The sequence below is a fragment of the Ischnura elegans genome, chromosome 9 (assembly GCF_921293095.1).
Source record: "Ischnura elegans chromosome 9, ioIscEleg1.1, whole genome shotgun sequence".
NCBI lineage: Eukaryota > Metazoa > Arthropoda > Insecta > Odonata > Coenagrionidae > Ischnura > Ischnura elegans.
Window position 1 is genome coordinate 17,787,025 of NC_060254.1, and position 246,702 is coordinate 18,033,726.

Sequence of the window (246,702 nt, forward strand, 5' to 3'; positions counted from 1 at the left end):
TATGCCTAAGGAAGACCTCTAATTAAGGTTTTTATGTGTCGAAATACACAAACACCTCCTTACAACTTTAATATCCATGATTATACGCTGTTCAATCATTGCCTTTGATGCACCGGCTTACGGATAACATTACAATGTAAAGCAGAAATAAACAGAAAAATGAACGTAAACAAAATTAAAACGTTATCGCCATCACAAATAATAAAAACAAAATCATTTATACTAACCTATCTTTTATGTAAGGCCTGTTTAAAAATCTTTAAAGTGATGAAATGGTTGTGAAGTGGATGTGAAGGTTGGGTCAGACCAACCTACGCTGGCGAGGAGTCCTTCACCAGCAAAGTGCGCTGAAGAAGACCTTCGGACGTCTCTCGAACTGAAATCTATCCTTTAGGAGCCGAGGAAGATGAAGGATGGCTAAAGAAGCGACTGACGATACGGGCCTAAGTCTCTCTAGAGCAGTCTCAGAGATTTTGCTCCAGTGTACAGGTACCTTGATAGCGATCAATTCATTCACCACAACTCACTTTATACATCACTTAGCCTAATTCTTATATAACATAGTAATTTCAAATAGGAATGAAAAAGCCCATTTCAGAAATAGAAAATAAAATGGCCTATATCAGTGCTACATGAAGCACAATGAGCCCAATATATTTTTACATTAGCTCTACAGATATTGATTTACAGAAGTGGGAATCCATTTAAACCCCAACAAAAAGATGAATTAAAAATGCAAAATACTTTCATATATTTTATATAAAATACAATGGAATGATTAATTTGTATCAAAATACAAAATCTGATATAATCTTGTCTTAAGACTACAAAATGGGTGAAAAATGGAACATGAAATAGAAAACTGCCATGTCAAGTCTTTAAAATATTCTCATCCTTAACTGCTATTAAAGTGAAACACAAAATTTCAAAAATAATAGCACCAATCATCACAATCCCAACCCACAGACCACGTCTTACGACCACAAACCACTTATGGAACATCAGGAACACCCATTACAATCAACATGGCTAACTAGCACAAGAACTGAGATTCTAACGAATCAAAACATAAATTCATACCAAACAATAAATGAATGAATGAAAAAAGAACTCATTCACAAGTGAATGAATTAAATGATTAAGTAACTCAAGGCAGATTGAAAAGTCATAAAATCATCTTCAACGAACTTAACATATATTCTCTTTCACTATGAATCACTCATAGCCAATAATCAAAACAAAGAAACACTAAATAGATGACATGTACGTTTTGAACAAGTTAACACAAGTAGATAAGATGATGTATTGGCATCATCTCTCCATCCACACACAAATGCAAATGTCTTCCCTCACCACTTAGAGGAAGTACAGACGATCGGCCAGCTCCACTCGAGGTGCGCGATGCAGGGATTGACCGACTAGGAATGCCAGCTTGTGAGCATACTGACACGGTGCAGGAACACGCACAGTTCCCTGCAAAGCAACAACACAACAATAAGAGACCTACTGCTACACCCTCACAACGCAACAACATATGCACCATAATATCTTAAAAATATGATTCAGATTTTGTTATCAAGGTTCTGAAAACTAAAATGTCTAATTAGTCAGCATTACACCATAATAATTTGCCTTTAGTACACCAATTAAGGTCACTTAATGTTATAATGGTTTCTAGGCTGTCTTGCTAACATTTATGAGGTAATTGCAGAGTTAACAATTAAAAATCATTCAGGGATTTATAACTCCCAGGGCTGAGTGGCCTCAACCCTATTTTGTTACACGCCTAATATGACAGGTTTTCCCCCCAAATGATCTACCCTTCACACAAACTTCCCTCACCTTCTACTCTTATACCTCCACCCTCAAAGACCCATTACGTTGAGTTTGTATTTCCTGTATGTACACCAGATGATGTCATCCTGTGACAAAACTGCTCGTGTGTAAGTTAGTTTTATATTGGTTAAAGTGCTTCATATAAATTGAAGGAGGTAAATTTTAACAAAATTTAATGAACAATTTCACCAAGTAACATATATATGCACATTTATTAGAGAACACATTGATGAGTGCAATGGACTTGCAAGACTTTCCCCATGCAATAGCTAACCTTGCACCAACAAACATGTGAGTGAATTGAAAATCAATTAGGAGTATCCTGCTCCTACAACACAACTCAATAACATGTCCAACTTCACCAAGATGCCTGGAATGCTACACCCCAGGACACATAACCATTATGCACGAAGGATACAAAATAGAGCAGAAAATTGATACTTACACTCCAATTGAAATACAAGTGCGTCATCTTGTATGTAAGTCTTTGCAGCCTGTCTGGAGCTAGCTCAACATTGTCCCAAACAACGTTGTACGAGGTAGGCGTCACTGTTCCTTGCATTACAGACTGAGAAATCAGGAAAAAGTCGTACCTGGAAAACAAATGCTTTCTATGTAAGAGGAAAATTCACTACCATAAAATTTATGCACAATAATTGAGTATAAAATACCATCATTAACATTTTTAAAACCTTTACTTCACAAATATTTGTTGTTGAGCTGCTTGGTTGCACCATTAGCGATGCTTTCATGAGTTGCCCAAATCATCGTATAGCAAATGAAATTGTAATTCACCAATACACGTCTTAGTGTCAGTAGTGAATCCAGGATAGGGACAACAGGGGGCTAAGGGAGAGTAATCTCCAAGCAGTAGTGGGGGTCTGAAGAAAATTACAATTCTACCTAGCGTAAATTGGATACCCAAAGGAGGGGCTAGTCCCCCCCTAGATCCACCACTGTTTAATGTTAGCATTCCCCATGTGCATGGAGCAAAGTAAATATATACATTACTTATTTCTTACTTAAAATACAAACTCTGAGTTGAGCAAGTTGCATGACAACCATATTGATATTAATTGTCGAGATAGTCTGATTGGTAGCATTTTACACTACAAACAAAGAAATACGAGTTCAACTTTCACTGATCCCTATATGTTTAAATTATTATTTTCCTCAGTTTTGGGAAAATAATTGCGCAAGAGGTGGATTACATGTAAATACAGTAAAACTAGTTAAGGGCGTTTCTGAAGGGACCACAAAAAATGAACGTTAGCAATCCGGGTAATTGCACTCCGTGGAAAAATCTCTATAGTTACAATTACTATCGGAAGTTCTCGTACCTTTACCTTCCTGAACTCGTTTCACATTGAAAATCAAGAAAATGAGCACTGCATTGCAGGAACAATTCCATGTGAATGAAAATCACCATATTTCATACATTTCCCTGAGACATAATTAGATATGCACATACAGATAGACAGACACATGAAGAGATATACAAATGGCATAATTCTCCTGTGATTTTACATGTATATGTTTTAAGAGGACAGATTAAGTTAAGTAATTTCTTCTTTCTCACAGCAAACTCAGAGAAAATGACGATAACTCTGGCCGACTTAAAAACGATAATAATTACTAACGTGTTTTAGACAGGAGTTTTTTGATTCTGTTTCAAATAACATTATTTACTAGAAAATTGGTTCATGGTAATGAACAAAATTAAATATAAGATTTAGAAAAGTTAAGCAGTTAATTAAAAAAGAAGCTAAGTAATAAAAATGGCATTGAACATTTTATGAATATTTGATTTAATGCAGTCTTCCAGACTGCACATCACTGGTTGTATAAAACAAAAATTGCACGTTGCTGATTAAGGGTTAAGACCAAACAAGTAGCAATACGGAAGAACTGCTACATAGTTCATATTTAACTTTTTTTAAATTTTCAAGTTTTTCAAGAAGTTAACCTTTTCTCTTAGCATAATTAGGGTTTGTTGAAACCACATGTGAAGAAACAACGCAGAAACCAACCTGGTATCATCACATTTTCAGTGGGTGCGTCTCTTGAAGAACCGTTATTTTGGTCATGTCCAAATGACAAATATCTTGTAAAAAATAACATGGCATTAAGAAGTGAACTCCATAAAAGAAATTGATATGGCTAAGAAAGGGCTCAATTCAATTTCAATATCTCATGCACAGCAATTTGCTGTTACAGTTCTGCTTCCAGTCCACATCAATTTTTTCTATGAATGCCTTAAAGCTATGGGACTAATTTTTTCGATTATTCTAATTAATACACACTGCTAATTTTTAATATAAACTGGCCTTAATTTGGATTTAAGGAAAATGAAGTCCCAACTCGATTGTTTATCATAAACTCATAGCCAGTCGTGACAGACACCACAGCATCACACAAAATAACTCATCAACTGGCACAAAATAGGAATAAATAATAACAATCATCATTTTCCCTGTCTATACCTCCACTGCATAAATGCTCAACAATCGCAATCGCCCACTGGATCAAATCCGCTAATCTAGATAGCCCTTATATAGTACTAGATGAGGGGATTTGGTTCAGTGGGTGATTGTTGAGAGTTTATGCAGCGGAGATATCGATGTACTTGACTTACCTTTCTGGCAAAGTGACAACGTCATCAACAACTGTTCCTGGACCTGGATTTCTATCTCCTAGGAAAAACCTTGTATTGATTCTCTTTGTTACAATAACGAAGGCCATGCGATAGTTATCCCCTCCATAGACCTTCTTAAGGCTTTCCTAAATAAAAAAAAATAATAAATGAGCTTTCTCTATAAAATAACAAGAGCAAGATAGGAAGGTTTAACTCAATGCATTGACATAAAAAAATAATAAATACATCTATTTAACTGCTGCCTTTCATAGACTACAATTCTACAGCTTTAAGGGTTTTCAATCAAGCAGCTTACAATTATATGGACCAGACATTCACCAAAAATTGGGGAAACTTATTCTTAACCCAGAGTAAAAGGAACAATTACAAAGGCTGCTCTAGATGAACAGCAAGGTCCTACTGAAGTATGACATATTTTTCAGACAATTTGAAGGCATGATACATAATTTTAATGTTAGGCTGAGAGTGGCATGATACAGCACTTTCAAAGTAAATTCTGCCCAAACCCTTTCCTTAGCCAACTTATTCTAGAGGTTGTAACTGTTGAAAAACCAAGCTTACACTACAGCTAGAGCCAGAATTTTTATCGAGTGCTGACCACCAGACACCATACAAGAAAAACACCTAAAAACCCCCGAAAACGCACCAAAAAAAAATTTGCTGATAAGTCCCCTTTTCGGGTAAACACTTGGGTCACAATTCCCCCACTTTTCACGACCTCCTATGCACTACTCATTTTTTTCCTGGAAGTGGTTTGCTTTTTATATTATTACTCTCGAAATATGGATGTCATAGGGCTAACTTCTGTTATTTATGATAGTAAATGGATGTGACCACATAATATCAATATCTTTAAAGTGGGTTTTGACGTCTATATTTGCAGAAATACTGTCTGAAAATGTATTTCATGGAAAAAATTTAATTTTTTGCCATACTTTATGCTGCCATCAGTGTATTTTTATGAGTAGCAAAACAAAAATGATTATTATATATGCTCATAACATGTTCTACAAAATATAGGTAATGGTTTTCTTTCATCCTCCTTGGTTACTCAGAAAAAAATTAAAATATTGCCAAAATCACCAAAAATTACAATCTCCAAATGATTAACACAAGATTTCATCAATTTTTATCCGATCGATTTCTTTGAAACTTTATACATACAGCTATGCATTATGCTTAAGAAAATGTAAAAGTTTAAAAAATGTTCCAATTGATATACAAGAGAAAAAATAAAATGGTGGACAAATAATTTTTTCCTGGGGAGAGGTTTACTTTTTATTTTATTACTCTCAAAATATGGGTGTCATAGGGATAACTTGTCTTAGTTATGATAGTGAATGGATGTGACCACATAATATTGTTATCTTTAAACCCCCTGAAACCCCCCAAAAAATTAAAATTCGCATACAAGTCGCCTTTCCTGGTACTTTTCGTCACAATTCCACCGATGATCTCTACCCCCACAACTCATCCCAACTGAATTCATGTGAACGACTGGTGAACGCTAGCAGTACAAACATTAAACCCTGGAACCCCCCAAAAATGTAAAATGAGCCATTAAGTCTCCTTTTTGGGAACTTCTCAACCACATTATGCCAATTGCCTGTCCCCTCAGAGCTCCACAAAATTAGACGGCAAAGTCGGACGTGGGGATTCTAAGGGGCCTTAGCGAGCTTGCAGAGCGCAGCGAGTTTGGCATATAAAACTAAAAATCTTAAAATTTTCAGACACTGTTCATCACTGTGATGAAGTAAAAACTGGATAATAAATAAAGGTAAGTATGAGCATGTGAGACCAATTGTTGCAGCAAGAATCAATCATACCTTAATCGTCTCCACTTCATGTTCCACAACATAATTAACTTGCCCTTCACCAACACCATCACGGTAAATGACAATTTTCGACGGCAACTTCTTATTTACTTCGCTGTACTTCCGCAGCGCTTTGACCAAATTAGCCCCAATGTCATTGCTCAATTCTTCACCAGTAGTATGCTCAGAAACTGCAGAAAAGTAGCGTGTCAAGCCATCATCCAGGGATGCCACTAGAGCACCATATGATTTTGACCGATTGGTTGTGTCATGGCACACATCAAAGCCCACAACCATCAGTCCCTGGAAGAAAATTAAAAATTGTTATGAAGGCGAACATGAAAAAATGCATGAAATGCTCTCAAATAAATCTTAAAAATTGTAAATATTAGGTATAGTACTGAGCAATGTCTTAGTAAAAAGGAGCAAAATCTATGGGTTACAAAAAATTATACACCAATGCCTTGCTTAGCTCAATTTCGATATAGCACAAATTCATTCCTTGGGAAAACTTCCCAATGCTGCTTAGCCTAATCAAATAACCTTAACATTTTCTTGAGAAAACACGAATTTGCGCTAAGTGTACACAAAATAACTCATATTATGCATTTAAATAGTATTGCTTGCATCAAATCTTATTCTTTGTTTATACATTTGTCGAAATCCATTGCCACACAAATGGCGAAAAAGATTACTTACTCGTCATGCGATCTGAGTAGCCGACCTACGGAAGTAATTTATCTCGTCTCATTTACTGAATCATATTAATTAATTTAGATCATTAATTAAGTTTGGAGCTAATGGAAATGAGTTTTTTTTTAAACAATACAGTTTGAGATGTATTTTTTGCCATCCTAGGTCTCAGGCAAATTGACTTCCATGTAAAGGGTTCATAAAGGGTTCCAGCATAAAGCCTTCAAGGTCATAGGTATTCACGGGGTAGAAATGCTGCGGGGGCCACAGTGGAGGCACAGGCCGTGCAACTGTTGACAGCGTGCGACACCAGCGGCTTGGCGAGTGTACACCTGAACTAAAGCTATGATTTCATGAGATAGTTTTGATTAATAAAAGTTATTGCATAAAAAATTATTTCATAACTTGTATAATGTCACTCAGTTGGTATCTTTAATGATAAATAGGAAATATGAGTGCTTCCTCTGTCTCACCCATTGACCAATCATGGATCGGCCAATGAAATTTCGTCTCCTCATTTCGAAAGTTTTGATCATTATGAAAACATCTACGAACTGTGGACCAGTTAGATCTTGTGCTCTCACAATGTATGGTTTTAAGAGTTGTTTGTACATGGTTGTTGATTCTAATCTAGTTTAATTCTCTCTACATCAAGTTTTTAAGCTTGCATGTGGTGTGTGCAGTGGTTGACAACGTTATATTTTCAAAAAAGTAGTCACGTATATTCAGCCCATTAACGCTCGTATCTTGATTTTGCTTATGAATTTGTGTTTCAACAATCAATAATCTCAAATTCAGTGCAGTGAAGTGGCCACTGGTAAAAGAATTTTCTTTGTGGTGTTCTTATCCCGTAATTTGTGATGACACTGAGGAATGGGGAAGTTGCATGAAATTTTTTTCATCGAAATAATATATGATTCTTATAGCAATTTTCACCAGGAATCCATTTTCACCAATCAAACTTCTCGTAAACCATTGATTTTATCATGAAATTCATTTAAAACAGTGAAATGCGTCTGCAAACGCGAAGTTAGCTCTGATTGTTGGTGACGTCATTTCTCCCTACGACGTTTTCGTTTTGCACGTACGGCCGCAGAAGCTACAATGCAGCAGTCGTTGAGTAAGTGAATATTTCGGTATTTTTTTAATCCGTGTTTTCTCTCAGACATTTTATGACGTTATTTAGTCACGTCAAGTATATTTTATCCATTTTCTGTATTCGTAGAAGAAGAATATATCGAATATATGCGAAATGGAAGACGATTTCGTGAAAAGGCTGTTGCGATAATCTCTCTGAGGTGAATTCCATAATGATGGAATTGTATTTTAAAAGTAACCCAGACTTTTTGGTTGCAGAATTTAGAGAAGTGAAGGCTTCGCGCTAAGTTTTTCTGGTTTATTATGGCATTACTGGACCAGCTTTTACGAATACAGTAGTAGCTACTCGGCCTCCGTTGAAAATTTCTGCATGAAATGTTGATGCATCTAGTTAGTGCAAATATAGTTTATATGGTACAAGTTATGATTTTTTGCTTTCTGTATGATATCAGCTTTTTGATTCAGTATGTTGTGAAATCTTTCTGTGCACAGATTTAAGGTAATTTTTCTGTACACATTATGCACATCATACTATGTACAGTTTTAAGGTGTGTTCTGTATGCATACTGTCTGAAGTGTGTACAGGTTTTGACAGGTTATGAACTTTTGTAGCCGCTTTTATAGTGGCTGCTTAACGATAGGCATAAGCATAAGATAATACAGCTTTTAATGTTAGCCATGAAACTTCTATTAGAAGCCTACAAAATCATTATAAGCTATTTAGCAAACGTATGACAAAATTCAATCATTTATGTTAAATAGTATTAGGTGCGCAACTAATCTCTCGCTGTTTTTTAAATTAAAAATACATCTTTATTTAAAAAAAGGTTATAAATGAATCATTCAAAGTATTTTCCGTCGCTTCCTAAAAATTTCCCCATCATTGAGGCCGAGCCCGAATATCGTTATGGTAGAAGTGATTGTCTTTTAAAGCTATCCTCTAATCCTGCTTTTTTGCACCAAACGGTTGTCAATGCAGGAATGAAGGACAAGCAACTTGTATTCCCTGACCTTTCTTATTATTCTCACCATATGGGTCCTAAAGCTTTCTATTTGCTTAGTTAGCTTAACTACATCTCGAGAGCTCTCTACATTCTTGGAAACTCTTGTTGGTCTAATTAACTCTCAAATTTTACCACTGAATGAGTGAACAGATAGTTTGAACGAACGATCTACTTTTACCCCACAGCCTTTAAGAATTTGCTCAAGAAATCCAGTTTATGCGAATGACACTATCTATTGCCCGGCCACCATTACCCCTCGAAATTAAATTTTCTATAGAAGAATCATATGATTTATTTTTTTGATTGAGTTTAGATAGAAATATTTGAGCTATAATTTATTGATTTTATAGTAATGTTAAAAATGATTCCTTTTGAAATAATTGCGTTTGAAAAAACATTATTTCTATTTTTCTTCACAATCAGCAGTATAATGCACTGATTAGTACTGTAAAAAAACGGATTTAGAGTTTCCTTCGCCATTCACTTTTTTACTTTATACCTATCGCAGCGTAATAAACTAAGCGCAATTTGTTATACTGATCGCAGTAAAAAGAAATGATCCATACAATAGAAAATGTCACTCACTGCAGTGAGTACTGATCTATTTTTTATGCTCCAATTCAGGTTAAACTTTGCCAAATTGGGTTACCTGGCTTTTCTATTTCTAAACAATCAATAGTTGACTCTATATGTGAAGGCGAGCAGGGAAGGGAATTGGCATATTAAGCAACATCTTATTTTTGTCAACCCAAAAAACTAGATTTTTCAAAAGACTAGCCACCGGAATAATGGAAGCAGAGAAATATCGTGCCGCTGTCGAGGGTGAGACATTGAGATCTTCTAGGCTAAAATATTGAAGGATTTGTTGAGTCTAATTTTCCTGAACATAGCAATAACAGGTAACCCAGTCTTTCCTGATAGCATATCGACAGTAAAATAATTTTCACAATCTACTCTTAAATGCAATGCTGCCTTTTTTCCAAGAAAAACACAATATACTTGACCCTTTGGCTACATATCTCCCTGTCTGATTTTATGTCAGTCACTTATCATATTCATAGGAGAAGTAGCAACATTGGCGGAAACAGGTTTCTTTTCTGAACACAAACAATTTTTGATTCTGGTTTCAATTGGCATGACTTTTCCTGACCTCGACTTTCTAACACTTCCTCAGGTTGTATTTACTCCTATGGCTCCGTCAGTTGATTTGAGGAGGTAGTGATTATGCATCAGTGAGTTTCTTACAAATTATACACAGCTAGGTAGCAAATATGGTTTCGAGGGAGATCAGTTGGAATACCATGCATGTGAATCAATTGATTTCGGAGAGAGGGAGGGTAGCCTACTGTATGTACCGTTTAAGTATTCTTATCATGATTAATCATTGACAAATTCAAAACATACAATAATTATAAGACATCGGGTACCGTCAACCTACGATAACTCAGTAAAAACAGCATGCAAGCGACAGGCGGGTACTGCGCGAACAGGGCAACTGCACGTCCTCCACACCACACGCTCAAGTCATTTCTCAGCATAATTCTGTCGTAATTACTTAAGGTAAAGATATCTTCACGAACAAATCCCGTCGTTTTCGTCGACAGATCGTTCTTACTCTTCATCGCCTTAACCCACTTATTTCTTCTCGCTTTATTATTCGACATGATGACGAATATTTTATTAGAATTTCGAGATGTATTTGGACGCATAGGCACCACGCAATATTTATTATTCGATATTATAAACAGCACTTCACGTAGGTAAACATACCGTCTTCCTGGCGTACGTATACCGCAACAATCTCGAAGCTCCACGCCTCGGACGTTAGCAACTCTGTGTGGGGAGAAATGACGTCACTCCTCTTGGACACACTACTTTCGTTCGCACCCCCCACTCCTCCACTTTGACCTTTAATATCTTGAAAACTAACGCTTGCATTGAAATTACCCCCGGTAGATATTCTTTCCTAGAGGTTTACTACATTTTGACATAGTTTTCAAAAAATGTTAAAATTCCCCATTGTAGTTCACTGTGTGTGTGGGTGCGAGGACATATGCGTACACAAGTGAGGCATGGAGAGATGCTAGCCAGGCTTTCGCCATCCTGTGTTTAGTGCTTATTTATTTACTAATTCAAATGATTGTACTTGGCAGCTGAGTGACTTTTTTATGTTAACTTTTATAAAATAAATTGGCATTTGCTTTGCACATTTTGTGATTTTATTTCAATGATATCCCGCGTAGTATCCCAACAGCATGCAACACGCAAAGCAAGAATAAAAGTGGAATGGGGACTGAAGGGGAAGGGATACAGTTGGGGAGGGTGCTAGTTTATAGCAAACTTCCGCTGAATGCTCTGCAGTGGCCCCAGCCACGTCGTCCGCTACACTATCTACAGTTTTTAACATTGAATGTCATATCTATGACGGGGGCCAAGTTGCGGATGACTTGCATCAACACGTAAAAGGGTCCGAAAGAGATTCTCAAACACAATGGCTACTTTCCCTTCCAGCAATCGAAGGTGATTTTGATAAAGCCATGCGGAGTAAAAACGAAGTGAACAATGACAAAAAAAATAGGACTGCAGATAGGAAAATAAAGGAGTTATCCTGAGTGTCAAAGCAATATTGCATGTAAGTCTAAGCTCACAACGTCGACAGTCCACACAATTTTTCTGAATAGAGAGGAAGTGATCTTTAAAGATATTTAAACTAGAGATGGGTCGAATAGCATATTTCTCAAACTCTAATATCGAATGCGAATATTCAATCATAGCTCGAATATTCGAATACCTCGAATAGTAGAATTGCGCAAAGCATATTAAATGTACTTTTCTTCTATTTCACTTGATGAATTTAAAAATAAAACCTTATGCATTGGAACCTCGATCTATCGTTTTTCAAGGGTATGGACGGAAAAAAAAACTATGAATGCAGGAATGTTGGACTAGGTTGCCTATGCAGCAGGAAACCCAAGATTTTGGCGAGTAACTATGATTTACACAGCTACGATGGATTTCTGTCTAATGCATGCATTCTTATCTACCAAACGCCATTTCAGCAGCACGCCCATCTGATACTCTGCTTCATCCAACTTCTTTTTTTTTTTACAGGTAGCTCACTTCACCTCCACTCCTACCTCATAAGGTTAGCCCTCAGAAATTTTTACTGAATTTAGATTGAAGCACTTAGATATAGGGAATAAATCAATACTGCTAAGCCCCTTTTTTGCAATAAACTGATTAATATAGTATTCAAGGTTACATTGACGAAGTTTAAAGTTTATCAAAAGAATTTTATGGTGGGTGAGAATGATCAACACATTTTGAGAGTATGCAACCCACATGGCACCCAAAGTGTTGCTTGGGGTGGCGCGCACTCACTCTCGGTGGGATATCCCGAGAACCAATGGGCAGAAATGAAAGATATTTGAGGTGATACAATATGTCTAACGAGTCATTGTGAAAACAGAAAAGTGATAGAATAATCCGAGAGTGACATTATCTTAAGTTATGTCCGAGAAACACCCAAAAAACACAAAATTACTAAACTGCGAGTGCGATGCAGCACGTTTTCACGGCATCCGATTGCAAAAATAATTTACACGATTTATTTTCTCACCAAATGGAACAAAACTGGGGGTGTCCCAAAAGAAATCCGAAAACTTTAAAAATAAGGACCACCCTAATGTACATACTCCATCTAATGACATACATACATTCTTACCCACATGAGTAAAGATTTTGATGCTTACATGATTTGATAATGTATGCTCTTGCATGAAGGAATACGTATATGCAGTGTGGTAATATATAGTGTAATATATACATAAAATGTTACTACAGAATATCACTCAGATTCTGTGGATGCTTGTTTTATGAACTATGTACATACTCCATCTCATAACATGCATACATTCTTGCCCATATGAGTAAAGATTTTGATGCATGTACCATTTGACAATGTATGCTCTCGCAGGAAGGAATACGTATATGCAGTGGGGTAATATATATTGTATTATATAAACATAAAATGTTACTACAAAATATCACTCAGTTCAGTGTATATATTAAAAGTAGGGCATGTGTGTGCACTGTGGCGTAAAATTATCGTGAGGTAGTGCTAAATCTACCTCACCATACTGAAGCATTTAAAGGTGAAACACAAGCCTGTATGCAATGAGAAGGTGACAAAATTCAGGGGGAAACGTGCGTGAGGAAAATTTGAATTCAGTTGATGTCAGTGGGGTAGCCAGGAATTTTGTCAAGGGAAGGTTCAAAACCAGGGGGGGGGAAATTTTTATAAAACAGGGTAAAGTAGAGGGCTTCAAACTAATTTAAACACCCTTCATAATTGAAAAAAAAAAAAAAAACTTCATTTTTCAAAGAAATCTACTGTAAATTCACGATTTTTCAATATTTTGTTTCTTTTATTAAGAAAAGTAATTGTGTTTATTTATTTCGGGGGGTCCGGACCCCCTGAGCTTCCCCCTCTCGCTATGCCACTGGTCAGTGGTTTATCCAAAGATTTTCCCTATTTCCAAACTCAAGCGTAACAGTTTGGGTCCTCAGCATGTAAAGATGTTTTTAAAAAACTTGAAAGCCTATAAAAATGATTTTTAATTTATAAAAATATTAAATTGTGCATGAAAAATCTAATAAGCATTCCTTCGATTGTATCTACACAGACTTGAATAATTACTTCATTTAATAGCAGGAATTTGAAAATACATTGGGATTTGAAAATATCAGATCCGAAAGATGTCTCCGAAAATCAAGAATCCAATACGAATCTGGATACGAAAAAAATCCTGGATCCATCCATCCCTAATAAAAAGATACATTTATACAAAAACATAAAAGGATTCTTTTACCCCTTATGTTGGTTGGAGCCGACGACCATTTTCATGCAAAGAAAACCTAATGCCTGGTATAGGGGGCGTGGATTTTGCAATGCAAAACACCAGACGTCGCCCATGGCTGTCGCAGGGGAAGTGACCACTGAAATAGCAAAGGTCTGCAATATTTAGGCCCTGCCTGAGACCCAGCTCAGTGAGATCCTAGTGCCATCCCTTGGCAATTGAGCTTGACCCTTCCACTCACTTATAGTCCTCCTCATAGCAGGAATCCATGGTCAACTGATTGAATCGGCAATGATACTTTCGAAGAAAAATTCGCTGCAAATGCCAAATCTTTTTCTTGCGCGTAATCAATTTTTAAACAAAATTTAGCATTATTAGTAACTGAAAAATTTTAAACAAAATATTAGTACAAAATTTGAGTACCAAATCGGAGGGACGAAAACACCCTCCCCAAAAGAGCTCCGTTGAGAGGTTTGAAATATTTTTATGCTACTCTTTGCACGAAAAACATTTCTCCTCTCTTACGTGCCCTGTGGAAAGGGTTAACATGTACATGTGACTGTCAGCACGAATGATTTCGGTTGACTGTAACAAAACATGCATGACCTCGGGCACTTCAGTGGCTTTCATAGCCCGCAAATGTATAAGAAATCCTATGTCCTCGACAAAGCTTCATTACTTTCGGGAAACATTTGTTCACCCAGAAAATCTCAAATTAGCAAAGCTTCCTATCACCCACCCCTTCTTCCAATAAACTAGCTAGTTTCATCAACTTTCTCATGAAATTGGCTTATGAGATCTGAAGACTTATTTGCCCCTGCTTAGAAGACATTACTTGAATGAAGTCCTTCATTCAGTTCCATAATGGTGAGGGAAGACAGGATTCACTTACTGAGAGAGGCATGTCCACTCTCCAAGGGGCTCCACCAGTCTTACAGTTGATCTGGATGGCAACTTTTGTTGCTATCGACATTAGACCCTTAGGGTTCCTGAGCACACGTTCACTAACCACCTGTGTAGGCACTGCAAATGAAAATTAGAAATGCAATCAAAATTAAGGTCAAGGGAGGGGAAGAAAATTAACAAAAAATATTGAAATACTAACCTGCCCTGTCAATGCAACACCTCTTTTTGATGGCATTGTATCTATCAGCCCTGGTAGTAGTCACAAGACACATAATTAAGTCTGGAACACGCTGTGAGAGTATTTGGTCCAATGTTTGCATGTAAGAATTTGGACGGTCGTCATTCATTTGTATACTGCATGATAAAAGAAAGAAATGTTATTCAACAGAGTATTGAAATCAAACAACATTATACCTGACATTATTTAAGGTAGATAAAACTTTTTTTTAATCAGTAAAACCATGTTCAACAAAGGCGTATGTTACAGTGGCTAAAAATCAATACTTATGCTTTGATATTTAAATTGGCTATTCAACAAGAAATACAAACAATAATAAAATAACAATGAAAAAGTATCGTAGTAGCAAAAGACATACCGGACAAAAAATAACCAGACCATTTTTTTTTAATTTCAAAATTTAATTTTATCTGTTACCAATGCTAGTCACCTTCAAAGGATGCAGAGCGGGACCACCTACGATTCCATTATCACCTCCGTATTGTGATGAAAATATTTCCCTATCATCACCATTTTCATCCGTGGGGAACAAAAGGAAATCGCAAAGTGCAAGATTACTAAGTAGGGTGGGTGAGAAAGCAGTGTCATGCAATTTTTCACAAAACCGGGGATGAATTTTGCCGTGATTCGACTCATTTGCTAATTTTCAACTTAAATTCATTGCAATGAACGCAAAGACCAGGTTGCTTGGCGAGTTGGTAAATGTTACTCCCATCATCCTCGTACACAAGGGCACAATTTTTCCCCCACATTTTCATCAGTTCTTGACCTGGAAGGCCCGCAGGGGCATTGAATGTCTTCAATTGACATGTTGCAGTGTTTGATTACAGAATACCACTGGTGCACTTCACTTCTTTTTGAGACGTGGTCTTTATAAATTGTAGACAAAAGATTAACAGTGTCCGGCTTAATTTTACTGAGCAGATAACAAATCTTCAAGGCTGCATGCTGCTCTTGTACATCAACCATTGAAAAAAGTATGACTATCTTTTCTGGATCACCTTGGAAGCCAAAAATTTGGTATGGGAGGATTTTTAAAGACTCATTTCGCTGTGGCGATGGAAAACATAGCGTTGGCAAAATTCTAGAAAAACTTCTGTTAGGGATAGATATTCCTAGTTCATAATTCTGGAATAACGACCATCTACTGTAATTACAATAAATATGCTATAAACAGCGTCAATCAATAAGTCGAATATTAAACGAAAGGTGATAATGTTAACATCTCCAGTGGTCATGTCTTAATCAAAAGTAGTTACGCATATACGGAGATTACCATATGCTTTAGGTTTCGATATCCTTCTACGGCAAGTGTGAACTAAGAGTGATATTCGCGTTCGTAAAGGAGCCTGAAATATTACTGAGAGGGCACAGGGGGATGCAGGAAGCAATCATTACATTCGCGATGTTTCTAGTTCCGTGTTCAACAGCACGACATCATTTCAACCGTATCTGTATTTATTTTTGCAACTCAATAACCTAACTTCATATTGCTCCAGTCGAGATTTTCAAAACAAGTCGAAAGACAACTGCGTAAAATCAAGATTAGCGGTCTCTTTGGGGCTGGGGTTATGCTGTGCAATAACAAAAAAACTGTAAAATCAAGAAAAGATGTAAAATTGAAGTTTCACCATTGCAATTCTCTATGCTTTCCTGCCGGACTTGAGTGTCACTGCATAAAAACAAGACAATGTAAAATCAAAGTGTGTAAAATCGAAGTTTTACTGTATAATAAATCACTAGGCCAAATACTAGCCTGTTTTCGCAGTAAATAGTGATAAATATAGCATTCAAGGTTATATTGACTAAGTTTAAAGTTTATCTAAAGAATTTTGTGGTTTTAAGATTATTATTAGAGATGGGTCGAATAGCAGATTTCTCGAACTCTAATATCAAATTCGAATATTAAATCATTGCTCTAATATTCCAATACCTCAAAATACTAGAGTTGTGCAAAGTACATCAAACGTATGTTTCTCCATCTATTTCCCTTGATATTTGCATAAATAAAAAGGTATCCAGTGGAACCACGATCCAACGTTTTTAAAGGGATGGACGAGGGGGGGAAAAAACGAAAGCGGGAATGCTAGACTAGGTTGCCTATGCAGCAGAAAACTCGGGATTTTGGCAAGTGATTGTGATTTCCTTTAAAGGATTCAAACAAAAAGGAATTCAGCTGATTAATGGAATATTTTAATTTTATGGAAACCATTTGGGCTTATAGTTGATTCAACTAACATCTCTTTCAAATATCCTAAGGGGACACACCACCTCACGAAAAAATGATTGCATGCCATCTCGGCTTTTACACTGCTACGATGGATTTCTGTCTAATGTATATATTCTTATCTACCAAACTCCATTTCTGCGGCATGCCGATCTGATACTCGGCTTCATCCAACTTCTTATTTTCAACAGGTAGCTCGCTTTACCCTCACTCCTACTGTCAAGTGCTAGCGGATAATCCGAGGCGTTTTGAAAAATACACGCGCTTCTCCACCGGATTTCTTCAATTATTTTCAGTCCATCTTTGGAAGTTCTCATGAGATAAGAAGATGAATTCGAATTGCTATCAGGGAGAAACCAAATATTCTGAGAAAATATCCCTTCGTCTGTGACTGTAACAATAGAGATTTATAGCACAACTCATAAATTGCAACTTGATATATGTTTTTGGAAAAAAATACCGCAACTTCCGAGATGCTCAGCTACGAGGGTATTGAGTTTCGCCAGAATGCTAAGTCTCCGTCATATTTTGACCTTTATTTCCTTGCGTAAAATGCTTAATTAAAGTCAGAAATACGTCGTGTTTGGCCTTATTTTTTGAATTACGCACAATTACTACTATTTCAATCAAATAAACGTGTAATATCAATTGCCGAAAGTCATTGTTAGACACCTTTTGGGCTATTAGATGAATCATGCAGCAGTTGACCTCCAGCAATGGGGAACTTCGAAGCAGGTAGGCAGGAAAAGGTCGGAGGGGGAGAAAGAAGGATGAAACATGATTCTATTATTCTGCTGTAACTTGATATTTTCTTTTGAAGCTTTTGACTTTTGATCTTCGTAATACGAACCCTGCCTGAGCAGGGGCTTTTTGTTTGATTTCGGAGAGGAAAGCATCGGAGGAGGAGCCGAGGGCTGATGAATGGAGGGGGTAGCAGATTTTGGGAATTGTGCTACATACAGTAAACTCTCGATTATACGAAGCAGTATTTTATGAAGTTTTCGATTATACAAAGTGATAATGCGGTCCCGGCGAAAAGCCTATACTAAATACATGGCACTATTCGATTACACGAAGTTTCAATCATACGAAATTTTTTGAAATTACGAACCTCGGCCCCCAGGAGCAAATGGCATTTGTTTATACGAACTACGGCGAAATATTTGTCAACAAAACTAGTTACGCCGGCGTAGTTAGCTAAAAAAATCAGCGCTTCCGACTATGGTCCATCAAAAGTGTGAAATCGTAAATGATAGTGCAACTTTGGAGAGAAAGAGTTCACCTAAAACCTCACAGTGGGAATTTAGGGGAAGTAGGAGTTCAGTAAAAATATCGCGACTGACATAATGGCCCTATTTACGTGCCTATTGGTAAACATCGCATCGACAATACATCGTAGATTAACATGTCAGGAAGGTCGCACGAGGTATTTCGTACACTCCTACTTAACCCTTTGCACTGCTGTGAACATACTTCGAAGACTACTTTACTACTTTTCGCCGAAGCACTTCAAAGGGTCCCTAATCTGGGACCCTTTCCTCGACGAGCTCACCCTCGCTGGCCCCTCTCCTCGACCCTCCGAGCAGGAGCCTCCCTCCCCAAAAGTGACCTCTCTGACTGCATTTAATCTATTAATCAATGCCATCATCATGATTGTTTGCATCGCACTCCTGCCAATCAGGCAATCAAGTACATCTCTGAACCGTATTTCAGTGATGAGAAATAACGATTTTGTTAACTATGCTAAAATGGCCAAGTTAATAAAATTGTTATTTTTCATCGCAAAAACACTGATCAAAGACGTACTTGATTTCCTCCACTACAATCGCAAATTGCTGGAAATCGGCCGGATCCCCTTTGATAGCACATCATGAGGATGTTCTCGAGGTTGGTAATTGATACAACGAGCCTACTAGTAATTCTACCGCTATAATATCATGGCTATGGTTGATTCGTTACGTCATACCTTCAGGAAGCTGCAGTGGATGAAAACGCGGAGGAGATTAGAGGCTTAAAAGATGATTTTGAAAAATACTTGGACAAAGCAGGATGAGCACAGCGTGACACATTAAACGATTATATTGCCCTAGACGATGATCTCCAGGCTTGCGACTATGCGACGCCGGTACCTACGTCGGATGAAGCAGCGGCCGGGACTAGTCATAATAGCAGTGACGACGAAGATGAAAGTGAGGAAGTAATTTCACCAAATAAAAAAGAAGTATACGCTGCCCTCCAAACATTAAGATATTTTGATCTAGCTAACGATTTAGATCCCCAATTTAATTCCCATTTATGCAAGTGAGAAACCATAGTTGAAGCGGCGATGGAGAAGGGCAATATCTTTTCGTGAATATATTAGCCTTCCTGAATAAACAACTTAAATATCTTAAGTATTGGGCTGAATTTACCACCAACTTATTTTTCAGGCTACTCATAATGAAGATGCACTTCTAACTCTAACCATGAACTTTCTTCACGCACGCCTCCCCGTTCTCCCATACGGAGAGATCTTTCTTTCCAAAGTCTTTGTTTACTCCCTCCTGCGGCCTTCTGCTGATCTTGCTGACACCCACCTTACGCATCCCAAACCCCTCCTTCCCCAGCATTTCCCATTCACTCCCTTCCTAAGGTGACTGAGCTTGAGTGCGTCGTAAAAAAATACACCCCCAAACGTAGACTGAGGCAGAGCTGAAGGCCCTTTCCCCACCCTTCTTTCTCCTGCCCCTTCACCCCTCGTTCTGCTGACCACACTTCTTTCCTCATTCCACTCTAATTCAACCCCCCCACTGGGAACCTTCTCCGACTGTGGAGAAGGGCATGGTTCATATTTACCTGCAACGGGTGTAAGTTTTTAACCGGAGAGAGAGGCTGAAGAAGTATCTTCCACTATTGGGGAAATGGTGCCATGATTATAATTGTCTCTTTTCTTCTCTGCTGACCTTTCAATTTAAATTATTTTCTTTGCTCTTTCCACACTATATTTATTTACGATTATGGCAAGACTATTTTTTAGTGCTAAAACTAAGAAAATCTTTTCTCTATGTCAATGATCCTTTGCATAACTCTCAATACGGCGGAGAAAGGAACACGAAAACTAAATGAGGTGAAGGTACAGGTTTTTGCGTGTCATTTTTAGGAATTCACGAAAGTGAACCAATACTTCACACACGTTGAGAAATGATGAAACGTCTCTTGTAGGAAAACAATCAATGTGGATAATAAGGTTTCTCTCTTTACTTCTCCGATAATGGAAGATGTTTCTCCTGTCGTTTTCCGGTTGGAACCTTGCTCCTGTCGGCATAAAAGAAGAGAGACATACTATATGAACATAGCACTTCACACCCGGTATGAAGAATATGGTCCTGATGAAGAATTAAGTCTGTCATAGCAACTTCTGCAAAGATGATGGATCACAGTAGCTGGACGGAGAACTCAAACAGAATTTACTTCAAATATTCGCCAGAAGATAATCATATCCAACGTAATTTATGATCGTAACTGAATCTCAATGAAAATAACTAATTGAAAAGATAGCACATTCAGCTGAAAATACGGAGTAACTCGAAATATTAACTTACGAAGGTTATTTTGGAAACGGGTTAAGGCCCTTGTTATTCTTTTTTTCTCGTCACTGAGCGATAGAGGGCGACATAAATGGCGGTTAGGCCCTTAGAGTATGGTTAGGCCAGCTGCCGCTAATATTTCCGTGGGTACTGGAAACAAATATCTATCTTACGCTTACTTAATAGTTTCTATTCGCTCCTAACCACAAATTTATAACATTAAATTCTTATAATAAACTTTTCGATTCATTATTTGATTATGTTTTCTAAACTGGTCGGGAATTTCTAGAGGGATCGTTGATATTGAAGTATGTACAAGAAGTGGGAAATTAATGGTGGTATAATTATTTAACGATCTTTCACAGCATAAATCGATAACAAAAAGCCTTTTCTACAAATTATACTGTGAATAACCACCTAAAACATTTAAATAAGGCCACTAAATACAAACAAGGGCGAAAGAAACAAAAGCGAACATTTTTTCGTGACTTATGAAAAAGGTTTGAAATTACGAAACTCGACTTTACGAAGTGCCAATTTCTCAGTCCCACTGACTTCGTATAATTGAGAGTTTACTGTAGTTACTATCCCACAGCACAGAGGTTCTCCTGGTTGGGGAAACCGGGGATTTTCGGATTTTTTTCACCCGATCATTTTCATTTCCCCACCTCGAACTCTTTTCACCGCTCTAATACGCAAATTTGATTTAGTTTGTCAACTTGCCTAAAATGGCACTGCATGCACTAAACGACTAGAGTTCTCTACATTTTTCCAAGTCAACTACCAACGACGTGTGTGCCACAGTGCATGGCGCGAAATTCAAAGTATTCGAGATTTTGCCTTTAGCATAATTATTCGAGATCTCGAATATCGAATACTTCCTAGTATTCTAGGTATTCGATAATTTGTGGATACAAATCACACATCTCTAATTATTATATACAAGTATATACATTCAAGTTTTAATAATCGTGCCATGTTTAAGTTCTTCTCGTGTACTATGCCCAAGAGCATCAACTATGGTTCCTTATTCAGTTTATTTGCAACATCATATAATGAGCTAAAAATATTTTTTCGACAATTCCTAAAAGAAACATACATAAGATCTTCATTATTACAAACCTCTAGTTTTGCAGTCCCGTGAACCTCATAATAACGAGTCTACTGTATTGACACAGTTTAAACTTTATCTAAAGAATATTATGGTTTTAAGATTGGTAAGAATGATTAACAAAAATTACGCATATGCAACCCACGTGCCACCCAAAATGTCAGTCAAGGGTGGAGCACGCTCACTCTTGGGGCCTTATCCCGGGAACCACCAGTCACAATTGCAAATTATTTTGGGAGCAGCATGTCAAATGGCTAATGTATCACTCCCAGCCTCAACTGGAAGTGATAATTCAGTTGCATTCAGTCATGAATTCTGATAAATTTTACAAGTCTAACAATAGATTATTAACTTTAATTGGTATAGCATTTTAGCAGCCAAATACCACTTCCAGTCTGAACCAGAAGTACCTTATGGAAATGGGCTGTTTTAAGAATTTATCAATTTAAGCCTGTGAAACATACATGCCCAGGAGCTGAAGGGACGTTCTTCTTTGAGCAGTAGCGGCATATAATTATCTTTAAATGATAATGCTGAAACTTTACCACAAAAAACTTATAACTAAGATAACCGACATTAAATTTCTTCCTTTAGACCACTCACAATAAATTCCCAGATGCTAAGATTTGCTAGGGACCGAGCATGCTCATTAGATACAAAAATTTTCTGCCAGCCAATATGTTGACATTCCAATTGCTCAGCTTCTTGCTGTTAGCTTACTTTGGGAATCAAATCAACAATTATTACTACACAAAAACTGCACTACTGTCAATACAGAGAACTTCCATCCCACATGGATCACGCAACGGCATTAGAAAAAAAGGACAAGCACAAAAATGTTGAATTTATAGGAAAAGAAAAAAGATGACTTACTATTCTGGGTCATGCACAGACATGCCCATTCCCCCTCCAGCTCTCTGGATAGACTCAACCCATTTGCCAACATCACGCTCCATTTGACGGGGAAATATGATCACCCAATCATTCATTACACCAAGGGACACCATTCGGCACGCTTCAAAGAAGAAAGACATTGACCCTCATCAAGCACAGGAAATATATTTGTTAACATGACATACGAGTACATAAATAACTAATTCTCAAGTGAATGGGTGACACTAAGATAGCCTTGAAGCCTGGAAAACACCAGACGACATTATTAAAACAAAAAAAGGAGATTCAAAGGAATCAAATTGATCACTCTTAATCCAGAAACCATTAATCCAAAAACGGCCATCATTGCTTAATGCAGGAAAACCCTGATATGAAGAACCTACAAGCAGTGAATTCTCATGAAAACCTCTGAGTCACAGCCACGGTAACAACCACTACCTATAATGAATTGCATGGAGAAAAACCACCCCCTATATAATTGAAAACCTTGTAACTAAGGCTCACATTCAGAGTCCACCATACATATCACTCCCTTCTTAACAAGAGGCCCCTACACGTGTTTCTCAGTCCACCCTACATAAGTGGTGGGGGTGATTCTATTACCTAGTTCTGTGTGTAGTTAGAGATGAAGTAGGTCATGATGTAGAAGGTAGTGCAGGGGCAGTTTTCCACTCTTGGTGCGTAATGGGCCCTTACTATGAAACTGACAAAATACATTCGATAATTTTTGGCTGGATTATTAGGACAATGACTGAAGGTAAATAAAGGAATAAACAATGTTTGTCGTCTGCCAGGTTGTGCTGGTACATAAATTATCGCTACAAATACTATCATATTGAGCCAAGAGTAGAACCATATTATACTTCATAGTCATTTAATTACTCCTAAAGCTGTCTGTACAAGTGTGCGACAAATATGATCATGGACGTGTGAACTTTCTTTGTATCATCAAGATTCGTCAATCACTTTTACTTCCAGCAAATAAGTTTATTAATTGGCAAATAGCAGCATGAAAATTAATTTTCTATAGTTATGCATAAACGAGATTTGGCCACAACTTACATTTATTACAAAACATCATAACATTTCGTTACGCTAAATCTTATCCTTTTGCATAAATGCTTAGAGAAATAGTTAAGTACAACAAATCACTTAAAATCACATCTTAACATCAACGCTACAATTAGACATTGCAGTTTGAAATCACACTAAATTGAAAGAATTCCAGATGTACACAATTCAAGCACATAACCTGCATATGAAGGTTGTCCAGAAGGAGTTTTTACCCTGGCAAAATAAAGTAAACATAACTTCACTTACATCTCATGCCCTTGGTCCAATTGGCCAATGTATTTTCCAATGGTTGACGGCTATTGCCATACACGTTTTCTGGGGGCAACTGGCGGCCAGGGAGGTTCACCAGGTTCTGACTAAGATTCAGATTCCAATCCTTGAAATCTTGCACAATCTACAATGGAAGAGTAATTATTAGGAAGAGAGAAAGTCTGTGGCTCACGCTGTCCATTCGATTAGATGCTTTACACTAGAAAATAAATGGGAGGTCAGTTTTACACATTTTACTGGGAGGTACTAAGATATCCACACAATGGAAAGATTTTTGCCATATATGATTTTGGGATTGTTTTTATCCTGTTAAGTTTACTAGTAATTACTACCAATTAACATACTCCATTCATTATCATCAGGATAGTCCCATTTGGATCAACTGGAACATTAACAGATTTTAGCAAGAGAAATTTTTGGAGTTTCTACACCTTTAAAGTTAACTTCATGAACAACAGTACTGGATAATTGAACCAACATTTTCCACAGTAGAGCATTCCTTTTACTGAAATACAACAAAAACGACAAAACATTAGTGCACTCTGAAAGATCGAATATTTGAAACTTTAAATGTGCTATATTTTCCCAAAATTAACTGTAAAGCAATCTGAGGGCAGTTAACAGCAAGCAATTGATACTTAACACTCAATAATAATCTCAATTCTAGCAGATCAAAAGCAATTACAGGGACTGAGGACTAGTGTTGAATGTTTTCCGGAGATTGAAACTCTTGCAATGACAGGTGCCAACTCCATAAGAGCCTTGTATTAAACATGGTTTATTATTGAAACAAACACCAAGAATCTTGTACCTGATGATGGCTGTGAGCTGAAATCCATCGTGCCCATTAAAATAATTATGGAAAAGTGCAAGTACCTTTTTTCATTATGCTGAATTTCCACTATGTCACGCCTGAATCCGTTGAACTTATTCCAACTTTTGTACATGCTAATCATGGGCCAAATCACGGTACCTCTGACATCTCTCATTTTGGCACTAGTCTCGCAATGCACAATATTTATTATAACATAGTGCTACAGCACTAACAAAAATTTGCTGGCAGTATTTTTGGAGAAAATTATCAGGGGACATTGTCAAAGATTAGGGCAAAGTTTTCATCTCTCGACTGTGGAGCCACTTTTTCGTTCACATTATTTCACAGTCACTGACAAAAGCAGGGAAAAGTGATTATGACTGGAATGACTGCAAAAGTAATGGCAGAAAATCATAATGTACGAGGAGAATAAAACTAAGTGTGGGAATCATAATGAAAACTACTACGAATACAAACATATTGTCCATATATTTGTGAACGCGATGCTTAAAGTAGAATTACTCGCGAGCATTTATTGGCCCACAGCACTTTTTGCCTGGGCTGCAAAAGCTAATACATTGGCTCACCGCACTAAAAGGGGTTAATTGCAGCCAAATTCTTCCCAGAATACAATTTCATGATGGAAGATACAAATCTATAATGATTTTACCACATAATTGCCACTCATAACATAACGTTTAAGGCCTTTGGGGAAAAAGTAGAGCCAGTAAATTGTTATTATTTTACCTGATTAAACTACTGAATTTAAGACTAATAAGAGGAGCTACTGTAATTGAAAGGTCTTTTGCTTGCTAATTTTCCGTAACTTTCTGCCAACTCCCATTTTGTTTCTTGTGTCACTCAAATGGTTACGATGCACCACCCTCCATGGTCTCTTTGGTGGTCTAGCATAAATGGCAAACCTTTTAAAATTTCAGAAGGGTAAATATGGGGATCACAATATTGTGGAGATATGTAAATAATCGGGATTTGATGAAAATGTAACAAATTGCAGGAAAATGTTAATTACAGGTGCGTTAAAGCAATGTTTTACCGAATTCAATTATTATAAAAGATTTGCTATGATTGAGGAAGTGCTGTAATTAATGACATTCACCCGGTTTCTTCTATAGATAAGCACATTAGTTTGATTTCGTTTTTTTTAAATATTTGCACGTCAATTAATTGTGAACATCATGGACATGAATCCGAAGGTATTGCGCAGTACAACTCTCAGTACAGAAATGAACCTCCGGTTCTTCAATCCCATTAACTTTGTAGTAACTAGTCTACTGTATTCGAATTCCTAAAACTCAGTAGAGACAGCAACACAGAACGGGACAATCATACACTTAAATTCCAGATGTCTTACATTTTCTGTGGCCAGCATTCTGTCTTTGAAGGCCTTAAGCTTCCCAATACGTCCACGAGGATCAACCCTTGTGTATTGGCTCAAAGCTGCCATTAGCTTATTATTGTTCCTATGAAATAAAAAAAGGAGAATATGAGTACAGTAATTTTAGCAACATTGATGAATCTACAAATGTAAGTGAACATTCCTACCTCATCTCTTCCGTCAGCCCTGTCAGACGGCATAATTCTGGAATCAGGTAGATATGTTCAGGAGCACCAGCACGCCTATCCCGAGCTTTTGTCCTCGTAAGCAGCAAGGGCTGCTTTGGGTCGTGTATTTTTATGCCATACCGCTGTAAAGTAATTAAAAAAAATAAAAAAATCACAACTTCTGAGCCAAAAAATCATCAAATGTTAACAGTATTAAACGTGTATACTGGTGACAATGCATATATCAGTAATGGCACAAATTAGTTATCTGACACCCATTAGAAGGATAGATGTTAATGGTATCCTTAACGTTGGTGCTAGAGAATTTAACAGACTCCCAACCTGATACCACTATCTTATTTTCAACTTACATACCTGATTGGTACAGGGGATTAGAGTAAGCTACACTTATTTACCTATAACAGGATTCCCACTCAAACTAATATATGCAATTTATCGTTTTTTCCAGGTTTTCACGGCCTGCATGTCGTCAAATTCATGGTCAGTTGATAAGCCATTTAAGGCAGAATTGTTGAACATGTAACAATCACCAACCGCACATTAACTAAAAATTTAACAAAGGCAACAGACGCTGTGAATGCAAATGCAGCAATGAAAATGGACTAACGTCACCTATCGTGTGCAAAATTCAGCTCCAGCTGAAGGTTGTGAGTGGGAAAATGGAGGGACCAGGATGCCAGGGAAGTTAAGAAGTGTCGGAATTTTCGCCTGTGTTAATGAACACTTAGGTTACCGGCTTTGATACAGGCCCAAGGTCAATGTGTCGTCATGGCACAAGGATTAATAATTGCGCTTCGAATATATGTGTGAAGGTAAATGCGTGGACAGTGTCTGCGTGTGACCTTGAAATATGATTGACGTGTCCATTTTTTTTTGATCCGTCAATTGTAGCAACAAAATCAATTTTGGAAGATTTTAAAGGTTTTATGATGATATTCACAGCTTTTTCCATGTTTTTTCATGACAAACAAAATTCACGGCTTATTCACGGTTTTAAGGTTTTCATGGTTGAGTGGGAACCCTGTATTAGGCTTAACCAGTATTTCCAGATCCGATAAATCAGCTTTTTATAATATTACTTGATTATTGTGGCCATATTCTGAAGTATTATTTGTATTAAGGATGGGTCGTTTCCCATTCCAGTCGAGTTCTAAGCATCAGGCATTTGTTCCAGTTTAATTTCCAATGTTCCAGTTAAATTTAGGACCAAGGGGAGTGCATAGAGGAGGCCCAATTCCATCCCATAATAGACTGAATTTAGTTGCTGCTTCTGCCCTATTCAGCTTTCATTAATGTCCACAGAGCAGTGATGAATGCAATTCTATCCATTATTGTCCAACATTTTGCAGCATAATGTTTGAAATTGCAAGGAATAACATTGAAAGGTTATGAATTTGAAAAATCACATCATGTATGCGAATCATGGTTAACAACCCCAATTATACCTTATTTCCCCATGAAACTCTGATCAATTTGTCTGTCAGTAACGCGAGTGGAGACCTCTCGAGGATCCCCTTTTGTAATACAGCAGACTCATGATTTTCACTCTCGCTCAATTTTTTCCGCAAACATTATTATGAAAAAAAAAATCCTACGAAAAATCATCGGAATCACAGCATTAATTCTAAGACACACCGGGCATATTATTTCCGTTAGAATCCCCTTCATAAACGTAAGCGATCACTTGCTAGCTACATTCACAGGAGCACCGTGTTCCTGTTTTCCAAGCCTCGCAGTGCGCGACCACACTTCATGATAACGGATACACGTCGCGAAGCAGTTTTAACCCAGGCAACTTGTGCGAGACACGACAACGTGGCGTGGTGCCTGAAAGTGTAGTTTCCGACGTCAACCAGTGGTTATGAAGGATTCGAGCAAATCTTTTTTTCTGTATCCGTGATCACACAGCCACGGATGTGTGGTTTTCAAAGCCAGGCCTTACATGGAGCATTAATAATACGAGTACAACCATGTCATCGCTGCAAAAAAGATTGCGAACTGGCGAATAAAGCACTCAACGAGTCCGGGAAGAACTAAAATAACAATAACTGCATAAATAATAATATTTTGTTTGTTTTAGGTAAAATATGAACAATTTATGACATTTGTGTGAAAGTTTGGGTTATCTGTGTTTTCTGATTATTCGTGCCGTCTCTCCCCATCATTAGCTCAGATAATCGGGAGTGTACTGTATTAGTTTTTAGAACTGTAATACCTAAATTCTCAGCAGTGCAAGACCTTACAGTCAGATTGGTACACATATCAAGGGATTTAATTGATAGGATTAGAAAGAAATTAATTTTTTGAGAAAGTTTTCCTCTCTGAGAAATTTTCTTTTTCTATCACTGCGAACATAGCGAGACAATCAGTCAATCGCCAACAGCAGTTATTGTGCCAGCCCTAAAATCAGAATCTAATACCAAAACAATCCCTCAAATAGATTAACAAATCCCTCCCTCAAATCCCTCAAACATTTTGGTGCAGGATGGTCAGTAACCTTGATTTGTTTACTGTAAGAGTAGGAAACAAAAAGCATATAGGGACTGAGGACGGAATTCTTACTGCTGCCAAAATGGTGAGTTATGGTCCCTTACTAGAGTCAATAACCTACATTTAGTGAAACTACCCTAATAGCAACTTTACTCGATAATATAATTAGAGATGGGCCGAATAGCAGATTTTTCGAACCCTAATACGAGTATCTCAAATTTCGAATACCTTGAATAGAGAATTGCACAAAGGTAGTAAATATTAGTCTTCTATTACACTTGATGATTGTATAAATAAAAAGGAATATATCACATACATTTTTAAAATCAGCTTTTTTATTCTGAACCAATTCTCCACATTGATTGTTGCTCTACATCAGCTATGCACTCGGTTGCACTTGTCTGAAGGTTTTTGTTGGGTGACATTGCTTAGACACTCTTCATCTTTAAAGCAAATTAATTTTTTATCATCTCAACTTTATTTGAATCTTAAAATACGCTGATTTTGAATTGTGGCTCAAGAATTGTATCAAAAGTGAATAATTGTTCATTTTCCAGAAATTCACACCAACTTTTAATGGAAAACAAAAATCATCGACAAAACCTTGTAGATGACTATGTGATAACTTCCTAGTTTTTAGGCAACTAATAATTCTATTTATAAGGGGGAAAACTTAAAAAAAACTGTGACTGCACTTCCACTTGCAAGAAATGTTGCTCCTTCAAAAACATCCACAACATTAATCGATTGCTTGATAGCATCCCACTGTGGTGGAGTTATATCTACATTAAAACTCAGGTTAGAGACGTCTAATGCTATTTCATGCTTCTGTTCCAGAAGATGCATCATCATTTCCAAAGCAAGTTCCATATTGTGGGTTCAGCCTGAATGGGCTTAGATTCAAAAGTAGTGAAAATAATTTTTTTGAATGCTGGTGTAATGATGGTATGCATTCAGCCAGGGGCCCACGGTAAGGTCTTCGAAGTCACTGACGAGACCCACCATTTTTTACTGTTATTTTAACCAAAATTTTGATCACATCATCTTCAAAATCAACGACCAATCAGAGCCCACCTGAATTTCCAACCAATCAGAATCAACCTCTGATCCCAAAGGTATTATATAAGATGGCCAAATTTTATGCATCGCTACTTCTGACCTGAAGACACCAACAGGATGGCTGGAGAAACTGTCGTCACCTATGGACATCTAAACGTGGACGAACGCCCGGAAGCCAAGACTCATATCAAAATTTTGATCCTTTTTCAACTTTGACACATCATTGCAGAGACATCATTTGACATAGAGGAACAAAACTGATGTCAGCAGAAGCCCAGATCCTTGTAATATTAGAATCTGTGATCTTTCGGATGAGTGGAATAGTTTGGGAGCAATAACAATGCGTGACATAAGGTATCCCAAGAGTCAATTTTTTTTCTCGCCATTTTCAATTATTTTGAGGGGTTTGAAGGGGGAAATCCAGGGTTTTCAGTTTTCCCCCAATCATTTTCAGTCCCCTATGTCGAGCGATATCTATCTATTCACCTATCTAGTTTCACATGGATGCAGACGGTCTGTGCCATGTGCCCGGATAAGGTTCCACTGACATTAATGGAAGCTTACACATGTGTGCGGACTGTCCGCACACGGACGAGCCATCTGCCAGGTCCCTCCGTCGCACGGATCATCCGCACACGTACTGGCCACAGACAGGTTTGCGCGGATGGCTGATGCGGACCAAGTAGATTTGTCAGTAGAATTAGAGTGAGCTTGGAGATAACAGTGCATCTTTTTGCTATGGATAGTCTTATTGACACTGGGAAAATAATTGAAAAAATTATATTCATCCCTGAAAAACAATAGATCGAGGTTCCAGTGTACTCGAATACCTTGGATACTAGAAAGTATTTGATATCTCTAATATCTATGCTATTATACTTCCTTGAACATAATAAAATGTGCTCCATCTCATCACACAGCGTACAAAAATTAATTATAAAACATAATAGCCTTTAAACACTAAGGCACAGCAATGAATTCTCTCAATAGTGGGTCTTTGTCTAATGCCACATTTCTCCCATGAATTCTTCTGAAAAATGCCAATTAGTGCACTTACCTCTTGATAGTACTTCATGTAGGTAATATTTTCTCCACCCTTGGAAAAGGTAGACATAGGCGTCTCATTGAAAGCAACTTCATCCACACGGTAGGTTTTGTTGTTGTATTCAGTCATCACAATACAACCAAGTATCTTTTGGTTGCACATATCCTGAAACAAAAAAGTAATAAAAATATGGTAAGAATGAAAACATGGGTAGATATTAGGGATGATCGGATTGGATACCTCGGATCCAAATATCCGTGGATATTGCCCTTCATCGGATACTTGCCAGCAATTGCAGAGATTCGGGACTCTTGGTGTAGGTTTTCCTACAATACTCTCGCTATGGCGAGTACCATCACCAAAATGGCCTTATAAAAATATATTTTTACATGATAATCATAGGGTCAATTGACAGTGATTCGGCTATCTCTCATAATGTCATGCAATGGCCCGTACTCGCTTTAACTCTGTTCCACCGTACCAGTGCATTAATATATCATGAAACACACTATGGAAGGATACAGCATTAGAGCAAAAGAAATAACAAAGAAAAATGAAATTCCTCAAGAGCATTTGTTTTCATGGCAAAATAGTACAGTAAATTCCGGTTATTACGCGCCTCACTTTACCGCGGTTTCGGATATACCGCGGGTCTCACCATGTCCCCCGAGATGATTACATTGACCTTTTTTTTGAGGTAGGTAACTTTGTGGCGAATTTTATCTCGGCGTGACTACCGACGCGTCGCAACTTCAAGCGACTGTATTAACGCGGTTGGCGACGTATTCCATACATTGTTTCGTAGCCATAAAAAAAACCGGGTAATGCCTGATCGGTCATTGTGTCTTGTGAACTCGAGCTGAAAAGTGTGTTGCACGGCTATAATAATTTTCGAGATTCTGGGAGATTGAGATAATTCTCATTCGTACGTTCGCACCGCGGCGCTCAAACCAAGGTAGGTACTCAATGCCCACAGGCTTCGAGCATTTAATGATGAATAGGCTGTTTTACCTTTGTCTTAGGCTTAATATGAATATGAAAATTACTTTTTTACGAAAATTTTCATCGATTTTAGGGTTAAAACGATGTCTGCCAAAGGAAAACTTACACAATTAAAGAAAAGTTGGGCATAATCGACAGAGTAAAACGCGGTGAATCAAAATCAAGTTTATTCAGGGAGTTTGGTGTTCCTGAAGGAACTATTCGTGGTTGGATGAAAGAAGAAGATAAATTACGATCATTTGTTGATCAAGTGGATGACGAAATAGGACTTGATAGAAAAAAGGCTAGATTGAGTGCTGCTGGTGATGTGGATGAATGTTTGTTTACGTGGTTTGTTCAGAAGCGCAGTGAAGGTGTTCCATTATCCGGTCCACTTTTACAAGCACAGGCAATTAAATTGAATAAACAAATTGGTGGTGCTCATGATTTTGTTGCTTCTGCTGGCTGGCTATCGAGGTGGAAAATTCGCCACGGGATAGCGCAAGTTAACATGCAAGGAGAATCTCGTTCCAGGGACAGTGAAGCAGCTAGAGAATTCTGTGGGACTTTACGCAAGATGATTGATGAGGGTGAGTACACTGAAGAGCAATTGTATAACTGCGATGAAACCACTCTCTACTACAGATTGCTTCCAACAAAATCACTTGATATTAAGAAGGCGGCAAATAAATCCGGAATAAAAATGAGCAAAGAAAGAGTGACTTTATTACTGTGCGCGAACAAATCAGGAAGTCACAAGTTAAAACCTCTGTGTATTGGTAAAAATCGAAGTCCTCGGTGCTTCAAGCACGTTAATATGACAGCACTACCCATAAATTACAAAAACAGTCAGAATGCCTGGATGACTCGAGACATTTTTTTAAATCTTGGTTTAATGAAGATTTTGTTCCATCGGTTAAGAGCCACTTAAGATCAAAAAAGTTAGAAGAGAAGGCACTACTTCTGTTAGATAACTGTCCGGCCCATCCGTCTTCTGAGCTCTTGATATCGAGGGATGGCAAAATAGTGGTTTCGTTTTTACCAAAAAATACGACAGCTCTTATTCAGCCCATGGATCAAGGGATAATCAGAGCATTTAAAGCCCATTATCGGCGGGAATTGCTCACTAGTGTCATAAATTCAGAACTGCAGGTACAAGAATATCTGAAACAGTCACCCTGAAGAATATGGCTTATAATATTGGATTGGCATGGAAGAAAATAACTTCAGCTACAATCCTAAATTGCTGGCCAAAGTGCGAGTATACAGCGGGCGATAGCATGGAAGACGAAGACGAGTTTTTGGGTTTCACGGAAGAGGACGCACGTGAAGCTTCAGATGTTCTTTCTAATAAACTATTTGTGAGTGATCTCGAGGCCTGGGTTCGCGAAGACGAGGAAACTCCTGTATCTGCTTATAAGAGTGACGAAGAAATTGTGGCTGCAGTCCAGAGCCGCGCAAAAACAGCTGCATCATCGGAAGATGAGAGCGAGAATGAAGAAGACGAATGTGAGGTGGAGATGCCAAAAATTGGCCATTTATTACATAATATTAGTGAATTGATGAATTGGTTGGAGGGACAAAGTGATTGCGATAGTATTCATCTGTTGCACTTGCAAAGCATAAAAAATTACGTGACAAAGAAACGCCATCAACTATCGCGGAAAAAGAAAATATCCGAGTATTTTAGTAACTCCCGTTAAAGTAGAGCATCGAAATCATAAAATAAATATTTTAATAATGTATTACGCAAATATATTGGCTATAAAAATTACCTTTAAGGGTTTTTTTATTGCTTCCCACGTATTTTCCCGTTATAACGCGGTTGTCCGATAATGCGGGTGTAAACTATGTCCCCCTAGACCCGCGTTATAACCGAATTTTACTGTACTTCTAACTAATATGTGAAAGTTGAGTTTTTACCTATTTGAGGGCCTTAAGAAATTAAATCACAGGGCTAGCATTTTCAAAAAATAACAAGTAAAAAGTAATTGCTTTGATATATACCTGAAAATTCCCTCGCATGTTGGTGAACTCCGACATTAGGTGCAGAACACTGTCCTTGCGCATCACCTTGTGCGAGATCTCAGCACACATAAGAAGATTATTCTCATGCTGTCTAATAGATGTCAAGTAGCTGGAAAAATATATAAATTTTGGTCAAGTTAACTTTCTGAGGGCTATCCCAAAAATATCCAACTGCTGCATCTGATACAAATACAAACTCACCCAGGCCACAGTTCCAAACGATATTCTGGAATGGCAATCCTGGCCTTGGCATCGAAGAAATTCCTGCCAACAAGCTGAAGGTCCATGTGACCAAAACACTTCCTCACAAGGATGTTGAAAAACTGTATGTAGTGATAATCCCCCACAGCCAGGTCACCCACAAGCTTTATAGTAATACGAATTTGAGCTTCATCTGAATTTCTGGTAGAATACAGTTCCATGACCTAAGTAGAGAAGTAAGTATTCATAAACAAGGGAGACATACAAAAAGAACATGTAAAAAGATTGTCAATGGAGATCCATGCAGCATCTCCTTTTGAAGCAAGTATGGATTGTTCCATATAGCAGCCATTTTCATTACTGAACAGACTCCCAAAATAAAAAGAATGAAATACAATTCACCAACTCCCTGGCTCCATTCCAAAGCTATTCATCGCAACTTCACCAATTGCTTGGAAAGTGGCACTCAATTATATCTTGTTGATGACTCCACAATAGATTTGATTCAGTGGGCGATTATTGAGCGTTTGTGCAGTGGAGGTATCGTTGTAGCCTCTACTTTTTTTTTGGGCAGTGACATTCAGTAATATCGAGATTGGTAAATGACTGATCCTAATAGAAGTTGGGCACTAATTAAGATCATTTTGTTATCTTTTTATAGACTCACTTTGTCATTTGCCATCTTATCCTGGTTCTTGCAACTCAACTTTAACCTGTGGATGAATTCTTCACGGGATTCCCACCAGGTAAGAGCTGTTCAGTCAGGGAATGTTTCAATGGCTATCTCTGCCATTGTCCTCAGGGCATAGATTCACAGATTGAAACATCGACTCCGACCAAACAGCTCACCTCGTGGAAATCCCATGAACTATTCATCCACATCGTGCACCAGTAAAACATCAAGTCTTATACAACTTCTTTCAGATTAGCAATCACGCTGAAATTTTCAGGATCAGGGGCCTAAGTCTGTAACTTGAAATCTCCTTTCTCTGGAGAAACTTTTCTACCGTAGTTTTCTCCAGACTGAAATCTGCAACTTCGCGGAGAAAACATCAGTTCTTGGCCGTAACCAGAGAAAAAACTAATTCTCAGTATCAAATAGGTATAAAAAATATTGAATTTGAAGCCGGCAATAGCGTGAAGAACCAATAAAAATGCTTAGTTTCATATAAAAAATGAGTGGGAAATCAAACTATTTTCACTTGCAATACGGGCTATTCATTCATCACTATAGTAAAACTTTCAAATAAATGAAGTTGATGCATCGATACACATTTACTACATTGCAAATACCTACGTGCGAGCAATTAGTAAAATCTGTTTGCAACTCCCAAAATGTTATAGTTAAGAAAACACAACAACCTGCCTCGCTACGTTTAAAATTTTCAAATATTGACAGCGTAGAAGTGCAGAAAGATAGGGAAAATAGTTTACTAGAGGTATTTATACATAAAAAACAAAGTAAAATTACCCTTACTCGTACATATTTATAACTCACCGTATCACACATAGCACTACAATGCACACATTTCATGAGCTGTCTTTTTGATACTTAAAAATCAGTATATTCCAAATCAACAGTTTCAATGAAAAACTTGGCTCACAATAAATTTAAAGCACTATTATGTAACACTAAAAAAACATGATACAGTGAGTCCTCGTTTAACGTCACTTACCGTTCCTGAAAAATATGACGATAAACGAAATGACGTTAATCGAAGCACATTATCCCATAAGAAACAATGTAAAAAGTGAATATCGGCTCCTAGACCTCACAATTCCTACGCGAAATAATTTTAGCGTATCATATTTGGGCCATTTTTTACGATGGGAATGCCAAACTATGGCATAAATACGAGTCCCTGTCTTCATCGACGGCAATACCAGCAGCGACGTACATCCTTCTCCATTTTTGTATCTTCCCGCATTTGTTTTTTCGGCTTCGCTATGGTGGTCAACCGTTCGAGCGTCGCCTGGGCATCATCATCGCTGAAACATCGTCGCAGTTACAGGAACCAAGATTATTGAGAACACGGCGAAAAAGTGACGACAAATACTCCGAGTTCTACACGGAAAAATTCCTAGAAATCACTTTTCAGGTTCCAGAAAACCGTTATGTCAAGTAAAATTTGCTAAAACTTTACTTGACATTTACGCACTTAACATTTGCGCACCTACCTAAGAATTCATTTTGCAGAAAATTAGCTATAAACGTAATCGAAATTGACAATAAACACCGTTTTACACTTCGTTTAGACTGACTGTATTACCGCCAACAAAACGAACAACCTGCAACGCCCACCGCTTCGCATTTTTTCTCGTGCGAAATTTAAAAGACCTGACGTTATCGCGAAGCAAAGGTGCGATAAACGAATAACGGTCTCAAAATTTTCGTGACGTTATCGCGAAATGACGTTAAACGGGGTGACGTAGAACGAGGACTCACTGTAATTGGTTTTCCAATCACTCTGCACACACTAAAAGAATTTGCATTCTTTGAAGTTCGAAAGGATTCTTCACACCTCACTTCCCACTCACCACTAATGACTTAGAATCAGATTATGTTATTTCACATTAACATTACGAAGACAATGAAATGAATAGGCTGAAACAAATTGCTAAACCAGATATTGTAACATCAAAAAACTTTGGATTTCACTTTCACTCTTGCCGTAACCAAAATATGACCAAAACAAAAACAACAGCGCAACTAAATGCCTGAAATGTAAACACTGGCGGAAGCTCACAATGAAATGGCAATAGGTAATAAAATCAAACAACTTAGAAGCGAACATACGAATGAAAATTAATACGCATTCAATATATCCTGAAAATACAATTAGTTCAAATATGAAACATATCCTCTTCGCTTAAGTTAGATACCTTTGATCGAAATGTACACTATTGATTAAACCAGCATGGAAGAAATAAATAATTTTGTTAAAGATGTTACATTCACAACTCACTTCACTTGTCGCTTCACTATTTACTTTGTCTATATGCAACCAATTCACGTAGGGGTACACTAAAGGCAAAAATTGTGTTCACTTACAATAGAGGCACAATGAAAGTTCACTGCATGTAGTTTCCTTGCAAATGCAACTATACAAAACTTTCCACACCTGTCAACAATTACACTACGTATGTTGCCTGACTAACTTGAAGAATGGATTTTCGTGTTCTATTTTGGCACAAATACATAAAAAATATATACGAGTATACAAATAGAACCTCAGTTCGATCATCCACAATGGTCTGCCATTGCTATTTTTCTCGCTTTCTCCCAGGGAGAAAATTAGTCTGCGGGTCCCGGAAGGGTGACTCCGAAGAACCCGCCAGGGTGCATCAAGTTTCTCCAATCTTGTTACAGACTTGAGTTGGGAGAAACATTTTCTACAGGAGAAACATTTTCTCCGTTACTGGGAGAATGTTTTCTCTGTCACCGGGAGGAACGAGTTACAGACTTAGGGTTGGATGAAACGGTAGCTTCATGAGTCTATTTTTTCCCAACTCAGTTACAGACTTAGGCCCCAGATGAAGTCACAGCCATGCAATATTCTAACACTTTCAATGTGATTTTAACTGTCATTTAATTGTTATTCAGATATTAAAATTTACTGCACAAAATAAGGATTAAATAATGAGAACACATCAATGCCCAAGTAAATTCCTGATATAAATTTGAGCAGACTGGCTGGCAATAGCTTTCATTTTCAGCAGCATAGGTCTAGGTTGGAATTTCTCCAGTTATCTCATACTAAGAATTCTACCCCTCCCACCAAGACATTCTAAGCATCATACCACTACAGGTCACGGAAAACAAGTTATTATTTGCTAATTTCATCACATCCACGTCGATATGCATTACAGCAACGAAACCTCAAAAAAAAATTTGTTATTCATTATCAAATGGTTTATACCCAGGAAACATCCACATGCTAGCCTGCAAGGGGTGGCCCTATTAGACTAGTGGCTGCAGGACTACCAGCAAGACATTCACAGAAAATAATCGGCCAGATATAAATAGGCACCTGAAGATTCTCTCACACAACATCTGCTATGTCAGTGATCCATGTAAAAATTTAGAGAAGCATCAAAGTGAAGATAACAATGGATAAGGATACCTTGTTACATGTTACAAAATACAGCAGCAAGGGGGGTCTGGAAAAAGCATAAAATGTTTAAGGTTTCATACACTAACAGAAAAAAACTTACTTTATCAGGAAATTTATGGCTTGCAAACATCATGGTTCCATCAAAGATATAACCACCAAGTTGCTTCTTATGAACTCGCAGAAGAGACTTACGCACACCAGTGCGATCTTCTTCTGGAGAAAAGTCCACTCTGTACTGATACAAACACCAGTCAGTTTTTGATAATATTTGAAAATAATTTGCAGTCAGATTCACTGGTGTTCCATGTGTCCCTGAAAGTAAATATTTTTTGATAGATTAAATTTCAGTGCCTTTAAAATTGAATCCCAGAATCAGGGATTAGAGCAGCCCTCCCAAACAAATCTTCGACCCACAAATATTGTCATCACAACAGACATAAAATTACTTTTAACTATCAATGACAAAATTCTTTCTAGATAATAGCTACAGGAAATAAACAGCTCAATATGAACACAGGCTGGCAACTTGGCTGAGTATTTCAGTTTGTTCCCAGATCATTAATGGGTAGAGGTCCGTGAAAGTGATTTTATTTTTTTGCTAAAATTCATTATAAAGCCATGTGATTACGGTGTTATAGAAAACCAACGGTGTTATAGAAAATTGACGGAGTTATTATAATGCTAAAATTTTTCTAACGCTAAAGTTTATAGGCATTTATTTCATGGTACACGTTTCATGAATACTTATACTTTCATTAAGCATTTTACGTAATATTTAACATAATTTCAATTGGACAAAATTTCTGATAAAACTAAATGTAAGAAATGGTTCAAGTTACAGTGGAACCTCTATTTTACACTTTTGAATGGACCACTTACATAAAGTGCAAAATAGAGGAAATTGTAAAATAAGAGTATCATTTATTAAAGGTGGTATTGTTTAGGACCTGATAAAAAGTGTGCAAAATCAGGGAAAACGTAAAATGGGGGAATGTAAAATCGAAGTTTCACAGTATATTGATTCAAGGTATGTGAATGGTTAAAGAATGCAGTCTTGGCAAATATGATCGGCAAACCCCTGTGTGCTCACATGGTAACTGTCGTTTTGCGGGTCCCCTTTCTCTCGCACTTTTATGTGTGTATCGCAACTGATGTACTTTAACAGCATGTCACACCTCTCAAATTCAAACCTTTTAATGCAAACTTTGCATAGTAATACTTTGTCTTTCACATATTATTGCTTCCGAGCTGAATTCAGTTGCCATGGTAAGAACGGTATCACTAGTTTTTGGCATTATGAAATTCCTTTCCTTATTATTTCCTTATAATTATTCGTTCCATTCAATATTTGAAGCTGGAACCATGATAAAAAAGCCCAACAAAATCACAATGAAGACAGCAATATATACTTCCATCACAAAGCCCCGAACCCTGGCCCCCTGGGTGGGAGTCGCATACACTACCACTACCCCATCTGACCAGTCTGGTGAGGGGTGCGATATTTAGGAATTATATACGGCTTGTGAAAAATACCGCATAAAAATAAATTAATTACAGCCAAACTAAGGCCCATTCAACGGAACCACTTTCAGAGATGTATTCAACATTCCGAAGGCCATAATAAATACAGCATTGAAAAAGGTGGAGCAAGGTACGTGGTCTCCCCTTGTAAGTTGGTATATTCAGGAAGTCAACATGACAGAGGTGATTTAGGGACTGAATTTCCAAGGGCACACACCATGCCCACATTGGTCTCTCCCTGTTTATGTGTTCTTACCTCTTGCTGAAATTCTCTCTCAACCCCCTCAAATAATTGAAATCATGAATTTTAATGCATTCTTTAACTCTCATATCCAGTTATTTCCCACTACACATTCCAATAGTATAATGCATTATTTGTTTTCAAAATTTAAAGAGATTTAGCAATAGTTATTGCAATGCACCACATCCTCAAGTAATACCGTATAAGAGCATTTAAGAGACGCACACCTATTGTGAGCACTGGAGATTAAAGAAAAAAAAATTTGCGGCATCTTTAAATCCTATCGCATGGTGTTGCAGATGGATTTTCGACAGTTTAGACAAATTTCCACTTTCAAAACTAAAATTTACGCTTCAGCTAAATTTACACGATATGTATGGTGCTCTGAGATAAGCAGGCATTCCTTTATAGTCTTATCCTTATGATGCTTACTAGAGATTGTCACATCAGATACCTTGGATCGAAATATCCACGGATAATGCCCTTCACCTTAATGTACTTCGGATCCAAATTCGTCGAAGAAATTGAATCTGAATCAAAAATTTTCAATCAATGCTTTCATGAATGCAACCTCCCATAAGAGGGACTAGAAAGAGTTCCGATCCTCTCTACACATGCACCATTGCACTACGATGCCTGTCCAACTGTCGAACTATTTTGCTATCAGCTCTCATAGGAGTATTGAAATATAATTTCAGCAGTAGAAAATTTTAAGGCAAAACATGATAGACACAGTGTGAATCATACCAAGAGATTGAACAACGATCAGGGGAATCTCAGTGCCGTATCATAATAACCACGGCATAGATTTCTCTAACCACCCTCGGCCCTCCATCAGCCCAAGACATTTTTTTCTTTACCAAGACCTCACAGACCAAAAACCACCTGCCCCAAAGGAAAATATCTAGTTACACAGGAACAAAGGAAACTTGTTTCATCCCTACCCTATCTCAACAACTGACCTAGGTGAGTCACCTACTGAGCCCGAAGATTTCTTGATAGCTTTCAGCAATTGTACCACACGCACGGGGTTCAAAAAATATTGAGACCAAACCTGATGCATATCTGACAACATTCAATTTTTTTTAAGCTCTAATTGATTGACACAAATATCCACAGTTCCAACAAGGCAACTAATATTCAACGAAGTTCAAATAGCAAAATTTCGGAAGAAAAAGGGTACCATGAGCACATTCAAGCAATACCAGATGGACTAGAAACTTCAGGCAATGCAAACTGCATGCATTACATTGCTGCATCTTCGTCTTTGCTTTGAAGGCAACGATGTGACCTGCAAGATTGGATTTGTTCTCCTCTTGCTCCTTCGCTCCTAGCCTCGCTGCTTGAAAGATGGAGGGAGTGCACTCCTTCCCCTCTACCTCTTCTTTTGTGCTCTTCACTTCGAAGCATTTCCAATTTATTGTATCTACTAGTGATGGGTCGGCTCGATTCCTCGATTCTCGGCCAAGAATCGGAATCGAAAATGAGTACTTGTCAATGTGAAAAATCGATTCCGATTCCAGTAGTACTTCGAACCACAAATTTAAATATGACCGCGTTTCCAGCAGTCATTTGAATTTTCGTGCTGCGTTATCGTAACAACAAAAAACATTATCTTCTACGGATTTGCGAGTACTCGAAAGTTCGAGCAGAGTCGAGTAGTTGGTACTTTTATGCGCTTAAGTAGTTGGTACTCGACTCGAGCGCTTCGAGTAGCATTGTAAATGTCGAGTCGAGTAAGTTACGGTTACACGGCTTTCGAGGCTAGTAGGTCCAACAATCTGCCGACAGGAAGTGCTATCATGAAACTCATGTAGTAATATAGTTTTTAAAGCCGATAAGTCATTCCAATGTCTTGGCTTGGTAGTTTTAGCTTGCTGTACACTCTACAGTTGTCGACGTGGGCGACGAATACCTTTACGCCAGCCGCGGCGGCCGATCGTCTTCCGACCCGGCGCACATCGCGGTGCACCGGTCCGAAATCGGAAAAAGCTGGAATCAAGTCCAAAATCACCTTTTTGGGGATAGAGGCTTGAAACTTAGCGTAAACACTCATAAATCATTACCAGATATACACTTATATGCCATTTTACCTAAATATGACGCTTAAGTGATGATACAGTGGCCCAAACATGACCAACTTTTCAAAACCACGCGCGATCTCGTTAATCCTCGAAAATTTTTAAATTTATCCAGGTGGTGTTGAGTTGGTATGATTTTAATGGAATAAAAAATGCAATATTCCTTACACTTGGTGCTTTTTCTATACTTCTAATGACTTTTGAAGATTTTGGCTTTCATCTGTCTGGTTTTACAACGCGAAATGGTCGACCCGTTTTTCACTTGAAATTTGACATAAAGTAGAAACTATCTTTCGTTTGCGAAAAATAACTCGGAAAATTTGAACCACAATATATAGTAGAGATTTCTAAAAAGTACTAAGCAGAAATCTTGGAAAAACACTTTTGAGAAGAAGGAAAAAAGAGCGATTTTTTAATCGCGCGTCAAGGCTGAGCTACACGCCGCGGAACCCGGTAACTGAGGCCGATTTTTCAAGTTTTTTAAAACTTAAGTCTTGAAAATCGTCATTTAAAGCACGGACAATCGTCTTCATTGACTTAAAAAACTAAAATGAGGGTGTTAAAAAGGGTTATATATAGATCGACTTGACCATTTAACGCATTACTCGAGTGAAAATACTAAGGATTGGATATTTTTCGGGAACCATCCCACGCATAAGAAATATGGCTCGGGTATTGAAGTAAAGTGAAGAGATTAATTCGGCATGCTTAAGAGAGAGGAAAATGAACTGTTTCCTCGAAAGGCAACAGCCGATACCCTTTTTCCCCCTTCACCTTCGCAAAGGTGAGTCGCACGGAAAGCAGTTTTCACATCAGGCATCTTTTAGCCTTTTTTAATACTGCGTCCGTCCAATGTGATATTCATTTGCAGCGTTTAGTTTCTTTCTTGAACTTAAAAAAGCAAGAGTTTTAAGGCTGATTAAACTACGTGAGAAGTATAGGTATTTTTGGCTCTACAAAACTAAAGCTAAGTTCTTTAGTTCATTTGCTTAGGCAACTTGAGTTCCATGAGGTTTCAAGATCCACAAAGATCGATGATATACTTCAGGTTTCCGAAATCTTGCAATTTAGGGAGGAAAGTACTTTCCCAGTCACACAATTATGTAGCAAAAGGCAATTTTCTGCAGGCAGTAATACTGTGACATGGAGACATCAAAACCTGCTGGCTGAGCATGAGCATGTTGGTTTTTCTGCTTGAGAATTTGTAAGGGCCAAATATTACACGATTCATATAAGCAGTATTTAATCTTAATTATAACTGTGAATATGACTTTACTCAGGGCTCTCCCTTGTATTTATAAGTGGTCTTTTTCTTGGAGCCTATGTCGTCAGAATCGATGGAATCGGTATCGGTAGAATCGGAATCGAAATGTCAGAATCGGAATCGATAAAATTTTGGAATCGACCCATCACTAGTATCTACCATTTAGTCCAGCAATGTACACACTCGTTTGAATTTTTTAAACAGCAGGTTTTGACAACTGCACAATTTTCAATGGCAATTATCCTCATAACAGAGCCTGAAGATGATTTTTGAAAAATCTGACCCTTAGTGTAACTGAAATCACTTGACAAGACCAATGTTGACTATTAACCAGAAATCCTTCAAATTTAAAATTTTCTCTAATTTAGATATGAGACTGCTATTCGCAGTTTTAAATGCCAACGAATGCCCACTAGCACGCTAACCGGAGGGTTAATAAAAAAACCCAGGCAATCTTTTCCATGGTCACCACCGAGGTATCGACGAGATGGCACAATGCTTAAGAGTTAATTATTTATTTATTTATTTATCACAACCCCCGTAAACAGCACATAACGGCCTTTTACAACGAGGGATTTCAATATTAACAGAGTACAACACAAACATCCATGCCCTGGAGAGGGATCACCTACCCAGGCGGGATTCGAACCCGCGACCTACGGTTTGGCAGGCGAGGACTTTACCCCGCCGCCACCGAGGCCGGCGAAACCGGTTAAGAGTTATAACACAAACAGGAGCATTTTTAAAATGTCACCAAGGAAGAAACTCCCCCGCCTCCCGCTTGTTTGTGACCTTGGTTTTTATGTGACTGACTCACGCTAAAAACCAAGTCCACCCAGTTCCTCTTGGAGCAATGAATGGGGAAGGGGAGGGGTGGATAAGAAGTTCGTGTAAGAGATGCACCCCCACATTCAGCTGAAATTTCTGGGAAAAACAGGAGTGTCTCTTACACGTGCTTATACGGTACTCAGAAATACCTATGCTTGTTATTAGTCAATTTATTTTCTATGTGTCCTAAGTATCAAGACAGCCTAAAATTTTACTATAAATGCTAAATATCATGCAGAACCTTCAAATTCAACCCCTTAACATGTGTTTCAGCTGCCAATCACCATTTTTTATGCACATCACAAATCAAAATCAGTGTCAAGAACCGCAATGATGGCCCAGACCATCAATGGTGAATGAATATATTAGTTGGTCTAGGAGGACAAATTCAGCATCCTTCCTCCTCCTTACCTTTCTTACTGCCCTCCTTGTCCTTGGGGCGTGTTCGCAGCACTGTTTGCGGCAAAGGTCGACCACCACGCATTGCTCCTCGCCCACCAGCTGGAGCATCCCCAGCACCACCTACAACAATAACATATTTATTTGTGCATTACATATACTTATTAGTTTATTAAACTTTATTCATTACTATTTTATCTTGATTTTGCTTTAACTTTTACCCTGGACAAGCAATTTATTTGGGGTCATGGAAAAAATGTTATAATGCGGACAATAAAATCTTTTGCAGAAAAATTTTTACAGCCATAAATGTGGAAACTAAATAAGGATAAATTTTACATTGCTCTAATATGGAATGGATCGGTATCACAAAAACTAATCAATATGCAGTAAAAGTAAAATGCAACGACATTTAATCTAGATCTGACTGTATGCATAAATAATATAGATATATTTATGAGGGTATCTGAACATCTGGCAATCGGAGGGTCCGTGGTTCCATTTCTTGGTCGACGTAAAAGTTTTTCCACTTTTACAGTGGAACCTCGATCTGGCAGTTCCACATTGATCGTGTTCCCGCAATCATCGTTCCTATTCCCAAATGAAGTTCCATGCAGGCAATGTAATTTTTTCCCATATTATCAACACCCGAAGTATCGTTTTCCTGTACTGATCATTTGAAAATCACAGTACCAATGAATAACTTTCCCACATTCATCACTTGACGAAAATTACAATAAGTATTTACACTGCATCATTTACAGCCAATAACGACTTAGTTTGAATCTTCCCCAGGACATGGAACACATGGAGAAGCTTTCTGGAGGTCAACTGCTGCACGAGTCATCAATTAGCCCAATAGGTGTTTAACAATGACTTCCGGCAATTGGTATTACACCTTTATAGGATTGAAACACTAGTAACGTGGGCATAATAAAAAAATGAATGAGACCAAACAATAAATTTCAGAAATTATTTAAGCATTTTAAGCAAGGAAATAGTTGGAAAAATAGGACTGAGGCTTAGAATTCTGGTGAACCTTTACATCCTTGCAGCTGAGCTTCACTGGAGTTGATGTGGTGTTTTTTCCGAAAACTGATTAAGGAACGTTACAATTTACAAGTTATACTAAAAACCTCTCTTGTCACTGTCGAATGGATATCTTCTCTGGATATTTTGTTTCTCCCTACAAGCCAGCACCTCCACTGGAGTTATCCTTCAAAGCACCAAAAATCAGGTATGCAACAATTAGGGCGATACACATGGTCTTTTAAATACATAATGTGTGTACAAAGTGAGTAGACAAGTCAGAATATGCATATTAGGCTTTTTGTAAATGTGACTCCACAATTAACATGTGACTCAATCGCTCTACATTTGCAGAATTTTACTTCCGTACATATTTTCAGAATGCAGAGTGAAGCAACTCCAGGAATGCATAGTGTAGCAAAATACTCCCACCACAAGGCGATAAAATTAAAATTGTCATCACTCACCAATTGACATGGCTTGCATCTTGGCAGCAGCTTCTGCCATCCCCTGGTCTCCACGTGGAGCTTGTCCCCCCCTCTGAGATGCTCGTCCTGCAGCCGCCTGTGGTAAGAAATTTATACGCCATTTTTATTTTTCTCCACTCAGTTTTCACGAATATTTCTAGCTTATAATACAGGGCATTTTTTGGTATATAGTCCAAACATTTCAAAGGCTAAGTCCACCATCAACTCCAAGGGTAGAGTTTAAATCTCATTTCATACATTAGAGTGCCATTCAAGTGCATCTTAATTGATTGTATATTGATGTCGAACAGTCTAATACACCCAAGCCTCAGCGCAATTTCTATATACAGCATATTCATTCCTTGGGGAAACATTGCAATGCTGCTTGGCCTAATCAAATAATCTTAACACTCTTTTGATAAAATGTGAAATTGCACTAACAAGGAGACTTTGCCTAACTGATGTCAAGAAAGAAGATGAAATCTTTTTTATTTGAAAGTAGACACTTAGATAGGAATACTGTTGAAGGGTTTTGTCCAAATACGCCCGGGTTTGAGAGAAAAAAGCATGTAAAATTTTAAAAATATGGTTACCTAATATATAATGTTTTAATTTTCGCTCATTGTTTAAGGCCGATTTGGCCGAGTGGTAGCGAGTCGAATTTCTGTTTTGAAAGACCAGGGTTCGAAGCTCGGAGAGAGTAAAATTTTTTCCAGTCTGCCAACTCCTCCATTTTTTGTAATCTGTTCCATCTTCTTCATATTTGTTCATTTCAGATGTTTTACATTTTTTTACTTCACTTCTTATCGAGAAAACGCCCTAAACTGACATTTATGTCGCAAGCTAATCCTTGCTTCAAATTATTCTTTCCGTTGCCAAGGTTCATCCAAGCAGGAATCATAAAACTGTGGTGCTGGCACCGAAGTGCAGGGAACTCATTTCCAAAGCAAAAGATTTTAAACATACTGTCTTCGGAGAGTTTCCCAGGCTCCACACGGGAGAAAAATATAAAATCACGGGGAATGAAACTCGACAAACTTGAAATGATCGACAGATGGGTAAACGATCGCTTTGTGGTAGCCAGGAACAGGAATGAGCTGGTGATGACCCGGACTTTACAAGAATATGATATTTCAGCGTGATTTCAGAACATATCTCCAGGATTTGAATTCTCTGCCAGTGCTTCATGGGTTGTATCTTTCAAGAAGAGACACCAAATTGCGGGACCTAAAGTAACAAAATACGTGTCAACGAGCAAGCAGGCGTGTGCTGAAGAAATACTGCAATCAGCAATGACGTTTCAGAAGCAAGCACAAAGCCCAATCTCCAAATATAATAGATTTTGTAATTAATACAGATCAGACCGGGTGTCCGTAGAGGTGGATATAAAGAGAACGCTCTCCAAGAAAGGAGAGAATATTGTTCAGGTGGCTCTTGGGAGTGTGGTCGAAGTAACACACTCGTATACAGAGCAGGATGATGCCACGGCCTCAGGAAAGCTGCTTCCTAAAGTTTTTATTGTGCATGTCAGAACCTGGAGGTGATTTTGGTCCGCGAGTGTGTGAAGAAACAGGAGAGTGAATTTTTAAATGTTTCTGTTGTGTATCCTAACTCTGGAAAACGTACGACTGGTTTGTATTTCAAGTTTAAAAAAATGTTCTCCAGCAATGCGTTAAGAACAATACATTTTATTGCTTATTGATCCGTGGGGGACAAACAAATAGTGCCATTTATGATGAACTATATATCGACGAGGAAGGAGAACCGATATGCAGCGTAAAAACTAAACCCCCGAAGTGCACATCCGTAAGCCAATCGTGCGATGTATATTTTTACGGGAAAGTAAAGATGTTTAATTCACGAATCCACAACTGCACCTTCCTCCTTCAAGGGAAAAGAGAGATTTCCTCACGTGAGGATGGAATAAAAATCCATTCAATCGTGCATCATCAGTTGTCCCCACCAGCGTTCAATGATAAGCAGAGGTATTCATGGTATGCCTCGAAGTTAGTAGAGAATTGAATTGTTTTAAAAAAATTAAGGGAAATATGTTTCCCTGAAGACTTAAAGAAACGCAAGTGCGAATGCTCAGGTTACAGTTTTATAGAAAGAGCATGGTGATTTTCAATTATGTGATTTAATTGTTTTTATGACAATTACCATGCAAATTCCTGTAAAGGGGCGAAATAATAAATAAATAATGGAAAATTGGAGAAGGCAGTGCCAATTTCAGTATCATTCAATTTTATATTTTTGTGCCTTATATTATGGAGGTGTTTCTTCCAATTCATGGTTCTTCATGCGACAGCAATTTCTCGCGGGCAAAAGGTCTAATGAAAGCAAGAGAAAACTGAACAATATCGTGCTGCGGGAAAAGCAAAGGAAGTGAAGGTAAGTGGGAGTCTGGGGAGGCCATGGAAAAAGAAAAGGGAAGGGACGAGCCGACTATTCAAACTAAAAACAGTACGATCATATGGGCATTGACCTCAATCGTGGGGGGGGGGGGGGCATTTTGAACCAATTTTGAGGTGGCCGAGTAATATTCCAGGTAATTAAAAATTCACATGCATCGAAAATTCGTTCCCCAGCTTATACAGCTTGTTTGAAAGCTCTTTGCACCTGAATACGCAGGCTGAAAGTGGAGAGCAACAACTGTAAGAAGAGCAAAAGCGACGTTTAGCACTTGGAATACTCAAAATTGATCATATAGGTAGACGAGTAAAAATCTACTCACAGGAGGAACCTGGGAAACTCTCCGAAGACAGTATGTTTAAAATCTTTTGCTTTGGAAATGAGTTCCCTGCACTTCGGTGCCAGCACCACAGTTTTATGATTCCTGCTTGGATGAACCTTGGCAACGGAAAGAATAATTTGAAGCAAGGATTAGCTTGCGACATAAATGTCAGTTTAGGGCGTTTTCTCGATAAGAAGTGAAGTAAAAAAATGTAAAACATCTGAAATGAACAAATATGAAGAAGATGGAACAGATTACAAAAAATGGAGGAGTTGGCAGACTGGAAAAAATTTTACTCTCTCCGAGCTTCGAACCCTGGTCTTTCAAAACAGAAATTCGACTCGCTACCACTCGGCCAAATCGGCCTTAAACAATGAGCGAAAATTAAAACATTATATATTAGGTAACCATATTTTTAAAATTTTACATGCTTTTTTCTCTCAAACCCGGGCGTATTTGGACAAAACCCTTCAACAGTATTCCTATCTAAGTGTCTACTTTCAAATAAAAAAGATTTCATCTTCTTTCTTGACATCAGTTAGGCAAAGTCTCCTTGTAAGTACACACAAAATTACTCTCATTTTAGGGATATTAAGAGAATGCTTGACTCAAATCTTTTTCTTTGTTTATTAGGGATGGACGTATCCAGGATTTTTTCAGATCCAGATCCAATCCTTGATTTTCAGACATCTTTGTATATTTTTTGATCCAAATGAATTTTCAATCTCCTGCCAAAAAAACAAGGTAATTATTTCATCGGTGAACACAATCGAAGGAATACCTTTAAGATTTACATACACATTTTAATATTTTTCTTATTAAAAATCATTTTTTTAAGTTTTCACATTTTTTTAAATAAAAAAAAATCTGTACATGCGCAGTATCTAAACTGTTAAGCTTGCATTTGGAAATGAAAATTGGTTTTAATCTCCGGATAAACCATTGCCTGAATTTTAAAACTACTCATATAAGTTCCCAGAATTTCGTCACTTTCTCATCGTATACAGACAAAGTTGACTAGATGCCATCACACAGCTTTCAATTAAATTAATTAATAAAAGTGCTTCTATCTAACAGTGTTTTCCATTAGGGTGCTGTTTAATTCATGAACGACATTTACACCTTCAGCAACAATATTGCACATACCATCCGAAATCCATTTGTCTTTGGTCTTTTTGTGAATAACATGCGTAATATACGCAATCCCGAGTTACACTAAGTTAACTGAGGAAAACAAAGCGTAAAAATTTAAAGGTATCAAGATCAAGGGTTCAAAAAATTGCATCTTGTTATTTTTCAGAGTATGTTTTCTATTTAACAATGGCTATTATAAGTGGAATGTCAACTTCAACACAGAGAGGGAGTCTCACTTGGTACCTGCAGTGGAATTCTTGTTTTTTTATTTTTAACTTTTGTTTACATTTTCTGCACATTTTTGATAGACATTATGTAAGGTGAGAAATTTAATTAATTTATTATTAAAAATGAGTTAACAAAAATAAAATCTGTGCAGAAAATAAGGTTTTAGCAAATACATTTCACTCTTTTGGAAAGTAACCCCTGATTAGAATGTAACTCAATAGTAGACTTTAGTAGACATAGACTTTCGTACACATTTTCAGGAATGCATTGTGTGCGAAAGTCTACTATGTAAAGTATATATTTAAATTAAATTGCAACCACATAATCTGCAACAAAATTAACGATATTTAGAACAACATTAGAGTCACGTGTGAAAAGTTGCAGGAGCAGAACAAGATGACTGCCGAGGGCGAGAAAGGGGTGGGCAGCAGAAGCTCAGTATAGGTAGAGGGGAAGCGAAGATGCCATGGGCAAATAAAAAAATCTAATAGGAAGTCTACCATTAGTTTGTGTTGTCACTGACAGGTGCAGTAGTCAACTGGAGAAGCTAACATCTCTACGCCTCCACAGAGTAGGCCAAATACATTGCCCAAATACAAGAGACTGTACTCACGACGAAATTAAAATTTGTTTTCAGAATACTATTTATTTTTATTTTCCCCCTTTGATTTACTCTTATTTTTCACAAATGTTGAAAATTCTTTCCCTATTTTGAAAGCTTCTGTTATCATACTATCCACAAGAGTATAGCACTTTTCTTTAATAGGGCTTCGTAAAAGACATTCATTCAGCATAGCCCGAGGCTGTGAAAAATATATTTAACTAAATTGCTATAATTCTTAAAAATGATAATTTAACTAAACTCGCAGATTTATTAATGAAAGTAATGGTTTAATAAACTTAGGTTACATTATAAACATTCTTTAGTCTTCTTTCTACCATTTCAAAGTTTTTTATGCCCAAACACGAGAGAGTTCGCCTAGTTAGGGCAAAGTGCACAAGTCCCGATATGTCCCAATTAACCGGAATCTACTGTATTAGGACAAGTGTTGAGTAACAATAATGAAAATATTAACTGTTGGGCCATAAATTTTTACTCCTAGCAAAAGAAATTCAAATGGCTCTAGCTGCCTCGGATCCGCGTCGGAATTAATACAGTGGAACTTGGTTAGTACGTTCCTCCTTAGTACGGCGATTTCTCCCGGTCCCGGTACCATCCGAACAGGGAAAAGTATTTGGTTAGTACGTTTGAAAAAAATGCACATTCCTGGTTAGTACGCTCAATTGCTTGCCATGACGCAACCCGCAATTCGTTCACTAGTATCTTCTTAAGGATCGTAAACTTCCAAATTCATGATTAAGTATTTTATTATTAGCCATTGAAATTCTTGCATTCATTCCACATCTTTCTTCGACCGTGATTTATCCTGACGCATTTCTCAATTCTTGTGACGTGATGAGTAATAAAATGCGGCCATTTATCAGGAATGTCTGACTAACTAAACTGAAGCCAATGAGAAGCCCCGATTTTCCCCACCCCGAGCCCCCCACCTTCTATTGCCTCTGGAGTGCCCACTGCGTACAAATTTCGCGAGTGGGCAATTGCTGCTATTGCACGAGTTATTATGATGAAGAAATGAGTCTTATCCAATTCCCACTTTATCTAAAGCAGTACTGCACTTATTCCATAAACTCGACGTCAAGGCTATGGTGTATGTGCGTATTTACTTGACTACTGCTGCGGGAGCAGACGATGTTCTGGATCTCCACGCGAAGCTTAGCTTAAAAATTCTTGATCTCAGCACGAAAGCAGACGACATTAGACAAATTTTTAAAAGTAAATTTCAACTGTATAATATAAAATCGTCTTGTAATTACGTCGTAATCTAATAATCTTGCGTGTTATTAATCGATATATCGATCGATATGGTTTCATTCCAGAAGCGATTGTGTACGGCTGTAGACGTAATTTAAGGTTAATATAATTTTGTCCAATTTTTATGATATTTAAAAACAACCAGCTGTCATACTCCGACTAGGGTTGATGTTATATTCTCCGAGTACGCTTAGAGAAAGAAGAATTGACTTAAATTAACTTCTATTTCTGTAAATATATATAAATCATGGGAGATAGATTCAGTTTTCATGTAATTGTCCTCGGGAAATCTATGAAACATTGTGATTTTTAATCACATGGTATTGTTTTTCATTGTAGCGCACATTTTCTTGATAATAAAGGTAAAAAAAGTTCAGGAAGGCGATCCTACGAGAACTACAGATAGTAATTATGATGACTTTTCCACAGATTGCAATTACCCTGACTGCTATTATTTACTTTCCTCGTTAGCACGTTTTCCTGGTTAGTACGTTCATTTTTTGTGGTCCCTTCAGAAACGTACTAAACAAGTTCTACTGTAATGATAATTTACAAAGGCTTAGGTTACAATTTCAGCAATCTCTGGCTTCAGTCTTCTCCTTTTTTCCACCGAAGCTTATTGGAGCGCAGAATATCCAACGCTCCCTCCGCCAACAAGCAGCACCCCCTCTCCTCCTACCCTTTTTGTTCCTTCCCTCCCTTCCCTAAACTGCTAGTGCTTCTGGCCAGTGGCCATGTTGGACCACCAAATATCCAACAATCGGTGTGCAAATAAGTAACCTCCTCTTTTTCACAGCACAATTTTTTGAAATCCAAAGGTTCGTCTCCTCTGAAAGCGACTGCAATGTAGCATTGTCTGCGTTTCACACCGAAGACGGAACACCGCCGGATCAGATTGAAATGGGTGCCGTTGACGGCACTGGAGTGATTTGACTGGTTTGATGACAACCAAAGAAAACCTATGGTTATTTGGAAGCACGGCACCGTGCCATGGATAGTGGCCAGCAAAATGTCAGCTAGTCGGAAAACTTATCTCCACTCTTCCACAGCTGTGTCAATTTTCTTTCAGCGAATTACTGATTCAAAATATCTAATTCTTGCATTCCAGAGAAAGCATGTAACTCTGGATATTTTCCAAGAATTTTATTTAAGATTGATACATGTGAATCAAAGAGAGGCTGTGACAAAATTTAATGGGAAATTCCATAAGAGAAATGACTACAGTGAGCTATGTTATGCGAATGCAATTGAATTATGAATTGACATTTTAATCGTAATGAGATATACCAATGAACATTAGCAGCATTACACACTGGAGGCTTAGACTGTTATCAATAGGGTAGTTTCCTTCATCAAAGAAAATGAAAGGCATTGATTGCGATTCGTTACCCACCATTACTGTATTCATAATATACAAATTATTTCGTTTTAGAAATACCGGTTTAGACGAATGACTATGGTCCATTTTTATCCTCATTTGAAAAGGGCCAGATTGGCACCCATGCGATGCCACTCCATGTGACGTCACAGGGACCTAGTTTCTATAGGAGAGGATAGGAGTTATACATCGTCTGAGGCTACCAATGCATGCATGAGGCGCAGAGCTCAGGGAAACATGTCTTAATAATCACTTATTAAAACTGGCTAAGGTCGGAAAGTTTTCTTCATTTGATAAGGTATTAATAATACTTATTTAAGCCCAGCACTACCTACTAGCTAAAGTATCGGACTTACAAATATGAAGAAAAGACAGTACCTCATCAGATTAAAAAAAACTGAAGAAGTGATTTGTATTTCCTGGTTTCAGCTACATATAAATAAACGAATTTTTACCAAATATAAAAAAAAAACGATTGCACAAGTAAAAACAAATGGAATATTACAACAGATCTAATTTTATATAGAATGAGTCACTTCATTTTTAGAGTTCCACTTAGTACACCTTATTCACTATTGGTAACTAATGCTCCTGCTGGAGCCAGGTATGAAATGTGGGCTGATGGAACTGAAGAGCATCTGAAGGGGGCAAACTCAGTCGGCATGTTTCAGCAACGCATGCCTACACAAGTTGTGTACATACCACTTGGCTGGGTTGCTGCTGTGGGGGTGGCGCTGGCGCCTGTGGCCTGGGGCCCCATGCTGACACTGCTGGTGGTGGGGCTGCTGGAAGAGGCCCTGGCTGCCTCACTGGTTGACCCTGAGGTCGCTGGGACTCAGCAGCTCTGCCACGGCTACGACCCCTTGAACGTCCTCTGCCAGCGTCTGCCATATTTTCTAACCTGGAGTGCAAGGGATGAGCATAAAATTACTCAGACACTCGCATAGGGATAAACGACATATTTCCTCATTTTAATGCAGGCAGTCATTAGGTTTGGGGAGAACCTTTCCTTACAATCAGATGAAAAGATTTATAAATAACTTCACATACAAATATTACATGTTTTAGTTGGTAGCCACCTCTATGGGGATTTACTTACAAAATATTCACCACTTATTACATATTGTGGCTTTTTTTCCCATTTTGAACAGCAAATGAGAAATTCCCTTGGATATCATACACAGAAAAGCTTTTAGACAGCAGCTTATTCAATGAGATATATAAGTGAAAGATTCTCATGTTGATTATGATTATTAGGTAGCAGAGAAAATGACAAAATTGAATATTTCACAGCCAAAAAATAACATTTTAAATCTCAAACCAACAAATACAGCTCATATTGGCCATTGTATATAAGGGCATTCAACAAATTTTATAAGTAAACCTATACAAACAACCATGCCATTGACAGGGGAAACCTACCCAGATAGGACTCCAACCCGTGACCTCTTGTTTGGCAGGCGAGGACGTTACCCTGCTGCCACCGAGGCCAGCACTTATCTTATGAATAGATGATTCTCATCTTACAAGCATGGATTGAAAGTTCTGAATTGTATTCATTGAAGTATTGAATTGTATTGCTACAAGCACCTAAATTACTAGTACCAATATTGACCTAAGTCATTGATAAATTTACTGAAAAACTACCTCAATCTTAACTTTAATTGCTGCAAAATACTTCTCTTCCAACAAAAAGGGTCACCTCAAAGATGACTGATTTTATAAACAAACATACCACAACCTTTACCAATTAGAGTTATTCCCATTATTGATAGTAACTCCACGATTTAAATAATGCTGGTTAAAAACTGTTCCCACGATTGTTGTCCAGGGCACCCAATTTCAAGTGGATATGAGTACGAGAGTTACAGAGGGCACTAGTAATTTTTCAATGAATCTTTACCTTTAGGGTGAATGGATCATAAACTGGTTATGTATAAGCAGCAATGAAATTGGTCAATTGACATCCTTTCAATAGCGTGAGATCAAATAAACCTGATGTGATCCACGACAATACATATTTACGATGTTATATTTAGGTGATAATTTTACATGATCCATGTAAACTCATCACCTAAATATAATGTAAAGTTTCACCACTTTTTGTCATTATTTTTTTTCTCTCAACACACTCGTAAGCAAAATTCAACATTTTGATTAACATGCTGTACAGGGAAAGGAACAGGCCCCCATACCCTGAATAAGTTACATTCACACACCTGTGGCTAAGTTCTGTGCATGCACTAGCCTTACCTATTCAAAGCAACCTTCCGGTGGGATCAAAAGATAACAAACATTACCACACTAAGTCCTACAGTTTATTTGCTTAAAAGGTTGCTACACTAAGGCTCCAATGATGTTGAGGTAATAAAAATGACATCTATAAGCCAGTCTTGAAGAGATAATTCAAGTTTTCAGGAGTGTATTGGGCAAATTAATAAAAATAAAGCTTTTTTAGCCCACTGCGAGACCTCAACTTCTCACCCAATACATAGGAGAAAATAGAGTTTTCCTGAATGGGAAATTTTGGTGATTTGATGAAACCAAGCTCAACCACTGTGAGACTTCAACTTCTCATGTTTCACATGAAGAATATTGAAAATTGTTCCTCAAGGTGAATATTGAAAGCTTTCGCAGGATGAGTGTCACTAGACAACTTACACACTTAGACCCTAGTTTGAGAGCCTAATTAACCTCTAATTAAAGTTTTGTCCTTACATTTAATATCCATGATAATACATTAATAAATCTTCTTGTAAGTAGCGGATGACAACCTTTGATAAACAAGATATTACAAAAGTTTTGAATCTGGAGATGTTAAAAGCTAAATAACTGACGATAGTCACTCAATGGAATGTGATCTTCGTAATACAAACAATTGAAAATTAAATGCCTATAAATGCACTTATCTTTCGTATCCTAGTAGTCTGCTTTATTGACGCACCAGCTTACAGATAACATCACATACCAAAACAGAAATTAAAACAAAAATGAGCTTAAATTAAAACGTTCCCGCCATTAAAAATAATGAAAATAAAGTCATTTCTACCAACCTCCAAAGTAAGGTTTGTTTGAGAATATTTCAACTGCTATTGTGTATTGGTAAAAACAAAACAGGAACGACAATCAGTTCGATTAATTAAGATAATTAATTTCCAGCAAATCAAACAATAGTTTGATAATTGAGCAGATATTTTTACCTAACTCTTCCTTATAATCTACCAAATTATGAAATATCAGAACGTTCGATAAAATAAATCATGTGCTTAATTGTTTGCATCAAAGTTGAAGTATATTTAACAACACTACTCCCTATCACACCAGTTCGATAGTTTTTTATGAACTTTTTTCCGTGTACCTTTACATCAATTGAAAAACGACTTTTAACGGACGAAACTGTGATTATGACCTAAGAAAGGCTTTCCCAACGAAACGCATTCAAATAGTCGAGAAAATTTATATTAAATACATAGTCTGTAAAGCATTTAGGGATAACTCTCTACGTAAGCACATTCAGGAATTTAGCGGGCAGACATCCAAAATTGGTATTTGTTCAAGTATTTCTTCGGAAGTGCGATAAAAAATTAAAAGAAAGGTATCATTCTACCATGAGACCTCATTTGGAGTACATCGCTAGGAAATGGGAACCGTATGAAGAAGGAATGGTTTGGATCCGGACAAAACAGATGCGAGCAGCTTGTAAAAAATGTTATGATAAACATAATGGTTTAACTGATTTAATTAGAACAGTCGAACGGATCGAAAGGAAAATTTTTGATAAAATATTGAACGAGAGCCTACTCGTAATGGTAGAAACGATCACCAGGATAAAATTCGGGAAACAGACAGCAGAACTAAAATATTTAATTTGTTTTTTATCCACGTATAATAAGGGACCATAATATTAGCAATAGGTTAGGTTTAGGATAACTTGACTCGCACAAGATAAAAATAGGAATAGTATAAAGGGAAATTGGATAAATATAACTCATGCCTAACTTACTATGCTAAATTTTCGTTTTCCCGAAGCTAAATGGTAGTATCATATACAGGTCGCATGCTCTTGTCCTTCAGAGTCCCTTAGTTTCTGGTCTGACCGCGTGCTGTCACCCGGAGTGCCTTTGTCCAGCGAACGAGCTTGGTCCTGATAATGCTGAGAGGAGTGTCATATAGCTAGTGTGGCATCACCCCGTGCCACACACCCTCGTGGTAGCTGGCACGGAACCTCGTAAGTTACAATTGCGGAAACACATATTGGAGCCATTCACCCAGTTGACAACCCAAGAAATTTTCCCGCCACGTTGAATTACTACCACAAGATGAACGTTTTGAGGAACGATATCGACGAAGTCTAACTTGTGTTGTTAATAGCACCTTAGGGTTTGAAAGAAACAATAATAACAAAAATTTGATCCAGGATCCATTACTCGAGGCACACTTATGAATTGATACACGATGTTTACGCGCGAACATTCATGGCAAACTGAAGATGATGGTTTATGAGAAAACTACCCCATCAAATACCAAAATTTCCCATATTGTACCCACGTGGTCAAATTTGGCCAAAACAGACAGCCAAGAGAAACATTGAAATTCTAATTTTCAGTGCTTAGTTGTACCATGCAATTAACTAAAATTAAAATTAATTTTCCGAATGAATCAATTCATATAATACATTGAAGTGACCTTCTCGCATGACGGAACTGAAGAACGAAAGCGAGGGAAACTAGACTTACCTTACGATGAAAACAAACGGTTCAAATGTCTACACAATGCTTAAGGCAAATATTGTCGATAATTTTCACATGAGAACTTCGCCCATCCGTTCTTGAAACGTATGCACCCCCGATGACCCAAATTTCCCCACGGCCACCTTCTTCCACACCCGTCGATAGCCGCACTTCTTCCAACTAGCTTGCTTTCACTTGCTTTGACCAGCTTTGACAACCTCCCGCAACACTACGACACTACCGTTGCGTGGTTGCGTGATACCACCAGAGAGCAGCACCAGTTGAACGGATAAAGTGAGATAGAGCGATTTCGGCTGTGCGCACGTCAGCCACCACATGTGACGTTCATCATGGGATAACATGGTGGCTGTGGGTTGAAGAACTTCAACACACGCAGAATTCAATGTACACTATACAATCCACATTATATAGTACTAACGAGAAATGCTATATAGGAATAAATCATCATTTTTTAAATGAAATATACGGTATTTTTTTTACAGCTTTTGATGAAATCTATCTTTACTTTCCTTGTTTCCAATGTGGGCCATGTCGAGTTACAAGTGATCGTACTAGTCACGTGTCTCACGTTGGGTAGTGACCGCTTAGACATCACATTCATACCCCAAGCACACTCAGATAACTGTTGGGTTCATTGGAATTGTGACAAATTAGAAAGGATGTAATTTTATGTAATGGCCGCAGATAATGCAATTAATGTAATATTGCATTTAGGTGTAAATAATACATCTTCATGTCGATGGCATAGTTACATTATTAGCGATGAATACGAAAATATAAACTACTCAAAATATACACTCTGCACGTAGGAAACAAAAATAATATTTATTTGTGAATTTCCAACGGGTAACTACATTGTGAAACATTCTAACACTCATTGCTAAAGAGTCTCATTAAGTGCTCTTGTTATTACAATTATGCCATACATCTTCTTCCATGCATACATATCCCAGTCATCAAAACAATTATGGCTACAGGGTGGCCGAATTGTGGTTTTCCTGTGGCTACTATGGTTAACCAAGCTTGCCATATTATGGCCCGACTGTGGGTGTCATCTGACAAGCCATAGTCTGCCTTGCCAAATACTTTAGTAGCTACGGCCACACTATGGAAAGCCACAGGTGATAAGTTTGGTTACGGTTGCTATTGATGCAAGTTTGTTGATGAATTATCAGAATGAGAGTTGGTTGATTTTATTGATATAAAGAAAGTGAGCTAAGGGAAGAAGAATTTAAAGAGAAAAGGCTTCCACATCATTTATTGATTTCATCAATTTCGGCGTCTTTCCGTGAGCTTATTGCGATGTTGAAATGTGGGGAAGATTATATAGGCCATCGTGAGTGTTTTAATGGCTAAACATATGATTTTACATGACAGATTGGCCTAGCTAAAATATCGGGAGGTGGACGTTTACATCTACATAACACGTTCTTGTCTCAAGCCAAGGCAATATTGTGCTAGCCTATCAGCAATGTTTTTTTGTGATTAACCTAGAAGATAATCAATGATTATAATAATATTTATGGTCTATTTACTGCAATAGTAAAGTACTTACAAAAATACTTTTACTAAGTACTTTTCTTTGCATTTATCTTTCTGATACTCCGCATCGCAAAGTCCTACCTGAGGGTACGCGGTGCCAACCAGAGGGCATTTTACCCCACAGATATACACACAGAAGTAGAAGTATATATCTGTGTTTTACCCTATGTATTGTTTAAATTGTTGGTAAATAAATTTTTTAAATGTTTTATTAAAATTTATGGTTCACATCTAATTTTCCAAAACTCATTATTTTTGCATTGAATGGTGACCTTGATAGACAAAGCCAGGATTGAAGGAGGTATTATATTAATAGTACGAAGGAATTATGATATTAGTATTATAATTTGGGGTCGACTGAGTACAATTTATAGTAATTATATATTTTTTCAGGTATATCACTCAAAAGCCTTGCAGTTGAATCGGTAACACATCCGTTTTTTGTTATTTTTTCTTCATTCATATACCCATTACCTGCAATAATACATAAAATATAAAAACACCATGCTCCAACCGAACCTAAACCCACCTTGGCAAAATCAGGTAATTGCCATTTTTGTCCTTTCTTCGTGCGGGCGAAGGATCGCTAAGCGCGCGCAAGATTTCACAACAAAAATTAGTCCCGACTTGTGGTACGTAGGAACGGTAGGAACCGTGGTAATGAGTTTATTTGATATCTGATTTTGAAAAGAATTGTATCATTTTATTTTTAAAAAATTACAAACATGAGTATCCACATCACCACTTCATATTGAAATTTGCTTCCGTTTTTGGTTAATTTGCTGGCTTTACTACCAAAAAAGTTATCATTTTCGGATTTTTGCTGACAATTTCTGGGAATTTTTGAGATCGTGAAAAAGAAAATCGCAAAATACGCGTGTCAACATATTGCCGTAGTATCGTCTGCTTATGATATGGGCCAGTGGAGATAACCAGCTTGGAAATCTCCCTTAATTACAACTATCCGCTCAGCCAATGCCTTCTTAAGCTTACAAGTTAGCTTAAGCGAATAGCAAGTTATGTTGGTACAAAAATGTCATAATTATCTTGATTTGAACTCTAAAATTGCTTATCATAGTACATTCAAGGAATGAAATAACCTCATTCATTATACGTCGTTAGTTCACTCTTAGTTAGCCAGTCTCGGCTTGGTATCTCCAGTTTTAATTGTCGATGAATGGAATTACATTTTTGTTCCACTAGTCTTGAAATGAATCAAAACTTTCAATTGTTCGAGACCACTTATCCCATAAAATTCTTTCGACCAAGACGATTAGCACCTCCCTCGGTGACAGTGAAAAGCATGTGAAAAGATTGATGCAGTATAATCTCAGTAATTCTTCTAAAGGCCCGCACTTCGTAGGAGTTTCTCGATCCCTTCCTCCTCTGCTACGAACTCGTTATGCAAGTTAAGACTAGCTAAAGTACTCTCTAAGGGATTGTTTCCGGCATAGTATCACCAAAATTACACTCACGTTTTGAAAATTAGTAAATTTTGCATTACGTCAACAATACGAACGATAAACAAAATTGTTAGCAGGTTAATTTTCAGTTTTAATAAAAAATTCCAATTGTAACCAATTATAGAAGCAAGTATACCTATCGCTGAATAATTCTTATGCATTAAAAATTAAATCAAGAATATTTCGAATCTATCGTGTGAATATTACTTCATGTACGCGCATTACCTGAATTTAATGCCATAGACACATACCGATTAATTTGTGCAGTTTAAGATATATATAATATTTAATACCTGGACACCTTAATTTGTGGAGATCAACCGCCCACAAAGGTGGGACAAACATTCAGAGCTCCTCATGATTTCCGGTCGTCAGTGTGCCCACACATTTCTGATCCCCATGCAAGTGGTGCAGCACTTTAGAGACCATTTCTGTCACTGCCACTGGAACAGCAGAATTGAACTTACCTGATGAATTCTGTCCACTATATTGACAGTGAGTTTCCCTGTTACAAAAACTCATCTTTCTAGTACCCACAATCACATGTTAATATCCTGCCACAGAATACTCTTGCTTCTATAACCTCGCTAGAAAATAATCCAACAGGCTGCATATTAGTTTTAAATTGGTTCCAATTCAATCTTTTCAAATAGTAAATGAAATTTTGTCTGGTAACATGAATTTCATTTTTCAAAGGTCTTTCTTGCAGTACAGGAATGCTAGGAAATAAGTGAAAGAGAGCTTGCCAGTTTAACCTAAAAACTGTATTCACTCCACTACACTACGTGTTAAGATTCTTTAACATCATTTTTCAAGTCCGTTGACGCTCTTTCAGTAATTACCATTTATGCCAATGGCATTTGGAACGGGGTGCTATGACTATGGCATGAGGAGAGTAGTAGTGTTTGGACTACTGTAGTGCAATCCGATTACTCCAGTAGTTAATACAAGGAATGGGGATTTTTTCGATTCAGCTTCCAGGCAGGCAGTTAGTCTTTTCGAGCAGCCGGTTCTGGCTACTAGGGGGGTCTCCAAAATCCTGACATAGAACATTTGAGGTTGCCACGAGGGAAAGGGTTACAAATGATACCACAGGCATGCATCTACATCTAATCACTACCCCTTAACCCAGCTTGAAAGTCTATGGCCACCAACTGTTAGATATAAAAAAGAAGTGCATGTACGAAGTTCCGACCAAAATTTTACTAAATTCCTTTATTATATGGGGGGAAAAACTTCTTATACATATCGGTAAAAAAAAGTTTCCCTCTTGATTTACAGTTTCTGTCAGACCTGGAAATATAGTTGGGTTCTAGCATGATATTATCAGTGTCACTCTATTTTCAAATGCTGAAGCAACATAAGCCAACCGTGCAACAACCTAGTCTCTAGTGGCTCCCAGCCAAATTTGTTTAGCACCTGTGTAACATACGGGAGTTCTGTACACCCGTAGCAGTTTTAGACGAATCATGCAATATTATTTTGTATTTTATTAAGTTCATGGATTAAGCCTCTCTGCACTGGGATCCAAATATTCACTGGACATTCAATGTGGCAAGATGAGTGCGCAATAGCACCTCTCTTTCTTTTTCACTCGAAAATGTACCTGCAACACACTTGGCAAATCCCAGCTTCTTCAAAGCTCTGCGACAAATAATTCTTTTGTGTGTTCCTCACGATAGGTTAAACGTTATTGTTACTCCCAGATACTTCATTTCATCCATCGCCTTCACACCATCCACAACATATACATGGGAATAGACCTACACAAAAAATGTTCCGCCTTGTATTTGCTCAGATTAAGCTCCAGTCCCCACTCTTAGCTCAGCACATGGATGTTATTTAAATCTGATGATGGTATTTCAAAGTCAAGTTATCACTAATTTTGTGATAGAAGACAGTATTGTCAGCAGAATTTAAGCAGCCCAACTGATGACGTGTGCTATAGAATTTATGCAATGCAGGTCCTCAGAAAATTTAGAGCAAATACTAAAGGCATGGCCAATATTATTTTTTGCATGTATGCTGAGCTAAGAGTACCGAAGGAAGCAAGGCAAAGGGAGCTAAGCTATCAATATTGGATATAATACCAATATTCTACCAGAATCCTATTAATTGATCGAACTAACCACTAATTTTCAATTGAGCCACTGACTTCACAGTTAACAGAGGTTTGCGTTGTTCTTTAATTTAAGAAGTACATATAAATAATTTTTAATGAAAAAAGTTAGGAGTAGATCTACATTCCTCATACTGAAACTACAAGTTATGGAGAGAAAAATTATGGGAATACCAAGCCTTTAAAGTTGAACGTGATTTTTCTTGCAAAAAAGGGGTACTTTTTCAATTCAGTGCAAATAATACTATACTGCAGAGGATTTTTTCAAATATGATCTAATGTAGCAATAAACAGTCTCCACTATGTTTTTCATTGCATAAATATGGTTGCTTCGTTTGAACAATAGAAATCTCTATCTCAAGGGTTTTGCTTATTTTTATAGACAGTTCGCTATCACGCTCCCCACTTTTCTCAAACTTAAAAAAGGGGTGGCCTATTGAACAGTACTTGTTGAAAACATCTCTTGAAGCTACATTTTCTATTTATTTTAATGGTATGCCTTTGTTTTATTGTTCCAGAATAGCTCATGGTTCGGTTTCATATTTCTTATTAGATTTGCAGCTAAATCTGCTGTACAGATGGTCCAGTTTCTTGGGAACTTTTCTTGCTGGTGAGAAGGGCTTTGGCTTGGCACTTTTTGCAGAAAACATTGTAAATCCAATCAATACCAGTTTTGACAAATTTCCAGATGAATTTTTTTTGCTCCAGTCTGAACACAGGTGACAGTTTGGTAGCATATTTTTCAATGTAAGCATATCGGGACTAGACACAGTGATAACTTTACAGAGTCACCCGCAATGCACAAATAGCGCAAAAAATCCACAGAGAGAAAATCAACCTTGACCGGGATTCGAACCCTGATCACCCACTTTACGATCGAGTGCTTTAGCCAGTTGAGCTACCGAGGCATCACTCTCTCCTGTGGAATTTCGAGGACTATACCAGACAAAGTGGTATGGACTGCTGAGCATTCGATCCCACAAGCAGTCCAAATCGTGGGCAAACCACCACAGCCGGAGAGCAAAGCCGAACATTTGAACACAAAGAGGTGTTCGCTCTAAACTGGGTTTGAATCCCAGTCAAGGCAAATGATTTTTTCTCCTTGGATTTTCCGCACAAGCCGGAGAGCAAAGCTTGCGGTAATCTGGGGATCCAGGTTCGAATCCTGGTCTAGGCATTTTTTTCTCTGTGGATTTTTTCACAATTTGACAATGTAAGTAAATACGTGATTTTCTGCATTCCACCTGGCAAAAACTGCACTTTGTGATACGACTTTTGCTTGAAACCTATGTACTATCCTCTATATTGCTAGAACATCAAGAGATTGCCCTGAAACATATCACAGGCACAATGGCGGACATCTGCAATGGCGGACATCCACAATGGAAATTGCAGAAAGTGTAGCACACATCAATCTTGCTTTAGCAATCATAGGCTCTCTAGAATTATGCATTTAAAAATAGGATATTTATTAAAAGAAGTCGCAGCACAAGTACATTTGGTTCAAAGATGCCACCTTGTTCATAAACATTAAGGGTAAATGCGGTATCAGGGCTGTGGATTTACATCCTGAATGCGATGGCTTCAAAACAAGCTGGAGGGAGTGTTAAGCAAAGTCAAAAGTCGTCAAAAGTTGTAAATAGCCATAAACTTTAAATGTAGAATAAAAACTAAAATTACGCATAAAATCACAAAAATTTATGTAAACAGAAATGAAGTAGCCCTATCAGATGAGACATGTCAGAGTTCAGACAAGCATAGCTTTGGCAAAGAAGTGCTCCTGACTCAACACACATGCCTACCTTGCACAATAACCTGTCCAACCAACACAACATCATCCCACAGATAGTAACCAGATTATATAGACAAAAAATTCTCTTTTGAAACTTTATTCTTTCCAAAGAATAGCAATAATAATTTGGACCAGAGAATACCACTATTTAATCAATTTAACCAAATCATACTCATATGATTAATATAAATATTTAAACCAATTCACTTTACATTTACATCATATATGTTAATCATCTTAAAATAAGGGAAAGGCTTAAAACACACAAAAGACAAGAAAGAATTCAATCAAAGGCAAAGTAATGACAGGGAGATGAACTTGGATTGATGCACCAATGGTATCTCACCACATTGGAAGAGGCCCATTTGATTAGCATTGAAAATACTTTGACAACCCTAGCAACGTCAGTTTCCACACCACACAAAAAAACAGCATACAGTGGGATGATGTAGACTCAAAAGGGAATTTGGTTGGACATCTACCCTCCCATGACCAATCGCACAAATTCCTCATAGTGGACATTGCCCTGCGAGTCCTCCTGACCTGCCATCAACTGCTCCACCTCCTCGTCTGTGAGCTTCTCACCTGCAGTGAAAGAGAAAAACAAGAGCTCTCATTAACCTCCAGAGAAAAGAAAACACATCACATTAGACCAAGGAAAAATACCCATGCTGCTAAAAGTTGAAAAAAAGAACCAGTTAACTTCAAATTACTCTTGAAAATGCTATATATTTTAACGTTTTCACTGATGACTAAAATACATGACATTGAGAAGTACTGTTGATATAGAAGTTCAAGTTTATGCAGTCATGTTGTTGCATTGTACGTAACATTGTGAGTGCTGTCTCACTAAGTAAACAGATTTCATTTGAAAAAGATATTTGCTTCCCACCTAGATAAAAGCGGATATTCTTGTAAATTTGGCTCAAACAATTATCATTTCTCCAACAATGCAGGAATAATTATTCTCAGGCCTCCTGATGGGCACAATAATTTTTGAAGAAGTGTCACCAACAACTGGTATTTTTAACAGTCGCTATAAAAATGAAGCTTCAACCAATGAAAACACAAGGGTAGTTCAATATCCAAAAAAAATATAGACATTTGTGAGAAAAAGCCATTCAAAGTACACATATTCAAGCAGGTAGTGGATAGAATATGTTAAGTTCTCTCATTTAAAATATGGTGCCTGGCAATAATATTTTGTGTCAATTATTATTTATTTTACTTTTAACCCTTTAGGTCAGCACAAGAACTCGCAATATTGTGCACCCAATGTTACAATTGAAAATTGATAAATCAACACAGAAACTGAAACAATACATAGATTATCAAAATGATTTGAATGCTATCTTTCAAAATTTAAAATTTTATAATAACTGACTTCTACAATTTTTTTCTTCCTCAGAACAAAAAGAGTGAGTGTATTTTAACTCCAATGAAATTAAACCAATGCCATTTATGTAGCAGTACTTGAGGTAATATAGCAGTGATTGTACTTAATGAACTCAGAAATATATTGCTAATGCAATAAAATAAAAGAAAGATGTCAATATATTATTAAATCATGTTAAAATAAATCTTGGAGTGTAGGTCAATGTATGTTATGCAAAAAAAGTTTTAGCCAAAAAACTAAAACTTTTAAACATACATTAACCTACACTACAAGAACTATTTTAAAATGAATTAAATGAGGTCAAGACAAGGAAAAAAATTATTATATTATTATTATAAGCATTGACAATATAATAAGCAGGGAATACTAATTAAGGGTGCTGAGGATTCCAGAAAATTACTTTTTTCTGGCCTTTGGGAACATCATAGTCACGCTGGCATGCCTGCAGGCAATGCTTCAAACTTGAAGTGCTAGTTTTAGTATTTTTGAAATTACATTATGTAAACCATAAACTAGCACTTTTTGCAAGAGTATAAATGGATCTCCATTCACCTGTGATAATGGATTGCAGTCTAGACTAAGGCTTCATCTTACATCTTCTCATCAACATATCATCGTAGCCTCAGAATCGGCATGAAAGAATTCCACGAAGTCAATGTCAGCCAGCAGAAAGCATGTCAGGTTGCATCACTGTGCTGGTGATCTACATCTACATTCAACCCAGCAAGCTGCCTAAAAAGGCGTGTCTCCAGTGGCTCCCAGCCTAGTTCACTAACCATCTGCGTGACGCTATCTGTAAGCCTGTAGCAGTTTTTGATGAATTGCACAGCCTTCCTTTTATGATCCTACCCAAAAATCTTCCCACAACAAGCTTGACAGACCCCAACTTCTTCAGGGCTCTGCCACAAGTATTCCTTATACATATGTGTTCCCCACAATAGGTTCGAAGTTATCATAACTCCTACATACTTCACTTCATCTGTTGCTTCCCACACTCACTTCCCCCTCTTTCCTGACTTGCCTCTCTCTCCTCATGCAACTCAACCACTTGAGTCATTGGGAAAATCTTTTTTTTTCAGGATCAGTTTAAAGGGTATCCAGTTAATCAAAGCAGACAAAATCATGCATAATTCTAAGTTTTTCATGGAAATTTTTACAAAATTCCAGGTTAATATTACGAGTTTACTGTGATAGATATGAATTCTAAAGAACCCGGAATAACTTCAATACTTTTAAAAAAAATTATATTTAAAAATTATTTTACATTCCTAATTTAAAGACCCACACTTAGTAATACAAATTTTACACTTAATTTATGAATGCCAAACTTGGCACCTCAAGAAAGCCATCATAATAGGGTGGTTTCCTATTATTTTTTTATTGTCTAAATCGAAAGATTATTACTCCTGGAGTACGTATTTAACGCTTTTAGATTTTTTAAATGACGATATCCATTTTTCACGAGTAAATGAAAAGTGAAAATTTTCAAGCGCGCGAAAACGCGACGCGTAAGTATGAATGCCGGGAAATCTCTCCTTGTGACGTATTTCTGGTTCCCGCTGCCGCCCTGTGAGGTGACCTTGAGGTGAGTTGAGCGCTGATACGACACAGGCTGCTAGCGGGTAGCTGAGTACCCTGCTGGCTGGTAGCACTTGGCTTAAATAAGTATTATTAATACCTTATCAAATGAAGAAAACTTTCTGACCTTAGCCAGTTTTAAGAAGTGATTATTAAGACATGTTTCCCTGAGCTCAGCGCCTCATGCATGCATTGGTACCCTCAGACGATGTATAACTCCTATCTTCTCGAATAGAAACTAGGTCCCTGTGACGTCACGTGGAGTGGCATCACATGGGCACCAATCTGGCCCTTTTCAAATGAGGATAAAAATGAACCATTGCCATTCGTCTAAACCGGCATTTCAAAAACGAAATAATTTGTATATTATGAATATAGTAATGGTGGGTAACGAATCGCAATCAATGCCTTTCGTTTTCTTTGATGAAGGAAACTACCCTATTGAAAGAAAATGGATGTTGAATGGGTGCAACATTTTTTTGGAAATATAGTTGGGCAATGAGGGGCCTTTTGAGGTGAGGAAAAGATCCTTACATGCTGGTGGGCCATTCATTCCACTAGATGCTTATGGCCCTAAAATAGTTGGCCTAAAGTCACTTTTTTCGACTTTTTGCAATGAAGTTATGAATGGTATATTCAGATTCTATAGGAAATAGTCTACAAAATGAGGTAGTACTTAAGTATTCACATCGATCAGTGGTCACATAACCCTGCCAAACACAGAGCTTCTGAGTGAAAATGACAGTCACATGAAATCGGTCAATTTTGAAGAGGTTCACCTACAAGGAGATCAGACTTAGACGATAAATATGTGTGTACTATTAGAAAAAGCTGTGTTGAAACTAACTTGACCAATGTTTTAAAAATAGCATTGAAACCGAGTTAAAAATTGAAATACAGATTCAACAAAGTCACAGCACACCTGCGGGTAAAATTTGGAAATACATATGTATATAAACATTGGGGAAGCAAAGTGTATGTATGTCTCTCTTCCCCTTTGCCTTAGTGCCAGTCTGTCTTTGTAGCTGAGAAGAGAGGATTGATTTTTAACAGTGGGCTCAACCTCAAGGTTGATCCCTTGTATAAAGCATATATTGCTTTGACTAGCCTTGCCAAGATCTCCTATTCACTTCTCCCAATTACAATGAATTCAAACTTGTAAGAGCACCTTTGTCAGTAACAGAGCCTGATATTATGAATCACGATGAGCTTATAAGCAACTAAATTGACACAGGCCGACTAGGGTTGATACATATTAAATTAAATTTGAAATTCTCTTGAAGTACGATGCACTATTAGACAATAAATTAAAATATGTATGTAGTTGGAATATTTACAACAACAATTTAAAATTATTCACTCCACAATTAATATGTTTGAGGGAATTTTCAATTAGTAGGATACCGATTGAAGGATGCACATGACTTAATGAACCAACAATCATTGATAAGTAATGGTGACTTTATGGAGGTCTTTCACCATAGGAGGATACATAATACCACATTACTTGTTTCACATCTTGAAACAAGGAACACCATGAAATAATCACCCTACTATGAAACCATTGCCAGGGAAATGATGTCCAAAGAGTAAGGTATGAAAAAAGTTCATATTTTTTCTTGAGTTCAATAAATATAGGTCACTTGTTTGAAAAAAATATATACCAATGGAACAATATAAGTGTCACAGAGGATGAGTGAGTCAAGATTACAGTTAAAATCTTGGTAAGATCAAATATATGAAATTTATTTTGTAAAGCAATAAATGAGCAAGCTTAGAATAAGAATGAATTGAGAAGGGTAGAAAGAATAAGAGCGCAGTGACCGAAGGCAGCAGGAGCAGCAACTCACCAAGGGTCGTGAGCAGGTGTCTCAACTCAGCCGAAGAAATGTATCCATTCCCATCCTTATCAAAGTGGCGAAGGCCCTCAATGAAGTCATCTGCAGTGTCGTTGCTACGATTCTTCAGGATTGCTTGGTAGATAGGCAGGAACACTTCAAAGCTTATTCTCTCATCTGCAAAAGTAAAAAATGCAAACCAACATGCATGAAATACATTAAAACATGTACATTTTTGAGCTATAATAATTTTAGAACTAGAAGTCTGATTGATAGTAATAGGTATTTAGATTGAAAGGGCAACAAATTTAATTGTGTGCATCATCGTTTCATAGACTAAGTATTCATCGTTTCATAGACTAAGTATCTGCCACATTCTACCGATACAAACGTTTCTGCCGATACAAACGTTTCTGCCGGGAATGTTAAATGGAACTAAATCCATGCTTCTGCAACTGTATCGAGTGGAACAGGAGTGCTTTCCCCTAAACCTCTACATGGAATGAAGAGGAACCATTCCTTTTTCAGACGCTTCAATTGACCATGCTTTGAACTTAACTTATGAGACTCCCACGCAGATGGTATTTTTGAAATGCTGTGACATATACTACTTTAAGAGTATTATGAGCTAATCCTGTCTGACAGGATAGGTGATATTATACATTTGAACACAGTCAGAGAAGTAAAAGAATAACAGACTTACAACTCTGACTTTAAGATTGCATTTATACTGCGTCGTTCACTGCTACATGGAATGATCATTTGTACACAAATAAAATCAAGAATGACAAGATGTAGATACCTGGACTGCCATGAAAAAATCACAAAAGCAATTACCAATGTTAAATTGAGTTGCTGAGAGGTCAATACTAAATCTAAGAGCATGTAATGTCTATGCTTTTTGGTATCACTCAATCAATGGTGCTCCAAATTAATATTGATCCCAAAAAATAATCACATTATTCCATTCAACTGAATTCTCCCTCAAAGCACTCCCTTCCCAAGGATCAGATCATCTTATAGAGGGGGACATCCATACTGCCACTACCCTTAGTACATTATCGCCCTTTCCTTCTCTCATTTGAACTTGTTATCCTTTCAATCTTACAAGAATTATTAATTCCATAATCCTGAGGCTACAAGGTGCAAACAGTGAAAAGTAGATGTTTAGATACGTTGGACCTAATTCTTTTGTGAAGGAATGCTCACCAAAAGAAAATCTAGTAAAAAACACACCTGCAGGGTCCCCACCTACTCATTTTCACCAAAACATGGAATAACACTACTTACCTCGCTAATTCCAATCATTGTCAATAGGGCTGCAAAGAATGAGTCGCCCATTGGGAACAAAGTAAAACCTCTGTACAATGAACCCCATGCAGCAAAATCTTAAGGAAATCTCCCTATTTCCAAGTCATTGGCCCCGTTCTTGACGCTTCCAATGGACACAAGAAAATCTACCACAACAAACCTCTCTAAGTACAAAAAATCCAAACAATGAAATCTGCATTTGGGCCCAAAACATGAAAAGTGGAGAATAGGGTGGTTTCCTATTATTTTTTTATTGCCTAAATCGAAAGATTATTACTCCTGGAGTATGCATTTCACGCTCTTAGCTTTTCGAATGACGATATCTATTTTTCACGATTAAACGAAGAGTGAAAATTTTCAAGCGTGCGAAAACACAACGACTAAGTATGAATGCCGGGAAAAGCCCGTGTGATGTCATTCTGGTTCCCGCTGTCGCCGTGTGAGGTGACATTGGGGCAAGGATAAGTGCTCTACTGCAATGCAGGCTGCTAGCAGGTAGTGCTTGGCTTAAATAAGGATTATTAATACCTTATCAAAAGAAGGAAACTTTCCGACCATGGGCAGTTTTAATAGGTGATTATCAGAGATGTTTCCCTGAGCTCTGTGCCACATGCATGCATTGGTAATCTCAGACGATGTAAAACTCCTATCTACTCACATAGAAACTAGGTCCCTGTGACGTCACTTGGAGTGGCATCGAATGGGCGCCAATCTGGCCTTTTCAAGTGCGGTTCAAATTGACCATTGCCATTCGTTTAAACTGGGATTTCTATAACCAAATAATTTGTATATTATGAAAACGCTAATGGTGGGTAACGAATAGCTATCAATGCATTTCGTTTTCTTTGAAGAAGGAAACTACCCTATTCTGCCCCTCTAGAATGAATTATTTAAAAAAAAACGTAGTATTTGGCATTTACAGCTAATTTTTTTCATTGATATTAACAAAATAAGCAGAAAGTAGAACCACAGTGGAGGCTACTGCTTTTAAACTTTTCCACCCCGAGCTTTGAAGGGGATCACATTTGAGACCTACAGAATGGAAGACACAAAGGATACTAGACGCTTCGGCTCCACAAAGGCCATAGTCAACTCTAATAGTCAACAACTGCCTTAGTGGTTCAGAAGTAGAAATGGCTCAACAGAAAATCCACAGAGCAGCTCTTTTTTAATTAAATTTCAATAATACTCCATTGAACATTCCTAATGTGAGACCAATTTTCCTTTCTTCTGTCCTCTCACTATTCTGTGCACAAGTATAAATTAAATTTCAGGGTTGAAGTTTGCTTAAAGGTGGTGTCTGCGCTTAAAATCACCATGGTTCCTCATCCCCATTCCACTAACATTTTCACTTGATAATGTTAAAAGATTACCCTTCTGCATTGGGTTACATTTGCAAAGGTGCAGGTGGTCCGGTTGGAGCTCAATTTTCCTTTCTAATTTGTATCACATTACTTTCTGTATTGGTTTACATTACCAAAGGTATTGATGGAATAAAGGGAGCTTAATTTTTCCTTGAAATTGAGTGTCAAATTACTTTTCTGCATTGGGTTACATTGGAAGACTCTGGAAAGGAAGGAGCTCCATGTTTTCTTCAAAAATGGTTTCAAATTACCTTTAGGTATCCTGTTTCATTTTGAAAGAGGCAATTGAATGGATATTCTATTCCTTATGAGGGGGAGGCATTTGTAACTTCATTGGTAGGTGTTCAACCAATGAGCACTAATTTTTGTCTATTCTGTCCACATTCCATAGGAAATTCTGGAGTAGATTCTCCACCCCATCCAAGTACAAACATGTAAGACATTAAGTCACCGAAGAGGATATCCTGCAAGACATTCAGCGTCTTTGTGTTGCTTGGAATAGAGTAGTGAAAAGTGCGATCTCAAAGTGCTTCAGGAGGGCATGCTTCTCTGGAGAGATAGATACCCAAGACCATCCACAGCAAGACAAGAGGGAGGAATGGGGTGATGTCACTCAATAGGGTAGTTTCCTTCATCAAAGAAAACGAAAGGCATTGAATACGATTTGTTACCCACCATTAGTGTATTCATAATGTAAAAATTATTTGGTTTTAGAAATCCCAGTTTGAACGAATGGCAATGGTCAATTTGAACCACATTTGATAAAGGCCAGATTGGCGCCCATGCGATGCCACTCCAAGTGACGTCACAGGGACCTAGTTTCTATGTGAGTAGATAGAGAGTTTTACATCATCTGAGATTACCAATGCATGCATGTGGCACAGAGCTCAGGGAAACATCTCTGATAATCACCTATTAAAACTGCCCATGGTCGGAAAGTTTCCTTCTTTGGATTAGGTATTAATAATCCTTATTTAAGCCTAGCACTACCTGGTAGCAGGGTACTCTGCTACCTCCTAGCAGCCTTCATTGCAGCGGAGCACTTATCCTTGCCCCAAGGTCACCTTACACAGCGACAGCGGGAACCAGAATGACGTCATGTGGGCTTTTCCCAGCATTCATACTTAGCTGTTGCGTTTTTGCACCCTTGAAAGTTTTCACTTTTCATTTAATCGCAAAAAATAGATATGTATCGTCATTTAAAAATCTGAAAGTGTGAAATGCGTACTCCAGGAGTAATAATCATTCGATTTAGGCAATAAAAAAATAATAGGAAACCACCCTATTATTAAACAGTGAAGGTTATCTTTCAAAGAGTATGCAAAAATTGATATCGCAGTGTTTGCTGACCATGAGGATCCCGACATTTTGGGGGAGAGACAGGATGTGATCAAAGAAGAGCCCACCAATAGCGTAGTGCAATTGGGTTGGAAGAAAGTGGTGGATGCAATAGATGCTATGGAGTGAGTTCTTTAATGTCAGAAGATGGAAAAGAGAATTTGAAGATTCTGCGGCAGGTTGAGAAAGCAGCCACCAAACAAATTAGGAAAATAATGAGACGGATGACTTAAGAAAGCTATTTAAAATAGAATAATATGGAATAAAAATAACTTAGAAACAGCAATTACTTCTTTCTAGCTAATAAATATTTGGGAAGGGTTAGTTGGCAATGCACTCCTTCCTCTAACTTATTTCAGTACATGCGATAGGTTACATTTCTTGCTGTGTTCGACTCAAAACGTCTCCATTCCGAATTATTTGCTGCATCATTACCAGTGCAACTAGAGTTTTCAGAACAGCAATCTTCGTGTGTCTTCTGCTAGTGCAATAAGAGACGTGAAAAGGTTTGGGATCAGGTTTTCTTTAAATAAGTTTTCACTCTCTTAATTGCTTATAAAATACATATTTAAATCATGTGATTGGGCTTTAGTGAAATATTCTCCAGTTAAATAGTTTTAGCCTGCAAACTACGCAAAATTTTATAGTGTGAGATATTCTGCAAAAAAGGAAAACCAGACTTAAAATTATCATTAAGAGAACACCAAAGCCTCGTTCACCACAACTTGACTTGCAGAAACTATGTAGTAGAAAACTCAAAAAAGAGGTTGCTGGTTCACATCAACTTAAAGTGGTATAATGCGGCATTGTCAATCAATGTCATTAATTTAGAAAAGCTCAAATTTTATCCGGAGTTGACCATTGACAAAGGGGTTAGATTTTACTAAGAAAGAGACATTAAAAAATCAGAGGTGAGCAGTAAACCAAAATTTTAACTTACTTACAGACATTTCTTTAACGTAACTTCAACCAGGGCTAAAATTTTACTAATGGAATGTGGTTATAGTTGATATAAAAATTTCTGCCTCCTGCATACTATGAGCTTCCTGCTGTTTCCTATCATTTTCAGGCTCTCTAGCCGTTATAGTGGCCATAGGTCAACAGACACATTAACAAAGTTCCTGAACATTAGCATGTTGTGGAAACAGCTGACAAATTCACAGCACTGAAAGTGCATTTAATTTTTTGGTCTTCCGATTTGTAATGGGGAACTTGCATGAATTTTTTTTATTTTGTTGGCGGACAGAAAATTATTTTCTGAATTCAACAAAGAAAACAGCATGTTAATCTGAGATTTCCTTCGCGAGATATTCAATGATAAATGTAACGTATTTAAAAGCACGCCAAAAACTCCCTCACCTCCCAAGCCATTGTGATTGTTTGTAATAGTTGCCAGCAGTTATGAGAGCTTCATTTGTAAGCCGTGTTCATTATTTTCTATTTAAAGCAAAATATCCGACGATAGAGGCTCGGAATTTTGTATTATTAATAATATTAATATCTGAGTATGGGTATAAAATATAAAACTGGAGCAGTTAAACAAAAAATTGTTTAATACCTAAATACCATCGTTGTAGGAGCCTGAGCCATGGCCGTTGGAAGGGAGATACGTTACTTGTAAGTTGATGTTATCGACGGCATCTCATTCATTTAAGTATGAAATTAGAACAATTTTGATGTTTTTTTAATGTCCACTACGTTTTTATATAGGTACAATAATTTCATCCATTTATTCATAGGTACCGGAAAATTCTTCGTTTAGGACTGCCTGTGCTTGTATTATGAGGTGAATTCTAGTCAATACAACTTTTGCTCGCTGATTCGAGATTTCTATGAACATCTTTTGTGCCAAAAATAGTGTTATTTTCAACGTGTCAACTCCTGTTAAGCTACTGCTAATAATCACAGTGCCAGTGGTTGTAATGCATAAAGTTTGGCAAGGTTGAAAAATATCGGCCAACAATTGTAATTATCAGTGTTCCATCATGATTTAATTATAATAAGTGCTACTACGCTATCAATAAATGTCTAACAGTAATGTAAAAATTGTCAGTGGTGTGTTCACCTCCGTTGTTCACCGTAGATATGACATTTCACGATCAAGCTATCAAGATCAAAACTGTGTGTGAAGTTTGTTTTTCTATTATATCAACGAATAGTAGTGAGAAAAGTCACCTGTGTCACTTGCGTGGTCTAATTTAAGGCTTTAAATCTGAATAAATAGTTGTTTTCATCATAACAAGCTCTGTTATTGTAAGTTGTACGTGATGAATATAAGGATGGTAGTGACTTCCAGTTTTTGATAATTGTATTTGCCTATTTCTCACTATATTTTTATGGTATGTGCTAGTATATCGTTTATGGATTTACTTATATTATTGTATAGGTTGTAGCTTGTGTGTGTGTTGGCAGCGGAACCGATTCACGATCTTACTTGTGAATTGTGTGCAGACAGTTTTGCTGTGAATTCGTATTCGTGAAACCAATGAAATGGTGAAACTCTGTCACCTTATCATGAAATAAAAGTTTCTTTTAGCAATAAATGCATTTCTCATGTTTCTTTAACTGCTCATCGCTTTTCTTAGATAACTCCCTAAAAGTTATTTTTCATAATTAAAGGTGATTTTCTTGTGCTCCAATATTACAAGTTTCTTTTACATCTCGATTTTCCACCAAAATGTAGCAATAATTTGTCATAACAAATTCCATGAGGGTCGTGGCATCTTCATGTGTCCCCTGCATCACGCCTTTTAGGCGGCTTGCGGCGTATTATGTAGATGTAGATAAATTTCAGGTGTACAATTCGAACGAGTGGCAACATTATCATCCATTTTTCTGATAACTGAAACATACGAAGTGAAATGCTGGTACTTCATCATCCCGATGTCGCATTTATAGTATCCCAAGTAATAATCGTGGAGCAATAGCAATAGGAAAACTTATCAAGAATGACAGCACATACACAAGTGAGGATGAGTGGCTAAATCCTCCCTTAAAACAAGTTTACAGCATGCTAAATACACCAAAGGATGAAGTTCGCCATGAAAAAATATTTGACTCCCAACGGCAGTTTAGGCACCTATGGCGTCACGCTTTGCCTAGGTAGAGCTCGGGTGTCTTCCTGCAGTGGTCGGCTCAGAGAAATTTTTCTCGCTTTTAAAGTCAATTTTTTAATTTCTTTTGCTGATGAATGGAGAAACTTAAGGTATTTTTGTAAGCTAATGTATCCATTTTACCTGTTCAAAATAGTTTTAATAGCAATCGACGACCCATGCAAGTTTCCCATTCAATTTTTTAAATTCATTTAGAGTACATATTTAAATAATGTTTTGGTCTAAGATCTCTGGTGGTGTCTGTACTTTCCAAGTGTTTTTCATTACAACAATTAGAAAGGCACACACAATTCTTTGATTTTGCTTGAAGTGTATTTTTTTCTCTTTATCTAATTATTAAATTAGTACAATATTAAGTTTTAAGAGAATAACGATAACTCAGAACAAAAAGAAAATGAAAGAAAGTATGAACTAATAAATCACAATTAAAAAAATTAATTAACCATAATCAAATTTAACTATTATAACTTAAAAGTAAAGTTGACTGAAATTTTAAAATCCTTAACAGTACACCTCTAACAAAATACCTTAAATCCTCTTAAAATTGATTTCAAAGCTGAAGAAAGGATTTTTACTGTGATTGAAGGCATATGGTTTGCCTCACACTGAGTCAAGTTATGCCAAGTAAAGCTGTTGCGAACATACTCTTACCAGGCCTGTGTTGATGAGTGAATTTCTTGACATCTGACTCGGTTGGATTCTGGCCCAGAGCTCGCAGGGCATCACCGATTTGCGTCACTTGGATTTTCCCATCTCCCCTGTTGTCAAACAACTGGAATGCCTCCTGGAACTCTGCAAAGAAAGCCAATAACATAGTGAGAGAGAATCCACAACACAGGAGTGGAATAAACTGCAACAATTGAAGCTTTTTCCTCTTTATTCATCACTCAATGAAAAAAAATGAGACACCCCCCTTAAATATGATTCCACCCTGAACTTCTATTCTAGGGCCTAGAAGTTAGAAAAGAGCCAATGCCAAATAGAATCGGAGTCAAAATAATTCATGATAAGAGCAGTATTTTTGTCTTTTCCTAGAATTAAGTAACTTGGAGGACTATTTCAGTTCCCCACCAGGTTAATGATGACATGGCTACCAATGTTTCAGAAACTGATTGAGTTCCAATCTTCATCATTACTAAGACTGAAGACATTCAAAATTTGGTTACAGAGAGGGTGAAATACCCCAGATAGAAAGTTCAGTGACCTAGGACATAAGCTCAGCAACCAAACAGTAAAAATAGGAGAAAGAGGAGGACGAGGAAATGCTTGTCATGGTGGCTGAGGTGATGAAGCTTCTACGTAAGACATGGAGGATATAGGAAGTTTGGATAGAGCAAGACAGCCTCATGAATGTGGTAACACGGGATTTCAAAAAGGGTCAAGATGTTGTAAATACTACGGACAACCTGGGGGTCTATGCTCGAAACTGCTCGACTTATCCGAGCGCTCGGCAACGAAGCGAGTGGTGATGTCGAGTGGTATCCTGAGTCGAGCGGAGATCGGTATGCTTGAGACGAAGTCGGCCGAGTGCGACATAGGTCGCTCGAGTGACACGAAGGGTGAGTGGCAATGCCGCAGAAACGAGCGCTCACGAAGTAAACAACAGCTAATTTCAAATAGCAACAGCAAATTTCTGTGACAAATGAGACTCCGAAAATGCCATAGAATACTCGGCAGCCCGGGAAGAAGTTAAAAAGAGTTGATCACAGTTTTGTAAGATATTTACGATGTTTAATTACACTATTTCTTACTCCAGTGGGTGCAATGTGGTTCGTGTTTGGAGATTTTTCTGTTTTTCTATCGGATTTTTTCTAGCCTAAGTAAATAAGCGTTTATATTCAAGGGTTCAGCAGTCGTCGATGGAAGAATATCGCTAACTTTTGGTGCTCAATATATCGGAATTTTGGAGTATAACTGTCTTGAAGAGGATTTTGTGTGCTACGTACTTGTTTACGTAAGCCTATAATGATTATACTCTTGTGATTAGTAGTGACAAAATTACTTTTATTAGTATTGTAACAATGTACGTTCATCTTCAGCCACGCCTTGTTTACGTCGTTTGCCTCATTGTTCGCCGTAAGTCCACGACTTCCAAAAGGGTAATTATTTAATTAGGAAACCTTTTTGTCGCTTGAAATCACATTTTGGGCCATTTAAAGACATTCATTGACGAAAGCATAAATTACGTGGATGTCACAGAAGGAATCATCGCTAGTGTTGTGTTTGTGAACTCTTGTGACATACTTTATGGTTTGTAATATCAATTTCTTGTGCGATGTTCATGGAAGTGTTAATGTTTGCATTTTGTTACCATTTGCATATTACTTCAAACATCTTAGCATTGATATGACTCGGACTAAATATACTGGATCAGTGTAAATTTGTGATATACCGCTGAAGTAATGAAGATTTTCCCATGTTGAAATGAAATGTATGTAGTTTTATGACGAATAATTCATTAAACTTAACCTTGTTTCGAGCAATCATTCTGTTTATTGGCCCCTTTCTTCCGTTGGAATACACGGTACATACTCAATGGTCTTATGATTAATAAACCTATTTTTAGGTCCCGTAAGGTGTTTGGTTAGTATGGTGAAGTAAATTCAGCATTGCTTGAAACGAAATTCATGAGCACCGGTACCAGCGTCAATGAGTGTAAGGATCTTTGTGATGCCATTTGCATTCTTTTGAAATGTGGTAGCAAGATGCATTTTCAATAGTAGCGGTGCTTTTTGTGCCCATGAACGAATGCTCGCAAGGGTATTTACGAAGGTAGGAGAGTTACTTTCATCAGATTTTCTTTTTTCTGTTTCCTTGACCTCTTTTTACTTTCAATATAAATCCCATTCTCTGCTGTCTCGAAGGGTATTGAAGTCAAGTAGAAATGGATCAAAATGTCCACAAACATATTTCAACAACAGTGCATCAATCCCACTTAGCATCCCATTCGCTTTTGTTGAAAATTTAATTACCTATATTATAATTTGATTTCCAAAGAAAAAGATTATTAGAAATATATTAATAAAATTCAAGCTCCTCAATGTGCCTGTATCTAAAAGGTGACTAAATTTTAAATGCACTTTAAAGTTTATTTGAAGTGGGTCAGTACAGCTATGGAACTCAAATTTCAAGTTCTCCAGGAAGATTTACTTGGCTCTCATTATATCTATCAGAGTAAACCAGATACAGCTTGCACCACCTCCTTTTTAGATAAACACTTACAAGGGGAATATCACAAAAGTGGCTCTCAGATTTCAATCAAACTTTGTAGTGTTGTAGTCCATCGGGAATTGTCCACGAATCACTCCCCATATGGGGTTATATATCCAATAGTTTAAACAAAAAAATGCAGTTAAACATTTCCAGGTTCCTTACATTCCCTTTGACATGGAACACTATTAACTAGGAGCGATAGCCCCGTGGTTGCGGTAATTTACTTCCACGTGAAGGTCCTAAGCTCGATTCTAGGATAAGGCACTTTTTTTCATAATTTGTTTCCACATTTCATTTTACAAAAGCCTGCTGTTCATCATTATTTCCACAATTTTCAACGAAAATTTTATTTTTCTGCATCGAAACCTTTTTCTGAAATGTGGAAGTGCCAGATTTTTTCACACGGGAGCCAAGTTTCAATTACGTTATTTAGTTAATTACGTTACGCTATCAGCAAGGTAACACCAACGATTATTATTCACCAATCTATCACACTAAGTGAAGAGCACCACTGGGAAGAGGTATTAAAGAAATCAAGAGAAATCCTCATGAAGAGTGGCAGCGGAGGAGGAGAAATATGGATGACCACTTCCTGGAAATTACCGTGACCACCATGGCAAATGGAGGAAAAAAATATAAAAGGATATATGTACATATTTGGGCAGCAACAAACAAGATTGCTCTTCCTAAAATGATTCTCTCTCTTGGAAAACAAGGTGTAAGCATGCTTTGACACAGAAAGGGAAAGATTGAAATTTAAGCACATTTGAAGACTTGGAAAAATGAGGAATTGAAAGATGCTATTTCAGCTTCTCAAGCAAATACTTAAAAATTCTCCCTAAACTTAGCTGCACAAAATGTTTTTGCACGTGACAAGATGATAGGCAAGTGTTTAATTTTGAAGACATCGACACTTTTAACCCTTTTTTGGCAGTGGTGTTCTCGCCTTAGCATGACTGCTGTACCGAGCCCCAAGAGACTCTTCCGTCCCCTCCGTATGGAGCTTTTTTGGAGGACATTCGTTAAGGGTCAGGGTGTGTGGGGGTATGGAATACCCACCAGGATAAGCGGTAGGTGGGAGATTAATAAACTGCAGAATTTTAAGGTAAATGGTTCAAAATAGTGAGTTTATGGCTTTCTGAGGGATATTTTATTGACCCTTACACTATTATATTAGTAATATCAATTCAATTAAGTAAAATGGATTAAAATAAAAAATTTCTCTGAGCTCTGGGTGGGTTTTAACCCCCAAACCCCCCCCTCGCTGCGAAACTGTATAACCCTACCAGTGGCATTGGTTCGTGGTAAATTATGCTTCAATGTGGCTGCGTAATTTTTGGAATCATGCTTCGTTCATATGAATTAGCTATATATATATAATTGCTGCTTGCATGTAAATTGCAGACTTCAAATTAAATTCCTTGTTTTATTCTAAGAATTGTCAAATTTTGAACGAAGCTTTACCGTCGATATTAACACATTTAATGTAGCAACAATTTCCATATTGATGTTTACACTGAAATCGAGATAAAAATTAATATTTACTGTAGAATTTCGTTTAAAAATTGTAAACGCTGCTCAAAAGATAAAGAATTCAATTCTTAGTTTATAGTTTTTGAGAAAGGAACAAATGTTTATTTCGAAAACTGACTGAATGAACTATTGAATGACCTTACCACAAAGAGGGGTAATATAAGACAAGGCTCAAGAAACGTTCTGCCACATATTTTTGTCCTTCGTAGGGGAAGGGTTTAAATGATGTTGACTGCACAAGTAAGTTATGGTCGACACACATTTGACCTGTGCATTGTAAAAACAGCACAACCTATCCAAGAAAATTTGGATACACTGGAAGTATATCAGGAAAGATTCAGCCACCTCTACAAAAAGCACAAAAAAGTCTTCATGTAAATAAATTTTGAAGTAAACTGGTGCACAGTAGAATTCTGTAATAAGTCTACCCAGGAGAAAATGCATTGCTTGTTTTTCAAAGGTCAAGTTAGTTGTTCAATGTTCACCGTTGAGCACCTTCATGCCAATGTGAACAAACCAGAATACCTATAGAGGAGCATGTTCATTTAAAAAATGAATTTATCAAGCTTCGTAGAAATTTCTTCCTGAAGGAGAAATGTGAAGACAGTACATACTATTTAGGAACTGTTCCTGAACAAAGTTAAAACATTGGATCATGTCATCAAACCATTCAAGTTCGACAAAGGAAAGGGATTTGACAAAAAGATATAGATCAGAGGAATAGATCACTGAATTATTACAGCCTATTCACCACAGCAGGACAATAAGACTGCACTTTTACGTGGAATTCACTTCTTCTACTCTGAATGTAAGCAAGTTGCCAAAGGGAAGATGAGCAGAAGCATTCAATACTGGTCCAAATATCTTTTGAATGGGATTGGGAGGTCTTCCATTGAAAACAAACCTCCTCATTGACTGTGCTATAAACAAGCAGTCTGAAGAAACTGAGAAGACGGTTTGAAAATATTTCTGTGTAAGTTTGAAGCCACTACAGAAAACCAGTTGCTGAGAAATCGATTAAAGAAGGTAAATCAAACAAAGATGAGTTTGTTGCAGAAAATAGCAAAAACTTTTTTAAACTTATATTATAAATTTATGGAAAAGATATCTCTTACAACAATGTAGTATTTAGTATAGAAGAAATGGTATTACATTGGGTTAGTCTAATTTGCATTATCTTATGATTTGGCCAAGGAAGGTGAGGTTTATAGGATTGTTTAACGAATGAATCATTGATCATCTGGCAAAATTATGTGAAATAACATTTATCATATATGTAATAGGTTTTAGTTTTGTCTATGACTCTACTACTACACATATGATTCCAGAGATTACTTAGCGATCACTTTTACCGTTGAGGATATTAATATGTTTAGCCAAGTTAAGATGACTTACTGCTAAAGTGTCTAATATATTATTTCCTCTTATAGACTTGTCAACTACTTCGGCTAGTCAGAGATTTGAAAGTGCATTGATTAAGATATTGCTGACTTCTCCATTCCATGAATTCAGTTTCAGTTTGAAAGAATCCCAATTTAAAGGTGGGAGTTTAAAATATCTCTGAATAACAATTACACTTTTGCTGTCTCCTGAAGTAAATGAGGATATTTGATTTTCGATTATAAATATGATGTATCTTCAGAATTAGGAGGTCTGTATGAAGAGGAAACATGTTTCTTTTCTTTCCATTTCCTTTTGTTTCATAGTACCACAAACACACGCTATTTCATTGTTGCTTATTTTGAGAGAAGAGCCGCATAAATGTGACTTAACCACTAGAAAAACTCTGCCACTCATCCTATTGCATCGATTGCGTCCATAAATGTTTCATTGCTAGAACAACTACACAGTTACTTATATCCTCTGTAAGCCCACTCTGTTTCTATGACCATATCTGCAACATGAAATATATGCCCGAGCTCACCATGCTTGTTTCTTATAATAAGGCCATTAACTAAGAAAAAGTTTAAGTCAGATTTTGAACAATAAGAGTCGGTTGGATCTTTTCTGAATTTATGTATATTGCGCCATTGATCTTCCCCTGTAGTGCTAATTTATGATGCATTTGATGCTATGTCTTTCTCTAGAATATGTGTTTTGGAAATATAGTCTCTATTTTTCGTTGTAGCCTATCCCAAGATTACTTCAATATGAAGATTTCCGCAAAACTGATTTCGGTAAAATTTTACAAGAGGTACAATCCGGATTTTGCCATCATGTACGGGCTGGTCAACTAGAAAAAAATATCCCTCGAGCTGGTCCAGTTGGTAGGGTGGGAGGTAGGAATGAATGTCACCACGTTAATCAGGAGGCAAAAATACTATAGGAAAGTGAAGGTTTGAAGGCAAAATCCGGATTGTACCTCTTGTAAAGTAATACCCCGATTTCCTTGTATGCTACATTTAATAACTTCTTTTCAAATCCCACTATTGCACTGTTTTTTCAAACTATGAGCAAATAAGGAAACTAAGCTTTCGTAGTCCCACCAATTGACTCATTATTGCACTGTCATTTATGCCATCTAGGCCAATCTTGATCTGCCTGTTTCTACATTGTAAATGGTGTAATCTGTTGACTCAATAAATAAGTAAATTACACACTTCAATTACTTGAAAATGGAGGGTGTAACTTTGACAATGCAAAACGAAATTAGAATAATCAACTGGCAATGACGTTTCAATTTTTTAAAATAACCGACACTAGTTTCTAATGTTTTAGTGTATCTCATTAAATAGCGAGGAACCGTTGAAACCTGGGAGTCAACTCCTCTCCGAAATAGATCGGGTTAATATACACCGATGAAACCGCACAAAGATGTGATCATTATCATTAGATTTTGGGGTTAACTTTGGCGCCACAGAAGTAACAACGAAGAAAACAGTACATTGATAAGAGACGATAAGCATTTATTCCACCGACGGCAAAAAATCGATAACAGTAGAAAATCTCGAGATTAATTCCTAATTGGAACCTAAATTCATAATTTAGTCTTAGGTCGAAATGACAAAACTATTGAGGAAGAGGGGAATAACTAACAAGCAACAAAATACGTATTAAGTCATTGTATCCAACCGCCGAGCATAAATATTTACTTTCATTGTGATAGAATGGTATTACTTGCAAGTAAGTACGCGCACAATGTTTACAGCACCCGGATAATGAAATAATTGCTTAAATCACCCACTGCGACAGCATTAAAAAACACCACTACGAAACAAAGAAACTTACCCTCAACAGACGACATGATTTTATTCGGTGCTTCGTACATCCTTATGTAGTTACTGCTAATACTGTTATCAGAAGACGAGTATCTTCCCACTGAGGCTAACAACTACGAACAACAGAATCTACTGTGTCTGTTGGTAACGATACAAAAACGTCTTATTTGAGCTTTCAAACTATGACCAAATAAGGAAACTAAGCTTTCGTAGTCCCACCAATTGACTCATAACGAAAGGTCTGACCCCATTGTATGTAGACCAGATTTCTCCACACGATACTCACCGGCCAGCTGGTCATCTGAGTAGGAAGCCTGCCATAATAGAAAAACATTGTAAGAAGATATTCATCCACAGTTAAAATAAAGGAATAAACTATTATTTAGAAACAAAATTACCATTTCTCGGAGCAAGAACAAACGGCGTCAACGTTTACAACGAAGGCACAGAAGTACTCTGAGTGACGTAGGTGCGATATGAAAAATCGCACCGGACAATTGCTGAAACAGACAACGCCCACACCTTACAGCGATTCTAATTAGACTAATGAGTGGAATAGAATATTTTAAAAAATATATTGAAGTACTTAAATTAAATTAACTATTTTCCAGAAAATGTATTACACATCGATGATAATTAGCCTAGGACATAATGGAAACGCAGAACCATGGAGAGTAGATACGAGAGGTTTAAAATTCTCTCATTAAAGCTTGATTCGAATGGCCACTTTGGGCGCATTTCATTCAGATTTTCAAAATGTCCGCAGTCTGACGGTAAGTGCAGAGCGGTCCATTTATTTACAGTATTTGCGAATAGTATTTTCTTTTACTAGAAATAGCATTTAAAACTTATGAATTTGATTAAATATAAAATCATGAATGTTAATTTTGGTTTAAAACCCTGATAATAGCGTTTTTCTTTTGATAATAGCGGATCCCTTTGCTGCCAGCGACGCGAGTGGCGACTTAAGTAAAGCTATTTTAATGCGCGGAGCGTTACGGCTTATAGTTCCAGGCTGCAGGATCCTCTAGGACAACATTCGTGCTCGGAACTTGCAGAGCCGACTGCCATCTCGTGTCGATATCTCGATATACTTGATTTTACACTGCAGTCATTTGTCTTGAATGGCTTCTTGAGCGTTAAAGAGTTTGTAAACAGTGCCGGCGTTTCACTAAAAACAGTTTAGCCGAATACAATCAGAGAACTGTATAATTGTGAGTCGAAAAAAGCTCATAATCGTATCCACTGTCATAATGAGTGGATCAATGCTCTATGGAGGCGATGAAATTGGCGCCCTTGTTTTTGACGTTGGGCATTATTCTTTACGAGTCGGCTATGCCCAGGAAGATTCTCCCAAGGCAGAAATACCTGCTGTTGTTGGAGTTGTTGATGAAGCAGGCACGCCTACGACTTCTATTAGGTCGTCAGACTCAATGGACGTTGACGAAAAAAAGCCAGATCCATCGTCTACGAATTCTGCCAAGAAGTACTACATTGACACTACAACATTACATGTCCCCCGCAAAGGAATGGAAGTCGTAAGTTACATGAAAGATGGCATGATCGAAGATTGGGATTTATTTGAAAAGGTATGGCCGTAATAGATATTACCTTCACCTTTCCGGTACCATTGCATTTCTCTTCCATGACTTTCAGGTATCGGTATTTTGTTCTTTTTTAGGTTTTGGATTACACTTATTCGAAGTGCATTCAGTCAGAATCAGAATACCACCCTGTGCTAATGTCGGAAGCGCCATGGAACGTTCGGTCGAAGCGTGAGCGGCTAACTGAACTTATGTTCGAAAAATATAATGTGCCTGCATTTTTCCTTGCCAAGAACGCAGTTCTGGCCGCATTTGCCAATGGTCGTGCCACAGCACTAGTGGTTGATTCCGGAGCAACGCACACGTCGGCAGTTCCAGTCCAAGACGGTTATGTGTTAACTCAAGCCATTGTCAAATCACCTTTGGGTGGAGATTATATCAGTATGCAGTGTAAACAGCATTTGCAGGTACTTAAACAGTAGATTATTCATTTGTAATCACCAGTTTGTGTGTTAACAGCCCTCCTTGACTTGATAAGGTATTTTCATTTAAGGATAACGACATTGAGATTGTGCCATCATATCTTGTTGGCTCGAAGGAGGTTGTCAAGGAACGCGAGAAGGCGAGGTGGACCAAACGAAAGAACTTACCTGAAGTAACCACTAGTTGGCATTCCTATGAAGTGAAGCGGGTCGTCCAGGATTTTCAAGCTAGTGTACTTCAGGTTAGAAAGCCCTTTCCCAAGAAATATATTAACGCCAATAATAATGATAATGATCTTTTATTTGTCCAGCGAGTTGTTTATGCATGAAAATATAGGACAGACCAAGACAGTAATGTTTATGCATGTATATTGAGCTGCATGAATTCACGACAGATAAGAAAATATTCGATTTTAAGTATTAATCTGGTAAACATATAAGTAATTTTAGCATATTGATAGACTTACGGAAGAGGCAAGATATAAAGTATATAAAAAGTTAAAGTGGCATGGCACTTAAAATGTGCATGCCATATAAGTGAAACAACTCTATTGTGCATTTTAAATATGTCTCTGGCCTTGAGTGAGGAAATCCAGAGAAGAGCACTGTAGAAGTTCACAGGAATAACAATTATTTTTACTTGAGATTGATATGGTTAGGGTAATTCATATGTAAAATGTTGTCAACTTGACAGAAGGTAACAGATGTCTTTCACACATAGCACCAGAACTTACAGGGCAGAGAGATTTACTGAACTACTATAGAGAATAATAAATGACAATAAAACTTACGATATCTGCTATTGGAAACAGCAAGTTACATATTAATTTTGGAACACGTGTGCATGGTTATTATTTTAGCTGCTGTTGCTTATCAGTTTTTAACTGCAGGTACTAGAGACTCCATTTGATGAGAAGACAGCCAGTGCCATGCCAGCAGCACATTATGAGTTCCCGTCTGGCTACCATCAAGACTTTGGGGCCGAGAGGTTCCGGATCCCAGAGGCATTGTTTGACCCTGGTGTAGTCGCTGCTGGCAACACAATGCTCGGAGTGGGTCACATTGCCACCACAAGTGTGGGCATGTGCGACGTGGATGCACGTCCCGCTTTGTACGCATCAGTCGTTGTCACAGGTGGCAACTCATTCATTCAGGTAAGAAGAGGGAATACAAAAGGAACATTTTCCTTCATTATACAGTAGATTCCGGTTAATTGGGACATATCGGGACTTGTGATTTTTGCCCCAATTAAGCGGCTGCCCCAATTAGGCGAACTATCCTTAATATGGGCATAAACAAGCGTTAAAATGATAGAAAGAAGACTAAAGAATGTTTATAATGCAACACATAAGTTTATTAAAATATTAATTTGATTAATAAATCAGCGAGTTGAGTTAATTTATTATCATTTTAAAGAATTATAACATTTTTGTTAAAAATATTTTTCACGGCCTCGGGCGACGATGAATGAGTGTCTTTTACTAAGTCCTATTAAAGAAAATCCTTATCCTCTTGTGGATAATATAACAACAAGAGCTTTCAAAATAAGGCAAGAATAAGAACATTTGTGAAAAATAAGAGTAAATCAAAGGAGGAAAATATTAAAAAATAGTATTCTGAAAACAAAAAAAATTTAATTTCGTCATGAGTATAGAGTCTCTGTCGCCGACTCATGGCCCAATAAAGCGGCATGCTGTCCCAATTAAGCAGAGAATGCTCTGGGATATTCATCTATTGGGTTCTATTCTTCAAGATCTGCCCCAAGTAACCGGTGGACCCATTAAACGGAATCTACTGTACTTGATTGCATAGTTGCACCATTAGAGTTTTATGTTGGGGGAATAGCAATCCTGCCAGGGGTTTAGAGGCTAAGGAATATCCCCCAGTGAAATGGGGGGCTTTACTAGCAGAGAAGTAGTTCGCCTCCCCTTCCCCAAAACTCCACCCATGAGTTGCACCATGAAAATCACATTAAAAACTAATATTTTTGATGAAAAAGACCATTTTTCAACTGCTGGTAACAAAAAAGGACACCTTGTATAGGTCTGACAGTTTTTATGACATGAGGTAGCCTTCTTTTTGGGAATCAAAATCCCAAGCTGCTCCCATGACTGATAAGTGGCTCAATAATATATTTCATTGTTGCCTATAAATTGGCAGAAAATAATCAGCCATATTTTAGAGCTTCTTTCCAAGGTGTGTGGCATAGGTTTCTTCTCACACACCCGATAATATCAGTTCTGTCTCATTACTAATGATGAGATCCACTAATACAGTGGAACCTCGTTAAAGCGAGTACGGGCTATAGCGACACTCCCGATATAACGAGAGATAGCCGATGCACCGTCAATTGACCCTATAATAAGAGTGTTAAAAAATTCGTTTTTACGACACCATTTTGGTGCTGCCTCTCGCCATAGCGAGGGTTTCACCGCCGGAAGACTTTCATCAAGACTCCTTAACCTCTGTAATTTCTAGCGATCTGTTAGATATGAAGTTAATGGAGTGCTCAGTCTCAAATTTATGTGGTAATCTGTCGTTCGATAAATAATTAGTTAATTTTGGTGAAAATATTGTGGCATTAGCATTCGCGAATGCTTCATCTTCTTTTGTTCCACGGACAGCAGAAAGCAGTCGGCAGCATACCCGCACGTCCGTGAGTTGCGTGAATAGAAAGCATTTGATGGCAGTCACCATGGCCAAAAAAACACCTAACACGTCTAAGTGAGAAAATAAAAATAAAGGAGTAATATGAGAGTGTCGAAATTAATTTATCTTCCTATTCGCTCTGCAAAATAACAAAAACACAGAAGCGCCCAAGGAATGCAGACGATGAATAGTTATAAGGAGCTTTGTTCGGGTGGTTTTGCCCATTCCAATCTGCGGGAACTTCTGAGAAAGGGGCTACGCCCAAGCCTAAAGCGGAACATTTCAGGGATAGATTGCGAATCGAGAATTTTAAGAGTGCAGAAGGTTGATTATACTAATGCGAAGCACCAAAGCGTTATCTCCCCTCATAATTGCTGGTCATGCCTGCGGTGTAAACCCGAAGTCGTGGAAGAAAGGACTCCGATCGTAAGTATCTTTAGAAGTATTCCCCGCGTCATATAACATAGACGAAACGGAACTCTTTTACATACAACTCCTCGACAAAACCCTTGCAGTATGAGGTATTTCTTGCAATGATGCCTCTAAAGGTAGGTAGTGCGCCTTAGCGATGATGTAGGATGTACGCAATGATACTCAGCGTTAATTGCCCGGATGGGCGTATTTATTCTCCGTTGCGGATTTACAAGGGTGAACTATTCGCGTCAGTGGTCGGAGTCGTACTGGCGCTCTCTTTTGTCACGTGGGTAGCCGAGCATCCCCTGGTGGCCGCTGGAAGAACTCGCAGAACAACTAACTCTCGTTTGCAGTGCCGTGGTAAACTCGGTGTATTACTTCAAATACGTCGCGAGCGTAACACTCAAAAAGAAACTTTTTTTCAACAACGGAAATTTTAATCACATCATTTTTCAAGCTTAGCAAACTTTTTACCGTAGATTATGTAGGTATTACATTATTTGATAGAAAAAGTCTTCCAAGGCGGGAACATTATACAACCTTCCACCGTTTTCGCCTGTAGAAACAAATGTAATGCGTTATTTCACTTCACTGCCGCATAACGTACAGAAACAATAAACATACACCAATGGAAACATTTGAGGCATTAAATAACCGCGATACTGTTTTATCAATTAATTTTAGAATTTTCAGTGGAAAATACCAAAATAATAGAATGATCACGTAAATGAACTAATTAAGTGCATAGAAAAATGGCTTCGTCGGTTGTGCATTGGCATAACGATTGACGAAACAATGCTTTCCATGATTTTTATTCAGTGCGGCGCTTATAAATTGTTTGAATAGTTAGTCATTGTTTGAGTAAGGAAATTTAGTGATGCAAAAAAACATCGCCTTTCATCTGGATTTATGCTTACGTTTATCGGATAGATGTTTATCTGTCGCCGCACCACTCCTGTTCCTGTATATCTGTTCGCAACAGGTATATTGGCTACTATTTGCTCCACCTCCGGTAAAGCGACAATTCGCTATAGCGAGTGTTTATTAGTACACCGTGGGGTGTCGTTATATCGAGGTTGCACTGTATGTAATTTGAAAAGTCAGATTCTCTGGGAATCTAATGATAGGGTATTGACTTTTCCCTCCAATACTTAAACTGCTTCTCACTCCAAGACCTTGAGCTCATGTGGTTATTTTATTTTTTTCTCGGACCATCGAGTACAGCTCACATTGACCATATTATTATATCGGGGTATTCAACAAATTTTTAACAGTTGCATGTACACAAACAACCATGCCCTGGAGAGGGGAAATCTACACAGGCAGGACTCAAATGCACGACCCCTTGTTTGGCAGGCGAGGACGTTACCCCGCCGCTACCGAGGCCGGCAAAAAATAAAAAATAAAGTAAAACAATATGTGCGGACCCAAAATAGACCATATCCATCTCGGGCATTTTTAGGTCTAGGTAAATTTTACTGTTTTCCTGTAATGCCTTCTGACTAAGATACTCCAACATAACTGAAGAAAATGCAAATCATCCATCACATTGTGTTTTCCTAATGTAAACTTGTTTTCTGACTGCTATGAATTTCACAGTTTGAGTACAAAGCTAGTAAAATGACGCACTGTTTCTTTCCAGACATAATAAAAATATGACAATTGCTCATAGTGACCTTGGCTATTATGTTGTTGTTTCTCATCCTTAATATTTATTTCATACCATGAACTTCAATCCGTTAAGTCATTAGGATATGTTAGATGTTATTTATTTGAAAAAGATGCTGGTGACCAGTGGCGTAGCCAGGAATTTTGTTTGGGGGGGGGGGGGGGGAGAGGACTCCAAAACCAGGGGGAAAAATTTATGAAAAACAGGGAATGTATTAAGCAATGGGTTTTAAACTAATTTTAACACTTATCGTAATTGAAAACTTTATTTGTTAAAGACATATTTTGTAAATTCATGATTTTTCAATATTTTGTTTTCTTTTATGAAGGAAAATAATTGTGTTTTTATTTTGGGGGAAGGGTCCAGACTCCCTGGACTGGTTATGCAACAGGTTATGACATAAAAATGTTTGAAAGTGTGTAGCAATGACTTCATTTGCTCTGTATTGTCTTGGTACCATCAATTGGTTTTTTCAATTTAATGAATTGAATGCCTAAATAAGGGTTGTATACTGAAAATACATAATTCATATTTTTTAAATTTTCATCGCTACAACTGAAAAATATATATTTCCACTCCATATCACTGCTGTTGAGAAGTCAAGACATATATTATAATTCCTGATTTAGTCATTTCCCCTTGACCAGTTCCAAGAACCAAGGAAAATCAGGTCAACAGAAAAATTATTAAAGAATTTGTTTGTTGTTTTATAATATTATTTTAAGAAAATGTTTTATAAAATATTTTTGGCCATTTAAAAATTTTCCATTAATAATATGCATTTAATAATTCTTGCATACCTTTGATAGATATTATGAACTGTCATCAATAAAATCAATGCTGATTCACATGTTATTTTAGAATATTCTCTATCTTCTGTCGTGCAAAAATCTAAATTGAAAAAAGACCTCAGACTTTTTTCATAAATAAAAGCTGTGAATTGGGGAGGCCAGCATCCCCTAGCCATGCAGTTGATATTTAAGTATCCACAGACCAGGATTGTGAACCAAGTGGTGAATGTCAACTCCATCACATTTTAAGTATGTATAAGGTTCTCTGTTTGGAATTTTATCTGAAAGTTTACAGGATTTGATTAGTTTTCAAACTTCTCAACAAATTCATTTGTCATCATCAGAGCTATTAAGCTACCAAACATTAAAGCAGCATTAAAATAAGATGTAAAAATAATACATAATAAATTTGAACGTACAATTTTATCTTTTTTTTATGACATACATTTTTACAGTATTATAAAAATATACAGTGAGTCCTCGTTTAATGTCACTTACCGTTCCTGAAAAATGTGACGATAAACGAAATGACGTTAATCGAAGCACATTATCCCATAAGAAACAATGTAAAAAGTGAATATCGGGTCCTGGACCTCACAATTCCTACGTGAAAAAATTTTAGCGTATCATATTTGGGCCATTTTTTACGATGGGAATGCCAAACTATGGCATAAATACGAGTCCCTGTCTTCATCGACGGCAATACCATCAGCGACGTACATCCTTCTCCATTTTTGTATCTTCCCGCATTTGTTTTTTCGGCTTCGCTATGGTGGTCACCCGTTCGAGCGTCGCCTGGGCATCATCATCGTTGAAACATCGTCGCAGTTACAGGAACCAAGGTTATTGAGAACACGGTGAAAAAGTGACGACAAATACTCCGAGTTCTACACGGAAAAATTCCTAGAAATCACTTTTCAGGTTCCAGAAAACCGTTCCCAGTGAGAAATGGGTGGTGGAATCCACGTGGAACCCACGTGGAGAATTAACGTGGATACCACGTGTTTTTGGTCGTGGAATCAACGTGGAACCCACGTGGAAATTTGGTGGAAAAATTAAAACAGCAGTAGGTGCTGTCCTAAAACCATTAAAACCTCAACCACTCTATATCTAAACCTTCTATATATGTGTCTACGATTTTTCATGTGCTCTCATGGCTGCCTTTCCACGAATTATATAAAAATAGAATGTGCGATACATTTTCACATAACTAGCGTGGTTTCAGGATGATAAATGACGAAATGTCACCAGAGAGTTAAGTTTCACAAATTAGAAATTCTGTTTAACATTTTATGATAATCACCACAAATCCACTTGAAATCAACGTGGATTCCACGTGGGTCCAACCACTCAATATCCACCACCACCAAATATCCACCACTCAACGTGGATTCCACGTGGATTCCACCACCCATTTCTCACTGGGTTATGTCAAGTAAAATTTGCTAAAACTTTACTTGACATTTACGCACTTAACATTTCGCGCCTACCTAAGAATTCATTTTGCAGAAAATTAGCTATAAACGTAATCGAAATTGACAATAAACACACCGTTTTACACTTCGTTTAGGCTGACTGTATTACCGCCCACAAAACGAACAACCTGCAACGCCCGCCGCTTCGCCTTTTTTCTCGCGCGAAATTTAAAAGACCTGACCAGACCTGACGTTATCGCGAAGCGAAGGGACGATAAACGAATCACGGTCGTAAAATTTTCGTGACGTTATCGCGAAATGACGTTAAACGGGGTGACGTAGAACGAGGACTCACTGTACCTTTGAATTTCATTTGAAAAATCATGGATAATAATAGCAAGTACCTAATTAGTAATTCACCAATTACATAAAAACAGCATTGCAAAAAGCTAGAAAACTTATTTTACCAATACTATAAATAATTGCGAGCATCAATAGTTTTGTAATATATAAATAAATAAACTAAATTTTTAGGTTTATAACAGCCCTGAAGATAAAAGATAAATTGTTAAAACTTTGCCAAAGAATTCAAACTTAAATTGCCCAAAACTTAAACTAAAACAATTGCGTTGAATGGAAGTGTGGTGTTCAGTTCAGTTGCACTGTCAATTGTCTTGCAGGGATTTCCCGATCGCCTGGGACGGGACCTATCAGCTCGGGTGCCGGCATCTGTGCGCCTCAAGACGATGAGTGCAAATGGGTGTGCTGAGCGGCGCTTTGGTGCCTGGATTGGGGGCTCCATCCTTGCGTCCGTTGGCTCATTCCAGCAGATGTGGGTGTCGAGCCAAGAGTACGACGAGGGAGGCAAAGGGCAAATCGAGAGGAAGTGCCCCTGATCTGAAGTGCTGTTTTCATTTGCTAGAGCACACTTGCGCGTGGTGGAACAACAACCAACCGCTGTTTGATTTACAGACAATTTAAACTGGGATACTCTCCAGCTAGAATATTAAAAAAAAACTGCCAAGAATGTTCCTTCCTTGGCTGTTACTACTTTTTTCACTGCTTTGGCTGCTGCTGATATGGAAACGTGAGGATTTTTTTAATGAGAATGCAATCGATCAACTAAATTAATGAGTTTCTAGTAGCAATGTATCTTCTTCGTGGATTCCGTGCCAATCAGTTTATTCATAAAGAATTTGGTTATACATTATTGCTCCAAGTGAACCTGTATCTTATTTTAAATTTATAGTGTTCTTTTAAAATGGCGGCAATGCAGGATTGTTTCTATCCCTTATCACCAGTTGCATGGCAGAAATAACAATCATATGGAACCAGTACATTCTGGCAATTCCCCCATCAGCCATTATTAGTTGCTATCACTAAGAAAATTTTCATATTATGTGATCATGTAAGGATAGATGGAATGCAAATCCATTGGTTCTTTTCCTCGCGCTTTTTTGCCAGAATGCATTTGCATTAATGACAAAAAACAGTGATCAACAGCCATGAAGGATTTTTACATCAGGTTGATATTCTCTGGAAGACCCTTTTATGATCATGGTTAATATTTTAAGTAATGTATTCATGAACCTAAAACAACATGTCCATTGCCCACAATAACCTCGTCCTCGAGAGGGAAATAACTTATCCTGAAATAGCACACGTAAGTCTATTGCTGTGGCAATTGTTCACAGGACTCATCATGTGTACCATTGTTTCCATATGTACACAATGCCAGTGGATTCATGACATATTACAAAATTAGAGAGCATGGATAGCTATCATGACTGATTAGTATGAGTTATCAGCTGCATTACAAGGCAAGTAGTGAGGAGGGGAGGCTACCATCTAAGACGACAGCAAGTTGTCCCCAGAGCAGCTGTTTGAGATAAGTTAAAGGAAAATGTTCAATTATAGTTTCAGTCATTCCTTCTTCAGTAAGGAATAGCTGTGAATTCAAATAATCAACTTCTCAGACATACAGAGATCCTTTTATTGAAGAGTTCTTTTACAGTTCAGTGTATAAAAGTAATAAAGTACAAAGGGATATCTAATTTACATACAATTCTCTCTCTCCTCATCCATTTGAGCTTCTTCCAGGCACTTATCAGTGTCAGCTTCTTTTCTCTTCTTATATTTTCATTCTGGATTATTGATCTATTACTTGCATTCTCTTGGACAATGCCCCATTTCATTGAGGTTGGCCAACTATTGTACCAGGGCAAGCAGTAAGAAGCCTGGAGTCAACTTGGTGGTGCAATACTTCATATCTCGAATATTACTTACTGTGTGCTGCTGCATGCTATGTGAGCCTCAGAGTAACATTCTTCCTTTTCATTCATGCTCAGTGAGCCAGTCCAAACTTCATGAAAACCACGTGAGAGCTTATTGTCAGTTGGCAGTGAAGCTTTTGACAGCTGTTTCGGCAAGAGAAGCTTGATGGAAAAGAAAGAGTGGCCAGTGATGAATTCCTGGAAAGATTTAAAAGATGGTAATTTTTAAGTTGGGTCTCCAAGAAAGTTTTCCTTTCAACAGTTTAAAAATAATCGATGAATATCTAAAAGCCACTTGCCTACGTATCTCAGGCCTAAGGCACATTATTGCTGTGAGGTATTGCATGTGCAACATCGAGACTCAATTGAAAGTAATGAGATAACAAAATGACCTAAATCCACTTATATTGGTAGCCCCTCTGCTCACAGGTAAAAGGAACATCTCAGAGAGGAATGTTGCAATGGTCCATGAAAGACAGTCAATTATTATTTGCCCACACAAAATTGTTCAAAAATCAGACAAAAAAGGATAAGAGATTGCTGGGTCATTCCATGCCATTTTTAACACTCCATAGCACCCACCAACTTGTGTTTTGGCAAAACTTGGTACATTTCATCCCTACATCATGGTATGAAAAGAGCCCTAGTGTTTTTTGCCTTGATTCCCTTGTTGGACATCCTCTCAAACTTGAGGAGATATCCAACTACAAAGAATAAGGTTGCCATTCCTTCAATTGCCTCTTGATTTACTAGTTATATTTGTGATGAAATATAATACTTTTGATCCTAATTGGTGTTGGTTAAAATGAATAAGTTGAAGTATTAAAATCAAGGCAAAAAGCAACATTTATTCCAGTTTTAAATGGAATTAATTGTAGAAATGATGCAAAAGTAATGAACTTCAACAAGTTACTATTTAAGTAGGCATGATAAAATTAGCTTCTAATTCATTGCGTATTCAAGCCTTCTATTCAATTTTAGTTCCCTCCGACCACTTTTGACAAATATAAACTTTTAATTCAAAGTAGTAAATAGCTTCTTTTTCCAAATTACAGGGCATTGCCACATTCACAAAATTGTCAGAGAAGGATGAAACATGACTTACATTTGAAAGTCATCCATGAAGAAGAAATGGTAATTGATGAAAATTGATACTCAATGGTGTACAAATGTGCAATCTGCCATTGAATGTAACTTAACCTTAAAACGTTTGGATCCAATTTGAAGATGCCTAAATGTTTGTAAGATGTTAATTATCTTTCAAATTACTCAGGATACACAATAATTTTTATCATTGTTTTCTCTTATCTTATTTGTGAAATTTAGTTTGAATGACTCTCTTTAGACTCTTGAGAGCAGTTGGAAATTTTAAAAATTATTGATGGTCAGGACAGCAGTCTGTTAAATGAATATCTTTACCCATCCTTTTTCCCTATTCTGGTGTCTGTTTTAAAATATATATACTTCCTCCATTAGGTAACAATAATAAGATAAAAACATCATAATTTACGCCTGAAGATAATGATTACTCATCCAAACCTGGATCGCGTCATGTAAAAAACTATTGGTTTAATTAAAAGTGAAATATCCAACAAATCATATGATGGAACACCACACAGTTAAGAATCAGTTAAGGTGAGGTGGGGTAAGTGCGACCTCCCTTAAGGAAGATCATATTTCCGTTCTCGAAGCAGGTGGCGGCCGTGCAACATATTCCATACTCCATACATTGTAATGGAACCAGAGCCAATGACTTTGTAATACTTTTCCCTTAAGTTCTAGTTCCAAATGCTTAGGAAATATACCCGTCTGTTCATCTCGTAGTCTTAGTTGGTTGTAAGGAGAGGCTACACCGCAGTTCCCTCAGAATCAATGCATCGGAGGTGTTAGATAAGAACTTTGTATTGTTTTCTCTTCTTCATGGATTGGTTTTTCTTGCTATACTTTAAATTTTGGAACTTGGGTCATTATATTTAGTTTAGATGGGGGTCGCACTTTCCCCGTCATAAACATTCATTCCTACCTTCCGGGGTAAGTGCGACCCAGGTCGCACTTACTCCAGGCTATGAGGTTGTAGCATGGATTAAATTCTTAGTTTCTGTCTAACAGATCTTGCGTTAAACTTTTAGTTTCTGTCTGGCAGTTCTTGCGTTAACTTTCTTGTATAAATGTTGCAAAACGCCGAGGTTTATAAAACTAGGTCTTTTAATTCTCCTCCTCACATCGACTTTTATTTTGAAGGTTTATTAGATAAAGATAACTTAAGTTTGTTGATTGATTATGATAGGGCATTGGATATCAAATCTTCTGACGAGGAGGATGTAGATGACATGGTATTAATGCCTGAAACAAGATAGCATGAGTCAAAAAAGCTTAACAAATTTAGTGACTAACATTCAAAGTGGAGATTGGATTCTGGCTACATTCAGCAGCAAAAAGTCAGTTGCTCAATGTGTAGGGAAAATTCTGGAGATTAATGAATCAGGTGATCCTGTGGTTTGCTTTCTTTTCTTTCTGTTTTGGTACTGAAATAAGTTTCACCTATCCACAGAATGAAGATTCCAGCGAAATACCTAGGGAACATGTGGTGAAAATATTACCCAAGCCCTCTGTCGGCCGTCGAGGAAAGTTAACGTTTTGCCTATCCTTCTCGGGGCACAACTTAAAATACACAAATAAATATTCAATGTTCAATTCATTGGCGGAAGACCATGAGTTTTTCTTCATTTAGCTTTTTTATATTAATAACGTAAGTTACATTAGAGAAGCAATTCTTTCTTCATTACAATCTAGTTTGTATTCAGATTTGTTGTCATGTGCAGGATTTATACCATTTTTATTATTATTTATTCAGCTTTTATGCACACAAGCTATTTTTAATACACTTTTGAATTAATGTGTAACAGCTGAATACTGTTACTATCATTAAAAAACACATTTAACAACAATTCCATATTGTGTCATAATTATCAAAAAAATGAAAAACAATTTACTTACATTACCAAGATATAAAGATAAAAGTTGATTTCTCAAGAATGGTTTATCATAATTTGGTACTTCAAAAAGCAATGTACAGGTGAATGTCTGGGCTAATCGAACTTACCCCATGTGCCACGTAATGTGGAAATATATTGCACATCAGCCATGGGACGCACTTGCCCCATGTACTGGGTAAGTGCGATCCCTTGACAAGATTGTAAGAAAAAATTTATAAAAATTACCACTTTACAGAGAGAGGATTTTTAATCTGATTATCTTTTTCAGAGATACACATACATACCATACATTGAATCTCATGTTTTTAGCAAGCCTAGAAAATTTTCCTAAGCTATTTAAAATTCATATATGCTATTTAGGGGTCGCACTTACCCCACCTTACCTTAGTGAATTTTATTCTTACATTGGTTTTATTTCCAGAACTGAATGTTACGTTCTAAGAGAGGTTTAATAAATGGACAAGAAAGGAGCTGATATGTATATGAATATATCAAATCTTTTGCTGCCTAAATTGCTTCATTTATGACATACGGGACAATTTCTCTGAGTTGACAATAACTGGCTTAAGCCTCTATTCAATTCAGCTCCCTTACTTACCTGCCAAGTACTTTTTCAGATGTGTCAGACGACTCTTCCTCTGATCACAAAGCACTGTTGGCTTACACGAGCGGGCAACATGTATAAATTGAACTTCTCGTCGAGAGAGAGAAGAGAATGGACACATCTGCTGTTAAGAAGATGGGACACAGTGTTTATAAAAAGCCTGCACCCATTATTTGAGGCTGCAAAAATCACTTTTCTTTGGATCCTCATTGAACCCCCAGGAAATCAGTACAAAATTCACTAACTCATACTTACTTAACTGTGTGGTATTCCATGATAAGGTATCTTGGATATTAAACTTTTACTTATACCACCATTTTTTTTATATAAAGCAACCCAGGCTTCAATGAGTAATTATCATCATCTGGTGTAAAATATTATGTATTTATCATATTGTTGTAACCTAGTTACCTTACAGAGGAAGACAAGAATTTAGATGAGGATGAGAATGGGTAAAGATATTCATTTATGAGAGCGTTGTCATGGTTTTCAATAATTTTCAACCCTTGGGCTGTGGGAGTTCACGATTTTAGCTGCCAGCCAGGGCAGAAGACACCCCCTTTGCAGGAGGCAACCCCTGCCACAAGGGCTGCTCTGGTACAGTTTAGCCCTTAAGCGATCCTTATGATGAGGTAAAGTGCCCAAGAGCAAGATATCCAGGGAACAAGAAAAATTTTGGGTAAATGCTGCAGTCAGTGTGCAAAACATAAAAACTTTCTCACACACTAAGGATTTCCAACTGCTCTCTAGAATCTAATTTGCGGCAGTTGTTGGATAATTTTAAAATATTCATTTTAACATGTTGCGTACTGGGGTATTTAAATTCCTAGGAACGCCGAGATTGGAAATATGTACCTATTAGGGCTTAATGCCTTTGGTTTAAACATGGTTAAAAAGTTAATTTTTAGAATATAACTTTATCCAATCAAACGTTATGATGCATCAATTCATTATGAATAACAAACAACAACTGAAAACGTACTAAGGAATACATATTGTACGCTTTGAAATTGTTTAGGTTGACGCGCCTAAATGACTAGAATCTTCGTCATCCGTCCGGAACGTTTGGGAAAAAATGACGAGAATTCTTGCCATCGTACGCAACGTGTTAAAATCACTCCTATGGCAGTTACATATTAAGTGTTGCAGCAAAGTTACTTTTATCATCTTTGTTATTTTGGTAAGCACTTACATGTTCTTTCTTCCTGACTTTGAAGCTTCTTCCTGTCTGCCCCACGTAGACATCATTGCATTTCAACGAATACATACTCTCCACATCTGTCTAATTGATTTATCAGATCCTTACATCTTATAAGCTGTCTTCTCAGAGTGGCATTAGGTTTAAAATCCATTCGGAATTTTTTATAAGTAAATGATTAGCTATATTCAGAGGAACTGCATCAAGGTATGTCAGTGGGCACCACTGGTTTTTATTCTCGTCCGCTGAAACATTTGGTCAATAGCCAATCTTCTCTATTTTTTAACCCTTTCACTGCTGTGAACGTACCTGGTACGTTCGCACGGCAGGCTGCTGTGAACGTACTTTTTCTTCTTCCCTGCCGCGAACTTTTGCCGAAGAACTTCGAAGGGTCCCTTATCTGGGACCCTTTCCTTGATGAGCTCACCTTCGCTGGCCCCTCTCTTCGACCCTCCGAGCGGGAGCCCTCCCTCCCCAAAAGTGACTGCTCCGACTGCATTTTGAAAATCTATCAATCAATGCGATCGTCAAAAAATGATTGTTTGCATCGCACTCCTGCCAATCAGGCAATCAAGTATGTCTCTGAACCGTGTTTCTGCGATGAGAAATAACGATTTTATTAACTTTGCTAAAATGAACTTGATTGTTTCTGGCTTTACTTTGTGAAAATCCATTCTTAATAAAAAAAAATTTTAATTTTAATTTTTTTCTAATTTTTTTTGCTAAAATGGCCAATTTCCGGTGGTCTGCAGCCACATGTTTAGCAAAGTTAATAAAATCGTTGTTTTTCATCGCAGAAACACGGTTCAAAGACGTACTTGATTGGCAGGAGTACGATGAAAACAATAATTTTTTTAAGATCGGATTGATTGGTTGATTTTCAAATTGCAGTCAGAGTGGTCACTTTTTGGGAGGGAGGCACCCTGCACGAGGGTCAAAGACACGGACCAGCGAGGGTGAGCTCGTTGAGGAAAGGGTCCTGGATTAGCGACCCTCAGAGGGTGTACCACGCCCATCCTGGAAGTACCGTATAAGCTCGTGTAAGAGGCGCACCTTTTTTCCCAGATATTGCAGCCGAAAATGGGGGTGCGCCTCTTACACAAACTTCTTATCTTCCCCCCCTCCCCTTCACCGGTTGCAAGTTCAAGGGGAACTGAGTGGCCTTGGTTTTCAGCATGATTCAGTCATCTGAAACCCTGGGTCAAAATCAAGCGGCAGGCAGGGGAGTTTCTCCCTTAGTGACGTATTTTTAAAATGCTCCTGTTTGAATTTTTTGCAAGCATCGCGCCGTCACGTCGGTACCCCAGAGGTGAACATTGAAAAGATCGCGCGGGGTGATTCGCTCCGGAGCGCGCGCTAAATTTATTGCCGCGAGTGGGCATCCCGCGGCATTTATACTGCATATAGTAATATTGGTGTCAAAACCTGCGGTTGAAAAAATTCGAACGAGTGTGCTCATTGTTGGACTTAATAGTGGATAGAAGAAATCGGAAATGCTTATAAGTGAAGAGCGCTGAAGGAGAGGTCGAGGGGAAGAGGGCTCCCTCCCCTCCGTATTTAAAGCTACGAGCGAAGGAGAAAGGGAAGAACACGTCCGATCTTGTATGTGACGTCGTTGCCTTTAAAGCGAAGGGGCGAAGGCGCAGCAATGTGATATACGCAGTTTGCGTTGCCTGAGTTTCCAGTCCGTCTCGTCTTGTTTGAATGCGCTTATGCTACGCTTGTTTCTTCCGAAATTGTGCTGTTTGGACTATGTTGAATATTAATAGCCTTATTTTAGCTATAAATCTTTGTGTCAATCAATTAGAGCTCAAAAAACTTAAATGCTGTAAGATATACGTCGCATTAGGTCTAATTCTTTTTAGAACCTCGTGCGCGTCATACAATTGCTGAAAGATATCGAGATATCTTCGAGCTCAGAAGGTGACTCACGTAGCATTTGACCTCCAGAAACTCGGGGAATTGAACCTGGTAGACCGAAAAAGGTCAGTTGGTGGAATGGGGTAGGGATGAAACACGTTTCCATTGTTCCCCTGTAACTTGATATTTTCCTGTGGAGTCTCGGAAAGGAAAAAAACGGCAGAGGCATTAGCTGATGGAGAGCCGAGTGTAGTTCCGTTAGGCCCCTTGCACACACACCGATTTTGGACGGCCGGTAAAATATTGGCCGATATTTTACCGGCGAAGCGATGCTTGCACACACGCCGGATTTTTACCGGTCAAACGATACGTTGCTAAGTTTTTGAGCCGGCGCCGGCGATCCACAGTGACAATAGCCGGCAGCTAAACGGCATTTTACCGGTGCCGGCGTGTGGTCGGTACGTGTGCAAGCTCCAATGCTCTCCCATTGTTCACCATTGGAATGTGGACGGCCGATATTTTACCGGCCATCCAAAATCGGTGTGTGTGCAACAGGCCTTAAATCTACGACGTGGTTATTATCCTACGGCGCTGAGATTGCCCCGATTGTTGTTCAATCTCTTGGGAAAGCTCATGCCATTTGCCTGTCGTGTTTTGCCTTAAAATTTTCCACGGCTGCAATTCTATAGCAATACGCCTGCGAGAGCTTTTAAACAAAATTGTTCGTGAGTAGGACAAGCAATGTAGAGCGATGGCGTATGCAAAGAGAGGATCGGAACTCTTTCTACTCCCTCTTATGCCGCCGCAGTTATCAAAATTTCCTTTTTCAAATAGTACTGAAAGAGGACATTTCGATAACTGTCGAAATTCCAGGTATACGTCTGCAACACCGCACGATAGGACAAAAAAAGTCGCAAAATTTTTTTTCTTTATAGCTTCGATCCTCAAAATAGGGGTGCGCCTCTTACACAAGCTTATACGGTACCTGCTCCATGGCCCAATGAAACGCATTTTAACCTTTTCGCCGCACGTGAGGGGAGGTTTTTGGAGATTGAACAGCAGTGAAAGGGTTAAAAATCAATTTGTGTTACAAATTTTGGGAATAACCATTGGCTGAAGTAGTTTGTTTTATAGTGATGAATCATGGAATGAAAATCATAAGTTTGTGATAGTAATGGTGTCTTGTTCTTTCTGTGATGACATGATTGGTATAACTGGGTTTCCGAGAAATGGAGGAGTGCTGGTATTTATCGAGTTAGATTGTAAGATTCAGATGATTTAAGCAATGGTTGTTGTCTCTTTCACAGGTAAATCAAATTGTAGGATGGATATCATCCAGTAAACTCAAGAACATATCCAGTTCCATGCCAAAGCACAATTATATCATCAATGTACTGGTACCTGTAAACTACAGAATTTAGTAGGCTGTGTCCAGAGCTAAAAATTTTTTCTTCATAATAATCAACAAAAATATCTGCCACTAGTAGAGAAAGAGGTGAATCCATTGCGAGGCCAGTACTTGGTTCATAAAATTGACCTATGAAATAATTTTGTGCCACACATTTTGAGAAGGGTGAATATTTCATCCTTTGTTTTATCTGTGATCTTGGCTGCCCCTTGTGATCTTGGCCAAGATGGATTGCTAGGCCGGTTTCATCTTCTGGTGGTACACAAGTGAAAAGGTTGACGATGTCAAACGATACTAGTCTCGAGTTCTTGAGAGGGAAGATGTCTTTTATTTTGCCCACAAGATCATGAAAAAGTTTTGATACTGTACTTATTTGAATGCAGAGTACTGTGAGATCAATTGAATCAAGGTCTGGGCTAATTTGTGTGCTGGATTACCGAAACTCGACACCACTGATGTGATTGGTGTTTCTGGATTTTAATGAGCCCACAAAGCACAGTCTAAACAAATGCTTTTCGCCAGATGATGAGGATTACTCATTGAATCCTGGGTTGCTTTATGTAAAAAAAAGTAGTGGTATGCATAAGAGAAATTTTATGATCCAAGATACCTTATTACGGAATACCACACAGTTTAGAATGCGTTCGTGAAGCAGGTACGGCTAACAAGTAAAGTTATACTGGAAGTTATCCATCAAGAAACAGATCGCCTACCTCAATATCTACTTCAACAGCATGTCTCTAGCAGAATCTTGCCCCTAAAGACTTCCTCATAATTGCTTACTCAAGAGTTAGAAGAATATGCGTTAGTTAAACGAAAAAGATCACAACAACTAGAAGGAATTTTTCTTATTATCCTTTTATGTAATACAAGTACAAAATTAAAAATTCTCCACCAATAACAATGATTTAACATTGGGATAATATACTATGGCATAAATTGTAAGTTAGAGCCAGCCAATATCACGGATTGTCGTGGTCCAATCAAAGATATGTGATTTCACATGGGGTGAGCAGGGAGCAGCTTGCCCGTGCAAGATCCAAAGCCAACACGGAAACCATCTCCTTGGCAAAATCCTGAAATGTAAAGAGTAGAGATAAAAGTGATTGCATTGCTCCACGCCTCCCTCCACATAGATTAATAATGCTAACGTTGTATCAGATGAGTATCTGCCTTAACACCCAAAAATTGCTATTGCTTAGAAATTTTCTGGAATAAAATAGATAATAACTTTATTCACTAATCAAATGGTCGATGGCAACAGCGCCATCACCATCGGAAAGGTGATTGGGTGTAAATGGCCTTATTAGACGTTGACAACTAAGTAGTGAAAATGATGAAATTTTTTGAAATGAAATGAAAATGAAAAATTTTAATGAAAAGAACAGTACTGTTCTTTTCATTAAAATTTAGGAATAACCACAATAAATGAAGCATTTAAGCTAGTAAAATAAATTGATGCTGGCCAGCAGTCTTTGATTGAAGGTACCAAATCGTTCAATTCTGATCAAGTATTTAATTACATGCAATATAATAATAATTCTTCATTCCATTGAGGTTGTGTGGACATTGGAATGTGTCGATATAAAAACGAAATATAAATTACAACAAAAAATACACATTGTATTTTTTTATTGAATGAGATAGTTCCCACTATCAATTAATTAAAATACTTTGCAGTACTATAGAATGCTTGTTCGAGTAGGAAAGTCGTAACTAGTTTCTTGAATGTACTAATTGTAGCAGCCTCTTTTAATTTGCAGGCTAGGTGGTTATAAATTTTTGCACAAGCAAAGTGGGGGCCATTTTTTGTAATAGGTAAATATATTGTGTATATTCTGTTGATGTGTACGTGCTCCAGGCAGGTATATTCAACTGAAAACCTTATAAAGTTCAATTTTCGATCTTATCTGTGAAGGATGCTAGCTTCAATTCTATCATTTAATGAAACACTGTCTATGCAAGTCTGGTTCAAAAATATTTATTCAAAAATATTTAAATCTGGTTCAAAAATTGTTTATGCCCCCACCTGGTCCCAAAAATGCACGAGAACCAAATGCTATGTAGACTTATGTTTAAGTCGGTTAAAAATTATTTCAACCAAATTAATGCATGGGAAATTATTGAATGGGAGCGATCTCTTAAAATATTATATGTATTTGCAATCTTTACGGACACTCTAAAAATTCACGAAAACCACCAGATCTATAACAGCTATATTCACGCAATCAGGTCCGCCCATAGACTTCTTGTGTCCCGGGGTAGAGTATGGGTGTGAGGCCTTTCCCCCAGAAGAGAGATAGCCCCTGAACTCCGTGGCCTGGGGAAGTCTGCCCCCCATATGGGCGGCCATGCCCACGATCACCTTTCCAAAGCTTCAACTTTGGGCTTCGATGAAATTTCTGGATATTATTGACGAGAAGATTTTATGGTAAATAAAAATGTCATGTTAAGAACAGATTAATATTGACTATGTGTTAGCAAATATGAGCCACTATAACAACAGCTACTATATACAGTAAAACCTCTATGTAGTGAACCTCTCTACATCGAAAACCTCTATACATCATACCAACCCTCTGGTCCCGTCAGTTTTACATGTAAATTTATAGGCAAACCTCTCTATAGTGAACCTCTTTATATCGTAAAACCTCTATAAATCATAGCAACGAGACACCCCCGAGACGGCCTAATTACCTCCGCATTTCGTACCGAGACAACTAGAGACCATCAATGCAGCCGCGATAACGAACATGGAATGACATTATCAGCGATAAATATTTCACGCTTATTTTTTTCTTATACACCTTTAATAATTTTCACATTAACCATTAGTTTGGGCCATTTTGTTCCATATGAAAGCATACCTAACAGTAAATAAGAAAAAGGCATCCAACTCTCCTAATCATATTAAGTGGTAGTTAATGATGATGATGACAGAAGACATTGTTTTCTCTCAAATCATGGTCAAAATCTTGCGATAACAATCGCTTTCATTTATTTATGGCTTTATTTTCTTGTAAGTGCCTACATACAATGTTCAGTTAATAAAAGAGGCGACCAGCGCAGCTTATAATCACTTGCTGGCGAAAATATTTCAACCAACTTCACTCCCATCCATGGAGACAGAATTACTCGACCGCATTGCTACTTCTGCTTCTAAAATGAAAATATTTCATGAATATACTGCAACTCGAAATAAATCAAATACAATTTTGCAATTATTTCATTCCCACATTTCCCAGTGTAGCACTTTCTTACTACCGCCTTGGTAATTTTTTCGATGCTTTCGTGAACGATCGTAGTTTATAATTTATTGCGCTTAGCGACATATGTCTTGCCTGCGTATTTATGCCGCAAAATCTGACTCTTCCATCGGGAGTCCGGGATGTCAATTTCTAGCAATACTGACGAACATCAATCCATGCGCGACAATGTTAGGTGAAGGAGACAGCTAATTAGCTGATATGCGGTAGGGCAATGACATTTCTTACCGTCGCCGCCGCATTCTAAAGTAGTTGCCCAGCATTCTCGCTGGGAAATCACGTCCTTTCGCAGACCTAGCATTTTTGTGTGCCCCTGACAGATTTTTTCTTCGGAACACTACTTGCATTATATTTTGGAGAGAGAGAATTCAATGAAATTTTCAAAATTGTGCTCAATTTCTTGTCTATTTTTTGCAGTAGTCACATGTTTATTTATATTTTTATAATTTTTAACAAGTCACATGTTATAAGAATGATAAATCAGTTCTCTAAAAGATATTTATCAGGAGTATTTTCAATTATTGCCCATAAAATATAAAAATTACTTAATTAATCATAGGCTGATGATGGATTCGAGAAATAAAAGAAGGCGACTACTTGGCATTACCACATAATTAGCAATTTCTCTAGCCATCAACGAGGGCTGGCAGAAGGAAGATGTAGCAGTGACCTTTGGAAAGCCATCATTCACCCTGACATCTATTTTAAACAACCAAGGAAAAACATAAGAAACTGTCTATCTAGGCTGCACAATTAAAACACTCAGGCAGTGAAATACGAGGATGAAGAAATTATGTTGAGAAATATAAAACTATTGTACTTTCCTCCGAACACTATTAGTAAATTGAATAATTTCTTAGGTCAAAAGGCATTAACGAAAACAGCTAGTGATTTATTTATAGTGAAAATGACATTAAAAAGTGCTCATGTAATTGAAAACATTATTTCGAAAGAGTTTGAAAAAAATTTTAAGCAAAACGAATAACTAATTTATTTTCTAAAAAGGCCTCTTTAACTAGTTACTTTACCTTTGTGTAATCCTTTTCCTAATGTATAACTGTAAATATATGTTCACTTATGCATCCATATATGTTTAAATATAGTTATTTAATGATTAAAAAGACAGTAGCACCTTTCATTTCCCAAGGATATGAAAAAATGGTGCCTTCCACTAAAACCTCTCTATAGTGAACCTCCATACATCAAATTGCCCAAATTTTGGTCCCCTCCATTACGATGTAAAGAGGTTTTACTGTATGTATCACATAATAGCCACTTCCAAACTCTTAGTTCCCTCTCGTTTCTAAGTTCCTAAGGAGTTTTTCTACGCATCGCAGCTGCAAACAACTATCGAGGGTTGACATTACCCACACTATACTTACATACATCAAAATCCTCATCACATACCTTTCATAGTCACTTCATCACCATCCTGCAGAAACTTCCTAGTGCTTCCATCTGCAAGTGGAATGACTTTTGTTCCCTTCCAACATAGCTCCAGCATCGAGCCAAAAGAATCTGATGTCTGTAAGAAGACAGAGAAAGAACCACTCTTCATTAAAATTAAGCTCTCTTGGAAATTTTGTAAGTTTTGCATATCAAATGGACAAACTCCTAAATTACCAAGAACCATCAATATTTTACCATACTTAGCTTGCTAGCTGGTTTCTGTGGAGGGAATTGAAATTAATGCATTTGTCCATGTCTAACAGACCTGGGAATACACTTAATTAAGATCGATAACCATTGAGCATACAAACGTAATCGTTACCACATTGACTTCAAATCGGCAATGCACACAGAGATTCTAATCAGTCCTCTCACTCAAATGGAAGAGCACCCTCACAAATGTTTAAAAAAGTGTTCTCAACAAGAAAAAGTACCATTGGTAATAAAATTAAAAAAATATTAAAAATTCTAATCATTTAAATATTTAAATTTATAGTTTTACAGTAAATTGTTTAAACTACTGACATGAACAATAATATTTGGATTGTTTCAAATAATGTAGCATAAAAATAGACTCTCAATCGTTTGCTTATGCTAACTGATCAAAAGTTTGATGTAAAAAATTTCATGTTATCGAAAAAACAACACCCATTACTACCTCCTCCAAAATATGTGTACACACTCAAACATAACAGTACATTTCCTTCCATTAGGCGCAATATTTGAACTCCCGAGTTCAGGCGCAATGTGTCTGATGGGCACATACACGAAAAGACATTATTACGTCAAAGCACGGCTAAGAGCTGCAACTTGAAATGTTAATGACTATTTCGTAAGACATCGTTTAAGTGTAGTCTAACACTTAAACGATGTCTTACGTATAGTGTATGCACACCTTTTCACTCCTTCATATGGCTCCAAACCGATCCAGCTAGGTGTGATTTAACGTGCTCTTTAGGAAATTATGTTTCACTAAATGTATTCATGCATCGAGTAGTAAACATCGCAGAAGCTTTGAGTGAAAATGCCTGAAAAAAATATTCAGCCTTTCAAAAATACATGCCTTTAAAATTGTGACGAGTTCAAGTGCAACGAGCTTCTCTGATCCAAACTTAAACAACTTCTCATGGGGACGGTCGAAGTCAAACTAAGCGAGAAGGCTGATTAGAGCATTTCAAAACAAACGGCTACTATGAGCATCAAGGGTCTTTGCTGCCTAATAGCGAGAAGAAATGAAAAAGCACTTGCGCTGTGTCTGTCAGATCCATTACACCCGACGGAGGGCCAATACCATGAAATACCACAGATAGACGGTGCAGTGACCTCGAACGGAAGCCCACTACACAAACAGTTCTGCTAATTAGTATCCAAATTTAAGCTGTAGGCAAAAACAAAAGAAAGAGCCACTCCTCAAGACCCTTCAAACTTTTATGTCTTCACAGCACCAACACAGCCTGCCATATATAACAGCAACAGCTCACACTGTGGTGGTGGGAGTGATAGCAGCGCAAGCCTTACCTCTCCACTGATGGTGCCTGAGGCTAGGAGGTCGCCAGCACGCATGTTGCAGCCTGTGATGGTGTGATGTGCCAGTTGCTGTTTTGGCGTCCAGTAGAGGTGGCGGAAGTTGGATCGGCACACTGTCGATGCCACGGCGGCTCCTTCAGCTGTTGATGATAACAGAGACACTCAATTAAATGCTGAGGTTATTCACCTGCATTAGAGGATCTTGTACGGAAAGAAATAAGTATTATTCTTAAATTATTATCCATTTAACTTCACTGTGCCATGGGAAAATAATTACTAGGTTGAGTAAAGCATTTCACAGTGCGCACCAAATTTCCTTAAGATGCTTGTCAAGGTTGACGGATGTTGTTCCTCCCTCCACAAGTCCTTTTAGGCTAATTAGGGCTAATACGCATCAATAGGTGAGCATAATATCAACTAAAAAAGCACCGAAGTGATATTTGAAAGCATAATTGCTTTCTGGACTGTATCAGATGATGATACTGCAGAGCATACACTACAATGAATACTCTCTTGATGATTAATATGACTTGATTCGCACTTGAATTCTTCAAGCAAGTTCAAAAAATTGCAGAGATATGATCATGTCGCATGCTTTGGTGAAGAGTAGACATAAATAAATGAAAAATTCTATAATGAAATCATATTTAAGGAAGGAATTCAGTTAGATTTTACTGTTCAGAATGCTATGTAGCAGTCACATTAACAACCAGTGGCGGCGCGTGCGTATACGCATGTTAGCAAGTGCACACCCAAAGATGAATAAATTATAAAAGAAAACTATTCCTTTGCAATGCGAAGGATAAAAGTACTGTCTGCATATGCAAGAAACATGAGCCTCCGAACGCTACAGCTATCTCCTTTTCGAATTCACCGCTCTACAAGTGTGCGATCCCGTGGCATCATGCCGGGCGCATTTTCGGTCTGTGCGATCGCTTCTGGGAGCTCTGGCGGGACGAGGTAAGCGGGGGGGTATGTGCTGTTCAAAGGGGCGATGGGAGCAGACTCAAAACCATGCGAATGCGCACGCGCATGTTTTTGGTGACTGACTAGCAGGTAGTGTAGTGGTGTAGCCGCCACCTACACTACCTGCGCCCAGGATCCTAGTCCATCTACAGAGCCATCTGTATAGCCGTTTTCTACACTACTTCCTCATAGGGTGTAAGGAAAAGAGAATGAATTTCAACTACCGTCACTTGTAAAGGTGTGTTGAGAATAATTATTTTCATACATGCTAATATTATTTCTGTTCATGCAATTTTAAGGGCAGAGTGTACCAGTGATATGTTTTGCTAGCTATGTATTCTATTACGACGAAATATGACGCTCATGGATTAGGATTAACATAATATAATTAAATCATCCTATATCTGCTCTAATGCACACCCTAGATAAATTACTACCAGCCGCCACTGTTAACAACCATTCCAAGAATAAGGATAAAGGTTTCGAAAAATCATGTTGAAATGTGTAATTCGCGGCAGATGGAGTGAGAGAAAAGAATTGGAATCATTGATAATATAAGAATTTTTACTTATTTGGCCTTGTTACAGTCCAAGTCCTGATATTGTTGCTTGTTTTTTTTACTGATTTTGTCAAAGAAAATGATACTGATTCAGAGAAAAATTTTCACTATGCCATTTAAATGTGCTGAAATTTTTTGGGTTTAAGGAGGCCATTTAGATGATATTTTCGATTTTATTCCACCTCCTCAGCTTCATATTCAGATAAGACCATCTGAACACACGAAACTTCCAAGAAATTGCCAATTTGATCCCCTTTTGAGTCAATGAATGAGTGTTTTGCAGTTTTGTATGTATAAAATGAATTACATATCACTCTTAGGCAAGCACTACATAAAAGCAATACACTGCATACATGCGAGGCTGTTTTTGCAAATACCCTTTGAATCTATGCATCGATTGAGATACTCACGCTTAATCTCCACTTGAAGATTGATGTCAAAGTTGTATTTGTCTTCGTGGATGAGATATGGCATTGGAGATGGCTCCTGTGGGTAGTTATCCACTTTAAACGGCTCTAAGGCTTCCATCGTCACCACCCATGGGGAAATGGTCGTTCCCAAGTTTTTCGCAAGAAATGGTCCCAGAGGCACGTACTCCCACTTCTGGATATCACGAGCTGAAAATGAAAGAAAAAAATTAAAACCAATTGCACCCTAAGCCAATTTGGTGCAAGTGATTAGAAGCAATCAAATGTGATTTGATTCTGAAAAGAAAGCACTCCATTGAAAATACAATCACCCAAAGCTTTAAGCATTTTCCAGAATTCTCTGATTATTACAGGTTAGTGGTGTTAGTGATGACACAACCAAGTGATATGATTTGCTCACCACTCCAATCGTTCATGAGCACCATGCCAAAGATGTGGTCTTGAGCCTTGTGGATGGGTATGGATGAGCCAAGGTGGTTGCCCATCCCTCCCACAAAGAACGCCATCTCCAGCTCAAAGTCCATGAGACGGCAAGGCCCAAAGACAGGTGGGGCATCGTCAGAGGGCCTCGTTTGCCCCCAGGGCCGGCGGATGTCTGTGCCAGACACAACGACTGAGGATGCGCGTCCATGGTAGCCAACTGGCAGGTGCTTCCTGCAAAAGGCAATCACATGTAAGTGACTCCCCTCTGCTCAGAATGATGGAGTGCACAATTTTAAGAAACAACAGCAAAAACTTGTTTGAAATAATAAAACTCCTTACTAAAAATTCCTGAATTCTATCCTTAATATATTTCATGCAATAACAGTTTAAAAGTCACATTTCAGGTCTTTCACAGAAACAAACACTCTCCATCTTCCACATTAGGTGATTATAAAAAAAAGTTACCAGCACTCACTGCTAGCCACCACAAGCTTTTACATTTGCTTTTAATTAACTAGAATGTGGTCAATCTGACAGCTGCAAGGTCAACAGAAAAGAAAAACCTCGCTCTACACAGTTCAATTTTTCCTTTGTGCCTTTAGTAACTTAATTCGTCCATATAGAATCTATTCAGAGAAGGGTGCCTGCAAATACCAGCTCTTCCACTGATGATATTCTAAATACAAAAAGACCACAAATCATACTGACCAATTAGGCATCAAGGCATTCTCCTTCCCTCGGAACATGATTCCCACGTTGGTGGCGTGATGGATCGATGAGTAGAAGTCCGTGTAATCCCCAATGGATGCTGGCAAATGCATGCACACGTCATTTTGAGGTATAAGGGCTCTGCAAGTGATCATCATATCGTACGTCAGCAAACCAACAATTGAGAGTTTTTCTTTGTTAAAACTTTCACAGGGACTCGTCATGTTAAATAAAAGCTTTTGGGCTACGTTACTACAGCAATTTTTGGGTGACCCCAACGTTTCCTGATCAATGCTGGTCCATTTTTCAAGGGAATCCAGATTCGGAAATCGTTGGGGCCACCCACAAAAAAGCTGACCTGGCGACATTGCCCAAAAGTTTTTATTTAACAATTGAGAGTTTAATATTTTGAGCCTGCCCTGTGAACAGCAGTGGAATTCACAGTGTCACAGTGATTGCCATGAGAAACATTTTCCTGAGTTCCCGTGGCAATTATGTACAATCAGGTCAATAGTACATCTCTCAAAATAAAAAATTTTATCCCAAGGCAATTCAACGGAAAGAAATATCACACTAACTTAAGCCATACAAGGTGGCTGTGCTTACTTTGACCTAAGATCGGCATCATCTCGGAGTGTGGGGCAGTCTGCTGAGAGGAGCGTGCGCAAGCGATTCCTGGCCTCTAGCCATGATGGACGCCCCAGTGCCATGAACGCATTGAGTGTGGGCTGCAAGCAAAAAGAAAACAAACCATGTGAGCAACTCAAAATGATCTAGCATGGGCAAAAAGGATGCAGGAAAAGTTTTTACCACCATTATTAATCAATGAAAGTGAGCGGTCAAACATAGGCCAAACTCACAGGGGAAATTTAAACAAAAATATCACCAGAGCAACAAGAAGCCTTGTCTTATGCATGTCAACTCAATTTTATAATAAATTCAGAGACAATTTGAAATTGTGCCAAGTTGTCATTGAGGCCAGTTTTTTCTGAGGATTTTCCGTCTTACCATAATTTAGACTCTACATTGTCCACATCTCCTTTTTTGTGGATCAGCTTTATTTTGCACTGAAGTAATGAGGAAATTCGTCATTCTGATAGAAATTCTTTATTATGAATGGTAAGAATTCAATAATTACTTGAGAACATTTTTTATGGATGGGGAAGGAATCGAATATTGTTAATTCCAAATAAAGGTTTATTTTGGAGGCTATTTACATGAGCACCTGAAGTTAATGCCTCCTTAATCATCAAATTAAATCAGCCCCATTATCGGGTTTCAGAACAAACCACTTTCAATTTCCCTGATTTCTAGACTGAGTATTCAAAATTTACCCTGACTTCATATATCAATAACAACGTAATCACATTTACAGGGTGGAGAAAAATTGTGTCTAGAAATTTAAACCCTGGATAGCTGATGCCAGTAAGAACCAAAATTACTAAAAATATTTGGGTTGAAACACACCATTTTAAACTACAGAAATTTTGGGCCAAGCATTCTGATTAGCCACCAGTTTGCCATCTTGCCAGATGCACTGGACAACTCATTACTTTGAATAAAGAATCTGAGCTTTTCCCGGTGAATAGCATGGATGAAAACTTCTCGGGTTACCAACCGGGTCAGGGTCTGCATGGTGTGGGCCGACATTGCATTGGGAGACTTTCCCAACATCCTCACGGCTGACGATGATGAGCTGACCATTAGTCCTGAGGATGTTGGGAAAGTCTCCCAATGAAACGTCGGGCTACACCCTGCAGACCCTGATCTGGTTGGAAACCTGAGAATCTTTCATCCATTTCTTTGAATGCTTTGCCTGCCGAAGTTCATGTTGTATCCAATACAATCAACCGATTCGATCGATGGATTTCTCTTCCTCATAGGGAAATCCACTAGGATTGGTAGAAAATTAATTGCATATGCTTGGTTTCGCTATTTAGTGGGCCCTTTTCGCTTCTATAGCGTTAAGGTGTTTTTCCCCGTCCCCTCCCTTCCGCTCCTATCCCCTCCCAGAGGCGTCGGCGGGCTTCCATCACGGGCCTCTATCCTTTTTCCTACCTCTCCAGCCCCTCCCCGGGTGATCGGGCGAATCAAGCCGAGGGCTTGGGTCCCGGCCCCGGTGTGTTGTATCCTTAAGAGGGTTCACCTAGAACCCTCATGATCATTGTATCCAATACATATCTAACGATTTGATCATTGGGTTATTCTTCCTCATAGAATAACCCTCCAAGATCGTTAGAACATTAATGGCTTGCTGGGCTTTGCTTATTGTAGGGTCCTCTTCCCTTCTATAGCATTGAGGTGTTTTCCCCGTCCCATTCCTTCCGCTCCTATCCTATCCCAGAGGCGTCGGTAGGGCCTCTTTTCTTTTTTCCTTCCTCTCCAGCCCCTCCCTGGGTGATCGGGTGTATAAGCCACAGGCTTGGTTCCCGGCCCCGGTGTGTTGTATCCCTGAAGAGTTCACCTTGAACCCTCATACTCTCTTTATCCAACACATACTGCAACAGAGTAACCTTGCGGCCAATTGGAGTGCTTGGCTCAAATTTTCTATAGTTTAAAAAATGTAGCTTAAGACCTAGACATCATTTGTAATTTTAGTTCCTAATGGCATCAGTATCCAGGGTTAAAATTTTGTGAAACAATTTCGTCCACATTGTATTTAGGGATTTTGAAGAAAAATATAACAAGGAATTCTATACGAGAGAATTCATGTATTCCAGGAGTGTAACATATTCCAGTCAGCCAACAAAAACAAAACTTAATCTGGGTAGCCTCTGCTAAAATCTGAGATTATTTATCACACAAATCATCAGAAAAAAAGAAAGGCATCCTAAGTTTGCCATTACTGCCACAATATGACAATTTATTGCACCAATTTTCACAGCCCTCTCAATTGCTAACATATCTCTCATGAGCTTCATGTCAGCCAAATTTTGTGTTCCCTTTGACCTTTTCATTGCCTTTGAAATTGAAAACTCATGAGCTCTCAAGAGGTGATGTACTTGAGATGGACTTCGAGGAATTAAATTTCACAAACCTCTTTGAAAACATGCTGTTTTTCTCGGAGAAGAGGTCCGTCGAAGAGGTGCGAAATAGCATTCAGGTCCAGCACTTGGTCACCGATTGCGACACCAATTCTATGAGATGCCTGAGGAAAACAGATAATGCATCGATTATTTCCGAATTCATTCTCGGTAAAGTATAGTTTCTTAACTAGTCACCGTCAACAAGAAAAATAATTATGAAAATAAATAATCTTCATCGATAAACATGATGAGATACATTTTCAAGATTAATGGATTCCCTAACTAGTGCTTTAGTTCCACGACTTTATATTCACAGTTATTAGGAGTGAGGTAACAGCTTGACCTTGACAAAACGAGCGGTAATATAATACCTAAAGAGGTACATTTGAGAAAAACAACTTGGACTTACATTACCAATCGTCGAGAATACACCATATGGTAGATTCTCGATTGGAAAATCACAATCTTGTGGGTATTTGACGAAGGAATGCATTGTACCACACGTCAATAAAAGATCTCACAGATCTCAGACGCTACCTGCCACCTCGAAGTACCTGGACGACCTTGTGCCTCCAGGGCAATCTGCGACGTTGTCAACCGCAGAACATTTTCGTCATCTCCGAGAATATTTACTAACTACTTGGAAGTTATTTATCGAGGTAAGTGAAGGGACAACTAAATTTGGGATAATAATGTCATCTTTTTCATGATTACTTAAGATGGCTAAACATCAAAAATTGCGGGATACGTTGCATGCCGGTGTATGATACGAATTTCAATTTTCTTTTCTTTCGCCAGATGAGATTGTGGTTTTGAATTTCGTCAACAGATGTCACGATGTCACAAAAGGAATCAGACTTGCGCGGACTTGCGTATGCGTGGTTCAAACAAGGAGGTTGTAAATATAGTATAATATAATACTACCTCCTTACAATACTATATTTACAACCTCCTTGGGTTCAACGCAGCCAAATACCCAAAGTCCTCTAGATTGATTACTCAACACTACTTCATCAGAGCTGTGGAGGTTATTGAGAACTTTGTCAGTCAGCCGCGTCGTAAACTAGGCTTGAATTGTAATAAATGATTCCATTATAACTTGTTGAAATATAAAAGGAAAATATGCTACATGCGTATCGTGAAAATGCTTCTTGTTGCGATACAGACATGGAAATAATGGTGAATGGCAGGCTTCTGTAAAAGATAAAACAGAAAGAAATTATGAAAAAAGTGTCGCAAATGAGACTCGAACTTGGGACCCAGGCATGGCAATCGAATATCCTGACGCATTGCATTGTGGAATCATTTTATTAATTCACATACGCATGAGTGGAGTTAAGACTTTCATGTTGAGGGGGCCAGAAATCCTGCCGGGGGTTCAGGGACTGTGGAATGTCCCCAGTGAAACGAGTCCCCGGAGTCCTCCGCTGGAAAATTCGTTTAAATTAGCCTCTGCAAAAATAATTTCAAATACTATCTAAAACTAAAATTTTGTTGTTTTTGTTTTCATTGTACTTGAATTTGCAGGTTATACGAGCATTTTTCGGGCAAATTAACGCTTAAGTTGAAGAGGCGAAGGAAGGGCGTATCCAGGATCAAAAGTGGAAAGGGGGGGGGGGGGGAGGGGGCAAGCCGTGGTCGTTCTAGTAGTAACTCTAGTTTTGTACCATGGATGAGACGCATTTCTCACGGTTTTTTTCTAGCACTAAGTCTTACAAATTTCGAACCAGTACACAGAAAACAGAGAGTACTTCTCTCACTCTTGGTAAATTTGAGCCGAATATTTCTTCACTTTCTTTTCCAACCAGTTCAATGCCTGGATTTAGTCTTGATTACAAGCCTTTCCTTGTTGGTCTATTCTTAAAATAACATCAGGTTCATGATAAAGAATTCATTTCACCACTTTTCTCCTTACATTCTAAAAAACTTAGCACCTTCTATCCTTTGCACACTATACACAAGAACTATCTCTCCACAGTGATCTACGTCCGTGAAGTACTGACTGCCTCGTTTCTTCTTCCTTGAATATTTCTATCTATTGTTGGAGACCAGGAAGCCCTGCTCATTCCCTTAATTCCTTTATAATTCATAGACACAATTGTATCACATGCTTATAATATTTTGTACATAAAGAGCACTTTGGAACAAAGCCTGCTGGAATGGTTCGTGGCCGTAGGGTGGCAAAAAATTAAGGTTTAAGGGGTCGGTACCCAGTACATAGGACGGCGTCGAAGGGTTAAAATAGACATTATAGGCAACATTAATCATGACACAACCCAGACGGCACAGAACCCTCCGTATCTAATTCGTATGTACATAGTACCCATTGACTAAGGGGATACTGTGCTGCTCCGTCGCTTTTCGTCAATGGATACATACCATTCGCGGCCTGTCGACGAAGCGCGTACGCAGCATGTGAATGTCCGCTACTAAGCACGTACGATTGGATACATAGCGCGCAGGAACACGGCACTCAGGCTAATCTCAATCGATTAGGTCGAAATTAGTTATATCGTAACTCGCACGATCGAAAAATGTATCGAACGCAACACAATCGATAACTACCGACCGTAGCGAGAACCTTGATACGAATGAATTGTAAGTTCTCAATAGGTAAATAACACCATATCATGAATTCTAATTACCATGAAAGACTCACGACCGACAAAGTTTTTGTCGGTTGTGAGTTTTTCATGGTAATTAGAATTCATGATATAGTATTATTTACCCATTGAGAACTTACAAAACTTACTCGGCCACTTAAATAACTCTGCGAAAAATGAGATTCTCACGGCTAATTCACGCACCACCAGCATCCAGCATTGTTAAGTGGCTCGTACTTACTTGGAAACCTTGAGATGTTAATGAGAGTAAATTCTTATTAATTTTGACACTAAATAAGACATCACATAGCCCACGAGCATTAAAAAGCTTACCCTAAAGCCTGACGAAATAAAATTTTTAAATAAAAATTGCCGATGAAACAGGATTGCTGACACATCTGCTATTAGTATGATCGAATTCATCAAAATGCAAGCAAAAATTAACGTATAGTTCAGTCTCAGCTACTAAAACTTACCCATATCAGGCGCTAAAGTATTTGAAAAATTATTTGGGATGAGTAAAAGTCTCTAGGTCACTGCAGTAAATGTATCAACCTATTAAAAATATGAAAGTCCTGCCAAATCACACACTCTTAGATCACACCTCCGATTTTATACTTACTTTGCATGAAGTCACCACCGCAAGAAATTTTAAAGAGGCAGGAAAGAAAAAACCCACAGAAATACAATACATATATTATGTATTTTCTATTGTCAACCACAATAATATTTCCAATTTTCTCTTCTATCCCACATCTAATTTAGCGAAACAATTACTCTTATTCTCTTTCGAATAGAAAATTATTTAAAAGAGGACTGGTCGATACATACAAACTATCGTCAATACTTTCTCCGATGAACGTCCACTATCACTGCACCAACTTGCACAAATCAAATCCACATCCACAAATATGTCACTTCTGCCACAATGTCTGTCTTCTTGGCGACAGGTAACAGTGAAGCAATGGTACCTTCCTCCAATCTGGGCACCTTCCATTCAGCAAGAATTTTCTCCTCGTCTTCTCGTCCAAGGCCACAGATTACTTTCTGATATCACAATGGTGCAATGTGAAGCTCACACACCTAAAATTAATAAATAATAAAATACCATGTAACTTATTAGGTCAAATCATTTCCAATTTTTGGTATTTCTGCATGAGAAATCAAATTACTAGGCTCGTAAATATAGTAAATATTTGTATGCCTGATATTTTTATTGTTTTAAACTATAGCATAAGATAATTTGAAATGATGAAAGCCGACGTGTAATACACCATAGGGCAAGCTAAGAAGCAATATTCGATCCTATAAACTTGGCAGCTTATTCCTAGTTTCTCCTTTAACCACACGTTTACCGTATGAAATGATACAAAAAAGACAACTAAAATGCAAGAATTTTCAAAAGAATTGCTGCTACAATATTTTGAATCACCATTTTTAGTACTGAATAGCCACTTCTGACTTAAAATTACATCCAAATAATTACAGCGAGGTAGAGTACATACCTAACAGTTTTTCGTAGGGGTGAAATGTTTTCTTCTTATCGCCCAAATGCACTTCTTCTTCAACTCAGGATCTTTTGGAGAGCTAAAAACTTGAACCATATGTCCCGGAGTTTCCATTACATCCCGACAATACACACACGAAAGGCATTTATAACAAAAATATCTCACAAACACGTTTCTGAAGCCCAGTGAATGAAATTAAAGAATAAGGGAAACTTCCACATTACCAGACACTCTATTCTTCACTAACTTAACCACAAAAATCCCTGAAATGTAGTGAGACGTGACGTAAACGACGCGATCTCCAACGGCTTGTGAAGGCATGTGATCTTTCTAGGAGGATAGGGCACGATGGCACCAGATGGCACCACCCGCGAAAGAAAATAGTCCCAGACCGAATACAGTTTTATCGATGAGATACAATTTTATCGATGCATATGAATTTGCCAGTCCTCTTGCATCTTTTTTCGTCATTAAAGGAAATAAAGAAACAAAACCTTCTAAGTAACTTCCTAAGCGCGATTTTTGTATCTTGATTGTCCACCCTCGTATTTAGGTACGAAAACTTCCTGTGCCGTCTGGGAAGAGGAACAACCTATTCAATGCTGTACCACTAGCATGTAAATCTTGTCATCAGGAGCAAAGTCTTTGCCAAGGTAGGGGAGGGGGTTGAGGGGAAGTCTGTAGTAATTGGTGCGGGCCGTACCTCAGCGGTGCCGCGGTGCGGGGTGGCGCCCTGGGGGGGATTGCATTACGAGGGAAAATATCTCCTAAACGCTTAGAGATAGGTCAAAACAAACAGAAAATGGGTCCTAAAGACTTTACTTTTACGTTTTACACAGGAATAGCACTTTTTAGACCCCAAAAAACTCAATTGAGGGTCCTTAGTACTTAGGGCCCTTGGGGCACGGGTTGCCGTCATTTTAAAGTAATCAAATTTTAACACGTGAATATAAACCTCATTTGGATCATTTTGAGACCAGGAAAACATAACTTTTCGCAATTCTGAAAAATAAGGGCCGGCCTACTGTACACTGTACAGCGCTCTTCCGCGGCAAATATTGTCCGCGTAGTCTCTTCCTACGCTGAATGACCTTGCCTAGCGGGGTGCTTCCTCGGTAACTGAGCAGATATAATCCTCGACCCTATTCCCGAAGGTAGCCCATCGCGTTATTTATTTGCGTCCAGATTAGTGTTACTGGCCCGATTTGGATTTTTTTAAATTATTGCTTTAGCAGCAAATGTCAGTACGCCAATGAATACCTTTCATTTTGCACTGCCTTTTGAAATTTTAAACTAAATTCTACGGCTATTTTTAGGGTTTTCAGCAGAAAGATATACTACTTACAGGGGAATGATAACTTTCAATACACTTCGCATAATTCAAAGTATTTACGATTTCGGATATTCACATATTATAGTTACTTGATAACCTAATCCACTCTCTCATCACTCGTGTTTGCCGTCTACTAACATTCTCCAAAGATGTGAATGAAATTTTCCTCTGCCAAACACCCTAGAGGCGGCTATATAGTAGTATAGTTTGCTATTATACGGGACGTTTTTTGGACGGTGTGGTGTGCATGTGGGAGTCCAAATTGATCACCCCCTGCCAAACACTATAGAGGTGGCTCGCAGGGTATTTTGTAGATGTAGATGCGTTTCTCTTGATCTCAAAAAAGCATTTGTTAAAGTGCCTCACGGAAAGTTAATAATAAAACTAAAATATTATGACCTAGATGAAAATTGACAGGCAAGTGGCTAAAAAAGTATAGCAGGCTGTTTACAGAAGCAAAGTGCATACGGAATAGCTGAGGCGCTGAGGGAATGTATCATATGGATTTGCTAAAATTAAGTAATCAGTACCAGAGTTGCTTACCCATGCATGAAATCAGGGACGAAGCTAATTTTCGTCCAATTCTCTCAGTCAGTGAACTTATTTTTTCACTCACCTGAGCACTTGCCGAAGGTCTTTCTGCATACTACGCTGACGGAACTCCTGAGCGTATGTTCTTTAAAATGATAAACATGTTTCTGGCACCAGAATTATTAACCAACGAGTCAAGGAGAATAACACGAGGAAATTTTTATTTTTCTGAAAAAGTTTATATATTTTTTAAATGAAATGGAATTAATTGTTGGAAAATCGTTTTAATTTTAAATACCAACTCAGAAACAACAATTGGCTACTAAGATAAATTTCATAATTTTACCCATGTTTTTCTTTCTCCTATGTTATTTGTATCAGTAGCATGAATATGTAATTCATTCAAACACCGATCGCCCGTTAGCCAACGGTTGCCCAACATAAAAACAATGGATCTTTTAGTTTTTTTATTAAAAGGATCACACAGGAGGAAATTTGTTTGAACTATAAATAACAAATCAGAAACAGCAATTGGTTCATATGATTAATTTCACGATTTTTCCATGTTTTTCTTTCTCTTTTGATATTTGAATTGGCAGCATATTTATCTATTTCATTCAATTACCGCCAGTTGGACAATTACCGTCCGCTCTTACCTTCAGCCATCCCTCCCGACTCCTTTCTTCACGGAAGTCTTCTGTTTACAGTCCGGCCGCCGAAAGTTGACCGATGACAGGCAGAAAAGTCTAGTTCGGGGTAGGGAGCGCGGTTGCCAGATAAGAAAGGGAAACGCCCGCGTCACATGTAAACAAAAGGGCTCCGAGGAGAAGGGAGTCTGAAGGGGCGAAGAGCATGAAGGGCCCAAAGGAAAAAAATCCCTTGTTTAGGTGATACGAAAAAAAGGCCTTTTTTGGTGGTTCAGGCCAATTTCGGTGGCTCATATGCATTTGACAACGCTGTATGACTAGGCGAGCCTGTGAGGTGCGTTTGGAGCTAGCGATTGGCTCCAAACCGCGCTGACGTAGAGTTCTCCACCCCTCCCTTTGGGCTGTCATCGGACAACTCTTGGCGCCCGGACTGTATCTTTGGCGTGGTCGTTTCCCTTGCTGACCTGGAAACCTTGCCTCATATCCCTAACCAGACCCTTTTGACTGTCCTCAGACAGCACTTGCCGGGTGGACTTGTAGACCATGTTCGCGACACCCTCGAAGGTGCTTGGCAGGGGGTGAGTTTTGACGTGAACCCTGCTACTAGGTGCTACCACTGTTGCTAGTTCAATTCCGAGGCAAGAGTGGGCTATACCAAGCATGCGAAATTCCTGCCTCCATTTCAGGCATGCAGGAAAGCTACGTGCGCGTCGAGATTTTAAATCTTGGTATAATTTTCGATGATAATAAGTTAAAAAAATATCAATTCGTTTACTTTATATAGCTAGAGCCTTCAAGGTTGCCTTTATTTACCAATATCAAGCATCCTTGTGAGAGAGTCTTTTGAAACACATCTGTTAATAAGAAATAATCTTTTGAAAAATGAACTACAGAAGCCTATAATGCAAAAAATTCCACGAATTTACTGGTACCTATTATTAAAGTGCAAATTCTTACATGTCATGCTTTAGATGGTTTTCAAGCTGATTCTACATCTTAGGCAAAAAATGATGTTTTTTAAAGCTGAGAACAAATGATATCTAAACATAAAAGGACAAGTTACACTTCCATACAAATGCAAAACAGGAATTCAATTTCCATAAGAATTATGCATTCAACGGACACCCATGGCGCCGCTTTCGTGGACTGTGTAATTTATAAGTGCATATACTCACCGTACGTGGCACCACGGCTGCGCCCGTCCCATATTTCACCCAATCGTTCGGAATGCACAAGCAACTTGCACCACATACGTATTAGAGTATTTGGTTATGAGGCTGGATTATTTTATGGACAATGCTAATGAAACACTCTTGAAAGCGTTTTGTAGGATGCTTTATTCAATGTACACCATCAAGAATTCCCTCTGTGAACCAAAAGCAAGTTTCATGGAGTACACTTGTAACAGACAGCAACACAACATCATTATTACGCAACAATCAACCGTCTCATAGGCAGGACAGTTTAGATAACCGGATTATTACATCGGGACTACCGTGCATCTCGTTTTTTTTCTTTTGAATTTGTCAAATTCTTAAAAAAACATTCAAATTTCTGCTTATGATATCCACAATGCACGTCAATATTGGTTTCTGTCTACATAATTATTACAGGGCTTTTTTTTAATATTTCATTTTAGTCGATACATCGATGCGGGGGTGGTTACGTTAATGCTGCGTACATATCTATTTGGCTCTGTCCCTATGACAACAATTATTGTTCTACGTATCCACGGCTCCTACATTCACTCTTTTGGCTTTCATTCATTTGGCGAGTCGCCGGCTTTTTTACCATCAGCCACCGCGACTCGCTTTTGGAAGACATGGAATGTTGTTTCTCGAAGCGAGAAGAAAGGCAAAAACAACTTTCTTGGACAATAAGAAAAGTAATATCTGCATCTCCTCAGTTCCCATTTCTGTAATGGGTGAACTGGGACAAAAATAGGATATGTACTAATATTTACAGTGATTCAAATAAATAGGAAAATATATCTTCAAATATATTTTTTCATATATAGGGGCAAGGAGTAACAATAAAATATATGATATTTGGTTCCTCAAGTTTCGGCTAGATTAAGAGAGAGCGATCGAATCGCCATCTGTTGCCCCTTGGCGCAAGCCGCCACTCATCATCCCACTTACACTCGCACGACACTTGATTGGTACCTATATGTATTTATAGGTGGCACTCGATTTGGCTCCGCCATTACACAGCAAAAATAAATGTCTAAGCGGCGAATAGTTGGCAAATCATCGAAATGCTTTCTACAAATATATGCATTCACACTCACACTTTAAAAATAGATACAACTCCCTCTTGTGAGCAAATAAACAAACAAACGAATGGCCATTGTATCCTACCTCACTCCACTATTTACACAACGCATTGGATTTAACTAGCTAGTATCCCAGAATCACAGCGCATTTCCGAACCACGCATTCACCCACACACTCACACGCCAGGCAGTATCTCAGCACAACGGTAGTAATATACACTGGAAACATCTCCTGCGCGCTTCCGCCATCTTAATCATACGCTTGGACACTGCCACTCGAAGGGAATGTCGCCCGGGGGTCTAAATGATTGATATTCGCTCTTCTCGACGACGAGATGAGTCAAGTACATACCAGCATGGCCGTTCGGTATCTTCTGTCGCTCCGATCAATCATTGAAATGGAAGTTGAGGGGAGAAAATATACCTTACATGATACTGTTCGCAAATCCAAACCTGACACCTGGCGGCCAAACATCGAATCTTTGGAAAGGTGATCGCCTGAATAAAGCTGTTTGAGAGCGGGTGGTTTTTTGTGCTATTTGAATGTGTCCGCGAAGACTGCGATCACATGAAACATTTTATAACATGGATTCCAATATCTTCCATAATTTAATTTTGACCAAGATACATTTTTATCTTCTAAAGGTACGCCTAGTGAGTATTCGGTACTCGCGCAATTTCAGAGACCGTATGTGGACATGAACAACATGTCTATACCTTGCCAAACCAGACTTCATAAGATTCATAAGATTAAATTTTCATAAGATTAAAGAATTGAAGCTGGCATCCATCACTGACAAGATCGGAAATTCAATCTAATAATGTTTTCAATAGAATATAAATGTCTGGACCACATTTCCGTCAACAGTTACTCTTACAGACTAGTTATCACTTATATCACATGTCATCAATTACTTCATCGGAATTGAACGGTTTCGTGCCCTCAGTCAAAGGCTGCTGGCTAACATTAATTTATTTTACAGGCTCAAATACTGCATTTATCGGGGTCATCGCCAAATTTTTATGAAAAGAACACTAATCGTAAACACATATTGAATATTGCCGCTTGCACCCGATCAACTCTCCGACGATGATGCTGGCACATCGGCCATTCGATTCGCGAATCTGGCTTCCAATTCATTGATATCAACGTAGCGAAACTTAAACGGCAAACCAATGTAGATATTTTCTTTATTTTCTGATTCTCTGGGCGACGACTCTCCGAGTAGCGATTAATTGTTCTCAGCTGCGAACCCCTGAACTCAGAACAATTGAGTGCTAGACAGGTCACATGGGAGCATTTGACGCTTGGCTGTAGACCGTCCCGGCCTACCAAGCATGAATTCCTCCCATACAATATTTTAAATGGAAAATTCCCAACATTCGAATATATTATTTTAGAATTTTGCTATGCATAAGCTATCATAAGAGACACAAGTCATTTGTCATCCTAGTCACAATATCATTCGAATGATATGAGGTTAGAAATAACATTTCATATTTTCGCGAATTACCATCCATTTGATTGGAGCGCAATTCTATTTTCAAGATGCCTAGAAGCGGAATTTCTTAGCCTGTGGTTTGAACATTCCATTGTTTAGAGTTCAGTGCCTTGAAAGTATCTATCGACAGATGGCGGTGTGAGCGAGGGCGGCGAGATGCCCACGAAGCGAAGCACCTAAATTGGTGACGTCACTTCCTTACTACGAGGTCGGCCAACGGGATGGGCTACTTAGCGTCCGACGCCAGAATGGTTGCCCTGCCTCACCGAGGTATTCATTATTGCGATGCTACACTATATACATCTTGCGTATTTGAGAATTGTTTTCCGCCGACTTCTGACACTTGAGACATGACATTTGTTAAAGGAAACCATTTTTGAGTAACATATATGCTGAGTACACTTTGGTTAGTAGTAATTTTTTTACATTTATGTGGGTTACGCATGGAGAACGTTTTATATACACAGACATTCATAGGTTAAGAGATTTATTTGCCTGGTGGGCCTTATAAGACCTCGCTGCTGTGTCCATGCCGCACATTCCTCTATTCATATAAACAGCCACCATCTTTGATGTCTCTGTGCGTTGACAACAGTAAAGGAAATGCCATATCCTCGCGGCGATACGAAAACATTATGGATGGGCAGCTCGTTGCTCAGTCTCGAGGCAGTAATGATTTGATTGGGGAAACTAACGATGATTTCGATGTCACATACACTTACCACCTCCTAAAACTACATATTTCTATTTTGTATCATTTCCTCACTCTGCGATTGCGTCCAACGACGCCGACAAATGACGATCGCCGAAAGGGATTCGTGTTCGCACGTTGGCTCTTAGGTGTGACCGAAGTCACCGATTGATGGCACTTAAGGCGGACAATGTTCCAAGCCTTCACTCCCACATTACATATAGGAATCGCGCTGAATAAGACGCCTTGCTTTCAAACGGATTTGCTCAATTTTAACACTGATATCATTCCCTCCAATTGCCATGCGACATCTCAGCCAAGTTCCAACGTCGGCCGCAGCAATCCCTATTTGCTCTCGTCTAATTACTCACACTATTCCGTGGCTACAATTACATAAACAACATGATTAAACAATTATTCCCATCATCAGTTTGGGAGAAAGTGTCAACACCTCGCCCAAACACCAACTCGCTCTGACCAACAAGCAAACAAACAAACGAAGGCGTCGCCATGAACGACGACACCGCCATCTATGTAGTTGGGGCGGTTAGAGGTCGTGGCCGAGTCTGTCCATTTCGGCGATCAGGTGGTCCACGTCAGATTCTTTGACGCCTGGATTCGAGATTATGTTCCGGAAGAAGTTAGGCGTGTCGTCCAGGGGCTGGTATCCCACCATGAGCGTACCTGCTTGCATCATCCGTCCCTTGAGCACGGGCGTGATCTGTGGAGAGAAAAGTACATTAGTTCACTGATTGAAAATTACAAACAGAGGATTTACCTGTTCTGCACTGGCTCCTGCTCATGAATCGGAGTACAAAAGTCAAAGAATGCTTCATTGGCCGAATTCCAATCAAAATACACCGCCTTTGTATTTACTATGCACTAATTCAAGTACTTATTCGGGGCGTACTATGATCCTTTTCAAATATCTTTGCGACTGGCCCAGTCGTGAAATCTCGGAATGTTTCGAGCGGCGTCGCGGTATGAGGTGGAATCTGCGATACTAGGGTATCTGTGTAGGTATAGGTAGGGTAAAGGGATACTGTGGTATCCGGAGAGCGATAGGCAGGCGTTGTTAAGTTTCTTCAAAAGACTGACAGTGAATGGAAACGAAAGACTGGCAAACCCACTTGGCAACACGGCTAGCTTACGAAGCGTACACCACGGAGGTCTTAAAGCGACTCAATTTTTCGGGAGGATAGACTCTACCATTGCCTTTTGGATTGTTTTCAGGAAGTCAAGAACTTTCCGCTCTCACTCCACAAAGAATTTGAGCCTCCCTCTCAGTCGCAAATTTAATTGAATTAACTCTGTCAAACAGTAACGTACCTGCGATCGACCGAGGCGCTTGTACACTGATGCGGCCGTTTACGAAATATAAATGAAAACAAATCGCTTAGCCCTGCGTTGCGCTGCAGGATATGCATAAAATTTATAGCCAAATAGAGTGATTCGAATACAACAGACAGTCTTCGAGTTTTTTTAGCAATGCTTAGAGAATAGTTGCGTCTATTGGAAGGTTGGAGGAATTAATTCAGTAGCGGGATGGAGGATGAAAAAATTTTCTTCGAAGTTCTATCGTTTTTGTGTAAATGCATCAAAGAACATAACTACTAAAAGAGGCTGTATCTAATTTAATTTTATAACACTATTGCAAATTACCAGCTGGGCGTGAACATAAAAATGCATTCAATTCAATCAATGCATCATATGTTTATCCGATAATTTTGGAAGTTCACACACCACGTAAACATGCGAGTCAAACAAGTTGGCGATTTTCCTTAACGAATTTTTAACTATGTGCTTTTGTTTAAAATCCCTTTTTAATCTAGAAGTTTGGCAAGGAAAAACTGAAAAATCAGCATGGTATATAAACCGAGGCAGTAAACTATAGATGTTCTTAAATTTATAAGGATGCTGTTTCAGACAAAATATTTCAAGTTTCCTAAATAATTAATGTAAATCTTCATATGCACCATTTATAATAGGCAACATAAGGCATCAGTATCAGCGTTGGTACTGTCTTAGCAAGCATACGAAATGGCATAAGATATCTTTAATCTTGAACCTTCTATTATAAAACATAAAAAATGAAATTGTTCATAATAAATTTTAGAACTCTGAAAATAAATACAAATACCCACTGCAAGTTTTCATTACTGTGCCATCTAGGTAAGGTCTCTATGTCGAGGCATTCCTTGATGTGAAGTTTGAAAGATACTCCAGGTCTGACCAAAGCTGCTCAAAAGGAAATGCCCTTGTCCTGCACATCATCCAGCAGACTAAGGGATGTCGTGAATAAGCTTTCATTAGGGGCATTCTCTGATTCTCTCTCAAGGTAGTTGTACGTCGCATTGTGAGTTTTGTGAGGCCACATTTGCGTACGAGGAAAGCTCCTGTGATAATCTCAGAATCTTGATTGGGATGCTATTGAACGGAATTGACGGCCAGGAGCCTCTCTGACCGACCGTTGCCGGCCGTTTTTTCTCTTCGCAGTAGTTCATATATTGCTCAATACAGCTAGGGTATATAGACTCTTAGGGTTTCCTTATTATATGCAAAAAACGTGTATTCATATGCTGAGAGGAAATATTTTCTCAAATCATCGAGGAAATCCAGTTGGACTTTCGCTATAGTTGCCTACAAGCGAAACAATGAAAGTTACGGTGAATCTAATACAGTGAACATGAAGCTACATCTTTTTTCCACAATAAAAAAAATATTTCCCTAAATTGAATATTTAACGCCATTAGCTGCTACAAGAATTTCCTTAATAAAATGGGTTTCAAAATTATTCCAGAAGAAAGTTGTAGCTACAGGTTTTATCAGAATTAGAATTGGTAACGGGTAGATAGAACAGGTATTAGAATTTTCGTATTATTTTGCTAGGAGAAAAGCTGCAGTTAGTCAAATTTCAGCTGGATTTCCTCAAGAGCCCGATGTAGCCTCTTTAGATGTAGCCACGACTTCTTAGAATAATAAAGAAAACCCAAATATATGTGTTCTAGTTGCTCCGTAATTTGGCATCGGCCGTTCAAAGCGGCTCCCGGCCCTCACTACTGCAAAGCCTTAAGCGACAGTCGGTGTGTGCAATTATTATTGAAGGCCCACTTCGTATTTTTCCACTTCTCATATGCAATATGAATATGGAGAATCATTCCGGCATACAACCATTTCGCAACTAAGGTTGAACCACTCCTTTAAAAAGTCTTCGTAGAATTACAATCGACCACTTATTGAGGAAAAAGTTGTCTGGTGTCTGGCATTATCTCATTATTGACCAGACTCACATTTCTCACTATTCACTTCTTTAACATTTATTTGCGCTTTCGTCATTTCATTAATTATTTTCCCTCCGTTACCCTTCCATTCCTGTCCTTGTAATGGATGAATCTCTCTATATGATACGTGCATGGCTCCGTTACCTACGCCCTCTTTAATTACTGTATTTTTCCTTCTCTCATTTCTACAATTAGACCACTAAAATCTGTTTTCGGCCCTCCGTTTCAACTCAGAAGGACCGGAATCTTGAATGAAATAGTAATACTGAATTGCCTAAGAGAAAAATACACCCAAAGGAAATATCTCCAACAATTAATTATTGATACTAACCTGAGCAGGGAGTCTCAAGCATACATTTTAGCTCGGATCATTCTCAAATGAATGGGAATATTTTGGTTAAAACCTTCAGCTGCAATCATCCCGTCGAATTTTCAAGCTCCGAGGAAACTGAATCGATTGCTTGGGAGAGTGATGATCTACTGACTTTTGGCTTCTGTAGACTGTAGACTAGCACTATCCTTTTGATTATCCGATTGGCTATCCCATTCAAATTGCAAGAAAGAGATTTTTTCAACCAATTGGAAGTATGCATTTGTCGAGAAAGCCACAACCGATTTTTCATGGAATTCGAGTGAGATTCAAGGAAATGATGCTCAAAAGTACCCTACTCAGTGATGGAAAATGAAGCAGCATTCCTACGATCGATCGAAAAATAGAGGCGTATGAAAAGCCTAAAATAGGCCGTTCTATGAACCTCTCAAACACCAGATAGGAATAATAAGATTGTACACACAGAATGACCTAACTATTGGCGGCTGAAGTTTTCTGACTCCTTACGCTTTTTGTAGGAACGTCATTGCGATCTTCTTAGTAATTTGTTTTTTTTTTATTATAAATTTTATCTTTTCCAATCTCTCGAATCTGTCCTCAAACGTCCTTAATTTTTTAAGTAGTTGCCATTCTACTTCTCATATTAATAATAATTAGCGAACGTGAGATGGCAAAATAGTCCATTTTCTAATTCCATTCATGCATTCGCGCAATTCTACGCCATTTTAGATATTAATGCAGTTCTAACTTGCGCAATTCCGTTCCCCGTGTAAAACGGCCTTATAAGAATGATATGGGAGCTTCAATATATTTAGATGCAAATGTTACGCCGCAACAAAGGCCATTCGGATAAATAAACCATCATGAATTACCTATATTCCTGCAAAGATTGATAAAATTGAAGGTGAAAAGATTGAGCTCTACAAAATCAAAATGAATAAATGAAAATGGTGGTAATGTTATAATAGGCAATTCAACTTACCCTGAATAGATTGGAAGACTTATAATTTTAAAAATGGAGGGAAGGAAAAGGAATTTTGCCAAATACTGCTCGATACTTTTATGTCAAAATATTTGCAAATATTAACATATAACATATATTGAAATGGTAACAACACCGATAACCATAAATGGCAACAGTGGTGATAAAGCTGTAAGTGCTGATAAACCTGATAAAAAGATAATCAGTAGGATAAAAGTGTATTTATATACTGTACGACAGGTTTCGATGGTTTCAGGTAGGAAATAACAAATTCTTCTGAAGAGTTTAAATATTTAACCTAAAACCATAACACTGAAGACATTCGGCATGCTTTTCGTAGCTTTACTCAACTATCTGTAGATAATGCAATACCTAATATAAAGAAGAAAATTAATTTGGATATTAGGCGGTATAAGAAACTTGGTCCGTAAATGTTTAAAGCGACAATGAATCATTCATTCAAAAATTAAGAACGTCAGTCAGGATCCCCCCGAAGAAGAGCATAAAAAATTATCTGAGGAATATAGAAGACCGAAATTAACAGCAAAAATGGCCTTAACAAGAGCATTCATAAAATTTAAGAGTAAAATATTTCGTGAAAGTTTAGAAGATAATCCGAAGACGTTTTGGTCTTGCTTGAGGGAGGTTCAATGCAATAAATCTACGGTAAGATCAGTCAATTGCTGGACAGACAAACTTAGCACTCGAACAATTGTATACCAATATGAAGGAAATGAAAATTTGGAAGCAAATAATTCATGTTGATAGCCGTTTTCAAGTAGGTATTGGTTTCTGCTATTCAATACAAATGACAAACATTTGGATGCATACATACATGGATCTATATTAAAGAAAGATACAAAGCAATAATTACTTTTTCGAGCATATATCGTCAAGTATCTACAACGGCACGACTCAGTCTATATAATTCCAAACACAATGAATCATAAAGCTGAAAGTGAACCAACTGTAGAGGTGAAGTTTAGACGTAAGGATTCTCATAAAATCTCATTCATGATTGTCCTTTTGTTTCCAATGAAATCAACTTAAAAATGCGGGAAATACCAGTATGCACGCATGCCGCACAGTGGTCCAGAATGGTGAAAAATGCGACACGATGACATATCGAAATCAAAGCAGAGTATTCCTAGGTATTCGATGCCATTGATTACGAATTGCGACCTCGGATATTAAAAAAAAGTCAAAATTTTTGCGAACAGTAAAACTGAATGGTGTTTGGGTAATCCCGAAATCTCGACAGTTGGAAAGTCTACCCAGTTGAAATATACATTCACTAAATTCTTACAGTGCAAAAAATTGAGGCAAATTTCTGTTTGTTTTGACCGATCTCTGAGCGTTAAGGAGATGAAGGATTTGGTTCTTTCTCGGCGAATGCTGTTGATGAAATCTTCTCGGGAAATCAGCCGGGTGATGATGGCCATTGCTGCCAACGTTTCGATGGCCTTCTCTGCCATCGTCTTCAGGGCGAATGATGGACCTGGTTATTGCCGGGCTTATATACGCTGTTGGGGAGGTCTCTCCAACCTCCCCAACAGCGTATATAAGCCCGGCAATAACCAGGTCCATCATTCGCCCTGAAGACGATGGCAGAGAAGGCCATCGAAACGTTGGCAGCAATGGCCATCATCACCCGGCTGATTTCCCGAGAAGATTTCATCGTTAAGGAGATATTGTCCGTCGTAATGCGATCCATCCCTGAGGCGCTACCCCGCACCGCGGCGCCGCACAGTGGTCCCAAATCGAAAAAGGCTGGCCAAAATTAATAACGTCGTAATTTTACCTAAAATAGCAACAAAAGTGGATGTCCCTTACTGATTTTGATCGTCTGAATCTGGTTTTGGCATTATTTTTACGATATCTCTTCACTTTAGCATTTTTTGAGCTGTTGTTATTTAAACAATTTTTAGAAAATCTCGATGTAGATGTCATTGCGATTGGCGATAACTTGGTGTTCATGGAGAGCTTAAAATAGCATAATTTTAAGGCAAAAGATGTAAAAATTGTTGTTACAACCCATTATAGAATTTACGACATGAAATTGGTGAGATTCGAACCCGCGACCATCAGCATAGTCGGTGAGATACCAAAATCGGAAAAAAATACTCACACTCACTCATTTTTGGCTTCCATGTATTTGATAAGTCACATTAGATGAAATAAAATGACTGATATTAAGAAAATTGAGGAAAATAATGTTCTAATGGCAATAAAATCGCTTTCATGTATCACAAAAAACGAATTTTAAAAGAATCGTCGTCTGATGTCACCCCATCGGACTCATTGTCGCTCTGCGAATCACTTAAAATTAGCAAATTTTCACCTCACCTGATAGGCTGACCCCGTTTTTTGTAACTCCTGATGTAATTAAAATGTATGATTCAGTTATTTAAAGGAGCCTTCGAAAGATATCTTCATAATTTAACATTATTGAGTATTTTCTTGTATGTTGCACTCGGAATTTCCTCATGTCTATGTTCCTGGCCTCCAATGCTTCCTTCGTTAAAACTTCAATTGTAAGAAAGGATTCTTTGGAAATTGCTGTTCCATGTATCAGCACTTTATGTACCATGAGCAGCATATAATACCAACCATAATCGATGTACAGCTCAGCTATTTCAATGCAATACTGGCTGAAGTCTTCATTATTTATCTCATTGCCGCAGGATAGAGATTTTAATATCACTGTAAGTCTATGGACAAGTATTTCATAGATACCTGTCGTGAAAATTGCAAATCACATTAATAATTACATTTCATACACATAAAGCATTTGTTCGTAGATTTTTCAAAATTATGGAAACGGGTCCAATATTTCTTACTATTTGATTATAATTTTATATTTACACGTAGTTTCATCTTGTCTGAAATGAAATCCTGAATTAAAACTCCACTTTAAAAAATATGATGACTGAGATTAATGAGTGATTATTTTTATACACTGCATATATTCGCCGACTGTGCATGCACGGTAATCATTTGCACTCACTAGATGCGAGAGGGAGATATTGAATTACTTGTGGAGGGAATTTTTATTTCCTTCTGCAACCAGCTTTTGAACGTCTCTTTGAAATGCTCATCTGTCCTTGAGCTTTGATTCCACTTTCTCAGGTATTTCGAGAAAACATTCTTCGCGCAAAACGCGTCAGCATATTTTTCGCATGCTTGATTTCATTCAGTGGATATCTTGTTTTCAAATATTCCACGACATATTCCTCCTTCTTCGCTTATTAATATTCTTTTCTCTCTGTATTTTTATTGTACACCGCAAGGTACGATAAAATTTGCGGCACCCATAATTCAAATTTAACAGTAGTATTTACGGCTGAAACGATGAATTTGATTTCTAAAAGTTGTCTATTTTTAACCAATAATAAACCGGAAATTATGAGTTGACATTGAATAAAATATATAAAAGCTTATATAGACTTGCCTCTGAGTTTCCAGTGCATACTGAAATTTGAATGCCAAACATTGGCAAACCAAGTGCTTTAATTATCTGGACAGGAGAAGTTTCTCGAGTTAGCCGTGTTAGCACAGTTCGGAGCACAGCACTTGTTCACTAAGAAAATCATTAAATAAAACTGAGTGGGAAATATTCATCACATCCATGCAATGGCTCTGGTGAGGGAGGCCGTCATCCTCATTCCATTATCATTAAAAATGCACTTGCAAGATGCACGCTCCATTGGTGGGTTTAGACGAATTTTTCCCTCCGAATTCAATCCTATCTACGTCTATGGGCTGTTGAAATGATCCTGTGAACAATTCTTGGCATTAGGGAGCATTTATTTCTCTTAGCGCCAAGACCTTATTTCGGAATAACGTGCTGGCAACACTGTACGGCATGTAAGGAATCTCTTCTCTATAAAAATACGAGGAAGGTTTTGCAGAGAAAAGCATCTTGTGGTTAAGGTAAGTTTCTCGCATAAGGACTTAAGTAGTCGCTTTTGATCACTCATAATGTTTCTCATTAAGAGCATGAAAACCGGCCCTCATTGGTTTCATGAATATTTGAAGGTGAGTGCACAAACAAGAAGTGCGCATACGATAGGCGTGAAGCACTTGATGTATGTAATCGTACAGGATGTAGAATTATGCTAAGTATACACCATGCAAGTTAGACCACCGATACAGGAATATTTGAGCGATAATGCCACTGTCTCCCGCCGGCCGCCGGCCAGCCGCCCTCAGCGGAAGAGCGGTGCACCGCTCAACTTAAAACCCTCTAGATGTCGGATAGGCAAGTATAGGCAAGATTTCATTTCTCCATCTTGTTTTATATACTCTTTCTAAGGATTCAGCATAGGAATCTTCGAGGGGCACGGAGGGGCACAAAACTATATCGACACATTTGACTAAAAATAGGCTCAAAAATAGCTATCATTATAAATAATTAAATATTGTTATAATAAATTCTGAAACGAACAAAAAATACTATAATATTGTAAAAAAATATGAAAACTTACCGTATAAAAATTGACAAATGAATCCCTTGAAATTAAAATAGTAATTTATTAAGTTGAATTACCCTAAAATCGACTATTTCTACGCCTCGGGCGTTTTAGGCTGAATATGCCCATGTTTGACGGGTTACACAGGTCAACATAATAATCACACAGACCTATCAGGTACGAAATATTATAGGCCACATCCTGTAGAATCCGAATACATAATTCAAAACTTCCTCGTAAAAAGTCGAAAAAATGACTTTTGGCCAGCTTTTTTCGATTTGGGACCACTGTGCGCCGCTGAGATAAGGCCCGCACCACTTTCTAGAGACTTCCCCTCCACCCCCTTCCCGCACTTGGAAAATTCTTTTCTGATGGCAATGGCAAGATCTAGCCTGTACAGAAATGGGCTTACGTTAGAAAGGATTTAATTGTTATGACAAAATTTCCAATCAAAAGCAATCGATTTATTTTCACTCAGTCCATTATTTTAAGTATATATTAATAACAATTAAATAAATTTTCACTGCATTTATAATCATGCACTGATTGACCCTTTTTGGCACGTGTCTTTGTGCACGTAAGGAGTCGTGCTACGATGAATACTTACACTTACAATTAGTAATAAATTTTGAATGCTCTCTTCCTTCCTAGTAACTGACTTAAAATTTTTAATTCGTCTCGCCCCTCTCTCTGCACAATCATTTACCACTTGAAGAACCCGAATAATTTGAAAACCGTTCTTGTAGTAAGGATATGCATCCCATTCTTTCGTGGGCATATCAGAGAATGCAGTACATATTTCCAATGTATTAAATGGCCTCCATATCTTCCTTCTCAGAGAATTCACTATTTACTAAGGTGGAGTGTCTACTATTCAACTGAAAATATCAGATTTAGCCGTTGCATTGATTTTCACCTGCAATGGGCTGCTTGACTCTCCTTTCCGTATTCAATTAAACTCAATACCTTTCTCTCCGAAGGAGATGCATTTAAAGTGCATAATAATTGGAAGAATTACCTGAGATTTGACGCTATTCTAAATCCTTCACTATTATTTCATGCAACGTATCCTACCGCTGTAGCTTCTTCATTAATATCTTTGCAACCTTTTCTTTCTTCTTGATCACATTGAAATCTATTCCACTGCATTTCATGCCCCTCTTTGATCGCGTAAGAATTTGACTTCTTCATCCCAAGCACATTTATCTAAGAGATTAATTGCACTTTTCTCCTCGTTCGTTAAAAACTCAATGGCACCGCTCCTTGCAGATGCAGTGTTGAACAAATCATCAACTTTTGATATGAAAGATTTTCTTTTCTTCAACTCCATGACTCCCGCTCTCTTTTTACGCTGTCGCACGTTCCTCCATTATTTGTGTACATTTTCTGACTTTTCAATCACCTTAATTTCCGCAATAACAGGAATTTTCGTTTTGTTTAAAAAATGAAACATTTATTACGGTTTTTCGCGCTCTCAGTCTAATACATTTCAAACCCCTTGGGTGACAGAAAAAACACCAAGTAATTTTTTCATTGAAAGTAATTTTACTTCAAGTATTTCTTCACTTTCTTTTCCAACCAGTTCAATTTCTGAATTTAATATTAATTTGATGCCTTCCCCTGTTGGCCTATTATTAAACTGAACGACACGTGTATCCATGATAAACTAGTTATTTACAAATGACAAAAACTACTTTTCTCCTTCAATACTCAAAAACTTAGCACTTCCTTTCCTTTTCAAACTCTTCACTAGAACTAACGCTGTCTCCACATCTATCTACATCCGTGATATGACTGCCTCGTTTCTTCTTTCTTGTCTATTTCTATCTACTGATGGAACACTGGAAGCCCCGCTGATTTCCTTCGTAATTCACATACTCATATATATTTTGGGTATGATCAATCCTCCTCCACTGCGTTTACCAACTTTAGACTTCTGCTACTGAAAAACTTACGGGACTACAGAAACATTTCAGGACGTTTAATTAAATTGCCTAAAGCCTATGAAACTGTCTCTGGGATAAGTTAAAGACAGCCTACGTCCGACACAGAACACAGAAAGAAAAAGTAAGAGTCCGCCACTGGAAATACTAGAAACTTTTGAGAGTCCTTTTTTCGGAAAGTTAGTTTTTATTTTTATTAATACCGGTTCACCATCCAAGAATTTCCTGGAAAAATAAATTTTCAACCATGACAAACGTTTTGCATTTCCATAAGCATTACATTTTTTGGATGTGGGACGTAGCATATAGTTTATACCTTAGGTATTCCTTTATAAATTAAAGATGCCTTACCAGTCGTGATAACTAACCTCTAAAAAAATTTAACTTCACAAAAAATAATTTTGGCTCGCATATTAGCCACAAAAATCACGCTTTTATGGATAATTATTATTATTGTGAGCATTACAACCGAAAAGTCTATTTGGTTGGAAAGGCAAAAGTTCTGGGAAAGCGTAAATAAATGAAGGACCATACTCTTAGGTTTAGAAGTCCAAAACAAATTTATAGAAAAAATATAGAAATCTAGTAACTTGCCAAATATATAATTCATTCAGCTATTCGTGCAAACAAAAATTTACGTTAGAATTAACCTATTTCATCAAATTTCCCTATTTACATTTTTCACTGAACTTGAAAAATTTAGATATTCTTGCTGAGACGACATCATCGGTATATCCAAAAAAGAGATTCTGAACACAAAATTTGATGCAAAAGCTTTCCATTGAAAACGTTCCTCCATCAACTGCTTAATTTACCGAATTTCGTATATACTCTGAGTACGTTCAATCCTCCTCCACTGCGTTTATTAGCTTTTTTTACTTTTTTACTAGACTCCTGCGATTGGAGACCTGAGGGCGATTTAAAAAACTTATAATTGCGATTTTTCCTGTCATCAAGTTTATACAAACCTAAAAAACCGAAGAACCTCTGGCTTCTCCGTTCCACCAATTAAGTAAACTTAGCAACATAAGGATGAAAAAAGTTTTGAAAGACGTTTTAGAGACTTCGATAAAATAACTGCAACTCTCTAGGTGAATTGTTTTGGGAAAATGAAGTGTTTTTGGCAAAAGTAACGACTGTTCCGCGCTGTAATGATGACTAATACATAGGTTTGCAATTATTTGAGCTTTGTTTTTGAAGTGCACTGCTTTTCTACTGCTATGAATACATGTTTACCGCCGATTTCTTACTGTTGATGAATTGAAAGAAAAGCTGATGAATTCGTAAATAAATAGGCATTCTTCTTCTTCTTTGGAATGTAAGATGGCTTAAGTATAAAGATTAATAAATAGGTATTAATCTAACAAAATCCTAGTGCATGGAAAAAATGAACGCAACAATTAAACACAGAATTCTCTTCACCGCCCAATCATAAATATTTTCCTTCGAATTTTGAGTTTAAATGCATATTTTAATCAATATTACATCAATATCTCACCAGTTATGTATTTATCCATATAAATTAGTGAAAATATTATCACTGGGCGGTGAATTCTGCTCGAAATTCAGTGCGGTTTTTTAGGGAGTGAAACATTTAATGGGGTGAATACTTCCTCAAAAATTGTTTCGTGATGAACTCCTTCCTTTGTACGCCTTTTACATCACCTAAGGAATATGTCCATAAATTTTCGTGCCTGTATCTTTTGTAGCAAGGGCTGTGCGTTGATGATTGTGTTAATCAATCAGAACACGTTGCTTTTCATAGGAGGCTAGCAGAAGGCACCAGATGAAATTCAAGGAGGGAAAAATTAACGTCTTCCTCCGCTCTCTAAATATTTCTCCCGTCCAGTCGATACCGCATCTTGTCGCGGGATCTATTTCGCCTCTGAACACTGAATGCTACAATTCGGCCATTAAACTCGAATTCAACCAGAAAATTGGCAAAATTGACCCTTGAGGAAACTGATTTCAACCGACCTGTCTCACTGTGCGCGCGCGTGTATCGGGCGTACTTTCACAGGACAAGTGTCACGCTCTGTATTATTTTCTGTACTATCAGTACATATTTAAAAGAAGCGCAGCCATATTGAAATTGCAAAAGTATATGAAGTTGGCATTAGTCAACATTGGCTTGCATCATAAATACAAAAAATACCTCCGATAAAAACAGAAAAATAACAAATCAACTTTGAGAAACAGGAACTTGAGTTCACTTCATATGCTTTGAAAATTGAATGGCGATGCCGAGCATGCTTCCATATGGTGGTTAGGCATGGATGTTGTCAGTAGCGGAGAATTCCAAAACTGAAAACGTGATGCTGCAAAAGGATGATGAAGATAAAATGTATGGACTGAATAAGTAATAAAGATGTGCTTAGAAGGGTGAAGGAAAAGATAAGACTTCTAAAAACCATAAGGAGAAGACGGGACAAGTTAATCGGTCACATCATGAGACATGATAGCCTGATGAAGACAATCATAATAATCACATAAGGACTGGTGGACAAGAAGGAGGGTAAGGGGAGGCCCCAAATGAGTTTCATAGGACAGGTTATGAAGGAAGTAAAAGATAAGGAATACGTCGCTAATAAAATGGTTGCGGATAGAAGAAAGGAATAGAGAGCTGTGCTCAGCCAATATTAGGATTGCTGACAAATGATGATGATGATTTAAGAACTTGAAAAGGAGCCATTGTTTGCAATTTTATCTTCCTTATTTCCGAAGATATGCCGTCAAACGCGAAGACGCTCTTGAAAAATATTTTTAATACAAGTCATGAAGGACGAAAAAGATAAGGAATTCGTGCCTAAGTAGGAGAGTGAAAGGCAGTGCTGCGATATTGGGATTTCTAATGGGTTAAATGGTAAAGATGAGCAGTGGAGGAAATTATGGTCTTCACTCACTCACCTTGCCAAGCATCTTCTCCCGCTCTGGTCCGTGTGCCATGCTGCGTAGTCGTCGTGGCACGTACCAGAAGCTCACGTTAACCATCTCCGGCTCGGGCAGCAGCAAGTGGAACTTGTCGGGGTTCTCCTTCATTCGTCGCACCATGTACTCACTCAGTTCCATTAGACGGTCCATCTGACGCTCGAAACCACTCGTGCCCTGCGAACGGATGAGAGCGCGGGAGTGAGTGGACGAGTGCGCTTGCGCGCGGTGGGCGGGGCTTCCTCCGCTTACGCCCACCCGCGCAAGTGCTGACATCTGACTGCCGCATATTGATTTTGGCGGGGTGAGAAGGAATGCCATTTAGAACACATCCACCTTCCCCACTTTGTATATGTCCAAAGGAATGCGTTGTGTAAGCCACGGGAATACTCATAAAAGTGTTCACTCAGTAGTCAGACACTCAAATTTGTTAACGGAATTTAGTGGAAACTTAAAGGATATATTTAACGAAATTTAGCCATTTCCAATTCCCGTGAATGGAAAGTGAGAGCACGTGAAATCTGCCGTCCATTTTTTTATGAGATGGTGATATCATTAGAGTTCTGGCTCATTGATTCGTTCACGAGAAGAACCTTTCATTGAAGTGAGGAGTAGCTCAAAAGACTGCAGAACTACGTCGAACCACGCGAGGACGAGGAGTTGCAGAGAAGTGGTCACGCGACCGGCATAAGTTCGTGACATTATCGGTAAAACTGTGAAATGGTAAAGAACGTCGAAATTTCGCCGCAAATTTCTCGAAAAATAGGCGACGGATATTATACACGGAAAAATGCGGGCCTATTTATTTTTCAAACTCAATTATGAAAGAAAATAGTAGTGAGGAAGTATTGTATTATATGTGACTCTTATTACAGCTGCGGAGGGACTTGTGAAAATGCAACCTATTGGACAATTGAAATTACAATGGCACCCGTTCTAATTGCCATTGAAAATGAAGGTAATTTTTCAAATTGTAGGCGTAGCAATAGTGTGTTCATAATTTTGGAAGTAGACAAGTTGTAAATCGGAAAGAACAGCGGACCGAGATCAGAACCCTGAGGAACTCCAAGGCACCAATTACCACACGTTTATTACAGGCCTCGACTTTAAGATAAATGTGGAACCCGTTTAACGTAGTTTATTTCCACGAAACCCCGCAATCATAGTATTATAGAGCTGTACCTACATTGTAGAGAAATGCTTGATAAACGGATAATCTTCTCACATCAGAAACACATCGGTACTGAGAAATGACGAGTTATGCTGAACTAGAGAAATTGCCAAAATGCATATTTTAAATTTATTCTTGAAACCTTTTTCATGGAGATTTGAGCTTGTTTGGCATCCTTTATGGTGAAATTAATGGATATTTTTATTCATTAAGAATGATTTTTTTAACGCATTTTTGCCTTTTTCCGGTGATATAATCTATTTTAGGGCTTAGTTACTCCTTAACTTCCAAAAAGTTATCTTCAGAGCAGGGCTAGTCTGTTATTTCAGTTTCATTTTAAATAAATCAATATAGGAATAATGTCATTAAAGATGCATGAAGGATAAACATTCAAAATTCTCCAATATATTGAGTAAAAAAGTCTGTGACGTTATTTCCCGACTAGTGGATGCATTTGCCAAAAACCTATTTTTGAAGCACTGCTCCTTGAATGGACTTCTTCACGAATTTAAATTTTATGCCGATTGTGAAAGACCTTAAAAAATTATTTGATCCATATGTTGCCATATTGCGCCCATTTCTCGAACTATTATCGACGAAAAATCGATCGTTTCGTAGATAGTTGATGACGTTATGAACCTATTCCGAGCGGGTCATTCCCCCCCGCTGCTCCTTGGACTCGCGAATCGACCAAGCCTGAGGGTTATTCTGCATTTCCGAATTTCTGATGGCGTCACAGATTTATCCAAATGCGGGAATTGTTTGGAATTTCAATGATTTCAATAATTGACAGCCTATGGCTCGCATCCAGTAGAACGGTTCATTTTCACCGTGGCGGTGTTGTTGCCTCGAGCAACGAACGGCTCATTGAATGATTCATTTGAAGATCGAACAGCTCATCGAATTTGGTATTTTTCATTCGTAAATACAGAAGAACCTCCCTGGTCCGTCGCTGTTTACACCCTTATGAGCGATTCCTTCCCTCTATGTAAGTCAAGATGGGGCGTGCGTGTAATGTGGGCTCACCTTTGACCTCCACATGAGCCACAGTTTGAAGATGTCGTTGTGTCTTCCGCACTGGATGACCTTGTCTCCTGTGTCGTATTGTACGTCGTACAACTTGTCTTGCATGAACAGATATTCAGCACTCATCTGATTACAGCTGATAAGCAGGCCCTGAAAGAACGAGATTTTAGATTAAATCATCGATTCAGAAATTTATAATAACACAATCAGATACCATAAATACATAAAATATATAAATTTGGTTTGCCTCTTCAAAGAGAAGGCAACGAAAGCGAATCAACAAGAGGCACGACACAATAGTTGTAGTGAAAAGAACTCTGTACAAACCATAAAAATACAACCAGAAAATACAATGCTTTTTAGGAAAAACAAATACATATACATGTATAATTCTGTATTAATTGTAATTGTTCATAATGATTATTATAATCGTCTTATACTTTATATTCGAGAAAAATTTGCGCTTTGTTTCGCTGAAATAGCAATTTTTTCATTGGATTAAAAATAAACGTTAATTTGTAGCGGAAGATAGTTCTATTGACCAAAAAATTAGAGAACTTCGCGGTACAAAGGTGCTTTTAAAGAACTCAATGAGGAACCGCGTCTAAACAATCAAGTTTCTAGATATCTTAGTCTGTCGGATAAAACTTATAAATTCCCTCATATTGACCCCGATCTTGTATAAAAAATACTCCAAAATAAAAAAAAACAGTTATTTAACTGTGGAAAGTATAAACGAAAAATCACTGCGGGAAAGGTAATGAATGAATATGTATATCTGTTTTTAAATATACGCAGAAATGAATTGTGAAACAAAGAGACGGATCACAAACACAAAACGTTGGATTTGGCGGTAACCGTGCTCCAGAGACATCTCCTGGTGAATTATACAACTGCGGAGGAATTTATTGCATGAACCTACCGCTGAAAGTAACAATAGATAGAAACCGAAGTGATTTCAGTAGCTGGGTGTCCCTATTATCTCCCCGGAATGAAGGTCCGTGGTTCGATTCCAAGGTGATATCATATACATACGTTTTCGGCCATTATTCCACCCCCGCACCATCCCGTTGTCATCAGCAAGTGTTTGTGTTCCTATCTCTTTGCATTTTGTTTGGATATGCGCTTCCGGTGACCTCTATGGTTGTGTATTTGATGCGTAGGAAAATGTCGGTCCGCTCAACTTGCCTGAAATGCGTTTCATGGGAAAAGAGACCACGAGGCCACCAGACTTACGTCTTCCTTGAAGTGGATCGTTGAGCACTGGAGCAGGGTGCCCATCAGCTTGTGAGGGTTCCACGTTACGGAGTCAGCCCTGAAGGGGAAAGAACACAGTAAATACAAACGCAACACAAAACCACATTAACTAATATGCAATATGTACGGGGTGTTCCGATAGGAATCTTCAATACTTCAGGAGGTGTTAGAAGAGACAATTTCAAGCATATTTTTATTCACAAACATTGGGTCGCCACTCCTTAGTTACTATGACAACAAAGTTTTTAGTTACCATTCATCAGTGGCGCAGCAAGGGGGGGTTTTGGAGGATAACCCCCCCCCCCCCCCCAGAACTCAGAGAAATTTTAAAATTTAATCCATTTTACTTAATTGCACAAATGTTACTTATAGAATAGTGTAAGGATTAATAAAATATCCCTTAGAAAGTCGTAAAACTCATCATTTTGAACCACTGATCTTAAAACTTATCTTGGGAAGGGCACCTGCACCTCCCTTATTCCACACCCCCAGTATTAAAATCAACTGATTTGGGCGTTACTTGGTGGAACGATGAACTATTCATGGTGAAACAAAACCCAGTACTATTCCACAAACGTTTATTTTAACAGTCTACTAGTTTCGACGTTTAACGGTATAAAAGTCGAAACTAGTAGACTGTTAAAATAAAAGTTTGTGGAATAGTACTGCGTTTTGTTTCAACATGAACCCCCAGTGTTAGTTGCTTCTAAAACGCCCCCAGCCTTAATTCGTCGCTGGGCGCCTGCCATGCATACTTTGTAGTTACGATGATAACGGGTTTTCTTGGGTATCCAGCCTTTTCGAAATTTTATTGAACAATCTGGATCTTTAAGAACACTAAATAATTAAGGTCGGACGAAAATGTGCGATTATAATTGTATGAAACAATTAATATCAAAATGGGTGAGATTTCGCAATAGTATTGTTGATTCTAGCTCAAAGTTCTCTTTTAATTGAGCTAAAATATGAGGAAATGAAAATATATCTCTTTCGTCTTCGTCATTTTGTTTACCTCTTTTGTTGAGACATCAGCCGTTTACTTGAAAAAAGTGCGTGACAGAGTAATTTGAGTGTCCGAGTCCCAACTAGCTTTTATAAAGGCCTTTTATTGCCCGAGGTACGAATGTATTTCTTTTACTATCCGTTCGGCAAAATACCGCTCTTATTTTTATCTTTTTTTTGTCGCACCTGGTATTATGATGTGGTTTAACAGGCATTTTTGGAAGTGCCAACAATCAAGTTGACTAGTTTCGAGTTCACTTGAGAGTGACGGCAAGTGATCTCATGTGACACTTTTCAAACTATCGCCAATGGAATGAATGGAATTGATCATCATCGCGTTAATGAACACGGCATCATAGGCACTACTTATTGGAATTTCGATACTTTTTTAATATGGCAAATATCGCTAGATATTGTCCGTTGCGGGTTGTTAATTAAATAGCCGAATGGGATCACATGCTAGAATTTCAAGTTAACTTTAAATCGAGCATAGCAATTTGGAAAACACTCTCAGCTGATTTTCCCCGTATCGCCACATGAATATCTCTTGTAAATTGCTCAAGCAGTAGCACGTCACCTCCGAGCATAAATCGGCTCCCAAGCTAATTACTTGTAATCACATAGCTTTAGATTTCCATAGCTTTTTAATTAGTTCACAGATCAAGTCTTCCTGGGCCAGATCCTGTATGTGTTCACCGAGTATTCGAGGTACTGCCTGACCAATGCGGAATAACACCTCTCTTCTCCAAGATGGTCGTATGACTCGATATTGAAATGGTTGAAACGGAAGTGACGCTATCTCACCTCTCGATTCCCGTGAGCCTGGGATGTCGATACTTCCGGGAGAAGAGGATACCTCCTCCCCATGCAGCCTGAAATTTGAGAAAAAAAACATCACTCAAATGCCCCTACTCAACCCCATTTGACTTAAAACCCCCTTTCTAATAACTTTGGCGCAACACACAGACATGCAGAGAGATGGTAATTGCAACAACAAAAAGATTATCAAAGGAGACTAGAAGACGTCCTTCGAGACGTGGTTCTATGCGATAGGGTGTGAAATGAGTTGTGGGTACCGAAGGATCGGAGAAGAAAGGCAACTAGAGAGCAACATGCGTTAAGAAGGACCTATCAGTGGATATAAGCCACTTCGTAGAAGATAGACAGACCAGGACCGTGCTGGACCCCTTCTTAGCGCGGTGGACGGCCATGGCCAGAGGGCGTCAGCACTATACAGGGGGTGGACTACCGGAATGAATTATATAAATTCAAATTAATGTTTTCTTTGCTCAAGACAGTGTTAATTATGCTGTTAAATTTTACATCATTGGAATCAAGTCAACTGTTCAATTTTGGTATTCTGACTGTAAAATTTGTCAGTTTCGGAACACAAGGGCTCCAGAGATTTCCAGTCTGGAGGGCGCACCGGATTTCCTGGCGACCCAGCACGGGCCTGAGACAGACAACTAAGTGAGGCTTATCGTGGAGGGCAGAAATCGAAGGAGAAGTCCCCCCCTCCCAAGACGACCTCCGGACAGATAAAGAAGGAAGAAAACAAGGGGGGGAACTAGCTTAGAAAGGGATAAATGCAGTATATGAATCTCTCAAGTACGTGTTACGTAATTAAATCAGTGAATCCATCGTGAATTTAGCACTCACGTCCACGTGCAGCCACATCTTGTGCTTGGTGCAGATGTCTGCGATCTGTGGGATGGGGTCAAACGCGCCCAAGACCGTCGTCCCAGCAGTCGCATTCACGAAGAACGGGATGTCGCCCCTCTTCTTTCGCTCTAGCACGAGGCGCTCCAGCTCGGATGGAATCATGCGACCTCTAGACAACGACAAACAATAACAATGGGTGGTAAACAAGGTGATGAATACATAAATAAATTAACAATACAACCGATAATTCCGTTGAGGTTTACTTAATGTTCTTGTCAATTGTGTCGCTTTTCAAAAATGTCATAAATAATAATAAACATAAATTAATTAACAATACAACCGATCATTCCGTTGAGGTCTACTTAATGTTCTTGTCTTGTGTCGCTTTTCAAAAATGTCCGCATCGTGGCGATGAATGCATAGCGATCCATTTATTCTCAATATATTTGTATTCGAGTAATAGGGTTGTTCAAGCCTATCAGAACGGTCTAAAAAAACGAATGTATATCACTTCTGATGTAATTTCATTTCGATTGGGATGAATGACAGATGCGTTGAAAAAGTAGTGATGGAATTATTAGCAATCAAAATTCGAACAATTTTAAACGCCGCCAAAAACGGTCGGCCATCTTGAAATAGAGGTGATGACGACACAAGCCTGTACGGCTGGCCTGTACCCTCGATCGCTCGATGCCAAGCTGAGTACTCTGCATGCCGACTGGACATTTGCCAAGGTTATTCCTTATTTTGAAATGGCCTATGTTGTGCATGAAGCTTCCGGATGGATCAAGGCGATCAAGGCGACATGAAATCCATTCTTCAAGTTAGGCAGGCAACGTATGTAGCGTTGACAGGAATTGAAAGTTTTGTATAGCTGCATTTGCTAGGAAACTACGTGCAGTGAACTTTCATTGTGCCTCTAGTGCAAGTGAACACAATTTGTGCCCTTAATGTACCCCTAAGTGAATGATTGCATATAGACGATGAAGTAAAGAGTGAAGTGAGTTGTGAATGTAACTGCTTCGACGAAATTATTTATTTCTTCCATGCTAGTTCAATCAACCCTATACATTTCGATCTAAGGTATCTAACTATTGCCTAGGGGATATGTTTCATATTTGAGCTAGTTGTGCTTCAGGGATACATCGAACGCATATTAATTTTCAATCGTTTGTTCGCTTCTAAGTTCCGTTTGATTTTATTACCTATTCATTTTGAGCATTCACGAGTGTTTACATTTCACGAATTTCGTTGCGCTGTTGTTTGTTTTTGTTTTGGTCATATTTTGGTTACGGTAAGAGTACGGGTAAGAGTAATAGTGAAATTCGAAGTTTTTTGATGTTACAATAACCGGTTTAGCAATTTGTTTCAGCCTATTCATTTCATTGTCCTCGAAATGTCAAAGTGAAATAACGTAAACTGATTCTAAGTCATTAGTGAGAAGTGAGGTGTGGAGAATCTTTCGAACTTCAAGGAGTGCAAATTCTTTTAGTGTGTGCAGAGTGATTGGAAAACCGATCATCATGTTTTATTAGTGTTTTATATTTATTGTGAGTCAAGTTTTTCATTGAATCAGTTGATTCGGAATATACTGATTATACGTATCAAAAAGACAGCTCGTGAAATGTGTGCGTTGTAGTGCTATTTGTGATATGATGAGCAATAAATATGTACAAGTAAGGGTAATTTTGCTTATTATTACTCTTATTAAAGGATAAATTTGGATTTTCTTTAAACACTGATCTGGCGGCAGACGCTGGAGATCTTGAAAAAAAGTGGAATAACCCTGCTGAGCCACTTAAACAACACTGCAGTAGGGCATCTACAGGCTTGTGACGTCACACATCAATTCAAGATGGAAGTAGGGCTTTTTGGCGTAACGTAAAATTTGTCACTGTTTAAAGCCTTCTCTAAACATGTACAATGAAGAAAATAGCATAATATTATTGTCATTGCTCCTTCTGAAGCACGATCTTTCGATTTCTTAAATAAAAAAAATATGGTGAACAACCCTATTGCACTCGCTAGGGAAAGCATTGAAATGTTTCAGACTCGATAGAACATTTCATGTAGATTAGTATGTTGCTTCTCTTATTTTTGTATACTTGTATGTAAATTATAAATTTTGGTTGAGAGCCTTACTTAAAGCTTCTTTTCCCATGAATTCGGATCACTCTGCCAAGAGAGTCGCGAGGGGCGACTTTTGCAGACTCATTTAAATAAATGCCAGCACATCTAAAGACCGGACATGTTGAAATAGTACTCATGGTTCACTCACCTGTCGTCAGATGGCACTTCGACGCAGTGGTCTGTGCCGAGTCCGCAAACGGCCGCGCAGCTGCGCACAGAATAATGGCACTGTGGAATTAAAAGAGGAATGCGTGAACAGGGGTGCCTTGTCGTGGATGCTATGGGCCATCACGGAAGCTTACAACCATTGGATACGCAGAACAGGTGACGACATGGAATTGCTAGCTTGTCCCCGAGTGGACTATGTGTACATATGTAAGTACTCGTATTGGAGGAGTGGAGTATTGGTGATGCCGTCGTCAATCAAGGATGGGAATTCTTGTAAGAATTAAACGAATTCCTAATGCGTGCTGGTAATACGGCCATCTTTTGAATAATGTTTTTGTGAGTTGTATTAATTTTATGTTCAAACTAAATAAGATTTGCATTTAGTTTGTGTGCATATCAACTGACTAAAATATAATATGTGTGTTTTATAGGTATAGTTAGCAATGCATGGATCGAGAGCCTATTTAATGATTTAATTTAACCACAAGATTGCATTTGTATTATTTGTTATTTTCTGTTTATGATCTTTGGGTTCTTTATATTTTCACCTCGGTTATATACATATTTTTTCGCAAAATTCTCTGTTTCCACTTCATTAATAACTAAACCACTATTTATAGAAACGTTGTCCATTGGTGTGTCTTCAACAAAACATAGATAGTAGCATTATAATTATTACTATAAAGAAAATTCCATATTTTGACAGCAACAAACATCTTTCATTCCAAGATCCCACTGTCGGATGGGGTTATCGACTTTAGTTAACTACTGCCTTTTAATTCAGTAGATTTTTTCCAGTTTCAGTCTCAAAATCGCCTTCTGCGCAACGTCGTAAGCTTTCGCGAGGTGGACAACATATATAGAGAAGGGGAGAGTGACCTGGTCAGATGTGAACATGACTAGCTGCCCTTGGATGGAGTGAAGGCCTTTCTCCTTGTATCCTGGGAACATGCGATGTCGGGCAGCCAAGAAAGCGTACAAGTTGGAGATGGAACCGCCTGAAAAAGGAGAATGAATACACTTAGGACTACAATTACAACCACTGTTGGTACTAATTGCCACTATAAAACAACTAATCCGCGACAGATGGTTATTGCATATAATGTTTGTTCTTAAATGCAATTAGTGTTAGCGAGCGTAGCAATTACATATCCTGTCCATACCCCATACCCGTTACGATCGTCCGTACGATCGTAGTGTATATGCATGTTTGGACACTCACATGACGTAGTTTAGAACGCTGCCAATTCACGATGATATAGCGCCGTGGCGCCGGAAGCGAATAGAGAAAAGAGAAATTTTACCAAAGCAGCTATTTGAGAGAAAGAGGTATTGCTGAATCAATTATCAACTGAATTTCATAAATAAGCAAGCAATTGCACAATGAGAGGGTAACTGTCGCCATTATGGATCATGTTCATTTCTATTATACACTGGAGCGCAATAGTTCTCTGTGTTCGTTCTGACGATGATAATGGCCCCGAACGATGCAGTGTTGTGCAAACGAACGAACGAATGAACGAACGACTGACCGGGTGCGAGGATTGAGTCGCCGTGAGCGAAGGATGATCCAATGATGTCCCGCATGCTCCTCATGACCACGTTCTCCATGAGGATGAAGACCGGAGCAATCTCGTACGTGAACATGTTGGTGTTGGCAGTGGCAGTCAGCCACTCCCCAGCCATTGACACCACATCCAGGCCACACGATAGCTGGTTGAAGAACCAAGGGTGACCTGCCAATGACGAAAAAAAAATTCAAGCAGTCAGTTCACTCGGCGGACGAGATGATAAATATCATCATCACAATAAAGACGAATCATTAATCCTATTAGGACTCGGCTGCATTTGGGACAAAACAGATATTACATAAATCAAAAGCCAGAATAAAGTAGAAATGAAATTTTCCGAGACAAAATATATAACGTATGCATAGTCATGAAATGGATAACAATTTTTAATCTCAAACTGTCCTGCAATCATATTATGATTATCGTAAATAGTTAATTCTGGCAATAAACATACTATAAGGAATTTCTGAATTGAGTATCCTAATAGCACTTTAAGAGAGAACTGAAACGCGGGTTGAAATCGAAGAAGAGATGGCCAAGACCTCAAAACTTTATAAAACTTTACACAGTTGTTGACCGTATATTCTTCGGGTTTTGTCCGCGATGGTTCATTTTTGGGATAAAATTAGCTTCACCTGGCTTCCAGCTGGCGTCGTCAGGTGCTGAAAGAAATGCAGATCATTTCCTTATGCGGCATTTTTCAGGCACGCGCTCATTGTCCGGACGGTAATTCTAACTCGAGCCCCCGAGGCCAATACAGTCATTAAACGACCGCGGAAGTTTCCGTGCCAGTTTACGCAGTTTTTGCAAATGTACCATTGAACAAGATGATGTCCTCTTTTTTCCATTTTATTTTATAACATTGTATTATTATTATGTCTCATTATTATTATTGCTTATTTATTTAACAAAATACAGCGATACCTCCACTACAAAAACGCTCAGCAACCGCCCACCGAATCATATCCGCTCATCTAGTAGCCCAGCAATACGAATCCGCTCAGCTGGCAGTGTCCGGAGCATAAACGCTGACCTCCAAGCTTGGAGAATAAGAGATGAGCGTTTATGCTCCGAACACTGCCAGCTGAGCGGATTCATATTGTTGGGCTACTAGATGAGCGGATTTGATTCGGTGGGCGGTTGCTGAGCGTTTTTGCAGTGGAGGTATCAACAGCGCTTCAAAGTTGTAGAAATTCCGAAAAAACTGTCCTTATTTTCCGAAATTAACGCAATTCAAGGCAATGCTTCACCCTTCGAACCCATGCAATGTAGGGAAAATACACAGTTCTATCAATAATATTTTATTTTCATGATCTAATTATCGTTTTTTTACGGACACAAAAGAAATTGGCGGACCATGGTTAGCGTCGAAGGATTGTCTTCAAATAGGATTGCAAAAAATATATAAATGAATTTCATGGAGATATTTATTACAAAATTCCAGCAAAGCCTGTAAAGTGAGTGTGAATCCGAAAAAAATCAGATTTCCGGCACGTAGATTTTAATCGATCTAACGACCATGCCGCCACGTGGAGTTGGTCTGATATTAGAAAAGAGTGAGATATTATTACTATTGGTCGTATTCGTTAGAATGACACAGGGCGGTGATGTGAATTTTCTGCTTTATATGGCTGTCCAGCTGACATATATATATGTAACACAGCAACTGGTTAACTGAGTAGGTAATTAGTGAGTCAACGTGTGGGTATTGGCTGCTACCGTCAAATGTTGTCATGCAGTTTACATTCCCACAACAATCTCCCATTCTGAGCACTGCAGAAGAAAACGTGCAAAAACTAGGACTACACTCCGGGTACAAACTGTTACGTCCATTTTCAGGTAAGAGCCTCCTTATCTTTCCATTATAGTGTGTACACTTTTCTGATGTAGAAATCAAAAAAACATTATTGTATCCAGGGAACCTCAGCCGATGAATTCAAAACAATCTTTTGTGCATTGCGGAGGACTTCGTAAAAGTTATCACCGTGGCTAATCCCGGTATACTTATATAAATCTTTTTCTGTTATTCTGATGTCTTCATATGTGTTCAAAAAGCAAAATTGACTAATGCATTTATTTATGAACAACCTATCTGCATATTGATTGAAACAAATCCATGTTCACGACAACATTCTCAGTCATGCAGTGCGTGTCATGAGCCAATAATGTCTCGCAGCGAATGGCCAATATGCGAGTGTCTTTTCCTCAGCATACAAATGTGAAAAAAGTGCAAGTATATCAAGGATTGATTTTGATACAAAACAAACATAAAATATAGTTGCTGGCCTCAGCAGTACACTCGCATTCAAAACCCAAATAATTGCAACTGAATTCCAATCCTAACTAATGCTTATACAAGGGCAAGCCACATGCGAAGTCAGCTTTTACAGTTTGATACATATTCTTGCCACTTTGGGCACAATTTAATCGTTTTTTTTTTAATTCCCGCGGCGCGACGATGAGCACTGAGCGATCCATTTTCTCAGGATAAGCGACCACGAGGAAAAGCATTGACAGGTTATTTATTTGACATTTTATATTATCTCGAGGATAATTATAGGAAAGGAGGCCTAATTAAACCTATTTCCTTTAGGAATTCGGCCGTCAGCATTGCGAGTGGTGACTTTCTTAAATCCATTTAAATCAATGCTTTGAGTGAGATCCCATCTGGTGGCCTACTGGAGAATCCTCTACATATTGTGGCACTCGTTCTCTATCGCTACGAGTTGTTGATGAAGGATAGCTTGCCTTCTCAACAATGGACTGCACTCGCGTGGAGGGATGGTGCCGGGCGTGGGAAGGGTGGACGGGGAGAGTCGATATCTCGAGCTACAATCGATATGCCTCGAAGCGAAGCGGAATGCGCCGGAAATTAAAGTGGCGGCATCTGTGCGTTGGGCCCCTGCATGTGTCGCATGTTGGAGGGGCGATGCGACAGATTGGACGGATGGAGCGGAAGGACTGAGAAACAGTGGATGACGGAGGAAATGACGAGGAAAATGGAAGAGAGGAGGAAGTGGGAGGACTCGGGGGAAGGCGGAATGTGATGATGCGCAACTGATTGCGATGGGAGAAGAAGAGAGAAAAAGCGTGGTGGAAAAGGCAGCGCGGTAAAATGGTAAACTTTCAGAAAGGTGAAGAGATAGGTGCCCCATTTTACCTATGGGAAGGTGTTGTAAGAAGAGGCAAAGCTAAGAAAAAGAAGGTTTGAAACAGTAGGAGAAGAGGTTTAGAGTGTATGAAAGAAATTTTGGGATGAATTGTAGGAATTTTCGTGGGAGATTGGACATCAGAGGATGAGATGAGGATGAGGTACGCACCCCCCCACCCCCCCCGAAGTATAGAAGCACAGTTACTTTGCATCACAAGAGAAAATCAAGTATTGAAATATCATGAATTTACAAAAGATTTCTTTGAAAAATGAAGTTTTTTCAATTATGGAAAGTGTTAAAACTAGTTTTAAACCCTATGCTTAGTACCCTGTTTTTCAAAATTTTCCTCCCTGGTCTTAAACGCCCCCTCCCCCCCCGAACAAAATTCCTGGCTACGCCACTGTGATGGTCTGGGTGGAAACCGGAGGATACGAGAAAAAGGCAAAGATACGAGAAAAACAACTTACGAAAATGGTACATATTCTTGTGTTTTTCTCTGACACAAAGTCCTGTTTATGTCCGAAAGATTATGAAATAGAATGTGATGAATGGAACTGATAATTGAAGTGATGCTGGATTTGCTGAATTTTCTTAAAATGTTGACGTAACTGGGATGCAGAAAAGAAAAAATATGAGAAAATAAATGCTCTCTCATTCATTGAACGAAATGATTTTTTTCACGCCATCTTTTGAAACAAAAAATAAGTATTGCCTTGGACACTTAAACTTAAACATAGGGCCATAAATCATTGTGGCTGTCTTTTAATTGAAAAGAACATTAAATTGATTAAGGATTTTACGCTACGATTTCCCGAAAATTTTGATTAACATGAAATTATTATACCTACTCATTGTCAACGAAACTTAAACTGATTTGAGATGAACTGAACTGAAATGTAAGCATCGGAGGACCGTTAACATATCGGGGTACTTTTAAGAGATTCATAAACATTATGAAAACATTAAAATTGCATTTAATAACTATAAAAATCAAAAATCGTTTCAAACTTTCCTTCAATCCTAGGCACCTAAAGATCTTAGAGGCAATGACTTTACTGTCTCGGAGTCTTCCGTGGCGTTCAGAATTCGTGGATCTCTCCATTTTCCGGGTTTTCGCCGCGTTTCGTTGTCAGGTTGAAACGCGGCGAAAACCCGGAAAATGGAGAGATCCACGAAAGCAATAACTATAGTTTATTCAATTCCATGTTAATATCGTAATAAGTGGCCAAGACTCTATGAACGACATGACATCTAAATTTGACGTTGCTTAAAAGATGATTTTTTTGTATGTAGGACCAAAGTTCAACTTAGTTAATTTGTTACCCCAGTCATGAAATACTTCTAAGTCTGTGAAATGTTTTTAAAAAAAATCCGCATTTTTGGATTCTCACCAAAGAGAGCGCAAAGCAAATTTTTTGCAAATAATTGATGTAAATGAGATATAAATAAACAGTTAGTAAGTAGCTTAAGGGATGCAAGTAATTTTTTCTTCACAGAATTAGGTACAGAAATTAGGCAAAGAAAACCAACAAGATCGACTAGATATTTAGTAGTTCATTTGATTTTTAACTCGATGTCAACACAGAACAGAGACTCACCCTTATCTCTCGGTTGTCAAATTTTTATATATTTTTTTAACCAATTTCTGTGCCTAACTCTGTTTGGAAAAAATATCACTTGTACCCCTTGGCTTCTCACCCCCTCATATGTAGTTAACAAAGTAATTGTTAGGAACATTATAAATATATTGTTCATAGAGGCAACGGCGAAGCATGTGCGAGGTGACGTCACTGTTCCCCACACCACCGCAGCCACGCGCCCAGCCCAGATTTCGCTCCAAAATCAATTATAAGCGCGCGTCGCTGGGTGGTTGGCACACGCCGCCGCCGGGGGCGCGCGCAACAATGCACAAGGGCCACGGCCTAATGCGTCGGAAGATTGCCCTCCGGAGTAATGCAGGCGGGAAGGGAGCAGATGATAGCCACCCTCCCCTCTCAAAAACACCCTGGGAAGAAAATGCCCCAATCAATTGATCGCAACCCACCCAACCGAGTTTATCCTGGCTCTTGCGTCGCGTCCCCACAGCCTCAGCTGGCCGAAGTCGAGGAATTGCAATGCAGAGTTACAAATGTGATAGCTGCACTTGAAGCGACCGCTAATATTGTCTGGAGAGAAATATATAAAAGGAAATAAACAAAAGAGATCACATACACTGGGGAAAACTTTGAAATCTCCAAATTAAGGCTAATCATGGAAAAAATTAGCGTCATAAATATAGAAAGAATGAAGGTATTTCAATAAATATGCTGATAACACATCTTTCCTCGTTAACATTGGATTTTGTGGAACAGTACAGAATTTAAACCAAAGTGTGATGATTAAATCGTCTGAATTAATCACGGATCGTGAGATCTGGGATTTCGCCATTCAATTGTTTCTAATCGATGCCCAAGGAGAAAAAACTTGCTCGGCTGTCATGGGCCCTGTTCTCGAGGTTTTCATTTATGTTTTGTCATCGATGGCATGGCAACGAAAACAAAGGCATGAAGACGAAGCGTTTTCATTGGCACGAATCATTTTTCCTTCGAGAACTTCTTGCGTACTCGTCTTAAATTGTGCAAATAATTCATTATCATTTCTTGCACCTCGTTTGCCTGGGCACAGCCGTTCTGTATTCAAAATTCACTTACTCTTGATTACTTTGTTGTATTCCATTATAAGTTTTCCTGGATATCGCACAATTACTTATAGCACTTCTTTTTTACAGAGCGCGACCCAGGATTCAATGAATTATCACCATCTTCAGGCGCAAATTATGATTTGTTTATCTTATTATTGTTTCCTAGATACTTGATAACTAGGTAACTAATAACTAATCTAATAAATAATAATAGTAATTAAAGTAACTAGGTAACAATAATTAGATAAACAAATCATAATTTGCGCCTGAAGATAATGATAATTCATTGAAACCCGGGTCGCGCTCTGTAAAAAAGAAGTGGTATAAGTAATTGTGTGATATCCAGGAAAACGTTCTGTATTCGTTTTGTCTACTCGCCTGTTCGCTGATTGGCCTATCAATGCCTCGCAGTGAGAAAAAAGCAAACATCGACTACTTCATTGCATTCTCTACTTCATGCATCATATTCTAAAGGCTCTTTCTACTTATTTTTTTAAATCACAATAACGACTTTGTACATTTTTGCAATGGTAAACCACCGAATACTCCACAATAAGTTTCCGTTTTGTTTTAAATTGAGCTTGAAATATTTAGGCTGCCCTTTTTCCGTTTTTTTCGATCTGTCGCCTTCTAGATCTGGGCTATCCGTGGAGAAAACTCATCGGCTTGGCTTCATGATGACCTTCGCTGATTAATAGGTGACGTCACGAGCTCATCCAGTGCGAATCAACGCTTCCCAGCTGCTCCTCAACCTCGTTCATGAGCCTCGCGCGGCTCGTCGTTGTTTACACTCATGTGAGCGAGTCCTTACCTCAATGAAAGGTCCTCCCTAAACAAGGTAATAAATTAGATCTATGATGACGTCACCAACTCAAGAATTGTGGGCAGAGCCAAATTTCAGGTTTTGTGTTCAGAACTCACAAGGGAATGGATGAACATAGATATGGATTGTAATTTCCCTCTTATTTGTCTTCATCTAGCGAATTTCCTTTATTAAATTTACTATTTCGGGTGTGAGGCCATTTCTAAGATTTATAAGAGGAGACTCTTCACGCAGCCAATGAGGTGTTTCTAAGGGAAAACATTGAATGGAAAATTTCTAAACGGATTCCGCCACAGCGATTGAGCGAGGGTCAATATTGATGAGGATGCGATTGACCCCTTTGACATCCAAAAGAAAGAAGAAAGACATGGCATACATACGAATATATACAGAATTATCATAAGGGAATGGTGCATGTTCAGTAATTCATATTTTGCTGAGGAAAGGATGACAGAGATTTTTCAGAGGCTGCCCGATCCCTGCTTGAGTCCCTTGAGGAGGGCACTTCGAGAGGGCAGCACTGCATCCGTCGAATAGGACGTTGAGCCGGGGTCCCCTTGGAGCCTTTCGTTAAGAGCAGGCTAATGTTGACACCGGTTTTCTCTCTTGTCGAACGACCAAGGGCGCACACATTGAATTTTATTAATTATTAAAAAAAAATAAATTCAGATTCGTTTCTAAGAGAATTGAGTGGAGAGCTGCGTCAAACCGATCTTAGAATAATTGACCAGTGATGACGATTAAAAGAACTGATTGAGATGAAAGATAAACTGTAAATAATTCTGTTTTCATTTAAACTATGTTCAAAAGCGCCCCATTCTGTAATGATAACCCTGTATATATGGTTTATATAGCGTCTAATGCAATGCAAGGTTACTAGGAGGCTAAGAGGAAGGCTGTATGAAGTCATCTTCAAGGATGGATTGAAGGATAGGGAATAGATGGATAGGCGTGCGGGTGACAGGGTGCTTCAAGTGGAGAGGGAGGGGTGAAGCCGAGCGGCAAAAGTACAACTTCCGACGCGATGCGTAATCCCGGATCAGCCAACCCCGCCCCCATTCCCAACCGTCCGCTTGTCTGTCTGTCGCCCGCAGCTGTTTCTTCCCCTCCAACCAACCATCTACCAACCCCTACTCTCACCAAGTATGTATGTATTTCTGCGTCTACTACATATGTACAAACAGGAAAGCATCACAGAAAAATACGGAGGAAATATTTGAAAGCTTCAACTTTATCATTTTCATCGAGTTTTTACCACTAGCGTTATGATGAGAATGTTATTGTTTCAATTACAATTCTCATAAATCTCTTTCATCTCGAGCGTTAAATTTAGTGGAATTTTATACGATTGGTAAATATGGAGAATAAATTGATCGCTCTGCGCTCGACGACGCGCTGTGGACATTGTTGAAAACTGACCAAAATGTACCCAAAATGGCGAGGTAAAAATCAAGCTTCTACGGGTAAAAATGGGGCCTCTACTAAATTATGTGTATACGCATCAGTCCCCGAGGGAAGAGTCACCACAGGGCAATCTACGCTTTAAAAGGTAGCTAGTATCGAAATGGCTGCAGTGTCATAATCAATTGTGCCACGAATACTCGAGTGCGCTTACTGTCCTCGTTAGAAGTAAAACGTATTTGACGAGGACTGAAGAACGTAATGTTTTGGTGATAACCTTTTACAGTAACTGATTTCCACTGTTTAATTTCGGTTTCGATACTCATTTGTTAACTCGCTTAATGTCACTTTCATGGAACTGACGTCATTGCGATATAGCATCGTCAGGGGTTCTTGTCTTAGGTGCGGCTCCATTGATGCCAAATCATTCAATGTAAAATGTTGACCAAACTCGTGGCAGAACAATTGAATAATTAATTAATACAATTGCGGTTTATTGTTCTTTGATTTAGTGAGAATAAACGCCTACTTTTTGTTAGGTTCCTAATTTACTTGAAATAACAAACCTTATTATGTATTCATAATTTAGTCTCGTAGAGCAGCTTAAATGAATAAATTTTCAATTACCGGGATCACGGTGTCTCGTTTCCATCAGGAAATATGGTAATTATATTCCCGAGTTCCGCAGTTCCTCATTTGAATCGTGAGATCAAGCAATTAGCAAAAGTTCAGCGATTAGCAGCTAGATTTGCTTTGGGAAATTTCAGAAGGAAGGCAAGCGTCACGGAAATGTTAAAAACGCTGGGATGGAATTCTTTAGAATCAAGGAGGAAGAAAGCACGCTTGAAGTGTGTATTTAAAACTTACAGTGGTGATCCTGCGTGGAGGGAGCTAACGAAGCGGTTAAAAGGACCAAGTTATCTAGGGAGGAGGGATCATAATTATAAGATTAAGGCCCCAAGGCAGCTGACAGATAGACTAAAATTTTCCTTCCGAAAAAATAGAGGATTGGAATGGCTTACCCGAAGAAATTTTTTCTGAGCCATTTCCAACTCACGCCTCTATATTTACCAAAAGGGTAGATAAAATTGAATTTTGAGGGCTTTGTAATTGTATATTTTTTAAATTTTGTGTTTCTTGTCTTTTTTCTTTGGTCTTAGTATATTATTGTGTAAAAATGGATTTGAGGGCAATGTAAATGTAGATATGTATTGTAATTTTGCTGATTTGGTGCTAGGTATACGGGGGCATGTATTGTGTAAAAATGGTTTTGTTGAGGGCTTTTTAAAAATTTTGTGGTACTAAGTATTTTGTTTTGCATTTTGGTTTATGTATATTATTGTGTAATAACTTTATGTTACCACCCGACTACATGGTCTACTTGTAACCAATTATTTAATAATAATAATAATAATAATAATAATGATAATTTCTTTGTTATTCTCCAACTCATGCCAGCTCTTTTGTTTGGTTGACAGAATAAGCCATTTGAAGGAAAAAAGTGTTCTGGTATCGTAAAAGGAAACTACTAACTGGAAGTACGTAGTGACTTCATTCAAAGAATCGTGTGAGGAGCCGACTTACCTATGGGAATACTTACTCCTTTGTGTTATACTAAACTACTTTATATGTGTAGTTCTTCGGCATTGACCACGTATCAATATTTTACGCCATTCAATTACAATTGATGATAATGCAGTGGACATCAGTCTTTGGAAGAACCGAGAAATCGACAGATTTATTAATGTTTACATCGAACTTAGCAATGCTTAAAACAATGAAAACATATGTTTTATTTTTTACTTGCAAATACTATGTCTAGCCTCGAATTACTCGAGCAGTTTATGAGGGTGGTTTGAAAAGTTCTCGGAACCACCAAGAGTTGTCAGCGCTAGTGCAACGAACTTTTCACGTGATATCCATAGGACTGACTGTTTGCTGTAAAAACATACCACATAAATGCTCGTGGAAAATAACTGTGGTGGTGACGTGGCTTTTTTTTATGTTCCCACATAGTGATTTGCGAAGATGGAAAAAATCGAAATTCGTGCAGTGATTAAGTACTTCGTAAAAATAGGTATGAAAGCAAAGGACATTCATGCCGACTTCCACAGTACAGTAGGGACTCTGCTCCTTTATAGCAAACTGTTGCTAAGAGGACAAATGAATTTGAATTTGTACGGGAGAGCTTAGATGATGGTCCGCGTAAAGGTCGGTCAAGAAGTGTCACTACTCCAGAATTCATTATAAAAGTGCACAAAATAGTGATGGAGGATCACCTATTGAAAGTGGATGAAATTGCTCTTGCTTGCTAGATGTCATATAAAAGGGTATATTATATTTTAACTGAAAAATTAGAAACGAAAAAAATTATCTGCTAGATGAGTGCCGCGACTCTTGACGCTGCGCTGGATCTAAAACGCATGAGAATGGACATATTGGAACAATAATTAACCCGTTTTAGGGAAAACGAACAAGTTTTTTTTGAACCGGTTTGTGACCAAAAATGAATCATGGGTCCATTACTATTCTCCAGAGACAAAAACACAGCCAAAGCTGTGGAAACATGACGATTATCCACCACCAAAGAAAGCAAAGACAATTCTTTCGACTGGAAAGGTCATGGCATCGGTGTTCTGGGATTTGAAGGGGATTCTTTATATAGATTGTCTCCCCACTAGGAAAACAGTTACTAGAGAATCCTATGCTAACCTCTTGGACTAATTGCTACAAAATATACACGAAAAAAGGCCAGGTTTACCAAGGAAGAAAGTCATCTTCCATCAATGCAATGCGCGCTTACACACATGTGTTGTCGCCATGGCAAAATAACGCGAACTATGGTATTAATTGTTGCCACTTCCGCTTTATTCACCTGATGTGCCTCCGTCAGACTTCCATCTCTTCCTAAAACTGAAATTTTTTCATGGTGGACTTGGTGGATAAAATGATTCACTTCAAATGAAGAACTGATAGCCGGAGTTGACAACTATTTTGCCGGCCTAGAGAAATTGCATTTTCTAGATGGGATCAAGGCACTAGAAATTCGTTGGACCAAATGTAGTAATCTTCAAAGAGACTATATTGAAAAATAAAATAAGTTTCAGTGATGTAAGAACATTTTTTCTATTCCATTCCGAGAACTTTTCAAACCACCCTCGTATTTCAAATTGAACTCTTTTATTACACGTTTCCCATTGTTTCCAGTGAAACTCCTAACGAGATAGATCACGACGTGAAGGATATGATTCTCCTCCGATATATTCGTCCATTGAAATGGCCAACAAGAGTATCATGGTGCGTGCAAAGGAAGAATGTGGTCGCCGCTTAAGGGTGTGGCCTTGGTTGCTGATGAGATCTTTTCAGTGCCGCAAATGGAATTATGATGGCGGCAGCGGCGCCACTGGGCAGGAGGCCACCACAATACGTGGCAATCAGCCAAGGACACAAGCCAACATTACGAAGGGATGGAAATTGAATTTCAATCTGTTCGGCATTTGTGTGGGAGTGATTGGATTATCCAACTTTATTCCCCAGCGATCTTTGACGTAATTCTATCTGCGTCCACCTCTTTCATTGGATACATTCAGTGGTTTGAAGTAGTTTTGGGATAAAATGAACGGATCCACTACTGCTTCTCTAAGAAATTGAGTTACTCTTACTGCTAATTTTGTCCTCGGTTAATATTTCTCATTATATCATTGATTAATAACTAATTAATGAATTGCTTGTGTGCATTGATTACTTTCTAGCCATCGGACCTCATGCCACCTGCACTTTGCGCATTAAAAATTGTGCGTTCCACGGAATTATCTGCGTTTAATAATTATTGAATAATAGTTTAATAATCCAACTAGAGAGCCCCACTTTATCTTCATACGTGTAGTGGTTCCGATATTGGAAAATAGTTAGTTTTTTTGACAAGTGGCCATCAAAAACATTTGCACACGCATAACCAGAATGCGGTTGATATGAGCCTTCTCAATTTTGTTTTCAAAGTACATCAAATTTTATTTAAGACTCAAGTTAAATAACCTGTTGACAACGAACCGTGTGGAAAATATGCGACTAAGAACTATATCCATAACTCTGCTATGGTAATTGTAGTGATGGCTGTGTGCAGAGGGCTACGATTAATAAAGCGCGTGCTTATGACGTATATACTCTATGTTTACGAAGAGAGCTGAGTGCTGTCTGAACTGAGGCCGATATGAAAAAAGGAAGAACTGAGTCGGCGCGTTGGATTTACCAAAGTGGACTTAACATATCGATATTCACTCTCCGTCCATCTCTTTGCCTCCTACCCGCGTGTTTATATTTCGCAGTACATCTCTGTATTAAGTGTAGTTAATCTAGTTATGGAATAAGAGACGATAAAAATAAATTATTTTATCATCATAGCCAGTTTGACGTCGTGCCTTGTAAAACTTAATTTTTATTTATTTGATTTAAATTTATTTATTTAATTTTATATGTTGATTTATTTGATTTATATGCTCATGTATGTTTTCCTTGATTGATGTTTTAGATTTCTTATTGTTTTTTTGTTAAGAGGTTGCTATGCTGTTGTTGATAAAAGAAGGGGATTGTTGAGTGAAAGTTTTAAGAGAGAAAACGTGAATAAATAGGGCAATGAAAAATTGTATAATTTCAAGGAGTTTTATATACATTAAGGAATCCCGACGTCACACCAGACACTGTTAATGGCAATTTTAAACCGATATCGGCTACTAATAGTGAATCGAAGGTAAAGGGAACTACGACAGCAATTATTTACCATTGAAAAGGAATTTGCTCGGTCAACACCTATCCTAATATTTGAACATGTTTAAGATTCTATAAATTCTATTCTTGAAATATCCTCCACACAGCATTCCAGCAGGGATCGGACAGTCTCTGAAAAATCTTTGCCACCGCCGGGATTTGAGCACGAGACCACAGGTAAGGAAGCCAACATTCTAGCATCACACCAACATGATCACACCTGAAAGGAAAGCCTTTTGAATGAGATTTGTTGCATGCGCTCACCTGTTTTGACGGAATGCTTGAGCGTGACCGCGCAATCGTCGACCAGCTGTTGTAGGTTGCGCGGTTCGTCGCGCAGCTCGAGGTCGAGCGCGGCCTGCATCTGCTCCGGGTGCAGGAATTCGAGTATCTTGCCGCGCCTTGGGTTCTTGCCGTGGGCCTCATCATCTTCGGCACCCACGCCGTCGCCTCGATCGAAAGTCTCCTTCAAGTACTCGAGCAGCAAGTCGACCACTTTGAGCAGGAAGGCCTTTGTCTGCTCGTAGCCACGCTCCTCCAGCGGCAAAATGTCTGCAAACAGGAAGAAATGATAGCTGAATAAAGAATATACAACCCGATGTACACAAATGGGAAGGGTGGAAAAACCTCTGACAGGTTAACAGGAAAACACATCGTTGAACGCGGTATAAAGAAAGCCAAAATGAGGAAATAATAATAAATAATTATGAGTTGAAGCCATGGTCCTGACTAATGCGAAATGGCAGGTCACGCCTCCAGTGTATTACGGTAATCGAAAAAGTGGTATCTGACGGAGAGAGTCTTAAAATAATTGAATAAATGAGGAAATCTGAGCAATTATCATTAAGTGCTACGAAAGAACAAATAGCGTTACACAGATTTTACACTATTTATTAGGCTTGGAGACGTTAGAGACTCGGAGGTTACGTGCTACGCTTAGATTTCTTGAGCAATTAAGAATTAATAATTGCTAGAGCGACAAGGAGAGCATCATGTTAGGGCCTCGCTATATTTCCAGGTCCGACGGTAACGATAAATTAAGAGAGATATTTTTCCGAATGGGTAGGTATAAAAATTGTTATTCCTTCAAATAATAAAGGACTTTAATAAATTAGAGGTAGGTCTCGGTAGTAAAATAAATTCAGAACCTAATTTTCCCCTGTAAAGGGCTGGCGTTCGAGCACCCCCCGCTGTACTCCTATTGATGTGGCTTATTGCGGGGTAATTTATGGGGCAACTGCGCGCCGCGGCGGCCCCACTCTGTCGGCCTCTGCATTAGAATGTACGAGAGGCATTCCGAAATTTCTGGAGGTATACTCTACATAGGTAGCTGACTATCCTCCCTTAGGGTCACTTCACGCTTCGTTGTCATGACACTTGACTGATAAACCTATCTGCATTGAAGTTTTGCCTTACATTACCAGATGGCACTCCACGTGTAGGTGTACGTGAACAACAGATACCATCTCCTACTGATCAATTCAACATTCAATCTGGTCGAATGGTCACCTTGTGTGTGCCTTACAAGTTAACAAATTTCCCTCAAAGTCATGGCTTACGATAAATATATGTGGTAGCCACGGAAGTGCATATATACTACATTATAGAATCCGTATTCGAGAAGCAAAACGACTCCCGAGCCAACTGCTGCATCTGACGTCATCCTAATGCAACTTTCTATAAGAGAAAGTAAGCTCTAAGTAAGGAGGTCCATTGGAAATGCAAAGAAATCCAATCCATTGACACGTAAAAATAGGCATTCTCACGTCACCAGTGACGTAGAATGCATTTTGCTCACCGGCGTCTGAACCCACATAAACATGTACTTTGCGGGATAAAATTTCCCTGAAAAAGTCCGTTTCACGACTATCGGAATGCGAGAAAGCTGTTTTCCTTTCTATTAGCATTCTATCCTTACGCCAAATTCTGGTGATGAAACTTTAAATACGTCTTATCATTATTTTTCCCATTTTTCATTTCGAAGACTGCCTCGAGTGAGAGTAATTCACCTTGTGTACTGGAATGGTGACACAGTAGATCATCATTATCGACTGGTTTTCTGTCCTCTGTTGGTCCAAAGCACCAAAGTTGTCTCCACCTCTTACTGTCCCTTGCCTCTTCCTTGGCTTCCTTGTACCTTATTTTTATCCTCACTCGGTCTGTCATCTTCTTCAAATTTCTTCCTCTTTTCTTTTCTTCTCCTCGATTGATCTGTTTAAAATCCCCTTCTCTTATAAAATATGCACAATACAATTTCCCTTTCTCTTTTGTACAGTTCTCAATAATGTTCCTCCCTCCCCAACTCCATGCAACACCTCCTCAGTCTTCACTTTATTCACCCACATCACTCTCTCCAGTCTCCTCCCCGTCCACATCTCAAAAGCGTTAATGCTATCCCTCTCTCTTCATCCCAAGGTCCTCGTTTCGCATCCACGCAACGCAACAATCCACAAATACCATTTCAAAAATCTCTACCTCAGCACTAGATTCATACTACTACACAATAACTTCCTCTTCTTATTAAAATCTTGACTTGATTCTCTTTCACTCCTGCAGTCTTCAGTCAGCACGATTACTAGATATCTAGACCTTCTTAGTTGCTCTATCCTTTCTCCACAGTATCCTATCCTTTTGCACAGTACATGATCCTCACTTAATGTCCTTGAAATGTTATATTTTTACAACGCACAAAAAGCACACATTTCTTTCTTCCCCCCCTGTTTCTTCTTCCTTCATGCCTAGCACCTTCCGTTGAAGTTGGTTATGGCCCAACTGTTCACTCGCATTCAGGAACCGGCGCGATTTGCACTCGGGGCAGGCACGGTATTCGGGGCAGGCAAGCTACGTATGCCCAATTCTCCGACTCGGATGATGGAATAGACGAGGACGATGGGACGTGTTTGAATTTCCCTCAGCCGAATTTGGCTCGCAAATACCGTGCCATCAGAGGGTAAACAGATTTTCTTGCAGGTCGATACTGGCGGCACATATTATTTCGAGGTACGGTTTTCCTCCATATTGTAGGTAAATGAGTATTTAAAGGACTCACATATGGTCAACGTATGGCTACGCAGAGCCCTCTCGCGACAAACGCCAGTGAGTCAGTCTTAAGGAGGCCTTTCGTTGAGTGCGTACGTGTGAATCGCACAGAACACTCTAGACGAGGAGATGCCCGGGACAGCTTCCCATAGTTGCGTTTTTTTGCGTGCTCGTGGTAAAAAACGAACGCGGAATGTTTTATTCGTGTCTGGCTCGTGCCCTCAGCGGCCACGCGACTGGGGAGGAGAAATGGGTGGGGGGGTTGAATAAAATCGGGGGGGGAGTTGAGGGGGTGTCAATATGAGCATCAGCAGGAGGGGGCCGATAAGCCAGGGGTCGGTCCCCCCATTCCTATTCGAGATAACAAACAGGAGAGAGGGGGACTAGTGGTAATAGATTGTGCGGCCTTATCTGCGGCCGGAGGATGCCTGCTCTCCTCTGCCCCCCCTTTCCCCGCCCCCGGAAATGATCCCATTGTTGCGGGAGGCGGAGGAGGAGATAGTGCTGCCGCCACGCGACGAGGGGCATCACCGAAATGCAGGTGACGGAGGAATCTGGGCGCAGGGTAGCCAACTGCCTTTCCACTGGTGAGTCTCAATCCTGCATGAGTGTATCGAAAGAGCACGAGATCCGCTTTGTGATTGGTCTATATTCAAATGCTACCTGGCTATAGCACGTGATTGAACGCATTTTTGCATATAATTACGCATTTGCCAAACCCTCACCCAATTGCATGAGTAAGATTTGTCGATGTTTTTATATTTTTTTGCATACGTAAAGCAAAAAGAAACCTTTTCAACTATATTTTAATTATTTATTTAACAGCAGTATCAATTAGTAAATGCATTTATTATTACACTGTTTCGTATGCGTGAAATTTACTTTTAGTTTATAAAATCAAGCGAGTGCTCCATTTTCTTCACTGTGTACTTAGACCTTCCTGTATCTTACGTGAGCATTTGACGTGAAAGCATCCTCCCACTACCAATTTTCAGCAAAAGTAAACCAACTTATTAACTACCCAAACAGTGCTTACGTATTGATCGAACCATTTGTTTTGAATTGCGATAGACAACAAACCGTCGAACAATTCATGTTGTATTCGAAGGTGAGCGACCAAGAAGCGAAGAATGGTCTAAGGCATTTGCTACATGCCTCTCGCCGAAGAGCAAACAATTAGTATAGAATTTCCCACACGAAATCTGTTATAACTTAACCGATGATTTTATAGCTTGGGAAGAGAAAGAGTAATGGAGACAAGGAGAACTATGAACGTAAATACAAAGTCAGGTGTAGTTTTAGTGCCTTTTCGCAACTGAAGCAGGAGGTCACATGATAACCCGTCGTGCAAGAAAAACCCTTCCTGCGAAACGTGAATGAAACCGCCACAAATTGAGGTCTAAATATATCAAAAGACTCAGCGGGACCTAATAAATGAATAATGCCTATGGGCAACGGGGCGCAAAGTCAGAGAGCGCGAACAATTCGACTGCGGGAAGAAGTCAAAGGAATTAAATGCAGAGCCTAGAGGTATAGACTGAAGCATCCGAATTTCGATTGTCATCTGTTTGAAATTATTTTTGTCCTCGCCCTAATGGGGATACTATATAATTTCTCGTATAACGTTATGTGGGCTTTTTAGTTAGTACCGTAAATTTATGTGTAATAATTATCATAATTAGTAAGAAAACATTTATTTTAACCAATGAAGCGTTTTATATGATTTTATCCTATGTCGTTCTAAGAAACTCTTCGATCATATTGAGATGATTTGATTGATGATTTTAATGATTTTAATTGCCATGTGTCTGGTTAATTCCTCTAGGATATATTATTGCATTTATGTTTTTATTGGAAGAGCTGCGGTAAATAAAATAAGTCGTGTGATTATGTATAATTATTTATGCTTACCTAATTCTGCCATAAGAAAGTATGTAGGAAGGGTCGAAACTTTATATTGCTTTCCTGTAATAATTGCCTAAATTCCCGTCATGAATAATAGTAATGCTTTCCCTAGCCCGCATTTTTTAAAAATGAAATTGAATTTGAACATAAAATGAGTCTTGCGACAAGATATATGGGTTAAACTTCGTTGAAGTCTGCTCTAAGAATATCACTGGAAGCACATATTCCGCACTTCGTGCAGGCTACCAAAGAAAAAATTGAGGGAGCTAGTGTTCCAACCTGCTCTTACAATCTCGGAGGCTGCGGTAGAGTCGTGGCTATGATGGGAAATTAAAAACCCATTCAAACAATCAGAACTCAATCATATTCAATCAATAGCATAAAAACTTAATGAGTAATTCGCAAGGTTTGCCTTTGAATGAATGCGGTAGTATAATTTGTTATTATGCGTAACGTTTTTGAACCAAGTGGTGTGCATGTGGGAATCCTTTTGCATGCTCCATGGTGGTGATTGATCACCCCCTGCCAAATACCCTAGAGGTAGCTCAAAGGGTATTATGTAGATTTAGATGAATCGTCCGTGAAGCAGAATAGAATTTCAATGGAGTATTATAGACAGCAATCAATAAACAGTCATCTGCTTAATTCTTTCCAAGTCACTTTTGGTTCAAGCAAACTTTTCCCATTTGGACTAAGTAGAAATCCAGGATCCAGGATCGTCATTTCATCGCACGTGTGCCACGGCACGTCGCCGGTCGTGCCATATCTTCTGCTGCTGGTGCCATACACCCGTACCAAGTAGATGCGTCAAATTATCATAGTCATTCGATATTCAATGGCGTGGGACCAGATAATTAATATTTTTTTGCATGGGTTTTGTTTGTATTTGTTGTCGACCGGATGCAAATTGGAAAGGCATGATGACGAAATGTTTTCATTGCACTCTTGAAAAATTGCATGAATTTCCTTTTAGCTTGTCTCCATTTGCTATGATAGCCAGTGTGGGCTTTCCACTTAATTTAAGTAATAACGTTATTTAAATTCCCATTACGTGGCAACACTTTTAGAGGCCGAATCGAAAATTATCCATCGCTGTGATATCATTCGTGTGCAGCACGAGCTCATTCCGCCTTCCATCTTGAATTGCTTGTTCACTTGACCAATCCGTGACACCACCGGCATTCTTGTGATGGAAATCTTCAACTCCCCAAGTACTGACTGCGGATTTTGTCCGAAAAATCCCTCATCTCTTTGAGTTTATATTCATTGCGAATGCCAACACTTTTTAAGGAAATGGAGCAGATTTTCATTTATAAAAATCGCGAAGGAATCATATGAAGTAGATTTTTTTACTTCGAAATAGCTGAAGAGAGAGAAATTCTCCACTGCATTAAACACTATTCAAAACTTTTAAATCATTCGAATAAATCCTTTTATGCTAGCATCCATTTATTTTTCATGTGAAGTAAGGTAAAAACTTGAAAATTAGCAGATCACGGCAGCTGTTAATCATGAAAAACACCTTTTCCCACCTTCCTCTCCTTCCGCCGGTTAGAGCGCCGATACAGATAGATGCGAAGGCGGACGAACCCCTGCCCCTTCACCGTATTCCCTGGAGAAAGCGACCAGCATCGGCCGAAAAGCGCTGGAGCCACCCAAAAATTGACGCAGCGATTCAGACCGAAAAGGTTTTAATCACCACGGCGACCTCCCACGAAAGTTTTTACGTATAATTATCCTCATAATTGGCTCTTAGCGCGTCAGTTTGGCGCAGTCTGCATGTTTTCGCTGTTGCACTCTATGGGGTTGAACTATTTTGCGCCTTACCTTCAGCAATCTGTCATTTTTAACTATCTATCATTGCAGAGGAATCCGTCGCAGGTTCTTTCGAAACACAGTTCTTAATTGCCCAACACACTGCTCCGTATTGGTGCACCATTGGCTCTGTAAAATTCTCCTTTGCGAATTTATTCCTCGCAAGTGGCGAACGACGTGTAAGACGTCAATAGTTCAATAGGTCGTGTATCTATATTTAGCGAGATATGAAGAGAAACACTTTACATCTTAGATCAATCTTTGTGGAGATCCATTATGAGATATGAAGTGATAAATTTTTATGTGGAAAGTGCAAAGTGTTTCACTTCATTTCTCATAATGAATCTCCACAAAGTATCTGCCTCATCCATCCAATTCATATATTTAGCGAGCGAAGCATAACACAATCTTCACAGAGGTCATATTCATATACAACATTAACACTTACCGTGCTGAAGTTAGTAGTGTACCCCAGTGCTGACCATTTTAAATACGTTTGTGCTATGTCATATTAACCAACCTATGATGCGAGGAATAGATGTTTGGTATCATTTTAAAGAGTGAATTTTGCTTTTTTTCGTTTTTTATTTAGAGGTTAGTACTACTTTGCTAAAAAATCGGAAAATACGATTTTTAAAAAGAAGAGTAGCGTAATATTACGCCCGTAACACGCAAAGTTTTAAGTAATCATCGATATTGATAGGTTGCTTAGAGATGTAATTCAGTGGGTGAATCAACGGAAAATTGTAAAAATAATTTTGTTAGTTTGAATATTTCGTAGAAACACTTGGCCTTGCTTGCTTTTTTCATTTTTTTAATTCAGAGGTTAGTACTACTATGCTAAAAAAATTGCAAACTACGATTTTCAAAAAGACGGATAGCATAATATTACGCCCGTAGCACTCAAAGTTTTAACTAATCATCGATATTCATAGTTTATTTATAGATGTAATTCGTGGGTTTTGCGTTGAATCAACGGGAAATTATAAAAATAATGTTGCTAGTTTGAAATTTTCACAGAACCACTTGGGCTAGCTTGCCTTGGGAAGGAAGAAGCAGTGTTGAGAATCCCTTCTGCTGTTATGTACATGCATAGACACAGAGAAGCAGGGGGCTGGATGGTGGTTTGAGTGAGTGGGAGAAGCGACGCGCGCGTGTCCAAATGGACCATCCGAAGCACACATCCCAACCCACTCCATCCATCCATCTCTCGAAATCCTTAATCCTAGGGCGCGTGGCAGCTGGGCGCCCAACGCCACCCCTCTCCTGCTTCGCCTCCCACCCTCCTCCTCCCCTGAATGAATGTTTGGGATTCCTGCTGTAAGAGGGCACGCGCCATCCCCCATTCCCGGCGTGCTGCTATTCATCCGGCGTGCGTGCGTGCGGGAGACGTGCAAACTCGACATTAATCGCATAAAAATACACACACAAGGCGACACTTCGCACTGCTCCTTGTGTCTTTTGTCTCACGGTTTCACTTTAATCAAACACTCGGCATAATTTTCACCAATTTAATTTTTAAATTGTCCATTGTGTTAGGAAATTAGAGAGATCCGTTTTTTACGTACGTGTGCTACTTTTACAGATATTCGCAACGAATAATCGAAAGCTTTAACCCTTTCCGCTGGTAAGTTAATGACGTCACTGACTCTTGCCGAGCGGCTTTCTCGATAATCCTCGCTCTCACGCATTCCTGTCGCGAGGTTAATTGTCATATTAACACTCGATCAGGGAAAGATTCTTTCCAATGACGATTGGGTTCTCTCGGAACGAGCCAATGAGCTAAAACTCCTGTGATGTCACAAACTCATGACAAGTGGGCGACATAGTGGATGCACCATTCTGCTGTTTGCAGGTCAGTGGTCCAAGTCGGTTGCTATGGAAGTCAACCATTACGCTCGACTCGTAAGTATGGACAATGACTGAGAAGAGAAAGCGAAACGATCGAGTTCGTTGTCGATCTCGATTTGATATATTTAATAAGTCGAAGAATGTCAACTTCGAACGCAGTAGCAATCGGTGTCTGTGGATATATCGTAATCAGAAAAAGCCGATTTAACTTTGCAATCAATGACTTTAGTTTTAGCTTCCTTTTTTGTCTCAAATTTCTTACTTTCGAGGGATCAATTGTATTCCAAAATTTAATTTAAATTTCCCATAAAGAAGAGGTGATGAACATATTCCTCTTTCGCCACCGCCAATTCTTTTGTTCTTCTGCGTTTGCCCGAATACACGACCGTGTCTCTGATGTCACAAAGCGGGTTGGTACTATTGGAAACTTTTGTGTTAGCAGTAATAAAATAACTGTTGCGAGATGGACAATTTTGCTAGAGCTATGTTTAGAGAAGGGTATAGTAATTTCTACCATAGCATTAAACTGGGAAGAGTGAACCAGGCCTATAAAACTGAACGGCCGGATTGTTTCTGGTGTCTTCCAGAGTGAAGTGAGAGATGCATTGTGGGAGAAGGGATCCGCGCTTTGAAATGATGAGTCACCAGCGGCTGAAACTGCGCATCGCGTGACACTCTTTTGCAAGCGGTGGCAGTCGCTGCTGCCACGCAGACAGTTGAAAGGCGGATGCTCATTTGCGCTGCCATCAGGAACTGCCGCTTTGAAAAAGCTATCCTGATGCCTCGTTCACATTACGATTGTCCGAGCGATCGTTGGCCGAACTAGCCGTGTGAATGCATGTCCTGAAAATAGTTGACGTAGTTCCGAACGTTGCCACTTTACGATGGTTAGGCGCCGGGAGACCGGAAAAGGAAGCGACAAGGGAAGGATGAAAAGCTCTTGAAGCTCTATTTTTTCATGGATTTGCCCTAGGAAGGAAGAATATGGGCGGAAGAAAAATTATTCGGTAAATACACGTTGAACACAGTAATATCTTGTCCCTGCATACCTCAACAGCTTTGCTAACCGTCAATTTCCTATTCACTTTAGATGTCAGCACTAGAGGGCAGGACAGGTTTTAACCATCGGTGTGTGAATGCACGATAGTTCCGACAATCGCTGGAACAATCGTAATGTGAATGAGGCGCATGGCGGCTGCTTACTCTCTGCATAGCTCCCACAGCTACGAAATGTAAATGGCGGTTCAGGACTGATAAGGCATCACAATTATTACCTTTCCAATATAGTATTCTCAAGTCATCCTTGGATATGATTTTTATGACGCCCCAAGCGGAAGCACCTGATATCAGCAAAAATGAGCCCCCGCCTTTCAGCTGTTGCCACCGCTAGCATTTGAGGGCCATGTGATTCGCAGTTTCAGCCACTTTTGACTCATAGCGGCAAAGCGTTAATCCCTAAACGGAAATACTAACAGTTTCATTTCCGGAAACTGTTCTTGTAATTCTCCTTGCCACTATCTTGAGTTTTTAAAAATTCCTTTGATTTCCTGATGTATATCAATTTTCACTGATGTGATGGAAGCTCAATTTTAGTACCTACATTTGATGCTTAAATGGTAGTCAATAATTCCCGTTTCAGGCAATCGATAAGTTTTTTTACATTTGTGTTTCACACTAGAAGACATTCTGACCACAAATTTGCCGGATAAGTTGCTATTCTATCGCAGAATCGATGCGCCACATGCGGCGCAAAACAGAAGCCCGTTTTTTATCCTAGCAAGTATGAAACGCGATTGACTGTGAGCACTATCGACAGCAGAGGAGACCGCAGGAGAAGGGATACCGCGGACCATGGAAGTGCGTGCCTACACACGCAAGTAGCCCTTGCAAACAACCAGCAGCGGTAGTCAATTCTATGCCAGGCGTGGATTGGAGGGATAGGCGTATCATTCGTAATCTGTGCATATATTATTGGCCGAGAATAGAGAGTATCCTACGGAGATTCAAGCATTTACCGGGGTGTAAAAAAAGGCTGCTCGCTATCATCATTGATTTTTAATGTATGTGCTGAACTGACAGTATTGGAGGCGTGAGTTTTTGAATCGTTTTGTGGAGTTCATTCGACATTTAGCGAGAGGATCAAGTTCATAATTCATCAGTTACACGGTACACGGAACACCCTGTGAAGGTATTATCACAAGAGGATCAAAGCTAAGCGGATTTGTAAATATTCGCGAGCACGGAATGTGAGGTTAAATATAGATATAGATTGATGAATTGATGAGGAAATGAGGCTGTATATCAGAAGAACTTACATTTGGAGTATGCTTCTTTACGGAATGAGGCATGGACAATGACGGCTGGGGAGAAATCAAGGATAGAGGCATTCGAAATGTGGTGCTACGAAGAATGATGAGGATCAATAGGATCGACCAAGTAAGTAATGGGGAAGTCCTAAGAAGAGTAGGAGAGAAGAGAAGTCTTATGAAAACCTTGATAAGAACACGGAAAAGCCTTTTAGGCCATATTTTGAGACATGATAGCCTGATGAAGACAGTCGTTGAAGGACAAGTAGATGGCATAATGGACGGATGGAAAAAAGAAGACCTAGAATAACATATAAGGGACAGGTAAAGAAGGGCGTGAAAGAGAAGAAATACGTAAGTGTGAAAAGAATAGCTGTTGGAAGAATTGAGTTTAGAGCTGCGTCAAACCAATCTTAGGAACAGTCAACAATCAGAGATGATGATAATTATCAGGGAAAAACGGAAACGGTAGATTGGATATCAGCAAGAGATAAGCTTCAGATAATGGGGTGTTTATGATCGGGAAAGAATTCATTAGAGGATCATTACGACTAGATATTAAGAAAAGGCTATTGTTTACTCCGCGGAAACGTTGAATATGCGGCAAGAGGACGAGAAGAGGCTGGATGATATTGAGATGTGGAGGAGAATGGAGAAGTTGAAGTGGACGCAGAGGAACGACAAGTGCTGGATAAAGTGAGTTGGGAAAGGAAGCTTGTAATTGAAATACTGATGAGACAGAAAGTTTGGATGGAGCATGTGCTGAGTGGGTATGGGATTTTTAATAGCAGTGTTACTCTAGGGAAGAACATTAGGGAAGCGTGGAAGGCAGGAAGGAAGAGAATGGGATTTATGATTTATGGATATAAAATATGAGAGCCTCATTGTGAATTGGCCATTTTATAAAACTGTAAATACAAGTATTCCATACTTTGATTCATAATTTAAATCGTAGGTGACTGAGGTGCACAAGCATTTGAAAATTGTCTGAGGAATTGAATGTCTTTGGAATAGGCCATTTTTTTCACGAGACGGAATCCGAGCGAGGCGTCTCATTCATCGATCTCCTCTCCTGCGACTCTGACTTGAGGTGAGAGAGAGAGCGGGTCACCCACACGACGAACGAGGTCTTCATTAAGAAAGTAACGTCGTATATAAATTCACCCAAATTAAATATTCCTAAGGTTGAGGTTTTTAATGAAGAAGGACGATAAATTTAATACCACCGAAAGCCGTGGAGATTTAGGCGGAATATTTAAGCAGGAAATTTGTGTACAATCGTATTCTCGTGATGCCGTATGGCTGAGTTCGCTTCGTCCGCTTTGGTGATAGATATTCCAATTTGAGAGGCCGGCCCTCGTTCCGCTTCCTACGACGTCCGTGGACAGCTACTCGGCGACAAAAATTGCCTAGGTTTTTATCGATGATAAAATATCGATAATCTAAATGTTGCATTCGACTAATCCCGTCATTCCCTCCGTCTTTACGTCACATTCCAATATTCGCACTACATAATAGAATATGCCGTCCCGTTCAGGTGTCATTCCGTGTTGCATTATGGACACATAGACGTATTGTAATAGGCTTTCAAAAATGTCCACGGCGCGGTGATGAATTCAGAACGATATATAAATTCTCAATATTTACTATTTAATGTTTACATTCGGGAGAAGTAGCATTGCAAAGTGATGCATTCCGCAGAACACTTCATCACGAATGTAAATTTCTGTTCATGGCCAATAATTATTCCTCCTTAAAATTCGTAATTCGTAACTTAATTTTCCATTTTACCCGTAATTCACGCAATCGGTGACTTCTGTACACCCATTTAAAAGCATCCAAAGTGAAGGTCTTAAGGAAGACTCGTCGGATAAGTAACCGTTATAATGTTTGAGGTTTTACGGAGGAGGGCGATTGATTTAGTGTCACCGAAAATTGAGGAGATTTAGTCAAAATATTTAAGCGAGGAATTTGTGAACAATCGTATTTTTGAATATGCTGTAGGTTGTTATCGTGGGAACTCCCTTTAAGACCAGTCTCTCTTTAAAAGAGACGACAAAGGACTGAATGTGCTCATTATGAGTTTCTTGAGTCTTTCTTAGAAATCAAATGGCTAAGTATCAATCGAAAAATATATTCCTGGTGTGTAAATACTACACAAATAATGATTTAACTTCTGAATACGAACTACTTGATGATAATAACAGAAATAGTATGTGCGTTGGAAGACCCATTTCAATAAGAATTTTGTAAGTAATAGCATATTGTGCATGAGGAAAATTGTCCTCACTTGATGATTAAACGTAAGCCCCTAAGTCATTTTGTAATACATGCAACAGTCCATAAGACATTGAAATGTTGTAAAAATAAAATGTTACGAATCTTCGGATTAAACATCGTGCATCTGGAAATGAAGAAGAACGCGTTTTTAAATAATTTTATGAACAAAAGAATGCTGGCGTAGTAAACTAAATAAAAAGCTTTTATTTAGTTTACTCACCGTCTTAATATTAAATATCTGAATATTCGAGACCAATACGGGCAGATTTCCGATCGTCGCTCGCATTTTAGTGGATTTCTTCAACTCATCCGCCGTAGGTACAGTCTGGATTTGGCTTTAAGCTTCAATGACTGGACTGAATCGCTCCGATGACCAGCACTTTTATTTGGATACGTTGCTGTAAGATGTTTGAATGTGGATACCAGATAGATAAAAGTGTTGAAAGGAGATTGTTGTAAGAGAAGTGCTAAGTAGGAATAGCCACTATCCTACTTTTACGAACCATAAAACTATGATGCTCTCAAAAAGTCATAATGACAATAGTTACTAGTGATGGGTCGATCATGAACGATTCGATCAAAAAGATTGAATCACTAGGTGAATCAAATGACTCATGATTCATTTCGTTAAACAAGTCGATCATCAATCATCAATCACTCCGACTTCCGGTTTGATATCAATCATCCCGATTTCCGGTTTATTTCAAAATTTGGAGCGATTGATGCTTGATCTCTTTTCGATAGGGAAGAAATAGTTGAGAGAAAATTAAATACTATGTTATAAAGAACTGAATACTTGTGTAATCTTTTTCTTATATGTTTTCCAGCAGTTATCAGTATTAATAACACAAATACACGTAAAAGGAAAATATTAAGATGACTCTTGTAGGAGAACGTTAAGAAGTAGAAGTTAAAGCTGTTAACATTTTATTGTGCCGTTCATAAAATTATCCTGCAGATCAGATTAATGCATAGTGTGTGGTGTATTTTGTGTTATATTTTGAGATATATAGTTAGAAATTATTCTATTAGTGTTAAGCAACTGTGGCAGTTTTTCCTTCCCAAATATTTTCATGACACTACTTCCTTCATTTTTGCAATCTAATTTACTCATCTAGGAATTCACAATCAAAATAGTATATGAAATGATAATATGGATAGCAATCAGCGTTACCAATGCTCTTCGCAGATGAGGCAGTATTTATTCGATTATTCAAAGTGATTTATTACATCCATTGATTGAGTCTTTTCGATCTTGATTCCTTTTGAGTCTTTTCGATCATGATTCCTTTGAGTCTTTTCGATCTTGATTCATTTGAGTCTTTTCGATCTTGATTCCTTTGAGTCATTTCGATCATAATGATTGAATCAATTGATTGAATCATTTATGTGACTCGAGTCAAAATGATTGAATCACTAAAATGATCGACTTTGCCCATAACTAATAGTTACCCTGAGGGAAAAATTGCTGCGAAGTGCGGCAGCACTGGATGTAACCTTGCATCCTATTCGTTTTGCCAACAATACCGTTAGTTTAAATTTGACCGTTGTAGTAAGTGGCGCTTCACCTAGTTACGCGTGTGTGTGTTAAGCATTCGCCTTCCATTCACCTAAAGCACGTTGCTCGCACTGAAGTGAATTCCTTGAACGCTCGAGGCGTTACAACTGAATCTACTCCATACATCGCAAATACAGTCCAGATTTGGCTCCTTGCGACTTCTCTGAACTCAAGTTTCCACTGAGGGGACGGAAATTCAAGAACTGTCATCAAATCTGTGGTGGCGCGTGGCAAGGAGTTCGGGGAAGATGGCCTGACGCTTGCGTTCAAAAAGTGACAGAAATGATGACAAAAGTTTATTAGAATTAAGTGAGGGAGGTTACTCCGAAAAAGAGCAAATAATTTGGAATGAAATTGGATTTAATCAAAATTTCTTTGAGTACAGCATATTTATCGTTACTTTTTTTAACAGCCCTCGTGTATACAAGTACGGAGGGACACTGGGAATCGCAGCACAGTGCAATCCCTTGTCCCTGTAGTAGTGCGTTGGCAAATATTAGCCCTGCAGAGCCTCACTCCCATTCCGTTGCGACGCCGAGTAATTTCAAACAGATGGCAATGTTCGTCCCATCTGCGTATCTGGGGGGGGGGGATTCTTCACATGGAAGGGAAGGGGGGCACGCGACGGGGGCACAATGGGGTGACGCACCCCCCAGAGAGCATTAAAGGCTTTGGCGAACCGGAATGAGACCCCCCCGACTGCCTCTTATTCTAAATCCTCCCGAGAGAGGGCAGTGCGGTCGGCAGCCATCTGACGCACGCTCCATCCCCTCCCCCTCTTCAGCGATTCGGTACTCTGCCGCCCCCCCCCCCGGCGCCACCGTCGCCCTCTTCTCGCCTTCCTCGAGAGATTTCGCTTGCACTCCATCACCGATACTCGCCCTCTGACATTCATTTATTTATTTTCAATTTTGTCATAATTTGTAAAATTAATATACCCATATTTTTTCGTTTCACCATCTGTCTCCCCCTTCTCGAGCTGCTCGCTGCGAAAAAATCACCCTTTCACAGTGAGTCGATGACGTCACAAACTCATGCAGTGCGCGTTACCATTTCTTAGCTATCACTCCGCCTTACGCATGCTCCTCGCGTTGTTATTTGTTGTTAACATTCCTGTGGATAATTCCTTCGCGCGATAAAAGGTTATTTTCCATAACGAATCAATGAGTCTAGCGTGTCTAATGACGTCAGCAACTGAAAGTGGGCAGTGGAAATTTTTTTTCTCATTAGACCTTGAGGTGTGATTTATTAGCAGCGACTGTAGCGAGTCTAACAATAGATGTGCGCTGTAGAAATAATAGGCGAGACGCGCGGCTTGAGCCGCCGGTTTTTGTTTCCCATACTATTGTTTATATTCGGTGATGATGACGAATTACGTGATATAGCTTAACAGGATTCTTAATTAACATTTTTAGTTGTGCAAAATATAGCAATCAACATCCGGGAGAATATGTCGGCATTCAAGACTCGAAAGCTAGCTGGAAATAAATTTGTAGAAATCAGTCTTCGTTATTTTTAAATTGTATAAATAATTAGTTTGGTTAATTAATTTACCGCACTCCGAGGTAAACGGCGACAGTATTTATGAGTATTTCTTAGGTATTTATCCGTATTCATCAAAATTCCTTCCTTATTCCTGAGCATTCCATCCTATTCCTCGTCCAGGACGCAGTATATATTGGTATTTATCCCTCATTTCGCGGAATTCAAAGAACACGAACAACGCTGCTTTGCGGCATTCCTTGGGCATTGCATCGTAGTTATCATGCTCCTGGAAAATTCTATCGTATTTCGCTCTTCCCCTTCTATCAAGCTCGGCCATGTCGTAGCTTAACGGTTTTAATGAACAATTAAATAAAACGTGTACATAAAAAGTTTACCACTGTCACACAAATTGTTTATCCTTGGCAATATATTGACTTCTCCCATCGCAAAATTTAATCTATTCATTCATAGCCGGTAATCGTATTTACAAGGGAGTTATAAATTATCGTTTTAAAATTTTAGGCTAGTGCGTTCTTGAAAGAAGAATATGTCTATAATTATGGCATCGTTTTGTGTAGTTGTTAAAACTGCTCTTTGCCACATGACTGGAAGCCTGGCCGAATCACAAAATGATTCAACAGTCAATTCATTCGCGAAAATTACGCAAATGATATAGTACCTACTTAATTATTTCGCATGTACATTTTTAGAGTTTTATTGTGCTCAAAACTTTGACCCGAGAAAACATAGTCTTGGAGGACATTTGTAACGAAAAACGATTCTTCAACAGCGAATAGGGTAGTCGATCATCTATTAGAACTATTTCAAGATCACCTTAGTGGATTTAGTGAATGGATTTAGTGAATTCTAATAATTTATAAAATGACTCCCAAATCCAATGTTTCACTTACACTGCCATAATGTGAATGCTGGATGATTATCCGTCGGCGTGGTATCAGTACGTTTGGTAAACAGCAAACAGAAAGAAACACACTGCTAATTGCTCTCTAATATAAGAGATTGAGGAAGGTCCTTACCGACTACAAACATTAAAAACAGGGTATGAGGTCCAAAGGATTCTGTTACGAATCACAATGATACATGAGACGCAGCAGTCCATTTGCTACGGTGGTCGATTATTGAACTGAGGCTCCTACGAGTTGCATTTTTTAAATAATTTCTTTCAAAATTTTCTTTTACGGATGTAATAGAGTCATTATTTTTTTCATTGTTTGTCCTGAAAATTTGATTATTCTGCGAGATGATCTTATTTCTTTGTATAATAAATACTGAATATAGTAGGAATACTGAGGAATACCGATGAATACGGAAGGAGTACTGGTGAGTAGTTTTCCGGAGTCTCAGTAGAAATACTCTTGGGATACAAGGAATGCGGAATGCTTATTAATACCGTATTGCTAATTACCGTTTTCGGAAGGGTAAATATATTATTATAGCCGAAATTGTTTAAATTCGTTCTTCGTGGACACTATTGGTATGTATGGAGGCTTATTCGTGGACAGTGTCCGATGAACTCAAGTCTACAAAGAAGTTTGATTGCATTATGAGTAAGCCACGGTTGCGGGATGGTTCAAGAATGAAGTCAATAGCTAAAAGTGAAGGATGGGTATTATATATCCACATGGGAGGAGTCGTCGTATTGAAATCAAATGTCTGGTGCTATTAATAAATTGGATAAAAGACTAAAAAAATTAAAGACCCAAATTAATCGTTAACAATTTAATTATGTGTTTCACTCAATTTTTACTTGTTATAAACTTTAAAATTTAAATTTAATTCGTAAAAATTTTCATCAACTGATTCAAAACAAACTTCGGTTAATTTTATTCGTTAGATTAGATAGATATATCTCCATTTCTTTACTTTGGGGCCAAACGCTTGTCCAAGAGACCAAGTAGAAAATAGAAACGGTTCTTAAGAATGCAATATAGCAGGGAAGCTGCGCGGGAATGCGATGCATAGGCCCAGAGGAATCCACCCAAACAAAATGGGGGTGGAGAGCATTGGCTGCCCAAGTTTCGGAACGCATCCTCAGTCAACAATACACGAGACCTCTCGAAGACAATGTTTGCTACGGCGCGAATGCCTCCTCTATGGCATTCACATGGACAAGAGTCTGTAATGGCGATTGTGAGGACAAAACTACGGTACTGACAAGCGGCGAGATGAAAACGATGTTAGATTAGGGAGGAATTTTTGGTGAGGAAGAACATTGGATATGTTGCAGTAGAATATGAAGTGGAATAGAGGACCTTATTCTGAATTTGATATTTCATAAAAATTTTTATACAATCATTCTGTACTTTTCTTGATAATTTCAGTCGTAAGAGGCTGAGGAGCAAGATAATTTGAAAATTGATCCAAAATTGACTGAGGAGTTGTACGCCTTTGAAATAAGCCATTTTTGATTTTTTCACGTGACGGAATCCGATTAGTGATGTTCCTCGCCATACTCCTCGATCACCTCTATCCATGTTCAACCCGCATTTAAAGAGGTCAACTAAAGTCACCATTTGTACACCGACTGCAGAGTCATCTGGATCTCACTAAGAGGAAAATGAAAATCCATAATTTGGACTTTAAACCGAAATTTATATATTCGCGTTGATACGATCCATAAAATTCCTTGCGAGTGCAAATGCTCTGTAGAAAATATTGAGAATATATGGATCGCTCAGCACTTACCGCGCTGTGGAAATGTTTGGAAACGATTAAAATGCGACCGAATCGTAAATCATGCTTCCGCTGCACGTAGTGGGGCCTCCCCTATCCAAAGAAAAGACCGCTGCCCGTTGCTCTTCTGTTTAGTGCCCGGAGAGGTCTGCGTGGGACGTGTTTCAAGATGGCGTCCGCGCGTGCCCTTCCCCTACGAGCACGCTCCTTTCAATTTCCCTGTCGGAATGCAATCTCTCCAGCAGACAGACAGGCAGGGAGGGGTGGGGGGCGCATATTGCCCCAACCCCTCCCCATCTATTGTCCGCTCTTGGAATTAATCACAACCGCCCCTTCCCCAAGGGCCGCATTATCGCGCCTCCTGCGTGTTATGGCCCCCCCTCGCTGCCATATAGAGGGAGAAGGCAAATCTTTTCACCCCCCCGCCCCTTACTTAATCTGCTCCCCCTCTCCTTCATCCCCATATGCCATCATCCCCCTCGGAGCGCGTGCCACGTCCAACCCTCCTCCTCTTTCCACCCTCTTCCCTGGTGTTGTTATTATTGCATTCCTGCATCCCCTCCTCTTTCAATATATATCGGCCCGTGCGACGCGTGCCACCGACAGTGATTTATGGCCCCGGGGCCCCCACTTCGAAACCCGGTGCCTCAAACACGACAAAAAGTTTTGACCCTACAGCAGCGATAACTTCCCACGTAATTTCTAGGACGTGCATTCTAAAGAATGAGAATAGTTTAAGTACGTATAGAGTAACTATCCACGGTGATATCTTTACAGAGTCAACCATATCTTACCGGAGTTAGCCATATCTTACGGACGCTAACATATTACGGAAGATCAGATCATATGAATAAAATAAGAGAGATAGACTGTAGAACAGACGGATTCAGAATGTCTATATTTCCATGATCAGTAAGAGATTATAACGACAGAGATATAACTCGTAGATGAATTGTAGTGCAGCTTACTATCCTATGTAAAACATAATGCATGTTTCTTAATTTAAATATTATTTCTAACAGCATATGTTAGTATAATTTGTTAGCATGCGTGACGTTTTTTAGACTGTTTGGTGTGCATGTGGGAGTCCAATTGCATGCTGCATGCTGGTGATTGATCAACCCTGCCAAACACCCTAGAGGTGGTTCGCAGGGTATTATGTAGATGTAGACGAGTCACCTGCAATCCAAACATTGGGCGAAAATTCCACAAAGAAAAAAATCATTCGCCTTGACCAGGATTCGAAGCCGGATCCCCCAATTTCTGGTCGAGTGCTATAGCCAGTTAAGCTACCGAGGCGTCCAGCATTCGATCGAAAATCGGGGGATCAGGGTTTGAATCCCGGTCAAGGTTAATGATTTTTTTCTGTGTGGAATTTTCGCACAGAATGAGAATAGATTCATTCAAAAATAAATTTATCATTGATATCGCTACAAAACTCTAGCTCTCTCTCTTAAATATGCTCCTTCAGCATCAACACACTTCTACAGGCGAGTTTTCCACGCTCCGTAAGCTCCCCGGAAGTAAACAACTGAAGCATACTTCAGAGAATGCGTGCCAGCCGCTTTGACAGCATCCAGGGTCCAGTGTTAGCGTCCTTTGAGAGCCGTTTTCACTTTAGGTAGGAGAAAAAGTCTGCTGGTGGCAAGATCTGGCGTCTCAGGGAGGCTAGGGATTGTTAAGATGCATCGCGAGGTCATTTCATTCCTGGTGCTCGGTAACCACGAGCACTGGATGTTGTCAAAGTGGCTCTCTTGCGTGCTCTGAAGGATGTTTCGGTTGTTAACTTCCAGAGAGCGTGCGAAGCGTAGGGAACTCGCCTGTTAAAGTGCTTTGATTCTGAAGGAGCAAACATAGGAGATTACTAGAGTTTTCTGGCGATATTACTAAATTATTTCTTCTGACGAATGCTTTCTCATTACTTAAAATACACTCTCTATTTAAGGAAACAAGCATGTGGCCAACCAAAGTTTCTGGACCCACTGCAATTAATGTCAACATAATCATTAATGTTACCTTTTTACACTATGCCTAATACCTTGTTAGATCTGGATATTCACATGTTATTGTTTACATTGCGTGGAACTTTCTCCGTGCGCATCTTCTTCCGTGATTTTATTTTTCTTCCTAGTTTTCGTTCGAGTTTCATCTCCTTCGATTTCTTCAATCATCCGAATGTTCCTTCTCTGCAGTTCATCAGCATAATCCAAAATAAGCAAACTCCAAATGTAAGTCCTAATAAATTGCTTCGTAAATTCAACGCTTATATTTTCACCTGTAAGAAGACACTTATTTTAAGAAATACCGTCTTCGCTTGCGCTATTATGCTTACTATTTCCTTCTTGCTTCGTCCATCTTTGGTCGTTCGGCTACCCAATTCTAACCATAAGACACAAAAGTAAGAAACGAAAGATCCAGCTTTGGAGACGACAATAATTATTACTAATGACTGCATTCAAAATTGCTATTGTTCACGGTTTTGTTAAGCATATGAGTTGCCATTTACAGGCCCCCTTTATCCATGTTTCCCATCAATGAATCCCAGTTGTACGTGCGAATACTCGTTTACAACTGGTTCTTTAGTTAATAGGAACTATACCTCGAGATAACATCTGCATAGAAAATATCGAATTATTTTTTCCCGGAAATTGCAAATAATAGGTACTAAAATAATTATGACAACGTGAGTAAAATCAATGCGAGTGTTGTGGGGAATTCCGTCTGGGCACACCTATCGGTCAGAGCACGTCCAGCGCAAACAAATGAGGGGCGGGCCGCGCGCAATGGATATGCAGTTTGAAGCTCTGAAACTACGGAACTTTGCAGAGGAGGCACTAGTCCGCCCCATAGGAGCTTGATTTATTTTGTCTCTTTGGGCGCATTATAATCGGTTTTCATAAATATCCACATCGCGGCGATAAGTGCAGAACGATCCATATTTACAACATGGTATTGCACTCTCGAAGAATGTTACCAAAAGTTGTGGATTTGATAGATTGCGTCACCTCGAATATAAATATCGGTTGATAGCCCTAAATATAGCGTGTCTCCCCATGTCATAAGGATCGCTCTGCCCGCTAGTGACAAAAGTGGCGACTTTTGAAAGCCATTTAGACACGCGGTTGGTGAAAACACATATCGATGTCGGCTAGATAACTTTTATTGTAATATTCGTGTATTAAAACCCCGCGACCATGAAATAAATCCAATGCCACCACGGAAAATGGAAAAAATGCCACTATAGATAATCTGCTCAAACAATATTCTCTTCCTCGTCTGATAAAACTACTGGAGATATAATAAAAATGGATGAGGTTACCCTCGGTGCTTTTAAAGACTGGTTTATAGAAAAAAAAATAATTTAAAATTAAATTAAGCACTTAAAGAAAAAGTAATGGCTATGTGGGGTTTCTAAAAATTACTTTTCACGTCTTGGACGCCATTTATCATTATTCTGAAGAACTAGAAGCAAGTGCTTCAAGTTTACCCAGATGATTGTAATGATAAATTCCCGGGTTTTGCAACGGGTTAACATTTCCATAGCTTCCCTCGTAATATAAGAAATCTTATGAAACGTCGGACACTGGATATTTAAAGCCAGTGAAAAACCCGTGAGGATTTCATTAAAACTAACAGAAACCTTCCCCACACTGTGCATTGAAATTGAGCTGAGCTTTTCTTGGCTACCTCAATGTATTTTCTGGAATTTAATTCTCAATTCCAAAATTATAACCTAGTTTTTTTCGTCTTTAGCTTTTTTATTTTTTTCAATCCGGGTAAGTATTATTCCGTGATGTACGGTATGAGTTGAGCAAACGGGGATGAAAAGAACACGAAAAAAATGACTGCAAAACTCCGCATTCCAATAAATTCACGCTAATTTTACCCCAATTGAAACATCGACCAAATCCGGCGACAATTTTTCCATTAATTTGATCATGTTCCCCTCAATTTTTTTTCTATGAACGCCTTCTCGAACGTATTGAGGCTGGAATCTCATACAGAGTTGTCTTTTCGGTTATTATTGCTAATATTCTGTTGCATAAACTAGTCTCGAGGAAGACTTATCTACGTTTAGGATTGAGATCAGAAGAATAAAAAAAATAAAAAAATGGAATTAGGGAAAGAGAAAAGCGATGTTCAATTGCACTGCTGACGAAATTAATCCCCTTTATACTAGCATTGCTGATCTATTATCATCGGTGATTTTTCCACTCAATAAACCGCACGTAAACAACTGCGTCATGAGTGGTTTGTTTTTTTTGTGCCTCTTGGACCAGTATTGAGAATATGTTACATTGGACCATAAAAAAAAAACGATTTTCTAAATAGGCTTGGCATAAAATGGTCTCATATAGTACAAAATGAAAATAATAAAAATGCATGCAGCTCACTTTCGTCACGAAAGAAAGGTAGTCGATTTTTTTAATCTATCTAAGGACATGGCATATGACATTTCGGTGAAAAGTATTGACTATGACATTAATTTTACTAAATGGTATAAACCCTCTAAGTTAAAGATCCGAGAGCAATTCGCATTTGCACGGTTTTTGGGATTAAAGGTAGACGAAATGAGTGCAAATGCTCACGATGCCATTTTGAATTTCAGTACATATACCGGAGAAAAGTTTGAAATAGAATGCTTTTTTACGAGTATGGGCTGTAGCATGCTATTCTTCTTTTACCCCATTAGAAATATCGTATCGTCTCCAATATATGATTCATGGAATTCCTGAATATTGAGAAGCCTAAAGAGGAACTTCTGAGAACGTGGAAAGCGTGGCTGCTGACGTAATTTGGCCCCTAAGCCGTCAGTTGTCGTGACGATGCAAACGAAGTACGCTCAGTCAGGTCGGGCAATATTATCGGGCGAAAGTATAAATATTATGATCAACCCATTTAGTGTCAAGGGAAAAAAAGCAATATTAAATAAGATACTTGTAACAAAATAATTACCTTAAGTTTTAAATATTTTCGCCATTAAATATATTTATTCATCATATTTATTTAAGACAGAAAACTTCATTTTTTAGCCATTTCTATACACTTTATCTCTTTTGGGTTTTTGGTTATGAATTTTCATCGCGTTAATAATGCCGCATAAATTTTCGTTCTTGTACGTTTACTGCTCAAACTTTTCATTGCAAATGCAGTAATCTATTTATAAAGTCTTTTACTTACATGTTTACTAAAGGCTTTTAGAATAGCCATTGTATTTTCATTAACTACGCATTGTAAATAGTATAACTCAGTAATACCATCTATTTATACAAAATTTCTTTGGTTTTAAGTAATGAAATGTTTTCACACTTACAAGTAATCAATATTATATGCTTTTAGAAGTTAAACTCAGTCGCCAAAGAGAATAGAGAGTTTTGACATTTTCACTCGGAATGCTAGGGATGATTTGTTTAAATGTAATCGAAAAATTTCTGATAGTCAATCTATGGCAACTCATTTAGGGCCAAGGGGCGAAATGGCAATATTAAATTAGATGCTTGTAATAACATAATTACCTTGAGTTTGCAATATTTTTACCAATTACGAAAATTTATAATAAATAAATCACAGTGAGGAATTTCCAAAAATTTTTGAAAATATTATCTGTCTGAAATAAATATATACTGTTGAACATTTTTTAAACCTTAAGGTAATTATTTTGTTACAAGCCTCAAATTTCAATTTGAACGTTCGCCCCATCGCGCCAAAAGTAGCAAACTTTTATTATTTTTCATGCAAAGACATTTATTTAGGGCCCTAATTCTCTTTAAATAGCATTTTCAACGGTTTATCATGGTGTAAGATGAATGGGATGCCAAAAAGTTTAATTTTGGCTGTAACTAGATAAATTTCTCGTCGACTCAATTCAATCGCTAGAGACAGCACACATCTTGGATGCTGCATAGTGCTCCTAATTGGTGTCCGTTTGGCTGGCACCCATCCGACCAACGGAGGCGGTGTTGCCGGATTGTGCGGGAAAGCCTTTTCCTCCCCCGTTGGGAATTAGCCGCCGCCTAAGCCCCCAGGGGCTGAACAAATGAACCGCATAATCCGCTCTTGCGGCCTTCCCTTCCCGGCGGTGCGATGGTGTTTTGTTTGGAGCCGCCGCGGCACACGCCGGAGACGCTATCGAGGGGTTTCAAATAAATGAGTGGCGGAATTAATGGCCACTGATGGCGAAAGGAAAACAGTCGAAAACCGCCGTGCGCACCCTTCCACTGCCTGCATCGAGATGACGCAGTGGTCGATTGCTGCGTGCCGTCATAGAATTATTCGAAACGCAACGGCTTACTCTAACAAAATCTCAAAATCCGTAATTGGAATTCCCTCCACACTTTTAATCACGAATCAACCTTATCTTCCGAAAAAATTATTGGAGTAACATATGTCAACTGTTTTTCTCCCCATCTTCATCATCACTGGTCAAAAATCTTAAGATTGGTTTGACCCAGCTCTCCACTCAATTCTCCTCTCAGCTGGGGTTCGGGTTGTTATGGCGGCTAGGATGTTGACCTCCCACCCAGGGGGGCCGAATACAAGTCCGGCACAGATTTTTCAGAGATTTGCTGATATTGCCTTGGGTGCCTTGTGGCGGCGCTTCAAGTGCAGTACTCCGTCCGTCTGATGGGACGGTAAACCGTGGTACTCTTTCGCTAAGAGCAGGCTAATATCAATGCCGGGTTTCCTCCACCCTTCCCCCTCTACCCTCCCCTATGGCTCAAACGACCTTAGCTGTTGGTCGCCTCCACCAATGATATTATCATCATCCTTTCAGCTAAGCTATTTACATCCATGTATTTGTTCTGGTTAGTGGTGGTTTCGTGGGGCCAAGAAATAGCCAGGTATACTGGACCGAAGCGACGTTCGGGAGCTACCCTTTTCTGAACCTTTTCTCGAGCTTCCAGAGATAAGCCGGGTCTTCGGGAGACGGTCGTCACAGCATGAGGTTACCCTGGCCGATATGACCTGTCGTAGTACATTTTTTACTTTACTAATGCCAATACTTAATGGGGCTTCGGGATTTTAATTGGGCTTCTGTAACATTAGCAACTGAAGTTTTTCAATGGACACATTTCAAGCGACTAAGGGACCCACACACTCTCAAATATGTCTCCAGATCCAGAAATCGCCAAATGATGGCTATAATTTTACGTATCGAGCTGTGGACCGAATGAGGATTCTATCAACTACTTCAGGGGGATGCTACAAACCATCTACACATCTACAGTACAATACTTAACCTTTTACAGTCCAATGTTCCCGTTTGGGATCAAATTTATAAAAATTCATGAAAATCATATTTCGTGTTAGAACGTAGGTTTCCGCGGCGATGGTTTGATCTCTGCATTTCTTCAGGGTTTCCTTCCGCGTCAGCTTGTTTGTGGATAGCAGTTTCGCTGGCTATCCTGCCAGCGTCTTCATGTCGAAGGTGTCGGCTGTTGGTTTCTGCCTCGCTTATATACTATAGGCTGGATGGGAGCTGCACTGTGACTGGCTGTCTGACAGGGCGCTTCTCTCTGATTGGCTCTCTCTTTGACGTACAAGAACGAAGAACGAATACGAACAAGACTTGATTTCGTATCTGAGAATACTTTTATGGTTTTTTATGTAAGTTAAGTATAGAAGTATTTTTTAAAAAGTGAATCGCATGACTTGTGTACACATTGGTCGTTAATTATACGTTTTCAAAATTGGCTATTTTCATCACCTCTGTAGTAAGTATGCGGTTTATTCGATATTTTCTCCCGCACTCGCTCTCCAGTGACTAATGCTCATTTATTCAAAAAGATCACTCTATACTACGTTGTTAAACTCTGTTTTTTGTGAAGTGAATACTTATGTTTCAAGCATTTGAAAATTTTGTGATGTGTTTCCATCTGGGAACGTGCTTGAAAACGAATTCAAATTTTTTTTCGGGGTTTCTTTCTTAATATCTCTTAATTAGTTTTAAAATAAATAGGATATGCAAAAAAATAACAAAAATCAGTTGGTAAGTTAGTTCGGTCTTTCGTCGAAAGGGTTAACGCTCAGTTTAGGGGTGAAGTTTTGTTGCACCAATATAGGATCTCAGATCGGGGGAGATAGGAACTCTTTGCATTAGCATTGCTTTGGCCTCAAATGTATAAGGCAACCTTTGTAACAAAGAACGATCAGGAATGCTGTCTTCAGGGATATTCGTCAAATTCAGTTCTCAGTCGATGTCGGGTTTCCTTCCCTCCATCTCTCGCGCGTGCTTAAAGAGGTTAGGAATAATTTAAGACGATGGATCGATGACTGTGACTCTCGAAATTTGACTTTTTGATCGTAGCATGAGGTTCCCTGACACAATATATTTCAGGTTCTATTAATCCAAATTCAAAGCTTCCAATTTTTACAATTTAGGATTGTTATAAAAGAATTTTGTGGTTACAGAAATTCATAGGAAGATAGTACGGATAGGGTAGCAGATGTTTTTCAGAGTCTGCCTGGTCCCTGCTCGAGTGCTTCATGTGCAGCACTCCGTCCGTCGGATGGGACGTTGAGCCGTGGCCTCACTGGCGTCTTTCGTTAGGGGTAGGCAAATATCGACGCCGGTTTTCTCTCTTGTCGCGGGTGACAAAGGGCGCACATATTGCAATTTCTTAACCATGTAAGGAAACTACTTGAGACGACAAATTTGAAATGTAAAAAAAAACATAAACTGTAAACAGGTCTGTTTTCATTCAAAATGTGCTCAAAACCTAATCGTAAAGTTGTCATAACCCTGTATGTACCTCACGAGGGCTCTGTTGTAAGCCAAGGTTTAATTTAATTTTATCGCAAGGAAGAGGGGATGAAACTTTGTCTTTCGCCGGTTTTATTTATTTTGTTTTCTATCTCTGATGCCACTAAACGTATTGGCTCTCATGGGAAACTTCTGTGTTGATTATAATATTGGAAGCAGGACAGAGACCGTTATAATTGAGCTACATCTGTATAACAGTAAATTAATTTCAACGTGTAAATCATGTATTGGGCCATAGGAAATATTAGGCCGTGTTCATATAAGTTTAGTTTCGTGCCAGACGGAACCGAAGGAGAGGTGCTGCCTGTCTTCGATCCATTGGATGCCATTAAGGCATGGAGGCATCTGTAATTGAGTACGATGGGAGACCTCGTTCCGATTACTATCGCCAGCACGATCATAGAGAACATGCGCGAATTCACACTGTAATGGCGATACTATTCTGCCCTCCTACTCATAACTGCTGAACTCTGCGATGCTCCACTAGATAATCGACATCAGAATTTTCATGACGTGGTTCCCTCTATTTATGCAATTGTATTTTTATTTAGAGAATCTATCGGAAGAATGATTATTCAGTGGCTCTTGCTCTCAAATATTACCACATCATCATTGTGAAGTGACACCGTTCTGAATTACGTATTGTGACATTGCAGAAATGCATGTAGATAGCGATTTTCGATATAGATCGTAAGGATGACCATGAGGATGATGGTAGTGGTAACAGATAATTTAGCATGTGTTTTAATTACATTAGGTTGGATCAATTCGATGTCATATCGCTGGGTGAGATTTGAGAAGTATTTGTAGTTCACAATACCTAGATCATTACCGAGATCCCTACTGTTAATCCTTAATCATCTTCTGAACGCCTGCACGTTAGCGAGATAACAGTAGTTCGTAATTCTGCCTCTTAAAGGTGGTCAGCGCTGCCGGCGCGGTCGAGACGGTAATTAGGAAGCATGGAGAGGAGAACGGTATGATCAGTTAGAGATATTCAGAGCGACAATGGATCGGGGAAGAAGATTCAGAGTAGAAGAGGTAATTTTTAAGAAAGATATTATTTTCAATGTAATGCAATTTTTTTTGCCACCGGTCATTTATACTACGACTAGTTTCAAAACTTCGGCACTCGAGGGCAGCACCGGGTTACCACGGTTGTCTGATTTCGCGTTGATTGATTACCGAGGTACTGACCTAGGTCGCAGGAACGGAACATAACGTGGTCGTGGAGCGGAAAGATTTGGTGTGTGCGAGGATTAGGGGAATGGATCGAAAGGCGATGGGAATCGGAGGAATGGGCTGGCTCTTTCAAAGATCTGTCGATTTAGTTGACCTGATAATGCCACTATGAAATCGAGAGAGGAGGCATTCTCTCGTGAGGTACTACAGAAGAACTATGATGGAAAGCAAATGGATAGGCCGAGTGAAGAATGAGGAAATCCTAAGAAAGATGAGTAGGAGAGAAGAGAACCCTCTTGGAAACATTGATAAGAAGACGGAACGACCAAATGGGCCATATCTAAAGGCATGATGTCCTGATGAAGACAATCGTCGAGGGACGAGTGGATGGCAAAAACGGGGGAGGCAGATCTCGAATAAAATAAATGAAACAGAGATACGTAATATTAGCTGATGGGGGAAACATAATAAAGATACACTGTTGTATGTTCCACAGAAGTTTTAATAACCGACCCAGGTTTCGACAGTATACTATGTCATTATCAAGGTAAGGACAAAGTGTATTGTCGAAACCTGGGTCGGTTATTAAAAATTCTGTGAAATATACAACAGTGTATCTTTATTATATTTCCTGTCACCAGGTTCCACCAAATATTGCCGTCCAGCCTTAAGTTGACTAGCTGATATTGATTGGGGATTGAATGGAGAACTGTGTCGAACCAATGTTAGGATTACTGGTGATTGTTGATGATAATTAAGGAAGCGCTTGCGCTAAGATCTATTCCTGTCCGTTGTGTCCAAAACAATATTTCGGGTGCGATGGTTTTATGCGAATACAATACTTGAGCGATCTGTTCGTCTGTTTCTGCAATGTTGAACGGGCAACATACGAGACAGTGACGGTCAGTGAATTGCTACTGATGGTGCACTAGACGCCCGCGAGAGGCGCCACCTGCGCGGTGTGACACAGTGTGTGCTCTTATTGACCGGTGCTTGTGATGGCACCCTGCCGAACGAAATAAAACGATCTACTAGGTCCAAATTTACCTGTCGCATATGCAACCACTGTGTGATTTTGTGCAATGCACGTGACCTGCCCTCAAGGATGTATGTTCACATTTTTTCGGCGGCTTCTGAATGCTATCCTGGAAAACAGCCGCAGCAGCGGGGGTTGGACGGCTATTTTATCGGTAACTGCTGGATCATATTTAATTAAATAAAATGAAATTGAAAGGAAATTTATTAATACAATTTCTCAATAACATGCGGGACAGATAGAAGACTCGTTCACTACCCCTCCATGGAATGGGCATTTTCGTTCAGTATATTGAAGATAAAAACTTGAAGCTGCTTTTTTTGTTTGGTGATAAAATAACTATGTCGTTCCTTGATCTCATCGCCTAATTTCAGAAAATCATTCGGGTCCTTCGGCTAGTTTATATGTGTTGTTATGCATAGTTTTTATTTATTTAACTGGTCAACAAATTTAGAGGCCTTTTTCTGTCTTTAGCAGTGAATAATAAATAAATAAAAAGATGAGATAATGGTGTGCAAACAAATGTACATGAAGTGGAATTGACAGAAGAAAGAGAGAAATATTGTATGGGAGAATGATTGCTTAGTTGGAGAATCAAATGGGGATGTAGGTAGCAATATTCGTATGCTGTTGTGTAGAGGGAGTATTTTGATTTTAGGATTATATGACGAACGGGTTGTGACTAGAGAGAGAACGTAAATAATTATTCTGGTAAATCATAGGATAATCTAATGCCAGTGATGTGCTTTTATTTGTGTGTTATCATCTAAACTTAGCTGTATGCAGTAGCTTCTACCTCATGATGAACATCGAGTCTAAAATGGTTGAATTGAGCATTGGAAAGCACCCTAAGAATCAAAGAAATTCTCTCAGGAAACATATATGTCACCGGGAAACTATTCTATTTCTGCATAATGGAAACTCTGAATTTAAATTATGACTAACTGAATATTTTTAGCCCGTTCATTAATTTACCTACTATCCTCAGTGTGAAAGTAGTTTTTTGTGAATGTTTCTTGAGAGTCAACATGCTATTTCGCAAGCCGCCTCAATAGATATGTAGCAGGAGGAATCGGCACATCGGCCATTGACTTACAGTGAAAAGGCTGTAAAAGAGATTATTTCATTAAAGGAGACCTTGGAGAAAAGGAAATTGATATTTTGAATTTGTATTTATTTGAGAGCACTTTTATTTCATTCAAATATCTGAGACTTTCACAGATATAAACGATAGTAAGATAACAACAAAAGTAACTGGTTTTCTGTGTGAATACCGTATGTTTACGAAACTAAGAAGAGGTCATCTCAACTTCTGCGGAAAAGAGGATTCGTCTTACAACTAGATTCAAACTTCTCGACTTCATTTCCAGATTAAATTATTTAAGTTATGAAAAGCTGAGTTTGCTGTGTAATAGCTTTACAGGGAAAAACAAAGTTCGGAATAGCGGAACCATAAAATTTCATAGATAATTAGTAAAAAATGAGTGTATGGTGAAGGGAAGCCTATAAATTATCATTCGGAAATTTTGGGTACCAAAAGTAGGATACATTCGTAGATATATTCGCTAATTGCTTTTAACAATCAATTTTTTTCCCTACTAGAGTTCCATAAAAGGGAGGAGAGTCGCCTTAGAATCATGTTTGTCATAGGTTCGTGCAAATAAGGTATTTTGGGCTCAACAATTTCTTTCATTGACGATGAAATTGAGAAATTAAGATGACGCTTATCTTTCAATATTTCAGTCCATCGCCTAATTCAAAAGCTATTCCTCATGGAAAAAATCGACATCTTGAACCCTTTCGCGGATGAGCTTATGACGTCACAAACTTATGCGAGTCACTGCTCCTCAGTCACCTTTCGTTCTCGTGCATGGCCTCGCGTGATTCATGCTAGTTTATACTCTTTTATGCGTTACCTTCTCATAGATAAAAGGCTTTCCACGAAAGAGGTAATGAAACCGACCTCTAATGACGTCACCAACTAAAAAAAAATGGGCAGTGGCAATTTTCGCATTTCGCCATGATATCTTATGACAGCTAAACGGCTTCATTTCGAAAATGTTTTCTTTCGCTCTGACATATCTTTCCCTTTCTTGTTACGGCTTCTTTTCATGAATTTCGATTTTGGAATTTTCATAAATTTTATCAATCAGAAAAATAGGACTGATAAAATTATAAAAATGTTTATAAGGAGCATAAAATTGTGAATTTGGAAATGAACAAACCTCATACCAACAAAAAACAATCAAATTAACAAAGTGATCGTTCATCAGAAAGCAACAGCTTCATCAACCTTATCGAGATTATCACCAAATGTTTTGTAAAAATTTCCCCTGATATTTACGCAGCTCAAATCCTATGACATAGAAAGGTCCCATACATGGCGTGTAGTTCACTGTTCTGGGTTTCGTGTTTTCTGGCATTTAGCAGAGGAGAGAATCAACGTGAATCCGTGACTGTCTAATTGTAGCCGCCAATTTATATTCCTTTTCACCCTGGGTATTATAGGGCAATCATTATTGCTGGTTAATTTACGTTACTTAGGCAGAGTAAACCTTGCTATTCAATATTGTTCTTTTTGAGCAAAATATATATAGCAACGAATTGCATTAATGAATATCGGAAACAACTAGAATATCCTTTGCTAAGTGTTTTCATGCAAGTGAGAATTGCATCTTCAGTGGCACGCGAATGTACTAAGAGGAACTTCGAACTCTACTTGACTAAAGTTGCTTTGACATTACTCATTTTTTCACTTAACCTACCTTCCTCGAGCCTGTGACTTTGGGACTGACCTTCAGCTACGCGACCTGCGATCGCAGTGCCACCGTTGAGCGAGCGGCGGAATCTCGCATTGATCCGGGTCGTAATTGCTGCACATCGATCGAGTGACACACAGACGAAGTCGCGTACGCCATTGTCATTAACGGAATTAACGCCCTCTAAACTGAATATTGCTTGAATTGAAATTGCCTCGACATGTTCTGTTGCTCAGGTAGTGGCCATATTGCATTTGGCTGTGTAGTCTAAAATGAAAGAGAGCGTCGCAGGTTTCCTCACAGCAGAGTCCTCTACATTGCCAAGTAATAACTGTGAGAGAGCAGTGTTGAAAATGGCCATCCAGAGGACTCTGCCTTAAACGAAGAATCAATAGCATTTTCATTTTTTTGAGCTCGTTTAACATGCCTTTTCACTCAGCATTAACATTTACAAATAATATTTACTGGCAATTTCCCACGAAAACTTCAACTTCACCATCGGTTGCAATGCATTTTGTGTTATCTTCAGATAGAAAAATGTCAAGGGTGTAAGCTTTCGAAATACGATGTTATAAGAGAATGATGAAGATCTAATTGATAGGTCGTGTGAGTAATGTAGACAAATGAAATTAAACCATTCGTGGAAAATTGTTGGTGACTTAAAGTTTACTAATATGTCGGAATTTCATCATATCAACCCTGAAGCAACGCTATACATTTAAAATTATCTTTGTTATATCACTGCACAATATATAATACCCAGCAAGCCGACTTAATAGACGAAGCGACACACCACCCGTGGATAAAATAAAAGTGCATGTTGAAGTAATTTGACTAACCATCGCTCATTAAAATCCTCTATTGTTCAGGGGATAAGTGAATTCCCATACCTTACCAAATGGCAAAAATGTTTCTCTTTATTAACCGCTTCTCTACGACCTTAAGATGCCCTAAGATGACCTGAAAGATATCTGTTTTTACTTGCTTAAGCGATCTAAGTCCAACACGCAGCCCAGTCTCAAATGGCTCCCAGACTAATTCGTGTAAAAGCTATATTTGATCGTAACTGTTTTTGACGTATCGCGCAGCTTTCCGTTGTATTTTATCTAGGATATGTTGGCACCGAAATAAGGTTAAGTTATTTCGTCTTCAATTGTATTTCATATCAGTCGTCACAGTTCGTTCGCTATTTATAATTTTCTCCCAAGTTTTTAAATTACTGATAGGCCTAATTTTCAAACTCAATCCGTAGTTTTATTGGGCTTTTGAACTCAACGGAAAAATTGAAGCAAAGAAATGCGATTTTCTTAATTTGGTGGATAATTGTTAATTAGTAATAGTGATTTTCTTAATTTGATCGTTAATTGAGGTAAAATATTTCTCTATTACGCAATTCCGTGCATATTCGAGCGTTTCCGCGGTGATTCGGCCATTTTGAAGTCACGATGTAAGATGATAGGCGCGATTGATGACGTAACTTCGATGCAACAATCGAATGAATTCGATTCGCAACCATCGAATAGAAAACGACTTAACCGAGAATATTTGAGCATTCTGAAATAATTATCCAATCCTGGAGGTGATCTAACCAACTAATATAAAAATAATCATCTTACAATCTAATAAAATCACCTTCATAGGAAAAATGGTAGTTGCAGCTAATTTATACTCTCATTATTTTGGAGATTAGGAGGTGGGCTGAGGAGACAGGAGTGTAAGATGGGAAACTTACATCCTGAAGATGCTGTTATCTTGTATATTGAAACGTGGGTTTGATCTTACGTTGATTCCCTGGAAAAGTGCATCTAAGTAATTATCATTTCGGTATTCTCAAATTCCTTTTCACCTCGCTGGAACCTAGGGAATTCATAAATTGCATCCCAATTCCTATTTTATTGCCCACAATTTGAATTTCTCGCCAAATTATGTCACCACTCATGTGATCGATCTCTTTGATCCACGTAACGATGTAGTTCCCATTTCACCCGTCGGCGGCGCCTGGAAGGGACGATTTGGCGCTGGAGGGAATTTGCCGCCATAGATGGTGCCCGTGACTCTCTCTCAGTGACTTGGTGGCTAGAGTGTTCGGTTGTAGATCCGAGGGGCCCTGGGATCGAATCCTTAATGCAAGCAGAGGCGGCCTCTACTTATGCCAGCCTATCTAAAATGGGGCAATCGAATGGGGCGGAAGTCAAATGAGACCCACTAACCTGTGTACGTCATGCGTCCCACTGCGTCGCTGAGTTCCTTGTCCACGAATCCGAAATCCCTGCCATCATCCTTCTTACTGCCTTGTTGCTTGGTGCTCATGATGATTGTAAGTGTGGCTTGCTCCTCTGGAGGCTGAGGCGGCGACTGCTCTGAGGCGACTGTCTGAGGGCCTCAAACGATGAGCGGGCGCCTGCCTCCTCATGACGTCATTGGGAGGAGGAGCGTCGGGCCGAAAGTGGGTCGATCGAACGGACCAATGGGGTGGCGCCTCGTCACGAATCCAATCGAAGCCCCACTTCCATGGCCGCCGTGCTGCGAGGTAGCCGGGAGTTCGTGCCCGCCTACCTCCGTGGATAGAGGTTAACCAAGGTCGTACGTATGTATAAAGATCGTGTCTCGCACGCGCGTCGATTCGATTGGCCAGTGTAAGAATGCCCAGGTCGAATAGTCTGATATGTGGAGACAAAGAAACGATGATATTGATCGAGCTCAAATCAGAAATCCTTACTCATGAAAAGCCATCTTGACAGTATAGAAAGGGTAAAAGAGAAAGGAATGAAAGCGAAGACAAAGGAACTACACCTTCCTCATCCAGCCATCCTCTCTCCTGCACCCTAATTATGTAACTGTGAGAAGGGTGAGAGCGATGTCGTTGCCAGGGGCAACGCGATTCCCACGACGGAAGGTGATAGCAGCGATTATGAAACCGTGATCGCTCTCTTTATCACGCTGCCAGCGTCATCGGCCTATCACGTTCGAAACCGATGGTGATAAGCATATGCTGGCATAAAAACGAGCACTAATTGCATATATTAGGAAAAAATTGTTTATTTAATTTAAAAATGCCCCATAATCGATTAAAAACCAATGAAATCCTTAATTATTTCTACTGGAGTGCTCTCTTGACATTATTAGTTGTCCACGTTGTTCAATTGTTTTATGCGCACGGTAGTGAATTCTATTGAGCTTAAATATTTCCACACTACGACTTGGAAAGTACTGCTAATTGAAGTACATCCGTGATTCACACGTCAATTACTTTATATCGAAGTTTAATTATCAACATTTGCCAAGTACGTTCTCCAACATGTCAACATCGTTAAACTCAACTGATTTGGGCGTTACTTCTTGGAACGTTGAAATGTTCATGGTGAAACAAAACTCAGAACTATTCCACAAAATTTTATTTTAACAGTCTGGTTAGTTTTGATAATGACGGTATAAACGTCGAAAGTAGTAGACTGTTAAAATAAAAGTTTGTGGAATAGTACTGAGTTTTGTTTCACCATGAACATCGTTAAACTCCTTTTCGATTTTTTAATCATCATAAATCAACTATTAATTACTTACATTCAAATCGCTAGCGCGATAACTCTTCCATTATCATTTCAACATTAATTAGTTTCAATCCAAGGTCACGACTTTTCGGCCATTCTCTACGATATAGTAAATATAATGACTGCAGCATCTCCCGGCGAGCATTAGCATAATGGATTACGTTATCACACATCGAAAAGTAATACTACACTTTTCCAATAACTTTACCATTATACGAGTACTTTATCATACTATTATCTGTTGGCGAAGCGAAGTACTTAGCTTTGAATTGCATCCATTTTATGTTTTCGTTGTTTGTTATTGTTATTTTAAAGACTCCGCAGACGACGAATTTTCGGACAAAGATGTGTCGAAGGATTTCATTGGCTCTTCAGATTTCTCAATGATACCAACCTCACGCGCTCGTACCTATATGATACGCGCGATGACGGTAGCTTACATGATCGCGCGATACAGCGGAACGTGATAGGAGAACGTGATGGTCATCTATCGCCGTCGTCGCTGTCACATTTACATAATTGAGGTTCTGGTCTCCTAAATCAAGAAAACCCATCGTTGGTCGCTCAAATTTCACGATTAGGTGACGCCATTAGGTTCTGTTACTCGTACATGCAGAACACCTTTCATTGAGGGAATGGATAATAATATTCTCTTAATATAGGCAATGATTTTTTCCTGTGGATTTTTCGCAGTTATTTTAATTATTTTCTCGGATGTTGATTTTTTCTTACAGTGCCGAAAGTGAACCACGTGAGGTCAAGGATAGGAGATTACTCCACGCTCGGCATAATTTCGTGACGTCATCAGCTAGTATGGGAAGGGCCGTCGATATTTCGTAGTAAATAGCTCTTGTCGCGGCGGATCGAGAAATGAAAATCAGATCTATTGATTTTTCAGTCGCAATCAACAATGGATGAAGTTGTAATAAAGGCTTCTTTTCTTGTTTTACTAGGAGGAGCCTAGCGCGATTTGAATGCTGTCTTTTTTATTCGGTGCAGAAGGCGAATAAATATGATCATTTCATATTATTTCAGCCAAAATGGCTATATTTTCATTGCAGTTGATTATTTTTTAATCGTTTTATCGATTTAACGCTTCAAGAGAGTTGATTTTAATAAAACAAGGACGAGTTGGACCGAATGATTAATAAATAACAATTTATCTTTAAATTCTACGCGAAACAAAATACGGCTTTCCAGTCGCGGGGTCAACTTTCGTAGCCTTCTGTTGAGTACCGAGTGTATATTTTTATCTTCAGAAAAATATTCATTTAGCTCGTTTTATCTATCAGGAGACATACCCAACGCCCTATAGACACTGTCTCTATTTTCATTTGGATGCTTTCAATACATCGTCATGCTTTCATTTTGTAATATTCAGGGTAATAAGATCAGACCCCATTTAACAATCTTTTGATTTTATCTCAAAGAAAAAAATCAACATATGACAAAATAATTTAAATAAGGTTAAAGTTAAAATTTCAAATTTTGAGTTGCAGTGGAACTACTAGTTACAGTGGAACCACCACACGACACTAAAGATGCAAAGGATAAAAGTCGTTCATAGGGGGAAGAAGCCTTAATTTAGGAGGACTATTTAACATTATTTCAAGAGAAACTCAATCGAGAAACTATATATATAATATTTAATGATAAGATGTCTGGGGTATAGAAATAAGTCTTCAGAATAAATACAAAAATATACTTATTTAGAAAAACAGCTGCTGTATTTTACTTCACAACCCATTTTTCAGTATCGAGGATGTAGTATTGATAATGTTTTTTCTTAATAAAATAGTTTAAGATTAAATAAAGGAATAATTATTTTTCACGCTTTTTGAAAAATAAATATAATTCGCTTCCGCCCTGCTTCTCCACCATTTCTCGGGGGGGAAAATTCATTTTTTCGAAGTAACCCACGAGAGGCGCCACCTGCGCTGTGTGACATCGTAAGAAGAGCGTGCTCTTACTAGCCGCTGCTTTTGATGGCACCCTTCCGAACGATATGAAACTAAGAATTATTGGTTAAAATTCACCTTGCGTGTATGCAACCAGCATGTGATCTCGAGACATGCACGTCACCTGTCCTCAAGGATATATGTTCAAATTTCTTCGGCGGTTGCTCGATTCTGTCCTTGGAAATACCTGTAGCCGTAGTAGCGGAGAATTGAAAGCTATTTTATCGCTAAATTCTAGATCATTTGAATGAAAGAAACTGGAATTGAAATGAAAGTTATTTGTTCAAGATGATATCTTTCATGTTCATAATTGTATGAGTTACCTTCAGAATAATCTCTTATAATTGGAATTTTTGTGGCCGCCACTTCTTTTAGGCGCTATAATTACCATTAATTTTGAGTTTCATGTCCTCCACACCTCACCGCTCGGAGTGAAGCTACTTCTCAGGATCTACTAATAAGTATATAGGCAAGGCGAGTGCTCGGAATTTCGAGGAATGATCGAGAAATACTTTTCAATAGCCGCTCTGCTGTGCGGAAATTTTGCTTGTCTGTGGTTTATACTGTGGTTGAGGTTGGACTAAAGAAACATTATACAAATTTGAACCTATTGAAAGATAAAAAAGTGTTTGGCTACAGTAGCACCCTAGGGTATCACCATCTTGATTGTTGTTGTGTTCAGTGTCCGATTGGCTGATTCAGATGACTCCGTTTGTTTACATGTGCTGTATTTCTATAGTGGATTCTATTTACCCTAAATTTTACTCTCTAAAGAAAATGTATCAAGATATTATTGCAAAACTCATAGACAGTACTTTTCCCATTTTCCGTTATAACGGTGGAGATTCAAATGTCAGCCTCAAGTTATGGCTTTGACTCGCAGCCCCGTGTTTGTTTATTCTGAATGGGTGATTCATAGCATTTACATTAATTCTACTCTGATCGAAGGTTGTTCCCCTTAGCGTTCGTTAAGTTCATTGTGGAAACTATCTACGGAATAGAAGAGAAAGCGCCAGGATTGAATATTCTTACAAGGAGTGATTTGCCGATGACATATCGTAGAGAGAGACCTGAACAAAATTCCATTTTATTCAGATGAGACAATGACTACATTTAATCTGAAAATCATCGCAAAGAAAACGAAGTTATTGGTATGCAGCAGAGGATAAGAGATCAGGACCAACCTGAAACTAAGAAACCATAAAATTGAGGAGGTAAAGGAGTTGTGTTACTTGGTTGGCCGAGTGGCCAACGATAAATGAAGGAAGAAGGAAACAGTATCCTCTGTGCCGAATGAGATACTTCCCGCCTCCTTTTCTAGATATGTTTTCACTGCTATCGTTGCTCCTATAAATTTTGCGATCACAATTTATCTACATTCCACGATGAGTTTTTTTCTGTTGGATTGCACTCCAACTTAAATTATATGATTAATTAACCCTCTATTTTTCCTTTTTAACTTTTATATCATGGCAATTTATCACAACCCAGTCTTTTTGAATGAAAGACAAAATAGGTATGAAGTAGTTTCCCCATCCCATTTCTCGAGAAAAATGAGTTGGATTATAAAGTCTAAGTGGAATTTTCAAGAAAGATGAAGATATGATTCGTGAAATATATAAGAGGAAATAATATAGATAGCAGGCAGGAAGAGATAGAGAGAGACCTGAGGAAAATTCTATCAACTATGGAAAACACATAGATTAGATTTAATCTGAAAATAAACGGAAAGAAAGAAAAAAGTATTGGTTTGGGGCAGAGGAGAAGAGGAGATGACCAACCTGAAACTAAGAAAAGATAAAATTGAGGAGATGAAGGAGTTCTGCTTCTTGGGTATCCGTGCGACCAACGATGGACGATGAAAGAATAAAGTAGTAGAATAGCACAAAGAGGACTTTCCTAAAAAAGAGGAGTATTTCTACTAATGAAACTTTAAAGTGCTGAAGTTAGATGCAGAAATGGGGGTTGAGGTTCTACGGCCTCGGAACTGCAGAAAGGAAAATATTCAAATGGCCGTATAATTCTCCCTCGGCTCGTTCACCTGGCAAGTCAAAATTGTCACTGTGTTTGTGTGCGGGAAGGGGGAGAAATTCACCACAGAGACCAAACACCAGCCTCTCAACTGGAAATCCCAAAAAAAAACACACACACATTCACTTTGTGGGGGTTGTAGGGACCTCCACTAAGGATTCTCGCTCCACAAAAAAACCGGGAATCTTCACAGGATGGGCCTGCTAGGGATAGCCAGTGATTTGCGGAAACACACGCACTCAATAAGCAGTCACTCAAACATTCACTCACGTGTAGATGGCTACAATATTCCGGTAGAAAAGAAAATTGCTCCAAAGAGAGAGTTTCTCCCCATTCCCGCACACCAACACAGTGACAATTTTGACTTGCAAGGTGGACGAACCGTGGGAGAATTATATGGCCATTTGAGTATTTTCCTTTCTGCTGAAGTTGGGATGAAATTGATTAGAACTGATTTTTTAATCATGCTTCTTTATGGTAGTGAGACATGGGCGGAGACAGCAGCGGAGAAATCAGGTTTGGGAATTCAACAGATTCAGGCGTTATATGGTGGAAGTTCGACATATTTAAATAAAAGATGGCAGCACTTTTACGAAGCATTTTAATGCGTACAAAGCGTTTCGGTTAACAGAGACATCATCTGGTAAAAGACACTGTATTACGTATGAACATTACCTATATACCTTTGAGAAAGGGGTGGGGAGGATTTGACATATTTGAAGAAGGAGTGGGAAACAGGAGTACAGAGTGGAGACAGTGAGAAAAGATACAACTAAAGAGATACGGGAAATTCAAGGTGGAAGGAGGACTCTAGTCATGACTGCAGAATAACGACACGTGGGAAGAACCACAGAAAACGGGAAGGCCCGACGGAAGGGGGTTGAGAAGAGTAAAAAGGGGGGTAGGGTAAAAAGAGAGGCCGCGTGTCGTTAGAAATGGAGGGGCGGGAGTAAGTAACGAAGCAGGAAAGAGGCGGGGGAGAGGAGTCCCCGAAGGTTAGCTGAGGGAGGAGTGAGAATTAACAGGGGTGCCGGGAAGGGATTGTGAGCGGAAGAAAATGGTCAACTCAATACGGAGAGAGGGTGGGCGGACGGAAAAACCCTTTGGAGATTGGGGTCGCTTAAGGCGTGGGTGAAGAAAGAATTTGACCGTTTGTTTTCAAGATCGGGATCTTAAGGAGAGAAGAGTGAATGACAAACACTAGTTAATTCATGAGCATATTTATTTTGTACTATTTCGAATTGCTCTAAAACATCAAGCATTGTGCCCTTACTTTAAAAGTGGAGAATTTCTGTTTGAAAATGACAAGAATGAAAAGTCTGTAGCAAGTGCTTGGCGTTAAGTGACGTTTCATCCCTATTTTTCCAGCACCTCTTTCATTCTGGTAATGAAACTTCTGCCTGTTTGACCAATGTAACACATGTCGCATTGCTGTTAATATGATTCACAGTTAACTTTTTAAATGCCGGATATATGGATGGCTTCTGTCTTTGTTACGACACAGAATTTTACCGAGAGTGCAAGGGTTGTAGAAAGAAATATTTAAAAATTTTTTAGGGAATTTGCGAGAAAGCCCGTTGGAAACGTCTCCCGCAAACAATAACCGGCACCATTTTTTTCATTCTCTGTGATGGGGGAATGGGATCAAAGCTGTGAAATGGCTCGCGTTTTCAACTTTGCAAAAGTGATGCTCATGTTTAATACAATGTCTTGTACCAGAGGATGACCCTGTGAGCCAAAACAAGTCGTGCGCATTAAAATACTGTGGAAAGGTGCAACCAGATTTTATTTAAACAAGTTTGGGAGTTTACAAAATGTATTATTGGCCGATAAAAGAATTGAGAGGAGAACTGCGTAAAAGCCAGGATTACTACTGGCTATTGGACAGGAAGATGCGTTGCAAACGAAAGTTGATAAAACTGCTAATGGTTTTTTTATATTTTGAGGTGAAACTGCAAGAAGGAGAATTCAACGAAATTCTTGGACGCAGTGCTTGATTTTGTGAGAAGGGATATTTTTGATCGAGAATATCGCATCTACAGCAATCTTTCTCTTATCTGTGACCAAAGGTCGGTTAATGGGAAAAAACGCCTGGCGAGTGTCGCCATATTTCACGGTTGCCATGGTAACTAAAAGGCGTGACGTTAACGATTCCGATTTCGTTCCTCCGTGGTGACTGCCTTTTTTTAGGAGAGATTTCCTGTTTTATCGCTGCATTACCAAAAATACTTTCATTCTTATAATACCATGAATAATGTAACTCATATAAAATGAAATATATTTTTTTATTCCTATGCTGCACTGATAGCAATGGAATTCATTCGGAAGCATTAAATAAAAAAATATTTATAAAAAACCAACGCGTCATTGTGAGAAATTTTTGTGAGAATATTGAACGTTTGCTATAATGCGCGAGTACATGCGAGATTATCGATGGATGAGATTTTCGTGTCTTCGTCAAATCCATCTCTCCGATTTATGTTTATTTTTTAATCCAATTACCATTTCAGGTGCTCTTATTGAGCGATGAACACATATCTAGATACTTCGTTGTTGAGACACTGTTCATTCTAATAGATATACAGCTAATGATTAAGCATTCTGGCGTTTGGTAGATGACACATGGCGTTATTTCATAGCATTATTAGTGAATTGGCTGCTCCCGCGGAATTTCCAACAAAAAAGCCGGTTTTTCTATTTATTCTTGCCTTAAAAATGATCCTTGAGTCGAGGATTGAAACGTTGGCTCAAATGGATGCCCTGACCTGGTGGACGACCCGAAAAAAATTAATAATTACAGAAATTACCAATGAAAATATGTCATTCCAAAGGGAGTCGTTGGTTAATTGACCAATTGGACATGTATTCATCAAACAGGAAAAGTGGCTGCCCAAAAAAAAACGGTTTTATTCTATTCTTTAACATTAATTTCTCCATATTCGCATGATGCCCTACTGTTAACCACTCCCAGTTGGATATGTGGCAAGAGTTGGGGACTTATTCCCAACATGCACTCAGCTACTTGCAGGTGCCACTACATTTTCACTTGCAATTGCGAATCTGGGGATAGCTTCCACCATCAAGCAAGCAGTTTTCATTCCGCTGAAAACTGCTTGCTCTCCCCCTTCCCGCACACAAACACAGTGACAATTTTGACTTGCCAGGAAAACTATAAAATGTTCGTGACTACGCAAAACCCCGCAATGAGCCGAGAGGAATACAGTTGTTTACAAGAAAAAAGAGCAAGAACTCGCGTTGGAATGATTCGACTGCATGAGTTCCAAATTTGGACAATATATCGACCAATTAGAACTGCTGAACGTACGATTTTATCATATTGAATGGAATATGAACTAAGTATCCAAATTAGCTAAAACATTTTCCAGGTTTCAATCGCAACAAAAAGACAAATTTGAACTTTTGACCTTTAAAAATAAATATGTAACTTATTTTTAGGATTTGCCTATCGTATTGTCTATTCATCAGAGGAATGTGCATCGGAATGCGCAAGTTTCTGTGAGCGTAGGCGAGGGTTGGAGAAGGGTGGGCGCTGACGTCATAGGGGCAAACGCTCGATGTGCGGTGACGTCAGAAGAGGCGATGACGTCGGAGCGTGGGAGGGGACTGCCATAATTTGTGACCAGGGTTTGGAACAATAAATAATGGCTGCTCTTCGCGTTCATATTCATTCTCACTTGCCTCAGAGATACGCTTCATTTCGCTTCGGTTAAACACGCCATTGCTTTGCGTAAGGCATCAGGAATCCGCGCGTGCCGACATGATTGGCCATGATGGAATGTACCCGCTTTGAACCGTCCTTTCTCCTCACACTGATCTTCTCCTTCAATTCAATACCGAAAACTTGTAAAGCGTCTTGCAAAAACGACAAAAAATGGGAGGCATAACAAATGAATCCAATTTATTCAAATACATGTACAAAAATTGTGATTCTTCAAATTATTGTTAACAGAATAATTAAAATCTGAATATATGAAGTAACCATTCCAGTCCTGTTAAGTCAAAGGTGCCTAACAGCATGCACCAGTTCAAACAATATAGAATGATTAAAATATCCACAACTATTGAAAATATATATGAACAATTAACAACGAACATTAACCATTCAAAGAGGGAGTAGAACTACTCGTTGACAGACATTTACACAAAATTGATAAACACATTTCACATTGAAATGGTAAATTTAAATCTTACCGCACCGAATGCACAATAAAACCTATTATTATCCATATGTAAGGTTTAAAAAAGCGAATAATGAATTTCCATGAACATTGAAAACACATATTTTCCAGCAAACAAGTCTAAACTATTTTGTGTTTGACACAGATGAGATTGAATGATGTAATGAATTCGGCACAATGTGTTCGAGAGCTCTTTTCCTTTGCAGAAAAACCTGGCACTTCATAGTTTTCAGCGTGTCGATTTTTTATCACGTCCCATAGTCCGACTGATTTTAAATTTCCTAGTCGAAAAGTCTAAAAAAGAAAGCAAAATATTCTAAGAGCTCTTGTTTTTTACCCTTAATTGTCAAGTCACATTCTATTTAACGAGAAACCATTATTTGATGCACCGATGCACCCCGATAAAACATTATTTTCATTCCAACGGGTGGACAGTTGAAAACTCGATGTTAAATGTTTACTCCTTAACATTACGCTCTCGATAAGTAAAAAGAATTTCCAAGCCGCATTTGAGATCTTTCTGTGAAACGAACGGTCGCCATCTTGTTCATTTGGTGACGTCAGAATTCCTCGCCGGAAGTCACTGCTTACCGCTTCAAGATTCTCTTTGTGAAATAGAAAAGGTAGCATTTAGTGCCTTGTGCATTGAACATAAAGGATTACAATCGTGTGATTTCGTGCATCTGACAGCTCGCGACACCGACACGTGAGAGAAAGGGAAAATGATTCGCGCGATTGTTTTAAACATTGGAAACTATTAGTTGTTACGCTATTGTTATATTAGTTGTCATGCAATCGAAGAAAAGCTATAAACATAACGCATTCAAAAAAAGTGAGCGAGGAATCGGTTGATTTCCATGGAGATAAATTAACTAATGATTTTACATGGGGAAAGGACATGAGTGAGATTAGAATTTTATGCAAATTAGGTTTTGTGCAAATAATCCTTGGTAAGCGTGATTACGAAGACAAAGAGATCCAGAGATACTTTTCCCACGGGGAATCTCATTTTTAGCAAGTTGTCGAAGTATATATACAACGTGAAATATATTTAATCAATGGGCTGGAAAGTGAATATCAGCAAGGTTGATGCTATAATTTAATTAGCGTTACGAATATGCAACAAAAATTAGGATGGTACCATTATCTGGAGGTCGCTCGTCTCTTAGAATCAATCTATTCCTGGATGAAATATTTTGAGAAGAAGACAAGGATATTTTGAGAGACCCTTCGCAATTCAGCAGATAGGGCGATGAGTTTAAAATCATGAAATAAGATTCAATAAACGGAGACGTTGAAAAATTCAGACAACGATGAAATGGACGAGCATCCATCCATCGCGATGCATGATTTGGTCTATCGCTAAGTACAGTTGAGTTACTATTTCGATTAAATTTTCATTAAATGTAACAGGTGCTGGTTAAAATGAAGGAGTGAATCATTGACGGGTTGTATTAAGATCTAGTGCGCATGCGCAGTAGCGGGTGTGTGGGCGTGGCGCCAGGGGGCGCACCGTGTGGCGCCGGCGCCAAGCCACGGCGCTCGATACTCAGCCACGTGTGCTCACATTGAATCGATCGATCAACCGCTCTCATTTCGATACATCCGTGGCCTCATTAAGATGCCTCCTGCTCACGTGTCCTGGGACAGTTGAGGACGGCCGCCGCCCGCACTTGATTCGACGTTGGGGCGAGTCGTGGAGGTCATGGAAAGAATCTTCAAAAGTAGGAAAATGCATGAAAATACCGGCTGTTTGAGAATGAATAGTCAAGTTTTATAGTCAAGTTTTAACGCTTTATAATATTATTACATGAAATATATATAATAAATCATATGTTAAATTAAAGGGCAACACAAACAGTTTGACATAAAATGATACAAGTGTTCGATATGAAAAGCATTCATCACGTTTGCATACACCAAGACATGTTGTGAGTTCTTCCTAAACGTTGATTAGTGTCTTTCGAGTAATTGTTGAAAGCGCTTTCTAGCATATAGCGGCGAATACATTAGGTAAACATTTGTATTGTTGCCAGAAAACGGAACTGTCTTAGATGGTCTTTCATTTTACATATCATTTAGGGTCCTAAGTTAAGTGTAATAACTATTATTAAGCGTTTAAACTCCACATTACATTTTGAAACTCCCGGTACTCAGCAAATTCAAGAGTTTCTCGGGCGATGTCAAAAATATTCCTCGCTTGCCGACGCAATATTGAATGTATTGTGGGTCAAAATAGTTTTCCGAGAAAAGAACCGGCGCCACTTTTGCTCTCGGACGAACTTCACCTTTCTACATTGTTGTGGTAATATGGTAACAAGTTTTTTTTTTAATTTCTTTATCCCCAAAATACCGAAAACAGATCTCATGAGCCTTCCATCGGGGTTTGTATGGCAAGTTAGCAATCAAACGTATGTATACGGAAATCCACGCCCTGAAAAAGGGTAAACATATCAAGGCGGGACTCGTACCCGCGACCATGGGTTTGGAAGGTGACAACTTTACCCAGCCGCCACCGAGGCCAGCCGATTTACTTTCAATCAGAAATTAGTATTTTGGAGGACACGCCTTTACAAACGCCCTGCTTCATCACCCTGCGTTAAATAAATTATAAACTATGTAAATTTTTAATCTTTCTCTTTGCTTTCTCTGACATTTAATAAAAAAAATTACAAAAGGGAGGCGATATGCTTGAAGATAAGCTCTGCCAATTATTTCGATATTCTTCCGCACGGCGAATAATTAACATACATCAATGGAGAAAGTCAAATTCTGTCCATGAGAATTAATAGCACCACCAAATTGGTGGGGAATTTTTTTAAAAGTGTGGTGCATCTACTTAATTCCAAAGAGTGCATAATACCTCTAGGGTGTTTACCAGGACCATCATGAAATAGATTCCCCAATTTGTATCACGTATTCATAAATTAATAATAGGCAGTCACGAAAATAACTCGTACAGGTGGTGCAGCTCGTACGTACTTTGCAGGTGGTGGTAGCTCCCATCGCGACATGCAACCCAATAGTGTTTCACGAATACACCCACGAAGAAAGCTAAAATTTTATAACCATTAGTATTTAGTATGAGTCTATTTATGTAAAGTAAGAATAATTTAATGAGTTTACCGCGAAGATATAAAGGTAAAATATTACCTACTAATGATAATATTAAGAAAAAAATACCGTGAAAAAACAGAAAGAACAAAAAACATTAATAGAAAAAAAACAACTTCCGATGAGTCGTCCTGGCAACTGCCGATATTTATTTAATGCAACTGGAAACATCGATAGGAGTGAAGAGAAATTTGAAAAAAAAGAAAGGCACTCTCTCACTTGATGAGGAACCTTAATTAATGTCGACGCCGCATGAACCGAGATCTGACATTTCATGAGATGTGAATAATGAACGGTTTGTAAGTGGCTTGCGGGTAAGACCAAACGAATCGGTAATCATGTAGGAGTCATGACTGATTCAACCCCAACATGGGGAATAGAGAAATATTTGTGTATTAGCCCTGAAGAAGCTAGGGTTGGTCGAGCGTGTTGCGGGAAGGTCTTAATCGGATGAAAAAGCGAAAGAGATGTGCGATTTCGTACTCGTCTAGTCTCACTTCGAAGCGAGCATATGGGATCCGGCGCAGAAAGATTCAATCTGTGAAATTAATGAAATACGAAGGAAAGCTGCGTGATAAACTGCCAGGAGATAATGGAGAGCGTTACACAGATGTTAAATGAATTGGGCTGACAGCCGCTGGAGACTCGGAGGCTGCGCGCTAGACTTAGATTGCTTGAGCAACTGAGAATAGATGACTTTCGGAGCGACATGGAAAACATCATATTAGAACCCCACTGTATCTCCAGGTCCGACAGAAACGATAAATGAAGAGAGATATTTTGCTGAACGGATGGGTATGGGAATCCGTTTTTCCCCAAAGCAATAAAGGTTTTTAATTAGTGATGGGTAGAACTTATTGCATAGTCCAATCACTCCATCGCGTATTTTCTTTTCCAATGCTATAGACTAGTGTCCTAATATCCCATATTGCCACACACCTATTGAGGTGGCTTATATCGGAATAGATTTAGCATTAGTACTTATAACATAATGGTCGTCCAAATACAGTTTCTTGGCTACCTAAAGTTTCCCCTGTTCGTAAGATGGTTTTTATGAAATGGATTATGTTTAATTATTTGTTGAGAAATAATAAACAGTATAACTGAATCTTTATTTTATTTCCTGCACTTCAGAAGACTATTCCATCTCAAACTAACCAAGTCCAGTCCACCAAAGTTCTTTCGTCATTATTGAGCGGAAATTTTGTAAAATATGGCAGGTTTCCAGCCCATTGGATTTTGCAATTTTCGAAGATTCCCTTATGGGTTGAGTTTTTCTAAATTGCTTAATCGTTTCGCTCGGTATAGTTCCCGCCGTAGATACGACCACTGGCCTAAAATGACCACGGGCTGCCTTCTCCAAAGCAACAATTTTACCTCTTTCTTTGTTTATTTTGGTGATACGTGCTTCGTGGATGTTGCGATTTAGCGCGATATTAGCGTCGTTTTTTTCTATCGCTATTATGTCGGATCTATTGGCTATTGTCGATCTGTCTGTTCTGATCTCTGTGTTTCACCGTAGTTTATGTGCATCGCTTACAAGTATTGAAGGAGGTGGTTTACCTGTGATATGAGGCATTCGTTATATGGATATTTCTCCTGTTTGTCAGCTCCTGGTGAATGATTTTAGCCACTTTATACTGCCTGATGGTTTAGTCCTTTCTAATTAGTGCCATACAGTTTCCACTTTTGGACTAATTTTGAGGCAACCCATGGCATCTTGAACTGAAAGCGGTGGTCCGCTCAACCCCTGCTTAAGTAGGTGGTTGCTCAATTTTAAAGCAAGCCCAGCGAGTGGTCGGCCCCAGCCAGTGTATGCGCCGCCAAGCACCACCTCGTTTGTATCCTCTTTCATCTCCAGAGTACTGAATCCAATAATCTATAGCAACAGCTCCTCTTTTTAATTTTCGTGTTTACTATGTTTTCTAGTGTGCGCTACCGGTAAAATCAAAGCCAGTAACTCTTTACCGAAGCCCACGCTAATCAACATAATACCATGCGAACCACCTCAATGGTGTTTGGCAGGGGGTGAGTATGCACCAAAATGCAGCATACAATATGCTATGTATTCGTAGTCGTCGACAAAATAGGCCATAAAACATGCCAACTGGTTCATTGGCTTTTCAAACAATTTACGAGCATTCGGATCAGCCCAAAAGTGTTTGTATCTTCTTTTGTCAAATTAATTTTTCTTCCTTCCTCTTTCATAATGTTTTCATTTTTGGTTTACCTATCACTTCTTTTTATCTTCCTGTCCACGACTTTTTTTTTATAGTCATTGCCTTTCCTTGCCCATAATGACCATGGGACATCATTTCATTCAGAACGTTCATGAATTGATAGGCCCCTCTAAAAAGTGCCATCAAGGACAAGGATTTTCTTACACTGAAAATGTGGACAAACGAAAACGCTCAAGGAAAAGCGTGTCAGCTGCGTCATGGACGCTCTCCTCTCATAGCAACGATTTCCCGCCAGAACTGTTGGCATGCGGTCGATTTATCGAACCGTTTCCGTCGTTCACTTTTGAAACTTTCAGATGTCCACCGTCTGGATACGCGTGAATAATCACAACAGGGTCCTATGTATACAACTGCAAATTCATGACTAAGGGGAACTATGCAATTGAAATCTGTGGATCAGCGACAATTCTATTTAACACAGTGTTTCTCTTGGCTGGAAGGGTGCCACCAAAGACTCTGTTACCAATGAGTAAATCCAAAAGGCATACGTGCAGGGCATTTATTTTGCTGAGAAGGACCTGGTAATGTTTTACCCATTCTTAAATTGCGTGCAACCAGCAAGGCTAACCAACATGAAATGAAATCAAATTTCACATTACTTGCCACACAGTCACTACAATAGGTCTAATTTACACAATTCTACGCACCACTTAAATAAGTTTACCTCTACAATCGCCATAGTTATGGGTTAAAATGTTTAAAATGTCCTGCCGCAGAAATTCATAAGATAAGAGATTGAAAATCTCTTATCTGATTCAATCTCACACAAAAAGTAAGCACTTCTCAGAAAAAAAACATTCAACGTAGACTTAAAATTTTTTGAAAAGTATTATCTTTTTGTTTAAGTATTATATTTAAGTATAAAATTTTAAGTATTATCTGTTTTGCCGATAAAATATTGAATATGATGTGATATTCAGAGAGTTCTACAGCTATCCCTAGCACGTAACCTCCCGGTTGTCTTGCGGCTCCCAGCCTAATTCGTGCAAGAGCTTTCTAATGATTTCTGTTGGCTCGTAGGAAGTATTAGAAAAATTGCGCAGTTTTAATTTGTATGTTATTAACGTGTAAAATCGTTTCAGGCTTGATTTTGTGGAAGTTCGATATATCCATGGTAAAAACACAAATGGTTATTTGCACACTTTAATTCAAAACTCAACCACTGACCATAGTTTCAACATATTATATCAATAAGTTCAACAGATTCAGTCGTTATACGGTGGAAGTTAGATATATTAACGTCCCTATAATTTAAATAAAAGCTGGCAGCATGCTTCCACAGTATTACAAAACATTCATTATTGTGGAAAAGTGCTACAAGCTTTTATTTAAAAAATTCTCCAAGGTAAACATTATGTACATTCCCTATCCTGACATATTATGTCCTTGAAAATGACATAATATGTTGAAACTATGGCCGGTGGTTGAGTTTTGAATTAAAATGTGGAAATTGCCATTTGTTTTTTATTATGGGTATGTTATTAAGTTAGAGGACTAAATCTTCCTACGCCAAGTGCGGATTGATGAGTACAAAATAGCTCCTTTCTTTCAATTTATCATCCAAATAATCCTTCCACAACTCTTTTCTGCTACACATATTTCTCATATTTGTTACTCGCGATAGGTGCGAAGTATGTTTTTACTTAATTAAAAAAATACTTCGCATAACTAAATAATAACTAAAACTGTTTAATTTAATCTGTTCCTGATATTTGACTTCAAGAGATGCTTTTGTGTTATAAACACCATATCCACCAATACGCATATGCGCCGTCCTTTCCCAGAAATGCCGTGAATTTGCTCAATGTTAATTTATATCCGTAAAATACTTGATAGAAGGTGTGTTATAAAGTTCATTCATCTTTAAAGTAAGCGGAGATGTCCTAAAAGAGTAAATAAATTAAGATTGGTTTTAGCAGAAACTTGAGATTCGTATAAAATCGCGCAACAATGGCCGCCACCGACAGGTTTACGAAATATTAATTAAAAGACATTTTGGCGTATCTGCAGGCCATGAAGCGAAACTTTAATGAATGCGATTGCAGCATAAATTACAATCACAATAGCAAATAAGCTTGTGCACATAAGCTTGTGCGTTGAGTGAATCGGTTAACCCGTTTCGGCCTCTCTGCACCCTAAGGTTATCTTTTCACATTCCCACCGCATGACGTCACGTCCGCCGTATTGATTCTTCGTCCCTCTAGCGTGCGAAGAGGAAATCACACGCCCCATACCCCTATCCTGAAATCGCATTCCCACGGAGGCAGACGGTGGCGACCCGCGGCGACCGCGCCAACCATCCAACTCGTCCAGATATCTATCTAGGATGGGGTCAAGCTGTGCTTCATCGCCCCCAAACGCTCTTAGGCATAACTAGCCTCCCCGTGCTTCGGCGAAATGTGCACGCTGATGGATGATATAACTTGTATGGAGCAATCAAGAGCAGATAAGCAACTTGGAGAAATTTCATGGAAAAGCGCCTAGATAAGGAAATGAGTTTAACGTCACTGGCGATACCTCGTGGAAATCGAGAATCGATATCATGATAGTGTCGGTATTGTCGAAACCTAGATCGGTTAAGAAAAAAAATCTGTGGAAAAAACAACAGGTTTATCTTTATCATGATTTAGATGATTGAATATAGAAAGACGGACATATATAGCGTTATTGAATTGAAGTACCAGCATAGGAGAAATTGTAGCTTATGAAGGAATGAAGCAGACTATTAGGGGATGGAAGTCTGGACCTTGGAAAGGAGAGACATGATCGGAATAGAAGTTTTGAAAAGTGGGGTTACAGAAAAATCCTTAGAATGAGTGTGATGTCAAGAACCACGAATGGAGAAGCTCTAAGAAGAATAGAAAAGAACAAAGATAAACACAAAACAATAAAAGCAAGAAAATTGCAATGCATATGATGTATTATGATATAAATAAGTTATTTAAGTTTTACAAGTTATTTTACAAGAGAAGGTTCGGGGTAAGAGAACGAGGGAAAGAACATCCTGGTAGGACAATTAAAGTAATGATGGTACAACTGCACTAGTTTAGAATTGTACCGGTCAGTCCAAACAAGTCAGTGGATGGCCATGATGAGAGCCAACCTTATTGCTAAGAGGAGACGGCACACAAAGAGTAAAATGTGGGAAGAATAGGATATTCTGCAGTGGGGAATGATTACGGACTTAAAGGGAAGGAAACAACACAACCAAAATTAGTGAGAAAAATATCCTCTAGATTAATTTTCTCTCACAAAGGACCAATGGGAAAAACGTTTTCCAACTGAAATATGAACTGACTTGGTGGGAAAAAACTTTCGAGCCATTCCCATAAAAATTCCAATATTAAAATAAAAAACGTTTGGGAAGTTGATGCGCCTTTTTTAATATTTTTATTCCATTTTTTCCGTTATCTTCGGGAAATTGGCCCAGGTGCTACTTTCTTAACAATAATTAAAATAATCGACCTTCTGTTTCCGCGTTCTTTGTCAGTTTCTCCTCAAAAAGAATTTAATATAATTTAATTAGAACTTAAGAGTCCCTCTTTCGAAATAATATGTCGTAAATGATAAAATTGTAAAAGGAAAATGATATAATGAGATGTTTTTGCCTAACGGATAGCTGTAGAAAATCGTTTCTCTCATGAACAATGAAGGAATTTAATAAATTCTAGACTCAGACAAATCAAATAGCAGCTAGATATGAGACAAATTAAATAGATTTCTCCGATTCGCACTTTCTTTTTCTTTAATAATGGACCTCGCATCCCCCTGATACCACACGCTCTATTGAGGCGGCTAATCGCGCGATGTCAGATGTAATGTAGATGTAACTCAATCGAGCCTGCTCTGATTTCTCGATGCCTCGTGCGTGAACTGAATTCCTTTCCATTGGCCTTGGTGGGTGACTGTGAAGTTGACACTCTTGGACCTGATTTCAGTGCAGGTGAGTGATTCACGCTTGTTTAACACAGTTGGCTCCTCTTATCACAATTTCCTTGTTTTTGACTCACTTTGGAACGCATGCATTGTGCAATGAGGAATGGCTAACCAACTAAAACAATAGATGTCCGTACTTTAAGGATCCGTGTAACATGTACAAGCACAGACAACAATTCGTATGGTCCGCAGATTTATATTATCCCACCCAAATTAAATTCTCGTTTTAGAATAATGTTACGGTTGCTAAATTGTTATGTTACACTAATCATAAGTTCAGTGAGAAGGACAAGAGTGGGGAAGGTATATGAGTCGAGCTGTAACATGCATATCCTTGGGGAATCGAATTGCGGTGGTGCCTAGCGCGCTGGTTTCTCAATATGTGAACCCGGGTTGAAAAACCGAGACTTTTCAGAGGCTACTCGATTTCTGCTTGACTGTTGGGTGGAGGTCACTTTACGCGCCGTATGAGACATTAAAACGTGGTCCCCTAGTTACTATTCGTTAAGAGCAGGCTAATGCCGACCCCGAGTTTCTCTCGAGGTGTAACATGCATACCCTGAGGGTTATGGAGGGGATATCCTGAGGGTATGCATGTTACACCTCGGCTCCTGGGGGTATAGTGACTCTCATAGTACCATTGCATGTCATGCAATTTCGTGTAGGGTACGTGGGTCAAACTGGACGTTCAATTAAAACAAAGTCGAGGTCGGGGAGGAATGGGAATGTTATTGACAAATATTACGAAGACTCCAAACGCAACTATGATTTTAATATCATTATTTTCCGGAGAGAGTTTAAAAGGATAAAACTTAGACTTCATGGAGATATTTGAATTTTCTATTATTTGTCATTACCTACACTAATTTATGTGTCGTAAATGACCTACTGTACGCATGTACTTTTCTGACTCCTCACCATCACAACCGTGCTTCCTCGACTTCAAGCCGAACACGTCCCTCATAAATATGTTCTGTTACTCCTTATTAATTCTCCTCCATCTCATCCGATCAAGTACATGAACACCCTCAAATAAGGGATTATGAATTTCAACTAGGCCGAAAAATGAATTTTCGGAAAATTTGCGTTCTAAATTTTTATTTTACGTTTTACTTCATTATTCAATTTCAAATGAAAATTTGCCATTTAAATTTTTTATCCTCTTTTAACCATCATAAAATTTTGGCAAATTAGTTGTTGAGATGTAATCTAATGTACAAAATAATGTAATACTAACAGGCTTCTTCATTTGTCTTTATTTCTACATTCTCCTAACATGTCATTCGTGTAAGTCGATCAGCAAAATTGAAAATATGAAGACAGGAGGACCTTACCAGAGTTGGCAAGGTCATCGGAAGAAGGCATCTGAAATGAAAATACAAGCGTCCTTCGTGCCAACATGAAATTATTGTATTGTAATTCCTTGAACATGAGAAATCTCTGTATTGAACCATGGAGTTGGGGTCCAATCACCTTCAGATTAAATAAATTGCAAAGTTAAAATCCACACTCAAAGCAAATTGTAGAAGAATATCTCGCATCATTAGTTGCTTCACTTTAATTATGATGTGGTTTGTCAAAACTCTGGCCAGATAATGAAAATCTAGGGGCCGTAAAAACGTTTTTCCGAAATTATGTTACAAGAATAGCAAGTTAAGAGAATCTCACAGGAAATATGAACAGGAGCCCGAAAAGGTCGCTATGCAATAGTTTATGTGATTCCGAAGATTGGGGCAAATAATTTACTAAAAATTGACAGTCATTCTAATTAAAACATTCATAATGATTCGGAGCAATAAATAAGAAAATAACAAAACAATTCGACTCAATAATTCATAATAACATAACATATAATGGTTTATAAATATTTATGGTTAATAAATAACATATAACTCTGCACAGTGGCGTAACTGGGAATGAGGGGGACCCCCTCAGGCAACGGGGGTTCGGGAATATTTTTGAAAAATGACATGCCTGGAAATACAATTTACACCATTTTGACACTTAAAATTTGGGTTTCACTCGTAACTCCGCGGGAAATCATCACATCAGGGAAAACAGAGACAATAGTTATAAATATTTTTTTATGTCTCTAAGGCTTTGGAGTGGGATCTATCCCCTCATCCTCCCATAGTTACGCCACTGACTCTGCAAATAATTATAGTTAAGTTACAAGAAAAAATCAATCACTATCATCGTACATGAGTAAGCGTGTGATTCTAGAGAAAATATTAAAATAACACAGTAATAAGAAACAAGATCAACCGCAATAACTGTGTGTAAATATAAAAAAAGAGCAAATTCCTATAAATCTAAAGGATATAAAATGAGTCGCAGTCATGTTTGTCATCAATTTATTGTAATTTTTGTCGTTTAAATATTATAATGTTTTTAGAGTTCACTATTCTTCCTGAAATATCATTTCATATTCCTAAGGCCGTGTTTATAGTGGATAAGTAATACAAATTTTCCGGCACAGCGGAATTTTGAATCGTCAACTTGGGTTTAAAGCTCTTGTAGAATCCCTTTGGTTGCTAGTTATGTAATAGTATTATCTAAGTATACGGTGTTTTTCGAGGACAAGATTTTCAGTATGATAAGTCGACTGTTTTTTTATGTTCCAGATTCATCCACTTTACCTTTTCGTATTATGGGGTTACTTCCTCATACATGCTCGCATTGGAAATGTATATTTCTCCGAAATTGTGCAACATTTGTAATTTTCGGTGCAATATCTTAGTTACGGCAAATAAAAGTACACAATATTCAGTATGAGGAAATAATTCACGGATGGCGAGTGAATCGAAGTGTGAATAACGCACGGCAGACTGCGTTTGCGTTTCGGGGGGGGGGGTATGAGGGTCTGAGGGGGGTCTTTTAATCAGAGAACCATCATCCCCTAACGCGGCAAGGAGAGTGGGGAGCCTAAGGAAGCGGGGGAAGGGGGAAAACAAACGCGACGGCTCTTTTGTTTCCGCACTGCTTTGTTCAGAGATTAAAAAAAGAGCGGGGTCGGGTGCTGCTCATCAGTGAGGATGGGAAGGGAGAGGTTCCGGTGGTCCTGCATTCACCATTCGCCACGGAGTAAACAGAGGAGCAGCGCTCAAGCGCACTGACCAAAAGCAGAGGCCAACGTTGAGAACTCACTGCACTTCGATGCTATATTAAAATTGGAAAGTGACAATAAATGGATTTTAATGGAATACTCATACCCGCCGCTGCTAGCCGCAAAGTAGTATATTTAAAAAAATCATTTCATTCCGGTGTATCTTGCATTTCTAGTCCAGAAAATCGTATGTGTAAAATTGAAGCCATATTTTCGCATCTAAAATTTCCTCCATAAAATCGTATATCAAAATATATTAGTAATTAATTGAAGTAATTTCAAATACAATTACGTGGCTCAAATTCTACACTGACGCCTGAATGGAATGATTTTTTTTGAGGCAGTACTTTGCGGCTAGACACGATCGATACTTCTCATTCTTTGTGAGAAACAACCTAACGGAAATAGATTATTAAATTGAAGTAAACAGCAAGAAAACTAACACTATCGCATCAGGCCTTTATCGTCATTATGTATGTTATTGGTGGCCTATCTCTGTGCCTTCCATCCCTTCCACCTGTCCTAAAACGATAGCTTTCATTAGACACTCGTGCTTCGCGATGAACTCGGAGTGGAGTATCCCCGCGGGCCCACCCTGAGTACCCGTTTCCAATGTACCGTCTTTTACCGAATGTTTTCAACAGACCTCCCTTCTCACCTACTCTTCTTAGAACTTCCGAATCAATTACATGAGTAGAGTAGATATACCTTTTAGGGGTGCGTCGACTACAGGGTCATTTGCACCGCTAATTGTTCCTAATGTAAAAGGAACTTATTTTTTCCTTTTTGAGTATTTACTACACAAGGGTCTCCTGTCGATTGAAATTACTAGAGTTTCATTACGCCTGTATTCATGTTACAGAGGATTACATTATTGATGGCATCTATATTATTACCCAAGACGGTTTGTATTTCCTTGTCGCCAATCAATCTCCTACTGAGAAGAAAATATTTCAATCTTTCTAGCAGAACGTGTCTCACTGCATGGCGGCAGCAGCAGCTATTACAGCGTAGTACCTGTTTTTCTCCGGTAAAGATACTTCTCTACATAATACCACTATGAGTATGAAATTCTATCATCGGACTTAGACAACGTTCAATTTTGGAGCCAAGAGTGCGGACCCGAATTTAATCTGAGCAAATGCTTGATGGTACATTTCTTGCGGAATTCGTCCAACTATAACCATGATTATGCTGTTGATAGTATTAACAGAGAGGCAACAGACGAAGTGAAGCACCTGGGCGTTACAATAACCTCAAACCTCACGCGGGGAACATATATAAAGAATATTTGCGGCTTCGCCCTGAAGAAATTAGGATTCGTCAAACGTATTGCGGGAAGATTTTCGAATGAGAAAGTAAAAGAAAGGTTTCACACTCGTCCGACCGCACCTTGAATATGCAGCGAGCGTATGGGATCCGGTGTAGAAAGACTTAATCCACGAACTTTATAAAATACAAAGGAAGGCTGCGCGTTCCGTCAAAAAATGCTGCGGGCGTACAGACAGCGTTAGGCAGATGTTAAGCGAATTAGGCTGGGAGCCGCTGGTGACTCGGAGGCTGCGCGCTAGGCTTAGATTGCTTGAACAATTGAGAATGGATATCTTTAAGAGAGACACAGAGAACATAATATTAGCGCCACACATTATATTTCCAGGTCCGATAGAAGCGATAAATTGAGAGAGATGTTTTGCCGAACGGATAGATATGGGAGTTCGTTTTTCGCCCGAGCCCGAGCTCTAGTCCCAACTTCGTTAGAGAACTTTTTTATTTGTAAACGGCTGGTGTCCTAACACCCCCTGCCACACGCTTTTTAGGTGGCTTGCGGAGTATTATGTAGATGTAGATGAATACCCTGCGAACCAACCCTAGGGTGTTTGGCAGGGGGTGATCAATCACTAGCATGAAACATGCAATGGGACTCCCACATGCACACCACACGGTCCAAATAACGTCACGCACACTAACAAATTATGCTACAACATGCTGCTAGAAATAATGATAAAATTCAGAAACAAGCATTAAGTTATACATAAGTCAGTACGCTACACCATAGGTCATCTAATCTATTTGTGAGTTCTATCGCTGCCATTATAATCTCTTATTGATCGTGGAAGAAAAGACATTGTGAATCTGTCTGTTCTACAGTCTATCTCTCTCATTTTATTTATATGATCTGATCTTTCTTAATATGTTGGCGTTCGTAAGATATGGTTGACTTCGTTAGAAAGGACTCTGCTCTTGAATTTATCTAAAAAGGTATGCCTGTGTGCGAGCGGTAAGACCTATTCTAAGCTGAGTGATCCATCCATTTGATCTGCATCATTATCCTTCCGTAACGCCACACTTTGAAAGCTTCCAACCTTGATTTATTTGCAGTCGTGCTCCGAGTGTAATATATCCCGGAGGTAAATTAGTTCTCCATTTGGGTCTCTGGTCGGGGACTACTTGAGAGGGTACATCGATCGAAGGTGTGAAAATGCTGAGGATATCGGTGTGAAAAGACGAGCCAATCGAGGTACTGAGTGGAGAGCTGCGTCAAATCAATCTTAGGATTACTGGTGACAGTCGATGAGAGGCTTTCTAACGGAAATCAATATATTTTCCTTTTTTGCCAAGAGTCAGTAAAGGTGTGCGCTTACATTGGTTGATCCTGGAATATCGGAATCTTTAGTGTTGAGGGGCAATGGTAATTCGATCCAAATGATGAGAACAACATTTTCCAAAAGCAGTCACACTCAATTCTTTCTTCGCATTAATAACCTTTCATTCATTAGTTCGACTTTTGATCACTGATAAAAAAACAGGGATTTTTTTAGACATAATTTTTTTAAATAAACTACTTTTGCACGCTTATTGTCTTTGTTTCCTTTCGTTCGACTTCCTTTTTAAAATTTTGCCCTCCACTGCTTCATACCATTCTTTGTCCTTCCATTAAACTGAGCGAACCTCATTTCCACAAATTCCGGCGCTTCTTTATCGCTGCAATATCAGCCGTAATCCATTACTGCCATTAATAGGGCCAGAGTGCATGTTCTCCAACATGGATTCCACTCCAAAGACTCCACTCCACCTTCTGATCCAAGGGGACTACGACATAATAGTCCCTTCCGTTGAAGCTTGATTCAAATTTCCACTTCGGGCGCATTTTAATCTGTTTTCAAAAACGTCCGCAGCGATAATTTCTGGTCCAGATGAATGCAGAGCGATCCATTTATTCTCTGAAATTTTCATAAAAGTTTTTAAATATTGCTGAATATCATCGAAAAATTATAGATTTAATGGAATACAACATCACGAATATAAATTTCGCTTAACAATCCTATTGATAGCTTATTTAATTCGGATCGCTCTGTCTTCAGCGACTCAAGCAGAGATATACAAAGACCCAATTAAGGAAAATTTTGAAGCACCGTGTTCCATCCTTCATCCATAACAGCATGGCTCTGCTCAGCGATATCCACACGTGGAACATCGACATGGAGGAAACAAATGTCTAGTCCCAATCCATAGGTCCTCGCGTATGGCGGGATCATTTATTATATGCACCTTTTCCCGCTCATTCAATGCCCTGTCGGATGACCAGAGACGCGACTAGTCAAGGACGAAGGTGATCCGACAGCTGGAATAATAATACAATGTGGCCTAGCTACATAATAATATAAATTATCTATCATCATATTAATTTTTTTACTGATGACTGTATTCCTTCATTTCCGTATCTATAACCTTGTAAAGAGAGCCCTGGTCCAGAGGAAGAGGGGGCCGGATTGTGGCCTCATCTGGCCAGGTAAAAGAAATAAATAAAATCAAATCAAACTAATCAAATGCGCTGTGGTTGGCGACACATCTTGAGGCTGACTAGAGAGAAAATGACTCTGTCATTGGAATATTGGTGTTGAAAGCATTTCATTTCCGTGTAGCACAACACCGCAGTCCAGGGTCAGGATTTTGGATTTCTGCCTCTACGCTGAACTCCAGTTTACATTCGCGTCTAAGGGGTCTACTCCGACATGCTAGGGCATGCTGTAGCAGATTTTACCCGGATGGAAACCCGATAAACCAATCTGCGCAGCGAGGGACATAAGATTCGAAAGACTCGCAGCAAAGCAGCAGTAGCATGTTCTGCTCCTATCCAATTTGTATTGAGAGTTAGATACTAACTGTGAAGAATGTATGTGCACAGAACAAACAATGATCATTTTGGGATCCTTTGTTCATATTCGACCCTGATAGGACGACTGCCATTATGACAGCTCCGTGCATATGAGCATTGCTTTAGCCCTAAATCCAGAGCGTAACCTCTACGACGAGAGGCGCTCGTCTTCGGACAAGCGCTTTAGAAAACTCAAGAAGCAAGTGTGCGGCCGTGATTGGGAGCGTTATTATTAAAGTACTCTACCGATTAAGGTAGGTTTCCATGGAATACCTACTTAAGAACTTTCTGTGGGCATCTTGCCTTGAAGCACTTCTCTCTTCAATTCTCTGTAAGGCCTACTCCTTTTCATTCTATTTAAAAATCCTATTCTTTTTTTTCCTCTCCCTCGTTTCCCTAACATTCCACACTCTAACACCATTTTCAACATCCCCTCCCCGCTAAGTACCCCCTCCATCCATACCTTCTATCTCCTCCGTATCTCACCTAAAAGCTGCCTCTCCCCACCCACCATCTCCAGCACTTCGTCGTTTCTCCTCCTCTCCGTCTACTTCACGTTCTTCATTCTTCGCTACACCCACATCTAAAATGCCTCCAGTCTTCTCTCGTCCTCCTTCCTAAGTATCCACGTTTCCGCCCCTAAGAAGCTACACTCCTAATCAAACTCTTCACTAACCTTTTTTATTTAATTCTTACATAGCAAACCTCTTATAAGCTTCTTCCTGTTCATGAAAGCCTCCTTTATTAATGCAATTCTTTTCCTAATATCCTTCCTACGGTATCCGTTTTCCTCTAACGTTTTGGCTTAATAGTTGAATTGCTCTACTTGTCCAAGTTTTTCCCCATGTTCTTTTATCTCGAAACGTACATTCCTCGCTCGTGATGCCTTAAAAAACCGCATTACCTTGGTCTGGTTGTGGTTAAGTCTCATCCCATACTTATGTGTAATCAACGCTTGAGATGCGACATATTTAAGGGACATAATTTTTTCAATGCTTGCTCTTTGACAAGATGTATTGAATAGATTTCCACATTGTTGGATAAGAACATAGTTGATCATCTGCACCACTGTCGATACGTCCAAAAATATACCCATGAGTCCATTGCAAATTATTCTGATTTTAGTAGATCATAGAATATAGCCTGCTGCCAAGGATAAATTAAAAGCATGCAAACACTGAACAGCCTAATACTCATCTGAATCTCCAGGAAATATCTCAGCCACTGACGTTTGCCTCTCTCGCGCTTACTCGGACTGATAGTCCTTAGAAATTACTTAAAATTACGGATGTACGTGTAATAAGAAGGAGGCAATGGTGACAACTTAGAATGATCGCGGCCATGTTTGAGCTAATTTCTTACAAGGGCGTTATTTCATACTTGACGTATATTTTGGTGAATAGAACATTAATAGATTAATAAACAGCTATATACATATCATATATACATGTTTTAATATATACATTAAAATCTTGTAGATATATTATATATACCTACATGTTTTTTAATGTATTAATGTATATATAACATGTATGTCCCAGTCAGGTAGCATTTTTACCCTCTGATTTCTGGCTTTTTCCATCCACCGCAGCACCGTTGTCATCGTCCTTTTTCAATCATATGTTCCTATCCCTTTCTTTCCTTACCTCTGAATTTATTTGAATGTTTACGCTTAAGGCGTCGTGTGAATGAATGAAGTACCAGCGCACATTTGAAGGTAACTCACACGAGTGTTATGAATAAAAACTTCTTCTTGTCCCAGGGTGAGGAAACAAAAACACCTAATTAGATGGCAAATAATGAAAATTAAAAGATGGAGCTTACGAGGGAGAGTTTGCTTTTGATTCCGAGTGAATGGGCATCTTTCGTTTTGTAGCAGTGTATCCTCCCTTTCTGCTTCTCTTTTGGTCGCCATCCATGCCTCCTCCCACAACTCTTTATTTGATGAATCTTACAAAGAGGGAATATTGGCCTCCCTTCCCCCGTCTACCATCCCCCAAGAGCTTAAGCACTTGGAGCAGGCGTGCATTTGAGCTCTTTGTGCGCTTTCTGCACCAAGGATCAACCGCGCCCACAAAAACACCACCAATCCCCGTCAACCTTTCTTTCCTCCCTCCATATGTCCCCTCTTCCTTACGCCCTTCCTTCGCTCCTCCACTTAAAACATTTGTTTTTTTTCAGAGTGTTCCTGTGCCTCTCCGGGGGTCGTCTTACACGTCTGCTCTCATAGTGACAGTTTTTAAACATTCGCACGGGCTATAGAATAGTATTTGCTAGCCGCAAAGAATATATATGTTCATACTTCGCGTATAACATTTTTCTGCTGTTTTTCGTAAGAGTTCGATCTTCATACATTGAAATAGAATTTCATGCTTTCAATATTAGTTTGTTTAGTGCGCATTGGAATAGGGCTCTTAGTCTTGTTTGGTAAGTACAGCCCGAAATTTACATTTTAACTGTAAAAATTTGAGGCTCACCTTACTCGTCGCAATATACGATAAATTGGTGCAAATTATAAAGTCTAAGTGCGACAGATTATGTACCTATCACTGTACGTCACGGCCATACCTTCACGCATGAAAAGAAATTTAGTCGGCAGCGCTCAATTTTTCGTCATTTCTGAGGGGGAAGGGATCCCTCCTAAAAGATTTCCCCTACCCTTCTGAGCCGCCTACGATATTGACGTCTTTCTGCTCGAGGGTGGCCTCTATTCGCATCCGCCATCTTGCTTCTCGCTCCAGGTGACGCCACGAGAGGCGCCAGGGTCGCGGGGGGCGTGTCTCGCGCCGGCGCCTTCTCCTCCCCCAATCCGGTCGCGGCGCTCTGTTACGGCTGCGCGCACGCATGCGTGTTTTGTTCGCTTGATTGTAGAAGAGGGGGAGGGGAGGGCGCGCACAGAGTGAGCGGATGAGGTCGGCGGTGGTATAAGCAGTTCGCCCCAAAGTGCCAGTGCAGAAGGAGCGGGGGGCGGGGGGCGGTGGTTGGCCGGCACCCCGCCCCCTCATCGCAGAGGCTAGTGGCAGTCCAAAATAGTATTTACTACTTTATAGAATAATCCATTTGGGAGAGTGAATCTCCCCGTGTTGTGAGTTGACAATAATATCCGTAGCTAGGCAGAGGCGCAATGGCGCGGCGCCATCCATCCACGATGGCGCCCTCTATCCCTCTGCTCTCTATTCTTCGTCTCGTGTCGTGTCCGTGCGTGCGTGTGGCCGAGTGTGAATGTGTTTGTTCGTTGCTGCCGTCTGATTGGTCGTCGTTCGTCGTTGTCACCCCCTGCCATCAATCAGTCTGCCTTACCTGCAGTTGTCCTCCTTCATCCATTACACTCCCATTGAAGAGGATGAAGATTCCAGTTCATTTTCTTCGCTGCGGATCGCATAGTTGGGCTAATATATTGATTTAGTGATCTTATTGGACTAATTTTTGGCGTGATTTACATTGTCAGTTGCCATCAATTAGATGGCCTTGATATTTGAGTGGCTATTATTAGTGAACAAAAGTGATGATGATGAAATATGCTATTATTTCAAGCATAAAGGCTATCGCTTTGCATTGTAACGGAAGCATCCTTTTTTGAGGATGACAATTGTGTTTTGCTAATGCCAAGGATAACCAATATTTGTTTTTTCCTTAGTAATATTCTGTACTACACTGTCTGGCGATCGTTTTTCTCCGACGTTCTATGTGTACATAGTTATTTCATTGGTAACTGTTATTGTCCTTTTATTATCATCAACGGAGCATCCATGTGTATCATGTGTCTGCAGTGAGTGCGAGCAAAATTCCATTCCAATTACTGCTATTCGGCCATTTTGCAAAGTGGCGACGACGTTAGTCAGTTGTTTCGTCCATCGAACGCAGCTCCCTATTTGAAGTTCATCTTTGCATTTGCAGATGGACTGTTGCACTGGAAATGTTAACCATCAGGAGCCCTGTTCACATCGCTTCCGTTCATTACCGAGAAATGTCACCTCTTTACCATAAATATCGCATGGAGAAATGTTTTGTTTCCCTCTGATGCCACTGCTTATTGTAGGCGCCACCCTCATTCACTTCTCACGTGGCGCCCAGGTGCGTTAGGTTTGAGAACCAAGCACCATGCAAGGAGAAAATTCCGTGATTTGTTGTTTTGCGTGAATATGTATGTGAGAATGAAGCCGTCGCATTAAGCAGGTGGTGAGGAGAGAGAAGCATGTCATAGTCTCGTGACTTGGGGAGAAATAAACATGCGGCCAAATCGTTTGATGACCGCTCTTTCCGGAAAGTGTATGTTTCTAAATTTGTTTTATTTATCTTCTGCTTTTTTCTGAGGAGACCCAATGTGAAATGTTAAGAGGGAATAATTCCAGCGAGTGATATGTACGAAATGAGTATGATGATGAGTATGAGTATGAGTTTGATGCGTGAGTCGATCGCAAACTATTCTTAGAAGTCTCTTGTCGAGCACGCACCGAAATCAAAGCAATGGAAAGCGCACAGGACTATTTGACATGGGTTGCATTCAGCAGGAAATAAGCGATTGGTAATCGCTGACCAGTGATCACTAATCGGCGACGTCACAATTAAAGATGCCTGTGAATACAGATATACGCAAACCGATACTGTACTTCTGTCGAAATCTAATAATAACTCAGTTCAATCAATCAGTACAAATTCTGTACTCATTAACAAGCTGTACTTCATCCTATGAAATCGTTTATGCGGTCGAAAATAACGTTCTGGACGCCATAGGTGCAATCGTAACTAATCGCTATGAAATCACCGTTATCTCTAGATTCGATGGAAAAATGGCACCCTATTATCAATCAGTGATTATTAAGCGCTTTGAAAATAACGCATTAATGAGTCGATGATTTGTCGATTACTTATTGATGTGTTCTGCTGAATGCACCGATGGTCGACAAGCATAAAATGGGGAATATTCGCATGCGAAGATTGTGCTTTTAGAATTGTTTAAACTATAGGTAAGGTCCCCGATATTTTGTACTCTAAAGCAAAGTTCAATCTGTATGAAACGAATACATTTTCAGAGCTGCGTGCTTCCCCATTATGCATTTAAATAGAATGCAATCGTCCTTCTCAAGATGGCCAGATGCGCGATATCTCGGTCTCCTCAGGAGGCAGAATTCCAATGTTTAGAGTTCAATGGAGTTTGCTGTCTCCAATTGTTGAGAGACAGTTGATTGTACATACAAGAAGAAATTTTGAAAAGAGAAAATAATATTTTTTAAGTCATTGCTGCTGTTTCACAGCCTTTGTTGTTTTGTGTGCAGCTAAGAACTTTTAATAACGTTGACAATGGTGCTGCCAATGTGTGCTTCAATGTAACATAGGTGTAAATTGTTGATATCATAATAAATATTAAGGCAAATATATTGGCTGTGGAGCAATTAATGCCTTGATTATCAGGTTGGATGTATGGTGTAATGTAATAAAACAATCAATCAATTTGTACGACATGTTATTATTTGTCATAATTTCCTCTTCTAGGCTTCCCTTTCTGTGACCGTTGGCCAATTTTTATGACCGAAGATTGTAGCGTCCTGTGGGGGCCATGATTCATTTGTCAGCGGTCAGAGGAGCAATATGCAAGGTGTGTAAGTTGGGATACCCTCTGTTTGGGCCAAATCGTCTACAAAAAGCGGAATTTTTGCCTAGGGGGCCACAAATACCATTTAATTCTTTGATGTTCACCTGAATAATGGAAGACACTACTAATAACTACAAGGTAGTTAGGTCTCTCGCGAAACCAAAATGAGTACATTTTGCGCATGACGTCACCATCGGTGCAAATTTTCTCAATTCATAGCATTAGCAGAAAGAAGGGGCTCTTATACATCTTTCCTTCATTCCTCCTATCCCGTAGATACTGATTTGAGGCTAACACGGCCTAGGCGTACTTCTGTAATAAAATTATCTTTATTTTCTTCGCACACATCCTGCCGGTGTATTCAAAGTAGCTCAGCATTATTAGTTCTGAATCTAAATTGACGTCCAATTTCTACAATTACTTACAATAACTTTGACTTCTTCGTCAGTGAAGATTGATCGGAGGGAAATTTAAATAAACTCCCTTTTTGTGGTGAAAGGAAACAACAGTTCTTGGCAACCAAGACTTTGATATACACCTGTTGATGCGAAATTGTAAATAACACCACAGGTGTTGCGCAATGTAGGCGCAGGTGTTGCGCCTACCTTGTTATGGCGGTACGATGGCCTGATTATTGGAATATTTAGAGAACTCTCCAGTGGGACACTTGATGTGTTGTCACCAACTGCGCATTTGAATGGGTCTACAAAAGTCACAACTAGCGTCGCTAAGAGATCCGAATTTGAGGGAGAAATTAGTTTTAGGACTGTTAGCCGGTAATTTCCCAGCGGATGTGATATTCTTGCAATTAATTGTAAGTCTTATTCAGAATTTATTTAGTAAATCCTAGTCAGTAGTCAGAATACTTAATGTTATACTTGAAAAAACTTATCACAGATTGAAAAGTCAAGCTATTCCCTGTATCGATTCAGCGTGCAAGTGTATCAGAAAATGGTCTATCAGCATCAGCCGTGGCAACGAGAACAGATACTGACCTACAATAGTTATCACTAGACGCCGATCAATAAGTGCGCCAATGTTGTAGAAGAGCGCCAATTTTCAGCGATTTTCAATTATTTTACAGTAATTACCAAATGATATTTTCCGCACGCCCGCAAGATGGGTTGGAATGTAGGGCATGTACGATATATAAATTATGTTCGACAGCCTTATTGCACACCCGGGTACTACGAAACAAGGTTAGTCATTGCGTATCTCTTGGAGTATACGATATATCGGCGATATGATGCTCTGACGTCAGCAAGCTTCCTAGAATTGTTCACCTGGCTCTAGTTACCATTCATTTAGCGTGGGATATAGAGTACGTGATCGGATATGTACTCGTATTTACAACTGATTTCAATAAATCAAAATGACTTCCTTGCCATGAGATGTATATTTCGTCTTTTAGCTCGCCGCGATGAGTTTCTGTTAATGCCCATGTTTTTTTAAATGTGAATTTGTTTGTGTTTGTTTTTTACCGTTCGCTATGTATTCTGATATTCGCCATTTCTGTTTTCATTGTCAACCTCGTAATGGGTAAGCAACCTATTTGTTCCTTTACCCCCAGAGACTAATGTCCAACGCTGGCGTTACATTTTTGGTAATTTGAAATCGTTCTCGACCGACTCTCATGCCTTGACATACCTGTGGACATTAATGCAAAAATCATTAGTGGGCACTAGAAATCATGGTCTGAGACTCTGGTATTTGATCACACAGACGCACTATGAGTCAGGATTTCGGCTGTCCGAGAGTGCTTTGGTTTCTCCGGTAGAATGACACAACCGATAATTTCTTTCTGGGATGAGAAGAAGCCTTCCTGAGCCATGACCTGTTCCCATGCGCTCCTCGCATCGGCCTCACGTGGGTCCATGTTGCTCCCAATATTTTGAGTAATTCTTTCAATCAATGAAAAGTTCTATACCAACGAGAGTGCATGACGTCACCAACTCAAGACAGGGGGTCGTCCACTTAGTCGCTTTCTGCTGATAAACTTAAGATAGAACGACTCAAAGGGTAAGATTTAATTTTCGTGGTCAGTCCTTACTTGCATTTCATGTATTAAGTGATATCACTTAACTACATTTTCTATTGACCGATGGTTATCACTCACCACAATGTTTTAACGTGCAATGGTGGAACTAATCTATCATCATTATCGCAATTATACGTCAGATTACTTATATCACGATATCGATATATTTTAAATAAGATACGTAACATAAGATGAGGATAGAGGGACGCTTTATAATTCTTACTCAATAATTTTTGTGTTCCTCAACTTTCAGTCTTATATTACGTGATAATTGAAATTATTTTTTCAGACTTAGGAAATGCGGGCAGAGTAAATAACGAGAAAATCGCTACTTAGTGATTTATAGAAGCCAATAGGATCACTTAAGAAACCGGCGTCGTCCAAAACTCAGTACGAGGTGAAAAGCCGGTAATAATCATGAAATATTTCGCGAAAACACGAGAGCAGTATTAGTTAGAATAATAAAATACCATATCGTGGAAAACAGAAGGAAAACCCTTAGGTAAACTAATTGAAATTCAGAAAAAAGCTGCGCGCTTCATCAGAAACTACTAAGAGTGAACAAAGAGCGTTACTCAGTTTTGAAGTGATATATTATTAAGGGGGGATAATACAGACTCGGCGGTTGCGAATGAGATTACTCGAGCAATTAATTATAGACATTTTTCAGAGCAACTCGGAGAACAACAACTTAGAACCTTGTGTACTTTAAAAAAAATTGAAATTATCCAGTTTAAAAAAAAATTGATTCAGCTAGTTTTGGTACACTGAATCCTCGTAGAGTGCAATTTATATAATCATCCAACAAAAAAATTATACAATTCTTAGAAAAAAGTCGTCCTCTTACATTAGAACTGGAATTTTGCTATTACTTATAATATAGATAATGGAACAATTTCACTGAATGTATCTCGGTATCCTGAGTTATATGCTAGAACCTCATTATGTCTCCAGGTCTGACTGAAACAACATAATAGGAGAAAGATATTTTTCTGAAAGTATAGTTGTAGGGATTCGTTTTTCACCTGATTAATAGAGGTCTTTGATTTATGATATTTCGAACCCGTTCAATTAAATATCTCGCAACCGATAAACTCGGTAGCAATGGATTGCTGATAACCCTATCCTCAAGTGAAGCCAATGAATTGTGCATTCCGCCATCTTGAAAAGGCCTCTATAAATATGCTCTATTTAAATACAAGGGAAATCGCGTAGATTTCAATCATAGGGATGTGTGAGTACTCAACAGTTCGAGTCGAGTCGAGTAGTTAGTACTCGACTCGAATGCTTTGAGTAGTATTACGAATGTCGAGTCGAGTTGTTTCGGTTACATAGCTGTCGAGGCCAATGAGTTCAGAAATCTGCCGACAGGAGGCGCTATCATGAAACTCATTTAATAATATCATTTTTAAAGTCGAAAAGTCGTTCTAATGACTTAGTTTAGGAGTTTCAGCTTTTTTATACGTAGCTATCAACCAATTTATCAGTCGACGCGGGCGCCGAATACCTTTTTGTCCACCGCGGCGGCGACCGTCTTCCGACCCGGCGGCGTAATCGGAGTGGACCGCTGCATCGCGCATACTTTATATGGGATAATTTTATACCCTAGCATACTTTCTTTACTCAAATGCCGAGAGAATGCGTAAATATTTTTAGGATTACTATGGAAAAAAATACAACTTTTAGGTTTTATAGGACAATACCGGTTTTTAGCGGCATTTCACGTCACAATTAATCTTTTAGCCTTTTTGAGTACTACGTACCTCCGACGTTAAATTTTGCTAATTCCTTTGTTACGTTTAATTTCCTTCTTGAAGTAAATGAAAAAGAGTTGCTATGGTTGATTGAATGAAGTAAAAAAATGATTTGGTCTACAAAGCTAATGGCGAGTTTTATAGTTCGTTCACTTCTTCCACCTAAATTCCATGAATATTCAAGATCCATAAAAATCGTAGATATAACTTTTAATAAAAATTCCCAATGTTCCCAAACCTTGCAACTTTGGCAAGAAAGTACTTATCCAACCACACAAGTGTGTTGCGAAAGACAATTTTCCGCAGGCAGTAATACTGTAACATGGAGACGTCAAAGCCTTCTGCCTAAGCATTAAGAACGATTAATTTTTCTGGATGAGAATTAAATAGGATCAAATATTATTTTATCCTTTTTTATCCATGATTAATGTACGTATATAATCTTTATTACAATTGTACAAATGCCTTTACTGAGGGCTTTTCTGAGCAGTTTGGATGTATACATTAATTACATTTACGACATATTATTAGAGGTGAATTCATTTCAACTTTGTGTCTATGGATCTGTTTAAGATAAATAAAGGTTCATTCCTCTTCTAATTGTGACACAATTATCACCAGCTTTCCTCATTATCTTTTCCTTTTTAGATCAAGCTAAGCATTCAGAACATAAAAAAATGGATTTGAAAAATGAGAATATGTTGAAGCATGCATTGTTATATTGCCTAGTTCAGGAATTGTCATACTCGACTCGATACTCGACTTGATATCAAAAGGTACTACTCGGACATCCTTATTGACTTATTTTCTCAGCTCATATGATTTGAATGATATTATGACTTAGATTGTAAATAGCTTCAAACGCACCCCATGCTTCAAAATGTTCAATATCTTTTCCATCAAATTTTGCGCATTTTTTAATTACAAATAATACGTGGGAGACGGCCATGTTTGGAAGGTCTGGACGGACATCAGCCTGGCTTCTGTTCACGGTATATGGCGACCAGCATTCCATTTTTCTTGAGTTTAGTACTCACAATGCGCAATTTGTTTGCGGCTTGCGGATTTGCGATTAGTCTTCTGCCTCGGTAACCAACCAATGAGCATTCAGGCGATAATGGTAAGCCAGTGCTGCCTTTGTGTGCAGAAATTTGGGAAGAAGAGGTCAAATTCATTATACTTCAAATAACTTCATTTACCTTTTCTTTAAAATATTGTTTGGTGTATTACTCAAGTAAGCATCTATTTTCGCTCTCAATGACTCGTAATGATCATATCGTCCTTCTCTTCATACTCCCTTTTTACGGTTTTGGCCGCGCAAGAAGCTCTGACGACATTTTAGTGATAAAGTTACGAACTACCGATATCTCGGCAACCAACGCGCGTACAGGCGGTGGTTTAGGGCTACCACACCACAGATCTCGGTGCAACCGAGGTTGCGTGAACGGGGCATTATTATCCTAGGATAAAAAATTCACGCCATTTCTAGTGTTGATAATAATTAGGCTGTGGGACTTAATCGAAGAAATAGAGATATCCCCTGAATATGTTTCCCGGCTCACACGGACAAGTTTTAATTTTGCATAAACACAAGGATACGCTTTTGCGAAAAAGATCTGATTGCCTCACCATGGTCTGACCGTCCTATGTTGGCGCATCTGAAAGGACTAAACTGTTAGCCAATCAGTGAAGGCCATTTATGCCCATTTGGATGAGAAGTTATAGGTAACCGTACGAGTCAGCAATGTTTAAATCAGGTAATGGCGTTAACGTTATAGTTTCCCTATTGAGAAAACAATAATGTTTCTTCAGTATTTTGCATTTTTTATTATCATAATTGTATTGGCCAGCAAATTCACATAATTAATTCGCCTTTAAATGGCCAGTGAAACGCTATGATGTATTTACTCGTAGGCTGGTGCAGACGACTGCTTTTCAGCTCGCACTACTGATTACTTCAACACATACTTACCTTCCCTTTGTCAATGCATGCCGATAATGAATTATCAACACCAGAAATTGTGCGAATTTCTTTTACGTCGATTTTTCTCATTTGCATCGCAATAACCGGTTTAATAAAATACGTGAAAACTTCAGGTGAAACTTGTGAAAAAGTAGTTAGAGTAAATGAGTGGTGACATAAAATGAATTCAATATTGTCGAATAAAATTAAATGAACGTACACTTGCATTCTCAGTATTAGTCTGTTTCTCGTCGAGTGCGGACGCTCCTACTGCTCTCGTCCGTCAGTCGGCTGTTTTGTCGGAAATGAGCCATTCAACCATAGTGACTTACAAGCTGTCAAAAATGCTATATAGAGTGAGTGCGATAATCCAGTGACCTTATTACGCTAGTTATCTGAAAGTTATAACCGGGCGTTACTTTATGTGATTGCTGCTCCTTCCCTTGCCAAGTGAGAAGATCTACACTACTATGAGCAACTGCTCCGTGTGTAAAAAAACCACGCGAAACACCATCTACCTTGCTTGTGACAAGTGCAAAAAATGTTTCCATGGCAACTGCTTGAAACAATCCATGTCAAAGGAGGACATCGAGGGCATTAAGGCAAGTGGGCAGACGTGGAAGTGTAGTGAGTGCCAAAGTGTTCACCGGCAAAGTCTGCGTGATTCGGTGTCCAGTGATTGCTGTGAAGGCAGCACATCTCTAGAAGATGTGTACGCATTAATTAAAGAGATGAAAAATGAGTTGAAAGTCACAGAAAATAATCTGGGAGATTCCATAAATAAGTTATATGAGAGGTTAGATGATAGTGTGAAAATTATTGAAGAGCAGGGGAAAAGGTTAGATCGGTGCTACGAGCAAATTTCTGCTCTGCAGAATGAAAATGTGCAGCTAAAGAAACGTGTGAACGACGCTCTAAGCCGTTGTGATGATTTAGAACAACGTGCTCTAGAAAATAGCGTGGAAATACATGGTGTCCCCTTTAGTGCGCATGAAAACCTTACCCAAGTCGTGTGTAAAATTGGAGCTGAGCTAGGAGTGGAGATAAAAGACGAAGCCATTGATTTTTGCTATAGGTATAAGTCTATGTCTAATGACAAACCAGGAGGAATCCACGTGAAGTTTGTCTCTCAACGCACTAAAGAGGACATACTTCTAAAGCAGAGAGTCAAGAGGAACTTCTCCACCAGACATTTGACTCTGGAAGGAACTCCACCGACAGACTCACCGATATACATCAATGAGTCACTTTGCCCCGGTCGGAGAAGACTCTTCAGTGCAGCGAGGGAGGCAAAGAAGACAAAAAATTACGACTTCTTGTGGATACGTGGGGGTAAAATATATCTGAGAAAGGCAGAAAAACATCCTGCGAAACTGGTTTTATGCATGGACGACATCAGTAAGCTATAATTTTCCTCCTATCTTAATGAATATACCAAACATTACCACATTGAATGAACTTGATAATTTAACTATAATTCAGCAAAATATCCGCAGTTTGAGGAGCAACTTTGACGTTTTTCTGCTACATTTGAATACTCTGACCTTTGTACCAAATGTTATAATTCTAACAGAAACGTGGATTCATGATTCTGAAGCTAACCTGTACACCATTCCCGGGTATAAATCATTTGTCAAATGTAATAATAATGCTCGCTCAAAAGGTATAATTGCATTTGTCGAAGAAAATCAAATATGCTCAGAATGCACTATTGATTTAAATACTGCTGACTGTTTATTGTTAAATATAAAACTTAGCTTTATAGAAATTAATGTTTTGAGTTTATATAGATATCTTAATTTCCCTGTATCAATATTTGTAAGTGACATTGAACCTATTCTGAAAAGTGTAAAAGGTAACTTAGTAGTAGTTGGAGACCTAAACATAAATATTCTTGTCTCTAATGGAGATTCAGAATCTTACAGTAATCTTATGTGCATGTATGGGCTAACGGGCCTCATTGTTGAACCAACGCGCATAACAAAATCGTCATCCACCTGTATTGACCATATTTTTGTGAGACTATTAAATTCGCATAAATACACTTGCATAAGTAACGTAATGCATATGGCCATAACTGACCATTCATTGGCAATGATAAAAATTAGCCGTAAAAATCTGATCATAAGTTCGGGTACCTACAAACAAAAGAACGATCACAACCTACGTATTGATCAGTGTAAATTAAAAGGGCTAATTAAGGATACAAACTGGTCATCTGTATTGGCAGAAGAAGTTACTTCTACAGCGTGCTCCATGTTTATTGATACATTTCAGCGTTGCATTAACTTATCCAGGTATTCAGTGAATTCTGATGCTAAACGTTCACCAATATTAAAACCATGGATGACCCAGGAACTTGTTAAAAAAGCTAAAAGAAAAGAACTACTATTCATTAAGACTAAATGCCACCCTAACAATGAAAGTTTGAGGAAACATTTCCTTAAATTTAGAAATAAATTACGAAAGGAAACTAAGATAGCCTTAAATCAGTACTATGTTAACAAGTTCCAATTACTCAATTCAAATATAAAAGAAAAATGGAAGTTGTTAAATGAATTAACTGGAGAAGACAAAGCTGTCAAACAGGACCTGGAGCTAAATATTGATGGAGAATTAATAAATGATCCCTCTACTCTAGCACATGAATTTAACAAATATTTTATGAGTGTTTTTGATTCTGCTCAATTATTCCACGATACTCGTCATAACATACACTTAAAAAACCCTAGTGCATATAATAACGTGTTGAACTCTTTCTTCGTTGAACCAGTGACAGCTTATGAAATAACTACAATCGTAAATGCCCTTCCTTTAGGAAAAACTCCAGGGATAGATGAAATAGACTGCTGCACATTGAAAAGTGTAATCACAAATATAGCACCTGTTTTTGCCCATATCTGCAATTTGAGCTTCGAGAAAGGTGAATTTCCTAATCCATTGAAAAAGGCAGTAGTCATTCCAGTATTTAAAAAAGGGGAACGGCTCAATATTGAAAATTATAGGCCTATTTCACTACTTTCCATACTATCTAAAATAGTTGAGAAGTTGATGAAAAAAAGACTCCTTAGCTATCTCCATAAAGTAAAATTCTTTAGTGTTAATCAGTTTGGTTTTTTAAGTGGTAAAAGTACTGAACACGCATTAATGAATTATATGACTGATGTTTTTGAAGGTATTAATGCCAAGAAACGAGTTGGGACTATTTTTATTGACATCAAAAAAGCATTCGATTCATTAGACCACAAAATACTGTTACAGAAATTAGAAATGGCTGGCGTAAGAGGTATAGCTCTTAACTGGTTTCGGAGCTACTTAACTAATCGTTCACAATTTGTAAAGGTAAAAAACTCGTTTAGTGCCTTTAGCAGTATCAACACTGGTGTACCTCAGGGTTCTGTATTGGGCCCTATTCTCTTCTTAACTTATATTAATGATTTATGTAACCTTGAATTAAATGGTAAGATAACAACTTTCGCAGATGATGTGGCCTTAAATTATGTGTATTCTACTTGGGATGAAGTTGTTAATGCCATGCAGCATGACTTATCCTGTCTACGACACTGGTTTCAATATAACGGCTTGGAACTAAGCGAAAGAAAAACACAATGTATGTTTTATGATATTTGTGACTATTATAATCTTGATGTCAAATTACAGTATCACACCTTAAACTGTTCAATGCACTCTTGTACTTGCCCTGTTATTAAAATGACAAAAGAAGTGAAGTATCTGGGAGTAACATTAGATTATCGCCTGAAATGGGATAAGCAAATCGCAAATGTAAGTGCTGTTTTAAAGCGTAGTCTCACCAAATTTTATTTTATCCGTAATAAATGCCCTCTCTTTGCCCGAAAAATGATTTACCATGCTTTGGTACACTCCAAGTTGGATTATGGGCTTACTTGTTGGGGCGGAGCTTATTTTAACACCTTAAAATCAGCCTACTTCGTGCAGAAAAAAATTGTTAGACTATTATTACTTAAAAAGCGTTACGAACATTCCCGTCCTTTATTCATTGAACTTAACATACTCCCGCTAAGATATATGTATTGTTATAAAGTGTTAAAAAAATTTTTTTTGCGTAGTGGATATAGCCCAAAAATTTTTGGGAGCTATGTGCTGTTTAATTCTCGCAGAGGTTTCTCGATCCCTATGCACAAGCCTAATTTAACGATGTATAAAAGGAGTTTTTTGTATATGGGACCAAAATTGTATAATATGCTACCAAATACAATTAAAGAGACAAATTGTTTTGGTAAATACAAAAGGTTGATACAGAAATGGATAATGACTTTTGAAGACATCGAAAAGCTATGGTAAAGGGTCGGTATATTGCAGAAAATACCCTAGGCACTTATGTGTTGTACACTATAAGTTGTATCTCATCTTAAGGTCAGCTCTGTTATTATATTATCACGCACGTTTTTTTTTTCTCAAGGTATTGTGTATTTTGGTTGTATGTGTTATCATTTCCGCAATTTATGAAATTTGAAGTTAGCCCAAACACAGGCTTATTGCCTTATGGGCTACCTTACTTCCTTGAATGGATGTAATAGTCTGTAAAAAATATGTATGCATGGAAGAATAAATTATTATTATATTATTATTATATTTCGACTTAATCGAGGGGAAATGACAATGCCATTTGCAGGAAATAACCCATCATTTAGAATGAATTAAGCTTCGACTGTAGCATACTTTACTCATTTACTCCGTTCTTTGAAGATGATAGCAACAGATGTCCTGTCCAATGTTTTTAAGTTATTTTACCGGGTACTGTTTTGTTTTCCGCTGCATTATATCCATCACATATATGGGTGATTTGGGTCACAAATTGTGATAGTTTAAGCTTCCTTCGAGGACAATTATCAGTCAAATGGTTCCAATCATTTGTACATTAGTCGTGAAACTATTGCTACACTATAATATTACTGAGCAAAAGATTTGATTTACAATTACTTAGTAAAATATTTAAATTCCTATCCGGGTGATGATGTCCGTGAAGACAATCAAACTTAAAGATAGATGGTGCGAAAAATCCGCAGGGAAAAAATCATTCGCCTTCACCGGGATCCTGGTAACGATGTCTATAGCAAGACGTTCACAATTTCGCGGAGATTAAAATTTATAATCTATAAATCTTATAGATGATCGGATCATATTTAGCTTGTCTCGTAAATTTTTCCCGCTCCAATCGGCATATGTCTTGTCATAAATCGTGTATCGAGCTTCATTTGCTTGCGTCTCAAAGGTTGCGCTGCGGAGATTTAACGCATAACCATTACGAACTGCCTTTGTACAGTGACCGCAGACACACTATTCTAGTACAGTATTCGATAATGTAGCCGCCTTACTAATGCAAGTGATGATGTGAAATTATTACGACAAAAATAGGTATTCAGTTGCATTACTCTAACCTTATTAGAAAATGTACAATGAAAAAAGATCTTCACGCTGCGATAAGTATATTAAGAAATTGTAACTTTTATTTTCACCCGGAATGATTGAAGCAATTCTTTCGATATAGCAGTGAAGGATTAGATTCGCATAATTTATCGTGGCTTTAATTTACACCAATAATTATAATTATCCATTCGTAATGTTGTGATTTAAGGTATTACGGTAATTTGTATTTCAACGGGGCAGGTAAGGTAATCTTACTAGAGTAACACGTACATGCACAGTAGTAAGGCATAGGAAAAGCGTGTGGAGTAGTGACGTGTTGGTCATGATCGACCGAAATGCTCGGTCGGCAACTTTAAAGCGATTTATGAACGGGATCACCCTGAAGAAAGAGAGTTTTTTTGGCTGTTCGCGACCGATATCGTTTATTGGTCACTCACGAGTGATGTCGTTCGTCAATCATTCGCGACCGAAGTCTGTTTTCGGTCACTCTCGACAGATATCGGTCTTGATTGACATTGGTAGTGACCGACGATTGACCATTCTCGATTGACTCACCCAAGTCAATGGTGATTGACATGACTGAAGCGACCGACTAAGACCATCACTCGTGTGCCACTACCCCTGACATCTATGTTGGCCGACCGGCGCAAATACGTTTTTGTGCTGCATACGCACAAGGATACACTTATCCCGAGTGATACACATTTGGCTAAGTCGCCTGTTAGGATCCTTTTTCTAATATCTACTGATATTATTCGGAGTCTAAAAGCCATAATTAATTAATTCTTACAGAAGTGGTCACTATTTTAAGTGAAAATTATGCTTTGCTTTATCAGTATCTGTTAACGCCAACCATACATTAAAAATGAATCTGGCTTTTACCAGTGGACGATCTATTGGTTTAATAGGTCGAGTTAAATGGAGTAATTCACGATTCGAACCCTCCAAATCAATCATCCTCTCCCCACTGAAAACTCGCTCTATCCAAACCTTTTGCCTCCTCCGTATTTCATCTAGATGCTGACTGTCCTCAACCAGAAGAAAGATCGTAGGCTTTCCCGGCGTATAGAATTGTGGAAGGTTACACGGGATTTCCACCGGGTCAGGTTCTCCAACTCCATCTCGCCCATCGAAACGTCGGCCGAGATGGAGTTGGAGAACCTGACCCGGTGGAAATCCCATGTAACCTTCCACTGTCCTCAACCACCATGTCTATCACTTCATTTATTTGTGTTCCTGTTTATTTATTTCACCGTCTATTTATGTTTTTATGCTAAGTAATGGAGACCTATGTAAATGTGAATTTTATACATATGTATGATACCTGAATGGCTGATTTCTTCTCGTTGTGATCAGCGTTCCCTGAAATGCATGTGCAATATCTATCGTACCGTCTGAGTATGTATATCTTTCATTACATTGCGCATTCCTTGTGTTTCTACCCTGGTGGTGGGAACCATACCCAGAGCCATCTTTAGGCCAATAATTTGGGCTACTTCTAGGGGATGGTTTGAATAAACTCCAGCTGGAAAAAATAGAAATCCAGAAAAACCAGAAATTCAGAAACCCTTTGGTCCCAAGATTTCTGGATTTGAGGTCCTCTACTGTACATACTTTGTTATTGTACAGTTACATACTTTTTGACTTGACTTCTTTAGATCAATGGAGCCGATAAATATCATGTATAGATACACAGCATGTTTCAAAAAGATCTACGTAGTACAAAGTATAATTTGTTCCAACAATCGATTCTTGCACCTTGGTATTTTTGAAGGCTGCATGAAGGCAATTTCATTTTTCATTAAGACAGGGCACCCCCTCACTGGAGTCACCAATTGCGTGAATATCTGCGTAGGCAGATCTATCGGGGGAGGGGGGGAGGGAGGGGGGCGGAGCACGTGCCCCCCCAGACCCTTAAAATATATGCAAGATTTTTAATATGGTCCCATTATCATTGCGTTCGTTTTGTATTACGAGGTATCCTTGTGCCCCTTACTGAACAAAATCCTGGATACAGCCTTGCTTATGTCCCCCCCCAGGAAGAAATCCTGGATCAGCCCCTGAATATTTGATTGAATTTCTACCAAACCATTGGATTGGTTGTCAAGAAGCTGGTGACTTAGGATGCCTCAGCTGGGCTCCACAGTCACCAAATTTGACACCCTGCGACATCTTCATGTGGGGTTTTGTTAAAGAGAGCATTAATTATGTATCACCACTCCCACAGAACCTAGAATGACGTTAAAAACTGGATCTGTGCTGCCATAACATCAGTGACAAAGGGCAAGCTTGCTCGCGTATGGGAGGAATTTGATTATCAATGTGATATTGTTCGTATCGCTGATAGAGGACATATGGAACATCTGTAACATAAACTTTAGAGGTTTGTAAATATGTGCATAGGCAGATTGTGGGGGGGGGGGGGGATGGGGGAATGTGCCTCCCCCCTGACGCTTTAAAACTAGAAAATATTTTTTTTACCAATATTTTTGAAAAAATGTATATTTTAATATGAAAGCTATAAATATTTATATATTAATAACTTTTACATTAAAATTAAAATTATATTTCGTAGATAATTGTTACTTGAGTTTTTAATCCCAAAGATGATGGGACGGTTTGCCTGTCAGACCCTGGTGCCCCCTCAAGAAACAAATCCTGGAGTAAGTGTGCAAAGTTTCATATTTATGTGTCTAAAATTTTAATAAATATATGCATTTAAAATGTGCATATTCTTTTTTGTAACGCCCTGCATTATACTATTATCCCGGAGACTACAATATGCGTAACTCATCCACACTTAACTCTCATCAGGAACCCATAACCATAAATATGGATTGATTATGGCTGGAATAAATTCATGCTCAGTCAATCATCAATTATAAATAGCATCAATCCTAATCTGTCAGTTTGAATGCAATCTGTAAGGTTGAATTATCTCTGAGAAGTTACATAGACACTTCATGATTTACAAAATGCATGTCACAATAATGAGTGGTGTGAAGAAAATGTACTTATTTTTCACATTTATTTGAAATTACATGAGCAATAATTCCACTGCATACTTGATTATTATTTTCCTAAATTACTATAGAAATAGCATTTTTTAGCATTGATACCACATATGATAAAATAATTTTATCAACACTAAGAAACTCCAATGGAGCCAATAGACACTCAAACTGTAAATTTACTGTATAAAAATCATAAAATAATCTGTATAAATTTGATAAATAGGAAAGTGAATTTAACAAATTCTTATTATTATTATAGTATTCTACCGATTAAGGTAGGTTTCCATGGAGTATTCAAGAAGTGATCTGGGAACCTCCCTTTTCTTCCAACACTGCCTTCTTCAATCCACTGTAAGGCCTACTCCCTTTCAATCTATCTAAAAATCCTATTCATTTCCTTCCCCTCCCTCCTTTCCCTAACATTCTACTCTCTAACACCATTTTCAACATCCCCTATCCGCTAAGTACTCCCTCCATCCATACCTTCTGTCTCCTCCGTATCTCATCTAAAAGCTGACTCTCCTCACCCACCATGTCCAGCACTTCGTTGTTCCTTTTCCTCTCCGTCCATTTCAGCCTGCACCATAGAGAGCTACACTCCAGTTCAAACTCTTCACTAACCTTTTCTTTGAACTCTTACATAACGATCCTCTCAGAAGCTCCTTCCTGTTCATGAACACCTCCTTTGCTAGTGCAATATGCTTCCTGATGTCCTAGCTACTACATATATCCATTTTCCTCTAATGTGCTGCCCAAATAGTTAAACTGCTCTACCTGTTCAAGTTTTTCCCCCCTACTTTTATCTTGGGTCTCACATTCCTCGCTCACGATACTTTATTACATTAGTATTAGCTTAGTCTTCTTGTGATTAATCCTCATCCCATACTCCTCGCACCGCTCGTCTAATGCATCCACAAGAGCCTGTAGTCACCTCGCTGACTGGCTAATCAGGGCCTGATCTTCCGCGAACCTTACCGATTTCAACATCATTCCTCCCACTTTGACTCCAGCTTCCAACTCGTCCCACGCTTCTCTTACCATCTCCTCAGTATATACGTTAAAAAGTAGCAGCGATAGAGGACAGCCTTGCCTCACACCTCGGCCAATGCTTGCCCACCCAGATTCTCCGTCCGCTACCCTCACTTGCGCAGTCTGGGCCATATAAAGA

The 246,702-nt window shown here is 38.7% G+C and overlaps 6 protein-coding genes and 1 long non-coding RNA gene across 9 annotated transcripts; 2 read left to right on the plus strand and 5 right to left on the minus strand.

Moving 5' to 3' along the window:
- Positions 1-622: 622 nt before the first annotated feature.
- LOC124165114 (piwi-like protein Siwi) lies at positions 623-58,700 on the minus strand. 2 transcript variants are annotated; one of them, XM_046542410.1, is made up of 18 exons: positions 58,480-58,700; positions 54,446-54,644; positions 46,394-46,490; positions 44,910-45,020; positions 38,664-38,875; positions 34,449-34,672; positions 34,227-34,356; positions 31,251-31,403; positions 26,624-26,766; positions 26,433-26,541; positions 24,223-24,370; positions 22,882-23,023; positions 15,066-15,220; positions 14,853-14,983; positions 6,319-6,609; positions 4,472-4,617; positions 2,282-2,429; positions 623-1,473 (listed from the first exon to the last, which is right to left on the minus strand). In XM_046542410.1, the coding sequence occupies exons 2-18, from the start codon at positions 54,632-54,634 to the stop codon at positions 1,357-1,359; spliced, it is 2,646 nt and encodes an 881-aa protein (XP_046398366.1). In that variant the 5' UTR covers positions 54,635-54,644; positions 58,480-58,700; the 3' UTR covers positions 623-1,356. The 2 variants fall into 2 exon arrangements, with proteins under 2 accessions (XP_046398366.1, XP_046398367.1); XM_046542411.1 differs by lacking the exon at positions 58,480-58,700 and adding an exon at positions 57,747-57,765.
- A 6,363-nt stretch (positions 58,701-65,063) lies between these two features.
- LOC124165214 (myosin-2 essential light chain) lies at positions 65,064-85,936 on the minus strand. Of its 2 annotated transcripts, XM_046542494.1 has the most exons (5): positions 85,711-85,936; positions 85,599-85,626; positions 78,000-78,140; positions 70,235-70,399; positions 65,064-65,995 (listed from the first exon to the last, which is right to left on the minus strand). In XM_046542494.1, exons 1-5 carry the CDS (start codon positions 85,711-85,713, stop codon positions 65,889-65,891), a joined length of 444 nt encoding a protein of 147 aa, XP_046398450.1. In that variant the 5' UTR covers positions 85,714-85,936; the 3' UTR covers positions 65,064-65,888. The 2 variants fall into 2 exon arrangements, with proteins under 2 accessions (XP_046398450.1, XP_046398449.1); XM_046542493.1 differs by lacking the exons at positions 85,599-85,626; positions 85,711-85,936 and adding an exon at positions 85,323-85,503.
- Positions 85,937-86,401: 465 nt separating this feature from the next.
- Positions 86,402-95,500, plus strand: LOC124165450 (actin-like protein 6B). The gene is made up of 5 exons (XM_046542879.1): positions 86,402-86,901; positions 86,994-87,323; positions 87,410-87,580; positions 88,229-88,492; positions 94,957-95,500. The coding sequence occupies exons 1-5, from the start codon at positions 86,566-86,568 to the stop codon at positions 95,170-95,172; spliced, it is 1,317 nt and encodes a 438-aa protein (XP_046398835.1). The 5' UTR covers positions 86,402-86,565; the 3' UTR covers positions 95,173-95,500.
- Positions 95,340-100,857, minus strand: LOC124165451. Its single transcript, XR_006866231.1, has 3 exons — positions 100,405-100,857; positions 100,144-100,273; positions 95,340-96,747 (listed from the first exon to the last, which is right to left on the minus strand). It is a non-coding gene; the product is annotated as an uncharacterized LOC124165451 (long non-coding RNA).
- A 4,591-nt stretch (positions 100,858-105,448) lies between these two features.
- LOC124165514 (fumarylacetoacetase) lies at positions 105,449-117,693 on the minus strand. Its single transcript, XM_046542955.1, has 9 exons — positions 117,377-117,693; positions 116,979-117,089; positions 114,548-114,669; positions 113,942-114,082; positions 113,211-113,464; positions 112,793-112,999; positions 110,849-110,997; positions 109,289-109,406; positions 105,449-105,691 (listed from the first exon to the last, which is right to left on the minus strand). Exons 1-9 carry the CDS (start codon positions 117,458-117,460, stop codon positions 105,615-105,617), a joined length of 1,263 nt encoding a protein of 420 aa, XP_046398911.1. The 5' UTR covers positions 117,461-117,693; the 3' UTR covers positions 105,449-105,614.
- Positions 117,694-124,907: 7,214 nt separating this feature from the next.
- On the minus strand, positions 124,908-199,859 carry LOC124165146 (glutamate decarboxylase). The gene is made up of 11 exons (XM_046542454.1): positions 199,686-199,859; positions 165,066-165,353; positions 151,943-152,146; positions 151,290-151,408; positions 150,391-150,470; positions 148,110-148,281; positions 147,255-147,322; positions 145,428-145,506; positions 144,192-144,341; positions 141,974-142,171; positions 124,908-128,778 (listed from the first exon to the last, which is right to left on the minus strand). Exons 1-11 carry the CDS (start codon positions 199,783-199,785, stop codon positions 128,605-128,607), a joined length of 1,632 nt encoding a protein of 543 aa, XP_046398410.1. The 5' UTR covers positions 199,786-199,859; the 3' UTR covers positions 124,908-128,604.
- A 37,824-nt stretch (positions 199,860-237,683) lies between these two features.
- Positions 237,684-238,520, plus strand: LOC124165898. The gene has a single exon (XM_046543437.1). The coding sequence runs from the start codon at positions 237,684-237,686 to the stop codon at positions 238,518-238,520; it is 837 nt and encodes a 278-aa protein (XP_046399393.1).
- The last annotated feature ends 8,182 nt before the right edge of the window (positions 238,521-246,702 follow it).

Bases quoted from the DNA above. Each gene is read 5' to 3' on its own strand.
- LOC124165114 (XM_046542410.1), bottom strand. From the start codon at position 54,634: ATGGCAGACGCTGGCAGAGGACGTTCAAGGGGTCGTAGCCGTGGCAGA. The intron at 4,618-6,318 runs GTATGATTGATT...TTTTTTATTTAG, and splicing joins ATGAAGTGGAGACGATTAAG to GAAAGCCTTAAGAAGGTCTA. The intron at 2,430-4,471 runs GTAAGTCAAGTA...TTTGTTTTCCAG, and splicing joins GTTGTCACTTTGCCAGAAAG to GTACGACTTTTTCCTGATTT.
- LOC124165214 (XM_046542493.1), bottom strand. From the start codon at position 85,362: ATGTACGAAGCACCGAATAAAATCATGTCGTCTGTTGAGG. The intron at 78,141-85,322 runs GTAAGTTTCTTT...CTTTCTTTGCAG, and splicing joins AATCATGTCGTCTGTTGAGG to AGTTCCAGGAGGCATTCCAG. The intron at 70,400-77,999 runs GTAAGAGTATGT...TTACTTTTGCAG, and splicing joins CACTCATCAACACAGGCCTG to ATGAGAGAATAAGCTTTGAA.
- LOC124165450 (XM_046542879.1), top strand. From the start codon at position 86,566: ATGAGTGGATCAATGCTCTATGGAGGCGATGAAATTGGCGCCCTTGTT. The intron at 86,902-86,993 runs GTATGGCCGTAA...GTTCTTTTTTAG, and splicing joins ATTGGGATTTATTTGAAAAG to GTTTTGGATTACACTTATTC. The intron at 88,493-94,956 runs GTAAGAAGAGGG...ATTGTCTTGCAG, and splicing joins GTGGCAACTCATTCATTCAG to GGATTTCCCGATCGCCTGGG.
- LOC124165514 (XM_046542955.1), bottom strand. From the start codon at position 117,460: ATGCATTCCTTCGTCAAATACCCACAAGATTGTGATTTTCCAATCGAG. The intron at 113,000-113,210 runs GTGAGCAAATCA...TTTCATTTTCAG, and splicing joins GCTCATGAACGATTGGAGTG to CTCGTGATATCCAGAAGTGG. The intron at 109,407-110,848 runs GTAAGGCTTGCG...GTCTTCTTACAG, and splicing joins CAGGCACCATCAGTGGAGAG to ACATCAGATTCTTTTGGCTC.
- LOC124165146 (XM_046542454.1), bottom strand. From the start codon at position 199,785: ATGAGCACCAAGCAACAAGGCAGTAAGAAGGATGATGGCAGGGATTTC. The intron at 152,147-165,065 runs GTGAGCGCATGC...CGTCATTGGCAG, and splicing joins CAAGCATTCCGTCAAAACAG to GTCACCCTTGGTTCTTCAAC. The intron at 151,409-151,942 runs GTCAGTCGTTCG...CTCCTTTTTCAG, and splicing joins CGACTCAATCCTCGCACCCG to GCGGTTCCATCTCCAACTTG.
- LOC124165898 (XM_046543437.1), top strand. From the start codon at position 237,684: ATGTCAAAGGAGGACATCGAGGGCATTAAGGCAAGTGGGCAGACGTGG.